Below are 226587 nucleotides of genomic sequence, written 5' to 3'. Positions count from 1 at the left end.
ATTTAAATCATTTTAATATTATTATTAAAATATTAAATTATAAAAATAAATAAATAATAAATTACAAATTATATTAAAATTTAATTCTAATGATCTGCAAGTACATTGAAAGTTTTTTAAATTTTCTTATAAATAGTTTTATAAAAAAAACAAAAAAATATTTATAAAAATTAAAATCTAAACCATTAAAATATATTAATCTAATGGTTAAAAAAAGAAAAAAAAAAGAGGACGAGAAAGAGAAGATAAGTTCCAAGCCGCTTGTTCGACGGTGGGGATGACATGCTTCATTAATACTTAGTTTGGTTTGGTGTGGGGGAGGAGAGGGGGAAAGTGAGAAAATTTTTTGATGAGGTTGATATAGAAAAAAAATAGACAAGGAGATTAAAAAATTTTAAATTAATTTTTTATTACCCCCTTAGTGTGAGAGAGAAAATTAATTTAATGAATAGTAGACAGTGAGAAAATTTTTAAAATTTTATAATCTCATTTTTTAAAATTTTGTAAATCGAATCCATGAAAATTTTCTCTCCCCTTATTTCCTATCCATTTCTTCACACCAAACATATACCAAACATAGAGCGCGTTGGAGCATGTTGTCTTCTGTATTTAGATCTCATGAAGTTGCTTTTCCCCTCAATAATTTCCTGAAGTACACAAACTCGAAGAAAGATGAATTCTTTCACAAGAGAGATTATTGCGTGTCAAGAGTTGTGCCCAGAAGGATTGAGGTGAGTAGTACAGAAGTTACACATATCTGACATCACATTTTGCAACCAGGTGGGTCATTTTCAGTTAACATCCGTACTAAATCATCACGCTGATGCTATCATTTTGGTTTTTGCCTTTATCGCTAGATCATATCATGCGTATGTCTTCCAAAGTTTACTTCATGATTATGAGTAGCAAACTTTCGAATTATAGTCGGGTCCCCAAAAAATTAATTATTAAAAAATCTTAATAATAATTTAAACAGTTTGTAATGAAAAGTTTCATAATAAAATATAACAACTTTAAGATTTATTTTATATTATTTTTTTAAAACCTTCTCATAATTCTCCCAACTTTTATTCGTTATAATTGATGGTAAATCGTGCTAGTTATCGTCCTCAAATTACATGTATCCCAACAAAACATCCTTATCCGTGAAAAAAAGAAAAAGATAATTATTCGAAAGTCTTAATGATAAACAAGTTATTAAAGTATGTTATCATTTGGGACACTGAAGTATGTTATTACAAGCTACTATTTCTGGTTCTTAATATAAGACTCTGTTTGACTTTTATGTTGATCCTAAATATAAGACCCCAATCCATTTTGTCTCTCACATTTACTCAATTTTTTTCAAGATAGTCCTTCTAATAATTATAGTTTTAGCCAATATACTTGATTAGTAAGGATATTTTAGGAAAAACAACACCTATTTATTACAAATAACTAACTTAACTTCTTTCTTTAATTTCTTCAAATTAATCAACTGGTTCTTATAATTAAGACCGGAAGTAGTATTTAATTATTATGGGACTGTCTAATAATTATCCTCCTTTTCTTGGGACGTTACAATACTTTTCCCTTTCTAGTTCGCAGTGATCAGGATGCTGGGGTCCATTCATTGTCTTTGACCTAATATCTCCCTTTCTCTGTCTGTTTTTACCCTCTGCGTCGTCTGCATTCCTTGTATCCTTAAATTTCGCTCTTATCAGGTTTTTACTCTTCAATTAAGTTGCTACTCCTCTTGTCCTAAATGTAAAATTTATACTAATGTGTATAAGGGTCTTATATTTAGGATCGAAGTCCTAAATATAAGACCCTTATACACACTAATATAAAAGTCTTACATTTAGGACCGGAAAAGTATTATAAGTGTTAAGAGTGATCTAAACGATTAATAAGCTTCCCTCCAATATTTCGATTTCAACAGTAATTTTTTACCACGAGATTTTGTCATTTAATTGAGTCCAATGATGCATCATAGAACGTAGCTAGATTCAGAGCATCAGATATCAAGTCAAGTAAAAAACAGTGACATTGCGTAGGACTTGGCTCTTGCAGTATTATATTAGTTTTTTAATTGAAACCGAGCAGAGATGACGCAAGGAAAGATGTAAAAGAGGGTGGAAAAAAAATATGCTTGTTTACTAGTCATCAAATTGAGTCTGGGCATTTAATTTCTTCAACCTCTCCCATCTTGTGGAATGATACCGGTCACCGGCGGCTGCTTCTGCCTCTATGCTCTCCGTTCACTCGTTGAAATTATAAACATATTTCCGTCTTTATTACAAATATAACCAAAACATTTATGCGCGCATCATTCATTACTTCAAAATTTTAGAGAGCACACGTTTGTGAAAATCAAGTTCATTGCATTTCTTTTTTGGGCTGCGTGTGCATGACGCTTTATTAAAGCTCCCGTGACATTGGGGGCCCTTTTCAAATGTTCATCCATGCCTTGCAAAACTGCTTTACATTTTTTTTAATAGTACCTATATTCTATTTATTTATAAAACCGACTACAAATAAAATCTTATATCAGAATCAAAGTTAATATAAAATATTGCTATCAGGACTTCTTTATTCTACAAATCTTATTTATGATGGGGAATCCGTTCCCATTTATAGACTGATTGATGGGTGCGAGTGCGACACTTACGTCAAAAACATCTCATAATTTATTCACATTTCAAATAAATAGATGGGTGAATGTGATGGATATCATAAACATTTCTCAATCACACTCATGATAAGATAAACTGTCTTAGATTTGGATTTTAAATATGATCTTCTATTAAGTTGAAACTATGTTAACTATAATATTAAATTAAATACTAATTAATTTACTATTATTTAATTAAATTAAATATTCTCATTAAATATCTCGGCATATCTTTTTCGTTTTTGTTAAATCCTAACACTTGGTATAAATATTTTACCAGCCAAGCGAGCGCTTAAAAGTTGTGCGCACCACCTTAGCTTCTGTTTAATTCAATATGAGAACGAGAATAAAAAATACTCTTTTAATTTTATTTATAAATCACTTTTAATATTTTTCTCGTGTAATATTTTAGTCTGTCAGTCCTATAACTAAAACAAGGGGAGTAAAATTCTAAAATCACATTGAAAGTAGGGTAGGATGGACTTTAATTCCGATAAATCATCAATAAGAAAATTAGTTACACAAGGTCATACAAGTGACACCAATAATAATAAAACAAGGATATACAAAACAAATGCTTGCGGGTAACATTTATCACACCGAGCAGTGATTGTAAAGTCCTGAAAGGGTGAGGATAAGAAGAGAGGAGAGGCGCGTAGGAAGGAGTGATTGGAGCTGAGAAGTAGTGATGACGTCACATGGTGATATAATATGAAGCCAGCAAAGCAAACAAACAAAAAGCACGTCTCACGCTCATCAGAACAACAGGGATTGTGGGGTTGTTCTGTAATTTGTTATATCCTAAGGAAGGGTATCACAGCAATTATAAAATTAACATGTGGTTCTCATAATTGGCGATGTTGATGCTAAGTAGTATATCATTGACGATGGGGGAGAAGCCCGAACGGGTGTTCATTCAATTCAAGCATGTCGGCTATAGTATTAGCGGGGGATGCGTTTGTCTTTATAAGTCTATCAGGCGCTCGAAAGAGATAAGCATTCGGCTGTGAGAGGGAATTGTGAGGTGGCCAGGACCACCCAGTTTGAATTCGCCGCCCCTTCGTCTCTGGTCATTTCCGATCCGGGTGAGAGAAACTCGTATCCTGTTCCGCCTCTGATTTACAGATCATCAACACGCCGGCCACCACGATACGGGTCGCTCTCACCTGGATCGGATCTGCCCACGCATTTCCTTCTCCGATCTTCCCTCTCGCGATCCAAATTCATCAACAGACATATATATGCCCCTTTAATTTGTAAGTTCTCCTCCTTCTCCTTCTTCTTCGCTCGTCTTCGTTCTCTTCACTGATATTTATGCTTCTGCTGATGATTTCTTTGTGAGTGCTCCTTTTTTATACTTCTGCAGGTTTCAACGTGTTCTTCCTCTTTTTGATTATTTAATCTGTTGTCTTGTGAGGCTTCCTATATCTAGCTTGCTAAACTTATGGATGCTTTACAAGTTTTTACTTCTCTCAATGCGAATCGCACTTCAATCATAACAGGAGCGACCACTGAGATTTGGTGACATCCATAAAGAACAGCCATTATTTTTTACGTGAAAATTGAACTTGGCCAACAGGTATGTATACGAGATATCTTTGTAATTTGTAGTTGTAATTTCTTAATCATAAATTGTTTTTAATATCAATATAATTTAATCATTATGCCGTGATCCTAGAAGACTTTAATGTTGCGTCTTTTACAAGCTTTGTAGGGTTTTTTTTTTTTTTTTTGGGGCCAACTTGCAGCGGCTATACACTGTATATTACTGGCTGGCTAAAATATATCCTGGGTCGACAAACCCTTTTATTTAATTATGTTGATTAATGATCAACTGAAAAGCAAATTACATAGGCGTATTCGGATTCCCGACTCGAACGTTTGTACGATGGGTTGGGTGAAATAAAGCATGGAAAAGTGAGGAAGCAGGAGAACTCGCTACTTTGAACCCAGCTTCCTTCTCTGAACTAATTAACCTTTATTTTTCTCATGATATTTAAGTTGATGCACCTATAAAAGCTAGGGGCAGACCATGTCTGTTTCACATATATCAGCTCCAACTGCACCACAGTGAGTGTGATGACTTTAGAAGAAGAGCCAGAAAACTCAGTTCTGTATGGCGCCCACTTATCTATAAAATGATTTACTTCTATCGTATTAGGATCTATTTATAAGATTTTATTTGTAAATTATAAATAAGATCTTATAATTATAATTAGAACCACCAGAGGTAGTATATTCCTGGGGATACCCTGATATAGCACGTCCGGCGGGAAATAGCATCAGTTAATTAATTAATTAACTAACTGGGACTGTAGGCACGCCTAGATTTGTGAACTGTGAACAAGGCGATTGGCATGTGGCGCAGAGGGATCCATTGTGTTGCCGAACCTCGTGCAGTTAATAAACAGGTGGCCGGATCCATCTGGAGCAGCCCATCAAGCTCGGAATTGGAAGCGCACCGTTTGATGCTTCAGGACCACAATTATCATTATTCAGTCCCAGTCCAGGTGCGCAATAAGAAGAACGTGACAATTGGAAGATCGCTACGGACAAAAGAACGAAGAGGGTTCCACACTCGCATAGGACGCATGGGTGAGAGTGATTGGGGGCTTCTTCCAAACCCGCGGCTAAAATTTGCCTCAGATGGACGACCAGGATGCATTTGACTGGCTATGTGGTATGGACCCTTCTTCGATCAATGGTCAGACTGCCTGCAGATCTGGATCCGTATAATTTGACCCAAAATACAGGCAAATTACGTAATGTTTGCTTATTCTTTTGTTTGTTGCGTCATGGTGGGAGCCTTTTATCAATTATCATAGACCATTGACTAATAACAAGAAGGGATGAACTAAAGCACTACGAACATGAGACACTAATAAGTAACTTTAATTGGCTCAATTATATACTCTTCTAATTTTTATTCTAAAGCACATCTAAACACTTCATCAAAATTAAGAAAAACTGGTTGAGTTATTTTAATTTTGCCTAGAAATAAAAGAAATTGGTCTATATTTAAAATTATAAATTACATAAAAAATTTATAGAAGCTCTAAGTATTGTTGACCACAATAAATACTAACTAAATTAACATTCAAAATGATAAGAGAAAAATATAAATCCTAGAGAGGATAAATGTAAATGGGAGGAGCCTTGTCATGCATATTGCTCCCACACGTGTAGATAACTTTTAAGATTGAACATTATTTACAAACCTCCCCAACATTGGGAGGCTTCTATATATATATATATATATATATATATATATATATATATTGCGAGTGTTCTGGCGGAGTCACCAAATTAGTGTGATTCAAATATTTGATTATCCGCTCCTCTCCGTGTTTTTAATCTAGGAAAAACTAAGAAATCAACTACTTTAATTTTATATAGCATGTTATTATTTTATCCATTCCATGAGATAGCTGACGTTATTATTAAAATTTCTACTTCTTAACTTTGGATCGTCATGATTACTTTTGAGAAAACCATACTTTAAGACGTAAATAACAAACATCCGAATTAATATATCTAATAATTGAAATTTTAACTAATATTTTACGATTTACAATAGCTAGTATATATCTCAATAACAAAAGTATAGTTCTGAATAATTCTAATCAATAATTTTTATGAATAATTTTAAAAAATGTTAATAAATACGTACAATCATTAATTTCTTTTTCAAAACGATTTAATCTATTCATTGCAAAAGTTCCTAAATATAATTTGTTTTCCATTTGTCGGATCAAGCTTCTAATCCTCTTTTTTTTTTTATACAAAAAATTTTAGGAAAGGGGTTGGGCTCACCCATAATCTAAGGACAGGGTACTTAACGTTTGATCCACTGGGACCTATCCCTATGGGCATGAGAACATGACAAGCAAACCCCTTTTTTTTGGCCTAATAGGTAGGAATCTTTTAGCTTCACTATGCTGTGGTGATGCCTCCTCCAGAGCTGTGACTGGAGCCATAACAAAGTGGCACTCCCTGAGATCGAACCTCCTCCCTTTGGTAAGAGAGTCCGACCCCTTCGTCAGTTGAACCCACGGACGAGGGGTCTAATCCTCATTTTAATTAAAGACAAATATCTCTCAATAACAAGGCTATGTATGATAGTTTTTATTTTGGATTATGTACCTATTAAGAGGAAAATATTTTAAAAACACAGAAATGTTAAATATTAAATTTTGACTGTCTATATTAAATTTGAATGGTTAAAATTTGATAAGTATTATGATAACTATCACTATGATGAGTATTGAATGTGGTTCCATAGTTGATAGACATATTGTTAATTTTCTCTACCAGCGCCCTACTGTGTGATTTGACTCTTGGCATTAGTTACGGCTAATATGCTCACTTATACAATTCATAATCAATTTTAGAATGCATCAAATAAAAACGAGATAACAAGGCGGCCGGATTGGTTCTGATTTGTGAGTTTTTGACTTCTTATCAATCATCAACCGATGTTTCGCAGAAAAAACACTTATTTTGTTGGCGTGTGCTAACCTCATTTCGGGCCCTAGCACGCTAGACTACGGATTAATATATGTATTTGTCATTCATCATTTCCTCGCTACTTAATAATTCTATATTGACTTTGAACGGGGCGATGGAGGGCAACCATATTTGAATATCATATCACTAAAGATTCTGACGAAGTTTCATAAGTCGAACTCCCAGCCTTCTAAGGCCCAAAAAAAAAAAAAAACTCCCAATCTTCTTGCCCTTCAAAGAGATGTATATACGTGACGCGGCCACGAGTGCGGTAGGAAATAATTTATGACTTAAAGATTAGTTTATCTTCTTTATTGGAGGTATTAATTAAATAATTAGTTTATGACTTAAATAATTAACTTGCTGGTTGGGCATGATATAGAAGAGTAGTAAACATTCTAGCATTATGACCGAGTCTCTAGCTCTAAAATATATTCCACCTCTGAATAACATATAGAAAATAAGAAGGCTCATCAAGAGCAAGGAAACTTCCCATTGATGAATCAAGTCTGTTTTGATTGCTGTATATAAAATATATAAATACATATAATGCATAACGGAACAGGCTAAGCATGCTTGACCATCATCATTACCATTTTAGACTTGCCCTCCAATCTCTGATCGATAATCCTCAGACGACGCTGCCATTCATCCAATCAGTCTGGTAACTCACAGGATCATATATAGCTCACCTTCTGTGTTGCTATAGCAAATCCTTCAAAAAGCATACGGCTATATTGTCCGTTTAATGAGCTGTAGAATGCAGTTTTGTCGGATGGTTAAGCCTCAACTTTTAGCAGTCATCTTCATCAGTATCCTCGGCCATATCCAAGTTGACTGCTTTTCTTTCAATTTCCCCACCTTCAAACAAGAAGATCAGAATGGATTAATACTACTGAGTGAGTTTTCGCGTATATTCCGAGATGCCATCCAAGTGACACCTGATGCTTACGGTGAAGACTTGAGGAACAGGTCCGGGAGGGCCTTCTACTATAAGGCGTACAGAGTTTGGAACAAGAAGAAGAACCAAACTGCATCATTCAATACCACCTTCGTCCTCAATATCAGCCCCGATACTCCTTCAAACCCAGGTGCCGGCGAAGGTTTGGCCTTCATACTAGCTGCTGACAGAAGTCTCCCCCCCAACAGCCATGGAAGATGGCTTGGCGTTGTGAATTCTTCCACAAATGGCACTTCTGGTGCAGCCGTATTGGCTGTGGAGTTTGATACCAGAAGCAACTCCCCTGAAGACGGCTCAGACGGTCATGTTGGCGTCAACGTGAACAGTGTTTACTCCATCAAGCACGTTCCGTTACTTCCCTTGGGGATCAATATTTCATCGGGCACCAATGTGACCGTGAGAATTCAGTATGATAACGATGTGATTTCTGTCTTCGGTTACATGATGAGTGGAGCCAAAGCACAAGACATGAAGCTCTTGTTGCAATCTCCACCCCTCAATCTCACCTCATATCTCCCGGAGAAGGTATTTCTGGGGTTCTCTGCGTCGACAAGTAATTTCAATGAGCTGAACTGCATCAGAGCGTGGGAGTTCAACGGTGAAGATATTGGAGACGGAAATCAAGAACTGCTATGGGTTTGGATCACAGTTCCAGTGGTGGTGGTTATCGCCGGTGCGGTGATATTTTTCTTGATATGGCGGTGGAAACGAAATAGGGAGATAGCAGAGGATGCGTATCCGAGGATAGAAGACCAGATTAAGTATTCCTCAATGGTTCCAAAGAAGTTCCGGCTGAGGGAAATGAAAAAGGCGACGAGCAATTTCAACGACCAGAACAAGCTGGGGGAAGGTGGTTTCGGAAAAGTGTACAAGGGAATCCTGGGAAACAGGGAGATCGCCGTGAAGAGAGTCTCCAAGGATTCACGCCAAGGGAAGCAAGAATTCATAGCAGAAGTCACGACAATAGGCAGCCTTCACCACAAGAATCTGGTTAAACTCACAGGGTGGTGCTATGAGAGAAAAGAACTCCTACTCGTCTACGAGTTCATGCCCAATGGAAGCTTAGACAAATACCTATTCGGCAGCACAGACGGATCACCATATCAAAACCTTCACTGGGAAACCAGATGCAGTGCGATATACGGTGTGGCTGAAGCCCTTGACTATCTTCACAACGGCTGCGACAAGAAGGTGATTCACAGGGACATCAAGGCCAGCAATATCATGTTGGACTCAGACTTCAATGCCAAGCTGGGAGACTTTGGATTGGCTCGAACCATCCAAAAAAGAAATGAGACTCACCATTCCACGAAAGAAATAGCAGGAACGCCAGGTTACATGGCCCCAGAGACGTTTCTGACAGGGAGGGCAACAGTGGAAACAGACGTGTACGCATTTGGGGTTCTGATAATGGAAGTAGTCTGTGGGAAGAGGCCAGGGAACATGTGTGTTCAGAACGACTACAAGAATAGCATAGTGTACTGGGTGTGGGAGATGTATGGGAATGGAAGAACACTAGACGGAGTGGATAGGAGAATAAAGAAGGAGATAGAGGAAGACGAGGAACGAGTGGAAAGAGTGATAGTGCTAGGCCTGGCTTGTTGCCATCCCAATCCTCACAAAAGGCCATCCATGAAGACAGTACTGCAGGTCCTGACAGGCGAGGTGGCTCCGCCGGAGGTCCCGAGGGAACGGCCGGCTTTTGTGTGGCCGGCCGCTCCCCCTTCCTTCAACGTCAATGATAACTCCATTAATTCGGCCCAACTCACTCCTCCCTTCACTCAGCTCACCGGCAGATGATCATCATCATCGTAATTACCCCGCAATGGTTCTTGTTCTCGTACCTTGGCAGATATCGTATCGCTGTAATTAAATAACCACCAAACAACAGTATGATAGGTGCTTGACACAAATTTCTTCTTCACTCTGTAAATTGTTTTTCTTCGGGCGGAACGGTTAGGTCAGCTTAACTGCTTAAAGGCGTAGTCAACTTCTGCATATAATTGATTGTACTCAAATATTTCTCAGATTCAAATTTAATAATTTATCTATCTTCGTTATCATCTAATCTGTACGCCCTCTCCCCTTTCAATGGCTGCGCCTCGCTTTTTTCTTACCTAAAGTCGTTTTCTAGATGATTATACATGAGTTGTCATATGAGATTAACAACAAACAGTACCATCAAAATCCAGTTGACTTCTATATACAACACATGATTACAAGCACATCACGCGTTTCGCTGACCCCCAGGTTATCAGAATTTTGAGAATTATCGGATGCTAATTTAATTTTGGAAAAGAACGTTTTTTTTGCGTGCGATCGTTTGACTTTCATGTTTGGAAATAAATCATGATTAGATTACGTACACTAATAATATAATTACATGGTTGCACGCAAGGAAAGAAACTCAAGACTGGAGCGAGTCGAGCGATGGAGGAAAAAGAACATTGGAAAATGAAGGCAGATAACCAGATATTGATCTGAACAATGAATGGTGCTAGAAAATAAAAAGCTACGTTCAAACGGTCATAATAATGTACTATTGGAAATTGGAAGGGTTAGAAGAATAGGAAAAATGAGTCATTTTTACATTGATATTATAACTGCGTGATCATTAAATCATAAAAATAGTTCTTTACTATGGCATAAAAAAATTTCTTTACAAGGACACCTTACAGCTAACTTCAGACTGCTTAACAAAGGGAGGGTACGTGTGACGGACAAAGGGAGAGTAAAGCTCCAAATTCTCAGTGGGAGTAAGATTTGAGAAGCCATTGCCGAAGACCTTCCACGAACAATGGCAATCGGCGACTCATGCTAATATATATTTATTAAAGTCATGTTAAAAAATGATACGAGTAATACTTAATATTTACTAGAATAGAAGTATTTAAAAAATGTGAAAAATAAGATAGCACACCATCTATTTTAACATGAACAGATCAGATCTATGGTAAATTGGTAATTGACAAGTATCCATGATCATTAACATTCTTATTCAGCAGAGGCCCTAGTTTTCATGCCTAGCTCCCTTTTTTTTTTAACTGTGGAGGGGAAGGAAATGGATATTCCCTGTGACAGAGTAATTCTTTTCTAAAATTCACTTATCCCTTTTCTATGAGAAATAAAGTCACTGTTCTTTGACCAGCAGAGCGATGACAATAAATAAATAAAAGCAATCCATGGTCTGTAATCATTTGCAGAAATCCATGAATATGAGACGCTCATGTATCATCAGTCTGCACCGTAAGGTCCTGCACGCCCAGTTCATGGTAGAGGCCATGCACAAGTCCTAGTAACGGGCGATCATCCGCCCCTTTCTTCACCTGCGCCAACCATAACTAGAGTGAGACTTCAGCAACAGAAACTCGAAAGGATGAAATTGAGCATGTGCATCCACATACGTCGTTAACTTGCTTTAGTGCGTGTTTGGATTCACGTCAGATATAGTTTGGTTTTTAACATCAAATTAAGCACTAGCTTAGTCCTATTTTTAGTTAATGGGGGAATTACCTGAATCAAGAGCGAACCAACCACATGACCAGGAACTAACTCCCAAAAACGAGCTTGTGAAACTTCCAGCACATCTTCCCGAGCAGTTATCTAAAGAAAATTAAAGATATTAAAAAAAGTGAAGCATTTAATATGAGGGCGCGCGCACACACGAAGCATTAAAGCGCCAATAGGTATAGTCAAATGAAAACTAAATTTAAAGATCATAAATTACGGAGAGCAAAATATAGCTTTTCACCCTTTCCACAAGAAGTTGGAATTGTTAAAACAGAAAGAACCTGCTTACATTTAAGCAACCCCACCCCCCGGGCCCGGGGGGGGGGGGGAGCTAAAATCAGTCTCGTAGCATACTTTATCTTATAGAAACTAGGGTAATAACCTGTCTCAAACATTTGCTCATAGCAGAAGTTGGAATACTAGGAGGTGCCGTTTGAAGCAAGATACCACCGGTTGTCCTAAAGAGTGGCAGGACTAGCGTAAAAACCGCAGCTGAAACTAGTCCCAAACACAAGACTTCTGCATTCTGCACCCTATAGAGAATGGTAAAGAAATTACAGAATCTAGAGAAATCAGAAGAAAAAACAATTGAGCCCTGACCCCCCCCGGTCTCTCTCTCTCTCTCGGTGTGTGTGTGTGTTTCTCTCTCTCTCTCACACACACACACTTCATTGCAAAATAATCTGGGTCTGAAAAACAAGGTGCTTACCCAATGGACAGTAACCAGGATGCCAATATCAAACCTGCACTGAGAAATCACCATAGTATGTTAATAATAATGAACGAACTAAAGGAATGAAATTCAAATACACAGTGATGTCCATATAGAGACCTAGCGTATCCACCTGCGAATAGAATCTGCTAGAACATGCAGGAAAACTGAATGATGATTCATATCTTCAGCATTTCTATAAGCTGCAAGCAAAATTCCAAGAGAAACAGATGACTCAAGCCTCAATCACCCATCAATATATGCCATCCCATTGAAATAGAGAAACATCATTCAAGGCTGGTAGACAGTAGAATAGAAGAATAGAGGGTCCAGGAGATACTCACTAAGATTAATCCGGGCATAATTCCTGAAGAACCATACGCCAATGAGATTCACAACTAAATTGGTCACAGCTGAAACAATCAAATAATGCCTACAAGCAGATCATTATCAGCATCAGCAGATATTGAAGAAAATAATAAAATCTAAGAACCATAAATTCCTACCAGAGAAACAAATTTGCAATTATTTGGGTATAAAAATTGAATACATTAGCACTCAGGCAAAAGATCCCGTAATGGTTTAATGGTTTCACACGGATGGGTTTTCTCTCCATTTTCTTGCAGACAATACAATTAAGCATGTCTTAAACATATTACGTTTGAAAAGATCACAAGTAAAACACACGTATAGAACAAAGTATGTAGCATAAGTCAACTAATTACCGACAGGTTTATGAAGCATGAGCACAATAGATCGCAAATCATGGCTAAAAAAGTCTTTCAGTCTAGAGCCATGCATTATTTTCCAAACGAAAAACACATTTTTACAGTTAAGCATGATCAAATTTTCAGACATCCAGAGGAATGAAAATGCTAACACTTAACAGCTATAACAAGTATCTTGAGTTCCTAATATGCATGAAATAGAACTCAACCATCAATAAAAAAAACTGAGGATATTATTACTTGCAAAAATACAAATTCTTCTCCATGCTGAATCTCTATATAAAATGTGATACAAAAAATGCGACAGTCATTGGTAACACAAACTTACTTGTGCTCCGATTCATCTTGTATGAATGCGTGAAGTGCTTCAACCGCTAGAGAAAATGACATAAACAGAAGAAACAGCTGTCTACACATGCAGCAGACAAAATGAGAAGGTTCAACATGTTAGCGCAAATCAACAGAGGGAATGAGAAGTGCAAGTAATGCTTTTGACCTTCATAATTGATTTACGTAAGGCAAAAACAAACTTTCAAACTAAATTTTCCGGTTCATCAGTTCATCTGATGACTGAGAATATTAAATTACCCAAACCTAATCAAACACGTCAACAACACCACTAGAATTTCAACCGCAAAACAACACCCTCAGCAAGACTAACCAAGAGTCCAAGATTAAGGTGGAAAGCATCCACATAGCAAATATGCAAATTTTGTACTTTTTACAACTCATTTGGGGGGGGGGGATTCCAGTAAAAATCCTCTTTTAGCATCTGAAATGTGCATACTATTACTTTGCATTAACCCCCATGAGTTTTACAGAAGCATCATTCTGTACCTTGATTACTTTGATGCAGGGTTGAAAACTCTAGTTGTAAAGGATACTTCGAATACTTACAGTATTTGTAAATGCAGACAAAACTTCAAGCCTTTTATACCTGAAATTAGAGGATAGTGAGTAACTCAGAAATACTGACAGACAGCAGTAATCGGAAATCCATGAATCTGTCATCTACACATGGGACAAGTTCTGGCATGTGAGCATCGGCTATCCAAGTAATTGAGACAAACACAAACTCATATCATTTTGTGTCACAAGCAAGAATACGAATTTCCCGCAGAATTTGTTTTATATCCACCTTTCATCTTGATTAGCATTCTGATTAATCAATTCAACTGAATACAAAGGAAACCCACTCAATATAAATACTCATCCTTTTCATGTTTAGAGAATTTCAAAGTGTAAGAGCTAGCTCTTAAAGTTTGATTCAAGGAGAATACGCACAGTATATATGGACATGTTCATGCGTATCCTATACAATTGCTTTTCCAGAGGTGGCACTAATGAGGAGGACGTAAGAACTCACAACAGGGCACAGGCCAAATTGTGAAAAATATTTACAAAAAATAGAATTCATCATACATATCAGCAAATAAATTTTATACATTCTTTAATGGAAATATCAGAAGAAACCACCTTTTCAAAGTAAAACAACTACAAAAGTAACACAACAACATAGATGCTGATGGATATAATCGTATCCTTCCACTTAAATTATACCAAGTGTGAACATATCTTAATTCCTTAGAATCACATTAACTTGGCCAAAGCAGTTTCAAACTTTCAATGCCTACCATATTCCACTGCTTGGCTGTTGACACCAAAAGCTGAGCAGTAGCTCCTTTTTTTCCTCTCATTTTTTTGGTAAGCATAAGTCGATTCCTATTTATTGGGACTGTACACAACATGCAGCTTAACTATTTCATTCATTAAATAATTTTTCAATACATCAGATCAGATGTAATAACAAGAAAATCTGGCTAAATTACACCTAATACCCCTTTTTCGGAAGATCATCAGTATTTAACATATATTACAAAACCTCTACTACAACTTACTTTTGTCATGACATGAGACTCTGATTTCTTAATATGACAGCAAAAGCAACTAAGTCGATATTAAGATCCAACTAAAGTCTTCGGCTAAATCCTTTATATGACAGAAAAATAATCAAATTTATCTTTGGAGAGATGGCATATTGTGCAGTAAGTTAGTCCTATTCAAAGAAAAATTGGAAGGAACATCTCCGTAATATATATCAAAGGTTAAGGGAGACATAAAACATTTTTTTAAACAAGAAAAATATCAGTATAATTTACCCTCATGAGGATATTATATTATAACTTTTTTCTTTTTTGACCAGCAGGATATTATATTATAACTACTCCAAAAGATATGATCTGTCCTACATGAAAATATTTGATAAGGCTAGGAAACCGACATAGCTGAGTACCCGAACCACAAATACTGCACATTCCGAGGATTGTCAAACAGCAGACTTACCCATATGTATAATCTCCATCAGCCTTCTTCCTTGAGGCGGCCATAACAAATAGTGAAAATGTCAGAAGACCGCATCCAAAAGTCAAATGAAATGCATCAGACACCAAACCTGAAAGCAGACGTATAAAAAGCGGAAACAGAAGTCATCTGAGATTCGACTTTCAAACTGGGGCCACGGGAATGGTTTTATGTAGAATACATATCATTTTGCTCACTATGGAGGAAGAAAAGGGGATATTGGAAAAGCTGTTAAAGCAACAAATCATGTCTATGAATTACTTGCGAAAGATTTGAGAAATTTAAAGTGTAAAATCCGCAATTGAAGTCAAACTCTTAATATTACCAAATTATAAAGTATAAAATTCATACTTCTGTTGAGGCTATCAAGAATGAGAAGCACAGTCTCAAAGCATCAAAAGCCTTGTATGATACTTAAATAGCAGAATAGCAGCCCAGCAAGGAGTATCATTTGCACACATTTTGACGAACATTTAACGGAAAGGTGCATAGTTGTACAAAGCAATTATTAACCCATTATGAGACAATAATGGCCTTACCTACACGCCCAGTAAAAAGGCCAATGAATAGCTCTGCGGTGGAGTATGCTACATTCAGGGAAATCATAAAAAATAATCTCTTCATATATCTATGCCCAGACCTAATGTTTCGAAAAGCAGAGAAAATAAACGAGGACCAAGAGACTTTCTCCGGGGACTTTTCCTCAGAAAAGTAGTGACCTTGGCCTGACCAATAATGGCCCCGAGGAATGTCTATGCTGGAGTCAGTCCGGGAAAGGAAAGGCCTTCCGGAATTGTTCAAAGGGAATGAAACAGGTGAGTGAGGTTCTTGCGATTGTTTGAGCGAAGCTTGGCGGGAGAACGCGAATCTCCGATCACTGGCACCAAACCCAAAATCCCCATTTAGAGAGCTCCGGGGGTGGTACGAATCTGAAGTCTCCATTGATCGTAGGATGTTGGGACACAGAAGAGGGAATACTTAGACGGAGAGAATGAGGAATGCAGATCAGCATGGAATTTTCATCACAATACTATGGAGAAGGCAGGAAGTCAAAGGAAACAGAAAAGGGAAGGATATCGGTGATTCGGGAGTGTACTTCTCAAGTCAAGGAAGGCTCTTTGGAATTGAAGGAATCGAAAGGGGTTTCAGGTTGAAACAGAACAACAAACGCAGCGTTGATTACAAGAGGATAAAGCTGCGGCCAAAACGGAAACAGGTCAGTACCAACGAAGGAAGGGAGATGATTTTAAAACAACAGGACAAACGCGAACAAAAATAGAAATCAGCACCGTATATTTAGACGCGTAGCCGCCGCCACTGGAGATATGGCATCAAGTATCATCCTTCGGGAAGATCAAGTTATATTCGACACTTCGTTGCACCATCTCCCAGTCCCAGTCAACAAAGGAATGCTGAGGCATCAGTTACCTTAAAGGTTAGAAGTATCATCATAAAAATTTACAAATACGAAGCGGCTTTTAAATCTAAAAAAGAAACCCATTTTAGGCCGAATTAATATTTTCATTTTTTTGGCCTGAATAATTAATATTCTAATTTTTAAACTTTATTCATTGTTTAGAGTGCACAATTTATTTTCACCTTAAATGAATTGAATCCCACATCTAAAAAAAGTCAACGAAGAAAACCCACAAATAAAATCTCAACAAGATTCACCGCAAAAAAAAAAAAAATCTCAACAGGGACACGAGAGTAAGACAAAAAATCCCTAATTAGGAGCTAAGAGCTATTTTACCAAAAATTAGGAGCTAAAGATTTGAATTAAGTAGAATTGCCACTTATTTCTAAATATCTGCATAAAAAAACCTTAAATGAATTAATTAGTTACAGCGATCTTCTCTTTACACCATTTCAATTGTAAAAAATATTTAGATAAAAACTAAATCATAAATTAAAATTAATTTTACAATACATGAAATGAGCATGTGAAAATTTTTTTATTTTGACTTATATGAAAATATGTTTTTAAGTTAAAACAAACACTTTTATAGTCAAGGTAATCATGTTTAATATAGCTATCCGGGCTTAAAATATAATAAGAAAAAATAAAACAAAAAATAATTTAAAAAATCTTATCAATAAATAAAATGTTCTTATCCATCGTCTATAAGTTCAGCTGTAAGAACCACATCTTTTCATCCAAAACAAAAGGGAGGGGATTCGATTCCTCATCACGACGCTTAAAAGGCATCTTAGAATAACTCAATATTAGGTTAACATGTCAAAGTATATTATAAGTTCACCCCACCCAACATTGGTATCACCTAAAAAGAACCATTAAACCTCCCTGCCCTTGGTTTGGGTTGAATCTAAACCTCTACCTAAAATTTTGTAATAAAAAAAGAAATAAAAAAAAATGAAATGTTCTTGGTAGTTTTAGCTTTGAAAATAACAACAACAACAACACATAATTATTATTGCATAATAAAATATAAACACAGCAGAGTCTAAAAAAAATACATTTAAATTTTAAAACTTCAAATCAGTCTTTTAAAAGTTTTTTTTTTTTTGAGATTTTCCCTATAAATATAATGAGTGTTCAAATAGAAACGCCTCTTGGTCAAGCATCCCAAACGAGGGGCACAGATTTACAATAAACAGGTCGATTGAACTGGAAATTAAAACCACGATAGGTTACTAACCTTTACTGGCACCTAGCAGAATGAAAATTACAATGAACTAAGGATACACGATTTCGTAAAAAATTTGGCTTGTTCCGTTGCCATTACCATGGCGTAAACTTATTTCCTCAATTCAATATTGAACTACTCAAAAGTGAAAAGTAGAAAACTTAAATAAGCAGGTTGTGCTGATTTGGCAAAGGCCAAACAAACTGCCATGAGCTGGATACTGGTACAAAGGAACTAGCATGCGTGTCAGATGCGTTCTTAATTTATGGCCAACTTATCACACAAAGATTGGTATGCTGCACTGCAAACTTTGAACTTCTCTTCTGCTATTACCTATCAAAGCAAGCAAACAAAAGATTAGGAAGCCAAACACCTGAGAGACCTGTCCATTGAACGATGTTAAGGATAAAGACTATAGCTTCAAGTTATAAACACCTTGGAAGAGCCTTGATGACGATCTGGATGCCACTTCAGGGCACAGGACCGGTACCTGACATCATAAAACCGGTTGAATTCAAGATAAGAGAAAAACTAGCAGCCCTGGTTCCCATGAACACTTCAGGATGGAGGAAATGGAAGTAGGTGTCAAGAACTCACGCATTTTTCACATCTTCAGGTTTCAGAGGACCATGGGCACTCAAACCAAGGGCTAACCTATCTGAAGCTAAATTTGATTCCGAGCTGTCAGACTCGGTAGAAGAGTCATAATATTCATCCTCCTCACTCCAGTTCCAAGATCTGCTGTAGTCATAATAGCGTCCTGACCTCCTCCACTGAGGATTCTCTTCATTGATGAAGGAATAATAAAAGAATCGGTTCCCACCAAAGGCAGAGCGGAAAATGGTTTCAACGTCAAAATCTTCTTCAGGAAAATCAGAATCAGAATTTCCTGAAAGAGATTACAAGCGTAGTGAATAAATGCATGCATCTGCAGAATATGGTATTCTTCTACAGCACAACTATTTTAAACTCCCTTACTTCTGCGATAATACCGCGACTCTTTATTGGCATTTCTGCTCCTTCCACGGCCCCCAGCAGAATATTCTTTCCTAAACCATGAGGTGCCTTGACTTGAAGATGGATCATCGTCATCAATCTCATCCTTCCAGCTCTACAACATGCAGAGGGAAAAGGCAAAGGAGCATTTTAAGTAAATTAAGAAACAGAAAAAGAAGCAAGAAGAAACCTCATCTATGCATATGACCAAGAGAATAGAGAGAGGTCAGCCTCTCAAATTAGTGATACCAAAGAATCACCAATATCGCACCAGCCACGATTGATAATGGCAAGGCAGAGAGAATTGATTCAAGCTCCCAATCATACAAAGGACTAAGTAGTTTCATAAACCATGGATGAATGAAGGCCAACAACTCATGTAAAATAGCATCATAGCGCGTCACACTGGTAAAAGGAAACAATATGCAATATTCCAGACATTACAACTGCCACAATTGTCACATTTCCAGAACTGAGTGTTTAGACACTGAATTTACTCAGGTAAAATTGTAATTGCAGAAGAAGGCATTATGAAAATTTGAAATAACCAGGAGCAGAATACAGCAAAAGCGGGCAACTAGGAGAGAAAGAGGGTCCTGCATCATTTGTTCAAATAATACTTCAAACATGTTTTCTCTCAATTACGGTATGGTTTGGTTTGGATAGGATTGGCAGATTTTTCAGTTAAGAAATAAAAAAGTTCATCATAAAGATGCCAAAAAAATTAAAAATATAGGCGAAGGTCCAAAAGGAGGTTGGAGGACTTAAGTATTGAAAGCATTCATTGGGGTGAAAACTGAATTATCAGCAAAGCTATAAGAACGCAGGATCCTCAAGAACCACTAATTATAACGTTTAACTAGTTCTCCACCGGCTGAAACACCATACTATTATTCTCAAGGGCTTCCCAACTCCCAAATTCCACGCTAGATGGTCAGAAACATAACCAACTTTAAGAAGTTTTATTTTAACCATTTGTTCCGAAAGATGCAAAACATCATCATCGTCAACTGGATTGTTCAGGTATGTTACACCAATTGACCATAACTTCTATTATTTCTGTCTGATCATCAACAAAAGGAATAACGGCATAGCGTAAGTAGTTACCGAGAAGAAAAATACAGAAACGCTTTTCCTTGACGTAGTACCTCCTCAAACAATTTTTTAAGGGAAAGTAGCCCGGTAATGAAGAGTAGGCCCAAGCACACGAGGTATATACTTGGTAAAGGTTTTCAACATGCAATGATCCAACACCTGAATCCTACAAAAGTCTGCTCCAGAGAGAATCCCATTACCATATTGTAGTAGATTCTAAAAACTAAGTACAAAGGAATCCACCACTCTTCTTATCTTATTTAATGGCACCCGATAACAAGTTATTGAAGCATACCTCAAATGTTAAATAAAAAGTGTAAAAGAATCAATTGAGGGGAGGGGAAGCGTAAGAATAAGATGAGATAACGGAATCGTGAACCTGAAGCAGGAAGTCTGCATAAGAATTGATATTGCGCAATAATGTCTGTTTAGCATGAATCCTTCTACATCTTTTTGAATAGTGGTTGAATCTCTGCAATCAAACAGGTTCAGTCCAACACAGTTCTCATTCAACAAGAGCCTAAGATGGTAGAAGATACTAGGAAAGAAAAACAAGTAGCGGAAGAAGATGAATTTAATCTCAATTCTAGAGCAAATAATCTCCCACTCAATGGCGCATAATTGCATATGTTAAAAAGAAAGAGGTGTTCACCAATTACTAATTATTCGAAACTAGGCATGCAATGAGAAAGCAAAACATAGACAGGAGATTCAGGAAGAAAGGCAATAGAGAAACTAACCCAATGATTTCGCCTCTTACGTTCCAAGACGGGAGTGGAATGAAAGAGCGCAGCCCTGAGAGACATATAGTTGTTTTTTGAATTAACCAGAGCCGATTTCATAGCGCTATTCATTGCTGCAAATCGATGCCCAGGATCCAGGAGGGGCACAGTTGCTGCAAGTCGCGGTCCTGAAACGAACCCGACAAGAAAATGTGTTAACCCTGTTTCGGCTCTCGCCAGGACCGTCCCAGTCGCCCCGATGTCGCGAAGACGCGAGTTTTTTTTTTTTTCAGGGTAAAACAGCTACTGCCTGGGTTTTTTTTGTTTTTTTCAAAAATTGATCATCGCTTCATTCGCTTGCATAGTTTATCAGTTCCTCACGTATTACCATTCCCCCCCCCCCCCAAAAAAAAGAAAAGGAAACAAAAACTTTACACCTCTCTACCGAAATTAGGAAACAAATATTGGTTTTTTTTGTAAGGTAACTTCGTTACCTTCTATTCTTGTTTGTGGCTCACGATTGGTGTCCCTGTAATTTCATCGATTAATTTCAAGGGTTCGCACAGACAGCCATATTAAAACTTTGTAGACTGGGAATATCTACATAAAATGTAAAAATTTGAATCAATAACATAATTAATTATTTAGAAGTAGTTAATGGTGTGGCTCAATTTTTAAATTCCATATAAAAGAATTGACACTAATTTTAAGAGTATTCAAATTCATGACTTATGAGGTTGGATTAGCGTACCCCTGAAAATTCCTCATACGCAAGCTCACTGGATTATTTAAATGCTGGGCCAAGGCTTTTGTTGGTGCAAATCCTTCTGCACTGGAACGACTTAATTACTATATTGGGCTATTGGATCGATCTACGTATGGGCCTTTAAACCCACAAAGATGTCAATAAGGAGAAACCATCAGACCAGACCCAAAAGGGGCTGCCAGAAGGCAACAACCTCAATCTGCAAATGAAGCAACAATAGCTAAATGTTTGTCATATCATTACTAAGGAATAATAGAAATTTGATGTGATACTACTAGTGAGGAATGCAAAAAATTATCTGCAATTTTTTCTTTATCACGATCGAATACCATAATAAAGTAAATTACACCACTGAGCCGGTTCAATTATTTACGGAGTCTGGGTTAATGGCAGCGTGCAGCCGAAATGAGATTCGTAATCTGTCACTATCGTATCATACCCAGGGTGAAGCTTCATTGTTTTCCCGCGTCCAGTGGGTGTTTCGAAGCAACCGAAATAAAAAAGAGCATTCTTATGCTTTAAGAAGATAAATTAAAACTCTTCTTATATGTTTAGTTTGTACAACATAAAATTACTTAAAGATAAGTTAATCTAAGAACTCAGCTAAGTGGCTGATTTTGAGCCAACAACCATGTACTAAAAAGGTGTGCACATGCTTAGCGCCTCAAGCCCCCCTCTTGGTATTTCTTTTGATCACTTTTTAAACTTTAGCTTTACCTGACTGATGATCCCCCTTTTCTTTTTTGGGCCAATATAATTGACGATAGCTTCGAAAGTTGCGTGCTGTCCTTGCCCAGCCAGAGCGATACGTGTGTATACTCTTTTTCCCTGTGCCTTTACGCTTTCCAATTGTGCGCAATTATAAGAAGCTGCAACTTGAAGGCATGTGCTGGAGGGTCATATAACTTGTTGGGGGTGATGGAGCCTTCTAGTACAATTCCAGCCTTGTTAAGCTTTTACACAATGACCGCCATCCAGAAGGGGGAATCCTCCTCTCTTCCTTACCATTCATTCATTCTGTACATAGTTAATCCACTAATCCTCAAGACTTAATAAAGAACCCTTTTTTTTTCCCCTTCGCAACTAAACGAATACTTTTATTATTGCTGCTTTGGGTCATTCATGTAAGAACTAATAACTAATTTTCTGTATCAATAAAATTAATTAAGTTAGTTATTTGTAATAAATAGATATTGTTTTTCTTAAACTATATTTGTTAATCATTTGCATTTCAGTTCATTATTAATAAAAATTCTTTAACATGTGTAATTAACATGAAAAAAATAAATAAATATAAAAAATAAAATAAATTGAAATCTTATGTTTAAAATCAAATTAAATTTTTAACTAACTTTACTAGATAGCATTTTTTTTTCCTTGTTAAAGCATGGGTATTGTTTTGTTAGAGGTAATCCCATTCAAGACACTGTAGAGTATTAAATGTGGATACCTCTCTTAGTAAAAATTCAAACATAATTTGTCACGTTGTGATAGACTAATTTTTCTGGTAATCCCATTACTATGGGTTAGATAACATTATTTTTGGATAGAAAAGCAACTACCTTGGACAGCGGATCAGTACAAAGGATTGTCAATGATACTATACAGCTTACGAAAGGATGCTGAGAAGAGAAGGACGACATCAAATCGTGACGCCAAGGGCCACCCCCTGTTGGCTCCCATGAAAAGATCTTTGCATCGTTGGACATTAGGACCTCAAAATTAGATCCGTAATATCTCCCGTTTCTATATACACTGCCGTGTTTTGAGTTTTTGCAGCTGTGCTAAAATTCTGAGGGATCTCCCCTGCCCTGGCTGAAAAATAACTTCATTTCAGGCAGTTGCAAATATGTTGAGGTCCCTTGTCGCACCCCCGACGGTAAGGACACAGGTATAATTAAAAATAAATATTAAAAAAATAAGAACTGGAAATAAATGAACTCGTCCTTCATCCAGTAAACTGGGAAATATACTGTGATTAGATAAACACGATGGTAGAAAACATAGAGAATATGTGGACGGTTTGAGGTAATAGGAAAACTAGAGCTATATGGAGGACTTGAAAAGGTAGAAGAGGCCTGATGCTGAATTGTTAGGCTTGCTCCATGATCACCATTTCCCGTGAAAAGAAATGCATTCTCCGCTCTCGTATTTCGAACGTCATAGAAGGAGTATAAAGCTACTGACCTTGACATCGTCATCTTTTAAATTACATTTTTTTAAAAAAAAAAATGATGCATACAATTGGAGATATGATTAGTGCCAGCCGTGGCAGGAAAAAAGAAGGCGACAGTGAGACAATTGGATGGAGAAAAGCAGAGAATTGAAAGTTGAAGAGCGCCGACCAAACTGCCCCGCATTATATTTTGTGTGATGAATGGAAACAAGTACGAAAACGATGGAGGATATTAAGCTGAGCCATTGAGAGTTGGACCACACTGCCAGCCTTTGCCTTCTCCCACGCCTTCTTCCGGATGCCCGTGTGCCTCCCCATTCAGATTTATAGATTACTATACTATAAAGTACCACCACCCCCCAGTTGCTAGTTAGAGCAAGTCTCCTACTCCTCTCAAAACCATGGCAAGTCTTCCCTATTCACACAACGTTCAAGGACTTATTTGAAGCTCCAATCTATAAATATTTATAAACACGTTAAAATAAGATGTGACCAAACTATTCTCATATATCCTTATTTCATATTTTATAAATTACATTCGAAAAACTGCTTGTGATTCATTCGAAACAAAGCCATAAAGTTGATCAATAATAATCTAGGTTAATGTGACTTATATATACATATATTGCTCGATTATATGATCAAAATCATGCCAATATTAATCGATGTTTTGACATGTGTAATAACATTACTAGTGAATCGATTTATTACAACCGTTACTGAGTATGATTAACTTAATCATCAAACTCGCGCCATGTTTGGTTTGCTTTTTGTTGTGTTAACTGCTCATCACGGAACAGGAATGAACATTTATCCCGACACACGATTGGTTGACAAACAAATGAACATATTCCACCCCACACGTTATTTTATTCCATATATAGCTCCGCAATTAATACCCTATACAAATTTGCAGACCAGTCCATGGTGTTAACATCCAATAAAAGAGAAATTAAAACAGGACTGTGGAGGAATTTGAGGGACAATAATACACTGGGATGGATGAAGTCAACGTTGGATCCAATCCATAATCCGTCCATCAACCAGTATACGTGCATGTGACCCCACGCCACCATGTAGCCATGGGCGCCCAGTCAGGCGCGAACCCAATGCTGAGCTGGTGTGCAGCTTTTTTTAATGATAAAACAGGGAGGGAAGGCAAGCGCACCGTGAATAGTGTTTATAGCCTCCTCATACGATAACTTTTTATAGGAGACCGCCGGTTTGATATCAATTCTTCTATTGATTTTTTTTTTGGGGCGGGGGGGGGGGGGAGAGAGAGAGATCAGGCGCAATCAAATTGAAGGTCAATTTAAACTTTACAACTTGGCCCTTCCATTATTCATCATTACTTTTTTTTTGGGGGGGGGGTGTGGGACGCGGGTCCCCTTTCCTTTTCTTTCTACCAAGTCCAGCACAGCTCACATCTCCTAATTTTACTTGCCTCCACAAAGCCCATCATCTTCCTATACTGATGTCTAGCTCTAGCTCTAACTATTACGATCCACTCAATTTAAACGAAGAAAAAAATAAATACTTATAATTCAATGCCTGGCTGCCCCATGGGCATGTACAAGCATGAACTGCATTTATCCAATTCGTACATTTTGAAGTATTTGGCACTCGCAATAAAGGATACGCCCAGTTCACATTAACAATGTAATGATGTATAGTGAATTACTGACATATACCGAGCTGTAAATGACCATATACGAAGCTTTTGGTCAGACGGTCGAGAAGCAATGAGTTTGGAAATAAAAAGGAGGGTCCCGAGTGGGTATTTCAAAAAAAGAGTCCACGTGGGGGCAGCACAGAGTGCCAGCTATTTCCAACATGAACGTGACCGGGAGGATGGGGTCCACGGACGCGCTGAGATGTTCGAAAAAGACGGTCCTCATTCATTTGCGCGACCTTTCTTTTTTAAACGACGCCGCGGGTACTTCGCCCCCATATTCGTTCGTTTCACTCCTCACAATCCGCAGGCACTCCTCCTTCCTTCCCGTCCTCTTCTTCCCACCCCCGACTTAGTCAGCTTTTCCTTCGGGTAACGTCACTTTTCTATACCTCCTTCACTTTTTATGTTTTTCCCCCTTCCATCAGAATTTGCTTGTTTTGAACAATTTTAACATTCATTTCTTCCAATTACTCGTCGGTTTTCCCACTAGGTATGATGAACAGATGGGCTTTCTTAAAATTCTTACTTTCCGCGGCATATTATGGGTTGTGAATGGTCAATATCCCGTTTATGCTTATTTCTGTTAGTCGATTTCTTTATGGAGTGCGGCATATTGTTTTATTGGGTCATGTCATAAATCTGCTTATAGTGATATACCGTTCGGGATTGTAGTATATGTTCTACTGTGTTCTCTCGGTGATTAGCGGTACTGGCATTAGTGGCTTTTGATGCGTGGGAATTCGTGCTTAGCCCCACGTCTCGTAAAGTTCTTTTAAGACTGTTCTGGCGATGGGACGACATTTTCTAATTTCTACGATTACTTCACTGGAATGAAATTTGTCGTCTCAACCGATTCGGGCGTGTACCAGGGCACAAATGTTTGGGATTAATTATCAGAACTATGTTGCATCTATCACTGAAACAGGCATTCATTTAATTGTCGTTTGCATTTGTTTGGCTTTGAGATTTTGATGGTCGGTTGGTGTCTTTATGCAGCGTTTAATAAACAATGGCAGATGCTGAGGATATTCAGCCTCTTGTTTGCGATAATGGGACGGGTATGGTCAAGGTATGGATCCAAGCATGCAAATGTTGTTGATCTTATCTATCTGTTGGGTTTCGTGATTACCAGTTAAATAAGCATTACTCGAATAAACCTGTAGGCCGGATTTGCCGGAGACGATGCTCCGAGGGCAGTATTTCCTAGCATTGTGGGTCGCCCTCGTCACACTGGTGTGATGGTTGGTATGGGACAAAAGGATGCCTATGTTGGCGATGAAGCTCAATCAAAGAGAGGTATTTTGACTCTGAAATACCCGATCGAGCATGGCATTGTTAGCAACTGGGACGATATGGAGAAGATCTGGCATCACACTTTCTACAACGAGCTCCGTGTAGCTCCGGAAGAGCATCCCGTCCTCCTGACAGAAGCTCCTCTCAACCCAAAGGCTAACCGTGAGAAGATGACTCAGATTATGTTCGAGACCTTTAATACTCCCGCAATGTATGTCGCCATTCAGGCCGTCCTTTCCCTTTATGCTAGTGGCCGCACAACTGGTAATGAACTCTCTCTTTCGGCCGCGCGCGCCTGCGTGCTTTCTAATGTTAGGACAATTAATCATCTCTCTCTCTCTCTCTCTCTCTCTCTCTGCATTGCTAATTATACTACTCATTATTTTGGGAAAATAAGTTTCTTTTCAGGAGTAATGATCTACACCATAGCATATGCATCCATCAGCACATTTGGTTCATTACAGTAATAAGAATACTTCTATTGTTAGCATTAAGAATAGTTTAAAAGGCGGCATAGAGTTCGATGAGCAAAGCTGCTGGGATCTGAAATGTTTTACTCTGGTTATTTCGTTATGTTTCATCCATCGATGTTTGAGTGGGATTCTGAGGGCCATCCGATTAATGGTATAGCTTACCACTGCAATGGATTGATAGTGCGGTTTTTATGCTGTTTTAGGTATTGTTCTGGACTCTGGAGATGGTGTCAGCCACACAGTTCCCATCTACGAAGGTTATGCCCTCCCACACGCAATCCTCCGTTTGGATCTTGCAGGGCGTGATCTCACAGATGCCCTCATGAAAATCTTGACTGAGCGCGGATACTCTTTCACCACAACTGCTGAGCGTGAAATTGTGAGAGATGTGAAAGAAAAGCTGGCCTACATTGCTCTTGATTATGAGCAGGAGCTTGAAACTGCAAAGACTAGTTCAGCTGTCGAGAAAAGCTACGAGCTACCTGATGGTCAGGTGATCACAATAGGTGCTGAGAGATTCCGCTGCCCTGAAGTACTCTTCCAGCCATCCATGATCGGGATGGAAGCTGCTGGCATACACGAAACAACATATAACTCAATCATGAAGTGTGATGTTGATATCAGGAAGGATCTCTATGGTAACATTGTCTTGAGTGGTGGTTCCACGATGTTCCCTGGCATTGCTGATAGAATGAGCAAGGAGATTACAGCATTGGCACCCAGCAGCATGAAAATTAAAGTGGTGGCACCACCTGAGAGGAAGTACAGTGTCTGGATTGGAGGCTCCATTTTGGCATCTCTTAGCACATTCCAACAGGTAGAGTGTGTGATTTAAAGTTCATAACTATGAAGATAATATGACAGATACAACATGAAAATCTATTTCAAGTAATATTAATTTAAATGAAAAGGGGAAATAAAGCGAGATAAAATAACAAACAATGATAGTCAGATCAAGGAAGGCATAAAATCACACGTTAGCATGCAATACGGATGCTTTTATTCCATGGAAGGTGGTTTTGGCAGGATGCGGAACTTCTTTAAGCCACAACTGGAACAGTTGAACATGTCTCTAGGGTCTACTGATATGATAGTTTCTCTCATCACACTGTTAAGTATTTATTCTGATACATGTTTTTCAATTCTTGAGCACAGATGTGGATTGCCAAGGCAGAGTATGATGAATCTGGTCCCTCGATCGTTCACAGGAAATGCTTCTAATTATGGAAAGCAAGAGGTGGATCAGAAAATTGCTACATATATTTCATCCTACAGAATTATGTCCATGCTTGGGGAACTTCCATTTCCTATTCTTTACCATTTTTTTTCATCGTGTTTCTTTTACGTTTTCTTTCCTTTATATTTTGGGATAAGAGAATGAAAGCAAGCAATTCTTTTTCCTTGTTATTTTGTTGTGTAGAGTTGTGAATTATTACTGATTTGGTTTGGTTGAACCAGCAATTCTTTGCTTTAAGTTATTCTGGTTATCATGTTCTCGAAAGAATGATCTGAGATTGTCTGAAACAGAGAGTCGTGCTTATCTCTGCCCTGATGATTAATTATTTAGCTACAGCAATAGATTATACTTGCTGAGTATTGAATCAACTAGATTTTGGCCCACGTGCTGCATGAAAGCTCGAGCTGGCTGGGAACTGCCCTGCACTGATGATGACTGCTTTTAATGGTTTTCATTGTGCGCGTGTGCGTGCATGTGATGATTGATATTGAAGATTCCATGCGAACTGTTAAACGCAATCTGCGGGCATGTTAAAGTCCCATCGGCAGTTCAGAACTAGAACACGGCCCCAAACAAATACATAGAAATATCCAACACATAATTAGACAATAAATTATAAAAACGGTTCTGGTTTTGTAATTAATTTATGAATATTAAAAAATTAGTTAAATTAGTTATTTATAATAAATAAATATTGTTTTTAAAAAAAAATATTTACTAATTATGTGTATTAAAACAATTTTTGCAATCATTATAAAGATTATTTGAGAGCAAAATAGAGAAAGATGAGAGACAAAGTGAATTGAAATCTTATATTTAAGATTAAATTAAATTTTTAAATAGCTCTTATATTTAAGATGATAATCTGCAACCGCTAACAGGAGATACAATCACACAAGCATTTTGTTGTGAGATGAATATGTTGATTCATTACCTCTGGTTTGTAATATAAAAGCTCGTTTTTACTTTTATTTTGGTTATAAATGTAAGATCCCAATTCACTTTGTTTTTCATATTTATCTATTTTTTTCAGAGTAATCTTTGTAATAATAGTAGTTCTAATTAATACACTTGATTGGTAAAAATATTTTAAGAAAGACAACACCTATATATTACAAACACCTAACTTAATTAATTTTTTTAATTTATTCAAATTAATTAATTAACTCTTATATTAAGGATTGGAAGTAGAATCTTAGACCTCTCACTTTAACCCAAGATGGGATCACGGACCAGCCCTGAGAGAACGACGTGATAAGATAACACGATGACTAGAAAACCAATAATTAAAAAACAAGCAAACATTAAGTCGGCGAGAATGAGCGAATAAAGCATTATCCCGAAACAGGAGATAAGGTCTTGAATTGGGTAAAATAAGTAGCAGCCTCCAGAGATAACTTGGCAAGTATATAAAATTGGGTGTGATTCAATTACTGGTTTGCCGCCGCGGCCACCTCATAAAATGTCAACTTCGGCGGAGGGGTCGACGAGAAGAAGCACACATAAATTATGTTTGGTTGGCAACTAATGAAATGCCGAATGCGACTCAGCAAGCACTGCAGACCAGTGATGGAATTGGAAGACTACCACTTGCTCCCAAAAAGGATGTTTCGTCCCATTCAGGATTCAGAAAGTGGGGTTCCGAACGTCCTAACATGGTTTTTTTGTGTCTAAATCTGTGCAACAAATGCACCTCACATGAGCCGTTCCCATACACTTAACATTGTTCAAATTATATTATTATTTTTATTTTGAAAAGGTTTTAAGTTTTAACATTTTAAATTCAATTTAAAAAATTTATATTAAATATGTATTTCACATAATTTTTTTTTCTAACGGATGATTGATTGATTTCATGCTGCCTAAAAGCAAAATTGATGTAACAAGAGTAACACGCTTCGAAATGGTCTTTGCTTAGAGCCTGTGCGAGGGGGTGAAGCTGACCATTCCAAGAAGCTTTAGAAAGAAAAGACAAAGGAACACTGGTTTTCGCCATTGCCCCCCACAGGTGAGCAGGCAACAGATATATATTTTTTTTTTTACCATCACCATGCAATAGATGAGGTCTCAATTTAATAGTCTTGCATGCCTCTTGAAAGGCGAGAAGAAATGTTCAAAATAAACAATGAGATGCCATAAAAATGTTCACCTTTGACTTAGCATAGAATTGTTAGAGCCTCCCTTTAATGGCAACTTTAACCAGGCAGGGACATCCGATTCGAGTCGGCAGGAGTGAACTTTATAATGAATCCATTTCCCAATAATTGTTTCCCCTATTACAGTTTGGGTCATAGGCCATCTATCCATGGCACACTCACTTTTATCAATTGAATTAGTCGCAACAGCAGCCTCACTTCCTGACAATTTTGAGATTTGACGGTCCAACCTTGTCCACGAAACCTCTGAAGGATAACTCTGGTACGGTTATCTTTTTTCCGTGAAACTCATGGTCTATGAAGATCACAACAACAGAGATGTCATCATGGAAAAACCTCCTGATCCCCTTCCCAACTTTCTGCATGTCTTTAAATCTCATTTCCCTCTTCCTAGCCGCCTCATTCAGGGCAGCCCTCGCAAGTCTTCTTGCAATCCCCTGATTTTCAAGAAAAAACATTAGACGGAAAAAGCCAGGGTTTTTCCAAATGCCAAGGATGAGAGACCCAACAAGAAACGACAAAAACAGGAGAAAGAGCCAGTATCACAAGAAGCTTACAGTTCGTGGGTTGTTATAAACAATCTCAGCAGCTTCCTGATTTGTCATGTGTTCCCAAAGGCCATCAGATGCAAATATGAGAAATTTATCATTTGGCTGTATAACTCTGGAACATATAGATGGTTCTGCCGAAAGCACCGGTCGAAGGATAGGATCTGGCAGATGGAACCGTGGGAAGGAAGAATCAAGAGAGAACTCTGATCTCTTCAAATATGCATCACCTATAGATCTGGATACCTGATTGCATTTGCAGTAGAAAACCCCCCCCCCAAAAAAAAAAAAAACACGAAGAAACTTTTATTTGGAGCAAGTATAAAAATAACTTGCATAGACACAGGAAAAAAACAATGAATAAAACAAGCGTCTATCAAAAGTTTTCAGAAATCCTGAGAAAACTGAAGTCCCTAAGGCTAAACAGTTTGCACATGTGCAGAATATAATTTGAGTTCATGCATAAGCCAAAAGATAAACATAGTTGTGCAATAAAATATACCAATAATTATACTCCAAGACTGAAAATTGAAAACATGCACTAGACGGAAGCTTCCATTCCACATACAATAAATGTCACAATTCATCCGTCCATCCGTCCATCAAATGTTAATATTGATTAGTATGCATTACCACACAATCAGACAAAAAGTTTCCACTCAAATATAAGGGAACTCCCCAATGTTGGATAAAAACACAAGCAAAAGTGAAAAGGGGGGGGGGAGGCAAGGTAAACAATGAACAGTTTCTTTCTGAAGGGTGAAAACCTGAATGATGCCCTTAATACGCCATGTTCCATGCTTCATAACTACAATTTGTGAGTCATCTGGATGCAAACTCCGGAGTTCTCGTCTAACCTCCTCTCTGCTTGCATTGTGCTCTCTGGTCAACTGCTCAGCAACGATCTTGTTAGATCCATGCACAGAGCCAATTACAGCACGAGAATCTCCAAGATTCGCAACATATAACGTCCCTTTCCATATAACACCCAGCAGACAGCAGGAGCCTGTTGCTGCTATCAATGGCTTTATACCAAATGTTCTTCGAACAACATTCAGAAATCCATCTTCAGTAGCAGAAACAGCATTCCTGAGCATATCTTCGGATATGGTACCATTTTCTTGAGCGATCCCTGTAACAAGTTTCACCACAAAACCTCCGTAACTATTTAAATCAAAGCAGTTCCAAGGGCATGTAAGAGGTATAACAAAAGAGAAAAATTGCTGCGTTCATTAGAACTAATAATACATGCATTGTCATTGATTGACAAACAGTAACAGAAATTATATATACTAACTCACACAGGCATGTCAGTCAATTCTGATCCAAAAATTAAAAACAATACAAAATCTGAAATTCAGAAACCATGTCCACCAGAATAGTTAGTGAAACATTCGATTTGCAGCACAAGGTTTATCAAGCCAGCCAATCCTTGGACGATCCTAAACGGAATACTCACTTTTCGATATAACCTACTGACATTCCAAATGATCGATATGGAAGGAAGATATTAATCCCACTGTAGTGATGGCCAATTTAAGAGGGGGAAAATACATAGAATCTTGTTGAGCTCAATTGAGGATTAATTTCAGTAACTGATGGAAGATGGTTCTAGAAATATATTTCCTCATCCTTTCTGCTTGTATGTGCATTCAATAACTGCATCCCTTCAAATTTTTTATTTGTCTTTTCTCCCTCTTTTCAAGAAATACCTCTCAAAAGAAAAGAAAGGTGGCGAAGGAAGACGAGAGGAATGTTAATTGGCCTGATATTTTAGCTTCAGAAGGCAAAGCGGAATTTCCAACACCGAATCCGGAGGCTAGTTCCTTGCATTCTCAAGAGCAACGATACAACAATACAATCTGGGGCGTAGCCGGTAAAGGCCAAAGGGCCAGCCAAATAATAATGATGATGATGATGATGATAGTAATAACAATAAACACACATAAGCTGTGTGATAACAACGGACACCAAAGTCCAAAAAAATCAACATCGAAAGCACTGCACAACGACCTCTTCAGGAAGTAACGACAAGCCAACAATAAATCAATGTAAAAGCATCCAAGCGAGCGCATAAGACTCACTCATTAGATGATGGAAGAGGTGATCGCAGACGAACCGGGACGCTTCGGGACCGCCATGGCCATCGTATATCCCAACGAACACGGCGTCTGGCCCCGTCACAACCTGGCTTTGATCCTCAATTACTTCATTGGCCTGAACTACCGCAAAAGAGAATTCGCCGCACGAGTGCTTCTCAAGGTCCTTGCACCAAAGGAGAGCGTCTTCAGACCGGGAATAATCATCGATATTATCCCTGTTCATACGGGCATACCGCCTTATTGGTGTCAAACACGCAGAAACCATCCTTGCCAACCACGAAAGCATCCCACATTTCCCTCTATAACAAATCCCTAGAATATTCGCCGGCGATAATTAATAGAAGAGGTCGGATAGCCGAGGAGATGACAGGAAGAATTTCTGAATTCGAAAAATAAACTGTGATATCTTTGACAAGGGAATGAAAATCTGTAAGATATCGTAATTTCACAGAAGGAAAAACAAGAATTGTGCGTTGTATGAGTCGTGAAATGAGAAAGATACAAAATTTGGCGAGGTGGTACACCAGATGAAGGAAAATAGAATCTAAAATTGAAAATAAAGTGGATGGAATCAATTATCTAGATTTAAAAAGAGATGTTAGGATTTAGTATTGGGGAAGGGAAGTCTTCCGGGCAAGATTAAGAGAACAGAGGAATGAGAAACAATTGTGGGGGGCAGGCGGTTTCTTAATGACGGAGGCAAAGGCACGCACAGTTTCCCAAGAAGGTACTTATGGCAGAGTGGCGGGTGGAAGTGGGAGGAAGAGGAAAGTGAGGGAAACCAGTGTTGACTTTTTAACGTGAAGACGATGCAGAGCGCATCAAGTTCCTTCTTTTTATCTTCTTTCAATTACCATTTCATTTCTGAGTCCAAAAAAAAAAATTACCATTTCATTTCTGTCTCGCCAAACAGCCAAATTACTACCATATTTATCCATGTTCTCTGGTTACGAGTCTGCAATCTTGGTTTGGCATTTACTTGTGTTCAACTGGGTCAAATAATCCAAATCCTTCCCTTGCATATAGGGGTGTGCATCGGACATTCCGAGCTGATTTTGCGAGCTTTATTTGTTTGCCCGTGAGATAAAATTAAATACCAAACGAAATCCAAATATTAGAATGAAATCAGAAAGAAGCATTAGATCGCAAATCGCAGTATAATATGGTCAGGTATTATAATTCCAATACTACCTCTTGTACTTAATATAAGATCTGGTTTAACTTTTATTTTGGTCTTAAATGTAAGACCCCAATCAACTTTATCTTTCATATTTATACAATTTTTTCTAAAATAGTCCTTCTAATAATTATAGTTTTAACCAACACACTTGATTAGCAAGAATATTTTAAGAAAGACAACACCTATTAATTACAAATAACTAACTTAATTTATTTCCTTAATCTCCTCAAATTAGTCAACTAATTCTTATAATTAAGACCGGAGGTAGTAATATCATACGCTTTTATTTTAATTTTTTGAGTTAATACTATTTTTAATTCCTAAAATTTAAGACCATTTTGATTTATTCCTTAAAATTTGAAACCAATGGTTTTTGGTTTCTAAAATTTAAAACAAGTGATTTTTAGTTTCTTAAATTTAATCTTATTTTAGTTTTAATGCTTATTTTGACAGTAAAAAGATCTTAAACTATATCAAAATGAAATCAAATTTTATGGATCAAAACTATTTTGAGAGACCAAAGTTAAAATGACGTCAAATTTGAGAGACAAAAAATGATGGTAATCCTATTTTTTTAATGTGAGATATGGAATTCCAATATTCTAAAGAAAATATAATGAACGATGAAAAAATTTAAAAAATAAATATGGGCATAGAACTTCGCAGAAAATAATTAGCCAAGTCCTATGTTCGATTCGAGCTTTATAATGAAATTGTTTATACTTTATAGCTTGTAATATGATTCAGGTGAAAAAAAAAAAACAGCTTATGATATGAACTTTTTTATTAAAAAAATTAGAGTATTAGATATATATTATATTCAAAGAAAATTGTACTAAAATGTCAAGGAATATAAAATACAGCAAAAAGATCGAAATGAATAAAAAGTTCCAAGGGACTGGAGTGCTGGGTATGGCAAATGTTGAATTACCAAGTTACCCTTATTAATTAAAAATAAAAAACTGAAGAACCCCAAGGCGCACCCACCCTTCCTGATTGAGCTACCCACGCCCACAAGCGTGCTGGTGAGGGAGATGGAATGTGGTGGGCTAGTGAGAATCGCTGGAATGGGAGAAGTAGGGTAACAAGAATAGTAGCGGGAAGTGGTGGAGCCAATCTGGAGAAGCTATTGTAATGGAATGATAAATGCATGGGCAAGCGAATCAGGTCGAATGCGGAGCAGAGGAGAAGGAGGGTATGCTCTTATTTGCCACTAACCCCACCCTCACTCATAGATATTGGCACACTTAGGCAACTTGTCACTTGTCTTTGCGAAAAGGAAGCCTCCGCTTAAGAAGCTTCAAATCATTTCAGGAGATCCAAGGACAATCAACCAAATGAGTTCCGTATAATAATTGAGCTGAACTGTTTTTTTTTTTTTGGGTCAAAATTAAGCTGCATTTACTTAAGGGGGAAAAAAGAAAATTGATTTCACGATCACCTCATATGTATGTACTCCTCCTCCTCCGGTCTTTATACGTAGTATCAAGTTCTTATATTTAAGAGCGGGGGAGTGCATGTTATACAGGATTTTCAAATAGTGGAACCTGACTATTTGTATATCTTAGCTTTTTAATAGTGCTGGGTCATGACCATTTGTCAATGATGAGCTTGGCTTTATGCTCTCATGTAGATCACCTCCCCCCCCCCTCCCCCGTCCACAGCCACCACAAGTCGACGGAATCACTCCGCCGCCTTTAATATTTTCCACTCCTCTGCTCCGCATTCCACTTAATTTGCATCCCTATAAATCTTTCCATTACCGGTAGCTTCTCCAAATTGGCTCCTCCACCAGCTTCCCACTACTACTCTTAGTACCCCTTCTTCTTCTCCTCCTCCTCCTCTCATCCCAACCCGATTCTCACTAGCCCAGAAGCCATCTCCCTCACCAGTACGCTCGTGGGTGCGGTAGCTCGATCAGGACGGGTGGGTGCGGCTTGGTTCTTCTGTTCTTGATTTTTATTTAACAAGGAAAACTTGGTAATTCAGCATTTACAATCTCCTACACTCAGATCCCTTGAGACTTTATGCCCAGTTTGGTACGCTGGGACTGGAGGCAAGAAATTGGAATTTGAACTGGAATCGATATTTTGACACATTTGGTAGGCTGGAATATCAGGTTTTATGGAACTCTCAGTTCCATAAAAAATGTTGGTATTAGGTTCTATCGGCTACCTTATGGAACTAGGTTCCAGTTCCAGTCCCATGGTCATATTTTCCCCCATGCCCTTCCCTCTTCCATATCCTTTGCCGCCACCCAACCTTTATTTCCGCTAACCTCCATCGCTTCCTACTTCCGTCACCCCGTCCCATCTTTTTCTTCAACCAACGAATGTTTTCGTACTCCATTTTGATCTTCGGTTTTGACTTTGCTTAGCTATGGCATCATCAATGTCTTCGCAAAGTCCTCCAGTTGTGCCAGGACACTTTGCTGAGGGAGATCAAGTTGCCAAGGGTGTTGTGACTCAGCTTCTTCGTCCTCTCCTTCTCCCTCTTTGATTTGCGACCTTCTCCCACTTCATCTTCCCCTTCTCCCCCTTCGATTATTTACAATGATTATTGATGATGAGTTTTTGATTGAAGAATTATCTTCTAGTCTTTCATGTTTTTTATTTTTTCCGGCGACAGTGGTGGTGAGGCCATGAACGGCGATCTGTTGGCAGGAAAAGAAGGGATTTTTTTTTTGTGAGGGGCATTTTGATATTTTCGTATTATAAATACATATTTTAATAAAAAAATTATATCCCAATTCTATCATCCTATCAAACATGTTTTAAAACTCACTTCCAGTTTCACTTTCACCTTCATTAAACATTCTTCCACCATTAACAAATGGGGCATTATATTTATTTCAAACTTATATAGTTATATGGGATATTTTTGTCATATTTTTTGTTCCTTGCAACCTTAATGCAATTTTTTCTCATATTTATGTATAAATTTATGACATTATACTATATATGGTTGATAGTGTATAGTTGCAGAGATTTTTTTTTCCAGTTGTTGCTGACCCAGATGAGAATGGGCACGCAAATATCAAGTTTGTTTCAATTTGCCTACATTTGCCGTCCACTGAATTCAAAATTTAGAAGGAAAATAAAAATGCGGGACGGAGATGGCGACATGATGATGATTTTCTATTGCATATTATATATACCTGTTAAACAAATAAAAATCTTAAGATTTAAAATATTCTACTTTATCATTAATTTTGTATAATAAAATACGGTAATAAGATATAAAAATTAGTAAAATAAAATAAGTTTTTTCTTAGATGAAACTGCAGGGGATGCCGATTCCAGAGCAAGCATAGACGTGGAATAATAAAAGCAAAACAATAATGAAATATGATTCCATCTTCCTGCGTCAATTGTGCATAGATATGCATGATTATATCACAAGACTAAACATATTTTTAAAGTCAGATGGTAGAAATGCCTACACTCAAATAGAATCATTGATTCTATAACTAACTTGCGAGTCAGATCTATTTTTAGATTAAATATTTTAACCTGTTAGTATCATTTACTCAATTAAAACGGCGCAATCCATTTTTAATTAGGTCTCGAGCATAAATTAATATTGGTAAAGCAAATAAATTTGACCATTAATCAATGCTAATCCAGCTTCGCTAACAAACTTTTCCAATGCTGTGTCCCGAATGAGACGGGTCCATAACGTACTATTGAATTTATTTTCTGCTCCCATGAGCAAGTGATATATACTATAATGTCCAAGAACAAATGCTTATTTATTTTTGGTGATTTACAACAACCATATTTTAAACTGAAAGATCATGCAATAACAACATCACTTTGATCTTCATAAGTTATTTGTAGAAAATTTTGCTATTATAAATACAAGTTATTTGCAAGGCATTTAATGATTATTTTTTAATTTTTATTTTATTTAATTTTCTTTTTAAAGAGATCAAAAAGAGAAAAGAGGCAAGAATGAAAACTTACTAGCTGGGCAAGATTATTACGCAAACAAACAACAAAGAAACGATGGAATTTATATATTATTCGGAGACTAATTAAAGAATAGCATCAATTAATGAATAACGAATAGTGATAGTGCAATATATATATATATATATATATATATATATATCATACATATAGTCTGAGTTTCTGTCCAGAGCTATGCGTTCATCTCAGGGGACAGCAGATAAGAGGCTAAACAATATCACTGATCAGACGCTTATGGCGATGATAATGCTTCTCCATGAAAACTCTGGATGCACCTTCTACCGTACTCCGCCACGTCTGCAAGAACCAGTGAACACTGAACACGTTATAATGCAAGCGAGCTCATAGAAAAATCGTGGTCAACATCAAGCCCTGCTTCTCATTTAATTTGGGGGCGGGGGTCGGAAATGTCTAATGGACACATTCCGTTATGCTTTATCTGGATTTTAGCACTCAGGAGCCGCCGTCAAACCGTGACCATATTTCATACCGTTCCTTCTCTCCATTCAAGTCGAATCAGCAAGCTGCTATTCATGAAATCGAAACTAGGTCTAGACTAGATAATCTTACTATGAGGCAAATGAATTTCGAAAAGATCCTGATCGGCAACTGAAATAATTAACTGCAAGTACTGACCATCTTAATCGTAGCTATTGTTGTTAGTTTAAAGCTTGAATTAGAGGACGAGCCCACAAATGAGAGCAACCGGTCAACAACTTGTCCAGCTAGTAATTCAAGAATAGATTAGATGAACAAAATCAAATGGACGGAAGGTATGCACCTTCTCAAGGGTTCCGAAGACGGATCTGTTTCTGATGTCCCTTGCCTTGAGGCGGGCGCGGGCAATGCCAAGCTGGCGGAGCAAAGCAGAGCGGCTAGTGGAGGCGAGGGGGAGAAGCGACCTCCTCTCGACCAAAGCGGAGCCTCCATGGGAGGGGCTGCGACAGCAAGATTCGGCGACGGTGATACGGCGCTTAGACTTGAGTTTGGGGGAACGCGAATCCAAGTGGGCGAATTTCTGGAGGAGTTGGTCGGAAGACTTTTTGGCGACATGCTGAACAGAAGGGGAGGCGGCGGGAGCAGGAGTGGCCATTGCGATGGAAGGAGGAGGAGAAGAGGGAGGGAAGTGGTATGGAAGGGGGATAAGCAAGAAGTATTAATTGTGGAGGCTGAAGGTGGGGAAAGGACCGTTGAGGGAAGGGCATATGATTGAGAGAAGGAAATATAGCCGTTGGGGGGAGTTTCAGGGACGGGGACTCAAACTAGTGTTGGCAATGATTTGGAATCAGCGTGTTTTATGCAGAAGCCCTCACATGCTGCTCCTCTGTCTTTTTCCTCCTTTTTAGCTTAACCCTTTGCGAACCCCAGGCTTATCATCTCGGTTTCTTACTGCTGCTACAATGGAGCTTCGCTTAATTTAGTTTGGTGGTTCCTGCACTGAATCCCACGTGATAGCATCAGGCCACGTTGCTCTCACTCCCAGGCTGCAGCCGCTCTTATTCATTATCACTTGCTCCCGGTTCTTTCCCCCACATGCGCATTTCACAATAAATATGTTACTCCTCTAGTCCTATTTTTGTCCTAGGGCCAGAGGCCACTTTATTCCCACATCTCCCCTTCACTTCTTTCTTTCTTTCTTTCTTCTTTCTGGGCCGAATCATCTTCCATCGCTTTACTTCTGCAGGAATTTAAAAGTGGGGCCCCGCTGGTGGCAGTTCAAATGGATTCAACCATTCCCAGTTCTTCTTTTCAACTTGATGACAAGAAGATTGATCAGAACAAAACTTTCAGATTGGTGAACTGGGAGCCTCTGTTTGATATTTTGGTTAACTTTCTTCAACCAGTAGCGAATTCACATTTGAATTTTAAGAAACTTTAATATATTTCAGAAGAACTTTTAATAAAATCAGCATTTCAGAATTGACGTTTTAATAAATGTATTTTGTTTTCTTAATTTTTCATTGAAGCCCTTTCCAAGACTATTTCATTCATTTAAAGGCCCTCCCTGAAACAATTAAAATTTCTTATCAGGGAGTACGGTATGTGTTCTATCCTGGGATCCTTATTAGAAACTAAAATAATAAATAAACTCCTTATTACCAGCAATCGAGCGTTGCGCCACATACAAGGTTAAACATCAACTATTATTCACTACTCCAATAAAGATTATAGAAATCTGGTATAAAAAAAAAAAGATATAGAACCATTTTTTACTTAAAAAAAATATAGAACTGCCTCAAAGAAATAGGAAAAAAGTTCTAAAGAATTGTTTTTCCCCTTTCCAACATGGGTGTAAAAAAAAAAAAAGGAACAAAATCAGAGAGAGGCTCTTTTATTCTTCTAGGCCATATCATCTAATAATTCAGGTTGCCAACACTCCGGTGAGTATGGAACAGCCCAAAGAAAAATTTATTTATTATATCTATCTGACCAATCACAACAACTGGGGATGTAGCTCAAACGGTAGAGCGCTCGCTTTGCATGCGAGAGGTACGGGGTTCGATACCCCGCATCTCCATTCTCAATTAAAACTTACTCCGTCCCTCTTCTTTTGCGTTGCCCATTTTCCTTCTCTTGAGTTTGTTACGTCATGCCAAATGAACGGATGGCGTGCGATGCGGCTGCGTTTCCCTTCCCTCACATGCTCCTCATATTTTGCATTTTTCATTCATTCTCCGTCATAAATCCAAATAATGAAACCATCACCAACCATTGTCACTTCATCCTTGATTTATTTCTGCTTTGAATTTACATTTTGTCCTTAAATATGAGTTCTAATACAAATATCAAAATGTAATTAGTACTTGTTTTTAATAACATCCTTAACCTAACTTTTAAAAAAATGAAGGATAAAATAAAAAAGATAATTCTAGCATTAATAAATTGATTTATTAGTTGTTTGCGATTTTTGTCTATCTACTGCATTTAGTATCATATCATACAAAATTCTTATTGAATAATACTTATATTAAATTTTTTATATCCATTGTCAAGTTTTCAATTACATGTGATTATGTGTCATACTTTTAAAATATTAATATTTAATAACATTTAATTGGAGAATTTTATATGATTATAAACAACTTGGTCTGAATTTTGTAATTCTTTTTCCATATACAATCAATTTGTTACCGGTGGAAAAAAGAGAAGGGGGGGGGGGGGAGGAGAGAAGAAGAGTCGCCCCTTAATTAATTTGGGGGAAAATCTGAGTTCATAATTAGCATCACTTGAATATTGTCCGTTTTGGTCAAACAGCAAGCAATGAATGGAAATTAAGTTCGGTGTTGTCAGTTTGTTTGCGGACCTTGAGCTGGCGCTCGACAAATTCACGATGGTGAAATTGAAGACGGAGACGCCTTCTCCATCCGCGCTGCCGTATTTACTTGCTTATCGCTCTGTATAAACACCTTCCGCCCCTCCCTCCTCCATTCCCTTGCTTTCATCTTCGCACCCATCTCCACTTCACAAAAATCCCCGTCTCTGCCTAACATTTCTTTCAATGGCTGCTTCACAAGCCTCAATCTTTTCCATTTCTGCTCTCCCTTCGTCTCGCAAATATTCTTCTTGTTTTTCAGCATCTCCTACTTCGCTGCTGTTCATGTCCCAGACTAATCGGAAAGCTTTCGGGGGCAAAAAGCTTGGCCGCATCTCTGTTTGCAGGGCAATGGTTCAGGAGGCAGTTCAGGGAGCGCCGGCGGCTTACGCCAAGGAAATGGAGAGGTTATCCGCCAAAGAATCGCTTCTTCTTGCTGTGAGTATCGACTTCTCCATTCCCTCCCTCTTTTGCTGTGCTGATACTTCTGGGCTGTCTGGTTTGATTTGATATTTAGTTCTAATTACCTGGCTGATAATAAAAGGGGGAACTTCATCCGGAAACAAGGCAAGGCCCGAGTTTCGTTTTGTTGTATTTTCCACTATTTTCCTATTTCAAATTTGAAATTTTGACATGATTGTAAATGGGCATTGGCATTTCCCCCCTTCATTCGATTACCTAGTTTATAGTTTCATCACTGTGAGAGCTGACAAATGAAGAATATTGGGTGCAAGCAAACTCTGCTGAGGACGGTAAATTACGCACAGACACATGAATATCCATGTACACTTCATGGAGGCGGTGGTGTGAATTTTCCTCTATTCTTCTTCGTCATGTTGAATAGACTCACTGCGAGTAAAAACCGCATCCTCTAATATGGTACTGGAGGTGCCTGTGGACTATATGGTACCATAGAACTGATTCGCTCTGGAGAACTGAACAAAAGTTCTGCAATGTTAATTACGCTACTGTTTCCTTTTCTGTTAAACACTCCACCTTCTGAAAGAGCTGAGGACTACAGATTCCGCCAGTGAAATGCATATACTGACAATATAGTCTAGGAACGAGTTCTATATTGTGTTGCAAACCATTATTCTTAGATCAAACATTGAAGCATTCTTTCAGTTTAAAGATGCAGGGGGTTTTGAGGCCCTGGTCACTGGAAAGGCATCGGATATGCAAAAAATTGATGTGACGGAAAGGATAACTAGTCTTGAGCGGCTCAATCCAACACCTCGCCCCTCAACGTAAGTGGTCAAAAGCATCTATCCATGCGCTTTGGTTTGAGATGTTAATACCTTTCTCAATTACAGGTCACCCTTTTTAGAAGGACAATGGAACTTTGAGTGGTTTGGTTCAGGGAGTCCAGGATTGTTTGCTGCTAGATTTATATTTGAGTGAGTACTCTGATCACAGATTTGTATTTAGTTTTTCTTCATTTAGAATCATCTGGTGGGGCTTGGGATCATGTATTTCTGATCACAAGACCTTGAAGCTTTTTAAAATCTTCTAGTGAGTTTTTATTAAACTTAATGCCAAATATCACTGCTCAGGTGGCCTTTGTTTCTTTGCAGGAATTTCCCTTCAAGTTTAGCTACCTTGTCAAAAATGGATGTCTTTATTAGGGACGGAAATGCAAGGATTACTGCAAACATGAAATTATTGAACTCGGTATCATGTTTTAGCTTTCAGGGCTGCCATAACTGATTTCATAAGCCATTGTTTTTGTATTGGGCACTTCCTAAATATTTATCGACTCAACACTTATTATTGTACACGTTCCCTATGATATTTTACTATTGGTTCTCCCCTTGTTGATTGTGTTTGGGCTCACGTATCACTTCACGGGGGTTGATCATGGATCATATTGATCAAATGTAGGTAGAAAGCAAAATTACCCTATCAACGAAGTTATCTGTAGAAGGTCCTCTTCGTCTGAAGGAGGAGTATGTTGAAGGGATTCTTGAGACACCTACAGTTATTGAGGAGTCAGTACCAGAACAGCTTAAAGGCGCACTTGGGCAGGCAGCTAATGCTGTGCAACAACTTCCTGTCCCTATCCGAGATGCCATTACCAGTGGGCTGAAAGTTCCCCTGGGTAAGATTTCGCCTATCTCCTATATGAACCCCTGATAGTATCCAGATAATTTTTTGAGAGATGTTTACATTTTGTTAAATTTTGTTTTCACTATGTTATTACCAAAATTATATGCTGAAGTGAATCTATCAGCTGTACTCCGGGAGGCACCTTGGTTACATCTCTATTTTACTTGAACTTCCTCATGCGCTTCTTATGGATGGCAACTGGTGGGTGACATATATTATTTTATGTGTAAAACTTACTGTTGCAAGGCTGAAGATGCTAAGATGATGCAGACATGTCTCTTATGAAAACAGTAATTGTTCTATTTGACGATTGTGTAAATACTTCTGTTTTGGCGGTCAGGGTCTCCTCTGTTAGAGAAAATTCTCATATAATTACATGATCTGCTGTTTCCCGGGAAACATATATTCAGAACGATAGGACGTGCAAGAACTTGAAGACGTTGACTTATAATTATGCATGTGCATGGAAAATGTTTGAGAGTTGGGACTACCATTCTGTGTTCTCATATCCTACGTCTATACTTTTTATCCAGTTTTTCATGTGAAAACTAGGTTCTCACTTTCTTGTTCTGCATATGTAGGTGGAAGTTTCCAGAGACTATTCATGATTTCTTATCTTGATGACGAGATACTTGTAAGCATTTACCACGTCGGATATTTTTTTAAGCGCGTCTTCCTATGTTTTTAAAAAAAAAAAAAAATTTCACTGCCTTTTTTTGCCAGAATAGAGATGACAGTGTTGAAATAGTTGATGTGTAGCATCCTGAATTCCAGTGCATTGATTTCTTAAATCAGTTGAATTGAATTTACTATCGGAAATCTCTGAATGCCATTGACATCGCGTGCTAGAACTGATTTAGACACAAATATAATCTAAAATATCATATTTAATTAAAAAGAGATTGTAACTGAATGCTTACGCTGTTTGTGATGCAGATATTAAGGGACACCTCAGGAATGCCTGAAGTTCTGACAAGGCTGGATGCATCTCCATCTTCCTTGGTGGAACCGAGTCCTGATTATGAGAGCTAAGATTTCTTTGCTTGTAAGGAGACTAAATTATTGCATAATAAATATATATATTTATATTCCCTCACAGTGATGAATAAAAATTCATCTGTTTTTCTCATTCATGTCAATTCATGGGATCATAGATCTAGTTGCTCTTCGCTTTATGGATTACAGAGATTTAAGGGGTGTTTGGATAGAAACCAAACCATGATTTCAGAAGTGATTATACGGTCTACGAGGTAAATATGTGGAGAATTTGTCTCGATTTGTGAAAAAATGCTTTTAAAAAACACTTTTAGGATATCCAAACACCCCCTTAAAGGGACTCTTCACTAGCAACTTTCGTGGGTAGGCCCCGTCTTTTGGTTATTAGGTCCTTTGCGAATCCAAACAGAACCAATCTGAATCTAGATAAAATTAAATTTAAGTCCTTAGCCACGAGCACTATTTCCTATTAGTTGGTTTGAATTGAGAGCAGGAAAATTGTTTAATTTTTATTCGAACATGATTTTATATTTCAATATAATTTTTTTGCCATGAGATTTTAATCTAAAGTGAAAGTAAGGTCTATCAGCTTTAAGGAAGTGGCTGAAAAAAATGCTCAAAAAAATGAAGGTGTTTTGTATTCATGTCAAAGAAATAAACTACGGTAGGTTTACCCTCAAGTTCTTCATTTTAGATACGACTAAGGGAGAGTGTGGAACTCTCAAAACACACTTAAAATATTTTTATGCAAGTCAGAATAAAACTTATCTTAGAAATTTATCTCATTGTAAAATTACTTTCTAAAAGCTAATCCAAACACCCTTTAAATTGGCTATAAGAGCAACGCAAAATTTTTTTAAAAAAGGAGAAGAAAAACAGATCGTTATCACGTTTTGTAAATAGTATTACATGTTCCAAAGAATTGGGTAAAAATACTTAACTTATGCGGCAAATTTGGAGCATGCTTGTGAACAAAGATTGATGAGCCAAGCAAAAGAGGAAGTCAATTTGGGAGCCCTAAAAGGTGTGGTAGGAAGTATAATTTTTTTTTTTGAGCAAAGCGGTAGGAAGTATCATTTGAATTGGGCAATGTGAACGTGCGCCGTTAGCAGCCCCATACTGTTTAAGAAGTATATCATATGAATTGGCAATGTGAACGTGCTCCATTCATTGGTCTGTTTCTACTAATTTAACGTCACTGGATATGACACCTTAACCCCACTACTTAGTAGTTTAAGGGGCAGATATTTTACATCATTGTTTGAGTAATATGAAGCACTTTGACATTAGAAACCACGCTGTTTGACCAACAACTTGCCACGCTGTCATAATGACCTGCCTTGTCTGACGTGGAGCAGCGAGGAAGTTTTAATTTTGAAGGCGAGAAAAGTTCCAAAACTTGAGTTTTGGGATAAGCTTGAAAGAGGAGGCAACTGATTTGATGATATTTCATTTGTCTATTCTCTGATGTCACTTCCTAAAGAAGCTCAGCCATCAGTGATTGGCAATCTCGGATGTATAATAAGCCTATAATTTAGGAGTCAAGGAAATTGGAGGCGACAACTTGGGATGCCATCGGAGCGAGCAACGTATAGGTCGGTTGTTTTGATTCATCTGAACATGACAATTTTCATATGTCATCTGCCCTTGTTTTCATCTACATTCGTAGTTATCAATTTATCAAGTTGCAGAATAATAAGATGCCCCTTAAAATGGATATTGCAACTTGCAAATTAAGAGACTTTCGCGCTGCTGTCTCGCAAGTCAACTTCCTCTTGTTCGTTTAACCGTCAAACGGGAAACCATTTAAAAATATTTCTGCATTCTTTCATGAATGGGTTAAATTTACTAGATTAGTTTGTTTAATTTATTCATGTATTATTCAATTGAATTTGCTCATTTTTAGTGTATATATATAGTAAGATCATTTTTTTTAAATTTGGTTTATCAGAGTACTCATGCATTATGAGTGTCATTTTCAAGTTTCATCTTGATGCAGAAACACTTTATCAAATATACTTCTATAGTCCTAAATGTAAGACTCATTTTGTCGTGTAATCCTAAATATAAGACCCATTTTGTAATGTAATTGACTTATTTTGTAGTATAAATTACACAACAAAATGAATCTTACATTTAAGATCAGAGGGAGTATAACTTAACATTCTATATCCAAGTCTGAACTCTTAGGCTTGGACTAAGAGTTTTGTGTATGATGGAGGAGGTTTATCCCAATGGTGGTAGAACCTTCTTCATCTATTATAATTTTCCTTGAACTGATCAGACATCGTCTTTTCATTTTCACCCTCTGATCCATTGTTAATGTACTATAAAATGCTTTATGTCGTTGTTGAAGCTCAAGATATACTTTCTTTTTCTCTTTCACATGTATGGAGAGGTCGAACAATACTCTACTCGAGTGCGCACAGTTTGTGCGTGTGTAGTCTTTTCACTTACAGGGAGCCAATTCAAAATATCAAGTTTTTAATTAACCCTTTTAATTACGAGTTCAAATGAATCAGATCCATTAAATCTGCAACTCCTAATGATTCATATGGATGTATTAAGCCTGTTTAGCAACCAATATCATCACGTTAAATCTTACCTAGCGATCACACATAAGTTTGTCGTGTATATTATAGTGAAAGATAAAAATTAAGAAGGAAAAAAAAGCATATTACATCGAACTGTTGAACTAGTCCAAATAAAATACTACATCTGGTCTTAATTATAAAGCTAGTTGACTAATTTGAGGAGATTAAGAAAATAAGTTAAGTTAGTTATTTGTAATAAATAGATGTTATTTTTTCTAAAATATTCTTGTTAATCAAGTGTATTGGCTAAAACTGCTATTATTAGAGAGAATATCTTAGAAAAAAATGCATAAATCTAAGAGACACTGGATTGAGATCTTATAATTAGAATCAAAATAAAAGTCAAACGAGGTCTTATATTAAGTACTGGAGGTAGTATATTGCTTTCCTAATAAATTTCAATGAAGAAAATCCACGTGTTATTGTGACGGATGTGAATTTAAGCATATATGAGGATTCAGGGACTCGCGCTAGTCCTTGGATTACCCAAGCTATTTGAATTATTCATTCCTGCCCCTTCATTTGACCGAAAGCATCAAATGTCTTGCTCTAAACTATAAATCAATTTCCCATTGTTACTGTATTTGCCATCGCATCACAGCTTCAAAATGAAGCTCAATTGTACTACCTTCTCTTCTTAATATAAGAGCTCATTTGACTTTTATCTGGATCCTAAATATAAAAGATCCTAATTCATTTTATCTCTCGTATTTATCTTTTTTTTTTAAGATAGTCCTTATAATAATAGTAATTCTAACTAATACACTTGATTTGCAAGAATATTTTAGAAAATAAAATACCTATTTATTATAAATAACTAATTTTTTAATATACTCAAATTAGCCAATTAGTTCTTATATAAGGACGGTACGTAGGGTAGTATGATAATGATTTAAAAGGGTATGAAATTCAACCACACGTATATGTCCTTTTTTATTCGTTTTTTCTTAGAATCCTCATAGCTGGTCTTTCTATTAGATTATCCCAAATTGATTGAGCGCCATATTGGATCTGCAGGCCACTTGTATGATTACATATTTAGATCTCTGACCCCACCTTAACTTACCCCCTCCGTCCCAATTAATGATTTAACGTGCCTAGTTGGAAGCCACTTTTTCACTTACAACTGCATTAAGGTGTATATGATTACACGTTCTTGTATTGTTTGCTAAATCAATCTGTCACTAGATATGATAAAAAAAGGAGGGCGGATGGGACTCATAGAAGAGACAAAAACACGACTTGTTTCAATAGAAAGAAGCAAGCACCTTTGGTTATTGATGGCAGATTGGTATCTCTTTTTGTAAAACAGTGGCTGCCTCGTTGTAAATACTTTTCAGTAATGAATTCATTCTTCACTCCACAGAGAGAGGAGAGAGAGAGAGAGAAGCAAGCACCATCTATGATACATAATTAACTATTTTTAGGGAAATTCTTTGTCTACTTTGATGAAATTAATATTGTTAAACAGGTCTATCGTCATATATGTACCTGTTACCACGCCGTTGGCTTCCATGATTCCCGAACCGTTGAAACCCAAAGAAGCAATCAAACCACGCATGTACGTATAAATAACCTCGGAGTCAATATGATAAGGAGGTCTATGGAGGCGATGAACAAACAATTCTGTGTATAATTCCTAGAAGACACAGGCATGAGATCAAACATGGAAGCTATCAGCATACAAATTGAAGAGAAATAAGGGATCAGAAGAAATGAGCATCTATGAAAGAAGGGTGTCTTGAAACTCTTGGGTGTGACGATGAGCAGCATCCCAATTAGGAAAGAAAGGGAAATCGCCGAACTCAGAAATGAAGCCTTCCAAGCCTCTCAAATACTCGCCGGAGCTGATCTCACCGTTGTAAAAATCTTGTTCTTTCTTGATCAATCCCTCTCTCGACTGATGATCCATTCTGAGCTCCATTTTCACAGTCTCGTCGTGCAGGCCACAGCCACCCATGCCTCTGCTAGGGTCTGCAACATGTATTGATTCTTGTGGTATATGTGTTGCCTGCTTGGTGTTTTTTGTGTAGTTTTGGCGACCACCAGGTTTTCCGGTGAGTCTCTGCACCAGTTGGCGGAAGTTTGTCAACATCGGTCTGGATGATCTCTGTGCAAATATGTGAATGATGCGTATCTTGGGCTTCATTTTGGATATGGTTTGGGAGTGTTTGTGCATGCCTGGGTATACTCCTCCGCCTCCACCGTTACTATTCCTAATCTTGTTTTCCGTGCATGATGTCTCTCTCTTAACCCCTTTCTCCATCAACGCACACCAACAAATTACTAAAGCAGCAGAAGAAGGGGTTTGTGAGATGCGAGAGAGAGAGAGAGAGAGGGATTTCAGCAATTATTTGAGGAGGAGAACATAGGAGGTGATGTATATATAGAGGAAGCAGAAGAGAGAAGGAATGGAGCGATCAAGAAAAAGAGGGAACTCATATGGAAGGAAAACAAGCTGTCTGTTGTGTGGGGGAAGGATTAGTTGAATCCTAGAGTGACGATTGACGAATGAGAGAGAGAGAGGGGTCTATTTAAGTAATTTGCAGCTCCCCAGCGTGGTCTTCCATTCACCGGGCCAGTGCTGTACATGAAAAATAAATTAATTATAAAAAATGTGACTTACTCTGTTTCTTACCTGCCCTGAATTGTCAAAATACCAAATGGAAGCAGGCCACCTTTACGCGTATAGATGCCTTCAAACCGAAAAATGGGTTCAAATATAATTACGGTTCTGCTTGTAGTTATTATTGGTTGGAATAAGACTTTCAGGGAAGACTCTTCTAAACGCGCTGGAAAGGAGGGGGACCTGAGAGAATGGAAGAGACTGAAGTGAAAAATTGCAGAGAGCAAAATTGAGGCGGCACGAACTACGCATGTCTCTTCAGCTTGGTCTACGGTTCTGCTTGTAGTTATTATTGGTTGGAATAAGACTTTCTCAGGGAAGACTCTTCTTAAAAGGCCGCGCCACTGCTGAAGAGGAGGGGGACCTGAGAGAATGGAAGAGACTGAAGTGAAAAATTGCAGAGAGCAAAATTTGAGGCGGCACGAACTACGCATGTCTCTTCAGCTTGGTCTCGACCACGTCAGCCATGCGTAATGCTGCCGCTCATCATTTCATAATAAGAGCATTTTCCCATCATTTAACTTTTAGTAGTACTTACTTGAAGCGAAGGGAAAGGAGGAGCGAAATACATTTCATTTGGAAGCAGTAAAAAGGAGTGCATGGAAATAATAAAGCCGAAAATGAGGACGAGAGGCTATGATGGGGGCCGGCAGATTCCCATGAATTGGAAACACGTTGATGACCGGTACCCCAGCATGTTTCCGGGTAGTGAATATGAATCTAACATTATATATAGATATATAATCATTTAATCTAACTCTATCCATAATTTTGACATTTGTCTTTCATTTGTATTGATTTTGGTAGGTAGCTAGGCGCCTCCGGGTCCAGCTGGGTGATATGCGGTGCACATAATGCAATGGCATTGCCGCCTCATTTCCCCGTTTACTGTCACAAGCTAGCTCCTGTCCTACCCAGTCTCTCTCTCTCTCTATATATATATAAATTATTTATAAACATAACAAAAAGTAAAAATCTTTATATAATATACATATAATTAGTATATATGAAAAATATCAAATTATTAAATAATTTAGAATGCATTTAAATAATCTAAAATTATAATGAAATCATTGAAAATGGACTAAAACCTTGTATATTTAAATTTATGTATGTTTAAAATATTTAATGATATTACAAATATCAATTCATTCAAATCAAAATATTTTTTTAAAAGATAAACCAAATATCGAAATAAAAAGACTAGCGACTCACGATTTTAACACCACAATATATGAAATTTTCAATGAAAAATACTATATGGTTATAAATAGTCTAAAAATATATTGGATATTTAAGGGGATCAATTTTTTTTTTTTCTTCTATTTTTTAAAATTTTTTTAGTATTTTTCAGTCAGGCTAAAAAAACCGTCCGGTTTTCTGAAAAACCGTTCCGGTTTCCGGCTTAATAACGACTCAACTCCGGTCCAATCCGGCTCAACTATGTGAACGGTTTTTTGGTCCAAACCGAGCCGTTAATGAGTCCGGGTGACGGTTCAACCGGTCCGACCGTCGGTTCAGTCCGGTTCTTTAATCATTGGTAGCTAGGCGCCTCCGGGTCCAGCTGGGTGATATGCGGTGCACATAATGCAATGGCATTGCCGCCTCATTTCCCCGTTTTACTGTCACAAGCTAGCTCCTGTCCTACCCAGTCTCTCTCTCTCTCTATATATATATAAATTATTTATAAACATAACAAAAAGTAAAAATCTTTATATAATGCAGACACGTCCACCATCATAAATTCATAATCGGGAATCAACACACACACACAAACATCTCAGCGCGAATTTATTAATGGCTTCATGTACTATATAATATATATATATATATAGAGAGAGAGAGAGAGAGAGAGTTGAGGGTGGACGTAGTGGGGCATTAATTCACGCAGAAGTAAATGAAGCGAGCCCAATTCGGATCTTCCAGGGGTTGCCTCCACGTCCCCATATTTAGATTCATGAAGCTTGGGGTTGACAGTTGACTTCCTTTATGCAACTCTGGTGAGTGGTGACGGTCACTCGCTCACTCCAATAGTTTGCGTTCAGCATTCCCTCATTTGTACTACTACCTCTGCGGTTAGTATAAAATCTCATTTATTTTTTATTTTGATCATAAATATAAAATCTTAATTTATTTTGTTTTTTATATTTATATTTTTTTAAAGTAATCTTTTAATAATAGTAATTCTAAACAATATACTTGATTAGTAGAATATTTTAGAAAAGATAACATATATGTATTACAAATAACTAAATTTATTTTTTTAATCTCTTCAAATTAGTCAACTAGCTCTTATAATTATAACCGGAGATAATACTTCCGATCCTTATATAAGAGCTAGTTTGATTTTTATTTTGGTCCTAAATATAAGACTCCAATCCATTTTGTCTCTTATATTTATTTATTTTTTTCTCAAGGTTGTCCTTGTAGTAATGATAATTTATATCTAATATACTTAATTAGCAAGGATAATTTAATAAAGATAACACATATTTTTATAAATAATTAACCTAATCAGTTTATTTAACCTATTTAAATTAATCAACTAATTTTTATATTAAGAATCATAATATTCAATAACTTGTCATTTAAAGCCGTCCCCCCATTCAATCGGGAGCGGCTTTCCTCCTCTGCCCTTATCCTTTGCTTCGCCTCCTCTACACAGAACGTCGTTTTGGGTTTTAAAATGGAAGGCTGCCCTTTTTAAAAAAAAAAAAATCAACAGCTTTTATTTGAGGTATTTCACAGAAACATCTACTGGTTTAAAATAATTTTAATGCACCTGACACCCAAAAAATTTGTTCACTAGTATCTAATATCTAACAAGCTGCACTCTGAATTACTTTTCTGATTCTTAATATAAGACTTAATTGTTGAGTTGACTTTAGTCTTAAATAAAATACATATTTTTCATATTTATCAGTTTTTTCTAAATTATCTTATAGATATTCTCTCAACCATAATCAAGTAAAAAAAGGAGAAAAAATATTAAGAAAGATGATATGATGTTTAGGAAAAACATGTTATATTTCTTATAATTAAATAACTTACCTAACTTTCTTAATCTAATAAATTAGTTAAATAGGTTTTATATTAAGGATCGGAAGAGTAGTTTTTAGTAACACTCAATCTCCTAAAAGTAGAGGCTGACTGCTATTTTTTCTCAAACCAATATCCATCATTTTAAACTATTTTCGGTGGCATCCCGTATTTTAAAATAATTTTTAGTGCATATAATACTACTCTAGTCCTAAATATAAGATTTCTTTTATAGTGTAATCTAAAATAATTTTTATTGCATATAATACTACTTTGGTCCTAAAATAATATATAAATTATACTAAAAAAGAGTTTTATATTTAGAACCGGAAGAGTACTTTACAATATCTTTCCAGTAGTACTTAATATCTAGCAAGTTGGACATGCAATTTTTTTTAGTAGCACACAGTATTTTAAATTAATTTTATGATATTGAGTGTCACTGCAAGAAAATAGTTTAGAATATTGGATACACTAAAAATTAGTTTAAGCTACTGTGTGTTGCTGAAAAATAGTTTAGATTACAGCTTGCTAGATACTAAATAGTACTGAAAAATATTTTTGAGCGTCAGGTACATTAAAAATTATTTTAAAATACTAAATGTTACCGTAAAATACTTTAAAGTAAATGATGTTAATTTAAAAAAAAAAAAAAAAAAGACAGTGACCAGTCTTTCATTTTAACACCCAAAACGACATGGTTTTGGGTAGGGGAGGGGAAGTGAACGGTAAGGGCAGCGGAGGAGAGCCGGGCCCCATCCCATCACGTAGGAACAAAGACAGGTTGGTTTCATTAGACAAAGCCAGAATGGACTAGCCCAAGATGATGGGAGTGAGCCCCAAGAATTGGATCATTCATCAGCGTAACACTTGTCTCAGCAGAACAGGGCACGCCTACAAATTAAGCGAAGCTAATAAATGGTACCAAGTGGGTTTGGATTTTCCTGATGCTATGAAAAACTAAAACCCATCGCCACACCGAACCCATTGTCTCATGTAGTACTGTAATTTGTGGATTTAACGCTGGCCAGAGGATGTCCCTGTGGTCCCACAAGGAAAATAATGGTATTTTACTATTTCTAGCTCAATTTTTTCCTACAGGCTCATAGAACTAAAGTTTGTTTCCATGTTTTGGGAAAAAAATCTAAAATATCCCTGACGCAAATACAAAATGCTGTTCTGTAAATTATAACTACCTGCTCAGGTATTGATAAAATGGTACTCGAATCTTAACAAGCAACTTTCATTCAGGTCGTCATTTACTAAAATATACACGCTGTTGTCAAATTGCATAATTGCGCAAGCTTGACTTGTTAATTTTGTAGGGTAACTAGAAATCTTGTTTCAAAAATACGCCCTAAGATAACTAGAGATTAACTTGGTAAGACTGGCATGCATTGTTTTCAATTGTGGAACTTTTAATGGTTAAACTTCTAGAGTACTTGAAATTTTATTTCAAAAATGTATTCCGATCCAATCAGATTGCTGATAATTACATAACCATCATCTACCTTCTCACGCCGACGAAGAAAGAAAATTGCATCGTATTATCTTGCTCCAGAGCCGAAGAAAGCATGATTCCAGTGATACGAGTCAAGCCCGAGACGTTTAGCATACGAAATGAAAATAAGCAACTATCTTAAATAACGTATGAGACTTGGGTTCATCGGATGGACCAATTGGCACAAATTTGTGAGATCAGGCAAATTAAGAACACAGGCCAAGACCACGGAGACGAGCCATGTCTTCTTCCTACATCTATGAAACAGTAAAATTATTCAAAGGCAAATCTAAGGTTACACAGTTGCACAGTTCCAATTGGAGACGAAACATAGCCTAAATTCTCGGGAAAGGAAAGCTTCCTAATCAAATCAGAACTTGTTCTTGTACCAGAATACACCTTTAGTCGCAGCACTTTCATCTGGCTCAACGTAAATACATTCCTTCGCCTCCCTCCACATTGCCTTGTACACAGGCGTTCCATCAAACTGATAATACTCTCCCAAAACTGGCTTGATTGCCTTTGTAGCCTCCATCGCGTGATAATGAGGCATCGTGGAGAACAGATGATGCGCCACATGGGTGTCTGTAATGTTATGGAAAACCTTGTTCAGTATACCATAATCTCTGTCTACCGTGGCTAAAGCTCCCTTCAACCAGTCCCACTCGGAGGAATCATAGTGTGGCAATGCAGGGTGAGTATGCTGCAAATAAGTGATCAACACCAAAAATCCGTTGACCACCAACAATGGCACTCCATAAACACACACAACCCAGGCAAGTCCATTCGCCACGACAAGACGGTAAAGCCCATAGCACACAGCGAGCACCCCTGCATCTGATAAGTATATTTGAAGCCGCTCGCGATCTGAGTAGATGGGACCGTGTGGGTCATAGTGGCAAGCAAAACGAGCATAAGGCCTTCCTGAAACGTTAAAGGCTAGGTAGAGAGGCCAGCCAAGAGTGAGGGTAACGGTAAGGGTTAGGACTCGGCCTGGTGGATTGTTAAGGTATTTGGAGTACCAGCTAAGACCAGACCTTTTCTTTGGCACGAAAACTTCATCGCGCTCAAGAGATCCGGTATTAGAGTGATGACGGCGATGGCTGTATTTCCATGAGAAGTAGGGGACGAGAAGGGAGGAGTGGAGAACGAAGCCAACGGTGTCATCAAGCCATTGGTAGTCGCTGAAGGCGTGGTGGCCGCACTCGTGAGCGATCACCCAGACGCCGGTGAGGACGCAGCCCTGAAGAGCCCAGTAGATTGGCCAGGCCAAAAAAGAGAGAGGCCGTGAGAGGAGATCGAAGTAATGGGTGGCCACATAATAGAGGCTGAAGGCTATGGTGAGGTCGTAAAAGACATAGGAGAATGAGCGCAACACAGAACGCTTGAAACAGTGAGGCGGCACGGCTTTCTTGATCTGGCCCACTGTGAACGGGGGCTGCTCCACCGGGCTTCTCTTCACAGTCTCAGTCTCTGACTTCCTCTGGGCAGGCGGAACGGAGGTTCGGCCACCGGCTCCCATTTTCACCCACTGTGTCTGTAAAAATTTGAATTGGTCAGAATAATCCTCCCAATCATCAGTATAATGCCTAACAATGTGCCATTTTAATTTTCTTTTCAAATAAAATTGTAACGCCAATGCCTAATCGTGTATAATTTTAACGCGGCATGAACGTGAACATGCCATAAACAAATACTTTTCTCTAATATCTTGCATGTCCAGACATCCATGTGGTTTAGAAAGAAAAAGAACAACCCATGCGCATTAACGCCAACCACATATGATAGATATTCTCCGTCTCAATTAAACGCTAGATCGCCAAAAACAGATCCAACCTTTTTCCCCTGAATGAAAACAATTAGCAGGTAAAGAACGGCAACTTCCCATTTTAGGACGCAGCATAGACAGCTCGCTTATTAAAAGCTTGCATCCATAAAACACCTGCCATCCTGCCAAACTTAAATTCATGTTGTTGAAGTACAAACCTAAACAAAGCAGCTATAAAAGGGACATCTTGAAGGCTTTTATCCCTAGCCAATAAAGATTCTGATTGCAGGGGGAGCCAATAGTGGAACCCGCAGCTGAGTCTATGACCACTAAAACTCACAAAATTGATGATGATTCGGAATGCGGGCACCAAGTTTTGGATCCGAGACAGAAATAAACAAAAGAAGGATGCCAAAATTACTGCCGGGAGACCAAATCGAAGGGCTATTTATCTTATAAATAGACTTACTATGTCCATCAATCAGTGAATGGTTGAGAATTTATCAAAATAATTCGCTCCCAGAAGTTGGATCTGGTCAAGCGCATGACAGTTCAGCAGGCCCACGTCAACGCGGGCCGGTGATAAGTACCCATCAATTACCCAGACCACGAGATTCAATGATTTGGGCCTCCTCGTGTCACACTCTTAGCAAACTTTTTCTTTTTTGGGCCAGCACATTCTAACCAGCCCTGTTATTACGCAAGCCGAATAATGTGCTGGAAGACCCTGCACCCCAAGGATAGAACATCTTTCCAACCCCACGCAACTTGGACAGACAATATGGTGAGCTATTGGCAAAATAACCTTTTCCTTTTTCTTTTTCTTTTCTTTTTTTTTACCAGCGGCAAAATAGCAATTTGCAAAATCTAAAGTCAAAGAATAAAACGAGAGCCACTAATTATGTCCGCACATCTCTCCGCGTAAATATCTTTCCTCAATATTTGGATGACTTAAATTTCACATAGTTGATGCTAGATCTAAAAATTAGTTATCTTATGAAATTAATTTTGGAGAAACTGAGTTGCTTGAAACACTTTGAATCTTATTTTAAAAATTTAATATTAAATTTCTATTTTTAAATTTCTATGAATAATTTCATTGTCAATCAATTCACTTAAAGAATGATAACTCGAATATGTATCAGGTTTAAGCTGATGAAATGAAAAAAAAAAAAAAAAAACTAATAGAGCGAAAAGAAAATTTTAAGAAATAGTATTGAGTTTTAAAAATCAAGCAACTCTCTCTCTCTCTCTCTCTCTCTCTATATATATATATGTATATCTCCTAAAGATCAAATTACGATGTAAGAGCAAGCTAGATAATAGTAGCACACCCACTGGTCAACCAAAGCTGTCCGTGAGGATTTAGGTTTGTCATCGCATTAGTGATAATAATAGTTACTGAAATCCAGCAGACAAACGGCCGCTACGCTAGTCGGCTTGCGTTTCAGTTAATTGTGGGAAGGAGTCCTGGTATAAAGGTAGTATTGAAGATTCCATGAAAGCCGTGCAGTGGGACCATAAATACTAGGAGGGTCATGTGAGTGATGTGACCCCCATTCAGATCCCAGATACACGACAAACAACCCAGCGAAGGAGGGCTTTCCTCTCGCTAGATCCGAGCCCTAAACTCCTATGGTCACGAACGCTCAACATTATCAGCCGGGAGTAATGGTGAAGAGCAAAGCAGAAAGAGACCAACCATATCCACATTAGGCAGGAACGAATCAAATAGAGACAACATTTGAATCAGAGATTTACAAAAGCCACCTGCGAAACTTGAACGCCTTGATTCTAGGATATAATTCGTAATTCGTACCTCCTAATAAATATGATAAAAACGAAGAAGGGAAGACAAACACTGGAGAGATCCAAAATCTACAGGAAAACTTTGAAGCATAAAGGGAAAATAAAAGTGGATCTAGCATAGATCATGTGGCGAAAATTAGCGTGGGATGCGGGATTCGAGAGCACTCGAGCGAGAAAGTGAAAGCAAAAAATGTGAAATGAGGGCAGAAAAAGAGCAGAGAATAGAGATGAGAGAAGATGACCTGAAGCGGAAGAAGAAGCCGAGAGCTCTGCAACAGGTGTCTCCTCCCTGCGTCTGAACAGAGTGAGTTAGGGAATGACCAGCCAGCCGCCCCTGGGTCTGCGTTTGTGAAATAGATCGAGGGAGGCGCCAGTGTATTTAAGCTTTTGTTTCCCTCCTCAACTTGATCTTTCCGTCCAATAGTGCTGGCCCCACTGGATTTCAAGCCTCAACTAGTGCGTTTCGACCTTTTTTTTTTTTTTTTATTCCCTTCTTCCGATTGATGCCTATGCGTATGAAAAATATAAAATTCTTTTCATAATACCCTTAGCTACTGTGCTTCTCGGTTTTCTTTTATCATCCCATTTTTTTAGATATTTTTAAAGCAGTCCGCTCATTAACGAACATTTTGTGATAACTGTATATTTTTTATTTTGTACTTTTTCTGTTTTAAATATAAAACCTATTTCATTATGTAATTTACACTATCAAATAGATCTTATATTTAGAGTTGGAGGAATATTTATTTTACAATTTTAAAAACCCTATGTACGATGAACTCTTCCGGTCCTTAATATAGGATCTAATTGTTGAGTTGATTTTTGTCCTAAATATAAGATTCATTTATTATATTTATCAATTTTTTCTAAATTACTCCTATAGATACTCCCTCAACCATAATCAAGTAAAAGAGGAAGATGGGGTATTGAGAGAAATGATTATGATATTTTAAGAAAAGTATGTTACATTTCATATAATTAATTAACTTACTTAACTTTTTTAATCTAATCAAATTAATTAAATAAGTTTTATATTAAGGACCAAGAGAAATATTTAGCTGTTTAGATCAACACGAAATGAATATTACGCTATTTTATGAAACGAATCAAAGAAAGAAAAATATGTGGCAATGATCATAACTTCTTTGAGAAAATTCAGGAAACGGAATAAATTAAGGGGGAACATTGACTATTAACAGCAACTATGCCACTCAGTTTCTTATTATAGGTTACTTGTACCTTAAAAGTTTGTTTCAAAATATAAGTCACAATGATATTTTCTAATTCTATCCCTATTAATTTAATAAAAAATTAATTAATCTCTCTCTCTTAACTTTTCATTTTCTATGCAATCTATTCCCTCCTCCCCTCTCTCTCTCAACTTTTAATAAGAGTAAATATGAAAAAAAAAAACTGGTTAATTTAATGTGTTTATTGATTTACGGGTTTAAAATACAAATGACTTATAATAGAAAAGAAAATAATACGTGAGAGAAAAAAAACTAAATGTACACTTGTGCAGGCTTCAAACTTCAAGGTGTTCATCACTGAAGACTATTGAAGGTAGAAAATTAGTTTGATGCATTTGCTCCGGCTACTGGTTTATTTGGAAATTTAAATAATTCCACGCGATTTGATATTTACCAACTATAAATGTTTCTATTGAATAAAACGTGAATCAAATTCTTTAGGCGATGCTTGATTTTTCCGGTGACCCATAACGCGGTGCAAACAATTTTCTCAATTAAATCGTTCAATTATTTGATTTCACCCCTGTTTGAAAAATAAGAGGAGGAATTCACCATGCTCCAGGACATATTTATCTGCCCATCTATCAGTGTCCTATTTTCTAGATTCTAATAATAGACCAGGACCAGACTAGCCCAAGAGCAATAAAATAAATTACTAATATATTCTTTAATCTTTTAAATTTATTTTTATTTTAGTTTTGATTTTGATTTCTTAATTTTTAAATTATAAGTTCTGGTGTCTTAAATTTTTATTTAAATTATTAATTTCAATAATTTAATAAAAAAATTGATTATTTTACCCTTTCAGGAACTAAAGCTTATGATTTAAAATTTAAGAAATTAAAATTAAAGTGAAGATAAATTTGATGAAGAAAAAATTATATTAACCCTAAAATAAAATAAATAATTCGGCGTGTTCTCACTTTAAAACAATTAGAAACCTCTCTTGAGAATATCCTTTTATATTTCCACATCAACATCGTCTCGTGCAATATAATCATTGTCATGAAAGATGAGTTTTTTAGTAAATTATGAATAACCCAGTTGCCGGTCAAAAATTATGAATAACCCAATCAAACAGGGAATTAACCGGGCTGTCGGCGTGATATATCCACAGGCTTCACGCATTCGCGAAGGACGGTTTTTGATTACTTTCCTTTCCCCTCTATTTTCTTTTCCCTTCCCATTATCTGCTGTGTAACTGTGTTATATAAAATTACAATATTGCAAAATTAATATCTTAAGAAATTAACATTAATAAATGAATACGAGCAATTGAAATTTTATTAAAGTGCTTCAAATCCACACAAGTTCGTAAATGAGATAATTTAAAATAAAAATTAAAAAAATGATAGGGAGAAGTGTAAAGACAATCTAAACCTTGCAAGCCCAAGCAAGGCATCAACGTGTTTATTGTTAAGGTACACTTTAAATTATCAATGTGAAATATAAAACAATTTTTTTTTGTGAAATATAAAACATGAAATTTTTTTAATGACTTACGAGCGATATAACTAAGGTCTAAATATTTAAAAAAAGAATTATGATGTATTCCATGATGGAAAAATATTTATTTTACATTTAATTCATATGGATTTTTTTTTTTAATTCCTAGAGCTGAAATTCTATTTCAAAACAAAGCATCACCTAAAGTACTATACTACCTTCAGTTCTAATTATGTGATGTTACTTATAAATTATAAATAAGGTTTTATAATTCGGAGTAAAAGTAGTATTTAGATAAAACAATAGTACTTTTTTGGTTTTAAATATAAAACTTATTTTACAGTATAATTTATATTATAAAACGAGTTTTATAACCCAGGGGGTGTGGTTGAGCGATGGGGGCTCATCCTCCCTTAACCAAGTGTCAAGGGTTCGATCCTTGCCTTGGACATGGAAAAGCTTTAAAACCCTGGACCAACTGTCCCACCCATCGAGGTGCCTACAAGCCAACCAAGGGATTAGTCACTGGGTCCACCAGTAGATACCCTGATGTTTCATAAAAAAAAAGAAGAATGGGAGGAATATCAAAGAAGAATATTTTTACGTGGCCCAGATGCTGTCATCCGTGGCCTGTGAGTGGGCGTCGTGGCTCCAACCATATCCAATTGTAACTTTTTATTAATAGTTTTTTGTCAAAATGTAGGAATCCCATTCCCGGGTAGTTTGATCTTGATCGTCCCCCAATTTCTGTACCGTCACGATTTTACATGAGCCCCCAAAATATCTCCCCCTCCCCCACAAAAAAAAAAAAATCCTTTTCCGGGGTCACGTGACACTGTCAGGTCCTCTTTTCAAGATTTTTATTTTACCATTTCCCCCAGTTTTTAGCGAAGCACCCACTAACCTTTTTTTTTTTTGGGTCAAAGCACCCACTAACTTAGTGATATTCCCTGCATCTTTCTGTTTTCCCCCTTTAAAAATTTAAAATTCCATCCTTTGAGTCGATTACCTTTTATTTTCTTTTTCTTTTTTTTTTGGTGACCAGGATATTTTCTTCCCATCTCAAAACAATGCCCCCATCTTTTTTTTAATAATAGTAAAATAATTCGTCTCAACAAAACGCGCATGTCTAATTAGAATAATAAGAACTCCCGCCATTTGGCGTAGGAGCTGCCCCTCATCCTCAACAAAACAGCCTCCAAGAAATATTAATTTTGAACTAATTTTAATATATAAAAAAGTATAGCTAGGTTATTAAATTTGTCATAAACTAATAATTTCTTTCACTTTACTCCTCTCTATAAGTGATGTGATTTAATTTTTTCCAACTCTAAATCTCAGTTAATAGGGTAAAATGAGAATAAAAAGTAGTAAGGATGTAATGAAGTAATATTTAGGAAAAAATAATTAAATATCCTTAAATTAGTCAAAACTCAAATCAGTCCCTTCAAAATTTTTAAAAAAAAATGGACACAGCACCTCTCCTAACAAATAACCACGTGAACTTTAGTAATATAAAAATTATATACAAGAACATAAGATGTCGGAGGATTTATCATATAATTTCAAATGTTAGGGAAGTGTTCCGCCAAGTGCAACACCTTTTCAAATGCATATTTTGCTACGGAAACGAACTCAGTTTGCCGGACCCAACACTCAAGGCTAATGACGAGTCTAAGTTTGTTTAGTATAAAAAAACAATCTTAGTCAAGTTAATTAAACACAACGAGGTTGTTGGGAGCATGGTGGGGCTTTAAGCTATACCCGAGGCTGAATGATGTGTCCCGATCGAAAATTTAAAAAAAAGAGGCAGAATGATGTATTGGGAAAAAAAAATTTTTTTAAATCAACAACTTTCATTCCTTTGGTTGGCCAAAGAAGAATTTGCAAATTGACGAAACGTGGCTGATGAATTTTCTATTTCCAAGCAAAACCATTCTAATTTCCGATGGGAAAAATTTTTAATCCTCCACTTGGAGTTTCAAGTAACTCTCGCTTTGCTTGGGTGATTTAAAAGTTGGAGACGGCTTTTTTTACTAATAAGTCAGTATTTAAAATCATTTTATTTTAGAAAAAAGATTATTACAATAAGGAAAAAAAAGGAGCCAAATTATATTTATGATCGGCTTAAAAGTTCCTGAACAATTCCCCATGCTCCCAACAATTATCTCATATTTAACCCAATCAAAATCACAAATTTATGATATTAAATAGACTGGTCCTGCTCCTAGATCCAAATTTAAAACACGCGCATAAATAGTACTCCTTTAATATTATTTATAAAGGGGAGAAAAAAGATATTTTTTTATCTTATTTATAGGGTACTAAGAGAAATTTTTTGTATGGATATACAATTTTACCCTTCATTTATTATTATGTTGATTCTATTTAGATGAGGTATAACATATGTCAAATAGGAATAAAATTAAAAAGTTATTAAATTTTAAATTAGAATTAATAAAATTTAAGATTTTTGTTTAATCTTTATAAAACATATTAAAAATAACTTATAAATGCTTTAAAAAAGAACCATCGCTTCACGCAACAATAATAAAATATCTTTTGAAAAAAGAAGAAGAAGTCGTGATACACGTGCGACCACAGGATGGTGCAAGTGTGTACATTGGGGTGAATTAATTAGGAGATGAACACGTCACAGCTCGGGAGACGGCGAGTCTTTTCCTTTCATAATTCCAAGTTCACGCTTTGCACTCAACAGCGACGCTTCTCTCGTTTTGCACCCTTCCTTCCTAGTTCCTACCCTTTCCTGCAAATAATTATAGCCACTAACTTCCCCCAGGCCCATTAATCAGGTTTAGTCTCTTTCCTGCCCCAACTATTAATTAGTTCACCTGAATGTCGCGTCTGTCAACCGTGTGGTTTTGGAGGTCAGTAATCGCGTCACCGTTAAAATTTCACACCGACCCAGCATCCATTCCCCGGGACGATGATCCATCCGTACGCAACTCTCTATTGCATTTTTTGGCTGTTGTGTATATATATATGTATATACGTATTATTATACATACACAGTGGCAATTAATAATGCCAATTAAAGGGTAAATATTGTTTAAGTAACATGAACTAGTACTAATTACAAGATATGGAAGTAACGTGTGGGAGTAAGCCTACTTCCTGAAGTCTCATAATGAGCTGCCAAGGTTGGTGGATTTTTTCATAAATTAAATAATACGACTATATATCAGATATTTGTCACGAGGAAAAACATCCAAAACACGCGGTCCGTTCTGCCGTTCTCCACTTTTGAACATGGACGGTAACGGCATAAGTAAAGACGTGCGAGTTATGGCAAAATTTAAATTAAATAATTATGAAGTTAATAATTTAAGTGGGGACGAGTTTGGTGTTCGCTTGCATCAGATTTGGCGTGCAGAATTAGGAATATAATAATGCAGTTCATGATTTAATTGAAAGTCAAAATATATAGAGCTCATACTAACCTTCTTAGTCTCGCCCATGACGGTACCAAATTTGATTCATTGTGCACATGGATGGGATGGCAATTGCGTTGCGTTTCCCACTTAATGGGGCCCCCTCCCGTGTAAAAATCTTGGATTATTAGGGCAATTTAACGATCAACTGACAACTCCTCACCAACCAGTTTAATAAGCAACGTAAACTATATTTTTTCTGAAATTTTTTAATCGGATATGTGTGTGTGTGTGTTTTTTTTTTAAAGTAGGCTTTTCTGGTAACCAGCGATGTCTGATTGAACGCTCGAATCATAAAATCTGTCTTCGTTTTAAGTCGTAATCAATGCCTTTCGTTATTTATTTATATCTTCACTTATTCAGTCATTTTAAAAATATTTCTTTTCAGTTTCAGATCCTTTTTATTTTCTTGGTCAGATTTCTTTTCCGTCTGCATCACTGAAAATGAAATCCATCTGACATCTTAGTGCGTTCATTGAATTTGAAAGACTGGCCGATGCTTTTTGATCCGGCCACTGGTGATGAAAAGATTAATCAGCGTAATGGGATTTATTCCGAGATATGAAATTCAACATTACTATTTTTTTTTAGGCCATAAGTTCAACGATTTTAAACATCGCTATTAATACGCATCGCCCTCAGTGAGTGATATGACTAAATTATTATGTCACTCTAAATATAGGCCGGCCGTCTCATTTTGATATTGAACATTTTAAATAAATTAAAATCATTACAGATAAACGTGAATTTCACATTTAATTTAAAACTGTATACTTTAGCTAAATTTTAATTGTGCACGGGCTGAAGTGTGATTGTTGAGGATATGGGAGAGTATTCACGGATATATCTTGATTTAATATTAAACTAAACTAAATTTTTTTGCTCAAAAAAAAATATTAAACTAAATTTCAGTGCAACCCATGCTTCAAAAATAAATAATTTTAATAAAGTACTGTTGATGAAAGCTTTTTTTTTTTTTGCCTTCTTCTTCTTCTGGGTTAAATTAAGAGCTTATTTGGATTTTTATTGGTAAAGAAGAGCCTATGGGTCAACTTAAGGTTAAGCTGCGATCACTTAAGTAGGTGGGTGGCGGTTTGATTTTTAATGCCCGCATGCGTAGAAAATTTATAGCCTTTGCTTTGTTAAAGATAGAAGCTCGAAAAGAAGAAACTGAAGACAATAGATAAGATAACAGGCAAAATAATATTCTTACTTACCCGGGAAAAAAAAGACAAAGTATCATAATGACAGTACCCTTTCGTTATGATTGGAGGCAAAAGACTCATCAAGGTTCACACCAATAAAAATATATTGAAATCAAATAATTTGGCAAAAAGCATATTTTTCAAATTTTCTATTAAAAAATCTAAATAATAATTTAAAAAAAAGAAAAAATTATATATTATCTGGAATCATCGGTAAGGGCATGTTGGAGATAACAGTCTCATCCCCAAAATCTGTGTGTGTGGACGGATGGTTAGAGTTTGGAAAATAAAGAAGGTGACGGGTGGCCTCCCCCAATCACTTTCCCTCTTTTCTTTTTTCCTCTCCTCTCGATTGTTGTCTTCTATCCTTATTAAAGTAAATAAAAAAGTTTTTTTCCCCTTAATTTTCTTTTATTCCATCTAAACCAGGAGTGGATGAAATAAAATTACTTTTTACCCCCTCGCATCTTAGGCAGATTAATCCCCCAGAACGGATGGTGATCCTGGGATATTCTTTTTTTTTTTTTTTTAACCGTCAAACTCCAAGCATCTCACAAGAAGGAAAAGAACGTGTTTAATTTATTCATATATTTTATATAATGCAGACAAAAATAAAAGGGAGGAGGAAGAAAGTAGAGCCTGCTTGGGGACAATAGTACAAGACTGTGGCCCTTGGGCATCACGGGGAATCGCATAGCAGCCACAAAAAGAGTTAAAAAAAAAAAAAAAAAAGATCTCATTCCACTCACTAAGTTATGTCCATTCATTCTGATTTTTTTTTCTCGTTTTAAATTTATGTCAATACGCGCGACTTCATCTTTGTGAGAGAGCACATGATGGTTTTATTTTTAAGTAATTTGGATAATGACTTCTGCCTAAAATACTGTGGGCTGGGGTGCGAGGAATGATCATCTTAATTGTGAAATTTAGTTGGTTTATAAAGTATTTAAATAGAAACCAAATCATAATTGTAAAAGAAATTTACGGTGTATAAAATAAATATATGAATGATTTTATTTTGATTTGTTAAAAAATACTTTTTAAAAGTAATTTTATAGTTTGCCAAACACTTTTTTAATTTAAGACGGAAGTGAAAAAGACAGGAAAGTGATTCCATCTGGATCTCATTGGCTTATTCCCTTAAACTCAGAGCATATGCTCAGTATCATCGTCAGCCTACCCCGGCCAACTCAGAATTTATTTATTTATTTAGGCCAACTTGGAATTGTTTTATTGTGTTCTAACTTAATTGTAATACTATCTCTAATCCTAAATATAGAAATTAGGTGAGGAGTTCATTTTAATCTATTAGATCTTTTCAGAAGATCTCCATTAATTATACACGTTACAAGAGCTCCCAATTAAAAAGTAGTTTAAATACAAATGATCAAAGAGAGTATTTTAAGAAAACAAAGATACGTTTATATCTACTATAAATAATCAACTGAACTAATTTATTTTAATATTTATTAATTAGTTATCCAAATACGAAGGGGTGCTATGTCATATGTGGACGGTGAGGTTAGGGGCAAAACAAAGAGTGGCATTCCAAAGATAAAAAACGATTGACTTCTGTAAAAAAGTCTAGAAAGCGGGAAAAGAGGGAGAGTGCAGCACAAAAAGCCAGATATCACAATAACAAGAAGATCACACAACCATGACCTTACCTTATAACGTATCTTGCTTCTCAATTCTTTATATGCCATTCTTTTCTAAATTACTGTGAACTGAGCCTAATGCACTTATATAGATGGAAAACTCTTCCGAATTGCAGCCAGATGTTGTTGCGGCTCAACCGAGTCACATATTCGTCATTTGCACTCTTCATTACACTCAACCAAAAACCACAATAGTAAATATTCACCGGTATAAGTGTGCACACTTAAGTCATTTTAGTACGAAACATTAAAAATGACAGACATAAACTAGGATTGCAATTGAGAAAAATTATTAAACAAATATTTAGCATGAGTAATATTTGTTATATAGGATTAGGCAAACCCACGGAGGTAAGATTGGAAAATACCACCTCATCCTATGGTGGTATTCTTCAATCTCATATATATAGATTTGTCCAATCCACTTTTTTAATAGGTTTTCTTAATCTCAGTATTAATCTCTACCCTCATTTTTAATGTTTTGTACCAAACGGGATCTTAGTGTCTGACAGTATTTCGAAAAGAATTATTTCTAATACGAGGATATGGATGCTTAGGACCAAAAAAAACTGCTATTAAATATGATATCAGCGATTTTTTATAAGTATTCGCAAATGATTGACCACTCTCTGCATGACGTACGAATCCATGACTTAGGCCCTGTTTGGATGTCCCTCCAACCATGGTTGGGAAAGAAACCAGCCAAACAGGGGCAGAAAATGTGAAACCATGGTTTCGGGTCAAACCATGTTTTAAACCCAAAACCATGGTTTCGGCAAAAGTGGTTTGAAGTTGCTTCTGGCTCAAATTTTCTAGACATTGGTGTGGACCCAACAGCATATGACAAAGCAACTCCCATAATTGATGCCTCACTCTTCATTCCACACTCGGTTCTTCACTATTAATCTTACAATTATAAATATATACACACATTAATTTTTATTAGTTATATTATCTATATATTATAATTATGTTAGTAAAAATTATTTTATTAACAATTTATTTCTTCAAATCAAAATATATTATAAAATCCATCCCTTATATAATTATAATATTAATTTATGCTCCTTTTAGTAATTTGCACATATAAAAAGTGCTTCTGGTAACAAAACTATCCAACACTTTCATCTCAGAATCACTTTTTCATAAAATCTATTCTCTCCAGAATCTATTTTTCAGAAGCTATTCTCCAAATCATGTGTTTAGTTTTATCCAAAGACACCTTATATGGACATGCTGTGTGTGTTTGCCCTGGGAAGAGAGTGAAAAGCCATTTGATAGGCCCACACCATACCCACTGTGGCCGGCTCTAAATGCAAATTCGATCAATCCGCTGGGGCCAACCACTTGCTCGTCATCCCCCGATCATAAATGATGCTACCTCCCTCAAGATATTGGAGGATTTGAAATATCAAAACAAATTTATGGATTCTGTTCTTTCTTATCAGACCTTGCACAGAAAATAAATGCTTTTTAACCTGTGTAGCCGTCGGCGATCTCGCCTGATGCATGCCAAGCTTATTTTTTATTTTTTCAAGCCACGGATGCAGATGATAGACATTTTATTTTTTCAAGTTGATGATACAAGATGTTCGTTGGCCATCTAATTATCAACGTTACCAAAAAGACGACCAAGCTACAAAGCCCACCAAAATACCGCGGCGACCTCCTAAATCAATAAAATGAACCATGATTCTTGTCGTCTTGTAACCATTCACACCCTGTCCAAGTGTATTCTTTCTTTTCCCTCTCCGTTCACATCAATCACACCAAGTGAGACCAATGCCGATGTATGACTGATATGGCCAAAAATGATATGGAGATATTATTTTGACTACTAATAATTCTAATATGAAGCCAACGATCTAACAGATTAGAATCGAAAAACACGTCACCCAAAAAGAAAAAAGGGAGCTCCGTACAGGAAACAGTACCAGTCATTAGAAATCTCGGGACAACAACCTCTAGCCAATTCAGCAAACCTAAGGAGAACATCTACATATTCAATCGAAATCTAAGATTGAGAAAGCCATGCCAGCCTTGAAAAGAAAACAAGAACGAAACTCCGACAATAGAATTTGTCAGTAACAGTTGCAGCGCACAACAAAAATACAACCCTGGCTACGAAAGGGCAAGACAAATGCACCTACCCGTTACTGTTTTACGCAGTTCAGTAGCCCCATGTGCAAAGTGACATCTTTCTCCGAAAGTACAAGATCCTTTGGCGAAGTTCTCACACAACTTGGTCTTATAATTGCTTCCAGGGGGGGCTGGCGCACCAGGAACACCAGGGATTTTAGGCGGCGCAGACATTGAGATGGTTGCAAGCAACTCTTTCACCATGTTACTAGCTTCCTTAATTTGTTCAAACGTTCCCTCAAGTTCAATGTTTCTAAGATTCGGATCTGACTCATGATCCCGAATTGATAGTTTTGCTCCTGTTTGCCGACAGATCTGCTTGGAGTTTACACCACCCTTCCCAATGATTGCTCCAGCTAAGGATGCTTCTACACTGATCTTGGCAGTGGCATTGGCACCAAAACTAGCCACAGGACCAGGTGGAGGCTCCATTCGACTGGGAGCAATACGGCCTGCAATGGGTCCCACAGCACGATGATCTTCTACTGAAGCGATAGGCTTGCCAAGTTCCCATTCACCATGTGCAAAATGACACTTATCACCAAATTTGCAGCCTTCTGCAGAATTGTATTTATTGCATATGCGAGTTTTGACAGCAGGATTGGAGCCATTATGTACCAGCGGTGGGGCTGCAACATTTCTAGAAGCAGCAGGAGTAACAGGGCTAAATTCATCATCTGAGCAACAGCGTTATAGCCACCAGGAACATAGTGCAAGAAGTGGCAACCCTCCCCAAAAGGGCAGCCAGCAGTGCTGCAACGAAGAGAGAATTAAACAATCAGATCATGGCAATAATTACAGCATATAAATCTTAGTCTAACCCCTTCCCTGCAGAGTGAGGTAAAGGTGTTAACTCATTTTCAAATTCCTCAAGTCATCGTATAAGAATCAAGTTTGAAAAAAATATAAACCATCTGGCAAATCCTAAAGGAACGGAATAAAACTTCAGAGATACAAATAATAGGTGTTCTGCTATATAGTCAAATAGATACACCATAAGCATACAATACGCTCGCACCAAGTTCCAATCCAGGGCCTGTGACTCCATACATGGGTGACACAGATAAACAGTAAAATCAAACTCCAAAATAAGGACACATAAACGGAAACAATTCACCAAGCACACGAAAGGGAGATAGTTATAGGTCATAGAGGACATGTTTATCTACACTTAAGAGGCCAGAAGCAAAGATTTGATACAGCCAAATCTTTTTTCTTTTTTTTTTAAATCAACATGAAAAGGCTTATTTCTCTTTTCTTGATCTCAAGCATTAATCAACTGCCGGTTTCAGCACTATACTGTGCAAGACCAAAATTTTCAACAAATTGTGCTTCATAATTACCATAAAACCAATAAAAAGTTCAAATACTTAGGCTTTGCTCTAGATACCACAGACCTGGTTCTGATGAAACCAAACCACCATTGCCTTTCACTCCAAAAGGAAACTCAGAAGTAACGATTAGACTAAATATTCAACTAAGGCTACATTGTTTGGACAATGATACCACTTTTACCATCACTTAGATAGTGCACTCTTCCCTCTAAACCACCTAATTAATCCAAACCCAAACTTTAACGGGCAACAATCAAAAGATTCTACTTATACAGCCCATTCAAAAGTTATCTAATTCCATTAGCCTTGCATGCAAAGGTATATATGATGAGTACATTTGTCCAGCTTAGCTTCTCAAAGAGACGAGTTCAAGGGTGCAGTTAGAAATTTTCTCTAAACTATAATGCTACAATTGTAGCAGCAAATGCTGAACAAATACTCAGGAAAACAGTCACATTCATCAGCAGCAAAGGATCCGACACTCTCAACTGAAATCCAGGGGAAGAAATTCCAACATCATTGTAAAACCCAGAAAGACATCACGGACCTCAAGTATCATATTGTGATTCAAGAGGCTAAAATTTATTAACAACTAAGAATCGGCCGGCAAAACTATAAAATAGAATGCAGGCAGCTTAAGTAGCTCACAATTATGCAACAGAGTGCATGCAAGCACAAAATCACAACTTCCTACATAGGTTAACATTTTCAATCAATATATACACCTAACTATATCACCTACAGTGAAGATTAAAACAATGCTAGAACTGAATGTGCAATTAAACTGATAATGCTATAAAGTTGTTGCCATAGCAGGAGAAAATAATCACGACTGTCACAATAAGTGCAACGATTTCATAGATACAACGATGGCAAAAAATAACAAAGAGCATTGCGTTTCAATACACACCTAATTCCTAGATAAAAGTCTGATGCAATCAGAAAGAAGATTAGGATACAATACATCTAGTTAAGGTTGAATATGAGAAAGGGCGTATGTCTCTTCAATTCTAAAGAGATCGTGCGGAGCACCACAATACAAAAATCCAGATGTATTTCATGTTGATATCATACCTGTTCCAACTGATCAAAGTTCATTGTATTAACTTATTACTGGCTCACCAAGTTAAATGTGGTTCATAAGCCGTAGAATCCACTAAGAGCTGAGTATTAGCATTAAATAGTGCTTAATTGCGTGGGACACATTAATACTATAAAGCTGTAAGGCAAACATGAAGAGGGCAATTATCAATTTATATTCGCATAGAGGTGAGCGCTCAACACCAACTGTCCAACATAGGTGTATATTATCTTTTCCGTACTCCATAAAAACAATATTCTGTTATGACTTGATTAGAGCAGACAACAGTATGTACCTGTATAAAAACCTCCAATAATCAGGTTAATTTGCAGAGTTTTATAACAGTTGCACATTTAATTATTAAATTAACTTATAACATTCTTTTGGGAAAAAAATAACTGTACACTTCAAATATTTATTTAGATAAGAATAGATTAGAACCTGAAAAACTTGGTACAAGGCTTCGATTTGCTTCCTACACCAGTTGATAAGGACTCCAATTCTGTTGCAAAACATTAATTACTTTTTCTCAGTTAATATTCTCTTGCTTATTGACTTAGAACATTTTATATGAAAATTGTTAACGCTTCAAATGATATGTTATTTTCAGGTAGGCAAAAGTCCATCTTAGGTCCCTAAAGCTTCACACAAGTTTTGAATTAGTTCAACAAATTTATTTTGGTTCAATGTGGGTTTCAATGTTTTGTGATATTTTTCCCTGGCCCAATAGTTTCCCTAACGGAAGTATCTGATACGGCTCATGAACATCAACATATCAAGTTGAACGCAGATGCAGACTAGTACAGAATGCTCCAACTCATCATTTTTTTTTTCCTTTCTCCAAATAAAAACTCCCAACATGCATTTTAGAGTTTAAGCAATTTCTCCAATCCCTAAACCCAAATGCTGCAGGACAACTTGTTACAGCTTGACCTTATGTACTCAGTCTGGCATTAAGGTGGTGTTCCACATCGCTGCAAAAGAAACTCAGATCTAACCTGGATTATGAAGAATATGGTATAAAATCAAGAAGGAAACACTAGACGTCTTATATCCAAGCAAAAGGGTTATGGTATATAAGCATTATGGGAGCTATCTCGTGCTGTCTACTAATAGTTGAGTCAAACACCGACAAATTGAAGCAATCTCGAGCATTGATGGTAGATGTGGAATGACTGCAGCGCTAAATTGGACATCACTCGGATCTTGTAGGTAAATTTAATTGTTGTCTTGAAGCATCAGCAACATCTTTGGCTATTCATTTAGTTGGTTTAACCTATTAAGGATTGAGTACCAGAGTGGGAGAGGTTGTTTAGCCCTAAAGTACACCGATTCAGGGATTGTATTGAGATGAATAGAAAACTGTCAGTTGGATATAAGCTGGCACAACTTGCACTCGTCAACTTATCCGATATGTATGTGCGTGAAGTCGAAGCATAATTTAACTTTGAAGGTGACATTGAACCAGAATAAAGTTATCAGACTAAATTAAAACTTCAGTTGAGCTTTAGAGACTAGAAATGGACTCTTGCCCTTTTTGAGTCATCATGAAAGGAGAACATGTTTAAAGTTAATCATTTTCATTTTAGCTGACAAATGAAGGCAGTGTTTTTAGCAATCACGGATATTGCAAATTGTGGCTATCACAAAAGTGAAAGGCAGTAAATCTTCCAATAAAAATTGGTTTCTTTCCTATCCTGAACACAGACGGTCTTCCCATTAGTTGATGGACCAATTCAAAACAACTTTACTTACAACTACAGGTATGCTTGCGCAAGTGGAAAACATTACCAATGCAAGGGTAAACCTAGCAGGGAATATTACGAATGAAAAAGTGGACTTGGGGAAAAAAAAATTCAGGAATAAGACTGAAAATAATACATTCTTTGCAAATTTTCAGCAAGGATTTAATTTCCAAATAAGCTTGGACGGACGAGACTCTAATTTTAAAGTCCAAAGATTTTTAATTTACGCGAGAATCAAAGGGTAGCTGAAGAATAATTTCAGATGCAGCTTACCAACAGGGAAGGGTACTAAAAAAATCCAGCTCGGATAGGCCGAAGCAAATAATCACCAAAGAAAAGCCACTAAACAATAAAGCAGAAATAAAGATGCTTCTAAAATATGAAAATCCAAATACGCGAGACGGAGCTAGAATAACTCTGGAACATGTTAAATATGTGAGCAGAAAAGGATGGAAACTAAGAAAAGCAAACCTTGCTTGGTCTTCTTGAGGCCACCGTTAACGTTGATGCCAGCCTCCGGCCTCCCCCTCTTACGAATATCCATTTTAAGAAAGCAATGGATCAAGATCCGAATAAAAATAACCTCAACCGACAAGCACACAGACAGCAGATGAAAATATCGCTGGAATACAGAAAGATCAAGAGGATAGCAGTAGCAGAGAGGGATAAGCTGGGAAACCCTAGCCCTAGAAGAGGGTTTCGAAAGAGCAGGGCGCTGAGCTGCTCTGGGATGTGGGGGCTTCGAAAGGAAGGGCAGGGCTCGTCGGAGAGGATATTATTAATAATAAAATCGGCCTATTATTTATTTATTTACTATTTTAGTGACCCAATAAATAATTGACATTAGGGTTTTCAGTTTTTACTCCACTGTTAGGAATTACAGGGGTTTGCCACCGCACCGACTTCAAGTGAGGAGGGACTAGGGAGGGCGAGCCTTTTTTTTTTTTTCTCCCTTTTTTTTCATTTTATTAACAGCCATTAAGGTTGCTTCGACGTCACGACTCGCGACTCACGGACTCTGTGATGGAGCCGTTAACTTTTGCTGACGTGTGTGCAAATCTAGCCCTACAAAAGAAAAACACTAATTTCACGGCCAAGGGAAGTGGGTGAGGTTAGGATTATTTTACCGTCCCTCTTCCATTTGTATCCTATTGTGGATTAGAGGCCTGTTGGATATCTCAAAACTGTAGTTTCAAAAGCATTTTTCGTAAACGAGATATCTCCCAACATATTTACTTCGTAATCCGTAAAAGCACTTCTGAAACCATTTTGGTTTCTATAAAACATAGATTATTATAGTCCCTCTTCCCAAAAATTAAGCCTAATTTATAATAAAAATATCAAATTTTAAGATTACTGTGCATATACTACTTTTGATTCTTAATATAAAAACTCATTCAATTTTTATTTTCATCCTAAATATAAGACCTCAATTTATTGTATCTCTCATATTTATCTATTTTTTCTCAAGATAATCATTGTAATAATAATAATTCTAGCTAATACACTTGATTAGTAAAGATATTTTAGGAAAAACAACACATATCTATTACAAATAATCAATTTAACTAGTTTTTTTTTTAATTTACTCAAATTAGTTATCTAGTTTTTATATTAAGGATTAAAGATGGTGGAAGCTTTTTTGTGGCAACTAAAAATTTGTGCAGCTGGGAACGAAATCCAGGGCATTGCACAGGACCGTTCCAACACTAATCAGGGAGATGTTTGAGCTTTTAAAGAGCAAGATGCATGATCGTGTAAAAAAGAATAATACTATTTAAAAACATTATTATTGAATATAACTAATTCATAGTAATGACAAGTGTCAATATTTAGTAATAAACAATCAGCCATTGATAGCATAAATTTTAAGACTTTGAAAACACTAATAAAATAATAAAAAGGAACGAGTGCATTTCCTGCATTTGTATTATGGGCACGCATGTGTCAAAATATATACTCAAAAGTTAGTTAATAGATTATATTTGATATTAAATATAAAACATCAATTCACCATATTTTTTAATGCTCATTATTGTTTTCTAAACTAATTTACTAAACTTTATAAATTAATATAAAATTTAATATTATATATAGATATTTTAGGTAGATCATTCTATTATAATTAATTTATATGATTTTTTTAATCAAATTAAATTAATTAAATAAATTTTATATTGAAAATACAATAGAGAATATTAAAAAGTAACTTAACAATAAATATGTATTTGGTCATTTAACTTTATATAAAGTTTTAATTAGGTTCCTTAACTTTAAAAAGTATACATTTGATCATTTAATTCTAAAATTGTTAGACTAAATTATGATTTTTTGTAACATTTATAGTTGTTTCGATGATTAAATTTAATATGTTAAGTTGTTAGCATTTAAAATGTTTTATCAACATTTAAGGTCTTAATGTCACCATTTTTTTAAACAATTTCATAATTAAAAAAACTAAATATATACTTTTTAAAATTAAAGATAAAATTAAACCTTACTTTGGCCATGTGGTGCTACCAAATCACGGGCGCGCTAAGCAACAAAAGAACTTGTTGAAGAGAAGGCTTTATATTGAGCTACCTTTATTTTTCGGCCAACTATATCGAACTACTGGACCATATTTATAACTTCTAACACACGTACATGATGGTGAATGGTGCGGATATACATAATGCATTCCCAACAAAGGGTGGCTATTACTGAGGACAGTGCAAAACTAAAACAAAATAGAAACCAAGATGTAAAAATCTGTGGACAGCACACGTTCACCAGCATCACCGATGCCTTGGCCTCCATTATCAGTTTTCCATTGCCAATTTGCTAAAAGTCAAACTGGCGAGTCAAGCAACACTTGGCCATCTGTTAATAATAACATCCAGAGCTGCTGCCGCCGTCGAATCAGATGATGGTTGTCTTCCTGTGCGGCATCATCTCCTCACCAATCCCAACAGTGCGGGTCATCAGCTGAGAATTTCACACAAGACATTAAAGAAGACATTAAGCAAGAAAGAATTTGGAGTTTCATATAAATTCGTTCGGCAAAAACTTATGATAAGATAAAATGTACATTAACAGGAATTAAATTGTGTCCTTCTTTGCACAGATGGCTTCCGTTAGGAAGATCACATATAATTATATTACGATGAAGAAAGATACATACTGAAAACGAAACTCAGAAGTACAGCTAGCAACATGATGGCTTCGTGACAACTTAGAAACCCATATGATCATTTATATTCTAGTGCGAAACATGTAATGCATGTAGAAAAACTCGAGCTTCTAGGATGAGCCAGATATTCCTGCTCTGTCATTTCCTTCTGCCTGCCTAGCAAATCATTTGCTGTAAGCAGAGCCACATGATTGCTAAGGCCAATATACAATGATCCCACAATTAGGAGGTGTTTGGTAGTAAAAAGACGTCACCAAGCAGTATCAGTCCTTCACTATTATTAACTATTTTATATGCAGAAACCAAAGAACATGTATAAATTGTAAGTTCAATTTTTCCTTCTATTTCATTCTCCATATTCAACAGTCCTTTTAATCGTCAATGAAAGAAAATAAAGCAGCAAATTTAATACCCCTAAACAGCTGGCAAAATTAAAAATACCTCTAATTAAACACAAAAGAAAAGCAGTGAAATTATTTACATACAGCTGCTTCAGAATACCTTCCAATCTTTAAAGTCAAATCGGAAGACGAAGTGGCTGTGAGCAACTTCCCCGGAAAGAACTTCTGTTGCAGCAGGAGCGTTTCTTGGTGCTGGCATAAAGCAGGTGCATGAAGAAAAGTTATAGATAATATCATTTAAGAGATAAATAGGTAGACGGCAGCGAGTGAGAATAGTACTGTAAGAATTTTTGAAGTTACTTACAAACTAGTTGCCATCCATTCTCATTCATTTTTATCTCGGCCCTTCCATCTTTGACTAAAAACGAAAGAGCAAATAAATTCTCCACTGTCTGGGCAAAAGAGTTCCTATTCAATACCAAATTTTCAAGTTTGACAACTCTGTTTTCCCTCAAGATATTAAACATGGTTGACATGTTTTCATCCGTATCAACTATCCTTTCCGTTGAACAACCATCAAGCTGCACAAAAGTACAGTTACATCGGGAAACTGAGATAATTAAGAACCGATAACATAAGGATGACTAGTTTTGTATCCTAAAAAGTAAAGACTGTAAAGAAAGCGAGATGCATGTACGTGTTAAAATTCTTGAATGATTTATTTCCATAGTAACTTCGGACACAATGCACCACACCTTTATTATGTTCCAACTATAATAAAATGGGTTATAAACGGGCAGAAGATTAGTAGGAAGATTACAGCACTGGAACTAAAGACAACAATCTGTACATGAAAGAAAGGTCTAACAAAAATCTAAATCTCTTCCAGCCAATTTCTGTCTGGCAAAAACTGCAGACTATATGTTTTACCTCTTCTGGCCGAGCAATTTGAGTTGATCTCATTCGCTTTCTTCGATTAACTGTCTTTCTCTGATTTATTTCAGTATCCATGGGGCCAATCCTGAAGAAGAAAAAATCGAAATGAATATATAAAGGAACGTAACAATATGACAACAAATAACAGGACAGAGAACCCTTAATGTATTAACATTACATGGTGCTGCACCCAGTAACTCCTTTGAAAACACCTGATACAGCAACTCCAAGATCCCTCCATCGTATTGAGTTCCTGCAGTCCTGAGCGCTAGCATTTGATTCACATCGTTCTCCAAATTCGTTCAGGATATGCAAGACAAAGTCTGAAGGAGTTAATCCATCATTGACGTGAGCTTTCACAGACGATACCAAGCACTCGGTGATGTCCAGAAGTGCTTTTGCATCAGCCACTTGTTCTCTGGGTTTTCTAACTGAAAGCAGGGAGAACAGGCAAAAGAACAAAAAATAAAATCTCATATAGCTTGCATCATGAAACAAAATAGGCAGCAACCATATACACCGGCATTTGACACCAACAAAGGAAACAATTTCATATGGACTCAAAGGTCATCGAATGTTTATTTGTTATCACAAAGTCATTTGATTCTGTTATTTTGAAAATATCCAAAACAACTAGGACTGTCATCCAACATCATGAAATGCGGTCGATATCCAAATAAAGGAAAATTTTATACCTCGTTGATGTAAGCTCTCCACATCTCTAAAGATCAAATCAAACTTATCAGTGTTAGGGCTTGTTATGTCTTCGCTGTCATCTGCAAAATAGCAAGCTGCTATTTAGTAGTTGGTGCCGAGAAACAGGAGTCAACAAACACGCGGAATCTGGATTTTTAAAGTAGGTTTAGTAAATCACTCAATCAAGCCTGGCCATTGCGATAACTTAAAAAAATAGCAAGGCAAGTCGGCCAAAAGAATCACAGGGAATTGGAAATTAAATTGTGCGTTCGAGACTTGGGGCCCAAGGAACGGTGTGAAATTCTAAACCAAACACGGATGATGCGGCGAATACGAAGAGAGAGAGGTAAACATAAATAAGTTACCGTGAATAAAGTTCTTCACGGACTGGTAGCGAGAACGAAGATCTCTACGTTCTTCGTTGCTTTCAGAAGCAGAGGCGGGGGTAACGGCCGCTTCAAAACCAGCCCTGCTAGCGCTCAATTCATATTTCACTGACCTGGCCATGATTGTGTGATCCCTCCCTCGGTTTTCCTCGGATTTCAGACGTGATTCAGGGCACTTCGGAGTTTTGGGTTGCAGGCAAGATCAGCGAAGCGAAGCCTGAGAGACTAGAACACAAAGACGAAGATTAAGAGCCGCTTCCATATACTCGGACACGCAGTCCCACGCACGTGAAAAACATTTGTGCTCCTATTTATCTTTCTTAGAAAGATCGTAAAATTTTTCATCATAAGTGACTGACCTTATATTTTGTTATATCATAAAGGAAACGCATGTAAGAAAAATAATTACAGAAAAATTTATGTCATGAATTTTTTTGTTTGCAATAATTTTGATATTTTATATTATTAAACTTATAAAAAGTTAGATTATTTATAAATCACAACATCTGACTTCCCTTTATTTTTTTGAAAAACGTCATAATCAATTCAAGTAATTTTTTCACATTTCATGAAATTAAAGTCCTTTCACATACTTACCGTATACTCTATTTTTTTCTTGAATATTTTAACATAGTATGAGTATTGAAGAAGTGGGTACAATTTTTTTTTAAAGAATTAGTTATAGCAATCCCGCAGTTTAATGATTAAAATTTAATGTGAAGAGGTAAAAATATTTTAATAAATAATAGTATTTTGAGGAAAAAAATTTAAAAAAAATTCTCAAAAAAATTACTGTTGAATTTTAAAATTTCAAATCAGTATTGATTATTACACTTGTAAAAAAATGATTACACTTGAAAAACAAATAACAACATATTTTTATAGTAATTTCTAATTTAAAATTTTAAAATTCAATAGTTATTTTTTTGGGAGAATCCCAATTAAATCCAGTCGAAATACCTAAATTCAGATTTTTTCAAAATTTAATGCAGAGGATATAAGAAAATGAGACATGATGTTTAAAACCTAACCAAAATAGTTATGTGAATTTTATATTTAGAAGTGAATGGAGTAACTCGAATGATATTATATTAATGTATATACACAAATAAACATAATTAAATGCAGTTAAACGCAGTTAATGTTAGAAAAATAATGTTCTTCCTCTTTTACTCGTGATTAATTAACAAAAGTATTAGTCGTGGTCCGTCCTAATTTACTGTCTTAATTCTCTCGTCGTTGTAATTTATTGCCCTATCTCCACTAGAGGATGTCCCCAAGACATGATTCGTACTTCCTCTGACATTGCATGTAAGTGACATTTTAAAGAGTTTTTTTTATTCAAAATATAATAATAGCCGCCAATAAAACTTGATGCAGTTGGAAAGGAAATCAGTTTATAACTCAAAAGGTGGTAAGTTTAAGTCCCGAACCTTGTTGATTAATGATCTGTAAGCTCTCTAATTTTAGAGGTATGTCTTGGCTTTGATGAACCTGTAACACCTAAATCATTTAATTTTTGTAATTGTTTGTTGGTTATTCATCCCTTGTAATGGCAGTAATAATATTTGTTTCAAGTTTTACATCGTAAAAATAACCATAATAATTTTGATGAAAATCTAATATACACAATTAGGTTCATCTTCCCATGATGAATATAATTACTCTATATTCAATAATATTATTACAGTTTTTAATATAAAAGCTAATTGAGTAATTTGAACACATTAAGAAAATCAGTAAGCTTGTTATTTTAATAAATAGGTGTTATATTTTCTAATGATTAGAACAGTTATTTAATGAAATATTAAATAAGTGCAACTACTGTAAAAATTATTTTGAGAAAAAAATAGGTAAATATGAGAGATAAAATAAATTAGAGTTGTATACTTAGGGGGTGTTTGGATACCCCAATAATCATTTTTCAAAAATACTTTTTTGCAAATCGAGACAAACTCTTCTACATATTTATTTCGTATATCGTAAAAGTACTTCTGAAACCATGATTTTGATATTACTCAAACACCCCCCTTAGAATACAATTGAAAGTTAACCTATTACCAAAAAAAATTGGTAGTATTTTCTAATGACCGATTCGGATCCTAGAACCACAACGAAACGGGGGAACCATTTGTCATCTCAAGTAGTCTTTCATTCAAGTAGGGCCTCTTGGCTGCATGCCTGACGTCTCCTAGTGTATTCGTTAATTAAAATTTCCCACTTCAAAAGAAAAAAAAAAAAAAGTTCATCCAAATATATAATGCTGGCCACAGCTACTTTTCTGGAGTTTTCTCAGAAGGTCTCGGTTTGACGTTGGCTTTTCAGATCAAGTCTTACTTTGTATGGAACACCAGAGATGATAGCTTCATACATATAATTAACTGTGACTTGGCGGATACAATTTTTCTGTGAAAATGATGATCCATTCCATAATTGCTCGCACAAGTGATAAAATTGGTCGCACTGCGTGATCATGCAGCATCAGGCATAAACTTCTCGTGCAGAAGCAATCGGAATTTATCTGGGTGATCAATTACCACCCTTTATTCCTCTGAACTCTGTTTTTAAGACAGGTCCTCTTTTTCTCACCCAAGTGTTTAAAACATAGATCAAACTTCTTTTTTGATAAACAAACATAAATCAAACTTGCGTGCGAGTGCTTTTAATACGAAGCGACGAGGGGAACGGGGATTCTTGCAAGAGGTCTCACTGTGATTGTCAGCAGAAATACGCTCGTGTAAGTTACTGGGGAGAAGAAAATTATCAACGTCGCATTCACATTTTGCGGGAAGGGCGAAAGTAAAGGTGGTTAAGGATCTTAATTAATGGAGTCTTGGAGAAGAAGCTTTTAATAGGGAGCAAACTAAACCCTTGCATTATTAGTTCCAGTTGAAGGGTTTTAAAAGGGGCAAGAGCGATTTGGTTCAAAATTAATGTTCTTCTCCATAAAAATTCTTCTTCTATTGAATCAAATACACCATTATTGGTGATTTGAAGTTTTGAACTGGGTCGGAAGTTAGCTGGTAAACACATTCACATCTCCTTTTGACTAAACCAGTTAAGAGCTGTAGCCCAAAATCAAAGAGTTTTAGTGCAAGTTAACTTCCATATTATTGTTCTGCTCTGCGCTTTGTTACAAGGAGGGAAGGGGACGATGTGATTCCCGGGTGTCTTGAATGAAATATGGTTTTCTGGGGGACCAAAAATCCCATTGAGAGTAGCCGCGTCTGTGACTAATTAAGGTGCCCCGTACAAATCAATTGGTGAGACTAAAGTTTTCCAGTCCACGGCGGTTGACCAAAGTTTATCAAATAATGAAATTATTGTCTTGTATTTACGGGGCTGACAAATGGCGAGTCTTTCTTAATCACCACTGGACACACAATTGGCACATATTAAGAATACAGAAACAAATGGCAGAAATTCATTACTAAAATGGTTATCTTGTTGGTCATTAAATACAGCTGGGTCCTTTCATGCCTGCCCCGGGATTCATTCACAATTTCGCTTCCATAAAACTACCAGAGAGCTTAAATAGTACTTTCGGAGAGACTCGTCTCCCTCTGTCTACCCTCTCATCCAGTCTCCATTAACTGCCCATCCAAAAGTGGGTGTTCTCCATCTGCAAACATGACCAATAGATCTTAGTTAACTGAGATGGGGGCCAATGCCTCACGCACATGTTCACTGTTATTTGCATTCTCACGGGTAACCCTCAGAGATGCAACTATGCTCTATCCCTCCCACTCTGGTAATGCATGGATTCCCCTTTGTTAACAGAGTTAACATTGTTCTCAAAGTTTCAACCCAAAAGTTTAAAATGCCAAACATTTTGTCTGTTTACATAATGCTAATTTTCGTATACCTAAAATCCCAGCCACTAAAACAATGAAACAAGTTGAAATATAGAATAGAATACAGTATGATTATGTTGACGGTATCTAGTCATTACCACTTTCACCATCAGATGTATCTGCGAGTCGCGCAATTGCATCAATAAGTGCCTGCTCATGCTCCTGCACGGGCAATAGTTAGAAAAGCAATAACAGCATGGATGTCAAGAAAAAGAACTAGCAAGAAGCTCCGAGATAATACTTTCAGCATATTTTTAGCTTTCTCAAGTTCCGTAGGATCTGGGTGATTCACGGCAAAAACCCTCTCCACCTGTTCAAGCAACAACAGCGCCATAAATGATTAATATTTTTTACTCCCAATGAAAGTGCTTAAACATGGCACTCACCTCTTTAACCAGTAACTCTGTATTCAGCAACTCAAAGTCATCCAATACTCTTTTTACAATACCATTTTGCGGCAGGTGATATTCTTTTCTCGGCTGAGCCTTTGGATGTCCTCTCCCTCTCCCGGTAACCATAGTATCAACTGTGCGGCTAAAAGATTTCTTAACCCCATGGCCTTGCCCACCAGGACCACCTCTATGGGGTATGCCTGGATCTTCATCCCATCGTATATCCTCAGGTGATATCTATAACCAATCACGTATCAATATCCTAAAGATAGAAGTAATCATCCTCTTGGAAAAACTCACGTTATTGCATATATTATTAGTCATTAAATTTATACGTTGCATATGTTGAGTTTTATCAAAGCAACCAAGTAACAAACGTATTCAGAATGAATGACAGTTCACTCACACAATACTTTCAGCTTAAATCAGAACTTGTGCATGCTTGGTTTTCTTGAGACATATCGTGATTAATATTTTCAAGCCCATGGGTCACGACTCAAGAACAAGTACACACCTGAGTCACCATCTAATATATGTTAACCTAGACTAATTGTTAATTAGACTGATAATCATAATCACAGTGGGTAAAGAGGGAGTAGTTCCCCGTTCTAAGTCCCAACAAGTCCAATAAATAGTAAGAGTACTCACTCTCAAGTCTTGACGGTAAATGCAAGCAGACAATAATAAGCATAGCTCTCAAGCCAAGGAAACTTAAAAAGTTATTCTAAAAAACTTCAAATCAAAGGAAAAATAAAATTCTACTTGAAAAAGAAATTCTAAATCCCTTACTATCATTAAATCTTACATATTCAAAGTGTTACATAATGTGTGTGTAACTAGAAAGAAATTCCACTAGTTGCTTCTTATTAAGTACCAATATAACAAACTCCAAATGCTGTTATATTATTATCTAAAAAGATCAATTGAGACTCAAGCAAATGCAAACATTGGCTCAAGCTTGTCGTCATCGTCATTGTGGTCATATATGGAAGTAATGCATTGAGTTCTACGCTGTGTCACAAGGTTTAATATTGTTGCAAATTGACATATCTAGCACTATTGCTGCACTGAAATTAGTAGCTAATAAATTAAAATAACTGTTTCACTCTATGCAACAAAATATAGAAATACCTCTTTGAGATTAACCCATTCCCATGTTTCACTCGGTGTGCTAATGTCATAAACCAACGCATGACGGCCCTGCAAATAATGGGAACCAGTAAGAAGGAAGTATAAACACTAGAGTGATCTAGCAGTGAAGGGTGTAGGAAGATATAAATAAACCTTACATTCATCAAATCTCTACTTCATTATATAAAAATCAAATATGTGAAAACCTAAACATACCTCTGCAGGGTTATAATCAGTTATGACAGCCTCATAAAAATGGTTGTCTTCAGGCCATCTAGTCCAAACTTTCTTCCCGATCAATGGATCAGAAGTTGCTGCCTCAGCAGATGCATTAGATGGGCGGGCATTAAAAGAACTGCGACTTGTCAAATGCCTTCCTCCAGCAGCACCAGCAGGATACTGCGCAGACTTCACTGAAGACAATCCAGGTAATGACTGAACCTGGCACCAAAATTAGCGGAAAATGTTTCCCAAAAAATGGAAGTCAGATGTAAGATTTTTCTTTGTACTTCTGTAAAAAAGAAATAAATTGCAATGCTGAGTCATCAAGCAGATCCTTGAGGGCAGTTGAAAGTTAAAAGAAAAAAAAGAAAAAGAAATGCATAGAGCTACTGCTGCTGCTGTTAAAGCTCACAGCACTTTATGTGCAAAAGAAGGTACCGATTGGGAAGTCTTCTGTTTCTTGCGAGAAGCAGAAACAGTTGGGCTGGGTAAAACGTCCTGAATAGGTTGAGAACTGCTGCGCATTGAAGGTTGATAACTACCAGTTTGCCTCCACTCCCTGCTTGCATTTCCCATCACAAATCATTGAATAATGAAAAAGGAAACAGTAGTCCATAATTAGTTTGGCAACATCGTAGCTAATGTTGAAAGAAACACTCTACCGTATCCGGTGGATAATTTCATCAGCATTTACCCTTGTAAGAAGCTCTCTGTGTTCATCATCTGAAACCCTTAACTCTTTCCTGAGCTCAGTTATCAAGCCTTCCTTCTCCTGATGAAATCATGAAATGGCAAGGATAAACCTTTAAAGAAGGAAAATACAGAGATCATACAAGAAGTTGAGGAAGAAGCTAGAGAAATACCCAAGTAAGAGCATCAGACTGAGCTTTGAAAGCACGCAAGACAGATGAGTATGCTTCTTGCTCAAGTTGGTGAATCTGAGCCTCCATGTCAATGAACATTCTGAGATGTGGACAGAATCTACAGCAGGTATTACATTACCAGAAATACAGCCAGCTCTCAGACTTCTGTTTTGATTTAGGAGAAGATGATCATTATCAATAACCAAAGTTGTTTTTCAAAGAATTCGCAGAAAGATGACATACATGACAAGAGTGAAAAAGTCCTTTGTTTTTTCTGTGGCATTCAATAATTTAAGGTCCTAGAACACAGTCAATATCAATTCATTCGATAAACTTCCAAATTCTGGCGGTCCTAAAAGTCTACTAAGATGCACTGCCCAAGCTACAAGTAGGCTTCTATGGAATTGGTCACACATAACGTCAACTTAAAAGGAAACAAATTTAATTGGAGCAGAGGTCAAATATAAGGTTCTGATAACTAAGTCCCGAAAATTCTCTGAAGTTTAGCAATCAGTGTTAATGCGATAGACTTGTAACAGCCAGATCCCATCTCTTTCATCATCAATATGATGGTAACGGCATATAAACCCCGGTCAGAAAGGTCCAATTAAAAATATCTCACCATGCAGACAAAGCTTGAAAACAAATGAACACCCATTTTCCTTCAATCAAAGCCATTCACGAGAACGCTAACAATATTTGCGCAAACACAAAATATCCACCCAGTCGTTTCCCTACCATTTACGGTTTCTTCTTCTAATTCCTCTCAACACCCCTTTTTATCAGCTTTGTTTGGAGATTTCAAGCCTCAACCTAAAAGAACCCTAATACTATTTCTTTTCTGCGCGTCAACCACCTACGTAATTAACACAGAAAATACACTACGAAATAAATTAAGACCAACATCACATTACCGACTCGGACAAACCCCGAATACCGAAACGCTTTCAAGCGTTTAGTCAACTATTACAACGAAAATAGAATCTTTTCCCAACCACTAAAATCGCAGAACAAAAAATACCAGAAGAAGAAGAAATCTTTTTCCACCGAGATTGGCGAGTCCCAACAGATAGTTAAAAAAACGCTGAATTTATATGGGGATCAGGTACCAGCGCCAGCAACATCCAGAAAGCCTCCCCGCCGCGATAGGATAATTCGTAGCGCACAAAAAAGCTCAGCGAAGTCAATCCCTAGAGATGAAAGTTAAAACACGCAGGAGCTCCACTAGGTGTCTGATTCACGAGGTTGAATTTGTAGATGGCGCGCAATTAAGCAGGAAGCGCGCTGAGCGAAAAAGAGCGCCCGAAGAGCAAAGGCGGGCTTTTGGTACAGGGTTTAAGAAGAAACAGAGCAATCTGAGCCTAATTGCCTAACTGGATATAGTTAGGTTTTATAGTATGAGCTGGATGCCTGAAAAGGTTGTCTTCCTATGTGGCACTTGTGTCGTTTTATTTCTCCTAGTGGAGTTAGAGAAGTCATTGTTGCCAGATCTCGGGGAGAAATTAGTACATGCCTTCCATGTGTAATTATTTTTCTTGAAATTAAAAATAAGCTAAATATACTGGTGTTAGAATATGACAATTGTTCATAATGGATATAAATAATAAATACACTCAAATTTGATCCATGTGGCAGAATATGTTCATATTGAAGAGTTAAAAAAATTCATTGATTTATTTAGTTTAAAAAATTTTATTGGTGAAAGCACAAATAACTTAAAAATATTTAAGAGTATTTTCTAATGAAATTTCATCGTGAAATCTCATGGCATTTTTTTAAATTAACCAGTGCAGTTCTTGTACATTGTACGGAATACGCATTATTCCTCGTAATTCGTTCTCGCCAAAAAAAGTCGCGTGGGCTCCATGGAGTGGCTTTTCCATGACTATCATCAAATCTAGTTTTTATCTCTTTGCACAAATGATGCGAATTGGTTTGTTGAGATGGAGAAAAATGCATCACGAATTATGTGCAGTAGCGTAATAGCTATTAAGGGTGTATTTGGATGAAACCAAACCGTGGTTCGGAAAAGTGATTCTAGAGAATAGATTCTAGAAAGAATAGATTTTATGAAAAAGTGATTTTGAGAAGTGAGAGTGTTTGGATAGTTACTATCAGAAGCATTTTTTATATATACAAATTACTAAAAAAAAGATATAAGTTAATATGATAATTACAGAAAAAATAGATTTTATGATATATTTTAATTTGAAGGAATAAAATTGTTAATAATATATTTTTTATTAACATAATTAATAATACATAAGATAATATAATTAATAATTAATTAATATGTATATATATTTATAAAATATAAGATTAAATATGTTTATAAAAAAAATAACAAGATACATATCCTATAGGCTCTCACACTCTCTCTTTTTTCTCCAAAAGCAAAAAAATTTTGCTTTTTCCAAACCCATAATTTTGGTTTTTGGGTGATTTATTCCCCAAACCATAGTTTGGGATGTCACCCAAACACAGTCTAAAAATTTGCTATAAAACCGACGATGTCCCCTGGTTTATGTCGTGGGTCATATGGATCTCATCGTCTAGTCCTTTGACAATTGTTTTTCTTTACCCCCGGGGGTATCCCGTTGAACCTAGTAAAATAGGTTATTTTTTACAACATGAACTAATATTTAAATTCTAAGAGCACATTCAACACCCCACAACTTTTCAAACAAAATTGTTTTAATAAGAAAATATCTGTACATTAAAAAAAAATTAAAACAAAAGTATGGTAAAGACATCCGGTTGCTTGTTTCCACAAAAGATCTAATTTCAAACAGGTTTTACGTGTGTTGAGTTTATTTCGGAGGGTTTGGCAACCATTAAAAGTGTTTTTAAAAAATACTTTTTTTCGTAAAAATGAGACAAACGCTTTTACATATTTACTTTGTATATTGTAAAAATATTTTTAAAATCACGGTTTGATTTCCACCCAAATGCCTCCGAATCCAATTCCAACGATATGTTTTGGACAATTTGGATATCGTTATTTTGATTTTTTATTGTTTAATTTAAATACTTGTTTTGTGTAAATTGATCATTTGAAAGTTAAAACTGCGCCTGTGCCTAGAGCTGGAATTTTAAGCGTGTGTTGTGACGAGTCTATTTTATAATTCTTCACCTTCTTTTTGTATCTATCATGTAGGGGTACTATAAACAATAAACGAGCCACGGCACTAGCATTTTTAACTGAAATGTTCACAATCTGATCAATGCTTAAAGACATGCGAATCAAGAGATCACAGGGCTATGGTCAAACTGTGCGTGCAAGTATTTTATACGATTTTCACATCAGCAAGTCGTAGAACAGGGAATCTTCCATTCCAAATAATATGCATGCCTGAACGCTTACACCTTGGGTAATTGAAGAGTCTGGACTTTTGTGATGACGACGGAGAAAAAAAAGTGTTTGAATTAAAACCAAATTATAATTAAATTTTTTTTTATAATATACGATATTTGTGATATAAATTATTCTGAACTGCAGGAGAGCACTTTTTAAAAGTGCTTATGCGGATTGCTAGACACCCCAATAACGCTACATCACCAAGAAGTCAACATATCTGCGTCAGGGACTGGAGTGTTAATACTATTTTCAGTCCTTAATATAAGATCTTATTTGATTTTTATTTTTATCGTAAATATAAGATCATAATCTACTTTGTCTCTTATATTTATATATTTTTTTTTAAGATAGTCCTTCTAACGGTTGCAGTTTTAGCCAACATACTTGATTAGTAAATATATTTTAAGAAAAATAATATCTATTTATTACAAATAACTAACTTAACTTGTTTTCTTAGCCAACTAGCTCTTATAATTAGGACCGGAGGTAGTATTATATATTGATCCCTAAGATGGCTGGGGGCTGTGTCATGCGTAGAGTTCAATAAATATTATCTGAACAAAATGAATTCATCTTCCCACCGGAGATAATTCTATTACAGACATTGTCCTGTACTAAATAAATACTTTTTTCAGTAAAAATTTGAATCTGGACTCTTCAATTTGAATTTTGGACCCAACTCTATCAATAAGCCGCAGCCATTGATAACAGGATTGTCTGAACAATTTCTAAGGACTGGGCCCAACAAGCAATTCTGAGTACTGAAAACGCAGCAAAGCCCGAAAAGCTGTGCTGTCCTGTTCTGATTGTAATGCTGCTTGCGTTGCTCCACAGATGTTCCAGCCCATTTGATTCTTTCTTCCATTTTTTTTCCTTCCATCACGGATTAATTATATCACATGCTTGTCTGTTGTTCTCGTTCATTGAAAATTAGCCAAATATAAATAAATAATGTGCAAACATAAATATTTAATGTCAGGAAAGAGAACATCGCTGTAATAAAAAAATATTAATTTATTTAATTAATATTCCTCTAATCGTAAATATAAGACATGTTTTGTAATGTAAATTATACTATAAAATGAGTCTTACATTTAGAACTAGAGAGAGTATTATTTTTGCTAACATTGGGATGAAGTAGGTTTTGTATCCCGATCCTATTTGCCTTCTGCATACAGGGATTTATCTTCTCTATAGAAAAATATCCGTATCCTCCCTCAGACTTTCACGACAGTTTCCTAATATCATAGTTGGTCAGTTGGATACGGTAGAGGCATGCACATTAAGGCACATATTAATTACCGATACACTAAATGTTCTTAATTATTTTTCAATATTTAATTTATAAACTCAAATATAAAACACAGACATTGAATATTTTTCGAGGTAAAAAAATAAAAAATAAAAGCGTGCTAGTAGTTTTAGTTGACTCGCTGACTGTCTCTGAACAACCATAACCTGTTGTGTGTACAAAACTTACAGTCAGGGACGAGACATTATCACCTGAAAAGACTGTCTAGCCTGACTAGGTGCAGAAATATTCTGTGGCATGTGGTCCAACAACTAATAACCTTTACATGTTTGAAGTGATAAACAGAAGAAGCTTCAGCTATGTGTGTGCACAGGAATAAAAAACCCATCAAGGGGCCTTTCAACCATGCACTCACTTTTACGTATATATGTTTAAAGCCAGTCCATTTCTCAGGAAACATGCAGACCAAAGGAACCTATTCTACCCCTCTACCTCTCTTCCAAAAGCTTCCTTCCTCTCGAAATAAAGCAGCTAAAGAAACAGGTTTTGGAATAAAGGGGGAAAAAACCCCCTCAAGACCAAAAAAAAAGAGGGCATCAATATTGATGCCTTCTTTCACTGTACCATGATCCCCTTAACAGTAAAAAGCACACTTGACTGGTCACAACACTTAAAGATCAGATCATTGATCGATCAGAACATACAATTAATGCAACGTTGTTATTCTACGAAACATATCAAGATTAAACAAGCTTTACATTTGCTATTATCTGATAATTAATGCCTAGTTGATCCTGTGTTGCGTCATTTCGGCGTGGATGTGATATTGATTATGTGAATTCTTAATTAATAATGCTGGAGGTACCACCACATGGCCGAACCAGACAACTACTTGTCTCTTCTTTTGTCTAGTTCCACACTCATTTCCATTTCTTTACTGAGACAGATCGTTGCAGCGTCCCGCAAGATCCAAAAACTTTAATTACTCCACAATATCATTGACCAATGATTATCCCTAGACTTCTAGGCCCCCCCCCCCCAAAAAAAAAAAGTTTAGACTGAGTAAGTATTAGAAATTGGGTCTATTAATCTCAAATCCCGGAGACGCCCTAGAAAAAGGAAAAGGAAGAACTTTCGCCACTTATTTTACTAGGTACAAACAAATTCAGCCTGATTATTGAGAACCCATTACTAAAACTATTACAAGCAAGTTGGACAGCTGGTGTGGAACCTGAAAAAAGCATCTATTAACCGTGAAAAAGCAGTAAATGTTACCCTTGCCCTGATCTTCTATACTAACTTCAGACTAAACTAATTGATATCTGAATTTGGAAATATCGGTAAACCTTTTGCTTTCACATTACATAACCGCGCGCATCCAAGTACGACATCAGCGACTCTATGCTTTTGTCATCCACATATATGTGATCAGTGGTTATTTTTGTTATCAAGATACAGTGAAAAAGAGAACTGAAAGTTAATAGGGATGATAAAGAACATGATTTTGTAATATGATGAGACCCAATAAATCATATGCAACGACGTAACAGGTATTAATCATATTTGAGCCGCCTGCTCTGGGACTTCTCTTCTTATACAAGCTTCACTTTTCCTCTTTATTCTCCATTATCCATGCCAACAAACAATGCCATATGCACATTGGAAAACCATTTGGCAAATATGCAGGACTAACGACGAGATGGATTCTTCGATTTTTAGTTTACCCATGTCTGGGACTTTGGGTTTTGTAAGAAAGAAACTATATATATTGGATCTATCACTTTATATCTGCCACCTCCAAAAATCAAAGCTCTCTGTGTCTAGCTGTCCTATCCTAGTGTGTGGTTTAACTGAGATTGCGTGGTTTGATCCATGCATGTAGTTACCTATCTAACGGGGAACCCGGAATTTAATGTCATTAATTATCATTATCTGAGCCAGTGTCGAGATTAAGATTCCTGCTTAAGAGCCCAATACAATAAAGAGTCCTTTCTGTTTGTGAATCTTCCAAGAAGAGCGGTATAGAAGGCATTTTAGCTACCTAAGCTAGGTTCTTAATAATTTATTATTCTTTTACGCTTTTCGGGCGACCTTTGTCTAACGAAGCTCTGCTAAAGCTATGAATATATATAATCAATTTATATATACTCAAGTGTATGAAAGATAACGTACGTGAACAAGTAACAATAATTTCGGGTAACGAGTCAAATAGAACAACTTAAGGTGGGTCGGAGTAGGTGAGAGTTAAGTAAGAGACGGTCGAATAAAAATGAAGACTATAAAATCAGACCAAACTTACTGAGTTACACAAAATCGTATAGCCTATATAGATGGACATATGTACTAAAGATTTTGCAAGCAAATATCGCAAGAAATCCGGTCGGAAGCTTCACGGGGATATAAATTATTCCTCATTAATTATAATATAAAGAAAAAAGCGAAACATAGTCAATTAATAATGTTTATGTCACAAATCACACAAGCGCTAGCAAACAAGCACAGTGGCACCAAATTAACAATGGATAATGTTTTTGGCACTAATTATGGTGTCCCGCAGTCCAGGAGACCAGGACGGCGCCGTTTAAAGTGGTACGTCATCGAACTAAATTATTATCGATAAACGCAAACTATACTGCTGTTATGTAAATTCGATCGAAGGCAATATATATAATCAAAGTCCTATTTTCCTTTTTTCCCTTTTTTGAGATATCTACAACGTATATCGATTCATCGCCTGTACGCAAATAAACAAGTGGCAAGTATAATTACAGAGAAGATCCGGTCAAGCTGATAAGGAGGAGACAATAATTGAAACGTTGAAACTTGTGATCAAACTTTGATGAAGGCCGCTAGTTAGAAAAGAAAACCACCACGGAAATGCCTATACGTGAAAAGAAGAATCCCACATTAATTCCAATTCCGCGCACATATATCAGTTCTTTCTTTTTGAAAAGTTACAACAAAAGAAAGAGGAAAAGAAAATATGACGGTCATTAATTCAAAAGCCCCTGAATACGATGGATCAAACTTCACCATAACTGGGCTTGCTTTGTTATTTTACATGCTCCTGGCCAACATTTCCTGAAACCTCCGATCAGACTCCTGCTTTTCCAACTTAAACTTCTCGTGGCAGTTCGCAATAAACATTTCTGCTAGCACGTCAATCTCGTTAATCTCCCGTTTCGATTCTTCTTCCGTACCCTTATCCTCCAGCCACTGAAGGTAACCTGCGAGCTGGGAGTCAGGACATTCCTCACCATCACCTTGTAATTGTTGCTCGCACGAAACATTCCAACTGGAATCATAGTAAGAGTTTGCGGCTGCCGATGAAGGCAGCTCTTGGAAAATATGGGTGGGGACTGGCAAGACATGGGAAGATTTAGAAGAACACCAGTTGTAATGAAGCCTGAAGGATCCCAGGATGATCTTCTTGTTCCTGGTATAATGCTTTTTGTGACGAGGGTTGAAGTTGATGGACTGGTTATCCCTGAGAATCTCAACGATAATGGTTTTGACTTTGGACAGTGCACGAATGATTCGGCATATGCGCGAGACTATGAGGGTGTGGATGAGGCTTTTCAGCTTCATGGAGCTTAAGCTTGAAGACGATGATTTTAGATAGGAAGCTTGATGAAGAGGGTGAAGAGTTTTGTGACGGGATGGGCTAAACATCTTCGATCGGTCACTTTAGATCAGTGTAGTTGAAACTCTCTGTGCGGGTGTGTCGGGGTATGAGCTGGAGCCATCTACTTATAAATCCACTGGATTACCATTTCACCCCTGGTCCTGCGGTTTATTTTAAAGGCATGCCATCAACTTTTTTCGTGGAAAAAATTAGAGTGTCACTTTCCTTTTATTTATTCTTTCTTTCTTTCTTTTCTTTTCCGTGTGATATGGTGGGCTAAGAGGCGCTTCCCAGTTTTAAAAAACAAAAATGTGGTTAGGTTTTGCCGTTTCGCAGAGTGATGCATGGAATAATATGGCTTGGCCTGGCTTTGTGTAATGTGTATTTAGTAATTAATCAGCTCGAGAACGCTGTTTAAGGCTTAAGAATCGCCACGATAATTAGTAATCCAAGGATTACTATTATATTAATGTTATTGTTTATTATATATTGTAGACAGACTTGTTTATTTCTTTAAACATTAATTAAGTGTCGTGCAGCTTCCTAGACATAATATATGTGTTTGTTAATTAATACTTTAATGGACAGCAGTTTCGCCCAGACTTGCACCCAAAGAAGTGATGTGTGAAACCCTCCACTCCATCGATTCACTTTGACGCTTTCAAAATGATAGAGGTGGACTTCGATTATTTTGCACTGTGATATCATGACATGTCATTAAGTGACATAGGAAACTTGAGCAACCATATACATTCATGAAGCGTATTTGGAGATCAATAATTAATTATGACAGCAGATATATAAATGGATTGCATATATAATTCATACACGTCTCGCATATTTGTTTGAATAATTTTACTAATACTATAATTCAATACCTCCCAACTCTTTTTTTGGTAGCGTGATAAGTGACACATAGGTTTAGTGTTAATTATTAATTCTTATCCATGCCAAACAAATCAACGAAAAGGCAAATTGTTTGTATTGTGACACTGATACACGTAACACCACACACCATACAGTCAATTTACAGGTGAGGATTAATTTTGCTTCCAAATGATGTTCCGACCTAGGACTACAATAATCCTCCTAATTTCAATCTATTTTTTATTGATAATTAGGGAGAATGACAATTAAACCCCACCAAAATGATGTATTACGCCTAATTAATTTTTTGAAATGTTGCGCTACAGTCCCAAAGATCCTCTAGTAAAGTGATCAAAATGCCCTTATTTCTTGGAGGGAAAAAATCTTCACGGTTCATATGGTCAACACACATGCACACGCGTACACACATATATATCAACGGTTGAATTTTCAGCAAATTATTGAGAAATATTGATCAAGATAAAATTTGAAGCCACTGCTTTTTGGTTTCCATGGAGCTTTATTGTTATGTTCCCTAATAATTATGTTTCTTAGATTTGATTATTATTTTTCCCATCCGTTTAGTCTGCGGCGTGCGATATGTCAATCAATTACATAGAATAAAAATAAGTTATAACAACAGATCAGAAAAATAATATTTTATTTTAGTAATAAAATATCTCACTATGTGGCTATTCTTCCGAACTCGATGGCATTGACGGCTTCTGCAATATACTCCTCCAGTTTTTAATATAAGACTTAATTATTGAGTTGATTCTGGTTCTAAATATAATATACATTTTTCATCTTTATTAATTTTTCTTAAATTACTCATATGGATACTCCCTCAATCATAATGAAGTAGAAGACGGAGGGAGAATATTAAATAAGATAATTATGATCTTTTAGAAAAAATATGTCATCTTTCTTATAATTAACTAACTTACCTAACTTTCTTAATCTAATCAAATTAGTTAAATAAGTTTTATATTAAGAACCGAAAGAGTAATATAAAAAATTTAACTCGCTCTTACAGTACAGTATCACTAGAACACGATATAAATCAAATAGAGAGGGATATTTATAATTTTAAATTCAATAATGAAAATCACATAATATATAGGTGGGGGGGGGGGGAGGGGAGATCATGATAATCATCATGCGTTGGCAGAAGAAAACCACCCTGAATTGACTAATAATTTAAGCTTGGTAATTAATTAAAAATTTCCCTATCTTATCAACACTACAAAAAAATATGTTAATTCTAGCGGTTATGGTGTTACATTTCTAGCGGTTTTAACCGCTACAAATAACATTTGTAGCGGTTAACGAAACCGCTAGAAAAACAGGTGTTAGAAAAAATTTCTAGCGGTTATCTCAACCGCTACACATCATGGTCAAAACGATAGAACATTTCTAGCGGTTACGAACCGCTAGAAATTATCTGAAGGAGCCACATTACTAGCGGTTACAAAACCGCTAGAAATTTTTTCCGGGGAAACGTTTCTAGCGGTTTTATAACCGCTAGAAAAGTTTCCCCGGAAAAAATTTCTAGCGGTTTTGTAACCGCTAGAAACCTGCTAAACGGGAATTAAATAATTTCAGTAGCGCGCGAAAATTACTAGCGGTTATAGAACCGCTAGAAATATTTGGGAAATTAAATTTTCACACCAATTGAATTTTTAGAATGGCGGGAAAATTTTCTAGCGGTTCTTAACCGCTAGAAAGTTTGGCGCGAAATTTAAATTTGACAAAATATTTCTAGCGGTTCTGAACCGCTAGAAATGTTTACCGTGCCAGAAAAAAAAATTTATGGTTTTTCATATTATAATTTTAAAAACCATTAAATAAATTATTTTGAAGAATTTTTGTTAATTTGTATAATTAGTTATATGTTACATTTTATATATTCAAATTTTGTAATAAAAAATATGTAATTAAATTATGAATGTGTTAAAAGAAGTGAATTTAATCTAACAAGATAATTTAATTGAATATTTAATAAGATAGTTGAATTGAAGATGATATTTTGGAATATTGAACCTATAGTATTAAGTTGATGAGTATTTGAATCAGTTGAGGAGGGCATGACAAATGTGGAGAAGAAAAATCTGAAAGGAAAGGAGAAATAAATATGTTAGTAAATTTTAAATAAAAAAAATAAAAGATACAATGAATTATAAAATAAAATTCACTTACCATAGAGTAAAGAGAAAAAAATCACAATATGAGATAGTAAGAAAAAAAGAGAGAATTATGAAGAAGAATAGGAGAGGAAGGAAAGAGATGGAGTAAATGAATGTAGAGAAGATATGGTATTTATAGAGATCAGCGACACATTTGTAGCGGTGTTTTTGTAGCGTTTTATAACATTTTGTAGCTGTTATTCATTTTCTAGCGTATATAAAAGCGCTAGTAATTAGTAGCGGTTACATATGTAGCGGTTATTAACCGCTAGAAAGTTAGTATTTTTTATTTTTAAAATCTGAACGAATTTTAATTTACAGGTATGTATTTTGTAGCGGTTCATAACCGCTACAAATTTTTTCACGATATTGTAATTTGTAGCGGTTATTAACCGCTACAAATTACAATTTTCACGAAATTGTAATTTGTAGCGGTTAATAACCGCTACAAATTACAATTTCGTGAAAAAATTTGTAGCGGTTAATAACCGCTACAAATGAAAATTTTTTTATTTTTAAAAAATTTTACGAATTTTAATTTATACATATGTATTTATGGACGAAAAATTTGTTAAATAATTTATTTTGGATGCTGCTACTCTCCATCATCATCCGGCCTGAAAGGACATATTTTAAAAAAATTTGTTAAATTTATGTTGTATTTGGAAAAAATTAGTAATTAGTAGTTAATTATTTAAATAATTTAAGAAAAGACGTGTACCTGATAAGTGGCAAATTATCATCTCCTTGAGGAAAGAAGTCTTCAAAATTCGAGGGTTGGAAGGGTTCACTGTCGTAAATAATGTCACCATCACCCATATCGTAAAGATCCCGTGGCTTGAGGTGAACGACCATATTCCAGTCTTTATGTTTCTCGTCCTCGACATAGTAAATTTGGTGTGCCTCAGAAGCAAGGATATATGGCTCATCATCTTCAGATGCCCCCGTATGAATAAGTCTTGAGAAATTGACTGAGGTGATGCCCAAATGGTCAGTAGCGAGTCCCCGTGAAGTTGTCGTATTTGCCCAGGAGCATTTGAACAGTGTCACGGTGAAAAGCTGGTAAGTCAACTCAATAATGTCAATTAGCTTTCCATAGTAAGTGACGCCTCCAAAGCGCATATCGCCATCACTACTGCTAGCATAACATCTCGTTCCGAATGTCCCGCAAACTCCAGAGTTTTGTGTGAGCAATCCCTGATCACGTGCAACCGTACAGAACTTGAAGCCGTTGACATTGTACGCGGTAAACCTCGTGCATGGTCTAACGGACCGAGAGAAAGAGCTCTGAATTCATCTGTGTATGGGCTGTTGTCATTACGTATTCGACGTGTAAACCAACTGGGAAACTCTTTGTGGACTCTTTTATCAATGTCAGCAGAACGCGCACGGCCCCGTAGCTGACGCCTGAGATAACTCCTAAACTCACTATAGTAAAGTGTAATTTGTTAGAAGAGTCAGTAAGAAACAAATATAAAGTGTAAAAGCTAGTGAGCTTATATGATATATATACTTACTGCATGAAGGGTTCAACTTGGCTGCAATTTATCAAAACGTGTCTGTGTGCCTGGAGTTTCTCTGTAGGAGTGAGTCTGAAGAATTCATATCCTCCAACTGGTTTCCCAACAGGAGGAAATAAAGTTGACGTGGAAGGACCGGGAGGAGAATCATCTACGCGACGCGGGCGGTTAAAAGATGTCTCCATGTCATCAAAGTACCTCGAACAGAAAGTTAGGACCTCATCTCCGGAATAACCTTCTGCTATTGACCCCTCAGGCCATGCCTTATTCCTAACATATGATTTTAATTTTCCCAAGTACCTGTAAGTTAAAATTGCATTAATAATTACGAGTAAATGAAAGAACAATGTGAAATTTAAAGAGGCGGGAATAAAAGATAATCTAGTACCTCTCTATAGGGTACATCCATCGATAGTGAACTGGGCCAGCAACCTTTGCTTCTCGAACAAGGTGGACAGTCAAGTGAACCATAACAGTAAAGAATGATGGAGGAAATATCATCTCCAAGTGACAAAGTGTAAGAATAATTTTATTTTGCAGCTGATCAAGCTCTTCCGCTACCAAGACCTTCGCACACAACTTCTTGAAAAATGAACATAATTCTACCAAAACCACCGATACATCAGAAGGAAGTGTGTTTTTCAAGGCCAATGGAAGTAACTGTTGCATAAGAACATGAGAGTCATGACTTTTCAACCCAGTAACCTTTCGAGCCTGCAGATCGATACACCTTGAGATGTTGCTAGAATATCCATCTGGTACTTTTATGTTCTTCAACGTCGAGAGGAAGATATCCTTGTTCTGCTTTGTCAAGGTGAATTTAGCTGGCTGAAACTTGTCGTTTTCATCAGGCCAAGCCTCTTCACGAATTCCCCAGGCCCGTAAATCTTTTCTAGCTGCGAGATGGTCTTTGGACTTTCCAGCTTCATTGAGCAACGTATATAGCACATTATCGCACACATTTTTTTCAATGTGCATAACATCCAAACTGTGTCGTAGCAAATTAGATTCCCAATAAGGAAGAGTGAAAAATATGCTTCTCTTCCGCCATTGCATAGGTTGCGTATCAGATGTCCCACGAGATCGTCGTCCCAATCGTTCGGGATCCACACTCTTACCAAACTCGATATGAACATCTTCTAACTGCCGCAAAATATCCATACCAGACAAAGTAACAGGAGGATCTCTCTTCTCCTGTTTCCCATCGAAGCGAATCCGTTGCAATCTAAGTCTGTGCTTGGAATCAAGGAACCGTCGATGTCCTATGAAGCACCACTTGCGACTGTGTGGAAGGCGACATGGCACAGAATCAAAATTGCACTCAGGACAGGCCAACCCAGTATGCACATTCCAGCCAGACAAAGTTCCCAAACCGGGAAAATCACTTATTGTCCACATCAAGGCTGCACGGAGATTGAATAGTTGCTTGTCATGTGAGTCATATGCCTCAACACCATTCGTCCATAGGTCGAGCAATTCGTGTATCAACGGTTGCAGGTATACGTCAATATCATTTCCTGGTGCTTTCTTGCCAGGAATGATCATGGAAAGCAAAAAGGAGCTCTGCTTCATGCACATCCAAGGTGGTAGATTGTATGGAATTAACACCACCGGCCAGATACTGTAACTTGTGCTCATGTTTCCGAAGGGATTAAAACCATCGGTTGCCAATGCAAGACGTACATTTCTAGGATCATTGGCAAAGTCTGGAAATTTCGCATCAAACGCTTTCCACGCCTCCGAGTCTCGTGGGTGCCTTAACCTACCATCTAGGTTTTCCTCAGTCGCGTGCCACCTCATGTGCTGAGCCATTTTTGATGACATATACATTCTTTGCAACCGTGGTTTCAAAGGAAAGTATCTAAGAAAATAATATATTAAAAATTTAAAATACCGAATATTTTAGAGACGGAACAAGTAACACGCTGTAATAATTTGTACCTGAGAATTTTGGCCGGTTTCTTCTTTTTGCTTCTTGCCCTTTCGTACCGACTTATAGCGTGACGTCTTGCATCTCGTACAAATCTCTTTGTTGGCATCATCTCCCCAGTATAGCATACAGTCGTTTGGGCATGCATCTATCTTCTTATAGTTCAAGCCAAGCTTGTTAATAATCTTTTTTGCTTCGTAAAAAGACGGAGGGAATTCAGCTTGGGGGAAAGCATCTCCCAGTAACTCCAGCAACATAGACATCGCCTTGTCAGTCATACCGCACAAGCATTTGATGTGATACAGCCTCACCAAGAATGACAACTTCGAATACTTTGTACACCCAGAATAAAGAGGCTTGTCAGCTTCGGTCATGAGGTCAAAAAATTCCCGAGCAGTTTCGTTTCTTAGAAACTCCGGTTGAGGTCCCTCTACTTCATCTTCGTTGGGATTCGAGCTTTCGTGAACACCAAAAGCATCACGCACAGCATCATTCACGGCATCGGCCTCATCCACTCGAACTCCCATCCGTGAAACTACTGGCACTGACTCAGCACCCATATCTAGCCGTTCCCCATGTAGTTGCCAAAATACGTACTCTCGCGGAAAAGGCTTAAAGATTAAATGTTCCCTAACAATATCTTTGGGATGCCACTTTTTGAAATTACATTTAGGACAGGGACACTGAATCTTACCATTTACGGCAGCATTGGCGAAAGCAAAATCCAAGAAATAGTTTAGACCAGCCAAGTATTGCGGAGTCGACCGGTGCAAGTTGATCCACGACCTATCCATGACTAATAATGCTCAAATTTCGTGAAAATATGCCACAGAGCTCAAAGAGAAGTTAAAATGAAATTCAGTTGAAGTGCTTCAGCTTATAAAGGAGGGTGGAGGAACGGTCATTTTTTTGTAGCGGTTACAAAACCGCTACAAATTTGTAGCGGTTTTAACGGAAAATTTCAATTTCCAGCGGTTATTAACCGCTAGAAATTCTAAATATCGGTTACAAACCGATAGAAATTTCTAGCGGTTTAACGGGAATTTTCTCTCCATCTGTTTTGAATTTTCTAGCGGTTTTATAACCGCTAGAAAATTCGGTCAAATTTGAGAATTTTCTAGCGGTTCTGGTGAACCGCTAGAAAATTCTCAATTTTCTAGCGGTTCACCAGAACCGCTAGAAAATTCTACAGTTTTAAAAATATTTATTAAATTAATAAATGATTATAGAATTATTTCGAGTAATTAATATGTTTAACGTGTTTAATAAATTGTAATGTTGATGTTGTAATAAATAAATAAATATTTCAATATTAATTAGTACTTGACATAAATAAAATTATAGAAATAAATCAATAAAGGAAACAAATAAATATAAAATTTAGATAAATATCTAAATAATATATAAAACCGTAAAATTAAGATTCTAATAAAATCCGATACAATGAAAGCAAATCATGGGTGGGGGGCAGAAGCAGCATCATCGGGATCATCCTCTGCTGAATCCTCCGGCTGACGGTGGGCAGGCCGCTCAACCTGCTGGGACTGGACTGGCGGATGGCGGGGTAGGGGCGGGACTGGTGGCATGTGTAGGTCGGGGATGTCAGGAACCGAGATGTTTGGAGCTATACTGACCACCACATGACGCAGAGCCGTAGCAGCTGCCAAGAGCTGGTCAAGCTGCGTCTGGAGCTGACGATCACGCTCCTGGAACTGACGATCACGCTCCACGATCCTGGCCTCGAACTCTTGTCTGAGCTCCTCTCGCAATTCCTCTGAAGATGAGGAACCCGGCCGCTTCGCACTCGCATGAGAGCTCCCAGCAGTATATGAAGGGCCAGCGCCACTTGAGCGGGGCAGCCTAGTCGGTGTAGGTCCAAGTCCAAGCCCGCTAACTCGACCAGGGTGCTGCGGCCGGCCAAGACCCGCTAAAAGTGAGGCGGTGGGATCCAAGGCAGACCCCTGAGACTCACGCAACTCGGAATCGACCTGAGTCATCCGTGCCTACCAAAATTAATATAAAGAAGTTAATTATAATATAATGATATCTACACTGTGATATTATATTAATATTTAATTTATTACTTACCGCTATCTCCTCAACCTCATCCGACGCACGCCCGTCTCGGGGTCTATACACCATCGGCCACATCTCGCCATAAGTGGGCGTGTATCCCCGCTCCTGCTGCGTCTTTTCTATCTGTAAATGAAATCAAAGAAATAATTAGTTACAAATTAAATACATCTACATATTTAATAAATTTATTTCAAGTACTCACAATCTCGTCATAAGTGATCGCAAAGCTCCTGGATCCAGCCCTATGACGTATCGTCTGATGCCTGACGCTCCTAGCATTTCTCCTAGAAAGAGCCTGAAGCAAAATGTAAAAAAATTAAATTAAATGAGTCAAGTCGGATAAAAAATAAAGAAATTATAATTAATACAATATTATCATACCATCTGGTCAGCCGTCATCCTAAAATAGACGTAAGTGGACCAGTCTTGGTCCGGGACTCCACCAGGTACATCTGCCAGTATCTCCTGGAGGGGCCTCGTCCCGTCACCTTTCTTCTCCCTCCACAGGTCGGCCCTCCTGTTCTTCCATGCCATCCCCAGCCTCTTGATCGTGTCAGCCCTCAACTCCTCCCCCAGAATAAATTTACTCTATGATTAAAATAATAAATTAACTAAATAACAAATTATAAACAAATAATTAAGCAATTTCAATAATTAAAAACAAATAATTAGTTTTTAACTAATTTAACAATATTATAAATAAAATATAAATTAATCAAAGTTTAATAATAATTAAACAATTAAGTAATTTAAATAAAAAAATATTTTACTCAACTAAATTTAAAATTATTATAAGAAAATTAATGAAATCAATAACAAATTATTTTCATTTAACTACTTTTAAATAATTTAAATTAAAAATATATTCATTTAACTACTTTTAAAAATATTATAAATAACAAAAAACAAATAAATAAAAAAAATTATAATCAAACAATTAAATTATTTGAAAACAAAATATATAATCATTTATTTAAATTAAAAAAAATTATAAATAACAATTTTATATTACCTTCATTATTTCCCAGCCTTGCTGCTTCTTGTCTGAAGTGATCTTCTTCCAGTCCTGCACGTAGATGGGGAACAGCGTCCACTGCTGACCAAGGAGGCGCACGTACTTGTTGTACAACTGGCCACCTTTCTTCGTCGGTTGGCCCAACTCATTGAGCGGCACAACCACTCGTCCGCCCGTCATCATAGACAGCTCTCTGGCTGTCAGCCTCCGATAGGACCTGTTCCCCTCAGTGTCTACAAAATTTAATTAAGAAATAAATTATATATCAATAAATTAATATAATTTCTATATAAATTAAATACTGATCAAAACTTTAAAAAGTTAAAATAAATACTTACCGACAAATTCCACCTCATAACCAGCCTGACGTCTCGGAGCAGGACGCTGTGCAGCCTGGGGATACTCATTCCCCTGATCCTGCTGCTCCTCCTCCTCCTCCTCCTCGTCAGCAGCATCAGCATGGGGTTGCTCATCCCCAGTAAAATGAGCCTCCTCAGTCCGCTCAATACCATCCTGCTCCATAAAACTGAGGATATCCTCCTCGCTCAGATCGTAGTCATGAATGCTGGGAAATGGCTCATCAGCATCATGATGAACCTCACTGGGTCCAGCTCTCTCAGGATCAACTGGGTCTTTCCCATGTCGACGAGGCATCCTAATAACAACAAATAGTAATTATTTATAAATGAAATAAAAAAAATTAATTTATAAGCTATAACATAATAAAATTAATAAAATAAAACATAAAATAAAAATTATTTATCAATAAATTACTATTTTTACCTGAAAATAAGGATCTGCAACTGAATCAGAACTCAAATATGTTTGTGAAGAAAATTCAGCAGAGCTTCGCTTCCAGAACGATTGAAGAAGTGAGAGTGTGGGGGGGGATATATATAGACCGAAACTTTCTAGCGGTTAGGCACAAAACCGCTAGAAATTTCTAGCGGTTTTGTGCCTAACCGCTAGAAATTCCCAACGGTCATATGACCGTTGGGAATTTCTAGCGGTTCACGGCCGAACCGCTAGAGATTTCTAGCGGTTCGGCCGCGAACCGCTACAAAGTCTTCTAGCTCTAATTTTCTAGCGGTTAGGGGGTAACCGCTAGAAATGTGCGTTTAATGGTCAAACCGTCTGTATTTTGCAGCGGTTTTTGTAGGAACCGCTAGAAATATCTGAAATTTCTAGCGGTTTTCTTTAACCGCTAGAAAGGTTCCGCTGCTACTTTTACAATTTCTTGTAGTGCAACTAACTCAATTCCGACTAATAATTAATTTTTAATCCTGTGGATAATTTTGTCTCCAATAATAAACTACTACCTCCGGTTCTCAATATAAAACATTGTTTGATTTTTTTATCTTAAATATAAGACTCCAATTCACTTTGTCTCTCATATTTATACATTTTTTTCCTAAGATGGTCATTTTAACAATAGTAGCTCTAACCAATATACTTGATTAGTAAGAATATTTTAGAAAATACAGTATATATTACAAATAACTAACTTAACTTATTTTCTTAATCTCTTCAAATTAGTCAACTAGTTTTTATAATTAGGAACGGAAGTAGTATAATTACTTTCTCCTTAGGATATTAATCGTCATAATTTTATATGCAGACACCTAACCCTTTATCCTTTTAATCCAGTAATTGACATTATTGACTTTCAAAGTGAGATAGAAATAGAACGTAACTAAAGGAGACTTGCGGAGAAAAAGTAATATATAATTTGATGGACAGTAATATAATGGTTTTTGTGATTAACAATTTAGAAACTTTTTGCATCTTATTGATAAAATGATCAATCTCCCATAATATGGACGAATCATCAGTTTTCAACTGCATTGAGCTTGTCCAAACGTAATGTTTTTAAAAGGAAAAGTGGCTTCGGAGCTTTCTAAACCTGCTTGTTATTGAGAACACAGAATTGGTTTCATTTGTTTGGAAGGGAATTTTTACAAGGAATTGAGCGTGGGACAAGGAGAGCCTTTCCAGGGCAACAATTGAAGAGAAGATAAGGTTTATGCGCATAAAGCTTGAAAAGGATGGAGAGACGAGGGGCCACACCCAAGCTTTTGTATGTAATCGCCATCTGGTTTTTCTCCATTCTTCAAACCAAGACGAAAGACTTCTCCGTGTACGCGTTTGTAAGATTTATCTGCAACTATTTAAGTTACTAAATTCTCGCATTGTTTTCCTTTCTCTTTTTTTTTTTTTAATGAAACGAGGGTATCCCAAATCACATTAAACATGAGACTAGTTCTTTTTGGGTCAGGAGCATTTAAGGAATAACACTCCCGGATTCCAACTTGTGTTATCTTCTTTATAGGAATGAAGTTACTACCATCTTAACCAATAACTTATTAATGCATTATTTTTCTTTTTATTAAAACATAAAATTTCAGGGCCCATGTTTTTAAATTTTTTTTAAAAAGTGATTTTGATTGAACTGCATGAGAGGATGATTATTATGAGAATTTTAATTAAACATGGTGGAATATTGTTGAAATAAAATCTTTTTTAAATTATTTTGATGACAAAATTACTAAAATAAGCTGAAAACAAATTTTGTCCTCAACGGCTCTCTCACACAATAACAAGAATTCCAATAAGCTTGCAGCTGCAAAAAGAGAAAAAGATAAAACGGCACCAAAAGATATATATATATATCTACCCCAAAAAAAAAAATTTCAATCGCCTCTCAAGATAGGACTAATTCCTTTAATATATTCCCTCAGCATCTTCTGTCAATGTCAAGGCAAGTTCCATGAAATTCTACATTTCTAACTTTTGGGTTTGTGTTATTAGGCAGATTTTAGGTTTTCCTTTCTTTTTTTCTCCCTGCTTTTCTTTATATGTCTACATATAAAAGAAGAGAAAATATTCTGTTCACGAATCATCAGGGTATCCTAGACGCGAATTCATATCTTCAAAAATAATTCCCTCTTCTTTTAACATTTGAATTCATATTTTCAAATGATTCCTAACTTTCCAAAAATATGTCTTTCTCCTTTCTGACTGATCTCAGGAAAACAATAGCATAAGGAGAACCCAGCAAAATCTACACGCACGCATCGTTTGTAACTTGTGATGCAATGCAAATTCAGGAAAAAAAAAAAGTTGGTTTTCCAGTTCATCTGAACAAAAAAAACCTAACAAAGACCTAAAAGCTTATCACATGGTCTGACTGAACATCTTTAGCTGTGGCATATTTTGAACGACTTGAAATCATTTCCCTTATAATTGAATAAAAAAGTTACCTTGAAGAAACAACAACATACATACGTGTGTGTGTGTGTATCATATCATATGCCGTAGATGTAAATATATATGCCTTGAACAAGTCAGTCCCAAACTTTGCTTTACATTACGGTAAAGAATACAGATCAGGGCGCTTCATTTTGCCTGCAGATGATGAAGAAGGCGTAATTTCCTTATAAGGCGATCACACTTAAGCTATTAGCCCTTTTTGATGTCATGTACAGATATTGCTCGAGCTGTAAAAGTGACTGTAATCATTGGCAGACTTCATATGGTTAGGTTAATGGAGATAGCTCGTAATGCGAAGCCAAAAAAGAAAAAGAAAACTTCATGATATGAGATCAAAAATCGCATGTCGTTTTCTTTTATAGATTTCCTTCATTGTGAGCACATGAAAGTGGCATAAGATTGATCATGAGCATGCATCAGCGTATAATTTTATGATTGCATAGTGCCCTTTTCGTTCATTTTGCTTTGAAATAAATCTGAACCGTACGATGGAAATTAAAATCATTTTTAAAAAGTAATAATAGTACTGATGACAACAGCTGACGCGGGTTTCATTAATTTTGACTAAACCTATAATACAGCATCAAGCCTAAATTAATCATAATTGTCTGGCACTGTTGATCCACATATATGTATATCTGCCCTTGCATTACTGTCATGAGGTTTTGATCCTTACCTGTGTACATAAGGTCAGGTTCATTTTGTGTGATAGATACACAAATATGATCTGAAAGGATAGTTTCTGTGAGTTATTATGAAAGAGGTACAACACCATACACACACCCGCGCCTATATGTGTAAGCTAGGAGCGGATCGGAAAAAAGGATGGAGATAAACATTAACAGTAAGTTTTATCTCCTTAGGTGAGATTGTCTCTGTGAATCCTATGACTTTATTATGCTCTATCAATAGTTAAATCCTTAGATAAATTGTTAATGGAAAAATCATGCACAGTAACTTCATTCAATATTCTATTCGATTTTCTTCTGCATCTTATCATGGCATCAACTTTGCATGTTACTACCCTCAATCCTAATTATAAGACCTAGTTGACTAATTTGAGAAAATTAAGGAAGTAAGTTAAGTTAGTTATTTATAATAAATAAGTATTGTCATTTTTAAAATATCCTTACTAATTAAGTGTATTGGTTAAAACTATTATTATTAGAAGGACTATCTTGAAAAAAATACATAAATATGATAGATAAAATGGATTGAGGTCTTATAATTAGGACCAAACTAAAAGTCAAGCATGGTCTTATATTAAAGAGCGGAGGTAGTATCTAATTTATACACTTAAGTCGATAAAAATTAAGTCCTTGCCTATGAATATGTTTTATTTAGGAGTGATTTTACTAGAAGAGACTTTAAAATTAAACTTCTTGGTGATGAGTTGGAAAATTGCCTACTCATAGAAACGTGTGTGTGAGTGAGAAAGACGGGTAATAGGCGGGTAGCGTTGGCAGGCAGTTACCACCTGATGGCCACATGCGAAGGCGTGAAGTTTGTCATTCGTTGTTGTGTAGCAAAAAGGTCGGAAGTTTGAACAGTGCTGATGCTGAAAGTTGGCAGTTACTCCAAAAACATCGCTCTTCAAAACAGTCGTGTAGAGCTTCTTGATCGGGATCAAGTCGCATTCCTGCCTCGTCCTTTCTTCTTCAATCAACTTATTCTAATTCATGACACGAGCTTTTTAGTCAAACCACGCTGATATCCAATAATATAGATATATACTCGTGGAAACAAAAAATCAGACAAGTATCTTTGCTCCTATATATATAAAGTTCATGTGATTTCGATGAAAGCCCTTTTCTATTCTAATTTAATTTGGATGGGAAATGTCCACACAAATCTGAAAAAAAATTAATCGGTCAAATATAATTTTTTTTATTTGGACAATAATGCAGGATATAAAATTGGCCCGATGGATGTGGATTGGATCAGATAAAGACGATGGGGTCATTAATTACTTTTCAGCACATGCTGGGCGAAAGTTGACTCCCATGTGCTTGAGACAAGATCCACTGGTTATAGCTAATTAATATTGTCTATTTGGGATTAATATAGTCGGACAAAATTAGGGCACGCTAACTGTATCGGATTTATAATATAACTAACAACTATTGGTTCAGTTAGTAAGGAGTCAGCTTATAACCTACAAAATCATGAGTTCAAGTCCTACTACTAATGTGAAAACCTTGTTAGAGAGTGATCTGTAAGTATTTTTGTAAGTGTCTTTGAACCTAGAGGCTTCCTTTAATCCTTGTGAGTTAGATTAAACAAGCTTTTAACCTCAGGCCGAAAGGTTTTGTTAGAGCGGAAAGCTTGCTTTTAAGTATTTTATCTGAAAATTAAATAATGCAATGCTAAATGGACCTTTGTTTTTTTGGTACAAAAATGGACCTTTTGTTGAACAAGGAATTAAAAATATTGGACCTCCGCATGTTTGGAAGTTATGGTGCTGGAGAAATAAGGCGGCGTTTGACCCTGATTTGCAGCGACCTGCTGAACCTCTGATGGCCGTTAAAAACAGTTGGAGAAACTGTATAATGAGACCTGAATCTGATAAGAGTTGCAAAGATGCGGCTTTTGGTAGCTCTGTTTGGAGCCCACCTCCTTGTGGATGGATTAAATTGAATATTGATGGAGCTATGGATCGCAGATCAGGCATGGCAGGGTGTGGAGGTGCTTTTAGAGATCCAAATGGGACATGGATGGCTGGATTCTCCCATGATATTGGATTATGTAGTGCGTTTGAGGCTGAAGAGTGTGCTTTGTTTAAAGGGTAGAAGATGGCAGAACCTCGGTTTTAAGAAATTAATGGTGGAATCTGATGCTAAAGAATTGGTGGATAATTGGGCTTTGCTCTTTTGTATAAAAAAAAAAAAGGATCTCTATTGGAAGGCCCAAATACTGAAGTTCAACAGCCCAAACAGAAATACTATTTTTTATAGCTCATTATCACCAGCTTCCAAGTCACTCAGTTTTTATTCAGATAATTTATGCAACTAGATTATTGTCCTCTATATCTGTTAGCAAATATTAAAAATTTAGAGCCATGCTGAACTTGTATGGCGAAATATTAAATTTGACATTTTTTGTCAATAAAAAAAAAAAAAAATAACGTTACTGGTTAGTAAATGTGTGTAATAAACTTCAAAAAAATTGTGAAGATCTTGAAAAAACAGTAAATTAAAATGAATTACAGCTTTACTTGAAAATTATAATCATAATCACCGCGGAACAAGATTGAGATAAAATTGACAGGAATAAATCAAGATGGCATGAACGTTGATCCAAACGAGAACAAGTGCATATATGTGGATTACCTAAATTATATTATATAGGCCATTCATTATTATCGAGCTGAGAATAAAGAAGAGAGTCAAGAGACCACTTGTGTAGCAACAATAGGTCTTATTTTATTATGTGAAATAAGTTATATAAATTATACCACTATGTTTCTTATTATAAGTCACTTGTACTCTAAAAGTTTGTTTCAAAATATAAGTCACTTGTAGTATAATTAATGATTTTTTTTAATTTTACCCCTATTAATTTAATAAAAGATTAATTAATCTCTTTCTCAACTTTTCATTTCCTATGCAATCCATCTACTCACTCCCCCTCTCTCTCTCAACTTTTAATAAGGGTAAATATGAAAAAAATAGTTAATTTAATATATTTATTGGTTTGCAGGTTTGGGATACAAGTGACTTATAATAAAAAACAAAGTGGTACGATATTATTATGCTTTGTCAATAACTAAATATTTTAATAAATTATTAATACAAATCTCATTCGATAATGTTACCAGCTTTTCTTTATTGCTGTTGGAATATAATTTATGGAGGAAAAAAATGATAATTACGCGGGACAGACACACATGGACTAGCCGCTATGCATATGTTGTACTTGTGACTATTATTGTTTTAGTTCTTAATATAAGGATTACTTAATTAATTTAAATAGATTAGATAAGTAAAATAAATTACTTAATTTTTATATTTTTTCAAAAAAATATCATTCTAACACATCAAAAAATATGTTTTATATTTAGAATAAAATCAATTTCATAATTTACTTTTATATTTTCCGCAAAAAAATAATTTTTATATTTAGAATTAGAAGGGCATTTTTATTTTTATTATTCAGTACTCCATCTACGAGAAGGACGCACAGGAACATTAATTAATTTGCTTCAGAATGAATGTTTTGCACTCCTTTCTCGGCTATGTTGCAGTCAGCCTTGCATCAACAACGCACAACACCAGGCCCCTAGGCCACTTGACTGCCCCAGGAATGACAGGCCAAAACCCCCAACTCTCATTTTCTCACATTTTATTTTCCCCCACGCGCACACACTCGCTCAAACACCACTAATTAATAATTACTACCAATTTATTGTTGGCCAAAACTTACTATAAATTTATTACTGTTTATTATACTCTTTTAGTTCTTTTATTTAAAGAGCAGGGAGAGAAAGTGTGAAGTTAAAAATCATTAAGTTTTAAAAAAGACTTAATAAGATTAAGGGTTTTTCTTGACTTAAATAAAAGTCATTGAAAGTAATTTGTAAACATGAATGACTTTTGCCACCCCTTTTTTTCTTCGTGCCAAGAAACTTCTTATGAATTGTGCACAGCTCATGCTCATCTGAACTTTGTATACATCATATCAACCCAATGCAATTACCTCTGGTCTCGTTTATAAGTTGAAAAAATTTAATATTTATTAACTATACTTGAAATTTAAAAAAAAAATCTTATCTTGCTCGTATTAAATACATTATCAAAATTTTTTCCTGTATGCCATAAAATATGATTAGTGTGTTGTAGGTACAGCTTACATACATAGGTCATCTTTGTACTGCAAAGCAAAAATGCACATCCTGCCCTTGCAATTGCATATGATATAATATTAGAAAAATTTTACAAAAAAAATTTAAAATTACTAAATCTCAAATATAAAACAAGGGCAAAAATGTGTTGTTTTTTCACAAATTCGGTGTTATTAGAATCTATTATAATGTTGTTATCAAACATAATAACACAAGATTTACTAATTTAAAGTTTTTTTCCTGAGATTATCCTATAATATTAATCAAATGATAAAGAAATCCCCAAAGGAGAAAGGAAAGGGCAATGACAGAGCTGAAACTGTCTTTTGGAGGCTGTAGGAGTCAAGTTGAGGTGAAGATTCCAAGAATATATATTAGATGCAGCGACAAGCATTGGCCAAACTTCATTAGTTTATTCTGATTCATCCCCATCTCTTGTGTTAAATTAACAACGTCCCAATCTTATCATCTTCTAATGTTTTCATGCCATTCGTACTGACTCACAATAGAATGGTTGTATATATCCATATATATAAATAAATAGAGTGGATGATTACTTCTTTTGTTTGTGTGTTTTTTTATTCGACGTCGAGATCAATGCTTCACAGAAATATGGGATTGGACGAACAAAAGAAATGGCATTAACGGCGGCGTCGTGCTTCGTGACATATGAATAATGCAGTAATCTAGAAAGCTTCATCGTAAAACATGTCTTGGTTTCTATATGGGGAAAAGGGGCGAGCGCGCGCGCGCGCGCGCGCACACACGGGGAGTAATGCTCATTTTAATTGGAACACATAAATATATAGGAGGGATCAGAAAAAAACAACCAACCTCAATCGAACCTCCGCTTCTCAGCGATTATTCTTAGGAAAATTAAAGGCAAGTTTGAATATAATATACTCTTCTGATCCTAAATATAAATTTTTTTTATACTATAATTTATACTATGAGATGAGTTATAACTGAAAGAAAATATATATAAAATTGTCTCTTAGAATTTGAATGCAAACATTTTTGAAGTCAACTCCTCTCGGACATTGTTGTTGATATACACAGCCGGCGAAGGCACACAAAAGCAGAGAGTTACAGCTCAATCCCAACCGGCCTAGTCAAGTGTTTTGGTAGATTATAGCTAGTCTTAGGCTTGGGCTGGCAAGCCACTAAGCTATATGATATGCCACCTCTCTGGGATTGAGTGATTCGGGAATGAACGTGTTTAGATTTGCTTTTACAGAATTATTTGGATTAGTTTTTGAGGAAAAAAAAGGATGTCGGGGGAATTAATCACTTTCAAAAGGCTGTGCCGGTGAGTTATTTAATCCAAACCAATATGATTTTTTGTGAGAGGAGAGGGGAGGGGGGAATCTAGTTTTCATTTTAGATGGAAGCGTTGAGTGAACCTTGATTTTGATTAAAAAGCACTTTTTCAGTTCTTTCAATCACATGAAATGCCCATTCAGCTAGCATTACACATCAAAATGTTACCTGTGATGCTTAATATGAGTAAAAAAATTTATTAGGTTAGTTATTTTTAACAAATATGAGTTAAAGTATCATTTTAATCATTATTACTTCTAGATTAAGACCTTCTTAATACGTGTAATCAATAGGAATACTTTATAAAATGAATTATAATTTTAAAAGACAATGAACTGAGATCTTATATTTAGGATCAAATGCAATTATCAATTAGCTTGAGTATTAAGGATTATAATAAGAGCTTTTCATTGCTACGTTAACAAAGCACAAACAAGCATATCTTACATATCTTAGCCTCTTTTCCCCTTTCCAAACAAATTTATTAAATACTCCTTCGGTCCTTAACATAAGACGTATTTAACTAATTTGATTAGATTAAAGAAGTTAGGTAAGTTAGTTAATTATAAGAAATTATGACATATTTTTCTTAAAACACCATAATCATATTTTTTTAATATCATCTCTTACTTTTTTACTTGATTATGGTTGAAGAATGATCCATAAAGATAATTTAAGAAAAATTGATAAATATGAGAAATAGATATTATATTTAGGATTAAAATTAACTCAACAATTAGATCTTATATATTAATGATAGGAGGAGTACAAAAGGAAAAAAAAAAGGGTCTGCAATACTCAGAACAATTTAGATTATGCACATAAAGGATTATACATAGGAGCCAAAACTGAAGGAACTAGACGAAGTGTGAACGCTTGTTTTGATTCGGATATAGTCATTTCGAATAAATTCAAATCACTTGAAAAAAAGCTGCTCGTCTTCTTATAAACGTAATTATAAGATGATTTTGTTTATTTGATGTCCGAAGATAATTAAAGCAACAGGACCATCAAAATTTAATGTGAGAAGCATTGGATGATTTGTTGTCGGCTTCAATTTAAGAGTCTGATATTTTACGGAAGGAATCTCGCTGTCCCCACTTAACTTCAACGCTAATCGGTAATCACGTTAATTAATTAGTTTCATTATTCCAACGATCCTGATAACGACATTTAGACCGCTCCCCCATAAATTATATGTTTGCATTTTCTTGCATCTTCATAACAGATAATCCTCCCTAAGTTTTTTTTTTTTAATCTTCAGCTCAATGATTTTCATTATCATCATCATCACTATGTTCGTTAATCAAAACATTTATTAATTATCCACTCCGGAACTTCCAAAGCAATTCCCGTGACTTGTTATCAGGGTTTCTGAAGTTTTGTGCCATTAAACTAGCTATTAATGCTCTTACTTGAATAAACCAACTTAATTTCTTTTTTTTATTAGCCAGCGATACCGTGTGTAAGGGCCTGTTTGGTTTGAGGGGAGGGGAGGAGAGGGGAGGGTAGGGGAGGGGAGGGAGGGATGAGGGGTTTCATCCTCACCCTATTTGGTTTGATTAAAAAGGAGGGGAGGGGAGGATATTTAATGATCCCTTGTTTGGTTCAAGGAGGGGAGGGGAGGTATAATTTAATAAAAATTTAGTCTTATCATGTTATATGTGTATTAAAAAATTGGTACAGTAATTTTTTATTCTAATTAATATAATAATATATTTAAAATAATCAAATTAATAAATTTTATATGCTCTAAAAAAAATGAAATTTTATTCTCTTTAGGCTATCTTTTTTTCCAGCATTAAAATATATTTAATAAATAATATATTTATAAAAAACAATTAATTTTATAATATTATAATTTTTTATTTAAATAATTTTTATAATATATTTTTAATTATAATAATGTATATATTTTTTATTTTTTTACTTAGGATAATATATTTTTTATTTGAAATAAATATGATAATAATATATTTTATGGATAGAAGTGGAATATTGAAAAAACTATAAGGGCATAATGGTCCAAAAATTTAGCTCCCCTTCAAAAACCCCCAATTTGAAAGGGAGCCAAAATGGGAGAAGGGAGGGAGGGGAGGGGAGGGGACATTTTAGCTCCCCTCCCCTCCAAAATTTTTAACCAAATGAGGGGAGGGGCTCCCCTCCCCTCCCCTCCAACCAAACAAACCCTAAGAGTTATAATTTTTTCAAACACAGCTCTTCGATTTTTTTTCTCACACTCAAGATTATTAATAACAGCAGAATTAAATAATTTTATTAACTTAACGTTAGGAAAAAAATAAGTGAAGAAAAGCCTAATTAATTAACTTTTATTTATTGATTCCTGCAAATTAATTGAAAATGTCATGTAACAACAGCTGCAGAAAGTATTATGCACTTTTTTTAATAAAAAAAACAGGACTAGTTTTATTCTCTGTGCCAGTGTATGACGGAGCCATGGAGATTCGAGGCCCATAGCCAATGGCCACGGAGCCCAATTAGTCATGGGGATTGAAAACAACTTCATTATCAATAACCTATTACCAGTGGGAGTTAGGTCTAGTAGAAAGAATCAATCACTCACAACGTGATAAACTAAGATTCAAATTTTCATTGGGAAAAGTATTCACATTTAGTGCCTGACAGTACTTTGAATAGAATTACCTCCGGTAGAAGAATATCTATACTTTAGCAAAAAAAAAAAAAAATCAATAAACTGTCTGCTTGTTATCAAAAAGGCTGAATCACCAATGGAGTTTGGGTCTAACAGAAAGAGCTAATCTCCCACAACGTAGTGAAACAAGGTTCGAATCTCCACTGGGAGAGGTGCTCACATTTAGTACCCGACAGTACCTTGAATAGGATTGTCTCCAATAGGAGAATACCTATGCTTTAGCAAAAAAAAAAAAAACTGAATCTGGCCAAAAAAGCTAAATTCTCCTAACATAACAAATTAATGTTCAAACTTTATTAAAATATGTATTCATATTTAATAACAATGTCCTAAATAGGAGTTTAAAAAACTGTTTTATTTTAATAATTTGATTCAACCTTAATTACCGCAGGAGTCTTTAATTTGTGTACACAGAAAAAGAAGAGTGCACAAATATATTTTTTGGACCAGCAAGAGTGTACATATATTAGTACTATTATTTCTTGTCTTTAATATGAGATCAACTACAGACTAAATATTTTAATAAATACTCTCTTTAAAAAAAGAAAGAAAGAAGAATTTAGCGGTTCGTCAATGATCCAGGACATTAATAAATTTGACACACACCTGAATGCTGGACGATGCACCTCTAGCAGTCCCTTCTTATTGTGTGGGCAAAGGGGATTCCTTATTTTGTCAGAGCACATCACAGTAAAAAGTCAAATATTCTCAGGGAGGCCGTAAAATTCACAGCACTGCCACATAAATATCGAGAGAAAATTCTGTAATGGCACATGAATGCGTTGCCTTTGTCTCAATCTGTTTACCTTTTGTTAATGGAAGCCCCATTGAGTTTATTCAACTGCGAGCGCCACTGGGAATCTCCCTACTTGTACCTTTTTGTCAGGTTGAATATAATATTAGATGCACTTTTCTGGTAATTTCTGTCCCCGATTCCCACTTTGCCAGATGCAGTGATGGGGCAAGACTTACAAATTTTTTTTCCCTTGTCCGTTTTTTTCGAGGACTAAAGTTTTGGCTATCTCGTGTGCAAATCAAATGACAATAATTAGCAGCCTTTCATGGGTGGCTAAAGTTATTTTGAGAAAATTTTAGTACTAATGCTCTAATTTAAATATTTCTTGCCAATAAAATTTCTAATTAGAGTTCTCCTTTCTCAATTTTCCTAAATTATTTCGTCCGAATCCGTTACAAGAATAATTGCAGATCTATTCTTTGAGGGAATTTATGCCGGCATCTTATCTAACGTTTAATTATTACACTATAGATACCCATAACAATATTCTCCAATATTAAGGCGATCAATTCGAAATAGACGGGTCTGCTGGTAATTTTCATCCTCCATTCGAGATTCATGTATCTTTCCTATATTTTAAAAGTTCTCTGATTCCCTTGCATTTCATTTGAAATTCACGTGAGGACAACGTTATACAAAAACCTATTTTGTTTTCCCTGGTTTTTATACTTTGACAATATCAATTGATAATTCCCCATTAATTTTCCAGCCCTTTATAAATTACAAGATTAAATTATAGCCTTGTATGGTAGCATCTAGACAGCTTGATTCAAGTCTTGTCCCTGAAGCCTTCTGGAATACAGCGAAAGAATTTTATGCCAGGGTCTCCAATTTGACATTCCTATTGTTGCCTTGCCATTCTTCTGATCTAATCTTCTTCTTTTCTTTCTCTGATACAAATCTGCACAGAATCTAGCCTCAGCTTTTGCTATCCCAAACAAGCTCGTAAATGAATGAGAACATGGTTGATTTCTCAGGGAGAGTTCAAGTTCAGCAGAGCCACGGACTAAACGGGGATTGTAATTCTGAGTTTGCTAATGGTTTTTGTGAATACGTGGATATTAATCAGGCGTGGAATATGGGAAGTTGCAGCCAAACACTCGCCGTCGCCGGAGGAGGAGCCCAACAGCCACCAAACCAGGGCCCTGCAAAATCCGCCCCCACCATCATGAGCCGTTTTGAATCTCCAGCTTCTGCGTTTTACGCCACAGAACGATGCATGGGGTTTCAGGTTCAGCAATATGATTCCCAGATTGGTAATCCATCTCTAACCTCTCAGTTTCCCAAGCTTAATGACTTGGAGTTCCCTCTTTATCAGTCTGATCCCAGCGTCGAATTGTCCAATACCCTGCAAGCCATGGTGAAATCTCCATCGATTAATAACCAATACTATAGATCCCCTGAAAAATCCAATAAAGTTTCTTATGGGAATGTGCCCACCACCAATCCTACTCAACAACACAGCTTGTTTATTAACGATGCTGCCTTAGTTAAGAGGAGCTCAACTTATAAGGGAAATCAGGATCATACGGCAAGTGATTTTGCGAATCGGATTCGTCGTTTATTTCTGTTTTGTTGTTCCTTCATGTTACTGCTTCTTTCAGCAGGTTGGTCTTGGCTCATATAATTTACATGCTGATCAGATGAGTTTCTCTTCTCAGCAAGAGAAGTTTTCTCCGCCACTTACATCAGAAGGGAGTGTGTCAACTGTTTCCGGCAACCATGGTTCCAATGGGACAGCAGTCTCAAGCAAAACTCGCATTAGGTGGAACCAGGATCTTCATGAGAAGTTTGTTGAGTGTGTGAATCGCCTTGGAGGTGCTGAAAGTAAGTAAATTTCAGTAAATATCGATGTGAAGGAAAGTGATATTTATATCTCACTGTCTCCTTGTCTGCTTGATTATAGAGGCGACGCCAAAAGCTATATTAAAGCTGATGGAATCTGATGGATTGACCATCTTCCATGTGAAGAGTCATTTGCAGGTGTGACCCTTTCTTCCTATGTGCCTTGTTCACAGAGTGTGGCAGTTCCTTTACTATTACGATACTAATCAACGAAGCATATTCTTGTCCCATCTGTCTTGCAGAAATATAGAATAGCAAAATACATGCCAGACTCAGCTCAGGGTAATTCCATAGCATAAGAAATGATTTTGTCGTTTGTATCATGAAAATATGTTGGAAATTTTTGGCTATTATGCGGATGCGATCCACTTTTTTTGAGGATCAGATTGAAAACTACAATGCTCATCTCGGATATGACTGATTGTTCTGTTGCCATTTTCTTTACTCCTAAGTTATCCATATAATCTGCTATGCCTATGTTATTTCTTATTCTCTTTGAAATTAAGAGGCTCACTCAATCACCATAAAAGATCTCAATAAACTGATTCCCGTTGCAGGAAAGCCTGATAAAAGATCCAATGCAGAAGATGTGCTTCATCTTGACACCAAAACGTAATGCCGTCCATCTCATGATTTTAGTGATTGCATTAAGCTTCTTGGTCCTCATATCAGCACGAAGTGCTGTTGCTGCATAATCCATTTACTAGTATCTCTGTTCTTCATTTGCAGTGGGTTGCAGTTGAGAGAGGCGCTTCACCTGCAGTTGGATGTTCAAAGGCGCCTTCATGAACAGCTAGAGGTACATCTATCTATCAATGCTGTTATTCTTTTCACTGCTGATTTTCATTTTATGCTCTAGAGCAGCTTTCATGATTGTGATTCCAATAATTCTTTTTTCTCATTTCAAATTTGGATTGGCGAACTCAGATTCAGAGGAAGTTGCAGTTGAGAATTGAGGAACAGGGGAGGCAGCTGAAGAAGATGTTTGATCAGCAGCAAAAGACGAGTGATAGCCTCTTGAATACTCAGAATTTGAGCAGCACAGCCAATGATAATAACGATACATCAAATAATCATAGAGGTGTTGAATTATCAACTTTTGAAGGGTCTGGGAATTCTTTCTTTCCTTCCAAGATAAGTTAGCTCTCTCGGGACAAGCAATTCTAGTCTTCCAACAAAGCTTACTCATCTCAAGCAACAGAACAGAGAGCCCACACCTTACAATTTTGTTATGGTACTTAAAGATTAGTGCATGAGACCGGTGTGCTTCCATACTATACCCTTTTGAAACCAGAAGCAATGTGAATCCTTGTTTCATTGACCCGAAAACATAAATGAAGGAAGGAAGTAAGAAAAATCGTGAATGAGAATTTGAGATGAAGAGATCTTGCGTCATTACAGTACAGTGCTACTGTCTTGATTTCTCTGCGTTTCGTTCTATTTAAGAAACACGGTGTATCTCTAATTTTCGACCAGTCATTTCCCAGCTTCTGTTTTTTTTTATTCATAGCAATCATCCACTTGAAATTCTGAAAGGTTCATTTGACCCTCTCAAAATTGGAGTCAATTGATGACTGCAGGTTTTCCTAGACATTTTTACAAATACTTCAAAGGCATGATAAGAATGTTGATCAGTTGTCCGGTGGGACGGGGGCCTCGCTCATGAGTGATGACGACCCCAAGCTCTTGTGTTTTGAGAAAGCAGTAAAGGGCACGATTCTCTCTTTGTTGTGACAGATTCCGGCAATACCTGCATGATGCGGTTAAATATTATAAAAGTTGCGGAAAATAATGAGACTATTTGACTGAATTAAATCATATTAATATCTGCATAACATGATTAAATATTGTAAAATTTGAAATCTTATTATTTTTCAGTAGAAACATGAATACCATTTTATCAAAATTTTATTTACTTTTATTTAAATTTTTATTATACATCATTGTTTATTTTTTGGCTAAAGGCGTTTAATTTCTCAGTGAAACAACCGTTCAATCGCAACATCCGAATTCCTAAAGCAAAACACTTAAAAGATCGCTGTTTTCTAATAATACTCCTATTAAAATGTGATATAAAGATTATTTTAAAAAAATAAGATAAGGCAAGATCCGCTGGAAAGCGTTGGGCTTTAGAAGCCGGGTTGGGCCCATAAAAGGCAAGCCCTAATGCGGTGCCGGTGCGTACACGAATTCGCTACCCTCTGATTGCTGAAGATAGGAGGAGCGAAGCCGGAGAGCAGGAACCGAAGATGGATGATTTCAAGAAGAGAAAGCTAGAAGAGGCCGGCAACGGCGATGCTTCTTCAAAGGAAGAGCTTCGCCTTCTCCTTGACCCGCTGGCCAAACCCCAGCTTGTTGATCTTCTCGCTAAACTGTATGTTTCCTGCTTACCAAGTTCTGGCTTTATTATCTTGACTCACTGAAACCTTGTTGCAGGGATTCAGTGCTCTAATATCTTCTGCTTCTTCTTTTTTGTTTAATTCAACTGACTTTCTAATCGTAGGCTTCTTATTAGATTCTATTGAACTTGAACCCATTTCTGCGGCCGACCTGTCAGATTGTTCTTTAGGATTAGAATTACAGTCGCGTTATCATACACGCATGCTCGCGCCACACACTCTTAAGCAAGTCCCCCACGCACAAAAACAAGTGCGCCCATCGTGTACTTTCTAAATTGACATCTCTACTGATTCGTCGTTGACGTCGACTCTCCAATCTTATGGAAGTTCCACAACATTTTGTGTGAATTATATTAAGGACTAAACTGTCTTGGCCCTAATCCATAGTTGTTGCTAGTCCAGCCCCCTGCATACTGGCGGGAATGAAAGATTTGTTTCCCAGTTTATCTAACTTTTCCTGGCGTTGTTCACTCGTCATTTAAGAACATTATTTCTTTTCTGATACAGTAAGTATATTTTATTTTGAAGTCTTTAGATATTGTTTTTGGGTAACAACAGGCTAACATAGACGGCTATTGCGACCGAATGTTATAGAGTGCAGCATAAAATACGTTGTGGCCTGAGATTAGTTTCATTAAATGTCTGAGGCTGCTGTGATTGCATTTATCGCTTTATGTAGTTCGATGCATATAATATGCACACGTGATCTTAGTTCTCTTGTCTTTGCCTATTTGTGATCTCTGAATAACTAGTGCGTGGTGCATGCACTCTGCATGACTGCACGTGTATTCATTGAAAATGGGCCATAAACGTATTGCACCCAATTGTGTGCTGTGTGATTGACCGTGTGCACATGTGTTTGTTTGCATGTTGAGGCATAAAGAGGGTCCCAATATCCTTCGATTGCAGAAGAAATAAAAAGTATTGCAAGTGCAGATCCTGTTCATCGAAAGCTTTTTGTTCGCGGCTTGGCCTGGAATACCAGTTCAGAAACCTTGTGTGCTGTGAGTGCATTGCTGATTGTTGATTGTGTTTAGTGTGCCATGCTTGTGTTTGTCGCATATCATGAGGAACAAGCCCAGGATGATTTAATGATGGGATGGCATATTTTGTTCTATTTTCATTTCTGTACCCTCTCCTGAGCTTCAACAGTCTCTCGGTTTTAAAAATTGAAGTCTTCCTTCTTTTATAGATTACATCTTTGATTTATATTTGCTTTCAGGCATTTCAAGAACATGGAGAAATTGAGGAAGGGGCTGTTATCTATGATAAAGCAACTGGAAAATCCCGTGGTTATGGTTTCATCACTTACAAACATATGGAATCAACTCATCGTGCATTAAGAGCCCCAAGCAAGTTGATTGATGTAAGCTTAAGCTCATTGTCTTGCTCTCTGTGTAATGAAACATGCGGACAAAGTGGCATTGTGAAACAAAGGAGAATATAGTGTATGGCTTTCAAATGAAGTTCACTGGTGGTGTATCCTTAGTCTAATGCCTCCTAAGATATTGTTTAGATGGCATTGTCTTTTTTTTTCCTTCTTTTTAAACCTAAAGTTTACTTGCTAGTCTGTCGTCTTCTATGCCACATCCCCTCAGTTGATTTTAGGGCTTTCTGGCTCCCAGGGCAGGTTGGCTGTCTGTAATCTAGCTTGTGAGGGTCTAAGCGGAGCAAGTAATGCCCCTGATCTTTCCCTGAGGAAGCTGTACATTGGAAGCTTATCACCAGAAGTCAGCAGTGAAATGTTGCTCAACTTTTTTGGGAGGCATGGTGAAATAGAGGAAGGGTCAGTTGCATATGACAAAGATACAAATGAATCTCGGTGAGAGTGTGAACGTGTTTTTTCTCCTTGATACAATATTTTATTGTCTTTGATTTCTTTGAAGTTACTAAAGTACCTGATTTTTTTCAACCTGCCAATCTTACCTTGAGTTGTAGTGGTTTTGGCTTTGTTACATACAAGACTGCAGAAGCTGCGAAGAAGGCAATAGATGATCCAGAAAAGACTCTTGGGGTATGCAAACTCTTAAATTTTTGTTTTAATCGTGGTTTGATCATTGGACCTGATTGCTGCTATGCTAAAAGAAGAATGGCTTGGGGTTGCAGCATGAAAGCTAGAAAGATCATTGAGTGAAACACCCCCCCCCCAACCCAGAAAAAAAAAAAGAAAAAAGAATTGAACAGTCAAATCTTTCCTACCATACTTGATAAAAACAAATTATGAAAATTCCAACAAATTCTGTTCCATAAGAAGTGGAATTGGGAGATATGTCAAAAATTAGTTAATTAAATGAATGTTAGCTAGCAATTCTCTCTGGCGTTTCTTGGTCTAATGCAAAAGAATGCAGATTTATGAAACTTACTCAGGCATGAAGTTTTCAAGTGCTTTGGCTGCTAAATTATAGGAGCATATGCGGTGGAGAAGATTTATGCTTTCATCTGTGTTTGATTGATGCTACGGAGCCTCTGATCACATTAACTATTATTCATAATGCTTGGAAACGTAACTTGGTAGCACTTCTAGGCTATAACCTTAGTAATCACAGTTCTTATCATAGCATTAATTTGCCTCAGGAGTTGTGCTGTATAGACACTGAAGCTATTGCACATTGCATTCTTTGGTTGCAGGGGAGGAACGTAATTGTAAAATATGCGGATTCCCATAAGGGTAAGACAGGACAGCCATCAGCGGTGCCAATGACAGCCTTACCTATGGCTCCGGGTTATGTGCAGATGCAGCATGTCAAAACACATATTAGCAATCCCCATGTTGGCTACAATTACCCTCAGCCCGTAGCATCATACCCTGCGCCTTCTTATCCAAGTCCTCCCGCCGCACCTGCACCTTATCCTCCTGTTTCTGGGAAGTCAACTACGCCTGTTGGAATGAACAACTACCCATGTTACTATCCTAAGCAATAACTAAATTCAGCTAAACATGGTGATATTGATTCTTCGTCTCTTTGCCTTGTTCTCCAGTAGCACCAGCTATTTACTATGCGTCACGCTCTCTGTTGTCTCTATCTTTAAAAGTCTGTTTTTTTAATATCCCCGGGTCGGCTTAGTGACAGTGGATGGTGGGTGGAGATTTCATTGACAGACCAAAGTCAAGCGGCGGTGTTCTGTATACTTTTAATTATAACTTGTAACGGGATGCGTGATGCTAAATTAAATTAAAGAACGAAATTGTTCTTCTGCATGATCTGTCTGGACGAGTTTAAAGTCTTGGGTCAATTTTCTAGTTTGAATTTTTAGATTTCGTAGGCTGTATACTGTACGAATAATATTTGTGGGAAAGCAGTAAGGAGTTCCTTGTTTCATGGAGATTAGAAATCGAGCTGTTGAGAACCAAGCAAGATGGGTTACTTACTGTCGTTGGAGATGAGTTTTTCGTGGCCAGCTATTTGTAGACAAACGATTCTAAGAAAGATTTAGCTGCAACGCTCATTCGAATTCCTACAGTAAGCCAGCATCGTAATCTTGATAGCAAGCTATTGGCCCACCACCACCCGTCTATATCGGCTTAGGAATCCTTGACTAGGCGGCCTACATTTCCTATTGCAGTTGAACATTTTCAAATTTAGAGCCAGTTGTTTTTCCATTATTAGATGATTCATCATCCGAATATGTCAAATGCCATTATCACAAATGGCACTGCAGCTATTATGCCGCGGCCCAACTGTGTGACGTCCCCTATCTGATGTTACTGTAGTCTGAGTCAAAAAATTTTCATGTTCTGAAATATATACGCCAATTTAAACGGAAGAAAGAAAAAAACTTAAATTAAAGGCATGCCAGCAACTTATCAAACTGGTTTTTGGGCCAACAGTCTGGAATTTCATTTTGCGAAATTTATGCAGTGCTTTCTTTTAAGTAAATGCATAAATTTGGGCAATAGTTATTTCTTTTTCAAATCATTTATTGCCCTTTACTTTTCAACAATCGTTGCCGAATCACTAATATCAGTATAATTATAAGTTTATAACAAGCATTGCTCTGATTTTTGTTTTCCCCCGACAATTTTGAACGGAATAGTTATAATATGTACGTATATGTCTACATTGCGGCCAATTAATGACTCACACAACGCCATCGCTTTTGATTTTTTATTTAATTGTAAGTTGCGGCAGGACCGGACCCTTTGCACATTAAAAAAATAATTAAAAAAATCTTTATACATTCTGATCGCCATTTTCTTTCTTTGGCTCTAACTAGTTCCTCCTTCGTCTTCTTTCTTGCTCCCTGTGGCCACTGCTTTCAGACCTAGTCCCGCCTGCACTTATCAAGTTTCAATCTTTTGGCTGCTATTTCTATTTTGGCACATCGGCTCCTGATCTAAGTCTTCAGTATTTTTATCCCAGATCAAATTTTTTAGCACTTTCTAGCGTCTCTTATGCTTTACTTCAGACCATTCACAGAAAAGGCTATACTTTCTTTTGGGTTCACACAGTTCCTGGATTTGTCTTATCAGAGTTTATAAAATGGTTCGTGTTTGAGATGCAGAAAGCAGATAGCAGATACCAGGTCAGCCTCATTTCTCCTAGTGTCTCTTGCTTCTTACTCGTATATGATGCGAAGTCTTCATTTCATGGAAATTTTTTTGTATTTTTGATAAATCTTGTTGTCTCTTTGGTTTCTGAGAATAAGCTAGAACACTGACCAAAATTGTTAATCTTTAGTTATACTTGTTAAGACGATAAAAAGTTACAAATACTCACTCAGATTGGACTTGGATTAGGTGGCAATCACGTTTTCGGATATCTTGACCAAAGAGAATCTAAAATTGTTAATTCCCGTGATTCTATACTGTTCATTTGTTTCTCTTGAGCATTGATATTATTATTAGCTTGGGTCACTCCATATAATTGCCCAGATGAAGAGGGCATGATTGGGTCACTCCATATAATTGCCCAGATGAAGAGGGCATGATTTGCTCTGTCTAGCGATCAGATTCAATTCGCTAAATGAGGTTCAATTTATTGTTCAGGGGAATGATTTTAAATGATGCGTAATTCTTTATTCATTCCCCTCTTAGGTTCTTGCTAGATGCTTTTTGTAATGTTCGAAAGTGAAGATTAGACAGCTAGGAAGAGTGGATGCAAACCCAAAGCTTATGAAAGTGACTACTACCCAGAGAATCACCACTGAACTAGTTTCAATAGTTTTGCTTGATGGTATTTTGGTTCTCTCATTTTTTTCTATTACTCCTTTCCCTTTATTTGTGAAATTCAACCGAAGTATTAGAAAAGTCAGAGATAAATCCGTGGTTTGAGCACATCATTACCATTCAGTTTATAGATTGATCTTCACTTGGTGCTATAGGCGTGGTCGTTTCATCTTTGCAGATATCTGCTTGAGATATTTAGTAGATCTCGTCAAAGGTACTTTGGACGATGGGCAGAGGCAGAGGAAAGGGGAAGAAGCAGACCGTTACTTCTAAGCAGGAGGAACCCGGAAGCGGTGAAGAGGAAAGAATTCCTGCCTACAGAAGAAGAGGAAGGCCACAGAAGCCATTGAAGGATGAGATTGAAGAAGTAGAAACAACTGAAAAGATTGGAGAAAATGGTGAAAACTTGAACGGTAATGTTTCCAGCAATGAGATGAAAACTCAGCTTGTCCCAGAAAATAAGAAGAAAAGGAAGAGGTCCGTACAGATCAAAGAAAAAATAGATACCACAAAAGAAGAGAATGGCATCAGAACCAATAAGTCAAGCTCAGATGTTCCAACAAAGACTGCTGGGTTCCGACAAAATGGAAGCAGGCGGAAAAACAAACCTCGCCGTGCTGCTGAAGCCGGAGTAGACTGCAAGTGAGGTTTTCGGCCTCCGTGGAGATTTTTTTTTTTTTTGATGAAAATGGATTCAGTCAATCCTAGAAGACTTCATGTAGTGGTTTATGGCTATTCGTTTCATATGTTGTGACTTTTGTATGCTATTCCTTTAAATGGGTTGTTTTCTCTGAGCTTTCTAAGCTTCATATTGCCTTATGTAGTACTTGTATCTACATTGTATCTCTATAGAAACTTTTCAAAGTCTATAGAATTCCTTTGATCACGAAGTAGTTCAATTATCTTAGGCTTTTCCTTTAAGAAGTTCTGTTGATTTATCTACTTGAGATTTCATGTCAGCAATGCCCATTGCTTAGCTTCCTCAAATTTTTGCAGATCAGTAAAAATCTGAAGCAAGAATATTAGATGGAATCCTGGCAGGTTGGTCGCGAATTTTAAAACTGACTGTTGTGTTCCCAATAACCTAATAAGTAACTCATGTTATGGATTGAGTGTCCCTATGCTGATTGAGAGGCATTTTAATTGGAATGCTACTTGCTGGTGAGACCAAGAGATCTATACGGCTACAACATATGATATGGGGACACTGATGGAGGCAGGGAGCATATTGTAATGCAAAATTAGTAACTCTTGTTGCCAACACGTAACAATCTTCCCAATGATGGATATTATGAACATATTCTCAGAGTGCTGGTCACGCGAGTTTCAAACAGATGATTCTCTCTTTATCCACGGCAGAAAATTCTTTCGGTTCCAGACTTCCAGCACTTTACCTTTACGATTTTTTTTGGATACCAAAAAAAAAAAAAACTTAGGTGGGTTGGGTCTTAAAGTCTTACCAGAATTAATGTATACTTTCAGGTTTAAAAAATATTTACATATATATTTACAGAGTGTCCATCAACAAAGGTTTTTATATAAGTAGTAGAATTCAAACTCATAATTTTATGAATTACAAATCGATTCCTTACTCATGACTTTCACGATTTTGTAATTGTTGAGCACATTGGAAGGTCAATGCGATATGCGAGGCCCTATTCTTGAGTTTGGCCTGAGAGGAGCTCCAGGGTTGAAGCCTTCTTCGTAAACCTTGTTGGCGTTTTAATATTAGTATTTTTCTCGATAAATTCAATTTCAGTCAATTGAATTGCCCAATAAAATAAAATAATTATAAGTGAAAGCTCTGCAGATGGGTTGATTGCCTGGGCACTGAAGACTGTACCAGTAGTTGTTAATGCCATTGTTTCCCACGGAAAAACAAGTAATAAGTGAGTACTGTATTCTATAACAACTCAATCTATATTTGCTACTACCTCCGCTCCCAATTATAATTACAAGACCTTATTTATAGACTATAAATAAGATCTTATAATTAGAACTGAATGTGGCTTTAACCCAAATATTTTCATTGATTTTTTTTATCTATACATATTTTTAACTAAAGTCATTTTTCTTCAAAACACAGCTGAACACTAAAGGAGTGTTCAAGGAAGTGTTTGGCAAATTTGAGAAAAGTTTGGAACCCATACCGAAGTTTGGTCCCAAAAGTATCTGAACACCCTATTATTTTTTGGAATCATGGTTTTGTCATGAAACCATGGTTTACACTGTCAAAACCTTGGTTTTGTCATAAGCAAAATTTTTTTCGCTTTTTGAACGAATCTGGACGTTGCTGTAAGTTGAAATTTTTTGTCCCATTAGTGTCAGATCTTCAAGCCTTCACATTTCTCCTTCTTTCTCCTCCTTGATTTTTTCTGTTTTTTTGACTGGTTCTCCCCCCACTTAAAACAATATTTTTCTATTGAAAAAAATTATTCATTTTTCTAAAAACATATTTAATCTTATATTTTATAAATATATATACACATATTAACAATTAATTAATATATTTTTTACAGATTATTTATTATGTTGGAAAAAAAAATAATAACAAATTTATTATTCCGGTCCTTAATGTAGGACCTAATTGGAGAGTTAATATTGATCTTAAATATAAGGTCTATTTTATATGGTTATCTTCTTTTTTTTTTAAATTAATTCTATCGATGTTCCCTCAACAATAATCAAATAGGAGAGGGATGAAGAAAATTAAAAAAGATGCTTAGAGTGTCTTAAAAAAATCATATTAACTAATTTAACTAATATTCTTAATTTACATAAATTAATTAATTAGATCTTACATTAAAGATCATAGAAAAACTTCAAATAAAAATATATTTTTATGTAATTATTATATTAACTTATATTCTTTTTAGTAATTTGTACCTAAAAAAGTGTTTCTCATAACAATTATCTAGACACTCCTATTTTATCATAATTATTTTTTTACAAAATCTATTTTTTCAAAATCTATTCTCAAAAATAACTTTTCTCTCAAAAGCTATTCTCCAAACCATGATTTGATTTTATCCAGACATCCTCTAAGAACATATAAAAGTGTTTTTTAAAAATATTTTTTTATAAAACGAGACAAACCCGTTCTTATATTTACTTCTTATATTATAAAAATACTTTTAAAACTATAGTTTGGATTATATCTAAACAATCTGTAAGTAATTATAGGCATTAAGCTTATTTTCACTGAGTCCTATTGTTGAGAGGAGTGTTACGCTTTTCTTGGGCCCACCATTTATTTATTATTATTGTTATTTTTAAAGTTTTGGGCGCGCTAAGAGCATTTGTTCTATTTCCTGTCATCTTCGGAGAAGTCTTCCAAAATCCAAACAAACGAGAACGAGGAAGATAGCGATGGTTGAATCGGAATTGCCAGGTGTACGAGTTGGCAAGAAAAGACGCAGAGCGCAGAGGTAGAGCTCCGAAATAGAGGAAGGAAGAAAAAGAACTCCATATGGCCATCTGTCAATTGTCATTTGTCATAGTCCTCCTCTGCTTTCTGGATCCATTATTTTCTGTGCAAAGGGTTTATGATGACGCAGCACCAGCCCCTGTCCCCCTTTCTATTCTCAACCCTTCTCTCTTCTATATCCCTCAAATGGGTTCATCCTTTGTGTCCACCTCCTCCACCCACCGCCACTGCCTTAACGGCTTGAAATTTGGCCCCAGATCCACCGTCGGAACATGAGCATTTATCTTTAACAAATAAGAGGAAAATATTTCCTCCATACACATTGCATGAGAAAAGATGCTTCATCTATTCCCACTCCCAATACTCCCTCAATTCAAGTTTTGGTTGAATGGTTACAATAGCAATTTAAGGGCTTTATTCCTTACAGTGACAAGCACTGGAGGTGCTCAAGTTACAACATTGCTCTCAAAATACATGTACGATAGTAATACGATGCTCATGAGGTACATGCCAACCCATAGAAATCTAAGATGTTTATATAAATTGTCCCATGATGCAGTCGCAAGGAAGGCGAATTCTTCAGTGGTAGTCTTCACACATGAATGCCTCTAGGCAGGCTCCGGCTTTTCATCGGCATCCGCAAGAATGACCTCAAAGAATGATCAGCTAGCCGAGGCACATCAATCAATCTCCAATGCAATTTGCATTTGCAGATAATGGGACTTTCGAGACAACAGGAAAAAAAAATCTGAGCTTGTCCGCATCTGAAACTCATCAGTTCAGTGGTCATCTTCATTGGGCCCAGGGCAGTTAGCCAAAAGAGCATCATTTGATTCATACTGATCAATGTAGAGAAAAATCAAATAAAAGAATTAGACACTAGGATTTTAAATTTGGGTTGTACTTTCATATTATTGAAGTTTCTTGTATTTTCGAACAGCCACAATAATAAAAGTACATCTTGCGTTTGCTTACCTTACACCCACAAAAGAGGCAATACTGATGCTCATCCCTCAGTTCCATCAGAACATCCTGTAAATCCTGCATTTACATCACATTCTCGCCATCAAAATAGTTACATCAAGGGTGGTGAAAATTAACCAAGTTACCATTTTAAAGCACATACTACCTCCGGTCCTTAATATAAGATCCTATTTGACTTTTATTTTAGTCCTAATTATAAGACCCCAATCCACTTTGTCTCTTATATTTACTCAATTTTTTCCAAGATAATCCTTCTAATAATTATAGTTCTAGTTAATACACTTGATTAACAAGGATATTTTAGGAAAAACAACACCTATTTAGAACAAATAACTAACTCAACTTACTTCTTTAATCTCCTCAAATTAGTTAACTGGCTCTTATAATTAGGACTGGAGGTAGTATCATGTAAATAGCAACAATTATTGAGTAGGAAAAATAACAAAACAAGCTATAATCAAGAAGAGGAAAAAAATCAATCCAATTCTCAAGCAAGCAACTCGCACCAGATTCAGAATCAATCCAATTTATTTAAATTATTCTGTTAATCAGCCCAAAAATCCACCTTGAGCCTATCTTCAACCTTCCACGCATTAAGAATAAAAAAATGGAGATGACCCTAGCTCTGTTTATAAAACCTAACTCTATAAAGACATTAATCCATATTTAGCAGAGCTAAAAATAATAATTAATTCAATCATTTTAAAAGTTAAAAAAAAAAAAAAAATCCCACGACTGCATGGATTTGAATTTAAATATACACATTCATATCTAGAAATGGATGGCCAATTTAGCGATCTAACATACTTCAATTAGAATTAGCCCGGCATGGCAGGGTTCAACATGCGTTACATTTGACAGCATAAAAGTAGTAAGTTTCCAATCCTCATGTATCAGTGGAGTTAGCTTTGAACCCAATCAATGTCATGCCCAGATATCATAGTGAGACGACATTCCATACATACGTATCATTATATTACCCATGTTACAATAAAGCTTGATCATCAATCTCAACAAATGAGACTTTCTCCCATGTAATAAGATATCGATAACCAAAATTAGCTTAAAGAAGTTTCACTTGGAAAACAAAAGAATGAAGTTACATACCTCTTCTGTTATTTCTTCCTCATTCTCTTCATCAACATCACCCTCCTCCTCCTCATTCTTTTGTGGTATAACTTCCCTGTTCTCTAACTGGTCAAGAGCAGCCTTTGCCTTCTTGAAATTGCTTACAATTTTCCTACTCTGCCAATGTGACTTCTGCCTAAACCCAAATTCTTCCATCAGTGCCTCTTCTTTCCTCTTTTTCCTCTCCACCTTCATCTCCTCCCTTTTCCTCTTCTCCTTGTGGGGATCATCTAGTCCTATACCAGCTCGTGACCGTCGAATAGCAAGTCCTACAGGTTCAGCCCTGCCTGAACCCTCCTTTCCAAGGGCAGAGCCTGGCGTATAACCCATTTGTTTGAGCAGCTTAAATCCAATATTTGATTGTGGAATCGGAGCTTCCACTTTTGCCAATGTTTGCTCATCTTCTTCTTGTTGCTTTTTTTGTCTTTCAAGTTTTCTTCGTTCTTGCCAACTGAGATTTTTCAACTGCTTTTTGGAAGAGTTGATCGTTGTGGCTTTCTTGTCAGAGCTCTGCATCACAGAAACGGATTATCTTTTTTTGCATGGAACTGGCAGTTCTCTTGACCTAGTCAAACTATGGCATGATGCTAAGCTCAGATATGATCTTGTTTTTATATTTTACTAACCGCCAAACAGGAAGATAAGTTTTTACTTTCACTTTTTTCATTCCCATTATTTTCTCGATATAGAGTTACGCAAAGCCTGGGTTAGCAAACTATCATCTAAGAAGCATAGACAATGACATCGCAAGACCAAGAAATATGTAATTTCCATGTGAGTGATTCACACATGTCAGACATGGCACAGTTCATTTTCTAAATTGTCTATGCTTTATAGGCTGGGAGCTTTCTCCTCTCAAAAAATCATGATTTCTGGATTCTTCATCCAAAGACCAATCTATCCAAAGTGAGAGTATTAAGTATAGCCTGTGCATCCGATCCTATATCGCCATACGCGATTTTACTCTAAATATGCGCAATTTCAGAAAGATATATATACATATATATATATTTAACACTTAAACTTTTAGGTGTTGCCAAGGGATTAAAACCACCAAGGCATAAGAAATAAACATTACTAGCATTTATATGCTTTTAGAAACATAATTCTGACGATGGCCAAAAGGAAAAAAAAAAAAGGAAGCATAATTCTGACAGCTTAATCAATTTGGCCGTCTCTAACTTTTAGATAGCAGGATGTAGCTCAGCATAAAGACGACTAAATTCTTCAAAGAATTAAATTTGTAAAATTTTGTTCTTCCAACAATATTGAGGAACAGGGAAAAAGGAGGTTATAGGAAATTTATAACATGGATGATACAACTTCTCAGTCCAGGAAGCCAAACTTAGCCGGCTAATGCATTCCCAGGATTTATTGTATATCTTTCTATCTTCAAAGACCCAGAGAAAGATGCATTACCCAATTCATATCTTCATATTTCACTCGCTCTAAGTCATAAAATTTTCTTCAAAAACAGTGGGAAAAATAAAAATACAACGGACACATGGAACGAAAAGAAATTAATACCTTTCCAGGAAAAGATTCAGAAGGACCAAACGCTTCTGAAGGAAGAAACTGAGAGAGATCCCCCATGTAGTCTTCATCTTGTTCTTCCCCCTGAGTTCCGTTTCTGCTCTCCTCCTCACCTTCCCTCATGTCTCCGGCCGCGATCGCCCCGGAGCCCAGTAAACCGGAGAAACACACCTTTAAAACCTCTATAGGCCCATTTACTCATCAACCTCAGTCACTTTCCAATTGGGCCTATTGAGATTTAAATGTTATTTGAAAGCCCAGTATGTTTTTGGTAAAAAAGCCCATTAAATATTTTGTGGTGAGAGGCCCCTAATAGCCGGTTTCGCGCCAGAATACAACGAATTCAGCTGAGTGGACCCCATTTTACCAGAGACTAAATAAACAGTTAAAACGCCCAAACCTTGGTGATTTTCTCTCTTCTGTTCTTTCCTTTTTCTCTTTCATTGCGATCTTGACGCTTTCTCTGATTCTTCGTTAACTGCATTTCGGCTTCCAAAAAACTTCTGTTTGGAAACTGAGAACACAGGTAGAGTTAGACAAATTCCGAGTTTAGACTCTGCTTTCTACTGTTTTACGTATATGGGTTCGAGAGGAAATTACAAATTTGATTATGGTTAGACTTCATCTTAGTGTCCTTGAAGTTAGAAATACATGAAATTAGATCATTTTTCTCTTTCTTTTCTTTTCGTCTCTTTTCTTGCTTAATTTCAGATTGCAAATGGCATTCTTTCCAGGAAAGAAACCAGTACACTTCACCAGTACGCTTATTATTGAGAAAATGGTTTACAAGCGCCACTATATGCATCTCATTATCATTGTCTTCTCGGCAATTTTGACTTCCCGGGGTTCCGCGTCTACTGATCCGGCTGACGGTAATTCAGATAATTGCTGCGTATTCATTAGTCTAATATCTAATGCTGATTTCATGCTAAGTATTGCGTACGTAAAGTGGGTCCTTAAGGAAAATATCCGATATATTGGCTTGAAGATTTATTGTGCTTTTATGTTAGTGATATAAAACCACGACCCGTTTACGTCTAAGTGAACAAATTGGTTTCATTTCATAAAAGAACCAAAACAGAAGAAGAATGTTTGTATAAATTCGAGATAACTTAGATGAAAGTCCTGACAAAGAACTACACAATTAATTACATTGGCCAATTATACAACAGTTCATCATTTTCCCCTGAACTAAATGCGGGTTATTTTCTCCTAGATCACACTTTTAATGACTTTCTTCAACTTCATTAAACTCTATTTCTTGTACTTTTGGGTAAACAGTCACAGCTCTCCGAGACCTATACAAGGCATTGAACCGGCCGCCGGTATTGGAGAATTGGAGTCTTGGAGATCCTTGTGAGGAATCTTGGACAGGAGTAGCATGTTCTGGGTCGTCAGTCATACACCTGTAATGCAAAAATTCCACATAGATGACGTTCTTATATTTCGTAAAGCGGACAATAAACACGATTCCTGCTTTGTCTCTTCGTGTCATGCAGCAACATTCAAGGATTCAATCTCACAGGACATCTCGGAAGCCAGCTCCATAATCTACATAATTTGAAGATGATGTAAGTAATTACATGGCATTTCAAGTCTTTATCTGGACAGTGAAGTGATGATCTGAAATGCACTTACTTTATTCTGGTTTCCCAGTGATGTCAGCTCCAATAACATAGCAGGGGAGATACCATTCGGCTTGCCCCCGAACGCCACACATATGTAAGCCAAGTCCAGCCTTCTGTCTAACCTATTGCTTACTATCGTAATTCTACCTTCACCAGCATGTTGTTCGGATGATTCTTTGTTGCAGAAATATGGCTTGCAACTATTTGGGTCAAAATATTCCTTACTCATTACCCATGCTGAAAAGACTACGACATTTGTGAGTTGCATGATTTAATTTAGACCAAGGAAACTTAAGTTTATCTTCTTCTTCTCCTTTGAACATGCCTGAGTGATTGTTTCTAATATCTGACAAGCCATTGCAATTATCTTCTCTTGCAGGAATCTGAGCCACAATTTGTTATCTGGACCCATTGGCAATGTTTTTACAGGCCTAGATAATCTCATAGAGATGTATGCATGTCTTCATCTAGTTCTCCTATTGTCGCAAATATATTGAAATGAGAGGAATAAATTGGATTGCATAAACCACCATTTGCAAATAGAAATCTAAATATTTGTTTTTACTCGTCCATTACATTTATTTAACTGTGACATCTCACTAAGGATAAATTCCTTTCTGTAGGGACCTTTCATATAACACTTTCACCGGGGATCTGCCCAGTTCATTTGCTTCCTTGAAAAACCTTACTAGATTGTAAATTTCATTTCTTATTTTCCCCAAACTTTTTATGCTTAACTTTGTTGTAAGCATTGATAATGGTGAACGCAACTTTAAGTTATTGTAATTGTGATGGTTTAATCTGTTAGCACCGTGCTCACATGCAGGTTCTTGCAAAATAATAACTTCACTGGATCAGTCACATATCTTGCTGACCTTCCACTTACAGATTTGTAAGTCATCTTCTGTGCAACAATTTTCAAAGGTTTTGTTTACTGTTCTATTATTTGGCTACTTGTCTCTGTTGTCAGGAACATTCAAGGTAATCTATTTAGCGGCATTATTCCCCAGCATTTTCAGTCCATACCAAATTTATGGTTAGTGACAACTTCTCAGTTGAGCATGGAAATTCTCATCCTTTCTTTGCCTTTTGCGTTCGTATTTCAGTAATTGCATATTATGTTGAATAGTTACACACATTGCGTTGAATAATTCCCCTATTTTCATCCCAAACAGGATCGGAAGCAATAGATTCCATGCAGAAGCCAATTCTCCTCCTTGGGTTTTTCCTTTGGATAGAGCACCAGTTGTATACAACTTTAGTCGCACGCCCACGACTCAGGCAAATGCCATCCAGAACCATTCATCTCGCAAAGTAAGTGGCCACAAGAAAAAACTTATGAGTGCTGGACAAGTAGCTTTTATGGTTGGTGGGGGAACGCTAATAGCTACCGGTGTAGCCCTCTTCATTGCAATCCGTTTGAATCGATTGAGTGAAAAGAGACTCAAAAGCTTTGAAAGCAGGCACAGCTCATTGCAATCTCATCCAACTAACGCAACCATAGGTAATATTCGAGAAATGCATATAGATGATGACTTAGAGCACGCTCCAAACATACAACTGAATCCTCTGTACCTTTTAACAGTAATCAATGGCCAATAATTACATTTTAATTTTTGGCATTTCAAGGACCATTTTCTACTTGGACGATTTTGTTTATTCCGCTAGGCGACAGAGTGCCTCAATAAATGTCTTTGCATCTTTCATCATTTCTTCTGTGCTAATCATTTCTTTCTTTCTGGTAATAGAAACCTTTCCTACCGCGCCAGAAGAAAGCCCACGAACCCCGCCATTCAACTCTGCATCCCTTTTGGGTCCAAGGCTTTTGCCTCCCCTGCTCCATAACAGAGCAGAGGACACGTCAAGAAGAAGTTTTTCCAGAAGACGCAGATTCTCCGGAAGGACGAAAGTTTACTCAGTGGGAGAGCTTCAATTAGCTACAGACAGCTTCAGTGAAGGCAATTTTCTCGGGGAGGGATCCCTGGGTCCTGTTTACAGAGCTTTGTTTCCAAATGGCCAAGTACAATCTTAATCTATCTTTCAAACACTAAAATTTGATATTGCTGCTTTCAGTCTTTATCTTGATGCTTCTCTTTATAGACTCTGGCTTTGAAGATTATCAACATGGCGGGCCTGTCTTTCCACGAAGAGGAAACGTTTTTGGACGTCGTTTCCACCACTTCCCGTCTGAGGCACCCCTATATCGTTGCGCTTAATGGTTATTGTATGGAGCACGGGCAGCATCTTCTTGTTCACGACTATGTTAGAAGCTTAACTCTGGACGATGCTCTTCACAGTGACGCATACAAGCCTTTATCTTGGGTCCTCCGTCTCCGTATTGCCCTTGGTGTTGCTCAGGCTCTGAAGTGAGTTCTCGAATATTTGCCGATCATACCTTGGTTTTGTGATTTTCTAGCCATTTATTTAGTGTCTCAAATCCCGCTAATATATTCACCCAAAAAAAAAAAAATCCTGGTTATGTATATGCAAATGCTTTCTTTCAGCTATTTGCACTCGACATTCTCCCCTCCTGTGGCCCACGGCAACCTGAAGGCTGCCAACATCCTTCTCGACGAAAATCTGACGCCCCGCGTCAGTGACTGTTGCCTAGCTATTTTGAGACCGCTAACGAGCAACAAAGTCAAAGTAAGTCCCTGCTCCAAACAGTCTCATGTTGAGAATAATTACATTTCGTCACGGTTGGTTTATAATTTACGTTGCATGACAAGTTTTCACAATAAACCAGAAGCTGACTGTTTTTCCGAAATATACCAAAAAGAGTGACCACTGACTACCACGTGTGTTGAATACCTCGGTGACTGTTGGAAATAGGGTTCTGAGCTTGCAACTGAAGACGCAGGCTACATTGCACCAGACCACGGCCAACCAGGAATTAGCAACACACGGAGTGACGTTTATGCCTTTGGGGTGTTGCTTCTGGAATTATTAACGGGACGGAAACCTTACGATGAGTATGTTCTTCTCTACACCATCCTTTTATTTGCCTGCGTCTCTTTCTTTTAAACGACGAATGATGTCCGCATCTGAACACAGTTCGAGGCCAAGGGAGGAACAGTACCTTGGGAAATGGGCATCATCGAGGCTTCATGACAATGAGAGTTTGGAACAGATGGTGGATCCAGGAATTCAAGGGACTGTTTCAGCCAAAGCTCTTTCTCGTTATGCTGATATCGTCTCCCTCTGCATACAGCCCGTGAAGGAATTCCGACCTCCAATGTCGGAGGTGGTTGATTCTCTTATAATCTGTTCACAAAAGTTTAACAAGGTCATGTCCAGGAGTGGAGGTGCAGCAGCAGATATTTCCGACTTGGATCCCCTTGACAAGTCTTTCCGTTCAACCAATACTCGCTTTCTGGGTTCCCCCGCTTACAGCTACGTTTCCGCCTGACCCATCTCCTTAATTGCTTCGGTCGAAAAAAATGATGTCCTTGACTGCTAAAGCAACCAAATACTTGTTCTGAAGTGTAAATTCTTCTGAGATACAGATTTTTAATGTAGCAGATCCTCGTTGTGCATTGCATAGCTTAAGCGTGATCATCCTCATAATTAGAACAAAGTTTCCAGACGGGTGACACCTGCGTATTCCAGTTGTGAAAAATGCCATATACATATGCTTTTTTCTTTCCTCATCTTTTTCTTTCAATGTTTTATAAGGGGACATGCAACAAGAAAGAGAAATTATTTAATCAATTGGGTTTTATCTATATTTTTAAATACTAAGTGATTGAGACTATATCTCTCTTTAATTACCAACTTCTACAAAACCCAACATTTATTTTACCTGGTATTTAATTATTATTCCCTTTTTACGTTAGATCAAGTTATTAGGATTATTAGTTTACGAGTTTACTTTTATTTTTAACATTTTTATTCAGCCCGTGAAACACGCAGACTTGAGAGAGTCCTCGACTATATGCGCCTGTTGTTGGAAACTCGCGCCATTATTGGATTCCTTCTCTGCGTACTACCAAATAAGACGATTCTCTCTCTCTCTCTCTCTCTCTCTATATATATATATATATATATAGGTATATCACGTAATAATTGCCAATCAAAGCGACTGACCACTTTCCCCTCGATCTAAATCAGACGATACATCGTTGTCCACCCATGTCATGAGCATCAGTACAATTCAGAACCAATAGCAGACAAAAAAGGGATTTCTGCATTGTCCAGAACTTGATGCTAAGTAGAAGCAGGAAAGAAATGTTTTACCCAATAAAACGTCTCCTACTTCAGCAAATTTCCTCATGAAGGCAGAAAAGCTATCTTCTTCATGCTCCAAGGCCAGCAGACAGCAATGCATTAATCTCTCCAATTATATTTACAGGTCTCCCGTCAAAAATGGATGAAAGTGTATCCTCACACAGTTTCTTCAGCTCCCTTGTCTTTGCCAGAGCTCCATCCTGCATTCCACGCACAAATTAAATCCTTTCGCTTAGAATATATTGACATCAAAGAAAGATCAAGCACATGTCAATGGAACTCACTTGCTTTGGCCACGATGAAGATAAAGAGTTCTGCAACTCCATCCGTTTGGTAGCCACGTCCTTCAACCCCTCTTTCAACTTCATTTCATGATGCTTCTTTTCCGCCAATGAGTTGACTAGTCTGTCTAAGAATCTGAATTCCAGCCCAATACCAAAACAATCAACACAAAGATCAAAAGCAAGTTAAGCAATAGATCTGGCATTTTGAAGTTTGAATTCACTAGTGGCTCAGCTTATAAAAAAGCAGTAAACTGAAAAAACCATATTCTAAATGTACGAAACAATAGAACATCATTTCACCCCAAAAAAAAAAAAAAAAAACATTAGAACATCATATGCATGCTTACCAAGTTGATCAATGGTGGAAGATTATACCTGTTTATTCTTAATTCTCTTTTGTTAAAGATACATAAAAAAATTTGTAGATATGTTACATTCAACTACGGTTTGATGTCGAACCAGTTCACGTGCCTTTTTTTCTCTAAAAAACAATCACTTCAATAATTTATGCTTTTTAAGCTTAAACCACCACCTCCGTTTTGGAAAAACCAATTGAATGGGCAAACTTTATAAATCAGCTTCTCTCTCAGGGGATCATATATCAGCTCTATCGAGTTATCATAGTGCTTAAAATGTGATACAATCAGGATTCAGCTCTATGAATCAGCATTTCACAAGCGAAAATTCATAGGCAAAGTAAAGAAAAGAGATGTGAAAATATTTGGCAGAAAATGCTAGTCATTACAACTTATAAGAAGCCATAATCTACAAAAAGTAACAGGATAAATATAAATGAGCATGAAATATTAGGTTTAAAGCATGAAATATAACCTTTTGGAGTTGAGAATCAAAATCAAATCCCTTGTCTTCCTATTTGTCAGCAATGAAATTGCTAGGTGAACATCAGATTGCATTGTTTCTATGGCATCAGGAGCATACTGTTGCAGGGCAAAGGGAGCAACTGCCTGGACTTGATGTTGCAGGGACAAAGTTTCCTCGTTCCTCAACTCAGCCAACCGTTGGGTTAAAAAGGCTTTCAACTGAAGTTATTGATATCATTAAAATTTGTTAAGACTTAATCTGGGTATAAAAACAACAATATCAAACTAACCAGTCCATCATGTGCAGGATGACCGTTTGCAAGCAGAAAGAGGGAAAAAGAAAACAACCAAAACAGGCAAGTATTATGTGCTAGATCTATCGTGTGCACAAACTTAGAAAATTGAAATACCAAAGTAAAAATAACAACAACAATCGCAACAGCAACAACAATAGTATTAATCAAGTGTGCGTATGTAACGTATACCTCATATAGATCATCAAGAATCTTATTTCTGTACTCTGTTTCTAGAAGCTCGCTCCTTTCTTCCTTGTTCTCAGCCAAATTAGTTGAGCTGTCTGGAAAAGAAGTCTGATTATCCAATGGCACGTTTGAGGCACTAACATCATCAATCACATCAACGTGTGGAGTCTCGACACTAATATCCCAAGATATATCCAGATCCAAGCCATGTTCTTTATTTGATGTTGTCAAGTCGGAGCCTGCTGCATCAGTTGGTAAAGTCTGTACAATATCACTAGCATTAATGATCTCATAAGGACCCAAACCATTACCAGCATCATCTGTTTCTTCCACAGTTCCAATGTTCCAATCAATTTGTGAACTCTCCACAGAAATGTCCCAGTCAATATTAGGGGCAGCAACTTCAGTCATACTTTTTGCAATATCCACATCATTTTCACTCAAGTTAACAGTATCAGCACCAAGAATCTCAGAGCCCACAGAAACATTTAAGGACGGGGGATGTTCTCGCATGTTCCTCAAGTTCTGCAGAACAGTTCCTGAAGATTTCTACAATCACGTTTATAATTTGAGTTAATGCATGAAATGAACCATAGGAACCCTTAACTTATCCCTACATTGTTAAAAAAGTATATTTATAAGACATCAAAGATTGCCTATTTTGCCTCACATCTTTTTCAGTGTGAGCATCTCTGACAACATTGGAATAATACTCCATCGCTTGAGATATGTTGTCACTATTTATAACTTCCAAAATTCTGCTAAATGTGCTTGGAAGTGATTTTGCCGTCTCCAAAAGTTCTGATCTAACATTTTTTCCCTGCAATATATCTAACAATATTATCTCCTTGTAACCAAAAAAAAAAAAGGAAGATTTCACCATCACTAAAGGACTTCATGGTTGTGACCTGTAAGCCCAGCTCTTGGCAAGCTTCAGCATATTTGGCTGCTGACATAGCTGCACTTCTTTTTATATCAGCTTCTTTACGGTCTAGTTCCGCTAGCTGTTGTTGAATCTTTTGCACCTGTTTTCTCTGATAAGGACTTCATATTTGAAACAAATAGTCAGTTCAAAAAAAGTAAATGAAAATAGTCAAGAAATACAACATTCATTAAAAAGTTTGATGTTTTCATTCTTACATTTCATAGTTTACATTTTGAACCATAATCTGTGCAGCCTCACCTAGGAAAACATTATCCTTCTCATAAGAACGCACAATTGCTTCCCATGCACCCTGCCCGAGTAATTTTATAAGTAAGAGAATTTAATTTAGCAAGAAAACAATAATCTCGGACTTCCAGGGGACTCAGGAGTTAATCTTAGCGAGCGAGGGGAGGGAAAAGCGAGAGAACTATCTTACAGCAGCACCAGATAACCGGCCAAATATATTTCGGCTTTCTGGGGTAGACTTTAAGAGAATATCATAGATCCGTCTGGCCTCCAAATAACCAATCCCTGAAAACAGCAAGCCGTTTTATAATAACACGGTTATAAATTACATCTTTATGGCATGATATGACGGAGGGATCACTAAAGATGCCAAGCCCTTCCCCCCCCCCCCCCCAAGTAAATGCTTTGAGAGTGCTTTTAATTCCATCTAATGCAAGTTAGTTCATCCTCAGCAAAAGCATTATGTTGCCCTTTCTTCTATTTTCTTGTTATCATTTAAGCCAACACATATGGAACACGAGAAAAACAGCCAACTCATCTATGCGCAAAATAAAAACATAAAATACCAATCTCCAATAAAATAAGCATAATTTTCGTCGTGCCCATGGCACCAAATACACGAACCTTCAGGGTCTAGGGTTTGAAAATAGGGATCGGCATCCCTGGGGAGCGATGAGAATTCCTTTGATATGCGTGCTCTTGTCGCCGCCAGTCGTTTCCGCCAATCTGCGGGTATTTTCTTCCGATCAACCAACCACTCTGCAGTTCGACCAAATTGAAAATTAGTTCAAGTCTAGTCCAATCAGCAAACCCAACAAAGAGAAAATCAAAGAGTAAAAGTGAGTTGGAGAGGAGTAAAAGTTTATGGATGAATCCGCCACCTAGAAGACGAGAAAATGTAATATCAATAGGCAGGTTGCGAATGTCATCGGGAGTCTGCATTTTCTGGGGAACGAGCCGACGATGAGGAGACCGTTGATTAGCAGTGCTGGCGTTATCCACTTTCACTGCGCCCGTGCTGAAGCCTCTAACAGCACCATTAGTCAGCTGCTGCACAAGTAATTGTCCTTCATTTGGTCTCCCACTTTCCTAAATTACTTTGGTTTCCATTCCCCGCAGGGGATCCGCATTCCGTGCTCATCAGCCTGATGAGCACGGAGTGCTCAGCACTCAAAACGCTGTTATTTTTATTTTTACTTTATTTTTTTGTTACAAAAAAATTTATACCATCTCAAATTATTAATATAAAAATTATCTTGATATTTAATTTAGTCTTAAATATAATATTCTAATCAACTTTATCTCTTATATATATATATTTATTTTTTCAATATAGTCCTTATAATAATTGTACGTGTTAAAGATTTAATCAATTGTTGATTTTAGTTAATACACATAATTACTGAGAGGCATTTGAGAGAAAACAACACTTATTTATTACAACTGACTAATTTAGCTAATTTTTGTAGTATACTTGAATTAGTGAAACTAACTCTTATATTAAGAATCAGAAGAAGTATGTATTAAAATTATTTTGGTTAACATTTATCTAGTACTCAAAAATATTTTTTTAGATATTTTCAATATCTTCAAGTATTTTATGATTTATTTAGTACCTTAAAATATTTTTTCACAACCATTTAATGTTTTAAAAAATTTTCTATTTCTTGATATTGTATCATAAAATATTTTAGAATACTTAAAAATATTTCAGGATACTAGATAAATCATAAAAGACTTTAGAATACTAGATCCTAAAATATGTTTTTAGGTAAGCCCAGTCACAAAGTATTTTAAAATAATGAACATATATGAAAAAATATTTTAGGTACCAAATAGATCACAAAATATTTTAAAATACTAGATTCTTAAATATTTTTTCAAATGCATTGTCAGAAAATATTTTAGAATACTAAATACATATGAGAAAATATTTCAGGATATGATAAAATATTTTAAAATACTCATCCGGTCCTTAATATAAGACCCATTTAACTAATTTGATTAGATTAAAGAAGTTAGATAAGTTAGTTAATTATAGAAAAAGTGACACATTTTTTCTAAAACACTATAATCATCTTTCTTAATATCTCACCTCCCTCTTCTACTTGATTATGGTTAAGAGAGGATCCATAGGGGTAATTTAGAGAAAATTAATAAATATGATAAATGAGTCTTATATTTAGAACCAAAACCAACTCAAGAATTGGGTCATATATTAAGGACCGGAGAAGTATTAAATATGTGTAAAATAATATTTAAGAGTATTAGATAAACTTTAACTAAAAATAATTCTAATACATATATATTTTTTGTAATTAAAAAAAAGGGTCCCTCATGCTCAGCACTCAAAACGTCCACGTTTTGAGTGCTGAGCACTCCGTGCTCATCAAGATGATGAGCACGGAATGCGAACGCCCCCGCAGGTACTTAACCGTCCTTTCCGACGTTAAGCCCAACGTTAATTAAGAATTTATCGCTGTGAAATACGATGAAATTGTGACTTGATTGGGAGAGTAATTTCATTTCAATGAGGAACGATCAATTAATTGGAGTCAATAAAAAAAAAACACACTAATGAGAATCTTTTTTTTTTTGGTCAGACACTTTTTTTTTTTTTGATCAGAAGGTCAGACACTAATTAGAATCATAGAAATACAGATTTTGTCATTGGTTGCCAATATTAGCGTATTGATTACCTTGTTTGTGCAAAATTGAAATATACTTTAGTCTAAAATATTAATTTGGAGTACTAATAAGTTTGAGAGGTGTTTGCTAACCCAAAAAGCATTTTTAAAAATAACTTTTCTATTAATCGAGATACTTGTCTTTGTATATTTACTTCGTATATAATAAAAATATTTTTAAAATCATAATTTTATTTTTACTTAAACACTCTTTTGACAGAGTTTTAATGCCCAACAGGCACCAAATGTAGCATGTTTCAATTGTGTTTGTTTTCTTGAGGACAGAAAAAAAGTCTGGCGGAAAAAAGAAGAAGAAGAATGAATGAATGAATGAAATTAACGTGTTCATAATCAAAATTTTGGACAAAAATGGGATCATCCGAACACGTGAGTAGCACGTGAAACTAAGGTGCCAACTGCCAACTGCCAAGGCTCCGCGGGGACGGCAGGGCACAGCGGCCAAAGCTGCACAGCATCATCACTCATCGCCTTCCAGTTAGCTCTTCGACCTTCTCTCTACTCTCTGGTACTCTTGCATTTTCTTCGTTTTTGTCAATTGTTTATTGCTATTACTATTATTTCCTTTAAGACATTGTAACGCCGGAAAATTCTCCCTTCGAGAATCCATTTTTCTCGCGTCTATGCATCTGTTTAGGGTTTGTTTTGAATCTCATCTTTTATGTAATACTCGTTTGAGCCGTGACACTCGATCTGAATATTTGACTATGGGACTATGATTCTGAACCTTCATTGTCATGACAATCTGCGTCTTTCATTTCTTCTGTTTCTTTCTTGTCGGTCTTTATGTTTCTAGTTCTCACTGCCATTCAACAAATTGCGCGGCTCCAAATAATTTGGGTTCTTCGTCTCGTTTGGGTTCAAAATATGGGCATGAATTTATTGCCAATTTTAATCTTAATCGACGGTATTAACCGGATAATAACATTATTGTTTCTGGCAGCGGCTACTGTAATGCATTATTGTTTTTTTATCAATGGCTTCCTGCTTCTGCTCCTTTCTCCCATATACACCATTCATTGCAAATATTGTAGAAATGTATGCTCATTAAGGCTTAGTATAAAATATGAAATTTCATAAGGATTATGGACTCTTAGAAACGTGGACATTGCAATGCTGAAATTCTATACTTTCTGTCGTGGATCCATACCAAAATGATGTAAGCACAAGCCATGTATGTTTTCCCTGTTCTATTTGTAAGTTATGCTTGTACGGTATTTCAGCATAGCTACTTTCCTCTCTGATAGTTTGAGTGACATCCAAGACTTAGCTTTTGTTTTGTCTCTTGCAGCTTTCATTGTTGTGCAGAGGAAGTCATGGACCCTTCTGAACTTAGGTACTTGGCGGATGAGGATACACCAACAATGAAAACTGTCAAGGGTGCAACAACGGGTTTGGTTGCTGGCACTATCTGGGGGACCATAGTTGCAACCTGGTATGATGTTCCCCGTGTTGAGAGAAATGTTGCTCTTCCTGGTCTTTTAAGAACTTTAAAGATGATGGGAAACTATGGGATGACATTTGCTGCAATTGGAGGAGTTTACATTGGTGTGGAGCAGTTAGTGCAGAAGTATAGGATGAAGAGAGACTTTGTGAATGGAGCTGTTGGTGGCTTTGTGGCTGGAGCAACTATTCTGGGTTACAAAGGTTGTTCTTTCCTCTGACAAAGTGTGGAAGCATATGAACTTAACATTTTAATAGTGACATTTTAAATCTTTCTGCTTGAAGTCAGCTGTAAATTTTTGTTGCTGATAATTGCTCCCAAAATTTAAATTAGTGCTTTGATTATTTGCCCCAATTCATCCTCTAATCTTTAAATATGATGCTGGTGAAGCATTTCCGTGTTTTTGTTTTGTTTTTTGGTGACAGCATTTCTGTGCTGTTTGCTATATTGGGTCAAATAATATCTTCAAATATGATATTGTTGGGAAATTGGAACCAATCCCGGTAACTGAAGTTCTGATTTCTTGTTTATTTCTTTGCGTGCCTGTTTGGTCTTTTTAGCTGGTTCTTTGGCATCAATCCTTCAATACTCTTTTCTCTTCTTGTTGTATTGCTTTCTTTATCATTCAGCATGATGGGACTTTTATGTTAACATGTGGCAGTTAATTAAACTCAATAGAGGTGAAACCAAATAAAAGAAAATGGAATGGATGAGCTTTAAATAAATTCGGCACTTCGTTATTAGCTATCTGTGATGCATTGTCTAAACAGTGATTTATATAAGGCGCTATGCCTCGGTCAAAGAGGCATGAAATTTAGCGCCTTGCCTGGGTCATCAGTCAAGGACCTCTATGGGCGCCTTTAATATCAATGTATATCATAAAATCTATGGTAATCCCAACTATTCACAACTTATGAACGATATAAATAATTTCTCAAGCTGTATCTAGTTTGTAAATTGATGATGCGGGCTTAACAATTAAGTATTTGTGCACCAACTCCATTTTGTTCAGCCAGCTTTATGTAGTAGAAACAGTTTTTCTTAAGTGTTTATGTATTGATAATGTGCTGCCCTTTTTGTTGTAGGAAGGAGCATCTCAACTGCAATTTCTGCTGGAACTGCCTTAGCAGTCACTTCTTCAATTATTGATATCGGTGGTCAAACGACAAGAGTCGACAATGGGAAGGAGTACTATCCTTACACCACCAAGAAAAGAACTAGTGCTGATTCATAAGTACACCCTCATGTTAGTATGAGAATTTGTATTGCCCTTTTTTGAACCAAACATTTGTTTCTGACTGGAATTTCTTACTCGGCTGTCTTCCTGTATGTTGCTGAATTCGATCTTTTCAATAATCTGCTGTCAATTATCACTCTGAATTACCTTATAATTGATGCTTATCCTTGTAATGATGACTTCTACATGGCTGGGAAGCTTGGGACATAGCTCAATGTTGTACTCCCTCTGTTTTTTTTTTTTTTTAATAAGCAACGTAGATTAAACTATTAGTTAAAATTAGTTAAAGACAATAAATGTGTAGAAATTAGAAATTTTTTATTTAAAATTCTCTTTATTTATGGAAAGAGAATAAGAAAAGTATTATAACAAAGAAAATTATGAAAGAGAAAGAATGTGTGATGAAGAGATAATAGTTTAAAAAATGAGATAATAAATATATTAAATATTAAAATAAGTAATTAATGGGGTAAAATAGGGAATTCGTTATAAAAATTTAAAACAACTTACAAATGTTGCTTATATTCAGGAATAAAAAGGAGATGGTAGTTCTTACTTATAAAAAAAAGACAGAGGTAGTAGCTTTTATTTACAATTTGGCGTCAATAAACATCAAATGTTTTTATTCCTCAGTCAACTGGGAAAGAAGAAATACTGAGTGGAGGCAGCAACCTGGAGGCCGAGGCATAACCTAACTACGTTTTTAGATATTTCATATTAGTTCAAAATAAATGTTTTTCTGTGCATGCCAATTGCCAAGGAGTCTGGAAATGGGTAAAATTATTCTTCGTAGTTTGTGCCCAGTGGATCTTAGTGGGTTGCATGCTAAGCATATTATGAATTGTATTTGCAATTGTTGCGGAGCATAGTTGATACAAAAACACTACATGCAGACATTCTTAACTACTTTCACCGAAAATAAGAAAAAGAAATATCTTCTTGAGTACTTAATGACGTACTATTAAAACATTTAAATCACTAGCATTATGTATTTTTATTGGACAACCACGCAATCTATTTATGTGCATATAATGCGATTTTTTTTTAAAAAAAAAAGTCGTATTATTTGAAAGTTTTAAAATGATTCATTTCAAACTCTATCCAAAGTATAGGATTTATTTTTCAATTGATAGCTAAAGAGAATCATCTCGAGTTTTATATCCTATTTATTTCTCACCTAATAGTAACTAATGATATAATTTTCCGATCCTAAATGTAAGATCATTATACACACTAATATAAAAGTCTTATATTTAGGACTGGAAGAGTAGTTTTGTGATGTTAACTAAAGAAAAGGTTAGCGCAGGTGTTTCAAGGATAAGTAACGAAGATGGGCGAAGAGCGTCTTTATCTTCCCACCAATTGTTAATTGCTTTGTTGAGCTAAAAAGAGCCAAAAGGGGAAAAAACAACACAATGTGATGTAGGGATTTTGATGAATGTGGATGCTCAAATTTATTAATATACGATAAAATTTCTCATGTCTATTTGTGTTAACATGACATTTATTATTTATGACAGAAACAGAAACTCACCTAAGTCTACCAACACGTCAGATCTCACTGTGTTCGATCTTGACGGGAGCTTTCTTTTAATAATATAAAACGGTATAACCGAGTAAACATATGGATAACCTTACCTATTTGAAAAATTAGCTTGTGAAAAAATAAAATTAATCGATTAAAGTTACTTCTGTTTAATTAGATAAACGTTTTTTGGGGGAACAATCTGATTAGATTTATATATAATATGTGCTTTAATTAGATATGCTTTTGTGGCTAAAAAAAAATATTTATTACCGCAAATTCTAATTTCTCGTAAATATTTGTAACGGTAACGGCGTTAGCGGCTACCCGAAGAGGCGAAGATCAGCTGAATCAAGTTATCGAATCTGTGCGAGTTTGTTGCCACGCGGCAGAAGATCATTGCTTCTCCGAAATTACTGGGCCCACTTTACTAAAACCAATGGCTAGGGTCTGTGTTTGCTTTGCCGATAGCCCCAAAAATAATATGAAGAAATAGTGATGACTTGAATATCGGAAGCAAAACAAGATACTGCGAAGAAATCTTGCAATGGCGGGAATTGGTTTGTGCTCCAGTCTTTCTTCCTCCAGGTAATTCATGTTTATCTTTAGCTTAATTTTTTCGTGCGATCTTGCGGCTGGGTTATTTAAATTGCTTCCCTTATTTTCTGAAGTGGGGAAAAAATCTCGACAAGACTATATCAATACATTATACATGCGGTTCCATCAAGCTGTTTTTACAGATTCTCGCGGCTTATCCTGAAAGATAGATTTTAAACTCAATTTTATTGACGAAATTAATGAAGGAAAATTGTCAAATAATGTTTGAATCTTTGTGAACACACTGGTAAGGGATCAAGGTTCTGTTTTCAGCAACTTAGGGACATCTTGGTTGGTATTAAAATCTCACAATGCAAGGACCGTGCCAGGGAAACTTCCTGGAAGGAGAAGCTTGACAATAAAAGCTGAAGTGAAGTATGTAAATGCTGAAGAGGCAAAAGAACTTATAGCAGTCGAAGGATACACAATTCTGGATGTGAGAGATAAAACCCAGTTCGAACGAGCTCATATAAAATCATGCTATCACGTGCCTCTTTTTATTGAAAATCAAGACAATGATCCTGGTATGGAATTCCCTCTTGAAAACATTCATACATTTCCCTCTTTTATCACTCTGACTATCTATCTTCATCTTTTTCTGCAGGTACCATTATAAAACGGACCCTGCACAATAACTTTTCTGGGTTGTTCTTTGGGTTGCCATTCACTAAATTAAACCCTGATTTTGTGCAATCTGTTAAGAGCCAGCTTTCCCCTGAGAGTAAACTCTTGGTTGTATGCCAGGAGGGATTGAGGTTAGTTTATGCCATATTGCTTGCTATGAATGTTCAATTTTATTGTTCTTACTAACATTTGAGGGCTTTGTTTCCTCTTTGGTGTGAAGATCTGCTGCGGCAGCAAAGAGATTAGAGCAATCTGGTTTCTCAAATATAGCATGCATTACTTCAGGCCTTCAAACCGTGAAGCCAGGTTTAGTAATCTACTGAATCATCTTTCAAAACCCAATTCATGCGTTAGATTAAAGAAAGTGAAATTTGGGTTCGTTTTTGTAGGAACGTTCGATTCTGTTGGTTCCACAGAGTTGCAGAATGCTGGAAAAGCTGGTTTGGTGACAATACAAGGGAAAATCTCAGCTGTTTTGGGAACGGTTCTTGTTTGTAAGTTTTTCAGCTTCGTCTAATATGGTTTCTTGATGGTTGCGATGATTTTCATTTGCCTTTCTGTGAGTGTGCAGGTGCATATTTGTTCATTACCTTCTTCCCTGAGCAAGCAGAGAAACTATTCCAACTGGCCCCGGTAGGCTAGGTCTCAAGATTCCCCCAACCATATTGTTTTTATTATTCGTTTTCCCCTTCTAATTTTTATGTAGCATAGTTAACAGACTTGGGATTTTATGTAGCACTAGTTTACGTCATAGAATTATACTGCTGAGATTATTATTTATGATATTAAATTTTGCAAATTAAAATGTGTTTGGGCAAGTGAACGTCATGCTGGAAAGATTCACTGGCTCCGTTCTTATTCATAAATCACCTTTAAAAGTTTACATGTGTATTTACAAGTCAACTTGTAAGAGAGAGATTAAGAAAAGCGAAGTAAAATTGGGTCCTTTAACTATTTTTATTTTCACTTTCAGTGTGTATACAATTTTAGAAGGTATTTGAATGAAAACTAAACTATGTTTTTAAAAATGATTTTATAGTATACGAATGAGAGTATTTAGATGAAACCCAAACCATAGTTTCAAAAGTGATTTTATAATATACAAAATAAATATATGAAGGAGTTTATCTTGATTTGTAAAAAAATACTTTTTAAAAGCATTTTTCTTGAAATAAATATGTGAAAAAATTTATTTCAATTTGTGAAAAAATACTTTTTAAAAGAACTTTTATCTAATACCAAGCACCTCCTTGACAGCATTGAATAGCAATACAATAGTTTTTCTTACAAACAAATACTTCAAAATACTTATATTAAAACATAAAAATAAAAGTTATTACTCCCCTTAATTCTAAACATAAAAACCTTTTAATTAATTTATAAGATAAAAAAAATTAGTTAAGATGCTTATTTGCAATTATTAAAATACAATTTCTCAAAAACACTCCTATTATTTAATTATTAAAATTAACACGTAAAAACAAAAATGTTGCAATAAATAAAGGTATTATGAGAATGAAATAATTAATACAGAAGATAAGAAGAAATTAGACCTTATATTTAGAATCAAACCAAAATTTTCCAATAGATCTCACATATTTAAGATCAGAGAAAGAGTACGCATAATGTTGACTTGTTAATGATAATATAAAATCTGAACTCATCAGGTAAAGTTGAAATTTTCCAGCCGTTGCGATAAACAACTCTCAAACCCTTCATTTTGGCCCTCTTCTGCCTCTCAAAATAATGATGTGATGGACTTTGCCTTGGGTACCCAACGCAAGCTAAATACACATACAGCCCCGACATCCCAAGGGCATGCCCGTGATCTCCAATTAGGCCTCTAGCACTACAATCCAGCAAACCATGTTTCGCATTGAACTCCAGTTGTGGCCAAGGCTTGAATCAAAATACAAAACTTCTAGTTTAGAACATGAATAACACCAGATATTGAAAAGGGTGGTGAAAATTTTCACAGGGCCATTAATTTAGGCTAACAAAATGTCACAGTAATTATTTTCACAAGATAAAAAAAAAAATTACATTCAGACTAGCAAAATGTATTTCTTGATCCCATTATGTGCACCAGTGCCACCGAATAAATAGGTGGGTATTCTAATCCACGTCATCTGATCTCAGCTAACTGTAGGGCCAACATAATTGGCAAGAGGAATTCAAAAGGGAGCTCAAAAACGAAACTAGAAACCTTCTTCCTGTACCATCACTAACTGTGTCATGGCGTTGCTTCACAAAGATCATTCGCCTTGTAGACAGTAGAGTTGCCGAATGTTTCCAGATGCTGCCAGAACAGATAAAGTTCAAGGAATCATATCGGTCAGAGTGTGGCCAGTTCCAAAAGAAGGAATGTTCAACGAACATACACTAGTAAACATATGATCGTCAGAAGATACCATCTGCTCTGCTAATGGTAAATGACAAGGACAGTATTATTTAGACACACTTGCTCCAAAATAGTATCATTCCAAACTACAGGCTTAAGACGGCCAAAACAACAAAAAGGTACAATGTTCAGTCAAGAGCCCGTACTTAATGCGGAAAGCACAGGCACCCACATTATCTTGCAAGCAGTTATGGAACACGTTAACATTAGGAGAATTTCTAGATAATTTATTTGTGACCTAGGCTGTCATAAAATTCCACTCAAAATCAACTGTGGCGCGTGATTGTAAATTCAGGAACAAATCCAAAGGTTCCAATATTGCATAAAAATGAAAATGATGACAATGTGAAGCACATTAATCACTGATGAAGCTAAGCTAATCATTCCATAGCAGAACAAATTTTCCCGAAGCACAACTTTATTGCTCAAAAAAACCCTCAAAGAGCAAATGGATATAGTTAAGAGTTTAATTTGAATTAACCAAACACGGGCACAAGATGAGGGCCAGCACCGCATCAATACAAAATTTGCCTGAGATACTTTGCATTTTCAAGCAAGGTTATCAAAAAAAAAAAAAAAAAATCCTCGGAGTTTGAAATTGTTGGGGCGAGAGAAGTAAATAAAACAGGAGTAACCATTACCGTATAACCAGTCCTTGAAGCAAACATGAAGCGCAGATGATAATTCTTTTTTGCGATTTTCTTCTAGGGGTGCTTCCCGCAAGAGTTGCCTGATCTCCCCTAAATTCTTTTGCTGGAGAAAAGAACCCAAAACAGAGGGAAAAAGTAACAATTAATTGAAACAACTATTCCACTTAAGCATAATTCTTCAATATTTAAACACAAAAGGCTTCAAAACACAATCAGTAGACGTCAACTAGCTCAGTTGACATACATTTCTAAGCTGCGAAGCCATATAGGCATCTGGTAAGGTGAATGGGTTGTGTTTTGTAGACCCAGTCGACTCTCCTCCAAGCCAGCCTGGAATCTGCACTCCAACCAATATGGTTGAAAAGAAGCATATGAAGAATGAGCATGCTTCCAAAATAAATGGAGATTCAAAAATCAACAGCCCCCATTTTTTATTTTCAAAAAGGGCTCACAAAGTTCAATGTGCAGCAGTGAAAGTAAATATTCCTAAAGTGAAAACATGTACGAATCAGCATGTGAAAATCCACAAAACATGGCAGAATAAAAATAAAGATCTTTAATTTTTCTACAAGTCACTATAAAAGATAGAAAGGCATACCACAAAATCAGTGAACTGATCAGGATCTACCCGGGTAGCTGACTCAGCTTGGACATCAGAGACACCAGCTGGATGAGATAATGAATCATGAAGATCAACTGCACCCAATGCCACATGCTCATCCCACCTGTTTACTGTGGGCAAAATTCCAGCTTCAGCCATGTGCTCCTCTAGCTGGGAGTAATATGTATTATAGGGTGCCACCTGAGAACATTACAAGAAAGTACTTTCAAGCAGAAAACCGAATTGCGAAGAAAAACTCTAAAGAAGAATAGGCATGCACAATAAGAAGCTAATGCCCCCATTAGCAGCATATAATTGAACAGGGAAAAAAAAAACTTATTTAAAGTGCCATAGGAGCAAATACTTGTATCTATAGCAAGCTACTCATCAAAAGAAATGTTCAGCCAACCCACTGCAAGAACAATTTGCATAAACTGACCCCTCACACTGGAAACAAGCCAAAATCTGACCCCTTACACTGGAAAATACCTATCCCAACAAAGGGGAAACATGGTGAAGGGAAATGAATCAAAATAGATCAGCTAAAAATATTCAAGAACTGAGAAGCATAAGCATTTCCACTTCTCCAAGGATAAATCAGAGAAACGAAATAGGGCATATTACAAATCGACTAGGTTATGGGCCTCATCTTAATACACACACACACACACACACATTATTGATTAACTTATATTTTCTAAAGGGGCACCAAATTTGAGGCCTAAGGAAGTTGAGATGCGCAGAAACAATAACCACGACCATAGATAATAGTAAATACTAAGGTTCTAAGTCCAATTGACCAGCATGTTCCTTATTCATGCAAGAGCAGAAGAACCTCACCTGCAGCTTATGGTTATCGCCAACAATAAGAGGTTGTTGGTTCACTCCCAAAAAGAAAACACATTCACGACAATTCGCAATACATATACGTTTAGCTGCTACAATCACATGAACTCGTTCACAGTGTTCTACTCTTACAGCCTGTCAAGAAAAGAAAACACTGGAAATCAACTTCCACCTTGGTAACTAAAACCACCATTAGTTTAATGCACACGAAAAGCAACTAATCAGCAAATCGCCATTAAATTATTAAGCTGGTTACCTAATACTGACAGCATGCACATGAAGCATTCTAATATTAATATGCTTACTAACCGCACAATAAAAAGGTATTCTCAAATGGTGAACAGTCAGCTGAGCAGCCAATGATTCTATTTGTAAAGAACTTCTACAAGAAAAATGAGGAAGAAAAAAATAAATTTGAAAATTCATGTTCATTAACTTGTTTACTTCTCTTCGGGGAGCAGGGCTTCAAGTTCCATATCAAAGAGTTTTCACTCTCTGTGTGTGTGGCGTCTTCTTTTTTTTTTTGGGTTTTTTGCGGATGTTTAGCTATCACCCATATTAGGTGATTTTTAACCTTCATTTGGTCTAAAAAAACAATTGCTTACTTTCTTACTGAGGCTTTATATGATTGATAAAACAATTTTTATGAAGTTGCCAGGCCAAAACAGGGACAAGGTAATTATGTTCCTCTAAGAAGCATCACACATGGCTCTCATTTATTATTACCTTGCCAACTGCTCCAAGAACAATAGTAGCATCCGAACAACCATAGACGGTGGCAAATCTCACAGGTGCTAAAATGTAAATAGCAGACTCCTGGCAATTTAGAACCTGCAATGACCAAACTTATTGCTTATAATTTTTCCAATGCAGTTTAGATAGTCATTCTAAAAAAAATGAATAGTGGAACTATGTATGTGAACCAGCAAAGAAGGGGCCGACTCTGGGCTCTGGCCACTTTTAAAACAAAGATGGCAATACATTTGATGTAAAATGCTGATCATAAATTCACTCCAGAAATCACAATCCATAGTAAAGGCCATTATACTTGCCAACATTAAGCATATCTCTGCTTCATACATAATTTGTCCGAATTCCAGCTCCCAGAAACTCACAAGAATAAAACTTTACTTGAATAGATGACTGGCCATAAAATAAATCATAAATTTCTTATGGCTCTAACCAGATATTCAACCGGAAACCTTCCTCAAATTACAAATTTATTAAGTTGAATGGACTTGGGAAAATACATTTGTCAATAATACTAAACTGCTGTAACACCTAGCTTTCATTTTATTCCACGACTACCAATACTCTGTTCTAAAATCCATGTCAGCTAGAATACAAGTCACAGCTCTTTCATGCATATGAACATGATGATACGATTTGAATTGCAAACCTAAAAGTAAACCAGGTTTCATAACTTGTCTGCAACTGATGTTTCAAGCTCAAGTCAGTTAAAAGCAGATGCTCGTGAACAGAAATTTCAAGCAAAGTTGCAGTATGAGAAAGAAGAAAGTGAAGCGTTACATAGCCTACCTAGGATGAATAGTTTCAATGAAATACTCAAAGATCACACACATAAAAGGCCAGCAATTTAGTTGAAGCAAAATACTAGGTAGAAGAAAACCAGAACAAACCTTAACAGATGAACCTTTAATATCAGATACATTCTTAGAGTATGATGATTTAGAGATCCCTTCAATAAAACATGGACCTCTAGTACTTGGTGAGGCCTTAACTGGGACAGTAATTGCATCAACCATAGCAACATCCTGATCAGATACGCTGCCAGGTCCATTTTCCTTTAGTGAAGCCCTTTCAGAAATATTTTCTAAAGAAGAAGCAATATTTTGCAGAAGCCAATCATGAACTTGTGCAGCGGGAACAGGAACAGCTGGCATGTCAGGATCTGAGTTTGCAAAAAAGGGAGATGATTGGCTCAAAGTGCTTCCTTCAGACCCCTTATCGCCGAACTGAATTAGAAACCCGAGGTGCTCAAATCTATCCATAGTTAAAACCTAAAACAATGGGATCAAATGAGCAATAGGACTAAGAACTAACACTATTGCTAAATAAGGCATACAATCAAACACAATACAGAGGCTTCTCAATATATGTTTTCCTCTGCATACCCTAAACAAATAGCAAGATCCTATATCACAGAGTTGAGTCAGTCAGAAGAAGGAACAGAGAGACTACTATTAGGCAATATGGCATGCCCCAGAGAAAGGGCGATATAACAGAGCAATAGACTATACCTAAGCAAGAGGTGCCATGCCTTACTAGTTAGTATAACTCTAGCATTACCCTTCGTTGTAATTATCAAATGCAGTTAAAATATACACGTTGATTATGAAATGTGGAAGAATTTAACATCTAAAAGTCATTGATACTCCAACAAGCAGAGTCATGTGATGTCCAGTGCAGATATGATATTTAGATCAAACATCAAATATGACATAGCATTTCAAATTATATTTTCACAGTGCATATCTTCCTGTATCATGGTGTCTATATGGGGGTGTCTCCCATCCGCAACAATGTCAATAGTCAATACTTATTAGATTTACAGGAACAACAAAGGGACTCATTACGAAGAACACCATAGTAAGAGGAAAATGTCCTTATAATTAAATGAGGAATTGTTCCAATACCAAACAAGGATAATACAGTGGCTATATATCAACATATTCCACCTTAAATGCTTTAAAAATTAGAAAATCCAAAGCAACAGAAATATTAAAAGCTCTCTCTAACTGAACAGCAGCCAAAAAGAATATAAAAAACACAAGCAATCTGATTCTGTTTCTCTTCAAATTAATGGCATCATAAATTTGGTTTTAAAAAAAAAAAAATACAGGCTCTGGCACATTATTCTTATTCTCATATGTAAAGACCAATTTATGTGAATCAAAAGTTATCAGGAAACAATATAGAATAATGTTTTATGGAATTCACAATGATTCGGGAGTGCCAGCGATATTAACTAAATTTGTGTATAAGCTCCATTCCTTAGGAAGGGGCACTGGGGAACTCCGCTACAAACTCTTAAATGACCGAAATCATATGCAATAAATTCACAAACCAGAGATTCTTCCCCTTCCCCTTCCCCCTCCACAGGCTCAGCTAGAAGAGACAGAATGTTGGCCAGGTGCTTTTGCAAATATGATAACTGATGCGCCTCCTCATCAGCTTGTGATGGCATAAATCGACGACTGTTGCTACGCACTAGCTGTAAATCATGGAAAATCAGGATAAACACCTTAATAATATGAAGGATCACTCTTGTAGGCTTCTCAGCAGCTACACATGGAAATTAAATAGAACTAGGACAGAACACACTGTATCAGATGTCTACTACTAATAGATATCTCAGACCCCATGTTCGATGGTGGAGTGATTGCAATTATACATTTAATCAAAATTTATTCATCTCATGTAATCAGACATAAGAGCAGAGGCCGCTAAATGACATGAAATTTGAAAAATTAAAGGAGAGTCTGAATGTCATTGGAAGAAACTGCAACTAATCAAGCCCCAGCCTTGACAATGGATAGAATTGCAAAATGCAAAGGTTACCAAGGAAAAGAAAAAGGGAACAAGAATCTTGCAAAAACCAATTTAAAAAGCAAGTTCACCATGCCCAATTTACTCGCTCAATTTCCGCTATGCTCAGATTGTGCCACCGAATCACAAAGATTAAAATTCAGGGAGAAATCACCTGCAACGGCGAGAGAGCAGACAAGTAGCCATCAAAAGCCGAGGTGGAAGGCCAGACATCTGCCACGGCCGCAGAGTCCTTGTGCGTTCTGGGAAGCAGCTTCTTGTAGGACTGAATGTACAAGAACAAGACCAGATCATGGACATCGGCACCAACGGATTCGATTTCTTCCGGCTTGGCTCTAACTAAAGGTTCAGACTCCGAGTGCAATACCGAGGCGAGGGTATCGAGAACAAGCCTGGCGCAGTCAATGGAGATCTGCAGAGCGTCGGAGATGGCCGCAGAGTTGGCCCGCCGATTAGGGGAGAGCTCAAGAAGCTTCTGCTTCAGCGAGATTAGGGTTTGCGTCGGGTCGGAGAAGATGAGCTTGGGGATGGGCAGGAGGCCATGCTCGAAGGGTTCGCGCCTCGGATGAATAACGGTGCTGGGGTCTCTCGCCGACGAAGACAGTGGAGAGGATGTGGAGGGCTCAATTGCGTCGGTCATCGCTAGATAGAGAAAATAACGCGAATTGGGGGAGGGCGCGAGGCGAGATGACGAGAAGAAGAAAGGTAAGAGAGTTGCAGATCTTCAGCAGATGGGAATTATGGGAACGAAGCAGGAGAGAAGTGAGTGCGTTCAAATGAGGTTAAGTGGAGGGGGAACCTGGTGACGTGGCAGCATGTGATTCGCAATCGCTAAATTTGGACCGATTGACTTGTCCCACGTTTAACCAAGTGAAAACGATGATGCAGGGTGAACTGTGGAATCCTCATGTTATGTTATGGACTCCAGTGCACAGCATTGTTCTTCTGCTGCCACGAAATCTCATTTTTCTTGAGAGCCCGGTTCTGCTGCCACTCTACTGACACCATCTGATACCAAACAGTAAAACGCCATGTTTCTGTCTGAGTGCTTGCTGGATTTCCTTCAATTTAGCTTTTCTTTATTTTCAATGTCCATGCTAATTTAGAGAATGTGCTATTTTCATTTATCATATTTGACTGTTTCAAGGAAGCGCCAGTATTCATAATCGGGACTTCTTCTTTTTTTTTCCCAATAAATTTAGAAAACAGCAGAGGTGTTTAAATTTCCTTTGATGATTTGTTTCTTTATTGCACTGGAGACTTCCAGCGTGCAGTGCGCTTATGATGTACAGAATAATTAGTTGTGTTTGGTTTCATTATGTACCCAAGAAAAGATGGAAGAGAAAATTTATTATTCACTTTGATTTATGCGGACCGGGGAAATGAAAATTATGGGGCCTTCTTTTAATTTGAGGAATGACAATATCCTTATATATTAGGATAATATAATGGGCCTAGCTTGACCCATATTGGTGAAATCTAGAGACGGAGTTCCATCTTTTGGGCACCACAGCTTGGGCCTGATTGATCCTTTTTCTTCGTCGTGAAGGCCCACCCACTTTATTTTTGTTTCATGCTGTTCCTCAGTTTTGAATTTCGATGCCTGAAACTGAATTGGAAATCAGTAAGAAGAGGAAGAGGAAGATGGGTGCTAAATGTGGGAAGTAGAAAAACGAGAAAGTTTGTTATCCCAAAGTGAAAAGCTGTGTCGGACCAAAGTAAGCAGGTTTTGCATTGCGATTGGTCAGGTTAACCCAAATGTGAAAAAAGTTTAGTGGAGTCAAAGCAAGCATGGGCAGTATGAAAATCACACTAAAATTGAAAAAAAAAAAAAAAAGCATTGGCAAGTTACGTTAGATTTGGCGATAGGTAATTCTATATGCTATTTTTTCGCCCTATATGATTGATCCGCCCAATTAAGGGGAAATGTGTGTGTTATTAACGTTGTCAAAGCGGATATAATTAGGATGACAAAAGTAAAACATCATTACCTGGAGGCTCCAGCCACGCTTATTTCTGAAAATTAGCTCTCCATTCCTTACCAATTCATTATTATTCGACGCGCACAATTCAATATACGCCCACGGTATTCAACATAAACTTTAGAAATTGAACTTTTATGAAACAGATTTTTTTTAAATATATATACATATATGATTACGCAAAGTATTTTATTCAGACGTGTAGTAGGCTTTTTTTTTTTGGTTATTTCTTTTTTCAAATTTGGAATTAAAAAAGAAGAGATGTTCAGATATAATCAATTCATCAAAACCTTTGTTGTATATGTGCAACACAATCCAAAGGCCAGACCATTCATGGGTTGTGAATATAATGATGTGTGTTTATATGGATTTTACATGACAATAATTAATTAGTGAGAACACTCGTAGTGAGATAAACAATGAAAGACGATTGAGGATGGCAAGATAAAAGCAAGGAATAGTATAGCAGCAAGGCTTAGTGTCTGTGAGAAAGGAGAAAGAGAGTGGAGGAGAGGGTAGATTTAGAAAAGACATGGAACATTTGATAGGGTCTGATGTATATTTTGAGGAAACAAACAAATTAAAGTGGGAAACTGGGAAGCTCTGGGAAAAGCTCCCAAACCCAATTTACTATTTTTGGTTCCCCAAATTGGGTGGCTCCCTGGCCCCCACTTTAGACTCATACTTAGAATTTCACATATAATTCCCTCAATTCAAGCATCTCCCATCTCTGGCGCCATATCCCTTTTCTTTACTCCATCCCCCCCTTTCCCTTTTTTTCCTTATCACGACACTGCGATTTTTATCATTCAAACACCATACATTCATCCACCGACGCAAATTGAACTTTTGGACTCTCTCTCTCTCTCTCTCTTTTTCCTTCCTTTGAAACCCTATAATATATATATATGTATATTTATATATGGGAGTTGGGTTTTGATACATCTATAAGATTATAAAGTCCATAACAAATTTATCCTCTCTGATTGTCGGTGTTTTTCAGGAAGATTAACAGTAGATGCCCATTATCAGAGCGATGAAATTTAGGTTTGAAGGAGCTGGTAACGACTTCAGAAATCTCTCTGAACACTATAAATTTTGCACCAACCCAGACGTACAGGTCTTTAGGTCTTACTTGCTGCCAACAAGTTTAGCTAGGTTAAGGTATATTCTTGTCATTTGGTCTGCCTCACGTCTTAAAATATGTACCACAGGACAAGTTGATAAGTCATGCGTTGATTCATTTGCCATTGGCTTATGTGGGGATCGTTGACCTGCTTCATTGAAGTGAGCAAACATCAACTATTCCGACATGAGAGATATTCTTCTAATCATAAATGAAAAACTCATCTTGTAATATAAATTATACTATAAGACGGGTTTTACATTTAATATCAGAAGAGTATATGTCTTGGGCTCGTATTATTATTAATTGAGAAGCCAGTGATTATATTGATATGATTCTTTTTTTATTTTTGGTGAAATATATTGATACTATTCTGTCGAAGTGAGAGAGCACTATTCCAGGAAACTACGGGTTATGCTCTTAAAGATAGTGTTGATAATAATCTGGTTTCCTATTCTTATAACTCATCAGTGAACTGATGATCATGATCAAAGTTTTTTATGGTACGTACTTATGGGATGGATAAGTGATATGAACGGTTTGAAGTTGCAAAGAAAATTATGAAAATTACGGTTGGATTAATCAACGAACTGCCTGTACGCATCCCCTCTTCTTGGAACTAGTCTATCAAATAAATGATCCGTGTTGCTAAGCAATGAACTTGATAAGGCTTATGACTCTCTGAGATATAGTTGACCTGATGAGTTTTTATTTGTTAGTTAAATTTAGAAGGAATTATTAATTGATGATGGGCTACGTCAACGGGCAGGCTAACAGAAAAAGAGTATAAAAGAAAAGAATAATCTATCGATTCGTATACTTCTGAATACAAGTAAGTTGGATACATTGAATTCGATCATGAGTATATTTAATTTATACCCAGTCAGTATGAGGGGCAATTAGCTAAGTAGATATATATATATATATATATATATATATTCAATACGAACTTGCATATTTATAAACTAAACAACCCAAATATCAACGTCCAAAATCATAAATTATAATATACATGCTTTGGACTAAGTTTTAGTTTATTCGAATTATTCTTCACGTAGCAGCATATATATGTGTCTGTGTGTGTGAGCGCCGTCGAGTCGAAGTCCACACACAGACATATATAAAGTTAATAGCATCTTGTTGTTGGGAGGTAGGGGTACATAGACATATGCGATGTGAAGTGGATGGGAGTATCTTGCACCATACAATGAACGAAACTGTATTTCGTTGCTAGACATTAATTTATGTTTCTTTAACCAATTACTAAACGATAACCCAACAAAAGCAACTTATGAAAATCACGAATAGTTAATGTACCTTTGTGTGAGTATACTTAAATTTGTCTGTGACTTGGAGTAATGACCTAGAAAAATAAAATTACCTAGTGCTATGACCATTGTAGAGGTCTGCTTCAGCTTAATTATACTAGGGATTCATTGAGGGGAAAAAAGGGATATTTGATTTTATTTTTAGCATATCACTGTCAAAGGGGTAAAGGGACGAATTTATTAAGCAAGAAGTTCCAAATTTTGTGATTTTTTTTTTTGTGTCAATGAGTTTGGATCCAAGCATACTGGGTTTTTTTTTTTTTTAAATGCAAGTCTCTACTCCTTAGATTGAGACGATGGATGAGATTGGGTGACCTAATTTTTATCATCAAATAATATAATATCACAACACAGGGGAAAGAATCCCAACTGCTAATTATAAAACCTGCAAAACAAGTGCAGCTCAGCAACCTTAATTTTAAAAATGCTAAAGGCGGTATTAACAACTAAACTTATACAGGATTATTTGACTAGCTCCGCAGAGATCAAATAATAATAATAATAATAATAATAACAACTGCAATGGTGAGTGATGTGAGGCTCGAATTATATATAAAAGATGTTATGCATATCCGATAAAGTTGAACAAAAAATTTTAATTAAAAAAACCATTAATTGCACCTATTATTTTAAGGTTTTGAACGGATAAGACGTAGTATCAAAATCATAATTATCTATTCTCTTAAAATCTAATCAAATTAAAAAGATCATTAAAACCCTTCAGTTTTAAGGCTTATAGCAATAGTTTTGCCAGTTTCTTTGTATAAATTGTGTTCAATAGATAGCAATCTAGAACAACCCTTGGTTTTTTTCTTCTCAGCCGATGGAACTTTGACTAAGAGCCAACATGTGTGTGTCTCTGTCCAATTTCTGATTTTCTCATAAGCAATCATGGGAAATGTATGAACATTTTGGGTTTTGTTGATTTGGCAAGCCTGTCACTTTTACATCAGAAATGCCTGCTTAATTAGGCGATGAAGAAGTTAGTGAGGTCCTTGCTAAAGTCGAATCACCTTAAAAAGGCCAAATTCATATTAGTATTTCTGATCCTTAATATAAAAATTAAATAATTAAATTAAGAAACTAATTAAGTTAGTTATTGATAACAAATATATGTTGACTTTTTCATAATACTCTCTTTAATCATATACATTGGAACTACTAATGTGTGGGAGCACTTTACAATCAATAGGGATATTTTAGATGAAAAATTATGAGTTTGGAAAATAGGATCAAGTATAGTCTCTAGACAGCTCTTATATATGAAGGACAGAAGAAGGTAGTATTATTTTCACTACTTTTTCACTTTTTAATGCTCTATTGATATACCTAATCCATTTGACCATTTGTTTCGAGCCCCCTATCATTTTAATTTGTTCATAATTAATTTGATCACTTTTCATTTCAACGATGAGAGAGGGCTTTAGTCTCACTGAAATAATGATATACCCTGGAGCTCGAATCATGCATGTGTTAATTGCCCCTGTTACGTCTAATATATAGTACATGGGCCACATCTGAATGCTCAGTTGAATAATAATGATGCTGCGATTAATTAATACGATATCACTCATTAATAATGCATAATTAGAATATAAAGTTAGTATTTATGAATGAAACAGTAAGCAATAAATTTCTTGCCTGGAACAAAATCATGTCATACACTATACGATCTTCATTATTAAAGTGCAAAATTTGTAATTGAAACTGTTAACGAAATTTTACTTGTAATTATAGGTGGAAAAGACAAAGATGGGGTTGGTGAGGTCGATGCCAAAGTCGAATCACCTTAAAAGGGCCAATCTCTGATTTTTAATGTAAAAATTAAATAACTAATTTAAGAAAATTAAAAAAAATTAGTTAAGTTAGTTATTTGTAATAAATATATGTTGACTTCTCTATACTACATCTTTAATCATATGTATTGGAACTACCTATGCGTAGAAACATCTTATATAATCAGTAGTGATTTTTTTTTATAAAAGATTACGAGTCTAAGAGACAAAATGAATTATGGTTTTATATTTATGACCAGATATAATATCTAAACATAGTTCTTTATATATTAAGGACAAAAGGTAGTATTGTTTTCACTACTTACTTTTTCACTTTTTAATGCTCTATTGATACACCTAATCCATTTTACCACTTTGTTTCGATCCCCTCTTATTTTAATATGTTCACAATTAACTTCATCACTTTTCATTTCAAGTTTTCAACGATGAGAGAGGGCTTTAGTCTCACTGGAATAATAATATACTCTGTTGCGTTTAATATATACACGGGCCACATACGAGTGCTCAGTTGAATTATAACGATGCAGCAATAAACCAATACGATATATTACTCATTAATCACGCATAATCAGTATACGGAGTTAGTATTTATGAATGAAACAGTAAGCAATAAATTTCTTTGCCCGGAACAAAAATCATATACGTTACGATGCCCATTATTGAAATTTATAACTGAAACTGTTAACGAAATTTTGCTTGTAATTGTAGGTAGAAAAGACAAAGATGGGGTAGGTGAAGTAACATGCATAGAGCCACCTTAACGAGGATAATTTACTTAAATATATTTCAAGTTATCGCGAATATATCACTACTCTATATCGTAATGAAACTTCACGTGAGATCTCATCCGTTTAACGTGTAGACTTTCTTATACCCGTCACTTTCTTTTGACTCACGAGAACAATGTTATCGGTGCAAGCTTGTATTCATGTATCTGTTTTGCCAAAAAAAGCCAAAAAGGCTTGTATAATTCATCATAAGTAAGTCGTGAGGAAGATAATGCAAATAAAAGAGAATAACTACTGAATAAGACAGTAATAATAAGAAAGAAACTGAGGACAGCAATATCAGAGAAATTTGGCTGGCTGGCCTTAAAAAATTAATTAGGGGGGGGATTATTAAGCTGGTGAGATTAATTTCAGCCACAGACGTGAAGTAAGACCTGGAAATTAAAGTTTGTAATGATAGCCAAATGTTGATAATATATTTGATATCACATACACGTGCACATATAATTAACAGCCAACAAGAAGTCAAGAAAGCTCCAGAAGCAACGTTCAATTAGTCAAATTTTCTAGCTAGCTTTTTTTTTTTTGGTTGCCAATAAATTTTCTACCTAGCTGTTGCAGATTAAAGCCTTCAATTATTTATTTCGGTGCGGTGAGAAATGAGATAGTAATTAAAAGCCACTGTAAACCAAAGTTGCGACTTTATTTTCCCTCGTTCCCTTGCAGTTGTTACACGAAATCGATCGGACCTTTAAATTAAATTTTCGAGCACTAATTTTGACTCCTAAGGAGTGATTTTCTTCTTTAAATTTCATTATGAGAATAAATTAACAATAATTCATACTGACTCTTCTCCTACGCTACTTCCTTCTGATTCTACAGATTCTTCTCCCCTCACCACAGCAGCTCAGGCCACGTATATCTGACCCACCCATATATGCTTACATAACTTTCAGTTTCAATTTGCTGCATGCTGATAACAATCTTAATTTCTTCTTCTCTATAGTCATTCGTTTTTCTTATTTTCATATTCAGGGATAACAACAATAATTTTACTAAGGCAGGATCGGCCACATAGATTATACAATGTTATTATCCTCAAAACAACATATAACCAAGCCATTAAGCATCTTGTTTGGATACAAGCCACTGCTAATATCGAAATCAGAGCTTCCTAGCAAAACAATTAATAATTTGGTTCACTGGAGAGCACTGCCGTATATATACTATTTTGGGTCATTAATAAAAGAGTTATTTAACTAATTTGAGCAGATTACAAAAATTAGTTAAGTTACTTATTTGTAATAAATATGTATTATTTTTTCTAAAATAGTCTTACAAATTAAATATATTGACTAGAACTGTTATTATTATAAAAATTATTCTGAAAAAAATCAATATGAAAGATAAAGTTAAGGGAAAATTCTAATTAAATACATTTGAAATAGAAAAATCCTAATTTAAACCTACATTTTTAACAAATTCTTAATTAGGCCAAGAGGCCTAATTGGAGATTTATAAATGTTGCTAAAAGACCAAAATGCCCTCTGTAATTAAAAAGCCTAATTTTAGTTTAATTCTTTTAATTGAATTTAACTAACATGTTTTTTCTTTAAATATATCATATGAAAATTTGGCCAAAAATATTATCATATAAAAAAAAATAAAAATCACGATTATGGCCAATAAAAAAATTGAAGAGTACAGATAAAAAAATACATAATTTCTAGATATCCATAGAATTACAAAAATATGGGAACTAATAAAAATTTTACGATTTCAAATGTCAAATATTAACAGAATCAAAGTTTTTTTTTTGTGCGAGAAAAATCAAATAAAAGATTCTGAAATTCTTGAATATCTATCAAAATTAATTTTACTGTTTCAAAAATTACATTGAGACTCATCAATTCATCTTCAATTTTCGGTCTCCAAGATTTATTCAATATCAAATTTTTAGTATATAAAAAATACTCCACTAAAAGGCCATAAATTCTAGAGTTGATATAACATTCACAAGTACAAAACACAAATTTGACATAAAGTCTAAGAAAAACCACATCCTCATTAGTAAATCTACTAAAATAATTAAAACTAAAATTAGGCTTACACCTACATTCAATTTTCTTTTTTGATTACAGAGAGGCATTTTGGTCTTTTAGCAACATTTGAAAATCCCTAATCAGGCCTCTTGCCCTAATTAGGAATTTGTTAAAAGTATAAGCCTTAATTGGAATTTCATTATTTCAGATGGATTTAATTGGGATTTTTTCAAAAGTTAATTGAGATCTTATATTTAAAATTAAAATAAAAATAAAACAAACTTTACATTAAAAACCAGAGTTCTACGGAGTCAAAGGTTATTTCGATACCTAATTTTTAGCCTGTATTTCAGATGACCACTGTTATATTACCTTTTTTTTTTTGGGGGGGGGGGTTCCCGTGATGCGCAAAAAGTTATATACATGCGCGCGTGGGGGAAAGTTCAGATGTGATTATACTGTTGTTTTGCGCGGAGATTTTATACGAGGTGCCTAGGCGTCATCGTTTGTCAATCGGTTCGAATCTATATTTGCTTTTTAAGTAGGCAGTTTAATCTTTTGTATTTTTAAGTGAATTAGATTACAGCTACTCGCTAGAATTATATTAAGCGTTATGATTTAAAGAATGCTTACATAAAATACTTTAAAATAATTATTCACTGATGCAACTAAAAATTCGAGCAAGAGCTCTTATGAGTTGCAATCATTATTAATTAATTGAATTATTTAAAGACCTTTTTTGTGTAACAACCATATGCCTTTCAGATAGGGGTAGGGTTAGAAACACTTTGCAGGATTAGACCTACCCTTTTTTCTTTTTTTTTTGGAAAAAAATATCATTTGCGCACCTGCACTCCCATCAAAAAGGCAAATGATTAAAAAATGGTTGGAGCAGTTGAATGCCAGGTTTGTAAACCATTAAAATATGGCTAAAAAAAAAAAACAAAAAGCGGGGATGGGGATGGCAGTGGACCCCAGGATCTTTCCAACGGAGGTTTCATCTCCGCGGATCACAGCCGCCAGATCGTCAAATATAAAATTTTAATGGCCCCACACTTAACATGAACCTGACACGTGGACGGTTGCATTCTGCATCCGTGCTGCGGCGACAGCTATTGCAAATAGGAATTGTTTAAGGCTCGATGCGTCCGCAGGCTCACAGGTCACGCAACGGCTCTTAGGGTGTGTTTGGATGAAACTAAACCGTGGTTTGAAAAAGTGATTTTGAGAAGTGAGAGTGTTTGGATAGTTGTTATCAGAAACACCTTTTATATATATATAAATTACTAAAAAAAGACATAATTTAATATGATAATTACAGAAAAAATAGATTTTATGATATATTTTAATTTAAAGGAATAAAATTGTTAATAATATATTTTTTATTAGCATAATTAATAATACATAAGATAATATAATTAATAATTAATTAATATGTATATATATATTTATAAAATATAAGATTAAATATGTTTATAAAAAAATATGTTTATTAAAAAAATAACAAGATACGTATCCTATAGGCTCTCACACTCTCCCTTTTTTCTCTAAAAACAAAAAAATTTTACTTTTTCCAAAACCATGATTTTGGAGCCAAAACCACGGTTTGTGCAAATTGGGTGAGTGTTTAGGTGACTTATCACTCAAACCATGGTTTGGGGTGTCACCCAAACGGTGCCTTAACCTCTTAGGAGTACTTAGACAGAAACAAAACTATAAATTTAAAAATATTTTTATAATATACAAAATAAATATGTAGACAGGTTTATTTAGATTTATGAAAGTTATTAAATTTTAAAATAAAATTAATAAGATTTGAATTTTTTATTTAATAAAATATGTTGAAAATCATTTATAAATAAAATTAAAATAGTACTTCTTTGATCCTTAATGTGAGACCTAATTAACTAATTTGAATAGATTAATGATATTAGTTAATATGATATGTTTTTTTAAAATACCCTAATCATCCTTCTTAATTTACTTCCTCTCTCTCTTATTTAATTATTATTTAAAGAGTATCAGTGGGTTAATTTAAAAGAGATTAACAAATACATGATATAGGTCTTTCTTATATAACTAACATCAACTCTCAAATTATGTTTTACAAACTCAAGCAACACACACACAGGACCATAAGTGTTTCCTTCTGGAACCTTTCAATTCTGTGTTTGTTGTTGGCTTTAAAAAAAAAAAAAAAAAACTATATGTTTCCTGATCACAATGCGTGTCTTTGTTGGTTGTATGCACTACACTCTGGTTTCTTTTTTCAAATTCCTGGACCGAAATATCGATAATTAACTGCGAATTACTACTAAGAACAAGTTAAATTCCCAGTGAATTAACTATTTATATTCCAGGAAATAAATTTTAACAGATATTATTTTGTTGAACCATTTCATAAAATTGAATTTGTTCACAGTCATGTGATATTGATATATCGATCACATTTCTCAAACCTTACATGTTTTACATGACTGTGATCGATGATAGTCCCGCGCATTAATTACTTTAATTCATGAAGCCACAATTTTAAAGCTTAATTTCATCGTTATATAGTATTACATCCGATCTTTAATATAAGATATCGTTTGACTTTTATTTTAGTTTTAATTATAAAATCTTAATCCACTTTGTCTTTTATATTTATGTAATTTTTTTCAAGGTAGTCCCTCTAATAATGATAGTTCTAGACAATAAACTTGATTAGCAAGAATATTTTAGGAAAGAAAACACCTATTTATTATAAATAACTAAGTTAACTTACTTTCTTAATTTTCTCAAATTAGTCAACTACCTCTTTTAATTAGAACTCGAGGTAGTAGTGTTTTAAATGATGGGGACTCTTATTATTTAAAACGTGAATAAATTTAGCATTGACTATATATATTTTGAAGAGACTAGATAGGCGTGCGTAAAACACACATAAATTGAACAAGGTTCAAGCTAGACTGCTTGGGACAGATGAAAAACGTATGGCATAATAATTTCAAGAGGGTATTGACTTTTGTGAGGTTATGTAGATTTTTAAATAATGACTTTGGAATTGATTGAGAATTTAACAATTATTTAATAATGAATGCTCCCCATTTGCCAAAAACAATACTTGATGACAATTACATAACCAGTCAATGTTATATATTCGCCCAATTAATTAATTAACTAAACCATCTTAAATTTATTCCCATAACTTTCAGTTAAGACAATTGGAATATATAATTTTAAAAAAGTTTATACACTGAATTTTTTTTTTTATTGCCTGATCGATGTTCTTGCTTGGAAGCTGGGACACTTGAAGGATTAGGGGCAACGGACGCCGTTTTAACGCATGAAAAGAATTAACAAGTTGAATTCGCAACCCTGGCGCCTTCAAATTTCCGATCAGGGACTTTTCTTTAATATATATATTTATCCATAATTAATTAGTATATTTCTCAAAGTCAATTTTGTTCAGGTTGGGAATAATGCTTAAGCAAAGGTATTTTCAACCATCCATTATGCCCAGGTAACTTACGTCGGCAAGCTAACCATGAGACCCCGATTACTTTATAAATAATCTAAGGTATTGAAAACGAGTTACAATGATATGTGCTTTAAAAAATAAAGAGAAAACTGAAAAACGGAAAACGATGTGCAATATTCAAACTTGTAAAATCATTATCCTAACGATTAAAAAAATCATTTATATGACTAAAAGGATTTTATTAAAAATACACGGGAGTTAAATTGAATATCTCCCTCCAAATCATAAAGAGGTGAAGATGTTATAGATATTAACTCTCCATAGCTGACAAGGGATTTCAAAATAAATAAATTCCGAAATTAATGAGTTTTTTAGTACTCCTCCGGTCCTAATTATAAGACCCAATTGACTTATTTGAGGAGATTAAGGAAGTAAGTTAAGTTGGTTATTTATAATAAATAAGTGTTGTTATTCCTAAAATATCCTTGCTAATTAAGTATATTGGCTAAAACTATCATTATTAGAAGGATTATCTTGGAAAAAAATGTATAAATATAAGAGAGAAAATGAATTGGGTCTTATAATTAGGACCAAATAAAAAGTCAAATTGGGTCTTATAATAAGGACCGGAGGAGTATTTAATAATATTATGCCTTCCTCATTTGTATTTGTTGGATTTTATTTCCTTTTATTTTGAAATAGGGCGGGGAAAAAAGAGATTTTTTTGGGGGGGGGGGGGAGACGAAAACAAAAGGGGGCCAAGAAAAAAGAAGGGGGAGTGATCTACGTGTAAGTTTGCATGAAAATGTCAATAGTAAAAGTCGAAGAAAGAGAAAGACTTTTCGGTTACTTGGTCCAATTGAAAAAAAGAGAAGGGTAGACAAGGAAGACATAGGTGGGCTTCATTGCGTTTCTGTGTAAAGTGGTTTTTTCTCTAAATGAACAAAGACAGTTTCTTTTACACTTCGCTGCGTTTTCTAGAGAGAGAGAAGGCTGAGAACCGCTTTATCTGAAGACTGTGTAGTGGGCAGAGATGAGAGAGAAGTAAGAGAGAGGGAGAGAGGAGAGGTACCCGTATGAAAGGAAAAAGCAGCTTTGTCTTTTGTACCCCTTAATTTGCATTTAATTCAATTCTATTCAAAGGATTCGTCCCTTCTCTCTCTTGGACTACAACCGACTCGCTGCTCCTGGCGGACAAAGGAGAAAAAGAAATGATTTTACGTGGAAGAAACAGAAGGCGGTTTCGCCATTAATGGGGTTTTGGAGAGCTAGTGGCGCAAAAGACAAAGCTTCTTCCAGGCACTTCCAAGTCTCGCCATGGCTTACACTAATAACAAGACCAACAACCAAGCCAGCACTCCTCACATGGATTCACTCCCACTTCATCAAATTCAAGACCACCGCATCTCTTTCGGAATGATGCAATCTTCTTCCTCCTCTTCCATCCCGGCCGCCAATTTTCTGTGAGCTTTTTCATCACCCTACTCCCCGTCTCTCCGCTCTTTTTTCCTCTCTTCTTCTTCTTTTTAATTGTCGTGTGTGTGTTGGATGAACAGAAGTAAGGATTCCGGAGCTTACGATTTAGGCGACTTGGATCAAGCACTTCTTTTGTATCTCGACGGACAGGCCGACCCTTCCTCCATTAATGTTCAGGACCAAAGACGTGAGCTTTTCTCTCTCTTCCTACTCGTACTAATTTCCTTCGGTTTTCAAAAAGGGGAATATGCTTTTTGGTTTCTGATCGGAGAGACTATGGGGAGAGGTGGGCCGTTCCGCTCACATGGAAAGCATGTTCGTCAAATTCATATCTGCAGCCGCAGTACCTGCTTTGACCCGATCTTTGCAGGGAGGGAGAAAAAGGCGGAAAGAGAAGAAATGGAGCGAGGTCATTCCCCAAAGACAAAAAGAAAAACAGAAAACCCCTCTCTCCCCACCTCTCTCTTTGTTACTGAATTTACTTGTTTCTATATTTTTGTTGCTTGGAGGTGGTAAGATCATGACATGTAACAAAGCGGGGTGTCATGATTATTTGCTTGCTAATTCCACATGTACCGTAAAGAGTACGATCGAATAGGGTATGCTTGCGCTCTGGCTTTTCTTCCCCTCCTTTCTTCTTTTTTCTGTTTGGGGATGGCAGAGCTCAGAGCTCCAATTGCATGACAATTCCCCAGATTTTGCTTTCTCCCGTTCACACCTCCCTTGTTGCCTTCCCTTTTCGCTTCTCACTCAACCGTCTCCTCCCATCATAAACACCTTTTTCCCATATAAGCTTGCTCCTTTCCTCGCTACTCATTAAGCTCCTTATTATTACATGTGTGTGTGTGTGTATTTGATAATTGATAATTGTTGTGTTTCTGAACATTTTCCTCGTCATCGGCAGAGAACTCATCATCGTCGGGAATGAGGCCTCCGACTCTCAACATTTTCCCGTCTCAGCCTATGCACGTAGACCCGCCTTCATCCAAGGTATACTAATTAATCCCACTAACAAATTCCCATATTAATCATTTTGGATTATTTGATTTCCGACTTGCTTCTTTAGTTTGTTACGGCCGGAAACATTTCATGGTGGGCTTGTTTGTATTCGGTGATTGGTACGTAGGCTAGCGTGGAGTTGGTTTCTCCCCAGAGCAGTGGTTCCAAGAGACCATCGGAGCCGCCCATGAAGTTGTCTAGCTCGCAAAACGAAGGCCCCGCCGCCGCGAATCAATCAGCCAAAGCTGTCAAGGTGACTTAGATATAGTATAATATAATTATCAAACATATGAATTAAAATGATCAAATCAATACAGAACAAGAATCAGAGTTCGGTAGCATCTTTGAAACCCGAGATTCTCAGCTTAATTATGGGATGTATATATTTATCATTTTCGCCACTATTCACCAACGCTATGCATGTGCTATGGGTGTATGTTGCAGCGGGACAGCACTCGCAAGGGCCCAACCTCAAGCTCTGAACAGGAAGGGCCTAGAACACCTGATCCTAAGGTTTCTCTTTTTCTTTTTCCTTCTCCTAGCAAGCTAATTCTTTCTTTACATATATATATATTTAAAAGAAAAAAGTTCCGAGATGATAAATTGACGTTGTTGAATGTTTGCTTTTGAAAATTGTTTTGCACAGACACTTAGGAGACTAGCTCAGAATAGAGAGGCAGCTAGGAAAAGCAGGCTTAGAAAGAAGGTGAGACCCCCACAATATTATAATTTCATGTCAGTAGTGTTTCGCTCATTTTAGGCAAGAACTTTTAAAAGTTATCTAGGGTATACCCCTTTATTTACATCGTTTGTGTTATAGTCATCATCATAATGATTTTTTTTCCGGGGGATGATCAGGCATATGTGCAGCAGCTAGAGTCAAGCAGGATCAGACTGAATCAGCTGGAACAGGAGTTGCAGCGTGCTAGAGCTCAAGTAAGAAAACTTTTGATTGAGGGCAAACACTTAATGCTATAAATGGAAACCACACCGACTGATAAACAAAGCTGAAACACTGACAAGTAACGAGTGCTTTATTTTTAGGGCATATTCTTCGGAGGATCGGGTGCAATTTTTGGAGGAGAGCAAGGCCTTCCTGTGGCTATGAGTACCGTTAGCTCAGGTCTTCCCCGCGACGATATATTAATGAAAACTTTGTGTGTTAATTACGTTATGATAAAGAAAATAATAATAATAATGAAAATGAAAATGAAAATGGGACAGATGCTGCAATGTTCGACGTGGAATACGGGAGATGGGTAGAGGAGCACCAGCGGCTAGTGTGCGAGCTGAGAGCGGCGGTTCAAGAGCACCTGCCGGAGAACGAGCTGAGGCTGTTCGTGGACAACTGCCTTGCTCACTGTGACCAAGTTATGAACCTCAAGAGCATTGTGGCTAAAACCGACGTCTTCCACCTTGTTTCCGGCATGTGGAAGACTCCCGCCGAGCGTTGCTTCATGTGGATCGGTGGATCTAGGCCCTCCGAACTCATTAAGGTACGTGGTTGTTTATCACCTTACAAAACTAGTCATCAGGCTTACATTCCCCGTTTTTAAAGAATAAAATATTGGCGCGAGGAGTGAAACAGAGGGAAGTAATCAAGTTGAAATGTAAAAGAAGCGCAGAGGAGTACAAATTAATGAATTAATGACGAAAGGTATCACAATGATGGTGGTTTCCGTGAACGGTTGGAGTTAGGCTTCGTTCCCATAAAGCCATTGCTTTCACTCCAATTCCTCTTGTTGGAACCGGAAATTTAGGGGGCAGAGAGAGAGAGAGAGAGAGAGAGAGAGGCCCAGGTCTCTGTCCCTCTTTGTCTTCTTTCGTGGTCGTTGTCCATGGGAATAAAGTTGTCGTTCCCATACTTATTTCTCTTCCTTTGTGTTTTAGTTAATCAATCAAACAACTCCGTCTCAACCTGAAATTTTTGTTATACTACCTCTAGTCCTAATTATAAGACATCGTTTGTGGTATAAACAAAGTCTTAATTATAATTAGGACCGGAGGTAGCATATATGTTGAAACACGCATCAACAAATAGCTAGGAATCAATGTGTGTTACGTTGGTGTTACAGATAATCCTAAGTCAAATAGAGCCGCTGACGGAGCAACAAATACTTGGGATATGTGGACTGCAACAATCCACGCAGGAGGCAGAAGATGCACTCTCACAAGGGCTGGAAGCTCTGAATCAATCTCTCTCGGAAACCATAACGTCAGACTCCTTGAGCTGCACCCCTAATATGGCCAACTACATGGGACAAATGGCCCTGGCCATGAATAAGCTCTCCACCCTCGAAGGTTTCGTCCGACAGGTACGTACTACCTCATTGTTTGATTCACTCTCACGCACGTAAAAACTTCATATGTTAACCACGAATGCATGTTGAATCTCGTCCCGCATATATATATATATATATATATATATCTGTGCCCATATATAATGTGCATGGTGTTATAAACTGAGTCAGCTGGTTATTGTGGACCACCATGAGGCATGAATATGATCAAACTTTTCCATAACTGGTCTCGTGATGGGGTCGAGTAAGAACAATAACCTGTTTCTCTTTGGGTTAGGATACCTACCCACCCTCATCAACTACTCCTTCCATGCATGTCTCGCTCTTCAGTTAGTTACGCGGGACCTACATATAGCATATATATATTTATATACACACGCAAACCTAGATTAATTTTAATTTATACAAATTAAATGACTATTTGTTCACTATGTTATGTTAATGTTCCCCCATATAAACATACTCAAAACTGAAGGTTTTTTTTTTTTTTGACAACATAATATATAATGTACACGTGACACGAAGGCATAGTAGTACCTGTGGTCCCTCAGTAAAATAATCCTCATCCAGAGAGAGATAGAGGGAGAGAGAGAGAGATACATACACTGAGGCCCATATCTAGATGATGTCATGGTTGTAACCGTTTGACTCGAAGGCGTTTCATAAACCCTTCCCCATAACCCCCTTTGTTGAATATTTCCTCAAACTACAAACTCTCATATCCCAATGTTCACTGGTTCATAAGGATTCCTTCGAGGACCAGTGAGAATCCCCATGTTCCTGAATCAATGAGGATCTCCCGCTATATGTGAGAATTCCGATATTCCTGAGTTAATTAGAAGTCAAACACTACCTTGTTGCTATATTTATAAACTATGAAACCCACCTCTAGTTCTTTCCAATACAAAGGGAGGATCTTTATATTCACGGGTTGGTGAAAATGCTTTCCCACGTGCAAAGATATTTCTTTCTTTTTACTCTTTTTTTTTTATCGACACACATGGAAGAGATTCTTCCCCTACACAGGAGAGGATGCAAATTTCTATCTTTTTGTCTTGACTTCAATTTTTATTTTTTTAAAATAAAGGAAATACATTTTGGTATTGAGAGTGAGATGGATCACGGATGGTTATAAATAAAAATTCAAACCAACCCTAGATTAAAATTCAAACAGCTGTGTAGAAGAAGAATTTGACTTTAGTATGCTGTCAATTCAATTAAATGCGTGAATGATCTTACTGGCTAATTAATTGGCTGCTCCAAATTAATTAGTTTACTTAATTGAATTTGTTCCGTCCAAATTTCATTCATACCATTTATGTCGTCCAGTGTTTACCAAACTCATGATAGGACATTTACGATTAGTCTATTTCAATTAATGTGAACACATGTACTCTAATTTTAAATATAAAAACTAACTGAATAATTTGAGTGAAATAAGAAATAAGTTAAGTTAGTTATTTGTAATAAATAGATGTTTTTTTTTAAAAATTTTTAGTAACCAAATATATCAGTTAGAAAATATATCATTAGAAAAAATTTTTTTTAAAAAAATATATAAATATAAAAAATAAAATCTATTAGAATATGATATTTATAATCAAAATAAAAATCATTAAATCATTAAAAGATGTAGTATTTTAATTCTAAGATATCCTACAGAATTGATGCCCCCATGCATGCCAAGTACAAGCAAAAAGGAGAAAAAGGGCCCTGCTGAAAGCTAAACATGGATTATTGACTGCAGATATCAAAAGCAGATGTCACAGTTTTCTATGTACAACCTCGGGGTCATTAGGTTGGTTCACCAACTGCTTGTTTCAACGGGTGAATGAGAGTGAGCATTAAAGTCACCGAAGAGCACAAACACTTCAACCAATCAATTTAGCATATATAGGCACGCAAACTAGCTAGCTAGAGGGAGATCCTCAATGGTACTCCCTCCGTTCCTTATTATAAGAGACACTTGATGCTTATGCCATGTTCCTATATATAAGAGACACTTACAAGTTGTCTCTACTTTTGTGTTGATTTACTATTTACCCATATTTATTATCTCCAACTCACCACTCTCTTCCCTCCCACTTCTCTTTTAATAAATTTAATTGTTCTCTCTTCATGCTCTCTCTCCTTATTAATGAGGGTATTTTTGGAAAAAAATTATACTTTTTATATATTAATTGTTCTTAACTAACTTTAACTGTTTTTTTGATCAACGTACTTCGGTTATTTGTCTCTTATAATAAGGAACGGAGGGAGTAATGATTAAGAGCTTTATCACTATTAAGCTACCCGTCCTAATCGGTAGGACCATTTATATGTGTGCACGAGTCGTAATTTGACCAACCTGTAGAATTCTATTAGAAGCCAAAAAATTGAATTGAACTGGTCCTCTTTCGGTTAGCTATAGGTTCACAAGGATCATGATTGCCGTTCTCATTCATCTAGATACAAAAACTCAAATGGTTGAAATAAAATGTCTTGATGTTGAAAAATGATCATCTGAGAAAGGTCGCCAATTTTTTTGTTGACTAATTAAGGACGTGCCTCTCGTAATCAGGAGTTGTCAGACCTTTTATTATTTGTTCGGAAGCTTGAAAGAGAATACATCCACTGTACTTTGGCTACAAAATTCTATTGGTCGGTCGCTGACAATATGCCATGTATACTTCTTTTCAAAACCAACATGATGTTCTATTTTATATTATCATTTTCAGAGTGACAGATATTCAGGAAAAAAATTTAAATGAAAAACTTACAGGCGGATAGTCTTCGGCACCAAACGATCCACCGTCTGAATCAGATCCTAACGACGCGTCAGGCGGCGAGGTGTTTGCTGGCCATGGCGGAGTACTCTTATCGTCTGAGAGCCCTCAGCTCTCTGTGGGTCGCTCGCCCTCGTCAGGACTAAGCAGCCAGTAGCTTCTGGGATTAATCAAGCGGCACAGTATAATATCATCAGCCTTAATTATATTTAATATATATATACACACATAGCCATGACTAGTTTTGTTGTAGCTGCTTCTTCTTCATTTTTCCGAAGAATATTATCTAATCTCCGTGCTGCTAGCTACCTTTAATTTGTTTCTTACCAGAACTGTATAGATATAGCCAGCTAGTTAATATAGAATTAAAATGTTGACTCAGTTTGACCTACCTCTCTGTGTCTGTGATCTTGATGGCTCACCGCCGGAAGACGATTACGCGAATGCTTTGCGGCCATTTCTGACTGAGAAAAGGATTTATATTATCATTTCAGAGTGACAGATATTCAGGAAAAAAATTTAAATGAAAAACTTACAGGCGGAGTCTTCGGCACCAAACGATCCACCGTCTGAATCAGATCCTAACGACGCGTCAGTCGGCGAGGTGTTTGCTGGCCATGGCGGAGTACTCTTATCGTCTGAGAGCCCTCAGCTCTCTGTGGGTCGCTCGCCCTCGTCAGGACTAAGCAGCCAGTGGCTTCTGGGATTAATCAAGCGGCACAGTATAATATCATCAGCCTTAATTATATTTAATATATATACACACATAGCCATGACTAGTTTTGTTGTAGCTGCTTCTTCTTCATTTTTCCGAAGAATATTATCTAATCTCCGTGCTGCTGCTGCTACCTTTAATTTGTTTCTTACCAGAACTGTATAGATATAGCCAGCTAGTTAATATAGAATTCAAATGTTGACTCAGTTTGACCTACCTCTCTGTGTCTGTGATCTTGATGGCTCACCGCCGGAAGACGATTACGCGAATGCTTTGCGGCCATTTCTGACTGAGAAAAGGAGTGAGAAGAGGGAATGAATGTGGAAAAAAAAGAAAAAAGGGGAGAGAGTGATCCATATGACTTTTGTTGGGTCACAGCGTGCCATTGATGAACATCGAGACTCTACATTAGGTCCCAATTCTAATTTATTTCTCGGATCTTTATCTTCCTCTGCTTTTCGTTTGTTTTAAATTATATGGTGGTCCGTTCTCTTGAGGGTGGCAGCAGACAGTCAATTTATCTTGTCACAAGCCAAATTAAAATTAATTTAGGCACAGTTTTAACTATGATATATATACCAAGTGTTAAGTGTTTTTCTCTTTTTCTAGTTATTACGGTGGTTCAATGGGATCGGATTTTTGTCTCTTGGGGGACCCTAAGGCTAAGCGTGCGCTCCTTGCCTTAACTTCGTGCCTACGCAACAAAGTTCGATCTCCTCTCTTACCGGTTCGTAAATATTAATAGCTATTTGACTAACTAAATTCATTATATTTCATGCATTTGGTGATCAAGTCCACTACAGTATTATAATTATAAATAATACCATCTCTGATTACTAATATAAGAATTAGTTTGATTTTAATTTGATTATAAATATAATATCCAAATCTAATTTATCCCTTATATTTATCCATTTGTGTAAAGTAATTTTTGTAGTAGTTTCACATTTATTTAAAAATTCAATAAATAATAGTTTTGGCAAATACATGATTAGCAAGTACTACCTCTGGTCTTTAATATAAGATTTTGTTATCTTTTATTTTGGTTCTAAATATAAGACTCCAATCCCCTTTGTGTCTCATATTTATGTATTTTTTTCAGGATAGTCCTTCTAACAATGATAGTTATAGCCAATACACTTAATTAGTAAAGATATTTTAGGAAAGACAATATACATTTATTATAAATAACTAACTTAATTTCTTTCTTAATCTTTTCAAATTAGTCAACTAACTCTTATAATTAGAACCGGAGGTAGTATATTTTAAGAAAGATAATACTTAATTATTACAAATAACTAACTTAATAATTTTTTTAATCTATTCAAATTAGTCAACTAACTCTTACATTAAGGACCGGAGGTGATATTAGTTATTACAAATTTTATACTACCTCTGGTCTTAATTATAAGAGCTAGTTGACTAATTTGAAAAGATTAAGAAAGTAAATTGAGTTAGTTATTTGTCTTAAATAGGTGTTGTCTTTTCTAAAATATCCTTGCTAATCTAGTGTATTGACTAGAACTACCATTGTTAGAAGGACTACTTCAGAAAAAAATGTATAAATATGAGAGATAAAATAGATTAGAGTATTGTATTTAGGATCAAAATAAAAGTCAAATGAGGTCTTATATTAAGGATTGGAGGAGTAGTATTATGGATTGAATATATTGCTTGTGTTGAAGGTCAATTGTTATGTAGTGTCTTCCGTCACCAATACAAATTTAAGATTTTTTATTGGAAAATTGAGGATAAATTTCTCATTACAAATTTAATCAGTAAATGGTCTCTAGCATGATTGATTGTATAAGGAAAGATTAGTTGCACACAAAGGAAGGTAAATTGCACAAAAAGAAGATGGTTTGCACAAAGGAAAGATGACTTGCACAAAAGAAAATTAAGTTACACATCACAGAAAGGAAGATTATTGCACACAAGGAAAGATGAACTGTACAAAAATGAAATTAAGTTACATATAATAAAAGTTAAGTTACACAAATATTTAGGTCCTATTTGCGAATTAAATTTTCAATGAGGAATTTGTCCCTTTTTATTTACCTCTTGTATATCTTATAGTGGATATCTCATAAGCTGCGAAAGTGTTGTTATCTTCATCTCTCCTCTCTCTATGCATACACATATATACTTGTCGAATAATTTTTAAGAAAAATTTATAAATACGTCCTCAGATAGAAAATTAATTATTTATGATGTCGCATTTGCATATCAACTTCTAGCATGTATATTATCCTCAAATCATTTGCACATATAAAAATAGTTATTTTATTTATTCAGGATCTGTTTATAATTACGCTTGAGTGACGCTGTGTTCAAGGAAGTTTGAACTATAACAAAATTTTATAGTCTTAATTTGCATATAATTGCAAATTTCGGTCATGGGAGTTTAAATATGTATTCATTTCTCGTTCAAACGTATTTATATTCAATCCTGTTTTATTTATCTTTATCTAATCATTATTGTTTGTTGCTGTTGTTGTTATGTGAAAAAAACAAAAGTATAAAAATATCTTAAGAAGTTCAATTCACATTCTTTGAAAAATATAACCGAATAAGATTGTAAGCGAGATTGACACAATTTACTGAGCACTGTGAGGTATACAGCGAGTAGCCTCTAGGTTGATGATTTTGTACTGTGTTATTTGACCTGTAATTTTATTAAGGGACAGGTAAATACTCTTCCAATCCTTAATATAAGACCCAATTGTTGAGTTGATTTTGGTTCTAAATATAAGACCTATTTCTCATATATATCAGTTTTCTCTAAATTACCCTTATAGATATTCTCTCAAACATAATCGAGTAGAAGAATGAGAATGGGTATTAAGAAAGATGATTATGGTGTTCTAAGAAAAATGTGCCACATTTCTTATAATCAACTAACTTACCTAACTTCCTTAATTAATTAAATTAGTTAAATGGATCTTATATTAAGGATCAGAGAGAGTATGATATTTGAAGGGAAGGTACTGGTACTGTACTAAAACCACCCATAATCTCGGAGATTAGTTTTTAACTGATCAATTAATAATTGGAATATCAAATTTTCATTTTAATGAAACATTTAATATATTGAAATTCCACTCAGATCAACTAGAGCCTGAATTTGTGTGTGTGTGTGTCTACATTTTCTCTGGTTACACACACACACATATATGTACACATGTATGCACATTGATTGGTTGAAAATTGTTGAAATTGAATTTTTGCATAAGCATTGGCAAAATTGACTATTTATACAACAAGTGTTGGTTCAAATAGAAGGGACTTGGACACCTTAAACATCATATCCTGGGTTTGATTTTTAGGGCGGTGTGCATGGAAAAAAATATTATTGGGAGGGGTCTCCGCTACGGCTCATCACATCTCAAGAGATTAGTCTCTTACTGTTCGGGTGGGAGGATATTCTGGGCAACTAAAGAAAAAAAAAGATTGACCATTCTTTATGGGCCGCACAATGTTGAACTATGGCCCAGTTATTGAGAACATGTGAAGGCCAGAGGAATACGAAGCCCATTGGCTAGAGTCCAGCCCACGGGTTCCTGAATAAGACGGTTTGTGCGGTAACTCGTGCGATACGCAAGGGTCAGTGACTTCCGAGTTCCACCCAAGTGCAGGCATCCTCCTTTGTTTTAGGATTTCGGTGATTGTGTCATCTATAAATGTTAGGGAAGTAATCACGACCATGAATCTATATTTTGAAGCCAAGACAATTCTTTTTAAAAAAAAAAAAAAATTCTGACAAACTAAACTTGCAGCAGGAGGAGACAGAGGAAGAGGCAAGAACAGGGGAATCAATATTTCAGGGTTTCTCACGGGGAATAAGAAAATTATCCTTGAGCGAAGTTATGAATTTAATTAATGAAATATTAAAAAAAAAGTCCATGTCATTTGGCAAGTAAAACCTGATCAATCTGAGATGAAATATTTAACGGCCATATTTTAACAGGGTTAAGAGTCAAAATTTGCAAGATAAAGAGGTTATTTTTAAATTTTCAAAGACGAGGGAGTTAAGGAGTCAATGTACTTTGGCCCACCGGGGGGGGGAGGGGGGGGGGGGACACAATTTAGCCTTGCAGAGTCATTCTCAGCCATTACGTTCAAAATGCCTCAGCGTCAAATAACACGAAGAATAACAAATCCAATGACTAGAAAATTCATCGCCCAAACTGAAAAAATAGGAAAAAAATTAAGGGTTGCCGTAGAAAAGAAAAACGACAAATGCTGATGCTTAAAGCATAGTATCAGCACGAGAAGGCAATCTCCTGAAGAAATTGCTTGGAGCAGTGGGTTGTTTGCTTCGGAACCTGGGGTGACGAAGCCAGTAAACTCCGAGAAGTGCAGCGATCACCTTGAAAGGTGTTATGTATAGGGCCACAGCCGCAACCAAACAGAACATTACAAACAAACAAGTCGCTCTTGGGTCTCTCCAATTCAGGAGTGCACGAAATCTCTCACCTTGTGTTGCAATATCTCCCACCACTGTTTGTATTCTTCCCGCCACACTCCTCAGCCTATCATACCTCATTTTCACCACGTCCTGTGCCTTAGAAGTTGGAAAAGTATCAAACTCTTCATCCAGTTCATCAGGTTGTGCTGCTTCTGCCCATGAAAGTTTTGTGTCCATGTGAGGCGGGGTCTTGGCCTGAACCGGAAGTTCCATATGCCGATCACAAACATGTACAGGAAGATGGTGGGGAGGATCAGTTCAGGGTAGCTGATTAATATGAAGAACAGGATGTGTACTAGAATTGAGGTCACTGGGTTCTTCCATTTTTTAACTTCTTCCAGCCACTTGCTCATAGCTATTGCACCAGAAAATACTGATACTACTCTGAAGAAATTAGCTTTGCTTCTTCTTAAGCTCCACATGTGAGAGTCCACGTCTAGCATGTACTCTACAACCTCTTTCCTCAGGGGTGGCTCTGCTCTCCCAAGCCTTACTGCCACAATGTTCATGGCCTGGAATCTCAAACTGTCTAATTGATTCACAGTGAATGGATGCTGATAATGCATTTTGGGGAGTAAGGGTTGCCCATAGAGGTAAAGTATGTGCGCTAAGGAAAGACAAGTAAATCTAACAGCTAACTGAAGTTCACCCGTCTTCTTCAATCCAGAAGGACGTAGAACAAGCAAGGGGTAAGAGTAGTGTATATCCTATCCATTACGAGAGTTGATAAGCGAATTCTTACCTTTCCTATTTGGAATCAACTTTGGCTCCACTTCCTGATAATGGCTTCTCATTCCCTCCCAAATGGCAGTTGTCGAAAACTCCCAAGGTTACCACAGTGCAAGGGTCGTATACTTCCCACATGTATTGCTCATTCCATTTGGGGTTTGAGCTATCGGTGATGGTTCTTGTTCTGACCCATTTTTGTCCGTACTTGGCAACACAATAAGCATCGGTGGTTGATTTTCCGTCCTTGGTCTTCATAGGTTGGAGCCCTTGAGCGCTCAATATTCCTACTTCCAGAATTCCAACTGGCTGCTTCCATAGCTGTCTCGCGGTTGGTTTTGTATCGCTTATATATAACGTAGATTCATCCAAAACATGGTAGCCACCCTCGAGAGACACTCTGAGATGAATCCGAGTAGAGAATTTGAGTTCATGCCTTTTGTCTCCCTCCAAAGCACCAAAACCAAAACTTTCTAGATTGAACCAGCGAATGAACTGGACGATGATCCAAACGCTTCTCGAATTTATTAAGTGGGATGCTTATCCTACCAGCAATTTCATCTTTTGATCCTATCTTGTTTTCCACAGTCAGCACCAGTTGTTCTTCAAACGGCTCTGCTGCCACAACAAGAGATCCTCGTTCCAGAACGGATTTGTTGTTTTTGTCGGACATACCTTAGTTTTGAGTACTTGATTTCCTACTTGAGCCTTCACAAACACTTGGGGTGGTTGGCTTTTATCGCTTGGCTCTACATCTTGAGCTTCGATCACATTTACTCATTACTCTGAGATACCACAGTTTTGGTGAAACATAAACCTTGGACCGAATTGTATAAACTCCCTCTCCTTGTACTGAAGCAGCATCCGAATGCCATGCATCAGGAAATGCTTCATCAGCTTGTGTTCCCATCCAAACTGCCAGCATCACTTCTCCTTTCACCTTTTTCTCTCCTCTTCTGTCCTCTAATCTATACCACTGAGGAGCCAGAGGGCTATCTGGGGGCACTGGGTTGGAACTTCATGCATGTCAAATTCCACTTTTCCGATGTACTCATCTCGGGACACCATCTCTTTGTCTCTGACAAACACCTCAACGACTGAAGATTGTATCTTTTCCTTGGAGAATGCAAAAACCTGTTTCCACTCGGGATTGCTCTTCTTCTCGAAGTGTCTTGTTTTGCCCTTGTAGTTGCCGACCTTGACTTCCACGTAAGGGTCACAATTTCCTGTCACAGGATTTGGAGGTAGGTCTTTGGCTTTCGCAACTCGGACATAGAGATAGAAATCTGTTCCACCAGGTCGTAAGTGCTGGTGGCCCTGTCGCTTGCAATCCACCCACTCCCTCCACGTTGTCCCCCATGGGGCCATTTTTCTCCCAGCTCAGGTTTTGTGTCCTTCAGCTTGTAATCGTCTTGTTCTTTTGGCTTTGAACCAGCTTGGGAACCCATTGCGTTTGTGTCCTTCCTTTGGAAACGTCGACTTTCAAAATTTCTGGTTGCTGCAAAAACTCTGGTCCCTAGTGTCCTGCGCTAAAATCAACTTTCATTCTCCGATGTTTGCTGCCTAGGCAACAGAGGAAGGAACTCAAAGCAAAACTCCAGAGGACAACAGTAAATTTGGACTCTGGAAAACGGAGATATCAAGTTTGAACTCTGTCTCCTGTTTGAGACCATGAAATGAAGCTGTGAAAGGAAGTATTATGCACAGGTCGAAATATGCAAAGGTTCTTTCCCTTTATTCCTTACTTATCTGTATTTGTGTTTTAAACTGCTACTTTTTTCCCTCTCCTACTGCGGCTGCCGTGTTTCTCATCTTTCTTTGTCATGATCTTGGTGTTTCAAGACAGTCATTAGTGACATTTTTTGGGCAAAGCATTAGGTCTCTTTTGTGGCCTACTTTTTTATATACAAGGCATCTTCTACACACGCACACGCCTCATCAGAGGTTGTACCGATTTGCGTTCATATAAAACACAAATTATATTGATATACAGATCCTAGACAAACTAAAGAGGGACTAACAAAGATGTTGAGGAAATATTGCGCTAGAGAAACAATGTTCTCGAACCTTTCTGCTTTATCTAAACGCCGAGTGATTCAAGAATGGGCCGTATAGTCACTTGGTAAGGAAATAGAGATAATAAAACCTACTGATTGAAATTCCAAAGTGGCAAAAGACATAACAGATACCCACTCGAGAGAACAAAAATTTGGGTGTATGAGAGAATAAAATACAGATAGACTAACACAAGCTCTGCCCTCTTTCCTAGATTCTCTGGGCAAAATTGAAACGACCACTTTTGCCCTCGTTTTTGTTCTTGTTTGTAGGATAGGATACAAGGGGTATTCTGGCAGTTAGGTTAAAACAGAATGGACAATTTCATTGTATGCCACAGCAGAACTAATTAATGTGGAAGGGATAGGCGGTCGCTTAAGTGATAAGGTTGAGAGGTGAAGCTGGTATGAGGAGTATAAAAAAGTGGGGAAGCATCGTAGAAAGCCTATGTTCAAAAAAGATGCTTTATACCATTATTCTGCCGTCTTTATTCAAAGTTTTCTTCTGTTTACATATTCGTTTGTTCTCTTCCATAAAAGCATGCACATAGAAAAGGACGGCGACCAGAAGAGATGGCCCATGTTTGATTCACAGTAGGCGGGGAAGGGCCGTGAGGGTTTTGGTTGGGTTTTTATTTGCAGCGGCTAGTGCCCAAGGGGGTGAGAATGAGTCCAAAAGTTTGATCTTTGACCAAATATCAAAACAAAAAGACTAGCGACTTAGATTTTTAACACCACAATATATGAAATTTCAATGAAATAATACTCTATGGTTATAAATAGTCTAAAAATATATTAGGATACTTAAGGGGATCAATTTTTTATTTTTCTTCTATTTTTTTTAATTTTTAGTATTTTTTCAGTCAGGCTAAAAAACCGTCGTTTTCTAAAAACCGTTCCGGTTCCCGGTCCAACTCCGGTTTCGGCTAATAACGGCTCAACTCCGGTCCAATCCGCTCAAATATGAACGTTTTTTGGTCCAAACGAGCCGTTAACGAGTCTGGGTCACGGTTCAACGTTTCGACGTCCGGTCCGGTCGGTTCTTAAAAATTGGTTCAAACCATTCAATTTAAGTCAAAATTTATAATTAAATCGCTTAAAGATATATTTGCATCTGATCCCGTCGGTCTATTATCAGTAATAAGTCACGTCACGCTTCAAGGAGTCCTCCCTTATGAGGAATGGACCTCCGGGAATTCAACCTGTAGTCATGAATAGGTTTGGTCAAATTCTGCCAAACGGTCATATTGTTCCTATTCCCAATTGAGTGTATTCCCCCAACAAACTGATGATCATATACATAAAAGTCTCTTAAACGCGAATCTACCTTTCAACTTCAGATGCAAGTAGAAACAAAATCACGCTGCAGCTCAAATGAATGACTTCAACTTACCTCCATCCCTTTTATCCTTCCTTTGGATGGGCAGAAAAATCACGGAAGATAGAATACGATCATAGAAAACTTCTAAAAACAGCAATTTTTTTAAAAAATTTTCTCCCCCTAGTTCCCTCTCCACATCGCCTAAACGTTATTCCATAGAGGTTGCTAATGGGGGTTGAGTTATTTCAATTTTCCTGTACAAATTTCCAATTAAAATGGGCAAATTAATTTACAAGCCCTTTTCACAATCCATTTTCTTTCAAAGGAATGGGGACTCTAAAATCAGCCGCCCATTTGACAATTTCAATTGAAAACTACAAGGATAAAGTGATGAATCATGAGAGTCGGAGTAGTGAGCACTCCTTGTAAGTTGGCGGTCACAAAGGAGTGTCCTTGTTCCATGATAATCTATTAAGGCCGTCGACAATAGCCCTGCGGAATTCGCCATTGTGGAGAAGGAAGGATGAGACATGACCGCCAGTGACCCACCTCACCTCACAACCCGGCCAAGCTTTCTCAAGTTCCAGCACCGAGTGTTTTGGGATGTACCCGTCATCCTGCAAATGGTGTTTACCGTTATAAGTAGATATTCCACCTAAACTTTCACAGAAAGGACTCTTAAGAAAGACTCATATAGAATGATAACAAATAAGCGGAGAAATCTAGACAACTGCAAGCATCTTAATAAAAATGGGTGAAATTCACCCTTCTGAATTGCAACAGAAAAGATTACCCATAAAAAGTAACAACATAGAGAATACCAGGTAAACAAAGATAACAGCAGAATGATCTAAAAACTTTCTGCTAGACTCTCGACTGACACGGACAAAAATGTCCACTAGATAAGAAAATCAAAGATACAGGGAAAAACAATCAAAAGAGAATACTGTATGATCAGAATAAAAGTGATCCACAGCCCAATTTTGAATCAGAAACAAAGTAAGGCTAACCAACAAAGATAGTATGGACTGCCATTTTTCAGAACGCTTCGTTTCAATACAAATGATTCTCATTTTGTTAACTGTCTTAGAATTGGTCCACGGAAATGGAAGGGCAGCTAGAAAAATTAGATGTCAGTTACTTCCAATTTTCACTGAATATATATTTAAAAGGTATTAAGCAATAAGAGGTTCTGGGACTCACTGTAGCAGCAACGAAGATCACAGCATTTGGATTTTTGGGAATTGGAAAGCGTGTGACATCTGTGAGAGATAGGACATTTCGCATCCTCTCTCTTACCTCCTCAAGAGTCATTGCAGCCTTCTGCGCTGCAAGATCCTCTCTCAGTGCTTCCCAGGCGGTGCCATGCTTTAAAATTCCCTCACAGAATGCCACAACAGCAGAATGTGGTGATAGAAAAGGGAAAGTTGCAATAGGCGTCGGGTGAAGTGATCCCACCATTGCTGCATGTACTCCTCCTAAAGTTCATAAAAATACCCAAATATATATGATATTGGACACTGCAAGGTTCCAAAAGTTAAGAATTCAAATATCCAATCACTTCCCTAGGCAGATGTCAACGTTTTTTGACAACTGAACTGAGACTCAGCAGTTCAACCAATTCTGCTAATTTATTTCCCATGTGTTATGTATAAGTCGAAAATATTTGAAACTATTAGCAATGGTCAAAAAACAAAACAATGAAGATGTAGCAGCTTGAGCATTAGCATGGGCTTCAGTCCAGATGAATCTTACCCATACTAAGTCCACAAACACCCATCTTGCCGAAACCTGCCTCAGCATCCAGCCAGTGTAAAAGGCTTCGGGTCTCTTCAATGGTTGCTCTTCCTAATAATAAAAGGTCACTAACACACAAAAGTTTGGCACCACACTGGAGCATAGGGCGTCTTCGTCCATAGAATGGACTGCATTTGCATAAATAGATACACAGAGACAGACACACATATATATGATGACAAATGTAAGTTTATATTAAAAAATGGTTGAAAAGATGATAACTTTGGTTTCAAAAAAAATTTTAGCCTGACCTTTCAAGTACCATGGTTGCAATATTTTCCTTTACCAGAGGTCCACCAAGACGCAATCTCCGTTCAAAGGTATGGTCCCCAGTTCCTGCAATTATCTTTTAAAGATAAAGATGCAGCTATTAAACAAAATGGCAAGGTGACAAAAGACAGATTCATGGTCACAGGTAAAGAGAGGTCTTATCATCCGGATTTTCTGACCTGGCGATTCTCCCAGCTAAATAATGACCTTATCCTACTTATAATAGTAAGTGTCTTGTGTCAATCTTTGATGCCTAACTACGAAGCAGAGGACCAGAAGATATTACAACTTACACAAACAAGGGAATTATTCATTCTTGGTTTTCCTACGTGCGTTCATTACAATCCTCTCTGCAGCTTGCTTGATTACCAAACTCAGGAAAGGAGAAAATTCTGAACGTGCCAATGAATGGCCATGCTCAATAAGTCAGGATAGCTGACCAAATCAATGACATTCTGATTGCACTGGATAAGAGCCAAGAGATCAAGCTAGCTACCTAATTTAGACTAAGCAATTGCAAAATAAACGAATAGTTAAGGTCCAGAAACAAATTCTTCCCAGTCTCTGCGCAAAACAATTTAGTAATTTAGGGATGATTCATCCAGAATAAATTTACGATTGATAGCAACCCAACTTGGCTCAACAGTTCAGTCCTATTTATCAACAAAATAACTAACATGGATTAAAGTGGGAGAGATCACTATGTCCTTCACTGCTACCATCCTTTACAGTTCATCCATGAAAAAGATCAGAATGAAACGATACTATACTACACAGATTAAACTATTGAGACAGCAACCGTAACCCTATATGCTATTAAAAGTATACAATACTTGTATGGTAGCATGCATCCTAAACAGGGCAGCATAGAGAAAACATTTCTTTCTATCCATTGTCCATAAAACAAAATGCACGAAGAGATATCACTAACTTCACAAGTTTTGAAAACTTTTATTCCTTTCTGTCCCCCCCACCCCCACAAAAAAAAAAAAAAAAAAAAAAAACAAACAAACAAAGAAAAACTTTTCTTGGCGATAGATGTTACCATCACATCCAAGCATAATCCCGGAAGTGACCATCCAGCCCATAAGAAGCCCAAGTTCCCCGTCCAGGACTACGTAATTCTATTTGTCAATATATTGTCGTTTCAAAATTCATAAACCATTATGTCAACCTCGATAGTCTCCTGATGGAAGTTATAGACAGATCTCAAGCCTTTAGCAAAACTTCAACTTCAAACTTAGCCTAGTAGTTTATTGACGACGACCAAATCATATGCCACAGAGGCAAAAATTCTAGCGTGTTACCTGCAAGATGAACCACGCAAGCCATCTTCCCCGGGGGAACATTCTTGGGCACCAGAAACGCAACCCTTGCATTGTGGCTCTCAGGAGGCAAGGCATTCAGCAGCTGATCATCACAAGGGGTTCTAAATACCCCTTCTCTCAAACAAGCAGTCCTCGTCTCCCAAATCGTCCTCCAGATGGGTTGAATCAAAACGGGAGGCCAATTTTGTCCTGCAATTTCTGGGAACAACTGCTTAATCATTTTCTCGAGCATGTCAAGTTTGGTGCCACCCCATCCTTTCGAGAAAAAGGGGGTGCTAATCCTCGATCGATGCATGAATGCACCATAAACGTGGTCCAACACATAATGAAGAATTCCCAGATTAACTGTGACCATTATCCAGAATCTCAAATCGTCAAGTATCGAGCTTGGTCAAATTCAGATTGGATGATGTACGACGATGAATAAAAACAGAACAGCGTTGAGTTATGACTGTAAGCTGATTGATAAACAATAACTCTGTTTCGTAAACGTAAAACAAGAGAAAATTTTCAATGGATAAATGTACTGAAAACAGCACTAGTAGTGTACGCAAAACAGATCTGGAGAGCCAAAATTCTGACAAAAATCTGAACGACCACCAAAAAAAAAAACATAAGGAGAAAGAAGAAAGATTGGTGGAGGAATTAGAATGGATAAATGTACTGAAAGAAAGAAAAAGATCAATGAAAAAAAGCGAGGAGAATGGTATTGAGGGAATCGAGGCAGATCCAAATGCGGAAACGGAAGCGCGATAAGAGAGAGAAAGAAAAGGAGAGAACCGCCATCTACCGGAAACACAAACTGTGGGAAGAGAACAAAACCACTAAATGACACGCTGGATAGGGCTCCCTTGTGTTGTGCCACCTATTATGTCTTTCTTTTTAGTTGTTTTTCTTTGGCCATAAAACAGCCTTCTTTTCCTTTCTTATTTATTTTCCAAATTAAACACATATTTTTATTTGTATTTTTACAATTGACTTGATAAATATATAATTTTTTAAATAATATTTAGAGTATGATTTGCATTTTTTTACGTCTGACTGAAATGAATCGCATTGTCGTGTCTACACGAAATTTAAAATAAAAATATGATGATTATAATATTTTAGAAAAAATGTGTCATATTTTTTATAATTAACTAACTTACCTAATTTTCTTAATCTAATCAAATTAGTTAAATGAGTTTTATATTAAGGATCGGAGGAATATTATTTATGATTTACAAATAGTGCATCTCATAAAATTTATATAAATTCTATATGATATATAAAGTATTGAATTATTGATACACTGATAGTATTGATTATACATAGGCGTACACAAAAAGAGGTATACCAAATTGCATAATTTTTAATAATTCAGATATCTTTATGAGAAGCAAAGCTAAATCCTAAAATGGAAAAAAAAAAAAAAGATTTTACAGCTAAACCTCGATGGAGGAAAAGGATAGGTCAGGGAGTTTCCTTTTAGAGTAATGTTGAAGTTGTTTCGATTTTCAAAAACAGGAATACCCTGTAAGTGTGGGCTGGCAAAATTAGTGTATGAGTTGGATGATGCTGCAGCATAAAAAGGGATGGAGAGGGGGACAGAGATTGAAGGAACGCAATTTATTTATCAATCAATTTATAAGATTTGTAATGAGAAATCAGGAGTGTTTATAGAGTTCTAAAATTATAAATTAATAAAAAATATAAACACTTGATTCCATCAATATCACTTTGTAAATTTATGTTTTTAAATTCTCTGCTTCCTATGTTATTATTGCATTTGATTTTATTTGCATTGATTATAATTATTTCAATCATCACGCTGCCATAGTTTCACTCCTGATCCTCGGGCGATCGTTGAGTACTGAATTAGCAAACCGAAGATGAGGGCAGGACGACGACAAATGTCTCTGGCAATGAATGAGGCATGAAACTATGAAACCTTTTTGTTAAAATGGATAGCGCAACGCAAAGATAAAGATGTAGATTGGTAGGGTAAGACCAAAGCAAAGGGATTTTTAATACCCGCGTTGCTTTCCTACATCTTTTTGCGCAGAAAAAGAAACCCCAATATTTCTTGGATGGGGATCACCTGATCGAAGTCACCTTCTAACTTTTCTTTTCTTTTTTAATTTTTTAGAAAACCATGGGAAAAAGTTCAAGTATTTTGACGTACTTCCCTCTACCTCTCCTAATAATCCAAACACGAACCGCAATTTTAATTTGTTCAGAAAGAAGGAAAGGGAGTGAGGCTAGGGCACGGGACACAGATCAAAGGATGAGCTCTGCAAAGAGTGAGGCCTGGTTTCTCTTCCATGTCAACACTTGCCTTGCCTCCTTCTACCTCCCACCCAAAACACTGAATCATGCCTCCCAGATTCGCCTGCACTACCTGCAAAGCCAGAGATGTTCCAGGACACCCTCTTCTTCCACTCCCAAATGGTATCAACTCAAAGTGTTGCCCTCTCACATCTACCTGCTTCTTTCTCCCTCTTCCTCCTCCTTCTTCACTCGTCGTCATCATGAACCTCTCTGGCCTGAACTCCTCTGGGTTTTCCCAGTAGTTTGGGTCCCTTCCTATGGCCCACACGTTCACAAACAGCTGCGTCTTCTCTGCAATCTCGTACCCTCCCACACTGCACCTTTCGCTCGATTCCCTCACCACTAACGGTCCTGTTGGGTGTATCCTTAGGGTTTCCTTCACTATCGCTTGCAGGTAGGGAAGGTTCGGAATGTCTGATTCTTCTACTATCCTCCTCCTTCCTACTACTCTTTCTATCTCTTCTCTCGCTTTCTTCATCGCACTTGGGTGGTTTATTAGCTCCGCAAGTCCCCATTCCGTCGTTAAGGCTGAAGTGTCTGTTCCTGCCATGAATATGTCCTGCAACATCGTAGTTGATATACATGTAGGAAGAAATATGTAAAAGGATGGAGAGTAGTGATTTCGGTGGCTTACAAGGATGAAGGCCTTTATGTTCTCTAGGTTCAGTTTTATCTCTGAGTTCTCATCTTCATATATGTCTAGCAAAATATGAAGCAGATCCTTCGCTTCATAGACCTCACCTACTTCCTTCATCTTCCTTCTCTCCTCCTGGTGTTCTCCTATCACTCTGTCCATGAGACTGTCGAACCTGTCCCTCAGTTCCTTTGCTTTTTTCTTGATTCCCTGCAAATCCCAGTTCTTGCAGAACCAAATAAAATCCGAAACATTGAACTTCCCCGTCAGCTCGGCGGTGTCTCTCACTAGCTTCCTGATCTCTTCAGCTTCACCGTCATCCTCAGAGCATGTTTGACCCATGAGCATTCTGGACACGATGTTATTGGACAGTGTCAGCAGCTCTGCTCCAACGTCCACCGCCTCACCCCTCTCGGCCTTGTTCAGCAGAAGCCCTAGAAATCTCAGCGTCTCCTGCCGCCGCACCGGAAGGAGCTGGTCGAGCGTCCGGCCACCGAGAAGCTCAGACATGCACAGTTTCTTCATGAACTTCCAGTAGGGGCCGTAGGGAGCGAAGGAGAAGTCCTGGGAGCCATAGGTCAAGAAGTCAACGGAAGTATTTTGAGGGCGATTGGAGAAAGAAGCTTCATGAGTTCTGAGAAACTCAAGGGCGGTTTCTGGAGTGGAAGCTACAACACATGGAACAGAGCCCAGAAAAAGTTGGATGATGGGTCCGTAGCGTTGGGAAAGGCTGCGAAGAGCTTGATGAGGAATGGGAGCAAGAAGGTGGAGGTGTCCTATGATGGGCAAAGCCAGTGGGCTAGGTGGGCAATTAGGCTTCTTTTGTATTCTGCTAAAAATGGCTCGAACCAAGATCAACGAAACTAACCCAATGGTTGCTACTTGGATGTATACTTGAAAATCCTCCATCTTTGGCTGTGAATCCCAGTTATGTTTTGGGGTAAGGGGTCAATAATGTGCCTTCAATAAACAAGGAATTAAGGCACTTCATTGTATATTTCGTTGGACTTGTTAATTAAGCCGACTATATATGGTCTGTCTGAGAGTTCGGGAATTATAATCATGCTGATTTATTTAGAATATTACTTAATTTAATTCGCTTGCTTGCTGTTTTGTGTTCCATCGTTGACAATAGTGTAGATGTCGGAAGCGAGTGTTTTACTTAAAAGGAAACTGGCGTGATTGTCTTTATCCTATATTTCTGGGATTGGCCGGCAATATGTAAATTCTCAGTTCAAACCTAAAATCTGCAACCATATTATGAGTATGACCAGTTCTCACTTGACTTGAAAATCCATTTTTAAAAAATGCGTAGCTGTTCTTCACCGTTTAGTTATTTGAATAGTTTATTCCGACAAAGGAAAAGCAATTGCAACTAGGGGATTGGGATCCTCAATTATTGAGGGATACTAATTATTAGATTGTGATTAATGGTATAAAATAAAAACTTATCCTTTGAAAAAAAAATAAATTGTAGCTTCCACCTCAATGCCAGCTCATTCTATTACGATCTAATGGTTAAAATTTGAACAAGTTATTTGTATGGCAACTGAGTATAAGGTCAGATTTTATGAATGAAAAAATAGATTATAGTAAATTTTCGTCCGAATGACTTTCTCTAATGTAGATGAAAATGCTCTCTTCCACAAGTTTTAAATTGATTCTCTAAAATCTGCTGATGGAAAAAAACCGTAAAATCACGTATGGAGAGAAAACAAGGGAAAGGATGGAAAGGGTCCCATTCTGAACATGAAATTATACCATTCAGGTTTCTCAAATACCAAAGGATATTCTGGGAAGTTTCCTTTTAACTTTATTTCATCCCATTTTTTATTTTTTCATTCAGCCTTGAAGTCAATCCTTGCCATCAATATGCGCTCTAGCCATTTTGTCTCTAGTGACTTTTAGTGTTAATTAAAATTTTATTAGAAATCCTTTACCAAAATTTTTTTTACTAGAAATCTGTTGGATATTCCATATTAAATCGACACCTTCAGGTTAGATTAGAACTTCGCTGACTCACTCTCAATTAGCTTAAACATCTTACGTCATGCTCTGAGATTCAGTTTTTTTGCCCTTTTCTCGATCACAATCACAGCCGTGCTTTCCTTTTTCTGTCAGGCATATATGCAGTTCTTGGTGGTTACAAAGTCCAATCGGCCAGTTCATACAAGACAGATAACAATCTCTCTCTCTCTGTTTTTTTTTTGGGTGCCAAAAGTGAGATAACGATCTAATCATTGCGTAAACCATGTGATTTCTAATAAATTCTTATGTCGCAGATTATATAAATACGCGTTAGTTCACTAAAAAGAGTTTTTTTTTTGGGCCAAAAGTTCACTAAAAAGAGTTGACATCTCATTTAACGCTTCTGGTTTGATCATTCTAACGGGCGTGCCATGAGAGGAAAATCTCAGTAACTTCATTAAGTCAACGTGGTAAAACTCACTTGTACTAGTAATTAAGGATTTAGTTTGGATGAAGCACGGAACATCTTTACAATCATTCTTAAATATTACTTCCGCTTCTAAATATAAGAGCTAGTTCATTAATACGAGTATATTAAAAAAAATTAATTAAGTTAGTTATTTGTAATAAATGTGTATTGTATTTCCTAAAATATCTTTGCTAATCAAATATACTAGCTAAACCTATCATTATTGTAATGACTATCTTGAAAAAAATAGATAAATATGAAAGACAAAATAAATTACAGTTTTATATTTAGGATTAAAATAAAAGTCAAATAAACTTTTATATTAAGGACTGAAGGTAGTATAACACTGATGGCAGCACATTTTGTACAATGAACAACATATTCAAGACAAACTTGGCATCATTAATTCATCATATGGAAGCAACGATTCCGAAACTAATCGTAATGAAGAACAAGATTGGAAGTAAAAGTCCGTGCAGCGGCAAACAACGATAATTGTATTCTTGGAGATCACTGTAAGGGAAATGGCAAGAATCTGGGTTTTGGGATGCAAATGAGGGGGTGGGCCCTTTGAAGATCCACAGAGCTTCCTTCTTCCATGTCAATAGTACTGATGGCGTTCTTCTCTCCATCTCCTCCTGCAGGTTTCCATTCAAAGCACTGAATCATAGCAGCAAGAGTGGTATGGAAAATATTGAGTGCTAGTGAAGCTCCAGGACAGCCTCTTCTTCCACTTCCAAAGGGTAAGATATTATAGTTTTGTCCTCTCACTTCCATCTGGCTTTTTTGATCTTCCCTCGTGAACCTTTCTGGCTTGAACTCCAATGGATCATCCCAGTATTTTGGATCCCTCCCAAGTGCCCAGATATTTATGACCACTCGACTGTTGGCCGGAATCTCATATCCTGCTATGTTGCAGCTTTCAGTTGACTCTCTTAGGATCACTGGAGCAGGGGGGTGAAGCCTCAGTGATTCCTTCACTATTGCTTGAACATATGGAAGATTTACTATATCCGACTCGTTTACTATTCTTTCATTCCCAGTCACCTGCTCAATCTCCTTCCTTGCTTTCTCCATTATTTCTGGGTGGTTTATCAGTTCTGCCACCGCCCACTCTACCCCTACCGCTATCGTACCAGTCCCACCTAAAAATATATCCTGACTTGGACATGTTATATGTCAATCAAAACTGATTGATTTTTTGATCTGAAGTTAAAATATATTAGCCTATATTATATACTATTTAATAGAGGATATTTACCTTCAGGAAGGCTTTGATGTTGTCCCTAGTGATTCTGACATCTGAGCTTGGATCTTCTGATATATTTAGAAGAAGATCTAGTATATCTTCCGGTGCATCTTTCCTGTTGGATTTAATTCTTGCTCGTTCATGCTCTCGAAGGATGCTTTCGAGCCTAGCGTCCGACCTCTCGTGTACCTCCTTCAACTTTTTCCCAATTCCTTGGAGATCCAGGAATTTGAAAAGCCAGAAATAATCTGACAAGTTGAGTCTTCCACTAACCCTGGCTGATTCTTTCACAGCCTGCGCCACCTCATAAGCCTCCTCGTCGTTGGTACAGAAACTTTTGTTAAGTGCCATTCTCATTACGACGCTGTTTGCTAGCCTCACAAGCTCAGCTCCCACATCCACAGCCTCTCCGGCGTGAGCTTTCTTTAGAATTACCTGCAAGAAATGGCAAATCTCCTCTTGTCTAGCGGGAAGGAGTAGGTCAAGCACGCGACCATTGAGAAGTTCTGACATGCAAAGCTTCTTCATGAACTTCCAGTAGGTTCCATAAGGTGCAAATGCGAAATCAGCTGCGTTATAAGTGAGATATTTGACAGCAGAACTGGGTGGTCGGTTACAGAAAGAAATTTCATGGGTTTTCAATATCTCTTTCACGATTTCAGAACTAGAAACAACGAACCAGGGAACAGAGCCAAGGTAGATGAGAATCATGGGTCCATAACGACTCGAGAGCTTGTGAAGAGCTTGATGCACGGGTGGTCGAAGAAGGTGAAAGTGTCCTATGATGGGTAAGGCAAGAGGACCTGGAGGAAGCCTAGCTTTTGGTTGTTTAGAGAATATAGATCGGACCAATATGAGAGAGGCTAACCAAATCATGAAAAAGAGTGCGTAGTTGGAGCCTAGAATGTTATTGATTTCCATCTTTGTCTGTTTAGAATAATGAGTGCGGGATATATGCATGTAGGGTCTATTTATAAAGGTGCTGTATGGTACAGGTTTGAGAGTATATGGCCATTTGATTTAATCACCGGTGGCGGTGACATCTGCATGATAACTGATAAGGCATATATTAACTAATTTTAACTAAACAATGCATTCAAAGTGGCAAAAAAATTTTATTTTAAAAAACAGATGTAGTGGAAATAATCTTCAAGGCACGGAAAAAATGGTTTCCTGCTGCCTTCAGTAATACATGAGTGTGGAATGGTTTTTCATGGGTATACCAGGGCAGAGAGCAGGTTTTTCATTTTCCTTATTATGGGAAAAAAATTAAAGCACCATGCTTAAAAGGATAAATGCATTAAAAACCAGACTTGTATCAAGTTTTGAACTCAGAATTTTAAGATATAAAACTCCATAAGTTTGAAACGTCATGAAAAAGGTTCAAGATTAATTTAATGTTTTTTCCTTTGCTCCTGCCGGCAATAATGGACCCCTAAAATGATAGCTATGTGATGGCTGAGGTTGATTGATAGATTTATTAAACTCATAACATGACTTCGCTTGCTTGTTGGACAATATCATCACACCCCCTCTCATGAATCTATGCTCGTATGTAGCTTTCTGATTCTCTCATATGATAAAGCCCGGGAATATTCCTGTTATTTTGGACTATTTAGTTGCTACTTGTATTAAAAGACAAAAGAAAGAAATCACTGGTTCACATCTAGACCAATATATTTTTTATTACTTTCATGGGCTGCTTCCCTTAAAGTTCAAGTAAGCCTAATCAAGCATTCAAACCATACTTACTGGGCCTAGATGGGATCTCGCTGCAATATTAATCACAGGACTCATTACTTCTTTCAAACATTTTACAGGGAGGAAAAGAAAAAAAGGTAACAGAGTTGGAAAACAAGGGCATAATACAGGAAAGGACTAGAGTTTTAGAAAGGGAAGGGGCCTAGGCACAGGTATACAAAGCAAAGGATTAGCTCTGGGAAGGCCTAAACCAGGCTTCTCCTCCATGTCAACGTCTCCTTCATGAGGCAGTTTCCATTGAAAACACTGTATCATAGCAGCCAGAGTTGTTGGCACCACCTTGGTAGCTAGAGATACACCTGGGCACATTCTTCTTCCTGCCCCAAACACCAACAACTCAAAATTTTGCGCCTTCAAGCTCATCTCGCTCTCTCCCTCTTCATTCATAAACCTCTCTGGTCTGAACTCCAGTGGGTATTCCCAGTACTCAGGGTCCCTTCCAATGGACCACACGTTCACGATCAGAGACGTCTTCTCTGGAATCACGTAGCCATTAACCTCGCACTCTTGAGTTGCTTGTCTCGATATCATGGTTCCTGTTGGGTGAAGTCTGAATGTTTCTTTCACTATGGATTCTACGTAGGGAAGGTTTGGAATGTCTGATTCCTCCACTATTCTCTCCTTCCCCACCACTGAATCGATCTCTTTCCTTGCTTTCTCCATTATATCTGGGTGATTCATCAGTTCTGCCATGGCCCATGTCACTGTAAGAGACGACGTGTCAGTGCCAGCTCCAAAGATGTTCTGCAGAACATGGCAAACTAATAATATGAATTCAAAGACAAATTAAATATTTATCTGTCCCTAGGTAGCTATTTGAATTCAAAGAGAGAAATTTAATGGGATTCGGATGAATACCAAAAAGAAGGCCTTGATATTTTCCCTCGTCAGTCTGATCTCAGAATTTGGATTCTCGTATATGTCTAGTAAAATATCAAGTAGATCCCTCTCTGCTTCATGTTCCTTATGCGTGTCCTTCCTCCTCGTCCTCCTTGACTCTTCATGCTCCTTAATAATTCTCTCTATTATAGCATCGTACTTAGTTCGAACAGTACTTAGTATTTTTCTATATCCCTGCAAGTCTAACTTCTTAAACAACCACCCCATATCTGCTAAGTTGAACTTGCCACCAAGCTCAATCAACTCCTTGACCACCTGAACCAGCTGGGACCCTTCACTCTTAACATCAGAACACCTTTTTCTAAACGCCATTGTTGTGACAATATTATAAGCCAACAATGCTACCTCCTCTCCAACGTTAACTTCCTCTCCTAAATCAGCCTTTTTCAGTAAATTGTGCAAGAAGAACTTGAGTTCCTGTGCTCGAACAGGTGAGTGATGATGCAGTGTGGTTGGGCTGAGGAGCTGAGTGATGAAAAGCTTTCTCATGAACTTCCAAAAAGGTCCGTAAGGCGCCATGAAAATATCAGAACGGTCGTAGGTGACATAGTCGAGGTTGGTTTTATGGGGGTGGTTCAAGAACGAAGCATCATTGATTTTGAGGCATTGCCTGGCAATCTCAGGAGAGGAAACTAGGACGCAGGATTTGGAGCCAAAGGAGAGACGAAGAAGAGGGCCATAACGTTGTGAGATATTGTGGAAAGCTCTGTGAGGGAGAGGACCAAGCAGGTGGAAGTGGCCTATGAGTGGTAGGCCTGGGGGGCTGGGTGGCAGCTTAGCTTTGCCTTTACGCTTGCTTAACAACAAGATGATGAACAGCAAGGCTGGCAACATGAACATCAGAATCGCTCTCAAGTCATCATTATCCATCGTCTTAATAATGTTGAAAACTACTAAATGGACTAATATAATTACAATCTCGTCAATATTGCTATGGCTAGTTATAAGGACTATTCATTACTTACAGCCAAGGTTTTTCGTTATTTATCACTATTAGAAATCAATGTCGATGAAACGTGGCGCCAAAAATATTATATATGTGTATAGTGTTGGCTTACGTTGGATATAGTATAGGACCACATGATATCAACATCTTATCTTGAAAGGCTGACATATTTATGATATTTTTTTTTGAAATAGACTATATATAAATTGACAGGGAGAAATTAAATCTTGAAGCGTATCAACATTATGTTCTTTGATGTTCATCAGATGCTCTTAATCAAGAACCAGCCACGAAAGAAAACAAAAACAATACGAGAAAATATACAGGAAATCTGCCCCTTTTGGATGTTTTTGTACGTCTTCTCTTCTTATTTCGCTCTATTCCCGTGGTCCTCTTTTTGCTGATGAATACAATTGATTATGAAAAGTTAATCCTACAAATTAATTATTCACAGGCGCACACACGTAGTCATCGTACCGTATTGCAATTATATATATAAATATATATATTTAATGCTTAACTTTTTCCAGATTGGTCCCGAGATTATGAAAGCTTAATTCAAGAGCTCTTTAATTTAGATTAATCATTGTCCTTCTTACATAATCTAGTTATGTTGAAAGCCGTGGTGATATATATTGATATGATAGCGGGCAAAACCAAGCAAAACTAGATAAAGAATTAAGGCTTTTAAATGCTATGACTTGTAACATTTGATCAGCATTTTTTCAAAAAAAAAAAATAATATTCATGTCTGATCTATTTATTTACACACACATATATTATACTTTCAATAATTGTCGATGGTATGGCTAACATCTGTTGTTTTCCCTCTCTGGATTGGTCCCGGGGATTAGGAAATCGTCAAAGTTCATTGTTTATTCATTCATATCAATTATGTTAGCAGGACATTACTACTTTATGAGCTTTGGAAATTTTGCCTGTTTGCTTTGCCTATGAACATGACAAATTTTGTGACCATGCTGATAATTTAAATAAAAACTTTTATTTAAAAAAATAAGTAAATTGTGGCTTCCGCCTCATTGCCAACACGTTCTATTACAATCTACCTGTTAAAATTCGAACGAGTCATTTGTTTGGCAAGTGAGTCATTTGAACGGAGATAACATTTTATGAATGAAAAAATAGAGGAAAATCTATGTATCTCTTCCCCGCGTATTAAATTGATTCTCTAAAATCTGCTGATAAAAAAAAATCTAAAATCATGTATGGAGAAAACAAGAGAAAGGATGGGATGGAAAGGATCCCATTCTGGACATGGAATGGAATTATACCATTGTGGTTTCCCAAATTAAATACCAAAGGATATTCTGGGACGTTTTCTTTTAACTTCATTTTACCCTGTTTTATTTTATTTTATTTTTTTAATTCAGGCTTGAAGTCAATCCTTTCCATCAATATGCGCCCTAGCTAATTTGTCTCAAATGACTTTTAGTGCTACTTAAATTTTATTTGAAATCTGTTTGATATTCATATTAAATCGATACCTTCAGGCTAGCTTAAACATCTTATGTCATGACTCTAAGCCAAATAATAATTAATACGGTGCTCTGAGATTCAGCCCCCCCCCCGGGATCACAATCACAGCCGTACTTTGATCCTTTTCTGTCAGGCATTTATGCAGTTCTTGTTGGTTCCAAACTCCAACCGGCCAATTTATACAAGTGAGACAACAATCTTTTGTTTTTTGGCCAAAGGTGAGATTACGATCTGATCATTACGGAAGCCAACTGATTTCTAATAAATTTTTACTACCTCTGGTTCTTAATATATGAGCTACTTTGACTTTCAACTCCATTCTAATATAAATTCTGATCCATTTTATCTCTCATATTTATCTATTTTTTTAAAGGTAATTTTGTAATAGTTACACATGTTAAAGGTTTCATCAAATGGTAGTTTTAGCTAATAAACTTGATTAGTAAGAGTATTTTAAGAAAGACAATACCTATTTATTATAAACAACTAACTTAACTAATTCTTTAATTTAATTCAAATTAATTAATTAGTTCTTATATTAAAGACTAGAGGTAGTATTTTTCAGATTATATAGACATGCGTTAGTTCACTAAAAAGAGTTGACATCTCATTTAATACTTCGGGTTTGATTATTGTAACAGGCGTGCCATAAGAGGAAAATTTCAGTAACTTCATTTAAGTCAACGTGGTAAAACTCACTTGTACTAGTTTGTAAGTAATTAAGGATTTAGACTGGATGAAGCCGGAGAACATCGTAGTAAACATTCATAAATACTACTATAATATTGCTGGTAAAACTTCATGAAGTGAACGCGGTAAAACTTGGCATCATTAGTTCATTATATGGGAAGCAACGATTCTGAAACTGATCATAACGAAGAACAAGACTGGAAGTAAAAGTCCTTGCAGTAGCAAACAATGAGAATTCTTGGAGATCACATGGAGGGAAATGGCAAGAGTCTGGGTTTTGGGATGCAAATGAGGGGGTGGGCCCTTTGAAGACTTGCAGAGCTTCCCTCTTGCATGTCAACAGTACTGATGGCGTTCTTCTCTCCATCTCCTCCTGCAGGTTTCCATTCAAAGCACTGAATCATAGCAGCAAGAGTGGCATGGAAAATATTGAGTGCTAGTGAAGCTCCAGGACAGGCTCTTCTTCCACTTCCAAAGGGTAAGATATTATAGTTCTGTCCCCTCACTTCCATCTGGCTTTTTTGATCTTCCCTCATGAACCTTTCTGGCTTGAACTCTAATGGATCATCCCAATACTTTGGGTCCCTCCCAAGTGCCCAAATATTTATGACCACTCGACTGTTGGCCGGAATCTCATATCCTGCTATGTTGCAGCTTTCAGTTGACTCTCTCAGGAACATGGGAGCAGGAGGGTGAAGCCTCAGTGACTCCTTTACTATTGCTTGAACATATGGAAGATTTACTATATCCGACTCGTTTACTATTCTTTCATTCCCAGTCACCCGCTCAACCTCCTTCCTTGCTTTCTCCATTATTTTTGGGTGGTTTATCAGTTCTGCCACCGCCCACTCTACCCCCACGGCTGTCGTACCAGTCCCCCCTGAAAACATATCCTGACTTGGACATATTATATGTCAGTTAAAACTGATGGCTTAGCTTTGATCTCAAATTAAAATGTCTTTAATATAAGAGCTCATTTGACATTTATTGTTGTTCTAAATATAAAACCCCAATTCATTTTGTGTCTTATATTTATTTATTTTTTTCAAGGTAGTCTTTACAATAATGATTATTCTAGTTGATACACTCAATTAGTAAAGATATTTTAGAAAAGACAACACCTATTTATTACAAATAACTAATTTAACTAATTTTCTTAATGTATTCAAATTAGTTAATAAGTTAGGAGATAGTATTACCTTATATTATAGATTTGGTAGAGGATATTTACCTTCAGGAAGCCTTTGATGTTGTCCCTAGTGATTCTGACCTCTGAGCTTGGATCTTCTGATATATTGAGAAGAAGATCTAGTATATCCTTTGGTGCATCTTTCTTGTTGGATTTAATTCTTTCTTGTTCATGCTCTCGAAGGATGCTTTCGAACCTAGCGTCCGACCTCTCACGTACCTCCCTCAACTTCTTCCAAACTCCTTGGGGGTCCAGGAATTTGAAAAGCCATAAATAATCTGATAAGTAGAGTCTTCCACTGACCTTGGCTGATTCTTTCAAGGCCTGCACCACCTCATGAGCCTCCTCGTCGTTGTTACACAAACTTTTGTTAAGTGCCATTCTCATTACGATGCTGTTTGCTAGCTTCACAAGCTCAGCTCTCACGTCCAAAACTTCTCCCGTGTGGGCTTTCTTCAGAATTACCTGCAAGAAATGGTGAATCTCCTCTTGCCTAGCAGGAAAGAGTAGGTCAAGCATGCGACCATTAAAAAGTTCCGACATGCAAAGCTTCTTCATGAACTTCCAGTAAGCTCCATAAGGTGCAAATATGAAACCAGCTCCGTTATAAGTGAGATATCTGAGAGCAGAACTGGATGGTCGATTACAGAAAGAAATTTCATGGGTTTTCAATATCTCTTTCGCGATTTCAGAACTAGAAACAACAAACCAGGGAACAGAACCAAGGTAGATGAGAATCATGGGTCCATAACGGCTCGAGAGCTTGTGAAGAGCTTGATGCATGGGTGATCGAAGAAGGTAAAAGTGTCCTATGATGGGTAAGGCCAAAGGACCTGGAGGAAGCCTAGCTTTTGGTTGTTTAGAGAACATGGTCCGGACCAATATGAGAGAGGCTAACCAAATCATGAACAAGAGTGCGTAGTTGGAGCCTAGAATGTTATTGATCTCCATCTTTAATTTGTCTGTTTCGAATAATGAGTGCGGGATATATATGCATGTAGGGTCTATTTATACAAGTGCTGTGAGGTGCAGGTTTGTCACTATATGGCCATTTGATTTAATCACCTGTGCCATTTGCTTGAAAGGGCATAAGTTAACTAACTTCGTTGCAATATTAATCACTGGACTCATTATTTCTTAATAATGTTGAAAGCTACCATATGGACTAATATTATGGTAGGGGGCCACGTGATATCAACATCTTATCTTGCAAGGCTGACGTACATATTTATGATTTTTTTTAAAAAAAATACACTATATACAAGTTGACGGGGAGAAATTCAATCATTAATTAAGCATATCAACGTTATGTTCTTTGATGTTCATCAGATGCTCTTAATCAAGAACCGGCCCCGAAGGAAAACAAAAACGACACAAGAAGATATACAGGAAATTTGTCCTCTTTTTTCTGATGACTATGATTGAAAAGTTAATCCTACAAATTAGTTATTCATAGGCACGCACATTTACCATTTCCATTATATGGTTTATTGTACCAGGGTGCAATTATATATTTAACTTCTTTCACACTGGTCCCAGGATTATGAAAGCTTAATTCGAGAGCAAGCTCGTTAATTTAGATTAATCATTGTCCTTCTTACATAATCTAATTATGTTGACGGCAAGTGGTCCAACATGTATGGAGGAAAACCGTAGTGATATACATATGTTGATGTGATAGCCGGTAAAACCAAGCAAAACTAGATAAAAAAATGGGAGAATTACAGTCAAGTTTCATAAAAAAGAAATAATTACCAAAAGATCCTAATAACAATTTCAACAGCCTATAATAACAAGTCTTATAATGAGAATGACAACCTCTGAGACTTCTTTTAATTATTTTTTTTACTTGGAACCTCATTGTAATGCTCCCTAAAAAAATTAAGGCTTTTAAATGCTATGATGTGTAATGTTTGATCAACATTTTTTTGAAACAAAAAATAATATTCATGACTGATTCATTTATTTACACACATATATTATACTTTCAATAATTGTACGATGGTAAGGCTAACATCGGTTGTTTTCCCTGTGTGGACTGGTCCTAGGGATTAGGAAATCGTCATGGTTCATGTGCTTATTCATTCATATCAATTATTAGCAGGACATTACTACTTTCTGAGCATTGAAAATTTTGTCTGTTTGCGTTGCCTATGAGTATGACAAATTTTATGACTATTCTAATAATTTAAATGAAGTGCCTAAATTATCTGCTTAAAAAGATAACATATTTTATCACCAAAATAAAATAACATATTTAAATTCAATAATAAGTTATTAAAACACATTTATCAGTTATAATATGGTTGGCACTCAGTTTCAAGCTGGGTTTTAGAAAAACCAACAATTAAGTCTTTTTGTGCCACAGGCCCATAATGAGTTTAATTAGTTGATATAATTAGATCTAGTCCCGATTAAAAACCATTACGAATCAAAAAGATTTTCAATTTTAATTTTATGTTGAGAGGATCATAAAATTTTAATGTACATGGATTGATCTAAAATTTTCTATAAATCATGGGAACTAAAAATTAGTTTTTCGCTTTATTTAATTGGTACTTTTATGTTCTAATTTAAATGTTCCAATTTAAGTGTTTCTTTTTTCATTTTCAAAGGTACTTAGCCACGAGATTGTCATTTGTCGCTTTCCAAGTATATTGTCGACTAATGGAATGTCTTATTTTCAACGGAATATACTCAATAATGGAAGCAAAGGGACTCTTAATAAATTATCGTCGTTTTGAAGGGCGAAAATAAGTTGATTTGATACGAAACGATTTTTATCTATGAAAGAAGTGAAATACTAAAAAACAGAGAATTGCGTTTTACTCAGAATCTGGGGAGATTCTGTGCAGTTCTCACTGAAGGGCATCTCCAATCAGCTATCATATACACAAAAAGCTCTATTTCTTCCTTAAATTGCAGTTAAGATATAAAGGACAAACGATAAGGAAGTAAAAACCTTTTAACCTTATTGTACGAATAATTAAACAGAAAAAAGATCAAGACGAGTAATAGGGTAACAAACGAGTGGCTTTGCCAAACCCACAGAGAATCCTGACCCTTCTGTGGTATCAACCTTGGTGCCACCTTTCACTTTCCAATCAAAGCATTGAATCAGAGCAGCTATGGTAGAATGCATCACTGTCAAAGCAAAAGAAGCCCCAGGACATCCCCTCCTTCCACTCCCAAATGGAACATAACTCAGATCTTGACCCTTCATTTCCATCGCATTTCCCTCCAAGAACCTCTCTGGCAAGAACTCCTCTGGGTTGGGCCACACTTGTGGGTCCCTCATGATAGCGTAGACGTTGACTAGGGTCCTGGTTTGTCCCTTGACATCGTAGCCGTTGATGCTGCAATCTTCTGCAGATTGCCTGAGAGCAAAGGGTGCTGAAGGATGGAGTCTCAGAACTTCCTTCACAACAGCTCTCAGGTATGGCAGATTTGGAACATCACTTTCTTTGACTAATCTTCTTGTCCCTACCATTGAGTCCATCTCTTCCCTCAGTCTATTCAACACTCCGGGGTGGTTTATTATCTCTGCCATTGCCCACTGCAGAGCCACTGAAGTTGTGTCCGTGCCTGCTAGGAGTATTTCCTTCCATATAACATGAATATATTTATCAAACAACTGTATATATACGTCTAGGAAGTGCGGGAGAGAGATACACGGGGGAAAAATGAAACTTACTAGAAAGAAAGCCTTGAGGTCGTTTCTTTTTAGCTTCACCTCAGCATTTGGATCTTTATACACTTGTAATAATATGTCCATCATGTCTTTCCTCTCTTCTTCTTCACAAGTCTTATGACTAAGTTCCTTCTCATGCTCTTCCATGATCGTTTCCAGTATTTGATCAAGCTCGCCCTTAACTTTCGCCACCTTTCTTCCGTACCCAAATAAGTCGAACTTTGCAAGAGGTCCCAAAACTTCCCCTAAGCTTAGCTTAGCTCCTAACTCCAAGCATCCACGAACCAGCCTGTAAATGTGCTCAGCATCGCAAGTGGTGCTCATAGCCGTCCGACATAAGATATTGTTGGTCAAAGAAGTGAGTTTTAAGCTCAAATCGCAAGCTTTGGCTTCTCTAGAACACTGCAGAAGAGAATCCAACAGGTTCTTGACCTCCTGGTCTCTGACATGAGTAAAGCGACCGAGCTGGGAGGTTGAGAGGAGTTGGGTGACGCAGAGTTTCTTCATGAAACGCCAATAAAGGCCATAAGGGGCAGTGATGAAATAAGAGCCTGTGTAGGTGTCATGATCAGAGGATCCAAACTCTGGGCGATAACAAAAGTTGAGTTCGTGGGTTTTGTATACTTCGCCGGCAACCTGGGCATTGGACACAATTAAGGTTTTGGATGCTCCTAAACGAAGCTGCATGAGAGGGCCATAAAGACGAGCCAGGTTCTGGAAAGATTTGGGAATGACAGAGCCAACAAGGTGAAGGTGGCCGATGACGGGTAGAGCCGGTGGGCTCGGTGGGGTTCGAGGTTTGGTGCCAGAATTCAGGACTTGAACGCTAAAGGACTTGGCAATGAAAAGCATAGTGCAGATCAGCAACACCAAGCAGCTCATGCTGTAGAACAAAATGCTACCGGTAATGGCAGCCATGGTTGGATTATTTGGCCAGAAAATAAGGCTGGGTGTAGTTTGGAGTTCAAAAGTTAAGATGGAGGGCTTATTTATAATGCATTGACAATTTCATGCTCTAATGATGTCATATTTTGAAGCGAAATCTCTCAGCTTTTCTGTGGTCGTTCTTATTCATGATGACATGACATCGAGGGGTCCGCTATTTGTCCTCAATTATGTGAAAAGTGGTCCTTGGCTGCGAATTATCAAACTGTATCTGCACACCATCTCACAATCATCCAGACTTCACAGGACGAGTATAAACAAACTTGTCCTTCGTCAAAATTAAAAGGCGATACTAATTACTACTTCCCGTCTTAAATATAAAAATTAGTTGACTAATTTAAAAAGATTAAAAAAATAAGTTAAATTAGTTATTTATAATAAATAAGTATTATTTTTTCTAAAATATTCTTACCAATTAAATATACTGGCTATAACTATTATTATTAGAAAAACTACTTTGAAAAAAATATATAAATATGAAAGATAAAGTGGATTGAGGTCTTATATTTAGAATAAAAATAAAAGTCAAACAAAGTCTTATACACTTAATTAGCAAGGATATTTTAGGAATAACAACACTTATTTATTACAAATAACTAACTTAACTTACTTTCTTAATCTCCTCAAATAAGTCAACTGGGTCTTATAATTAGGACCGGAGGTAGTATTAAAGATTGAATGTAGTATTGTATAAGTAAAATAAATTAATAACAGACCGACAGGTTTTTTTTTAATTAAAAAACCCAAACTACATCTCTTTTTTTTTTTTTGTTACATCCCAAACTACGTATCTATTTGAAGATCTTCAATTTATCAATCAAGTGGTCCAATATGCATGGCGGAAAAACATAGTGATATCCGGTACCGGTAAAACCAAAACCAGACAAAGGCGCATAGTATATGAATAATATTCATGACTTGTCGCCTTTGGTTAGGATTTTATTAAAAAATAATATTTATGACTAATTCTTTTTTTTTTTAATTAAAGAGACAAACATCAATGACTTGAAATTACAAACAAAATCAAATCATAGCATCTCATGCTTTCGATGATTGTACAGTTGTGTGGCTAACATTTATTGTTTTTTTAATAGGTATATATAAGTGTTTTCTTATTCAAAACAATCTGATTCGAGATATTATGTTTTAACACATTTCTATAGAAATTTTTTAATTACAATTTAATATTTTTAGGCTTTTTGTTATAATTCTCCCAATACATTAATTATTATAGCCCTAGCATTCCTACGATGTGACGCCAGAACTATTAGTGGGTACGAGAGGAAATGGATTAAAAAATAAAACAAGTATTCGCCACTCACCAGCAAATTAACATCATCAGAGCACAGTTGCCATCTTATTTGAGTTTCATTGCTCATCACCAAATCTGGTCCATTTAAATTAAAATTAAATAATATAAATTTAATACTTCTCCGACCCTTAATATAAGATCTAATTAACTAATTTGAATTGATTAAAAATGTTAGTTAAATTAGTTAATGTGATTTTTTTAAAAAAAAATCCTATCTATATTTCTTAATTCTCTTCTTCCCTCTCTTACTTGATTATTTTTTTAAAAATATCAATAGAGTTAATTTTAAAAAAATTAAAAATATATGAAATAGGCCTTACATATAAGATTAACATCAACTCTCCAATTAGGTTTTACATTAAGGAATATTATTTATTTTATTTTTAATTTTCTTATATTTCTATAGATATAAAATCTAAATTAAAAACTCTTCACAACACTAAAACACTATTACCATGAGCGTCAAGGCTAAATAATGAACCAATTAAAAACCATTATAAACTATAAGGATTTTCAATATTAATTTTATACTCAGCTGATTATAAAATTTTAAAGTACATGGACTGATTTAAAATCTGAGATAAATCATAGGGACTAAAGTGGCCAGTTTTCTGTTTATTTAAATGTTAATTTTATGTTTTAATTCAAATGTTTCGGATTTTAAGTGTTATTTTATTTTAAAGTTCATGCTCCACTAACGAACAATAGCAATTAATGTCTTGTTTTCAACAGAATACACTAAAAAAAATGAGCTCGAGCTCTTAATTAATTATTACCACCCTCAAAAATACTTTTTAAAAGTGTTTTTAGACAAATTAAAATAAATTTTGTTTTTCATATACTTATTTTGTATGCTATAAGATTTCCATTTACAAAACATTTTTTATCTATGAAATACATGCCCATACAGAACTGTGTTTTACTCAGAACGCGGACAGATTTCTGACAGATCTCATAGAAAGGCATCACCAATCGGCTATCTCATGCATAAAAACAACTACTCCGATTCTTAATATAAGATTTATTTAATTAATTTAATTAAATTAAAAAAGTTAGATAAATTATTTAATTATAAGAAATATAACATTTTTTAAAACAGCATAATCATTTTCTTAATATCCTCTGTTTCTCTTCTACTTAGTTATGGTTGAGAGAATATCTACAAGGATAATTTAGAAAAAAATTGATAAATATGATAAACAAGTCTTATATTTAAGACTAAAATTAACTCAACAATTAAGTTTTATGTTAAAAGACTGGAAGAGTATTTCTTTCTTGAATTGCAGTTAAGATGCAAAGGACAAACCACAAGGAAGTGAATCCCCCAACCTCGATGTCTACGAATATATTAAACCGAAAACAGACCAAGACGGGTAATAGGGTAACAAACGAGTGGTTTGGCCAAACCCACAGAGAATCCTGACCCTTCTGTGGCATCAACCTTGGTGCCACCTTTCACTTTCCAATCAAAGCATTGAATCAGAGTAGCCATGGTCGAATGCACCACAGTCAAAGCAAGAGAAGCCCCAGGACATCCCCTTCTTCCACTCCCAAATGGAACATATCTCAGATCTTGGCCGTTCATATCCATCAGATTTCCACCGAAGAACCTCTCTGGCATGAACTCCTCTGGATTGACCCACACTTGTGGGTCCCTCATAATCGCGTAGGCGTTGGCTTGGGTCCTGGTTTGTCCCTTGATATGGTAGCCGTTGATGTTGCAATCTTCTACAGATTGCCTGAGTGCAAAGCTTGCTGTAGGATGGAGTCTCAGAACTTCCTTCACAACAGCTCTCAGGTACGGCAGATTTGGAACGCACTTTCTTTGACTAATCTTCTAGACCCCACAGTTGAGTCCATCTCTTCCCTTAGTTTCTTCAACACTCTTGGGTGGTTTATGACCTCTGCCATTGCCCACTGCACCGCCACTGAAGTTGCGTCCGTGCCTCCTAGGAACATTTCCTTCCATATAACATGAATATTTATCAAACAACTATATATACGTCAAGAGAAGAAGGCTACAGAGTGAGAGAGAGAGAGAGAGAGAGAGAGAGATTATAGGGAGGAAATGAAACTTACTGGAAAGAAAGCCTTAAGGTCCTTTCTTTTTAGCTTCACTTCGGCATTTGGATCTCTATAAACTTGTAATAGTATGTCCATCATGTCTTTCCTCTCTTCTACGTCACAAGTCTTATGACGAAGTTTCTCCTCATGCTCTCTCATGATCGTCTCCAGTATTTGATCGAACTCACCCTTAACTTTTGCCGCCTTTTTTCCGTACCCAAATAAGTCAAATTTTGCAAGAGGTCCCAAAACTTCAATTAAGCTAAGCTTAGCTGCTAATTCCCGGCAATCATGAACCAGCCCGTAGGCGTGCTCAACATCACAGGTGGTGCTCATAGCCGTCCGACATCAGATATTGTTGGTCAAAGCGGTGACCTTTAAGCTCAAGTCACAGGCTTTGGCTTCTCTAGAATACTGCAGAAGAGAACCCAAGAGGCTTTTGATCTCCTGGTCTCTGACATAAGCCGTCAAATCCCAGGGCTCAACCCTGGACAGGCGGTGGAAACTACCAAGCTGGAGTACGGTAGGGGCAGAGGGAATTTCCGGTGGAGCGGTGAAATGCGTAGAGATCGGAAAGAACACCAACGGCGAAAGCACTCTGCTGGGCCGACACTGACACTGAGAGTGAAGCGACCGAGCTGGGAGGCTGAGAGGAGTGGGTTGATGCATAGTTTCTTCATGAAACGCCAATAAGGGCCATCCGGGGCAATGGCGAAATAGGAGCCTCTGTAGGGGCACTAATCGGAGGATCCAAACTCTGGGCGATTAGAAAAGTTGAGTTCATAGGTGTTGAAAACTTCGCCAGCAACTTGGGCATTGGACACAATTAAGGTTTTGGATGCCCCTAAACGAAGCTGCATGAGGGCCATAAATACGAGCCAGGTTCTGGAAAGATTTGGGAATGACTGAGCCAACAAGGTGAAGGTGGCCGATGATGGGCAGAGCCGGTGGGCTCGGTGGGTTTCGATGTTTGGTGCCAGAATTCAGGAGTTGAACGCTAAAGGACCTGACAGTGAAAAGCATAGTGCAGATGAGCAGCACTAAGCAGCTTATACTGTAGAACAAGATGCTATTAGTAAGGGCAGCCACGGTTGGATTATTTGGCCAGAGAATAGGGTTGTGTAGTTTTGAGTTCAGAGGTTAAGTTGGAGGGCTAATGCATAATGCATTAAGTTATTAACAATTCGATGCTAAAAGAATAAGAAGGTTTGGGTGATTGCTAGGAGATACCTTTCTTTCGGCCCGCACGAGAATATCAGAATATGACATGTTTGAATGAGTAGTAGAATGATGTCATTTTCGAAAGCAAAATCTCTCAGCTTTTTTATGGTCGTTCTTATTCATGATGACATCAAGGGGTCTGCTATTTCCTCATCCATTATGTGAAAAGCGATTCTCGGCTTCGAATTATCATACTATCTCTGCTCACTATCTCACAATCGTCCAGACAGAGGTCAGGCTTCATCGGAGGAATATTAACAAACTTGTCCTCCATCGTAAAACGACACTAACTGTTATACTCTCTCCGTTCCTTATTATAAAAGACATTTGATGCTTATGGCATGTTCCTATATATAAGAGACACTTACAAGTTGTCTCTACTTTTTGGTGTTGATTTACTATTTTACCCATATTTATTATCTCCAACTCACACTCTCTCTCCCTCCCACTTCTCTTTCTTTTAATAATTTAATTGTTTTCTCTCATGTTCTCTCTCCTTATTAATAAGGGCATTTTTGGAAAAAAAATTATACTTTTTACACATTAATTGTTCTTAACTAATTTTAACTGTTTTTTTGATCAACATACTTCGGTTATTTGTCTCTTATAATAAGGAACGGAGAGAGTATAAGATAAATTAACGAGAGCCTGACCTCTGTCTATTGCGTCGCACGAACTCTGAATAAATACAAATCATCTATTTGGAGATCTTAAATTTTATGAATGAAGCAGATTCTTTCGCACAATAATAATTGTCAAAAGGCTTATTTTATATTTTGGAAGTACTACGTCAATGGACCTTTTTTTTTTTTTTAAGGTTTTCTCATAATTTTAGAAAGTTCTGATTGTAACTGATTTTTCATTAGTAAGTTTTATCAGTTATGCTTCTGGGGTTCATTTTCTCTTAGAATCTCTTTTGATATGTTGAAGGGATCTTTGAAGGAATAGAAGAGGGGATGGCTAGGATAAAATAGAATGGAATTTATGGCATCGATATCATTCTTTATATATGCCTGGAAAAAAAATGTTGACCCTGTTAACCCTATGAGCATTATCATTAACTGGTTACCAGTGTTGAAACTTGAAAGTTCAATCCTTTTAACAAAAACTAATGCTAATTTGGGGATCCTTCATGACTTGATTGCCATGCAACCTTATATTGGGTTGCTATAGTTCGGGGCATTTTTATGTTCTCAGATTGCAAGAAACCAGTTTGTATCCTCTAGCAACTGCAATTCTCTGCAACAGAGAAGCTGTCCACAGAATAAGCAACCTCAAACCATTGCACCCTAGGCGGGAAATGAATATCGATAGTGTCACAGCAACAGAAAACAAGCTCTGGAAAGAACTTCGTGCGAATTAAAATTTTGCCATCATGCTTGGTAACCGGTAGGAGAAATATAATATCCATGAGTACAACTGAAACTACCCCTATCACTACTATGCACAAGGGGTCAATATGCTTACTACTATCATTAATCAAACAATCTCCAGAACACATTAACATGCTTACTTGTCCTGCTCCAAGACGTTCGGCTAAAAGTAAGAGCAAAGTTCCTTGACACCTAATAAACCCAACTTCAAGTAACTGATAAAAGCAAACCGAGAACCAGATGTTAGCTTATGAAACAACTAATTTGAGGATATCATCAGATGATGATTCGCAGATAGGTTCCCTGGCCTTCTCTTCCAATTTCAGCTATCTATGCAGTCCTAACTCCAAATTTAAGTGTTATATACTTCAAAAATCAGCGCATGGACATCAATGTACGAACTCTTTTTTCTCTCTCTGCCTTCTTTGCTGTGGGTGTTCTCCTGAATTTCTGTAACTCCTCCCTCACAACTTTCTCAACTTTGTCAATAGAGTTAAGAAGTTGCTTAGGAGGCGTTAGAAGTTCTGATTCTCCTTCTGACTTGCTTGTAATATCAAGTAAAATCAGTGGCATTTTACTGGCAGCAGGTGTTTGGAGTTTAACACCGACAGCTGCACTTGAAGAGTTCGCTGATGTCCCAAGCTCGAGTTGAGGACTAGAATCTAAAGTGGAAGGGTCAGAAAGCAACTGATCTGAAAGATTTGGACCCTCAATTTGTTGGCCCTCGTTATCTCCCAAGCGATCTCTCCTCCTCTCGATTGCCTGATGGAAATTAGCAGTACAAAGTTTACAAAATCTCCAAATTCAAGTAGAATGCCTCAAAACCGCTATATGGACAACAAGTGGTACGCCTCAAAATGCAATAAACATGAAAATAGTCCTACTAGCTCCTTGATTGTGTGTATTACACGACCCATCATATGGTGAGCACGGAAATTCCCATTATATGACATGTCCTTGTGGGTTTCCAAGTAATGGGCACGTCAAGACCAAATGCAGTTCCCGGCACTGGCTTGCAGCGATTCATGCGTGGCTAAAGATGATCTTTAGAAGAAAGTAAAGTATCATTGGGTTCATGACGAGGACTAAATCATAATAAAACACAAAACATTCAAGAAAACTTCAAACACATGAATATTTACATTTTTCCACAAAAAATAACTGAGCACAAGAATCAGCATGTCATGTCATTCAAAAAATAATTATTAATCAAAAGCACTCAGTCAAAAAGAGCAAGTTAAAAGTAGAGGGAAAACTATTCACGAGTTTGATATACCCTGTTCTTCTTGTGAACATATTTTTTTACGATAAAAATCAGATACCACCAAATATAACGATGTTCTAGCATGGCAAGAAAAGCCAAATTCAGATTAAGAAAGACATAAAAACAACAAGCCACAGAAAGTGTTCTTTACCCTCGTAACCGCAGTGATGTCTCGCAGAGGAGTTCTTGGGTACCAAGAAGGTAGATGACTCCGCCAACGTCGTCCCCTCCCCCGCCGTGCGGATCCCGGCGGAGTGTTCTCCACACCCCTGGCGGGTGACCTGTAAAGATTTAGTCCACGTGCACGCCCGCGCCCAATTACGGTTCTTGGCGATCCGAAACGGCCCCTTCCGCTGTCATTCGTCGAGGTAGTGGTTTGTCGCCTTGCGATGGGACCGAATAAAGCTGACTCCAACTCATCGTCAAGAGTACCAAAGATACTAGCTCGCCGGCGAGCAAATACTGCTGCAATGTCAAGGGGTCTTGACAACCTGTCTCTTGATTCCGGCATACCTAAGCATCACCAAAAAAAAAAAAAAAACTAGAGCGTTAGTTATTTTGTTTGGAGAACCGAGAATAATAACTTCACGCAAAGAAGACAATCCTATTATTTTGGGTGACCAATAACGAAACGCAGGAAGACTGCGATGCTGCACAGTGGAATACAGACGGATCGATCGGCGGAAAAAAAAAATGCAGGAGCAACGAAATGGAAGAGGAGGGAGCTAAAAGGAACGTGAGTAGAGAAAGAGTTACCTTCAAAACGGATGATGGAGAAGCATAAATGTGTCTGTGCGCGTTAAGAAATGAAGACGGAGGAAAAGGTTGCTTTGAGGGAGAAACGAAGTGGGCAAATTTTGAAAATGAAAAATGGGCGGTCTTTAAAGATGAGACTGAAACCAAAACCTCCGCACGTGCGGGAGCGTGCTTCCCCTTTCAAATTAGCCGAAAGGCGGGACAACATTCAAATCAAATTCTTCTTTGGGCTTGGCTTTACGGTATCTCAGTATCTGTCAGATTCGGACCTCCGAATATAATATCCTCTTGTCGTCCAATTCCGATCTGTCTCCCCTTCTTTTTGCATTTATCATCTCCGGTTTGTAGGACTGCATTTTGGCGTCGAATCTGGGCATCCGTATTACAACTAACCCCTCGAGATTCATTTATTTTTATAATTTTGTTTTGAGAGATCGAGAATTTCAGAGAGAGCTGATTTTTTAATCATCACTGCGATTAAAGAAATTAATTGTTGATATGTATGATTTAAAAATTTTAAATATGGATAGCTCAAATTAAACTGGAACGCCAAGATCTTCTGATAACATTGAGCACCAATTTCTAGTAACCAATAGCTAATTCGGCACCGGTGTAGAGTTATGATCATAAAATAAAAACATTTAATTTAATAATTAAATGATTAATTACTATGATCATGCCGAGGTGAAAAATAACATCTGTATAAAAAAATTAACATTAAAAAGTTATAATTGTAAACGTAATTAACTTGATGATTCCCTATGTTTTTTTATCGGCAGCACCGTGCTATTTTTTGGTATATTGTGGAAGTCATCAGTGCATGTCAGTTTTTTTTTTTTTGTCACTATTTGTTACGCGGGTGTTTGCACTTAAAATGAACAGTAAAAATGGGGAGAAAAAGGATTTAACTGAGGATATAGAGACAGAAAAGCCTTTCCTTGATATTTTCCCCTCTATCCTAACCTTTCCCCTCTTCCCATAAGAGAAGGAACCCACATACACCCACCCTCGTATCGTTTGAGGGTTTCATCACACAACCCACCTCATTAGAAGGGTTGTGAACAAGACTCTGGCTTTCACTGACGTTCTTGAGTACAGTGAGCATTTGAATAAGTTGATAACTGAGTGTGGATTTCAACAATATGAAAATTTAAAAAATAAAAATCTAGAGGCGCTGCGGTGATATTTGAGGACCCACGGCGCCACTTCTAGCATGGTGATACAAATATTGCCTCCATGTGTTTGATTATGAAGCACATGTAACATATAAGATTTGAGAGAACACCTAACCTGGAAGATTGAAACTATGATCCACTACATGTGTCACAAGTGAGTATACCTGGGGTAAGTTGTACAATATTCAATCCTAAGTATCCATGTAACATTGAAGTTCGAAGCGTTCGTTCAAACATCTCATCTCATGAAAATTTGTATTGACAAATTTAAATCCTAACAAGTTCAAAAAAAAAACAAATAAGAAAAAAAAAAGGGAAGAAAGAATGACATAAAGGCAACATAAAACCCTGAGCGAGAACCATGCGTAGCCTCTCTACAAAGTACAAAGATGTGACGAGTAACTTGCGACAAGTAAAGCTAGGCCCCAAAGCAGCAACCCTTCTTTCCAGCTTCAGGCTCTTGGGCGGGAACAATAATCCTAGTTCCCGTCAACAACCCTGAACCACTCGACTCTCCCTCATCATTGGAAGTTAGTGTGTTCCTCCTTATTATTCGGTATATCTCTGTCAAGATGGTCAGAAAAGCAGTTTCTACGTTGGTAGACTCTAGTGCTGATGTCTCCATAAAGAACAGGTTCTCTCTCTGCGCAAACTCTTCTGCGTCTTCAGTTGGCACTGCTCTAAGGGTTCCCAGATCACATTTATTGCCTATTAGCATAATCACTATGTTTTTGTCCGCATGGCCCCTCAGCTCCTCTAACCATCTGGCCATGTGATCAAACGATTGACGCTTTGTCATGTCATATACCAACATTGCCCCAACAGCGCCTCTGTAGTATGCACTAGTAACGGCTCTGTACCTGAAGCAAACAATAATCAATAAACGTCAGATGTTATTATAGTTTATTATAGTAGATAAAGTTTCAAGCAATACAAATCTTGTAATCCCAGGTCAAATCCAAGTAGATATATTTGTTCAAACTTCAAAGCAAACTTAACATGAAGAAAACAAAACCAAACTAAGGCTAATAGCAACCTATACGTCCAAACAAAATGTTGCTTTAAGATTTTCACAAGGTCAATATTTGGGTTTGTTTAATGAAGCACTTCAATTAAAAAAATTCAGAAAATCCAATTCAAATCAAAATTTCGCTTCTGAATTAATCGTTTGACTCTACAAATTAATATTAATCCAAAACAAGAGGTTGATTGCGAGAGGTTGTTTAAAGTATTTTCCTTTACAGCAACCTCTACAACAAAGAGAGGGATGAATAACACATGACTTGCAGATAACTATCTTAAACAATCCAAAAGACCAATCAATTGTTAACAATATAAAGTCAAATCTTACTATCACTGTTCCATCAAATATCAATCACATCATGATCCTCCAAACAACCTAGACCTTCCTGCTTGACAATACAATAATCATGGATCATGATACTGGATAATAACTAGTGACCACAAAAGCATGCTTTCCATATGTACACTTTGTACAATTATCATCTATATTTCTAAGTGGAAAAATAGAATAACTTCACACATGATTAAGCCACGAGTATGATTGTATCACTGCACACAAAAATAAAATGCAACCATGACAACAAGCCAATTGCCTCGATACTGAAACCCAAAAAGAATCAATCAAATAAACAACTCGTATGCACTAAAATAGGAAATAACGTATATGTATGAATCTTCAGGGTTTCTGTCGCAATCATATTTTGTTTCATATATTTCTTCCTAAGAAAATAAATTGGTTGGTGTTATAAACGAGAAAACCATATCAATCTTTGAAACAAGCTCCACGAAGGCTCAAAGCATCCCTGACAACATAAAAAAGCAGATGCTGCTTTATTTTGTTCTCTTCACAAGGAAAGCTGCATTGCAAACAAGCAAATAGCGATCATATAATTCATTGTCATTACTAATTGTGGAATCGCCATCACCCAAGCTTTCTGGATCCTCCTACAGTCTCTATATATCAATCCTAGGACACAGAAAAAACCAATCAACAAAGAGCTTCTAGGCTCGGTTATATATATGAAAAAAACATGCTACTTTTGCCTTAACACTTCGCCCAGCAACCACCAGAACAGTGTAGTATGAATTCATCTAAGATCTAGGAAAGAATGAAAGAAAAGGAAAGAAGAGTAAATCATAGGAGAAAAGAGTTCCTATTATGTTCAAAAGATGGCTTATCCTACTTGCCTGGTAAAAAGGAACTGCAGAACCTTTATCCCCACTCTATCTTTTCTCTTATTGACTCGTAAAGAATAATCCATTAATTTTTCCGCACTCAACCAACCAACGATGATTTGTTCAGATAAAAATCGTTCGAGCCATAAGAGCGAACACATTTTTAAATAAATACGCCAAGAAACCATGGCTAGTTCAATTGTAATTTCCAAAATATCTACGGTCTGAGAGAAATCAGGGAAACGCAGAAGAAGTTATGAAATCGAAAGAGTCAACAAGGCCAACCTCTCTTGGCCTGCTGTATCCCAAATCTGTGCCTTCACGGTTTTGGAATCAATGATGAGCGTTTTGGTCTGGAATTCAACCCCGATAGTGGCCTTGGAATCGAGGCTGAATTCATTCCGTGCAAAACGTGCGAGCAGCTGAGTTTTTCCCACTGCAGAATCGCCGATCAAGACCACTTTGAATACATAATCAATCTTTTGATTGTAATCGCCGTACAAATTCGACATTCTCGCCGCAATAAATCCCAATGGATTGCCCCCTCAATTCCACCTTATAAAACCACAGAATCGAAGATGAAATGGTTATCGTAGGGGCCTCCTACGATCAGAGCTCCGATCGCTGACTGATCTATGACATAAGAGAAAAGAAAAGAAAGGAGGGGGAGGGGACCTAGATGGGGAAGAGAAAGAGAGTCAGAGGGAGTGAGGACGAAAAACAGGGCTAGGGTCTGGGAGGAAAGATCAAAGAAGTTGGAAGAAGGCAAATCGGAGGCGAGAAGAAGAGGCAGGGGAAGTCAGGGAAGTAACGAGTAACGACGCCCGGTGTGGTGGGACCTATTGGTGTTTAACGACATTTTGCGGGAACGAGACGATCAGTCATCAGAGTGCGGAGCCGGTGCCCCCACGCCCATTAAGGCCATAACTAACCAGAAAATTAAAGTGTCTCCTAGTCCTACCATTTCCTCAATTCTAATAGTAACTCTGATTTTCAATATAAAACTTTATTTTATTTTAATTTTAATTATAAATATAAAATCTTAGCCTAATTTATTTTTTATGTTTATATATTTAAAAAAACAATTTTTTTAATAATAGTAGTTTTAACCAATACACTTAATTAGCAGGAATATTTTAAAAAAGACAACACATATTTATTACAAATAACTAACTTAACTTTCTTTTTTAATCTACTTTTTTTTTTAGTTAAATTTTCTTAATCTACTTAAATTAATCAAATAACTCCTATATTTAGGATGAGAGGTAATAATTCACATTATTGTTGATTATGCCAATTTTTGTTATATAATTTCGGTTTTTTATAATGAGTGATTGATAGCGATCTATTTATATTTCTTAAGCACGGCAGGTTTTCATATTATTTTATTACTAATTATTAAGTAGTAGTTGCCATTTATCTCGACACGACTGGCTCGTTTTAAAGCCAACATATTCATATGATATATAAAATTTATGGAAAATTATATTGTCAATAAATTATATTAATTTTTAATGGTTTATGCAATTTATCTAATCTTCCAATTTCTCTTTACCTATATTTTATTAGGTTCTGCTTATTTTTAATTTTTTTTATCCTCCTATATATTTTCGAAATTTTTTCAATGAATTTTAACAAAATTTAAATATTAGAAAATTAGCAATATTTTAAGTTGTTGTATATATCTCAGTGTTTTATACATATTCGAAAATAAAATAAGGGAGAACCCGCACAAGGAAAATTATCGAGGGTCAGGCAGACAATAGAGAATTCAGGGCGGGCGGCAGACTCACATTTTCTTTTCTTTGCTTAGTATTACCTAACGTCCTAAATATAAGAACCAGACGAGTAATTTGAGTAGATTAAAAAAATAAGTTAAATTAGTTATTTGTAATAAATAAGTATTGTCTTTCTAAAATATTCTTACTAATCAAGTTTATTGACTATAACTACTATTATTAAAAAAACTAGTTTGAAAAAAATGAATAAATATTAAAGATAAAGTGAATTGAGATTTTATATTTATGATTAAAATAAAAGTCAAAAGAGATCTTATATTAAGGATCGGAGGTAGTATGATTTTTGTTGCTTTAAATTTGTTTTTATTATGGTTTTGACTCGTTAAATTTATTTTTATCTAAAATACTGAAATCTATAATTTAATAAAAATTTGAATTATTTTGTCTCCTGAAAGATAAAAATTCATGATTTGAAACCCGCTGAACTAAAATTAAAATTATTAACAAAAATACAAGAAGAAATAGTAGAACAAAGCTGGCATAAATTACTTGGGTTGGGCCCCTTTAAAAATAGAAAGCGGGAAGAAAGGTGGGGTGGGCGGTCTTTTTCCTTGATCTGTGCGCAGGCTCGGCGAAGTTTTGGAGGGCGATGTCAATTAAAAAACCCATCGCTCCATTGACAACTTCAAAAAAATTGAAAAATGCTGTATATGAATTAAATGGCGATTCCCATCCGTATCTCACTTACGCCGCAACAGTTCACCGAAAGGAGACTAACTTTCAGGGGGAAAAAAAGAAGAAGAAGAAAGAAGAAACGGGTCTATTTTTATTCGAAAGATATATTTTCTTGACAAAAAAAAGGATTGTAAATTACTCTTTTTTTGAGATAATAAATATCGAATGAAATACATTATTACAATTCTGCTATACAAAATTACAAATATTAACTATTTCCTTTATTGACTCTGTAATTGAAAGCCCATGTTAGCTTGAAAGAACCTAAATATTGTGGCGAAGGGCAGCGAACTCCGCATCGCGTGCAATAAAGATATTAAAAAGTATCTCATGCATCAATTTCCTACTTAATTTTCTGTGAGCAAGATATAACCCACGACTCTATCTTTATCCCTCGTTGACCCAGCAGCAACTCAAACGACATGATTTGAATCTGCATTCTGCGTGCTCATACATTTGCAGTTTGCCTTTTTCTCACTGAGAGTCTGCAGAAAGAGGTAACAAATCGGAGAGCAAATTAATGAGAACAGGTCATTCATAACCATGGGCAATCCAATTAAATTCTCCATGTGCATCTATACCTTGAATTGTTTCTGGAGATCTTTAATGTACTCAACAGCCAGGTCCAACATGTCTGCTGTGTTTGTTTGCTGCCAAAGACAAGCATATGGAATTCAACTCAAAGACTTTCATAACAACAATAACTACGTTCCAGGGTCAGATTCAGACGTCTAATTATATCTGGGTTACCTTGTCCATGTTTGGGACCAGCTCTTGAAGTTTTCTCATTCGTTCACTGATCCGAGTTCTTCTTACCTAGAAAACAGTTCATTCTTAGAATCATATTTTACGAAACAACTCATGAATTCAAAATATTCCAAAGAATGTTTGCAAACTCCATTTACTGTATGGCAACAGCGACACAATACTTACCCTTTCTGCAATACTTCGAGGATGGGTAGCACATCCTCGCTTTGCTCTGATTTTACAAGGAACGGCATCTGGCAATTGAAGAAACTTCTCCATGGCACCCATATCTGCTGAAGGTTTTGGCAAACTCAAGTGATGAGATAACATGTGAACCCGATTTCCTAGCGGTCCATTCTGAGCACCACAACTTATTTGCGTCAAGAACAAGCACTGAAGAATAAAACTGGTAAAAAGCAAAAGGGCAAAAAATGAAAGAAAAAGATAAACAACATTGCTATACCTGAGCATTAGAAAATAATTTTTCGCTGTTACTTGGCTCCCTTTTCAAGCCCCCGAGATGGGACGCATCATTCCAGGAACTGTACGGAAACCCAGGGCCATAACCATTCACAGATCCCAAGCCCCCATTGTCAGGGTTGGTTGCTTCAATGCTCTCACCCTCTATCTCAGATATCTGTGACAACACTCCTAAAGAAGAATTCCTTCTTGATAAGAAGCCAAACTGATTCTTCAATCTGCTCATGGATGGGCTCCCCTCACCGTTACTGCCATTAGCCCCACCATAGCTTCCAACACCATTAACGGTGGAATATCCTGCAATTTAGATAAATTCAGTAATTTTCGCTAATATTTAAGAAAACGTTACTAGAAACAGGGTTGGGGATCACACCAATGCATCCTGCATCTACCATAGCTGTATAGATCTTCAAATGGAAGGAATTATCATAAAAGTTGGTATGAATACCAAAAATGCAAAGCATAATTGTATCTAACATTTCATGAGCTAGAATTTGCTAAATGTTTAGATGCAGCTGCTAAACTCAGCAGCAATTGGTAGTTCGGCTGAGCCTATAAATTAATAGTCACCAAAATAGGATATTCAAGAGGCCTTCTCCTAAAAAATGCAGCAACCGATATTCTAAAATCTTCTCAGCTCCGCAACAATAATTTATAATTCGCATCCCTCAGATATATTGCTTAAGCAATAAAAAAAAAAACTCGGAAACACCTGAAAAGCAGGCTACCAAAAACAGAAAGGGAAAAGATCAGGCAGAAAAAGTACAATACCATTTGGAAAGGAAGTGTTGGAGAAAAGCCCGGCAGGGGAGCTGCTTTGCCTGAGAAGATTCGGCGTGAAGCTCTTCGGCTGCGCTTGATGATCCATTCCCAATGGTTCCACCAGTCCATACGAACTATCCATGGCAGAACTGGCCGAGGAATTCTGCCTTGGGTAGTGAGGAGGCAAACCATTATAGGAGTTCATATGGTTAAGCGCTGCCTCGGTGGGTGCTTTAGGGGCCTTGGCTTCGAATTCCTGGAAAGTAGACGAATCCAGGTCGTCGTTATTTACGAATCTAGAGATTAATTTCTCAGATTCAGGAGTCTCCCACAGATTATTGCCCTTACTGAGATCAGAACCAATGGATTGAGTGAAATTTGCAAGAACCGAAGTCGGGGCAGAGCGATAACGAAGCAACCCAGAATTGGGCTGACGTTGGTGTTGATAATTGAGAAAGGAATTGGAATCCATTAAATGCTCCCCTAGCCTCACTCCGTTACGTCCTGCTACTATATAGCTTGGGGCAAGCAGGCGAAGTCGAGCCGATATCAAAAGCCGGGGGAATCACAACGGAAAAGATTGACCGCCTTTATCCCAGAATTTTTTTCCTCTCAGCTTAGTTCCTAAGCAGGGTTGGGATAAGATCTTGCCAAGGAAGCAACCGAAATGGAAGAGAACCCTAGCAGGGCAGGACAAAATTGAAAGAGCAATGGAAATTAAATAAAAGCAAAACAGAGCAGAGGCAGAAAGCGGGAGCCGGGGAGGAGAGATACGAGAGATCCAGTGAAAAGGACAAGGAAGCAGCTACATATAAATAAAGACGATCAGTACAACTTTCAGATTTGGTCTTGAAAGCAAGGAAGATCTTGTGAGTGAGAGAGGGAAAGAGAGAAACAGAGAAGGAAGAAAAGGAAACAGGCAATATTTATCTTGCAGTTCCAGGGCAAGTCCAGCCAGTAATAAAGTACAGAGAAGGCATCACTCGGCGTCCCGTGTGTCTTTCATCCATTTAATTTTACAGGTCCCGAACTACCCTCGCCACTTAAATTAATAGCAGTATAGTTATAAAAATAATTCAAACTTTATACAATACCAAAACTACGATGAAGTTGAAGAAAACATCCTGACCCTTTTTTCAAAAAAATAATAAATAAATGGTTTGGGGCCTATCCGATCTTCCAATGAAGAGGATTTGAGGGGTTGACGGCGGTGAAATTCATAGACGTCACAGTTGTTCCTAGTTTTTTCATAATTTAATGTTATTATTAATTAATACTACGTCATATTCATAAGTAATTGCCCCGGCAAGATCTATAATAGATTCACACTAGCTGGGTATTATAGGTTTGGGCGCAGCGGATTGAGACGGTTACGGTTTCCGCCTACGTGCGCTGTCGTTTTCAGGCTTTGCTTTATTTCGCTGATGCGTCGTTTTCGCTTTTCACTATTCACATGCGCCGTCTTTCCATTCCCCAGCTCTTTGTTCGTGTTCCTTTTCCCTTTTCGTATACTTCCAATTACTGCATTAGATGCCAAACCCTAGTTCTGTGGAATTTTTAAGCTGAGCAATAATGTCATTTATGAAAAATATAGATATTTTTATATGACCACGAACACTACATTAATTTGCTCAGATTAATCATATTAATTTGCTCGACGGTGATCTAAATAGGGAATGAAAGATCGGCTCCTCCATTGAAATGATGACATGCTAGGAGAAAAGTCAAATCTGGGCTGGCAGCAGTCGTTCAGCACGTACTTGGAAAGATAAACAACGTTGGAGACAAAGGACATTACGCCGCCTTTCGTGAGGCAAGTCTTTTGACAGTTATTAGTTTCAGGTATTATTGTCAAGATTGGTAAACTTGCATTGTCCTGCCTTAATACTATTGACCTCCATTACGTCTCACCTGTAACTCTACGTCGCTTTGTTTTTATTCATAAATTATTTGCAGAAAAAATTTGTTTTTAAATATAAATTATTTGCAAGAAACAAGTTTGCTCCTGAATATTTATAATACCATTTCTTTAATAGAGACGAACGTGAAAAAAAATTATTAATTTAATACATTTTTTAATTTTAGGACTTGAAATATAGGTGACTTTTAAATAGGAATAAAGTGCTGCGTTATATTTGTATTGAGTTGGCAAAGCTATAATTGGAAAAAAGAAAAACACTCATTTGGTGAGGGTTGAGGGTAAACAAGATATGCTAGTCTCAACCCTACACATTTATTTCATAATACAAGCTACTTTAAGTGAATCTTATATTTAAAA

General features: G+C 36.6%; 33 protein-coding genes, 1 non-coding gene and 2 pseudogenes across 50 annotated transcripts; 12 read left to right on the top strand and 24 right to left on the bottom strand.

Annotated features, from left to right (window-relative positions):
- The first annotated feature begins 7725 nt into the window (after positions 1–7725).
- On the top strand, positions 7726–10140 carry LOC114734246 (probable L-type lectin-domain containing receptor kinase S.5). The gene has a single exon (XM_028921828.1). The coding sequence runs from the start codon at positions 7908–7910 to the stop codon at positions 9918–9920; it is 2013 nt and encodes a 670-aa protein (XP_028777661.1). The 5' UTR covers positions 7726–7907; the 3' UTR covers positions 9921–10140.
- A 906-nt stretch (positions 10141–11046) lies between these two features.
- LOC114734260 (metal tolerance protein C2-like) lies at positions 11047–16840 on the bottom strand. 6 transcript variants are annotated; one of them, XM_028921846.1, is made up of 11 exons: positions 16721–16823; positions 15971–16626; positions 15414–15522; positions 13968–14007; positions 13399–13475; positions 12687–12775; positions 12476–12545; positions 12340–12378; positions 12013–12163; positions 11634–11723; positions 11047–11446 (listed from the first exon to the last, which is right to left on the bottom strand). In XM_028921846.1, exons 2-11 carry the CDS (start codon positions 16371–16373, stop codon positions 11345–11347), a joined length of 1170 nt encoding a protein of 389 aa, XP_028777679.1. In that variant the 5' UTR covers positions 16374–16626; positions 16721–16823; the 3' UTR covers positions 11047–11344. The 6 variants fall into 6 exon arrangements, with proteins under 6 accessions (XP_028777679.1, XP_028777680.1, XP_028777678.1 ...); XM_028921847.1 differs by having other exon boundaries at positions 12687–12709; positions 15971–16829; XM_028921845.1 differs by having other exon boundaries at positions 15971–16824.
- A 1312-nt stretch (positions 16841–18152) lies between these two features.
- Positions 18153–21172, bottom strand: LOC114734155 (uncharacterized). Of its 2 annotated transcripts, none has more exons than XM_028921701.1 (6): positions 20905–21172; positions 20550–20642; positions 19058–19190; positions 18677–18968; positions 18515–18569; positions 18153–18412 (listed from the first exon to the last, which is right to left on the bottom strand). In XM_028921701.1, the coding sequence occupies exons 1-6, from the start codon at positions 21022–21024 to the stop codon at positions 18338–18340; spliced, it is 768 nt and encodes a 255-aa protein (XP_028777534.1). In that variant the 5' UTR covers positions 21025–21172; the 3' UTR covers positions 18153–18337. The 2 variants fall into 2 exon arrangements, with proteins under 2 accessions (XP_028777534.1, XP_028777535.1); XM_028921702.1 differs by having other exon boundaries at positions 20911–21172.
- A 4623-nt stretch (positions 21173–25795) lies between these two features.
- On the top strand, positions 25796–28834 carry LOC114734175 (actin). The gene is made up of 5 exons (XM_028921726.1): positions 25796–25878; positions 26506–26578; positions 26673–27066; positions 27479–28092; positions 28431–28834. Exons 2-5 carry the CDS (start codon positions 26519–26521, stop codon positions 28494–28496), a joined length of 1134 nt encoding a protein of 377 aa, XP_028777559.1. The 5' UTR covers positions 25796–25878; positions 26506–26518; the 3' UTR covers positions 28497–28834.
- Positions 28835–30523: 1689 nt separating this feature from the next.
- LOC114734258 (probable protein phosphatase 2C 68) lies at positions 30524–34156 on the bottom strand. The gene is made up of 4 exons (XM_028921843.1): positions 33301–34156; positions 31984–32348; positions 31226–31462; positions 30524–31105 (listed from the first exon to the last, which is right to left on the bottom strand). Exons 1-4 carry the CDS (start codon positions 33602–33604, stop codon positions 30863–30865), a joined length of 1149 nt encoding a protein of 382 aa, XP_028777676.1. The 5' UTR covers positions 33605–34156; the 3' UTR covers positions 30524–30862.
- Positions 34157–38493: 4337 nt separating this feature from the next.
- On the bottom strand, positions 38494–39763 carry LOC114734220 (uncharacterized). Its single transcript, XM_028921792.1, has 2 exons — positions 39251–39763; positions 38494–38766 (listed from the first exon to the last, which is right to left on the bottom strand). Exons 1-2 carry the CDS (start codon positions 39560–39562, stop codon positions 38677–38679), a joined length of 402 nt encoding a protein of 133 aa, XP_028777625.1. The 5' UTR covers positions 39563–39763; the 3' UTR covers positions 38494–38676.
- A 1151-nt stretch (positions 39764–40914) lies between these two features.
- On the top strand, positions 40915–40987 carry TRNAA-UGC (transfer RNA alanine (anticodon UGC)). The gene has a single exon. It is a non-coding gene; the product is annotated as a tRNA-Ala (tRNA).
- Positions 40988–41718: 731 nt separating this feature from the next.
- Positions 41719–45047, top strand: LOC114734218 (probable plastid-lipid-associated protein 13, chloroplastic). Of its 3 annotated transcripts, XM_028921787.1 has the most exons (8): positions 41719–41866; positions 42107–42220; positions 42908–43029; positions 43096–43179; positions 43357–43453; positions 43664–43880; positions 44470–44522; positions 44825–45047. In XM_028921787.1, exons 1-8 carry the CDS (start codon positions 41735–41737, stop codon positions 44918–44920), a joined length of 915 nt encoding a protein of 304 aa, XP_028777620.1. In that variant the 5' UTR covers positions 41719–41734; the 3' UTR covers positions 44921–45047. The 3 variants fall into 3 exon arrangements, with proteins under 3 accessions (XP_028777620.1, XP_028777619.1, XP_028777621.1); XM_028921786.1 differs by having other exon boundaries at positions 41781–42220; XM_028921788.1 differs by having other exon boundaries at positions 41781–42220; positions 44470–44554; positions 44825–44888.
- Positions 45048–48605: 3558 nt separating this feature from the next.
- LOC114734219 (VQ motif-containing protein 17-like) lies at positions 48606–49955 on the bottom strand. The gene is made up of 2 exons (XM_028921789.1): positions 48970–49955; positions 48606–48878 (listed from the first exon to the last, which is right to left on the bottom strand). The coding sequence occupies exon 1, from the start codon at positions 49742–49744 to the stop codon at positions 49202–49204; it is 543 nt and encodes a 180-aa protein (XP_028777622.1). The 5' UTR covers positions 49745–49955; the 3' UTR covers positions 48606–48878; positions 48970–49201.
- Positions 49956–54591: 4636 nt separating this feature from the next.
- Positions 54592–58554, bottom strand: LOC114734217 (omega-6 fatty acid desaturase, endoplasmic reticulum isozyme 2). Of its 2 annotated transcripts, XM_028921784.1 has the most exons (3): positions 58464–58547; positions 57324–57325; positions 54592–56175 (listed from the first exon to the last, which is right to left on the bottom strand). In XM_028921784.1, exon 3 carries the CDS (start codon positions 56164–56166, stop codon positions 55015–55017), a length of 1152 nt encoding a protein of 383 aa, XP_028777617.1. In that variant the 5' UTR covers positions 56167–56175; positions 57324–57325; positions 58464–58547; the 3' UTR covers positions 54592–55014. The 2 variants fall into 2 exon arrangements, with proteins under 2 accessions (XP_028777617.1, XP_028777618.1); XM_028921785.1 differs by lacking the exon at positions 57324–57325 and having other exon boundaries at positions 54592–56181; positions 58464–58554.
- Positions 58555–69353: 10799 nt separating this feature from the next.
- On the bottom strand, positions 69354–74295 carry LOC114734186 (zinc finger CCCH domain-containing protein 31-like; annotated as a pseudogene).
- A 1838-nt stretch (positions 74296–76133) lies between these two features.
- On the bottom strand, positions 76134–79183 carry LOC114734185 (non-structural maintenance of chromosomes element 4 homolog A-like). Its single transcript, XM_028921735.1, has 7 exons — positions 79042–79183; positions 78676–78756; positions 78159–78411; positions 77975–78065; positions 77409–77625; positions 77205–77296; positions 76134–76498 (listed from the first exon to the last, which is right to left on the bottom strand). The coding sequence occupies exons 1-7, from the start codon at positions 79181–79183 to the stop codon at positions 76433–76435; spliced, it is 942 nt and encodes a 313-aa protein (XP_028777568.1). The 3' UTR covers positions 76134–76432.
- A 3278-nt stretch (positions 79184–82461) lies between these two features.
- LOC114734216 (protein EMSY-LIKE 1) lies at positions 82462–86869 on the bottom strand. Of its 5 annotated transcripts, none has more exons than XM_028921778.1 (10): positions 86546–86869; positions 85525–85689; positions 85324–85433; positions 85100–85220; positions 84656–84880; positions 84440–84508; positions 83303–83545; positions 83158–83226; positions 83015–83078; positions 82462–82684 (listed from the first exon to the last, which is right to left on the bottom strand). In XM_028921778.1, the coding sequence occupies exons 2-10, from the start codon at positions 85621–85623 to the stop codon at positions 82638–82640; spliced, it is 1047 nt and encodes a 348-aa protein (XP_028777611.1). In that variant the 5' UTR covers positions 85624–85689; positions 86546–86869; the 3' UTR covers positions 82462–82637. The 5 variants fall into 5 exon arrangements, with proteins under 5 accessions (XP_028777611.1, XP_028777612.1, XP_028777615.1 ...); XM_028921779.1 differs by having other exon boundaries at positions 86572–86869; XM_028921782.1 differs by having other exon boundaries at positions 85525–85686; positions 86572–86869.
- A 6118-nt stretch (positions 86870–92987) lies between these two features.
- LOC114734253 (uncharacterized) lies at positions 92988–93865 on the bottom strand. The gene has a single exon (XM_028921836.1). It carries the CDS (start codon positions 93804–93806, stop codon positions 93192–93194), a length of 615 nt encoding a protein of 204 aa, XP_028777669.1. The 5' UTR covers positions 93807–93865; the 3' UTR covers positions 92988–93191.
- A 15121-nt stretch (positions 93866–108986) lies between these two features.
- LOC114734183 (uncharacterized) lies at positions 108987–109412 on the top strand. The gene has a single exon (XM_028921734.1). It carries the CDS (start codon positions 108987–108989, stop codon positions 109410–109412), a length of 426 nt encoding a protein of 141 aa, XP_028777567.1.
- A 7505-nt stretch (positions 109413–116917) lies between these two features.
- LOC114734241 (myb family transcription factor PHL5) lies at positions 116918–119498 on the top strand. Its single transcript, XM_028921818.1, has 7 exons — positions 116918–117784; positions 117897–118080; positions 118160–118236; positions 118341–118380; positions 118656–118710; positions 118828–118897; positions 119026–119498. Exons 1-7 carry the CDS (start codon positions 117203–117205, stop codon positions 119239–119241), a joined length of 1224 nt encoding a protein of 407 aa, XP_028777651.1. The 5' UTR covers positions 116918–117202; the 3' UTR covers positions 119242–119498.
- A 788-nt stretch (positions 119499–120286) lies between these two features.
- LOC114734211 (UBP1-associated protein 2C) lies at positions 120287–123830 on the top strand. Its single transcript, XM_028921770.1, has 6 exons — positions 120287–120472; positions 121381–121501; positions 121720–121863; positions 122123–122319; positions 122436–122511; positions 123126–123830. The coding sequence occupies exons 1-6, from the start codon at positions 120348–120350 to the stop codon at positions 123417–123419; spliced, it is 957 nt and encodes a 318-aa protein (XP_028777603.1). The 5' UTR covers positions 120287–120347; the 3' UTR covers positions 123420–123830.
- Positions 123831–124376: 546 nt separating this feature from the next.
- LOC114734212 (uncharacterized) lies at positions 124377–126566 on the top strand. 2 transcript variants are annotated; one of them, XM_028921772.1, is made up of 3 exons: positions 124377–125021; positions 125544–125671; positions 125843–126566. In XM_028921772.1, exon 3 carries the CDS (start codon positions 125891–125893, stop codon positions 126308–126310), a length of 420 nt encoding a protein of 139 aa, XP_028777605.1. In that variant the 5' UTR covers positions 124377–125021; positions 125544–125671; positions 125843–125890; the 3' UTR covers positions 126311–126566. The 2 variants fall into 2 exon arrangements, with proteins under 2 accessions (XP_028777605.1, XP_028777604.1); XM_028921771.1 differs by lacking the exon at positions 125544–125671 and having other exon boundaries at positions 124379–125021.
- Positions 126567–129418: 2852 nt separating this feature from the next.
- On the bottom strand, positions 129419–132871 carry LOC114734238 (G patch domain-containing protein 11). The gene is made up of 4 exons (XM_028921815.1): positions 132731–132871; positions 131183–131713; positions 130067–130132; positions 129419–129930 (listed from the first exon to the last, which is right to left on the bottom strand). Exons 1-4 carry the CDS (start codon positions 132857–132859, stop codon positions 129871–129873), a joined length of 786 nt encoding a protein of 261 aa, XP_028777648.1. The 5' UTR covers positions 132860–132871; the 3' UTR covers positions 129419–129870.
- A 583-nt stretch (positions 132872–133454) lies between these two features.
- LOC114734182 (protein STRUBBELIG-RECEPTOR FAMILY 2) lies at positions 133455–137773 on the top strand. Its single transcript, XM_028921733.1, has 14 exons — positions 133455–133608; positions 134018–134144; positions 134236–134307; positions 134393–134458; positions 134744–134815; positions 134988–135059; positions 135191–135256; positions 135335–135400; positions 135540–135868; positions 136113–136384; positions 136465–136730; positions 136869–137010; positions 137197–137336; positions 137419–137773. The coding sequence occupies exons 1-14, from the start codon at positions 133455–133457 to the stop codon at positions 137771–137773; spliced, it is 2199 nt and encodes a 732-aa protein (XP_028777566.1).
- A 643-nt stretch (positions 137774–138416) lies between these two features.
- LOC114734257 (CDK5RAP3-like protein) lies at positions 138417–142419 on the bottom strand. 2 transcript variants are annotated; one of them, XM_028921842.1, is made up of 11 exons: positions 142231–142419; positions 141974–142108; positions 141540–141634; positions 141319–141413; positions 141087–141222; positions 140849–140998; positions 140182–140727; positions 139852–139915; positions 139707–139815; positions 138876–139008; positions 138417–138791 (listed from the first exon to the last, which is right to left on the bottom strand). In XM_028921842.1, the coding sequence occupies exons 1-11, from the start codon at positions 142289–142291 to the stop codon at positions 138660–138662; spliced, it is 1656 nt and encodes a 551-aa protein (XP_028777675.1). In that variant the 5' UTR covers positions 142292–142419; the 3' UTR covers positions 138417–138659. The 2 variants fall into 2 exon arrangements, with proteins under 2 accessions (XP_028777675.1, XP_028777674.1); XM_028921841.1 differs by having other exon boundaries at positions 139707–139915.
- Positions 142420–144429: 2010 nt separating this feature from the next.
- On the top strand, positions 144430–146957 carry LOC114734148 (outer envelope pore protein 16-3, chloroplastic/mitochondrial). Of its 2 annotated transcripts, none has more exons than XM_028921693.1 (3): positions 144430–144587; positions 145346–145701; positions 146584–146957. In XM_028921693.1, exons 2-3 carry the CDS (start codon positions 145371–145373, stop codon positions 146730–146732), a joined length of 480 nt encoding a protein of 159 aa, XP_028777526.1. In that variant the 5' UTR covers positions 144430–144587; positions 145346–145370; the 3' UTR covers positions 146733–146957. The 2 variants fall into 2 exon arrangements, with proteins under 2 accessions (XP_028777526.1, XP_028777525.1); XM_028921692.1 differs by having other exon boundaries at positions 144432–144562.
- Positions 146958–148746: 1789 nt separating this feature from the next.
- LOC114734245 (rhodanese-like domain-containing protein 9, chloroplastic) lies at positions 148747–150280 on the top strand. Its single transcript, XM_028921827.1, has 6 exons — positions 148747–148848; positions 149131–149381; positions 149462–149612; positions 149702–149787; positions 149871–149975; positions 150053–150280. Exons 1-6 carry the CDS (start codon positions 148808–148810, stop codon positions 150121–150123), a joined length of 705 nt encoding a protein of 234 aa, XP_028777660.1. The 5' UTR covers positions 148747–148807; the 3' UTR covers positions 150124–150280.
- Positions 150281–151316: 1036 nt separating this feature from the next.
- Positions 151317–158341, bottom strand: LOC114734254 (TBCC domain-containing protein 1-like). The gene is made up of 9 exons (XM_028921837.1): positions 157704–158341; positions 157068–157214; positions 155620–156000; positions 154706–154810; positions 153974–154114; positions 153131–153334; positions 152777–152869; positions 152524–152635; positions 151317–151780 (listed from the first exon to the last, which is right to left on the bottom strand). Exons 1-9 carry the CDS (start codon positions 158187–158189, stop codon positions 151737–151739), a joined length of 1713 nt encoding a protein of 570 aa, XP_028777670.1. The 5' UTR covers positions 158190–158341; the 3' UTR covers positions 151317–151736.
- Positions 158342–171015: 12674 nt separating this feature from the next.
- On the top strand, positions 171016–177704 carry LOC114734239 (bZIP transcription factor TGA10). The gene is made up of 11 exons (XM_028921816.1): positions 171016–171477; positions 171571–171677; positions 172395–172480; positions 172617–172742; positions 172934–173002; positions 173136–173195; positions 173348–173425; positions 173534–173612; positions 173714–173985; positions 174565–174804; positions 177551–177704. Exons 1-11 carry the CDS (start codon positions 171332–171334, stop codon positions 177698–177700), a joined length of 1413 nt encoding a protein of 470 aa, XP_028777649.1. The 5' UTR covers positions 171016–171331; the 3' UTR covers positions 177701–177704.
- A 4649-nt stretch (positions 177705–182353) lies between these two features.
- Positions 182354–185191, bottom strand: LOC114734152 (FT-interacting protein 1). Its single transcript, XM_028921698.1, is given in 9 exon segments — positions 182354–182925; positions 182928–183434; positions 183437–183493; positions 183496–183953; positions 183955–184090; positions 184093–184246; positions 184248–184471; positions 184474–184749; positions 184752–185191. Coding segments are annotated over 9 exon segments (2379 nt in total). The 5' UTR covers positions 184912–185191; the 3' UTR covers positions 182354–182518.
- A 1869-nt stretch (positions 185192–187060) lies between these two features.
- On the bottom strand, positions 187061–191037 carry LOC114734256 (protein ABHD18). Its single transcript, XM_028921840.1, has 5 exons — positions 190213–191037; positions 188887–188971; positions 188594–188763; positions 188042–188316; positions 187061–187455 (listed from the first exon to the last, which is right to left on the bottom strand). Exons 1-5 carry the CDS (start codon positions 190586–190588, stop codon positions 187276–187278), a joined length of 1086 nt encoding a protein of 361 aa, XP_028777673.1. The 5' UTR covers positions 190589–191037; the 3' UTR covers positions 187061–187275.
- A 1411-nt stretch (positions 191038–192448) lies between these two features.
- Positions 192449–194086, bottom strand: LOC114734181 (3,9-dihydroxypterocarpan 6A-monooxygenase-like). The gene is made up of 2 exons (XM_028921732.1): positions 193178–194086; positions 192449–193102 (listed from the first exon to the last, which is right to left on the bottom strand). The coding sequence occupies exons 1-2, from the start codon at positions 194084–194086 to the stop codon at positions 192449–192451; spliced, it is 1563 nt and encodes a 520-aa protein (XP_028777565.1).
- Positions 194087–196124: 2038 nt separating this feature from the next.
- On the bottom strand, positions 196125–197784 carry LOC114734180 (3,9-dihydroxypterocarpan 6A-monooxygenase-like). Its single transcript, XM_028921731.1, has 2 exons — positions 196876–197784; positions 196125–196772 (listed from the first exon to the last, which is right to left on the bottom strand). The coding sequence occupies exons 1-2, from the start codon at positions 197782–197784 to the stop codon at positions 196125–196127; spliced, it is 1557 nt and encodes a 518-aa protein (XP_028777564.1).
- Positions 197785–198741: 957 nt separating this feature from the next.
- LOC114734179 (3,9-dihydroxypterocarpan 6A-monooxygenase-like) lies at positions 198742–200394 on the bottom strand. Its single transcript, XM_028921730.1, has 2 exons — positions 199483–200394; positions 198742–199368 (listed from the first exon to the last, which is right to left on the bottom strand). The coding sequence occupies exons 1-2, from the start codon at positions 200392–200394 to the stop codon at positions 198742–198744; spliced, it is 1539 nt and encodes a 512-aa protein (XP_028777563.1).
- Positions 200395–202902: 2508 nt separating this feature from the next.
- On the bottom strand, positions 202903–204797 carry LOC114734178 (cytochrome P450 93A2-like). Its single transcript, XM_028921729.1, has 2 exons — positions 203889–204797; positions 202903–203550 (listed from the first exon to the last, which is right to left on the bottom strand). The coding sequence occupies exons 1-2, from the start codon at positions 204795–204797 to the stop codon at positions 202903–202905; spliced, it is 1557 nt and encodes a 518-aa protein (XP_028777562.1).
- A 2035-nt stretch (positions 204798–206832) lies between these two features.
- On the bottom strand, positions 206833–208455 carry LOC114734177 (3,9-dihydroxypterocarpan 6A-monooxygenase-like). Its single transcript, XM_028921728.1, has 2 exons — positions 207541–208455; positions 206833–207447 (listed from the first exon to the last, which is right to left on the bottom strand). The coding sequence occupies exons 1-2, from the start codon at positions 208453–208455 to the stop codon at positions 206833–206835; spliced, it is 1530 nt and encodes a 509-aa protein (XP_028777561.1).
- A 2687-nt stretch (positions 208456–211142) lies between these two features.
- LOC114734176 (3,9-dihydroxypterocarpan 6A-monooxygenase-like) lies at positions 211143–212881 on the bottom strand (annotated as a pseudogene).
- A 1518-nt stretch (positions 212882–214399) lies between these two features.
- LOC114734133 (protein POLYCHOME-like) lies at positions 214400–216557 on the bottom strand. Its single transcript, XM_028921670.1, has 3 exons — positions 216473–216557; positions 215868–216229; positions 214400–215214 (listed from the first exon to the last, which is right to left on the bottom strand). The coding sequence occupies exons 2-3, from the start codon at positions 216225–216227 to the stop codon at positions 214828–214830; spliced, it is 747 nt and encodes a 248-aa protein (XP_028777503.1). The 5' UTR covers positions 216228–216229; positions 216473–216557; the 3' UTR covers positions 214400–214827.
- Positions 216558–217744: 1187 nt separating this feature from the next.
- LOC114734134 (ras-related protein RABA4d) lies at positions 217745–220634 on the bottom strand. Its single transcript, XM_028921671.1, has 2 exons — positions 220132–220634; positions 217745–218507 (listed from the first exon to the last, which is right to left on the bottom strand). The coding sequence occupies exons 1-2, from the start codon at positions 220356–220358 to the stop codon at positions 218066–218068; spliced, it is 669 nt and encodes a 222-aa protein (XP_028777504.1). The 5' UTR covers positions 220359–220634; the 3' UTR covers positions 217745–218065.
- A 1759-nt stretch (positions 220635–222393) lies between these two features.
- On the bottom strand, positions 222394–225377 carry LOC114734135 (transcription factor bHLH130). Its single transcript, XM_028921672.1, has 6 exons — positions 224319–225377; positions 223531–223844; positions 223254–223424; positions 223071–223136; positions 222902–222970; positions 222394–222805 (listed from the first exon to the last, which is right to left on the bottom strand). The coding sequence occupies exons 1-6, from the start codon at positions 224779–224781 to the stop codon at positions 222734–222736; spliced, it is 1155 nt and encodes a 384-aa protein (XP_028777505.1). The 5' UTR covers positions 224782–225377; the 3' UTR covers positions 222394–222733.
- Between the last annotated feature and the right edge of the window lie 1210 nt (positions 225378–226587).

Source organism: Neltuma alba, unplaced genomic scaffold (genome assembly GCF_004799145.2).
Source record: "Neltuma alba isolate B1F8T4 unplaced genomic scaffold, ASM479914v2 tig00013081_pilon, whole genome shotgun sequence".
NCBI lineage: Eukaryota > Viridiplantae > Streptophyta > Magnoliopsida > Fabales > Fabaceae > Neltuma > Neltuma alba.
The sequence above is the reverse complement of the archived record's forward strand: the minus strand, read 5'-3'. Positions and strand labels throughout refer to the sequence as shown.

Excerpts from the sequence above, each read along its gene's own strand:
- LOC114734133 (XM_028921670.1), bottom strand. The coding sequence starts at position 216,227 with ATGCCGGAATCAAGAGACAGGTTGTCAAGACCCCTTGACATTGCAGCA. Across the intron at positions 215,215-215,867 it reads ACATCACTGCGGTTACGAGG|GCAATCGAGAGGAGGAGAGA; the intron begins GTAAAGAACACT and ends AATTTCCATCAG.
- LOC114734218 (XM_028921786.1), top strand. The coding sequence starts at position 41,969 with ATGGCTGCTTCACAAGCCTCAATCTTTTCCATTTCTGCTCTCCCTTCG. Across the intron at positions 43,030-43,095 it reads CCAACACCTCGCCCCTCAAC|GTCACCCTTTTTAGAAGGAC; the intron begins GTAAGTGGTCAA and ends TCTCAATTACAG. Across the intron at positions 43,881-44,469 it reads TGGGCTGAAAGTTCCCCTGG|GTGGAAGTTTCCAGAGACTA; the intron begins GTAAGATTTCGC and ends CTGCATATGTAG.
- LOC114734260 (XM_028921845.1), bottom strand. The coding sequence starts at position 16,373 with ATGGAGACTTCAGATTCGTACCACCCCCGGAGCTCTCTAAATGGGGAT. Across the intron at positions 15,523-15,970 it reads CCTTTTTACTGGGCGTGTAG|GTTTGGTGTCTGATGCATTT; the intron begins GTAAGGCCATTA and ends GTCTGCTTTCAG. Across the intron at positions 11,447-11,633 it reads TTGGTTCGCTCTTGATTCAG|GTGAAGAAAGGGGCGGATGA; the intron begins GTAATTCCCCCA and ends TGGTTGGCGCAG.
- LOC114734212 (XM_028921772.1), top strand. The coding sequence starts at position 125,891 with ATGGGCAGAGGCAGAGGAAAGGGGAAGAAGCAGACCGTTACTTCTAAG.
- LOC114734253 (XM_028921836.1), bottom strand. The coding sequence starts at position 93,806 with ATGTTTAGCCCATCCCGTCACAAAACTCTTCACCCTCTTCATCAAGCT.
- LOC114734238 (XM_028921815.1), bottom strand. The coding sequence starts at position 132,859 with ATGAGGGAAGGTGAGGAGGAGAGCAGAAACGGAACTCAGGGGGAAGAA. Across the intron at positions 130,133-131,182 it reads AGGAAGAAATAACAGAAGAG|GATTTACAGGATGTTCTGAT; the intron begins GTATGTAACTTC and ends ATGTAAATGCAG. Across the intron at positions 129,931-130,066 it reads GCCTCTTTTGTGGGTGTAAG|TATGAATCAAATGATGCTCT; the intron begins GTAAGCAAACGC and ends TACATTGATCAG.
- LOC114734257 (XM_028921841.1), bottom strand. The coding sequence starts at position 142,291 with ATGCAGACTCCCGATGACATTCGCAACCTGCCTATTGATATTACATTT. Across the intron at positions 140,999-141,086 it reads GCCAAGAGCTGGGCTTACAG|GGAAAAAATGTTAGATCAGA; the intron begins GTCACAACCATG and ends GATATATTGCAG. Across the intron at positions 138,792-138,875 it reads CTTCATCGTGGCCAAAGCAA|GATGGAGCTCTGGCAAAGAC; the intron begins GTGAGTTCCATT and ends CGTGGAATGCAG.
- LOC114734216 (XM_028921778.1), bottom strand. The coding sequence starts at position 85,623 with ATGTTCATTGACATGGAGGCTCAGATTCACCAACTTGAGCAAGAAGCA. Across the intron at positions 84,881-85,099 it reads AACAGAAGACTTCCCAATCG|GTTCAGTCATTACCTGGATT; the intron begins GTACCTTCTTTT and ends TTTTGGTGCCAG. Across the intron at positions 82,685-83,014 it reads TACATCTGATGGTGAAAGTG|ATGGAGAACACCCACTTTTG; the intron begins GTAATGACTAGA and ends TCATGTTTGCAG.
- LOC114734178 (XM_028921729.1), bottom strand. The coding sequence starts at position 204,797 with ATGGAGATCAATAACATTCTAGGCTCCAACTACGCACTCTTGTTCATG. Across the intron at positions 203,551-203,888 it reads ACATCAAAGGCTTCCTGAAG|GATATGTTTTCAGGGGGGAC; the intron begins GTAAATATCCTC and ends TGTCCAAGTCAG.
- LOC114734155 (XM_028921701.1), bottom strand. The coding sequence starts at position 21,024 with ATGAATAGCGCTATGAAATCGGCTCTGGTTAATTCAAAAAACAACTAT. Across the intron at positions 18,969-19,057 it reads GTCGCGGTATTATCGCAGAA|GAAATTCTGATTCTGATTTT; the intron begins GTAAGGGAGTTT and ends AATCTCTTTCAG. Across the intron at positions 18,570-18,676 it reads CCTGAAGATGTGAAAAATGC|GTACCGGTCCTGTGCCCTGA; the intron begins GTGAGTTCTTGA and ends TTATGATGTCAG.
- LOC114734179 (XM_028921730.1), bottom strand. The coding sequence starts at position 200,394 with ATGGATAATGATGACTTGAGAGCGATTCTGATGTTCATGTTGCCAGCC. Across the intron at positions 199,369-199,482 it reads ATATCAAGGCCTTCTTTTTG|AACATCTTTGGAGCTGGCAC; the intron begins GTATTCATCCGA and ends CATGTTCTGCAG.
- LOC114734256 (XM_028921840.1), bottom strand. The coding sequence starts at position 190,588 with ATGGTCACAGTTAATCTGGGAATTCTTCATTATGTGTTGGACCACGTT. Across the intron at positions 188,972-190,212 it reads TTGCGTGGTTCATCTTGCAG|GAACTGGGGACCATACCTTT; the intron begins GTAACACGCTAG and ends AGATAATTGCAG. Across the intron at positions 188,764-188,886 it reads GCAACCATGGTACTTGAAAG|TCCATTCTATGGACGAAGAC; the intron begins GTCAGGCTAAAA and ends ATGCAAATGCAG.
- LOC114734181 (XM_028921732.1), bottom strand. The coding sequence starts at position 194,086 with ATGGAGGATTTTCAAGTATACATCCAAGTAGCAACCATTGGGTTAGTT. Across the intron at positions 193,103-193,177 it reads ACATAAAGGCCTTCATCCTT|GACATATTCATGGCAGGAAC; the intron begins GTAAGCCACCGA and ends ACGATGTTGCAG.
- LOC114734239 (XM_028921816.1), top strand. The coding sequence starts at position 171,332 with ATGGCTTACACTAATAACAAGACCAACAACCAAGCCAGCACTCCTCAC. Across the intron at positions 173,003-173,135 it reads CTAGAACACCTGATCCTAAG|ACACTTAGGAGACTAGCTCA; the intron begins GTTTCTCTTTTT and ends TGTTTTGCACAG. Across the intron at positions 173,613-173,713 it reads TATGAGTACCGTTAGCTCAG|ATGCTGCAATGTTCGACGTG; the intron begins GTCTTCCCCGCG and ends AAAATGGGACAG.
- LOC114734135 (XM_028921672.1), bottom strand. The coding sequence starts at position 224,781 with ATGGATTCCAATTCCTTTCTCAATTATCAACACCAACGTCAGCCCAAT. Across the intron at positions 222,971-223,070 it reads TGGTCCCAAACATGGACAAG|CAAACAAACACAGCAGACAT; the intron begins GTAACCCAGATA and ends TGTCTTTGGCAG. Across the intron at positions 222,806-222,901 it reads ATCTCCAGAAACAATTCAAG|ACTCTCAGTGAGAAAAAGGC; the intron begins GTATAGATGCAC and ends CTCTTTCTGCAG.
- LOC114734177 (XM_028921728.1), bottom strand. The coding sequence starts at position 208,455 with ATGGCTGCCATTACCGGTAGCATTTTGTTCTACAGCATGAGCTGCTTG. Across the intron at positions 207,448-207,540 it reads ACCTCAAGGCTTTCTTTCTA|GAAATACTCCTAGCAGGCAC; the intron begins GTAAGTTTCATT and ends GTTATATGGAAG.
- LOC114734219 (XM_028921789.1), bottom strand. The coding sequence starts at position 49,744 with ATGGAGAAAGGGGTTAAGAGAGAGACATCATGCACGGAAAACAAGATT.
- LOC114734134 (XM_028921671.1), bottom strand. The coding sequence starts at position 220,358 with ATGTCGAATTTGTACGGCGATTACAATCAAAAGATTGATTATGTATTC. Across the intron at positions 218,508-220,131 it reads GATACAGCAGGCCAAGAGAG|GTACAGAGCCGTTACTAGTG; the intron begins GTTGGCCTTGTT and ends TGTTTGCTTCAG.
- LOC114734258 (XM_028921843.1), bottom strand. The coding sequence starts at position 33,604 with ATGCTTTCGTGGTTGGCAAGGATGGTTTCTGCGTGTTTGACACCAATA. Across the intron at positions 31,463-31,983 it reads GTATTAAGGGCATCATTCAG|GTATCCAGATCTATAGGTGA; the intron begins GTTTTCACCCTT and ends AAATGCAATCAG. Across the intron at positions 31,106-31,225 it reads TTTATAACAACCCACGAACT|GGGATTGCAAGAAGACTTGC; the intron begins GTAAGCTTCTTG and ends CTTGAAAATCAG.
- LOC114734183 (XM_028921734.1), top strand. The coding sequence starts at position 108,987 with ATGCTAAATGGACCTTTGTTTTTTTGGTACAAAAATGGACCTTTTGTT.
- LOC114734175 (XM_028921726.1), top strand. The coding sequence starts at position 26,519 with ATGGCAGATGCTGAGGATATTCAGCCTCTTGTTTGCGATAATGGGACG. Across the intron at positions 27,067-27,478 it reads TGCTAGTGGCCGCACAACTG|GTATTGTTCTGGACTCTGGA; the intron begins GTAATGAACTCT and ends ATGCTGTTTTAG. Across the intron at positions 28,093-28,430 it reads CTCTTAGCACATTCCAACAG|ATGTGGATTGCCAAGGCAGA; the intron begins GTAGAGTGTGTG and ends TCTTGAGCACAG.
- LOC114734241 (XM_028921818.1), top strand. The coding sequence starts at position 117,203 with ATGAATGAGAACATGGTTGATTTCTCAGGGAGAGTTCAAGTTCAGCAG. Across the intron at positions 117,785-117,896 it reads AGGGAAATCAGGATCATACG|ATGAGTTTCTCTTCTCAGCA; the intron begins GCAAGTGATTTT and ends CATGCTGATCAG. Across the intron at positions 118,237-118,340 it reads ATGTGAAGAGTCATTTGCAG|AAATATAGAATAGCAAAATA; the intron begins GTGTGACCCTTT and ends TCTGTCTTGCAG.
- LOC114734182 (XM_028921733.1), top strand. The coding sequence starts at position 133,455 with ATGGCATTCTTTCCAGGAAAGAAACCAGTACACTTCACCAGTACGCTT. Across the intron at positions 134,459-134,743 it reads CCCCCGAACGCCACACATAT|GAATCTGAGCCACAATTTGT; the intron begins GTAAGCCAAGTC and ends CTTCTCTTGCAG. Across the intron at positions 137,337-137,418 it reads GGACGGAAACCTTACGATGA|TTCGAGGCCAAGGGAGGAAC; the intron begins GTATGTTCTTCT and ends ATCTGAACACAG.
- LOC114734180 (XM_028921731.1), bottom strand. The coding sequence starts at position 197,784 with ATGGAAATCAATAACATTCTAGGCTCCAACTACGCACTCTTTTTCATG. Across the intron at positions 196,773-196,875 it reads ACATCAAAGCCTTCCTGAAG|GATATATTTTTAGGTGGGAC; the intron begins GTAAATATCCTC and ends TGTCCAAGTCAG.
- LOC114734185 (XM_028921735.1), bottom strand. The coding sequence starts at position 79,183 with ATGGCCAGGTCAGTGAAATATGAATTGAGCGCTAGCAGGGCTGGTTTT. Across the intron at positions 78,757-79,041 it reads CGTGAAGAACTTTATTCACG|ATGACAGCGAAGACATAACA; the intron begins GTAACTTATTTA and ends GCTATTTTGCAG. Across the intron at positions 78,066-78,158 it reads GTTACTGGGTGCAGCACCAT|GATTGGCCCCATGGATACTG; the intron begins GTAATGTTAATA and ends TTTCTTCTTCAG.
- LOC114734211 (XM_028921770.1), top strand. The coding sequence starts at position 120,348 with ATGGATGATTTCAAGAAGAGAAAGCTAGAAGAGGCCGGCAACGGCGAT. Across the intron at positions 121,502-121,719 it reads GTTCAGAAACCTTGTGTGCT|GCATTTCAAGAACATGGAGA; the intron begins GTGAGTGCATTG and ends ATTTGCTTTCAG. Across the intron at positions 122,320-122,435 it reads AAAGATACAAATGAATCTCG|TGGTTTTGGCTTTGTTACAT; the intron begins GTGAGAGTGTGA and ends CTTGAGTTGTAG.
- LOC114734246 (XM_028921828.1), top strand. The coding sequence starts at position 7,908 with ATGAGCTGTAGAATGCAGTTTTGTCGGATGGTTAAGCCTCAACTTTTA.
- LOC114734148 (XM_028921693.1), top strand. The coding sequence starts at position 145,371 with ATGGACCCTTCTGAACTTAGGTACTTGGCGGATGAGGATACACCAACA. Across the intron at positions 145,702-146,583 it reads AACTATTCTGGGTTACAAAG|GAAGGAGCATCTCAACTGCA; the intron begins GTTGTTCTTTCC and ends TTTTTGTTGTAG.
- LOC114734220 (XM_028921792.1), bottom strand. The coding sequence starts at position 39,562 with ATGGCCACTCCTGCTCCCGCCGCCTCCCCTTCTGTTCAGCATGTCGCC. Across the intron at positions 38,767-39,250 it reads TCTTCGGAACCCTTGAGAAG|ACGTGGCGGAGTACGGTAGA; the intron begins GTGCATACCTTC and ends TGGTTCTTGCAG.
- LOC114734245 (XM_028921827.1), top strand. The coding sequence starts at position 148,808 with ATGGCGGGAATTGGTTTGTGCTCCAGTCTTTCTTCCTCCAG. Across the intron at positions 148,849-149,130 it reads TCCAGTCTTTCTTCCTCCAG|CAACTTAGGGACATCTTGGT; the intron begins GTAATTCATGTT and ends TTCTGTTTTCAG. Across the intron at positions 149,788-149,870 it reads CCTTCAAACCGTGAAGCCAG|GAACGTTCGATTCTGTTGGT; the intron begins GTTTAGTAATCT and ends TCGTTTTTGTAG.
- LOC114734217 (XM_028921785.1), bottom strand. The coding sequence starts at position 56,166 with ATGGGAGCCGGTGGCCGAACCTCCGTTCCGCCTGCCCAGAGGAAGTCA.
- LOC114734254 (XM_028921837.1), bottom strand. The coding sequence starts at position 158,189 with ATGACCGACGCAATTGAGCCCTCCACATCCTCTCCACTGTCTTCGTCG. Across the intron at positions 154,811-155,619 it reads TTAAAGGTTCATCTGTTAAG|GTTCTAAATTGCCAGGAGTC; the intron begins GTTTGTTCTGGT and ends TGGTCATTGCAG. Across the intron at positions 153,335-153,973 it reads GCGATAACCATAAGCTGCAG|GTGGCACCCTATAATACATA; the intron begins GTGAGGTTCTTC and ends TAATGTTCTCAG.